We start from the raw sequence: 243,793 nt of genomic DNA, 5'->3' as shown, positions 1-243,793 counted from the left end.
CATTTCAATCTCATCTTCCAGTGTCCCTGATGGTTTTCCTCAGTCTTTGTAGCGGGAAAATTAAAATCTTTCATGAAAGCCAACTTTCTCTCTTTATTTCATTATAATTGATTTTTGAATTTTGGTTGTCAGTAGCATTCTTCTAACATTATGCCTTTTGAACCCTCAAGTCTGATCCATGTTATGAACGGTTATGATTTTTCTAGCTTTCCTGCTTTTCTAGAGTTTTCACAACCTCTACTTGTTCTGTACCAGAGAAGCCTTCAGTGAGAGAATAATACTGACTTTTCACGTCGGATTTAACCTGAAGTTAATATTTTCGGGGAAAAGATGGGTTCATGGGTTAATTTCTAAACTGTTCCCTCAATATTACTTGTCTAATCTGAAATGATTGAACCCAACGTGCCGGTGACCGTTAATACCGCCGTATGAAGATAGTTCCTTCAGATTAGTGTTAGACAAGATAAGTGTTCTTGTCTGTAAACGAACAACAGGTCGTTAAACAAACGATTTAGATTTATTTTTCTTATATAGACAGCCTCCTCCGTATTCGTACGGATTCTCTTGGTGTTAATCTCTCTCTGAACGGTGCCCCGAGTTCTGTCATTGCTGAATGTCACCGTCGGCGCTCGGCTCTGCGGTCACCAAACAGGCGGCGTCCGACGCGTCACCGCGCTTCACCTGTATATAAAGCGGCAGACCGTGCTCTGCCTCCTTCTGGCTCTTTTAAACGGAGCCTCAAGAAGTTGCCTTTCGCCGGAGATGTTTTATTCTGGTGTCCTAACCGACGGCAGCAGGAAGGAGATGGAGATCAGAGAGGCTGCTGCGCTGAGGCAGCAGCGGAGGATGAAGCAGGCGGTCCAGTTCCTGCACAAGGACTCCGCGGATCTGCTCCCGTTAGACGGCCTGAAGAAATTAGGCACCTCAAAAGAAATGGTTAGAGTTTACCTTCGTGTTTAAAACGTGTTAATTGACTGTCTTTTTTATATGCCCATCTTAACATGTGTCGTTATTGAATGTGTTTACGTACTGTATTCAGAACAAGTTAATTGCCTTGGAAGTTAATGATTCGGATAAGAATATAGTGTTATAGCTACGAGTATTGACGTTTCCTTTTGAGGGACATTCCAAAGATATAAGCTTTTCTAAAAGTTTTAATATAGCCACATTTTCTGTTATCAGTTAAAATGCAATGCTTTGTTGTTGGGAAGACGATGTTGTCTCCCTAAAACTTAATAGGTTTGATGGCACATAATAACCGTGATATTATTTCTACTAATAATAATGGTAACAGACTAGGTTTATGGTCGAGCGACAGCTTTTATTTTTTATGCTGTCCCATCGTTAAGGAGAATCTGTTCGTGAAGGCCTTTTCAGGGAAAATGAACTTGAACAGACTGCTGATTAACTCCGTGGTATAATAAGCTATTAAAATAATAATTTTCGGGCGTCTAAAAGGAGTCTGTACTACCATATATAACCTTTTCAACCTCTGCTACAAATTGTAAATTAACTAAGCACTACGTTAAGGAAGATTGATTTGAAATATTAAAAAAATCTTGTTTTGGTTGTGGTTGATAACATTTACACAGATGATCAAATCGCTGTCGCAACAAGGTTTTATGCTATATATAGTCTGCTTTTCTTAAAGTAGTGTTTATTAGCAACTGGCGGAGAGCCACCTATACAAGTTGCATTGCGAACTATACAGTATTTACATTATGAATTATGATGTTTGTATTTATGTTCTATGCTGTGTATTACACAATTTCAATCCTAGTTGTTCTGCAGTTTCATAGTGAATTTATAGAAAATATTAACAAATAAGTTGTTATATAGCTACTTAACCCCACTTTTGTATTTCCAACTGTGCTTAACAATTCTCAGTTGAGATCTTCCAAGCCAGTTAGTTTTACTGGTGCCCTTGTATTGGTCTGATATGGAAAGGATCATTTTAATATCTGTACAAATCGATGCTTAATTCAGGAGGTCTTTGACTGAAATTGTGTTCTGTGGCAAAACAAAACACAGAGTGTAAATGTCTGGAGCTTTTGGAGGTGACTCTGCTGAGAGGTTTTATAATATTACAGACAAACAAGTGACTTGCTAGAATCTAGCCCTCTTTTGGGTAGCTGTATACTACTTGATTCCCCCAATCTAATACTAGTGAGCAAGATATAAATCCTTCGCAGAACAAGAGATAATATGAGTTTTGGGAAAGTTCTTCCTTGCCTGTGCTAGATTCCTCATTATGGATGCTAGTGTCTTGTGTATAATTAATTTGGATGTCACTGCTGTGGAGCCAGCGAGGACAGATCCTCCAGGGTTCCGCAGGTACGCAGGTGCCACACATCCCACAATGACCTACAGGCTGCAGCAGAGGTTCTCTGGCAGTGTGTGGGGGATCTGGCTGGGCTGTCTCCCGAGAGGAAGGAAGTGTGATTCACTCAATGAGGCAGGGGAATGATGTAAGTGCTGCTCAACATTGCAAGTGGCAGACATTGGGCACATAAATGTGGGAGAGTCTAAAGCCTCCTCTAATTAGCCTGAGGTGAACCCGAAATTGCTGACCAAAAAAGTGAAAGATTTATTTATTAATCCTTGCCTTTCTGCTCAGTCCTCCATAAAATGTCCTTAAACCATACATTCTTCATTAGAAAGTCGTTTACTCCATGTAAAAGTGGAGGCAACCCGGAGCCGATTCCTGGTGCAAGTCAGGGTTACACACTGGACAGGTGTGCACACAGAGACACAGTGAAAGTGCACACAAAGACAACAGTTAATTAGCATGTCTTTGGAAGGCAGGAAGAAATCAGAGCACCCGTGGATGAAAAAAATCCATATGAACAAGAGCAGAACGTGAAGAACTTACACAGACACAGGAAGAGATCCAGTCGGGAATCAAACCTGGGACACTAGTGCTCACTGCAACGACACTGTGCTGTTCTCCTTGCAACAACTTTTTCCAGATCTGTTTGTTGCGGGTGTTTCACCAAGGGATTATAGTGCAGATCACCACAAGACATTTTGTACTGCTTTCTGGGAGAGCAGCAGATGTGGCTTTTTAAAGGAAGAGAACACTTAAGCCCCAGTTTCTGAAAGGCAAACATTGTAGCTGTGCAATTTCAAGATGGAGGGTGTTGTTGTTTTCATCATAGGCAAAGAAAGCTCTTAATTTTTGTTATGCATTTAAGCACTTTTCTTGTGATGAGTATGTTTAATTCAGAATGAGCAACACAAGCACAGATAAGGGGCATCTGGGTGTCTCAAGACATAAAATTGTGCACACAGATCACAGATTTGATTCTTAATCTGGGGGATCACAGGGTGATATCACTAGCCTAGCTAGTGATGAGATTCACAGCTGGCTGAGCTCTTCCAGTGTTGGGTAGGTTTGAAAGTGGCCAGGAATGCCTCAGCTTCCTACCTGACAGTGATGCTTTCAACTTGTCAGGTGCATGTGAACTTGCTTTGTTAAAGGGAGAGTTGCATCTGTCCCCCCTCTGAGGCCTGAGCTCTGCTGATGTCACTGTGTGCTCAAGGAGGGAGAGTTAGATGATGGCTTGGCAGTGCATGTTTCACATTGACATGGATTCTGCCTTCCTCTCTCCCGGGCTAATATGAGAGGTATAGTTTCAGTGACCTGACTTGCTTTAAAAAAATTAAAAAGAGCATGGAAAAAGAGGATATTAAAATGTTCAGTAAAAATGTCTGCAAATGAAAAAACAACAATCAATCAACAAAATATACAGTACAGTAACTATACAAAGATATATACAGTTAATACTCTCACATTAGTATACTAGAATTTTGCACATTACTCTGTTATACCTCAAATACAATGTGTATGAAGGTAAGTGAGCCTCGTTAATTTGGGTGTTATATCCAACTGCTTTCATTATGTTTGTGATTGGTTCATTTCGAGGACAGTATCTCTGCGTAGAGACAAAACAAAGAATTGCCAGTATTAAAGGCAGTTATTAATTTTTACAGCAGCCACACAACATCCTTCAGAGACGACTACTGGAAACAAACCTGTCGAGATTTCGAATGAACAACCGTGGAACAAGGCTCCCAAACAATGCGATACATGCGCAGAGCAATGGTTTTCATCACAGCAAACCAGAGGGCATAACAGTACCAGAGGAAGAGGACCTCATATTTGTGTGTTGCAAGGTAACAGCACATTTTAAGAACTCAGTCAAAGTAGATATAAGCAATGTTGACTGCTAAACAGGGTAATACAGCAGCAATGTTGTATTTTTTCAGAAGCCTATCTTAAAAAGATTGGGAAACTTGTAGAGAGGGTAAACAAGAAATATGAAATAAAACCTTGTCATTTATTTGGGTATTTTTTTTTAATCATAAGTGCAGCACCTCCTTATTTAAAGATTCATGGTACATGTGGTGTCCTGTACCTCCTGTTTGTTTTGAAAGTGTAAGCAAGTAACTCTAAAGCTTTATTTTTACCTATATCATATTTTCCCCTTAATATTGCTTTTATCTGACCTTTTGTTCAAAGTATATAGGGGTTCTTGAGTTGTTTTTATGATGTCCAACAAATGCTGGCTGGTCTAATCGGACATTCTGTACAACCTACGGTAAAGTTTGAATGAATACATTCTAGTCAGCCTTGGGACATTAGGATATCCTACTTTTCCCGTGACCTTCAGAGATTCTGAGTGAGGATTATTACACCAGCTGTCTTGGGCATTTACTGGCAAATATGAAAAAAGACCAAGCGTTGGTTGCTACTAAAGGTGAAAATGCTGGTATCTCTGTTTTTATTAGCTAATGTGAAAAATAATAATGTAGTGGTAGTGCAGTTTCTGCTATTTAATGCAGCTTTAATGTAATTTTAATAGTCCCATTCTGCTGATTTATGGTTTCATTAAATCAATAGAGAAATGTTCTCTATTTAACTAATCTCATTTCCCCTGCTCCCAACAGTGCTCTGGGAGGGAGATTAAGGTCCTGATTGACACTGGCTGCAAGTATAACTTCATTTCCACTGCGTGTCTGGACAGACTCGGGTATGCATCGCAAACAATTGGATAAGAAAAAAATTATCACCAATTCTTTTTTGTCAGCCCACCTGGTGGAATAGCCTGTTGCGTGATTATTTTATCTGGGCACCTATTTGCAAACCGATGGAGGTTCAGCACCAATTGGAGAAGCAGCACGTCCCTCGCACACTCTGTCGCTGTGACCGGAGAGGGCCCTGGCCAACTTCTCCCAGCCTCCCCCTCGATGGAACTCAGACATTCATGTGCCATCTACTCAGGGAATCCCGGTTGGCTAGTGACAAGACTCAGGCTGGAACCTACAGCTCCTGGTCTACAGAGCTCTACCTGTGCATGAGCAAGCGTCTATACTGGTAGAGTCACTTGGGAGCCCAGGTTTTCCTTATTAGTCATACACTCCCTTTACCTCTCTGCAAAATATTTGTTCTCCAAAACAATCTGTTAGTATTCTGCTCATAGAATGGTCTTTGTGCTACACATCTAGTGACTTCTCACCATTATGTAGTACAATGTTTACTGTTTTTTTAATTCAGCAACAGGTTTTATGGCAGTAAAGTGCCTGAAAACCATGGGTTGAATTTGTTTCACTGAAAGATCAATGCAACTACTACTTATATAACTTTATTTACAAATTGCAAGATTTCAGACTTCATTGAGAGTGCTTTTCTGGCTCAGACTCAAAGAGAATTAGGTGGATCATTTAATACAAAAAGGATAAAAAGTTCCTTTAAGAAAATTGGCAATTATTTTTACAATGATATCACCCAATCTAGAATTGCAAACTTTCTTTTTGCAATTCTAGTCTTTCCGTCTGAACAATTACCTCTGGATCACCTGTGCACCCACATTGAGAGATTGAGGAATAGCAAACCAATATTTACTATTGAGATAATAATGGGTAATTGGTAACTTACCAGCCATCAAGCCATTATCTTCTCAGATGCAGCAAGCTCTGCAGCAACGTATAGGCGGCACAGTTCTGATTGGCTGAGAGACGTGTCCTCAGTGATGTCACTGTGAATCTCGCAGTTCCTGGGAAGTGGTAGGGGGTGCTGTTGTGCCAGGAGCTGAGAGAGCCCTGATTCACTCATCTCAGCCCCACCGAGGTAGCACTGAGCTGGTTGTGTCCTGCTGCACAGCTGGCAATCACAGATCAGTCCTGTATATCTAAGGCTTGTGTTTCCATCCATAAAACAAGTAGCTAGTGTGTATTTTTACCTTTTCAGTTTAAAGGAATCTGTCAATGCGAACAAAATTGAAACAGACAACCTCCTGTTTTCACATCGTTTCCAAGCTGTGGGACAGATTGAGAAAGTGTCTCTGATGATTGGGCATGTGAAGGTCGACTGCACAGTCATTGTTGTAGGTGAGTTTAAAATGTACCAAAGTCTGTAATATTATACGTTAAATCATGACTGCTGAGAACTGAGCAAAAAGACTACACTTAATGTTCAATCTCTCTGAACTTTCATGCAGTGATCTGAATATTGACTGCAAGTATGGTGGAATGCTGTAATTTAGAAATGTATTGATACAATATACATGATGACTGTGGCAGTTCTGATACAGTTTAATTAATTCATTTTACAGAAAATGACAGGGACTTTATGTCACTGGGCAGTAAAACTCTGAAGTCATTGAAGGTAAGAAAGCTGTTAATATTTCCAATTACAGATAAGTAATGGTCTCTGGAGAGCTAAACCCCCAAAATTGTATTATGGTTTACATTGCTGTCTGAAGGCAGAATGTATTGCCATCTAATAAGGAATTTGATGTCATAACAAATACAGCATATGTTTTTTTTATTTTGCTACATTACACTTAATGCAGTTGTGTTCTGTCATGTGTGCTTTACTTATTTTTTACAGCTTTTTAGAGTTAAACCTGTAGCAGCTTCCTATATTATGATGTTATACTGCTCTGTAAATAAACTTGATTTCATCTTCATCAAACTTGATTTCATCTTCATTACAGCCCAAAAAACCCTTTTTTGTTACTTTATTTTATTATGATTTCCACTAGAAAAACACTAGATAAAATAGTTTTCTTAACTTTTTTTTTCTGTCCACTATGGTTTATTTTAATTATGTTTTACAGGCTGTCCAGCATAAACATTATCTACCTGAGTGATTTATCCATTTATTGTTTTTATGTTTTTCTCTGAATATACAAAACCATGTGTTTTGACATCTTCTTTCAGTGTGTGATAGACACAGAAAAGCGAGTCTTAGTTCTGGGCAGAGTGGAAAAGGATCAAGTTCAGTTTGTTGATGGTAAAGACGGATCGCAAGGAGACAGGTTAGTATGAAATGTTTTAATTTTTCTACTGTTCTATTTTATGATCTTCTCGGCTCCTGTTTCATAGATTTTGTAATAGTCTGATACACAAAGAAAGTTCTACATTGTCTTTTTAACATTATTTATTTAGATTTTATTTTAAAATATTTTTAAGTCCCAAAAATGCATTTTGGAACTGTTATCTTTCAAGGCCCATGATGAATGTTTAGAGACATTTGTATTCTGGAGAATACATAAAGAAGTACTTTAATAAATCAATTTTTTTCTTTTTTCTCTCTCTACTAATCAGCTCTCCTGGAATTTGAAACACAGTTTTCTCAGCACATGACTGCCAACACTAAAATATACAATCTGTGCACAGTTGCTTAATTAGAATTCACACAATCATTCACAAAGCCTGCAGTATGCCATCGCAGTTCCTCCATTTTTCCATTGCAGATCAGTCCCTTATTTTCTTATCTGCTTGTGGCCATGATGAATTGCATATAATAGCAAGTGTCATGTTAATGATGTCATCTTCATGCATAGTAGTACATACTGGTTTACTATATATATGGACCATAAAAAAAAACAATGGAGCACATTTACAGTATTTCTGAAGTTTATCATGCTGTAACATAGAATTTTAATATTGCTTAAGGTTTCTTATATGAAAAGCTGCTTTGGCTTTTAGCAACAATTTTGAAGACGTTTTTCAAATTAAGCCAGATGTATCACATTCTTGTATTTCCAAGTACAGAAAATTCAAAAAATGTTCCGTAAGTGTAACTGGCTTATCAAAGACATTGTGTTTTTATATAGCAGGATGAAGAAGGCTAGTGGTTATTTAAAACTGCTTTGACTGAGGTCCTGTTACTGCACGAACAGGTTCACAAAAGAACCAAAGTTATAATTTTCAATATTGATAGAACCGTTTCTACATTCTGTTTGTAGGAAGACTGTGGATAAAAATATATAAAGCAGAGTTGTATCGCAGACTGTAACCACACTTTAAAGCTTTTTTAACAGTTTTGATTTATTTACACCAGCTCTACCTTTCAGCTTAGTGCCTGTATTTTCACAGTTGTAGAGAGAGGTATTTACTTCTATATTAGGAGCTGTATTTCTAGTCCTATTTAAGCAACTATTGGTTTGTATTAGTTTATATAAGCCACATATAGATGAATTTTTGTGAATGTATTTTGATAACTCGAGATTTATAGCACAGATAACACATATGGTGTAATGTTGTTAATATGATTAATTGTTATTGTATCAACCAAAGTGAAAAATTAAGGTGACTTTCTGAGTATTTTTATGTGTTCTAATAAATAGAGTTTTGTTGCAGCAGCCATTGAGAGTTAACGTTAGTTTTTTGATCTGGACATAGCTGCCTAAGTTAAAAGTGGACTCTGTCGTTTGTCTTTAAAGTATGATTAGCTCTTATGCTTGAAATAAAAATCATATTAAGTGCAATTCTGCTTTATTGTGTCTTCATTATTAGAAAGCATTTTGTGATTAGTAGATCATAAAAATAATTATACTGTAAGATTTCATGTACTACTCCTTGCCTCATTTGATACAATGTTTAATAACACCAAAGCACACATTTTAAACACTGATTCTTTAGGGACAATAAATTAAAATAACATCAAGTAAACAGTATACAGGTATCATGTAAATAGGTATAGTTTTCTGAATGATTAATTGAGTTATTTAATGATTAAAAAGGAATATTCATTTATTGTGTTACAAATGTATTTTGGTGGTAACATTAGTCATAGTTATCAATAGGCTACTGAACCTCTCTTACAATGTCCATACAAAAAAAAAACGAACGACCATCTTCAGACACCATTAATTCCAGTGATGAGCTAACTCTTGCCTTAATGTGTCTATAGCAGTGACTTACAGATAATTTTCAAGTAACAATGTGTTTTTAATAGAAATAAATCTTACATTTTTAGAGAAAAATTTCAGGTTTTGAGACCAATAACAGTGTTTCTGCAGGGCTATTATTTGCAATGCTTTGGAGTGAAATATGCTCAGCCTCCTTTATTAAATTGCATTGATTAGAGCTTTTGTTGGGTAATGAAAGCTAGCACTGTTACTTTTGACTAAGGTAGAAGAAGTATTGATAGTCATGAAACACAGACCCGTGTAGCAAAGGCACTCTGAGCTCTTCATTCAACTGCTGAAGAGGCAATCTAGGAGAACACTATGAAAGATGTACTAAGGACAGTAATGGACAACAGCATTACAACGTAATTAACCAGAGTGTGGCACAAAAGCAGGTCTAACATTTACAATGCTCCATCATATCAAAAATGGACAGGCCCACATGGCTCCTGACAGTAAAAGTACTGGCAACATAACAAGTACTATGACATGATACAATAACCAAAAGAAGAAAGGGATAATTATGATGTACAGATTTTTGTGTATCTCATATAATATAGACAACTCTATACATTTAGAAATGCTTTATTAATCTAAATTTAGAAACACTTGTGTAAGATTAAGAAGCTAGAGGATGGGATGAAAGAACTGTACCCCTGCTGCCGGTTTGCCTGATGTTGATTTCTGGAGGTGGCACTGACCGTCTGGCCATGGGAGTGCCCAGCTGCTTTTCCCTTGTGTTCTGTGGTCCCGGGCTCTGAGTCTCCACAGGCCGACAGGCCGCAGGAAACCTGCCGACGACTCCAGAGCTGGCAGCACTGAGAACACGAGCGGACAAGATGAACAGGTCACAGACAGGGGTCTAAAGCAATAAATATTCAATATGATGGGTTGTTAGTGAAGAATTGGTGCTTAGTTAAAAGCAGAATTAATACATTGATTTACGAGTATAGTTATTGTTTTTTTATCCAGGTCATTGCTAAAGTACACCGTGGCCCGCACCAATATTGGGGATGATAATAGCTTTATTTCTTCTTGTCCCCTTGAGGGTGAATTTTACAGTCTGTTAAAGTTTGTTTTTAATGTAGTGCAACATAGGCCTATAAGGTCTCTAAAAAAAAGTTGAGTGTTATGGACATATTCCCTACTGTATTTTCTAACTTTCATTGCCAAAAGAAAGGGAACCATTTTTATACATGACATCAATGTCAATGTCACATTCTAGGGGTTAATGGTCAATTATCTAAGCACACATTTCCTTAAAGGTTCACTTGTTGGGAGCAGGTACATAAAATATCAAACATCATTTGGTGCTTTTGAGTAAAAACTAAAAAGAACAATTTGCTTACGAGCACCCAAAAACTCATACTTTGATACTTGGATTATTGCATCGTATTGCATACTTCAGTTTTGTGACTGGGATTTTTAAGTGCTGAGGAGTTGTATATTATATCGTATTTTAGCTGTTTCCTGCTTCACCCCTGGTTAATAAAATTACTATGTGATCTTACAGTGCCAAGAAAAATAAAGAAAAGAAAATATGCAGAAAAATTTCAAAGACACAAAGATGCCATGTCTGCTTTTTTGCCCGGAATAAAGAAAAAAGAACTCTTAACAAAAACTTGGGAAGAGTTTTGGTCAAGTTGAATCATTGGGCATGAATTGAAACATCAGCAACAGTGAGGAAAGGTGTTTAATAAGTGTGAACAAGCCTGGGGTCTGATATCTGCTTTTGTTATGACTTTACAAGTCTAAGATTATTCTGTTACAGCTGCAGGGGGCTGATATTGCCACTACTATACATGATGAGTGAATTCTTCTATCTTATCCTAATAGCCAAATGTACTGTTATTTAAAAAAATTGTCATTATGGGTTCTGAAATATCTGACAGCAGAAAAAACAATGTTAAAAGGGATATTGCAAAACCGTAACAACAGTAAAATCATAAAGAATTAGAACATTATGAATGTCCCATGGTTATCTGCATTTTTTTGTGGATATCTAATGGAAATGAGATTATTTTCCAGGTGGACATCCAGATGACTGAAATGTACATGATGTTATACGAGATCAAAATGAGCATGTACTACATTGCTTTAATAGCATGAAGGTGAGACATTAGAAATGAAACAAAACAATAGCTTGGTGAAGAAAAATAAAGTATTTGTTTCAGTACTGTGCTTTATATCTTTCCTCATCATTTTGAGACAATGTCACTATCCCTCCAAGGGCTGTTGAGTGCTATGAGTATAAGAAAGGAGATCATTCTCTGACCATCTCTCTCATTTGGCTGCAAGTACTGTACCTATTTTGAACTGAGAATCTTACCCAGCCATTTCATGAAAGCAGCCAGAATAATTAGCTTCAGAAAATGGCTGGCGAGCTTGTTCCAGACTCCTAAAACCCTTCATAAAATAAGAAAGTGTCTCCGGTTCTCACGTTCACAGCCACTTCTCCATAGATTCGACTCAGGCCCCGCGATTGGACTTTGTCAGCACCTTTGTGAATTTTGAATATTTGAATCCGGTCCCCTTTGTCTAATCTTCTGTATTCAAAACTAAACAGATTGAGTTAATTTCCTGAAATTGTAAACTCTTGTTTTGGGCTCTGCCTGTACTGTACCCTACTATAATTACAGTTCTCTAAAGATATTGGAAACTTCCCTTGACTGCTGCCTGTGTTCTTCACACCCTGACACCCGCCCACACTCTTGCAATGTCAGAAGCAAATACCTCTACCTCTAATGATAGTGTATTTATCATTGAAAAGCACACACTGTCTTCCTGTTAGCAGGAGCCATCTGATTAAATACCCAGAAGCAGGCCTGGGGAGCAAAACACCATGAAATTAAGTTTCCAGTGCAGACCACAATAGGTAAGAAAAATGGACAACTTCATTCAGATGGCTCCTCCCTCCTTTTTTAGAAATCATATTGCAAACACCAGTTACTCCAAATTGTCTTTTTTGGACTGAGAATGGATGCTGCATTTGCTACATGAATGTAGGAAGTAGTTCAAGATCGCCCGGTAGCTATTGACTGCAGCACCATGCAATACATAACATAAAAGGTCTAAGTTGAGCATTCCATTAAAAAGGCTCCCAATAAAGTGATGAGCAGCTGCTGATGGTCCTGTTAACTGGGGGTTAGAATTGGCTGTGCTCTGAAAGGTTAGGTCAGTGCTCTTTTGCAGATTCCTAGTCAGTCTGAAAGAGCAGTAATAAAATACTCATTTAAATGCCTCTGTTTCAGTCTAAAATCCCACTCTATACTACAGTAATATGTTTGCTGTTTAGACATATAAGAATATAAGTCTCCCTCAGAGCCTGCATTCAAAAGATCATTCTCAATTTTTTAAACAAAATTCAAAGAGGACTGAGGCATTCTGTTTTTATGCATATTTTAAACAAAATGCAAGTAACAGGTAAAACACTCTTGAATGTAGACAGACTCTGATTAATTGATTTTCAATACAGTATTGTCATTATATGCAGTATAGATTTGGAAGAACACAATGGGGACTAAGTGCATTATTGTTCCTTTCTTTCCAAGACTAAATTATATAAATAGAATTGCATAGTCACTTATTGTATTCTAGTCATTTTTCAGGTGTCTTGATATTGTTACTATTGCTATTGTTAACCCCGGATCAGTCTTGAATGAAAACGTACCAGATTGGTGACTGCATGGAAGCTGCTGTACATGGCTGGTGTGCTGACTAGCTAGGGAATAATGCTAAATGAGACCTCCTTTTAAAACAGATTTTCTAACTGGGTCTAAGTGAACATTGATTTAGAAAGCCCCTTTCAACTACAATATTTAACTTCAAAATGATGACATGCAAAAAGAAGATGTTATGAAATGTGTAACTCGTTTAACATAATACTTCTGCAAAGCATTATTACACATTTCCTATCTTCTGAATTTTCAAAGCTCCCTTATTTTATACCTTATTTTACTGATGCCTCTTGACCTGATGAAATGTCTCCCTTCAAAATGATGACTCACAACTCTTCACTTCACACACATTAAGGCTGATCTCTCATGCCTGCTTAGACAGTCCAACCAATTTAATATACTTGAAGCAAGGCATGGGCACTTAAGAGCTACTGAACCCATCTGGTAATAAAAACGAGACAATTAGAAATCTGCAAGGAGCTCTTCAAGAAGTTTAATTGTTTAATAGTAAAATGCTAATTAGCATTCAATCAAATTATTTCGAAACTAGGAGGTTGTATTAATGAGTTATTCAGTTTAAAAAACAAACAAAACACCATAAACAACTCTACATAAAAGGGAACCCAGTACCTGTTTAAAAGTAATTGATATTGTTCAGCAAAAGTTGTATTTATTTGCCAAAAGTTCTAAAGCCTTTGGTGATAGTTAATTGCAAATCATTTTTATTTTGTTGTTGGAGGGAGGGCTAAGTTATGTGGATGACATACATGGAATATATTCGAGTACCATAGACAGAAAAGAAACATGTTAAGAAAATAATGTGAACCAAGTTATGATTAATAAAATCTCAAAATGAAATCTTTGGAATATCAAGGGGTACTGGCTGTGGAGGATAGTCATTGTTCTTTCGAATTATTTGCATTCTGCTTGATCCATTGTTTATTTTTAATTAAGACAGCCTGAAAGCATAACTAATGCTGCAGCTGTCTGTATTTATGAATACATTGGTAGGAAATTCTGAGGGATCGGTTTCATGGAAGGTTGCTATGGAAACAGTACACCTGGGTCCCCTGGAGCTGCTACTATTCTAGTCTTTTTTCCACAACTGTTAGGCCTACAACTCCAACTAAATCAATAAAGACGTCAGCTCTCCAAGCACATGAACAAACACCTGTAATGAAGGACGTTACTTAATACATGTGTCAGTAGTATTCATAGACTGCATATAAATAACTTCACACAGTAAAGGGTGTAGTCACCTGGGTTAACAGTTGTACCACATGTCTTATAATTTTCGATTAACAGATGTTTTTCTAAAACCTGGACTTTAACAACATCAAGCTTAAGTGCCAAAATGTTTGTTTAATATTCAGCGCGACAGCGTTATTTTCTTTGATTATTTTTTATAAATATCGGATAAAGAACATTCTCTGTTTGCACAAACCTACATATTCCTACAATCACCAATGTTTCCGTTTGAAAAAAAAGTGCCACAAGACTGTTTGTCAACACACGTTTTTAGTAATGCAAATATTTTGACACAGAATTTCTTAAATTTGGTGATATTGAGATACTGCAATGCCATGTATAATCTTTATCATAATCCTCTGCAACAGAGGTATCATAGTTCATAGTTCAAAGAAGAGGACACTCCGCCGACAAAGGGGGTGTCATTTGTATGTCTGTCAAATCTAGATTTACGGTATCTCAACATGGACACAAAAAGGCACTCTGTTCCTGGGGGAAGGGGTGAGAGAGGTTACCGTAGTTGAAAATTAACTCAAGAGGTCACTCTGTCGACCGGGATAGATAAAAAGTTAAATAATAAATAAGTTAAATAAGTATTTATATATTTATATTAAATAAATATGTATTTAAGATACCTGAAAATCCACCCCGATTTAAGGAGCAAAAGGAAGGCCATGTTAAAAACATCCTGCTCTACAATTAAAACCAACGTATACTTTCACAGGCTTCCCGCTACCGAATATAACCTATAAAATAACAGGGGAGTCTTATAGTGTAACACCCACCAAGCAGACGGATTATTCGTGTGACACTGTTTCAAACTCCTGAGACGTAATAAGGTACATGCAATTATATTTACTCAACCCACTGTGTTAACGTTGATTGAATTAAATGCAATTCGAAACTTGACTGCCACTGTTTCCAGAAGGAAGGATATTTCTCCGGACTTGTGTGGAGCAGCGCGATGCAAGCTACATTAAGGGACAGCACCTTTCAAAATAACAGTCCCCTAAAACCTGCCTCAGAAAAAATAATCCTGAACCAGATAAAGTCACATTTATAGCACAACAACAATTTGTACATCCTCAAAACTAGGTGGAATGTGATAAATAGACCCACTGGTAATAAGAAATTGCCGTTCTTCATTATTTATTTTGCTTTCTTGCAATCTTATTGGTGTTTTTATATCACTTCCTCCTTGCAAATTGACACAGAGCTGTGCACTGCTAGACAGGAAAGTCTCATTCCTGACAAAAAAAATTGTGCCTCTCTAAAAGTAGCTCAAATCTATTCTACAGACCCACAGCTAATAGAAAATCGCCTTGTTTTTGTCACATGAGTGTCTCTGTCAAAACTGCTGGGGTTGATAAGACCACCTGCTGTCCCCAGACTGGGACAGTGCAGTGATGGACAGGGAGTGGTCTCATTCCCCTCCCGACCAAACAAAAATGTGTGCTTCTCCAAAAGTGACTCAAATATGTTCTACAGACCCCCAGCTCATAGTATATAACCATGGTTTTGCCAGATGAGCGTCCTTTGTCAATGTTGCTGGGGTTTATAGGGGTCTTTCAGCGGCCGATACTAGATTTTTCTCGAAGGGCATGTTATCGCAATGTGGGCATTGTCAACGCTTCACCGGTGGATCATCCTTTCTGGTTTGAAATAAAGCGTCAATTTCACACTTTTTTCCATACTGTCTGTGGGATAATTGTTTGGGGGTGTAAATGTAAGACATATTTAGACGTATCATACGATACTGTGGTAGTTGAAAGGCTTTTATTTTGATTGAAATTCGGCTATTTACATACACTTCCGGATCATTCCTGTCGCTTAATGTAGCTTCACGCTACTGGAGTAAAGAGGAAATGTTTATTGACAACCGCTGATTTTCGGGTTTATATACGCGTGTTTTGTTTTAATCTATAATTAGTATTGAACACCGATAATATAATTTAAACTCTGGGAGAATGGCACCCCACACTGTCAACAGCATCAGAGTCTATTTCCAGTTGTTTTTTATAATCTGCTGTATGTTATTGTCTACACAGTCAACGGAAGCAAAGGTAAAGTATCGCCCATATTTAATGTTTTTCTAGGTTATTTGTATCTGCTTTCATCAACAAACAAATGTGTAACATAAATAGTACAATTTGTAACACGTATGTTTATAAACCAGTTTTCTTTCATGGACGTTTGACCTGCCAATTGGTACATTGCCACAGGTATTTTTATGTTGAAAGTATTATTTTAAAATTTTAAAGAGGTTGAATTCGAGCTTCCCTGGATTTGTAAGTGCGGTGTTTGCCTTTCTTATGTTTTAACTGTATCTGAATTTAAACTAAATGTTTTTCAGTTCGTTTTCCACATTCTATACTGTCTAAAATGTTTAACATGCCTTAATTGCCAGTAACTCATATACACACAACAATGCAGCGTATGTGGAGAGCATCCAGTCACAGCAAAATGTAACCCTTAAATAGTCCTTACAAAGATAATAATTAAAAATGGCTTTTGCTTAGTGTATTGTGTACTTCTATTTAGATGTCATGCTTGTAAAAGTTAGTCATTCAGATGTTTGTGTGTAGAAAGAGCTTTGTAGCAGGCCTAGATCTGTCTTTCATAACTGGAATTTCCTTTTACTTAAGCTGTCAAAAGCGCACTTGTAATGTTGGCTGAAATCACCAGCTTTTCATGGTGAACGTATGATTGAAATGGTATAAAGGAACATCATCTAGTGTGACCTTGCAATACAGTCTAATAAGGATTGAACTAAGTCATATTACAAATATTACACATCATTTATTGAAGAGAACCTTTTCTTTTTTTTTCTTTATAGAATTCAGAAGACATCAGATGCAAATGCATTTGCCCACCGTATAAAGAACTTCCTGGGAAGATATACAACCAGAATGTGTCACAAAAAGATTGGTGTGTGTTTTAAAGTTAACCTAGCTTTCCTGTACTTGATGTCTAGAATCTACCTTCCAGTAGTCATTTTGAAGTTTTGCAAAAGAGAGGTCACCTATAAATAGAAACTTGTTTACAATCAACATTGACCTTGTTTTTGTAGATGTCGTGTTCCTGTTTTGGTGAAATTTTTGCTACTAGAGTATTTTTTCCTTGTTTTCTTACTTTGTCTAGCAACTGCCTGCATGTGGTGGAGCCCATGCCAGTGCCTGGGAAAGATGTGGAGGCTTATTGTTTGCGATGTGAATGTAAATATGAAGAGAGAAGTTCAGTCACTATAAAAGTAAGAGCGAGATGGTATCCCATATGCAACCAATGTTTTTTTAATAATCATTCAATTTTTATATCTTCTTTCTATATGAATTCATGGATGTGCTTCATCTTAACAGTTTATTTTCCTCTAAGAAAGGTTTAAATGTTGTTTCTTGTTAGATGCTGAGTCAAGATGTTTTCTCTCTGTTGATACACTGATAGCACTGAAAGATTGAGCCCCTCATGCAGAATTTTATTTTTTTTAAATTAGAATAGAAAAAAAGTCTTCAGTGCTTTCAAGTAGTGTATCTGATGTATAATGGGATTCAGTCAGTTCTTTTCCAGAGGTGTAGTTACTGTCACGTATCTTTTTCTAATATATAGTGAACTTACTTGGGCTGGCACAATTGAAAAGGGAAATATGCAAAGCAGTGCTGCACAAAGATCTGGGTGCAATAGGTCTTGTGATCTTAAAAGCACAAGTGGGCTGTGTGTTGCCTTACTCCACCATATGTTCAGGCACACAGTAGCAGGTGCTGCACCAATGTGCCACAACCCAACTCTCTCTAATAAGAGGACAACATGGCTGATTCTGGCATAGAAACAGGAACTGATATCGGCAGAAGAGGTACAAATTCTTATTAGTTCATGTCTGCAGTGTGTTATGCTCTGAATTAAGAGTTTGCATCTGAAGAATAATTAATTTCAGCATTATTTCAAGATGTCAGAAAATGGCCAACAAAAGAAAGAAAAAACTGCTCTGGGATAATTCTGGATGTGTTGCTTCCACTGTTCACAGGTAACAATCATTATTTACCTGTCCATCTTGGGTCTGCTGCTTCTCTACATGGTGTACCTGACATTGTTGGAGCCCGTCCTGAAGAGACGTCTGTTTGGGCACTCCCAGCTGATACAGAGTGACGATGACGTGGGGGTATGTTATCCGTTTTCTTTTAAATTGAGAATCCCCAATTATTATTCTCATACCCGCTCAATATGGAATAGCCAGTAGTATGTTTTCTGTGTATGAGCTTCCAGTTGCAAGCTCTGTGACTGTTCCCCTTTTAACATGTCACAGGCAATACAGCCCAGATTTCGATGGAGGCTCAGTGCCGATTTGAGAAGAGGCATGTTCCTCACCAGGGAAATCCCATTTACAGTTGGCTAGTGACATGATCTGGGCGAAACCCATGATCATAGAGCTCTTCTTGTGAGCGCTCTTCATTGCTCTTCATTACTCCTAACACTTCAGGACTTTGATGTGTCACTTTCAAACTGGTTCTCTAAGCCTTTGTATATTACCTTTTTGCTGGCTATGGTTACTGATAATGTTAATAATAAGTTTACATGTGAATCACTACCCAAAGATTTTCCTCCACTTTGCTTATTCTCCTTCATATAATGATGACTTGAACATCTGAAGTAGATGTTTTACCCTATTAATCACTTTGCAGTTGCAAAAAAATAAAAGAGACTTTGACGTTTACAGCATGTAGCCTCTACATATAATTTGCCGCCTTGTTTTTTTCCCCCAAGGACCACCAGCCTTTTGCTAATGCTCACGATGTTCTGTCTCGCTCTCGCTCTCGGACCAACGTGCTGAACAAAGTGGAGTACGCTCAGCAGCGGTGGAAGAGGCAGGTCCAGGAGCAGCGCAAATCTGTCTTTGATCGGCATGTGGTTCTGAGCTAAAACCTGCTGCTCCCTTTTAACATCATGTCCTCAATGAAATTGTGACTGGAGAAGTGCGATCACTGTGACTGGGTCTTCCAAACCACTCCAGCTGTTCATACGCCTCTCCTCCATGCCCACCTGTCTAGTGGTTAGCTCTGATGACTGCATCTTCCATCTTGTGTATACTCCTGTAATTCCTATGATTCCTGTAATGTTAAAATGAATAATCTTGATTTTGAGGTCCCCTGACAAAACTACAAGCACAAAATAGAGCAGCCACAATATTTGAAACTTTTGCCATCACAAAAGGCCAAAAGCAGGGAAATTGGACTGTTCCAGAGGTTCTAGTGGGGCTTAGTGTTTGATAAAAATGTAGAATTGCACATTACTTTTTATTGTACGCCCAGCACAGACTCGTTGACTCACCCACTCATTGAGCCATTCATATTTTGACACATGTGCTGGACGTTCAGTGCCGACTGGAGTAGAGGGATGTCTCACTGATGTTACATCACTCGGTCTGGGAAATTGCAGAGGTTGTGGTTTTGCCAGAATCCCAAGAGAGCCTTGGCCAGCTAATCCCAACCCTACCCCTGGCAGCACAGTTGTGCTCCACTGCTTGAGGAATCCTGGTTATTGTTGGCTAGTAACATTATCCAGGGTTCAGCTCTATGGGTGTTCTTTTTAATATAGCAAGGACCCACATATAAACGTGATTGTAAGGATGTGTAAAGTAGTTGATCATGATGCGTGTTTGGTATGTTTCCTTGGGTTCATGTGGGAGCCATATGTTCCTTAAAAAATGAATGAATAACCTTAGTTACATGTATTGCACCTGTCTTATGCAGAAATTAATGCATGAACTCTTGCAATTTTAAAAAGTAATATATAAAACTAAAACTGCATTTCTAATACTGATCAAAATATGCAGCATTAAGAAAAATTGCCAACTATAAATTGTGAAATTTCCATGTTGACTGATCTTGCTTTTTCATAGATATTAAACTCCAGTTTGAAAGACTTTAAAAAAAACACCAACTAAAGAGCAGCAATTATTTCTGCTTACTCATGCTAATGATGCATTATCTAAAAAATTACACAGGTATAAGAAATGTTAGTTCCATTGTTATACTTGAGTTTTATTTCTGCTATTATTTTTTCATAGTGATGAATTTCCTTTGCTAAAAACTGATATGAAGGCAGTTTTGGAACAATAGTTACTGTCTTATCCAGTTGATTAAACCCATTTTCTCCTTTGTTTGGACCTGCCTTTTAGTGTCCATAATATTGTGTATGATATGACAATCTTTCTTCCTGTTATTTGTCAGAAGGAAGTTTTTTGATTTCAAGTTTTGAAAAACTGTTCAAATCAATAATTCTTCTATAGAAATCATATTTAAAAATCCATTTTTGTAACATTAATTGAGCTTCTAATGAACAATGTAGATTGTAAATATATTTACCATTAAGATGTAAGTATTGCCAATTCTTGTTAAAACATGCTTGATGAAAATCGGTTCTCTTCAAAATAATTTAAAAAAATGTAATTTACCTTGGCACCTAAATGTATAGTGCTTAATGGCAGTCAGAATCTAATTGTCTTAACTCTAAAACATACAATGTTTCTAATCTCTTGTACAATTTGTGTTATAACTTCTGCATTAAAATTAAATTCCCTATCATGTACAATCCATCTTGAGTGATTGTTTAACTCATTCAGTTGTTTTTGTAGATATCAATTAATGTAATTATGCATAAGGCAATGCAACAAATTCTGCCACAACACAATTCTGTTCTCATTTTTTAACCATACAATAATTTTGCAATAAATGATGCAGCTTCTAGATTTGTTTCCAAGTCCAAAATTTCGTGTACTTACCCAAACTTGTGATTTAATTAATTGCATTTCATATAGCACCTTTCATCCCAAAGTGCTTCACGTATAGGACTAACATCATCCACCACTGAAGTACTGCACTCATCATTAACCAGCAGCTCTGTCACAGAGCACCAGAAGCAGAGAAATGACAAGCTGTTTCACCAGTTGAATTAATGGGTAATTTTTTAGGGAGGCCGAATCAAACATACCCAGAACAATTTGTAATCTGAACACTTTGCTGTTATTAACAGTCTCAGATCCGAATTTAGACAGGGCGCAAGGGCTAACACTTCTACACTTTGTGAACAGGTTTGTGGCCTTATATTCAGCAGGATCCGAATCAGACGGTAATTAGGCAGCAAAGAGTCCTAAAGCGCCATTCTGGGCCGTTTGGAAATTATTGTCCGGAGTGGAGAGCGCCACCTACTGATCTGACACCAGTAGCAAGAACCAGTTTTTATCAAAGGTTTCGGTGTCCTAATAAAATCACAACCAGCGTTGCTAAACTTCCAGGATCTGACAAGATCTAAGTAAAGACGATATCAATATGCTATCATGTATATTATGAAGATTTAAAAAAAAACCACGGCAAATTACACAATACTAGAAATATTTTAGATAAGCATTTTCTTTCATTGTTGGAACTTATTTAAATTATACTATTACTATTTGTGATAATAATGTATTATTTTTAAATGAGATATGTGTTAAATGGGCCACCGTAGGTTGTTGGGTAGCAATGGCCCGTAGCAACGTTTGCTCGACCCATGGAGACCTGTGTCAACAAAGAGTCCTGTGTTTCCAGTGCGCTTCGATGCACTTTCCGCACGACAGAAGCCAAACAGGGTCCGGATTCAACAGGTTTGTCATAATGCGATCATGCGATATGAAATATTGTGTATTTAAATGGATTATCAAAGGGGAAATATGTTATCTGGCCCTGAAAAAATCATGCTGAAACACTTTTCTTTTGTTGTTGGCAGCGTTAAAAGCGGTGCAGGTGGACATTAAGTTTCTATGGTTTCCTCTGCCGCTCGTAGTGTAGTTAGGTCGCAATGAACACGACGCCAGTGAATATTGTTATACTAAAAGCGACTTCGGTTGGTAAAACTGCTGTCTTCTTCAGGCTGATTGACTCTGCCACACACAGTGTAGTTAAACACTTACCCGTTCTTGTAAAACCTACTCTGCATTTTGGGTCCGCTACTTCTGTGAGAAAATAAATGTGTAGATTTTAAATTTTCTACTCGACTCTGCTGTTTTTAGGGGCTGCTCAGTGCGAAGACGGAAATGCCTGTGATCAACCCGTTAGCTCACTCCCTGGGCTCTCTTCCCCTGTTCGGGGAGATTAGAGACCGAAATATCACGTTTGTCATTGACACCTCTGACAGCATGTACACCTGTCTTGAGATGGTGAAACATCATCTCATTGAGGCACTGCTGGCTAAATCTCGGGCCGGAGACTCTCTGTTTAACGTCGTGGAGTTCTCATATAAGGTATTCCAAATGATTGTTTTAACCTTTACTTTTTTTACACATAACCTGAGTTTTTATTCCACCACATTTCTTGAAAAGAAGCGCATAAAGAAACTATACAATGTCTTTATAATGACTAAACCTAAGTCAGTTCATGTAACGTTGAGGCTCACGTACTGACGCTTACGATTCGTCTGCACATCAGGCATGTTGTGCATTTTGGTAAGACCGATTATTTGTGTAAGGTTGTGTCAGTTTCTGTCGGGGGGGTGACACAAATGGTATGTTCACGTGTACTCTTGCTCACAAACAGGTTACGAAATGGTGTGACCGAATGGTGACCTGCTCTCCCAACACTGTCTATGGGGCCCTGGACTGGATCCGTTCTCTGTGCTGTAAACCCGGTAGAGATCTACTTGGTGCTCTGATAGCTGCCTTTGATGACCTAGCTTGCCAAGCTGTCTATCTGGTAACAAATGGCTTCCCCCACACAAAAGCGCAAGAGGTTTTGCAAGTGGTGTCGCGCGTATCGCAGGAGCGCCCTGTTCATGTTTTCTACGTGGCTGACAAATGGACGGACAGCGAAGAGCTGAGGTTTCTCCAGAAGCTTGCTCAGTCCACTAGAGGGAGCTGTCACCTCATCGTTCGCGGTGCTGCCGACGTGAAACAGGTAATCACGCAGCATTTGCTAACCAAAGCATTTCACTTTCTTTTCCACCTCAGAGAAAGTATTAGCCTGTAAGGCACAGCTGCACTGTTACTTTACAAAATGGTAAGTGTATTTGTAATAAATATGCAAAAGAAATAAAATTATGCTTCTTTAGTTTTTCATGCTTAATTCTAGCTTAGTCGAAAAGATTATTGCCACTCTTGTGACAGCAATAATGGCCATGTGCTGTTAATGTAAGCTTAATGTAATGATCAGTTATCATGTTTTCTATATACAGTACAGCTGTAATAGGGAAAGGTTTCTGAATATAACTTGTGCATCCATTTTCTAATTGCTTCATCCAATTCAGGGTCAGGGGGGAGCCGGAGCCCATCCTGGCAAGCATCAAGCACAAGGCAGGATACGCCTGGATGGGACACCAGACAATTGCAGAACAGACACACACTCACACCAGGGGCACTGTGTGATTTGCTTGTATTCACTTTTGCTTAATTTGTCTCATTTGTAACCGTTACCTCATCCATAGGTGGTTCCAGTTTACAAAACGGAATGCTGGACTACTGGGCCGTTCTACTCGGATGTGAAATACTGCAGTGCAGGGACGAACCTGGACAGACCTGTAACAGCAGTGACGGATTTATCCTCGTGCGCCTTCCCCCTGGGACACACTCACTGCTGTCACCCAGCTGTCGCGGTACCTGCAAGGTACATATTTGTTCACGCCTATCTGATTATTTACTGTCATTATTCACTGTATACGTTTGTATTTCAGTGTACTTTTTTATTTTCAACTCATCCCGCCCAATTCGTTTTTTATTTGCCTTTTCTCTCCCGTTTGGAATGGCCAGTTAAGATTTTAAGACAGTACAGGCCGTGCCCCAAATGGACCTACACTGTAGGTAACATGGAGCTCCGTTACAAAGGTCCTGCGATTTAGGAACTTCAGCCACAAAGCCACTTTATCGTTCACAATGTGTGTATTGTTTTCTGCCTTTCAGCAATGTTAAGAACCGTAAGCCCAAATCAATCTACAGTAAAAATGTTGTGGTCACAGGTTGTTGTAGAAAATGAAAGTGCGTACGTTAAAGTCATGTCCCTGAATATTTTTCATTGCAGGCACTGTTTGGTCAGTTTGGTTCCCACGTGTCCCCTTAGCACCTGTGAGATCGCTGAAATGCTGGAGTCACCGCTGGGCTCCTCTCTGTTAACAGTAGGCACTCGTGTCTTAGCAAGAAGAGAGCCAGATGGATATTACTACCTTGGGAGCATTAAACAAGAAGTTGAGGTAGATTGGGACCAGATTCTGATTAATCTTTTAGTGCTGAGGACTAATTTTTATTAGTGATTCTGTTAATTGTATTGTGCAAGTTTTATTTATTAAAACATTCTTAAAACTGAATGCTTAAACTTAAACAGTGCCATGTTTGAACTGTCTCTAGAGAAGAAGGGGGATATTCCTGGTTAATTTTGATCAACCAGCTCTCATCGGTGGAAAGTATCAGACTTCATTGCAAAAGACCAGCATAATGGATGTTTTACACTACACAGAGGCTCTCCGACACAGTGTTGTGCCAGGGGATAAGGTTCTGGCACCATGGCAGACAGATCTGGTGAGATACGGGCCTGGAAGTGTACTCTCTGGAGTTGAGATAAGGGACCCACTAAGTGGTAAGTAATCTCATTTTCTTTTCTTAAGTCAATCAAAATTCTGATTTAATAAAATTCTGTGGCTATGAAATTCATTTGGAAATCTTCTGCAAAATTGTATAGTTCTGTTCTGGGTTGTGTCCTGCTCCTGATGGGCAGTGAAATGAAAGTCTTCATTTTGCTCATCCTTTTGCATTTTATATCTGTGCCAACAAAATAGTTTATCACATCCCAAAGCTGATTAAGATATGAAATTAGTCAATGTGTTCTTGCATCTAAGCTTTTCAGCTTTTATTTTTATTTCCTTTTTTTTCCAGCCAAAGATGGAGAGGAGATCAGAGTATCCTTCTGGAATGGAAAAGAAGCTAAAGTGCCAAGAGGAGTAGCTGTGTGGATCTCACCAGCTTTATATGAGCAAATCGTAAAAGAGATTCACCAGCCCCTCACTGCAAGAGGAGCCCTTGTACAAAATGAATCGATTCGGCCAGAAATATGTGCTTGCAGATCTGTACCGCTCCCCTTGTGTCATCGCTCTTTGTGTAAGTGCCACAGTATGTCCTCTCCCTATTGCTCTTATTACAGTCCCTGGAGAAGCACCTGCTGTGTCCCAGCCCACCATTTAGGCAGTTGTCTTCACAAATTGCACAAATGGTGGACTTTAACGACGGGGAACCCACACTACACAAGAGACCCCCGGAATGAAGATCTGGATAAAAAGATTAACCTGCAGCTTCAAGAGCTCCGGGAGTCCAACAGGCCCCTTTCTCTCTCCTCCTCTTCGCTGTCAGAAGAGAAAAACTCTGATTCAGATGGAGAAGCAGAGCCCACCAGTAAAACAGCAGTATGTGTTAGTATTGACCGGGCAGTCAACACAGACTCCAGTCTCTTTAACAGGCCAAGATCAACGTCTCCAGACAGACCAGCCTGGAAGTACTGGAGGAGAAGCCACCCTGAGCCACTGCATAAGAAACCAGGTATTAGTGTACAGCAACACGAATGTGAATGAGGTTATGTGAGCTAAAGCTTTATTCTTTTGCTTTTGCAGTGTAAAGGTACAATTATTTTACTTAATAGTGTTCATATCCTTTTTTAATGTAGGAACAACGTTTTTAGCAGATAAGAAAAGTTCAGATGGGAATTTAAAAAGCTCATACTCCATTTTACTCAATATTCCAAAACTGCTGTCTGGAAATTACATTTCCAAGAGTCAGCAACAGTCAATGCTTTCTTTTTACTAATGTGTACAGTGTGTAATTACTATTTTTTAGCTCTTTGCTTCTTAATTTGTACTTTTAGAGTACATTTATAACCTCCAAAACTCATAAAAGATTAGAAGCCTGCCCTGCCCTGTTGAATTTATTTTACCCAATTATGAGAAAGAGATTTTCCCACTGAATTCCCTCGCACATTATTTTACTGATGTAGTCAGATATACAACAGGTTCGATCTCCCTTATACCAGTACTAAAATCGAGAATAAAGTAGCAGTCACTGTGAATGTATGTCTAATGCTTGCCTTTTGATGGTACTTAGGGAACCCAGTCAGGAGCGTAGGGAAATGCACTTTTACTTCTGCAGACGTGATCTCTCCAGAGTTTTGCTTTGCTGGTCCAACCAATCACAGCGCAATGTTTGAAACAATTCCATATTCTTCAAGAAGAAGTATCGGCATGAAGGATGTGTTAGCCCAGCACGATATCCAACCTCCACTCAGGGTAATTTTATAAGTCATGGCTTTTTAAAAAAATATACCTGTAAGCTTCATAGTTGTTTGTTAACAATTTTGGTGCATTCAGTTACCTGCAGTAAATTTGTCCATTTAAAATGAGTAGTATTTGCAAAAATATTGTCCTTAAGTGTCAGTGGATATGTTTGAATTATGCATATTTGGCTTTTTTTTTTAGAAATATAGAACTGGATAGAATTTACCAATTTGCCCTTTTTTTTTTACAGGAAAGTACTTGTGAAAAGCATTTGAAAACGAAGGTGATGAGAAGTTACCTGTCAAGGCAAGCAGAGAAACGGAGAGCAAAGTGACTCACCAGGAAGTCTTAGAGCAGTTTAGTTTGGGCCTGTTCCAGTCCATTAGATTTGCACAGACATCCTGAAGTTAATCCATTTGAAATGATTACAGAAATACAAAGCAAAAAAAAAGTTGCTCAGAGATCTACTAGCATATGTTGAAGAAGCATCTTTGCAACCTGCATTATAATTGACTGCAGTGGACAACATTTCTTGTTAGAAGAACTTTAAATTACTCATAAGAACTGACCAACTTAGTTCAGATTTTATTTTATTTTAAGTCATGATTTATTGGGACTGTAATAGTGCTTGTACGTTTTTGTCTGCCTCATATTCTGTTTATTCTCTAGGGAATTTAACAGTATTTTAAAGCATTTTTGGGGACAATTTCTTCAGGAGGCCTATTTAAGCATTTAAATGATGCACAATGTTGTATTTATCTCTGACATAAAACCTATGTATATGTATATCAATTTCCCAAAAAGTAAAATAAATGAATAATAATATGTCCATTTTTGTGCCACTGTGGTGGCCTTGAAAAGATTAAATGAGCACTTTTGAATAAATAAAACAAACCCTTTGAGACGAAAACTTGGCAACCTTTAGACCTCCAACAACGTAGGATTCCAAAAGGCAAGAAGTACTGAAAACAAGCAAGACTGCTTTGTACCCAACAAGCCTGATGAACTATCATAGAAAGGTATGTATAAACAGAGCAACTTCATTTTGAATTTATTTGGATGATGTTTTTTACTAAAAGTGACTTAAATTTGTATCCTTTGTTTTTTTTACAGCTGGCCATTGTACTGATGCACTCTGGATGACGTATGCAACAGAGGTGCCACTCCTAGGCTTGGAACCCACACCCTTCCAGGTACAAGTTCCCAGTACAAACTGCAGGGTACGAGGTAGACTGCTGACAGATCTTGATAAAAAATAACACTTTAATAACACAAATATGTATAGGATGCATACAACTTAATAAGACAAAATTAAACTATATTCACACCTCTGGTATAAAAATAATTGCACGATTAGAAAAGGACGGTATACTGAGAACTGGGAGCAGTTCAATGGTTCAGCTCAAGTTCATAAAGAAGCCCTGATCCACAAATACAGTTCGCCCTCCCTCTTCACAAATGAACAGGACAGCATTGCACGCTTTAAAACACAGGAGTGTGTTATTGCACTTGTACCTGGTTCAGCACCAGTTGGGACAGGTCAGAGAGTAAATGTGAGATTCACGCTTTCTCCTGCGCCGATCTGCACCAGCTGGGTCTGTTTCTCAGTGTCTTGAGCTCCCGCTGTGATGGCATATGTTCCTGGAGCCACTTCAATGTGAAAATCCTCAGAGGACCTTTGTTCCTAAAAGCCACAATCAGTAGCACTGTAAATAATACATACTGGTGGAATGAAAGTAAATGGAAACAACAACAAAAAAACTGGATAAAGCTCTCAAGGTCAAAGTGTTGTTGTTTTGGTAGCTGTAGAAAGTGAACTACTAACTTGATTTCAGAAGAATCAGTCTCTGCTCACTGTATTAAGAACTCAAATGCATAAACGCTTTTCACCATTCATAAACTGTGAATATCATCAAGGTTTCTGTAACAGCAGTGACATCCTGCTCTTCAAACACACTGGAAATGCAAGTTTTCACTTACCTGCCTTCTGGAATCTTGTGCTTTTGAGGCAGAGTTACGCTGAGCGTGGTACCTGCGTACATGGTTTACTTCAGTCTGACTGGACTCAGCTGCTGACACAGACCTGTAAAAATACTGTAAAATAATTCATACCACAGTTTTATGCATGTTTACATACCATGTAAGACAACTCAGGCCAAACTCACTGTGTAACTTAGGACACTTGCTCTCTGCTTTACAAGAAGAAAAACAATTCATTAAGTGTATTTTAAATTACATGAGTATCTATCAGATCATCTCCAATGTTTTATTTTAATGTTTCTTAAGACAATAGGTCTTTAAAGACTTAAACTTTCCTTTTTTTGTGAAAATCAGCAAGAAGAGAGTGTGCATAATACATTTTTACCTTACATTGGTGGGTAGTGTGAGCCATAAACTCCATTATGGTTTCAAAGGCATCATCCAGTTTTGTGTGCCTCTGTTCTTCCTGTTGACAGGGAACAGACGTGTGTGTTTCACAATCATTCTCTTGCCCCTGAATTCAGGGGAGGGCTTCACCTGAATTACAGCAATGGTAAGACTGAACTCTTATTTGCTGCAGAAAGCTGTATAATGTGATGGGTACCTAAACTGAGCCTACCTCACCAGTCCCCACTCGATCCTCCTCCTTTCCTGATGGGCTGTCCTCCCTCAGCCTCAGCTGTCGGGAAGGGCGTAGCCTGGGCCACTCGATGTGTCTTCTCTGAGCGCGGGCCAACACTTCACGGCCAAGCCTGGTGGAACGGTCCAGGGATGATTCCAGCCAAGTCGGTCTCCTCTCCATTGCGCAAATACCGAAGACAAAAACTGAGCCCCGCACCGAGGAGTGTGCGTGCACACTTATTGAAGTGCTGAGGAAGTAAAAAAGGTTTAGCTGTAGAGCTATCTCTACAGGGATAGATTTGATAAAGCTATAAAATAATGTAATTAGGCACAGAACAAGTTTACAGTACAGTACAATAATGTTGACCATGACTTTAGAAGCATAAATTACCTTACATTCAATTTAAACACGAGCTGTCTTTAGCCCTCTAAGCTGATTCATACAGAAATGTAGAGAATCAGGCTCAGAACAAACAGCTTCGTTGGCGAATACATATGCAGGACAACTCGAGAAGACGTTTTACAGTGGATGGATTTTTAGAAACATCCCATCAGTGACATCACTGAAGTCAACTCCTAGGTAACTGTCGTGTGGATAGTTTCACAAGAATCAGACAAAGGTTTAAGGATCGCTTGTTCTAGATACAACTGCAAAAAAAAAACAACAACCCATAATGTACTTCTTTGCGGCTCTGTTTACCCAAATCATATATTCACGACGTGAAATTAGAAAATAATAATACGTAACCAAAATCCGCAATATGGAAACAGAACCTGTGTAATTGTTGACAGATGATGTACTCGTAGCATTTTTAGAAGACGAATTACAACATTTAAAAAATGACTTGTATATACTTGATATCTCTAATCAATCCACGGCGATATAGTTAAAGCAGAATCCCCGCACTGCATTAAAACAAAACGAAAACTAAAACGCCCTGGGCATGCCGTTTCGCGCTTCTTATCAGTTGCTCAAAAGTCATTTGACCGTATGAAATGCATAATATAAACCTAGAAACATATACGTGAGCAGAATGTACGTAGTATCGGCGTCAAGACATACCTCTCAAATACTGTAAATCAAGTTACAAAATATCTCAAGACCGATTCTGGTCATAATGAAACCACTACCGTCTGAAAGTTAGCTACTTTGTAACACATCCCTTCAACACTTAAAACTATCACTTTTCGAGTGATGAAACCCCACCTAATAATCTAAAAAGGAAACGCGTTGTACGCCGGGAAATGTAGTTTACACCACTCCTGCTACATAAAATAAGTGCTGATCGGTGTTAGCGTTTTTGGTTTGCTTGTTTTTCCTTCAGATAGGAGTGTGGCTTTTTTTTTCAAATATCATCTCATAAAGATCGTGTATATAAAATAGTAACTCGAATATAAACGTATAACTTCCCTTAACCTGCTTTCTGCGTAGCAACTTTGCCCCTTTTTGGCAATTAAGGTGGAGTACAGCAGCCCTCAAAGATCAATTAAAGCGGTCTTGATTCATTTCAGTTTACACAAGTGATGGGGGCCTGGAAGTTTAGCGCTAGTGCATCTTTGTCCATAGATTTTGAAGTCGATTCGATACTGGGGCTTCTATATTATGGGACCTGTATGCATCCTCTTTTATCCGAGGGCTCAATTTTCCTGCGACACTGATCACAAAATCATGCTCTCTGGATTAATTGGTGTCCCTCATGGATGTGCCCTACAATGGTTTGGCGTCCCGGCGAGGGTGTATCCTGCAGTGGATAGTGAATTGGACACGTCACCCGCTCAGCGTGACAATGCATTGAGTTGAACACGAGTGGGTGACCACAAAGTGCTACTTTTTATTGTTTCACATTTTTAAATGTAAAAAATGTTGCTCTCCGTTGTGTATATTACATGTAATAATTATTTCCAATTGCATTTATATAGCACATTTCATCCCAAATAAATCACAAAGCACTACATTGACATTTAGGATGGTACCTACTGTATTTCATCCAACCCTTGAAGCAGACCTTACCCGGGTCACGCGAGACACCAGCAACTCTACCTGTGTAGAGCACGCAAGTAATCGCTTCATTAATCTAATTAAGGGGGGACTTCAGGACGATATGTGTGAAATTAATCCCGAACACCGGTTTTAACACCCCCACTCTGGCGACTAGTGCCGTGGGATCTTTAAATCGGTTTAACGCAGTGGTCGCCAGCCCTGCTCCTGGTGACCCACCCTCCTGTCTGTCTCATTCCATCCCAACTTCATTGGATAAGGGAAGCCTTTCTTGATCTAAGAAGATGCTTCATTGGAATATGCGCATTTTCTTTCTTGTCACAGGTGTGAAATTTGAATCCACTCACAAGTGTTTCAGAGCTGGAAACAAACAGTTCAAATACCTCTTTATCAACGAAGTCGGTGGAGGGTTTGATTGTATAATTGAAGGCTTGGCTGGAACACCAACCGACAGGTGCCTGGGTCACCAGGACCAGGACTGGGAACTACTGTTTTAACGTATCCAAAGGTGTAGGCACCTCCCACGCCACACTGGTGCATCAGTCACGCCATAATTATAAATCGCTTAATCCCGGCGGAGTTTATACGTCAAGCAGGACTAGACCCGGAATGAACAGCTGTCCATTGCAGGTGCGTCAGATACACACGCACAATTTACAGACACCAGTTAAAATAGTCAGCGTGCCCTCCGCTAGTTAGTCTGTTTTTTCGTTTTGAAAATTCATCTTCGGAGTGAAGAGCACAGTCTGTCGGTCCACAAACACCATTTACAGCAGCACCCACCCCTTCTTTAAAGGTCTTACGTCCCCGAACTGATCAGACCCAAACGTTTGAAACATCTGGTGAATCAAGGCTTCTGTCATTGTATCTATCGATATATATATATACACACACACGAATGGGATATACATAGTAATATGCATAAAGAAAGCTAAATGGATTTGAGAAAATGATCCCATAAAAACGACACAATACGTTCTATGAGAAATCTGCGGTTTTATACCTGTAATGCTAAGAATTCCCCCCTCAGCGCCAGTTTATAAAAAGAGGTTTTGCTTTGTACACGCAGGTTCTTGTCTTCTGGAACTGGTCCCAAATAGTTTATGACGGCAACTGGAGTCTAGCGCTTTTACTTTCTGGTCCAGCTTTTGGTTCACTTAGGTAGAGCTGAACTCCTGTTCAGCTGAACTGTACAAACAGTTCACTTATCTCAACTAAATAGTTATAATTATATATTTTAGTGACCTAATAAGTGAAATTTAATTAATTTTATTTCATGGTATGAGACGGGCGGTTGATTCACGACGAGGTGAAACGTCAATACAGAATAAAAATGTTCAGAGTATTTCATTTCCATGTAACGTGTTTCTTACTTGCATTACATTCGCGCTCAGCATAGGCTTTTCTTGCTTTAATAAAAACCATATGGTGAGAAGTCACGGATCAGATCCCAGACACTAGAAGCAGTTGCTGCCGCCGTCAAGATGTAGGACGAAGTATTTACCTCTCCGAGAACTCGTTTCCGATACACCACAAAAAGATATGAAATTCAGAATAGTGAAATAGCATTTAAATCACTGTGTTTTTCGTTTTTTATCATGAGATGAGTGAAATGTAAATAATTGCTAGTGCCTTGGGACTGCTAAAAAAACAACATTGCAGGATGTGAAGCGATTATAAGTAATTTGCTGATGTTTTGATCCCCGAGGGAGTTCTAGAGAATCCGTTCTCCTAAAAAAAGAAAAGTGGACTGCACAGCTATTCTTCCAATTGCTCTTCTAAAACTCGCATTAGTTTACCAGATTGATCGTCAGCGCTTCCTGTTCTTTCCTTTTCACAAGTATCCAAAAGCCAAAAGAGCGTTTCAGGCACAGCTCGGTCAGACCTTGAGCAGAGAAGGGAGCTGGAGCTGCAAAGCTATGGATTTCTAAAGACGAGAAAGATTTTTGATAAAACGGTACGGACTTGCCTGTTTTCTATATTTTCTTATAAGTTTCAGTTTCAGATCGGTCATGCAAACAATTGTCACTTCTAGAAGCAGTTTAATGCATTCGGTGTTTCTGTTACTGCTGTCGTGAGCGGTAGTAATAATGATCTAAACGTACTGCATTTCAGAATACTGGATATTTTGAAGTTCACGTAATGAGGACAATAATTAAAAACATCCAATAAAAAATATCTGACGGATATGTACGAAAATAAGTAAACATTACCCGGTAATATCTTGTTTTTTTTAACGAAGATATTGTTTTTTTTTAATACGATAAATATTACAGTGTTAAAATCGAAACGCTAGGATGGGAAATCTGTCGAAGTGTGTGTTTCTTTGATGCGTTTCAACTGTTATTAAAAAGGATGTCGGTGAGTCAATGCCTGATGAACCAAACTTAATTTTAAAAACAGTTGGGTCTGTGCAGGAATACATCGATAATTTAGGATTTTACTCATTCCGTATTTAGATACAAGGTGGCGCTATTTATCTTATTTAGGCATTGTTTACGAATATGAAAATAAATATTACGTTACAGGGAGCAGATCATTTTATATGAAATCGGTTCATATACAAATACAATAAATAACATTCACAGGTAGACTAGGTTGCTAGTTACAGTCCACATACTGTATTTCTATTGACACACATTTAGGATTGCCAGAATGGGATAGCTATAGGATCGACAACACTGCTTTTGTGTGTATGAGAAAAATTACACAAACATAAAAATGAATTGAGAAATTTTAACTGTTTGCCGGTACTTTACCGAACATTTCTTCCCGTGTAAGTGAAGGTGTTTCTCTCTGTCAAAATAATGAATTCTAACAAAATGTCCTATCACTGTAACCAGCATATATTCCAAAGTAGAACTGAAGTCTTGAAAATCTGTAACAGAAAAGGGGATTGTGAGAGCAATAAATATAGGGAAAAAAGCTTTTTGTACAAGGTTTGTTTTTGGTAATGTGAGCTTTAGGATAATAGCCCTGCTACAAATCCACAGGTAAGAGTAAATAAATTGATTAAAGAACAGCCACTGCAGTTACAGTTAGTATTAAATAAAGGCGGATCCCTGTTTAATTGCTGTTTCTGTTTCTTACTCCAGACTTTTAACGGATACAAGTCTGCAATAATGAGCTGAAAAATTAGTCTGAAAATCTGTTTGCCCCCGGAGTGTTTCATTGGCTCCGATGTGGGAATGTTTCGATAGGTTGATGAAGTTGCATCACAGCCAAAGGGAATGGGAATGCAGGAGAGATTCCAAGTCTACATTTCAAGGCCCCTTTGGCCATTTTTATGTTGTTATTATGACTGTGCTGGATGACATCCTGCGAATGTCATAAGAGATAATTATTTATCTATGTTCTCCTGAGTTGTTTAGAGACCTGCTATTGTAGTACAATGGGAGGATAGCAGGTTGTGTTCCACAGTTACACTTAATTATAGTATAAAGTGAAAATGGATGGCTTGATTATTATTTATACTTTAGTTTATTGGTGTTTGGTTGTAGAATTGATTGGATTTTTTCAAATGTGTATTTCTTTATTGGTTATTTCACGTAACAACTTGACTGCACTTGAATTTGCAAATATTTATTTGTTTATTTTTAGGGGCTTATCTGCACAACATGATATTGAATTATTCTCTGTTCGGCTTTTCTTTTTTTGCTGGTTTGTGTTGTTTTTAAGTCCAAGTAATTCTGCTCTTTTACAGCCAGTACTTTCGTCCAAAAATTGTGGGAAAAAAAACAGTTTTGAAAAATATCTTAACTGATTCAAAATGACATCCCCTATGGCTAAATGGAGGCCAGGATCTGTTTCTCCCCTTTCTGTGTTAAAATGGTCAGTCCAAAAGACATCTTATTAACACGTGGAACTAATCATGCTACAGCATGCAGATTAATGGTGGAGCCTGCTGCCAATTCCTTTATTTATTATATCTGTCAAGTGGAATACTGTACTGTGTGCTAGTTTCAAAAGGTCTGTTAGTGCACCTTTGAGCAATCCTTAATGTATATATCATGGATATGACTGTAGCATGTTTTTTTTTCACTCTATGAAACTGTGGTTGAAAAAGTGGTGAGAGCTGTGAAATTTATTCTAAACTGTTCCTTTGCTGGAATTTGTATTGTACTCCATACTGTATGTAGTGATATTCAATGCTTCATGTTGCACTGTGCTAGCAGTATACAATCTGGGACGTGGGCTCGGAAAATTATGTTTAAGGTTTTGAAATGTGCCTATATGCAGCCAGTATGCAAAGTATATTGTACTGTACATGTTTTCATTATTAACTTGTGTCAAAATTGAAAAACATATCACATAAAATATCACACCTTTATAGAAAGTTATTGCATGTTCTCTAAGGCAAAAACAATGAGCTAGACATGCGCTTCCTTCTACTAATAAAGAGTGGAGTGGAGCAGGAGTTTCCAGAGCTCCAGAACTTCCAGAAGTAAATTTATTCATGACCATACTGTAGGTTCCTTGAGTAATCCATCCAATTACATTGTAGAGTATTTCCTTCACGAGACAGATGTCTAACCGGTAATAACTAAGCTAAGTTACTAAGCTGTTTTATGTTCATATAAGCCTTGCAGATACTTCTGTATTTTTCAGTCTCCTCATTTCCATAACTCCCTTGACCTATTGACCTGTAATGTTTTAAAAATCTCCAGATGTTTGAAGGAACGATCCCATAGGAATATTCTATGTTGAAGCATACAGGAAAGGTTTAAATTGCTCCTGTATAGAAGATTGTGGTGTTGTAGATCTCACTATACATGAACGATGGAGGCCTTATAACTCACATGATGTTAACATATTTGACCCAATCATTTTGAAATATTTGCATTTAATTACTTTAGCAGTTTTTCCAGTGGGCAGTCTCATGGGTGATTTCAAATTTCAAAATGTTATAAAGCTTTTGGTATTTTATTATAGAGGAAAAAAAACATTACATAAAAGCTAATAATATAGAGCAATATATAGCATTGTGTACAATCAAAGCTATAGACAAAATCGTTTATATATGCTGTGGTTAGGACATTTGGGCAATGAATTTCTAGCAACCAAATAAGGAAACAAGGCTTCAGCTGTTGAAAGATTACATTAAAAATGATAGTTTTTTCTTTATAATGGAAGATCTCAGTGTTTCCTCTTATAAATACAGTATGTAGAGTCTTATAAGTACATAAGGGAGCATACACTATATGCGCAGAAAAGAGAAGATTGTAGATAAATATATGTTGACCAAAAGTTTTGGGCAAAATCAAGAAGGTTACATTTATAATACTAATATGGTATATTTGTTCTATGCATCCACAATATAACCTGAGCTTTTTTGTCTTGAGAATTGTCTGAAATTAAGAATGAAAGCTATCTCAGAATCAAACCTTTGCCTTCCCACAAATAATGTAGGACACTGTGTTGACTTCATCTGAAATAACAGTACAGAAGTAACATGTCATTTTATTCAGACAGAATGCCCAAGAGTAATGTGTGAGAGTTGCAGGTTTGAGGAGGCTAACTCTTCATCGGTGCTCTGTCAGGAATAAAAATCAATTTCTTAAAAATGCACAGAAAAGCCCTCAAAATTACAGAATGCCATTACGTTGTCTCTCACATTCTTTTGGATTTTGCACATTTGTGGAATAATATTAATATAACTAAAAGTGTGAGGAAGTTTAAAAAAATCTTACACTGAAATCACATTCTACATTTTAATTTTTTTAAACATTTTATTTCTTCATGCACACAGTTAGCGATTAAACAGTTAAAGAGGTAGACTACAGTTGGAAGTATCCAACAATATTATATGGTGAAAATGGGAAATAGTTTTTTTCTTTATTTAAATCCCTTTGAAAAAGATTAGTGTTTGTATATAGTTCTATTTAATAACACAATGCTTCCTCATTATTGTAATGCTTTGCTTCAATGTCTAAGTGTTAGATTGTTGTAGTACTGTAGCTTGTTTAAGTTAATGGTGGTTAGTTTTCCATGTGGGAACTTTCTGCAAATCACTTAATCCTTCATGCTTTTTCTTCTCCCCCAATGTGTTAGATATGTTATTGAAGACTAAAATGAAATTGAAGGACAGACTGCGCATGCCTTCATCTCCTTACATGTGCAAGTGTTAATTCTGAGATTGGGAGTGATTCTGTACTAAAAATGAAAGCAAGCAGAGTTCAGTCAGGCTCTTCAGAACACAGTGCCTATACTGTAGTACTAGGATCTAGTCCTTATTATTCCATCAATGAAATAATAAAAACAACTCATTCCTGAATACCTTCCTTCCTGAACGCTTATCTCTATATATACTGAATATATATCTATATATATTCTGGCATATGTGCCTATATATATGTGTGAGTGAAGGAACAAAGAGAGTTTAATTCAGTGATGAAAAGTAAAAAAAAATCCACACACCTAAAGAAAGCTTCGTAGCCTGAAAGTTTTCTTTATGTGTTTTTCTTTTCAGTGTGGAATTAATATCTTCTTGTTTCCTTCCAGCTCGCACACTCGCACACTGACACACTCCTCACTCTAACGTACATATTTATCTGTGTACATATGGTGCATACTTCATGTAGAATATTCTGAGCTTCTGGCTTTAATTCCACTTGAGCTGGACTATCAATTTAACCTGAAGGATTGCTGCAGTTCTGAGTGGATCTAGAGGGAGCTACAGTTGAGGTGGACATGCACAGCTGCTTTCAGGAAAGAGAGCAGATCATTTAAACCAATTTCAAGATGTATAATTGAGTTACTGTTTTACACTGCATATTTTCCCAAACTGTGTGCGGGTACATCCATCTACTTTCAGTAACTACCTTTATCCTTAGTGGGTCATGGTTAGAGCTTAAAACATGCACAGGGCACAAGGTGGGGTGGGACACCAGTTCATCACAGAGTGCAAGGGAATCATGAGGGCATTTTAGAGACTCCAGTTAACCTGGACAGGATGTCATTGCATTGTGGGAGGAAACGGGAGATTCCAGAGGCCATCCACACGGACATGGAGGGAACATGCAAACTTCCCCAGGACCAACCAGCCCAGGACCCTAAAGCTGTTTGGCAGCAGCCATTCCACCATGCATGTATGTACACATACATGTACAGTATACATTTTATTGCCATGTTGTCCATGTTAATGTTATAATGTTATGTATAGGAGTGAATGCATGAGAGCTCGTACCATGCAATGGAATGGCATCCTTCCCAGGGTGTTGTGCAGCCCTACAGAATAGGATTAGGTTCTGGTGCACCACGAACCAATGAGGCTGAAGAGATTTCCGAAAGTGGATGGGTAGGATATGTAGTACATATATACAACTACGGACATACAGTAAGCATCAACATTCTCCATCAACAGCCGTATTCTTTAGGTTATGTAATAGATACAGTCAGAATGTGGAGTTGCAGAAACACTTATTCACATCCTGTGCCTTAAGAGTTAATGCCTAGAAACCGTAATTTTTACTTCCTAAAAGAATGTGTTTTCAGTCCACTGAAATGTGATATCAAAAGCAAATAAAACAAGTATAAGACATTGTAAAAGTAGTATATTGCAGAAACTGGTATAAGCTTCCCCCGGATGAGCCTCTAGGTTTAAGCATTGAATTCGCTTTAAACATTAATAATTAGTCTGAACTGAACATAAAAAAATGCTTTAATTATTTTCCTTTCATTTGATTTAAAACATATAAACGATACGCAGGATGTTTCTGAAGCCATACCCCAACTAACAATGGGACTGAAGAAGAATGAGATGGCTGTGTACACAATGAAGGTCTACATTCTTTAGTGACACCTAGAGCTCTCCGGCTCACTGAAGAGATTATTTTTCCTTTAGTTTGAAGCCCTTGGGCACTGAATTAATAAGATGAAGTTGCCCCAACTCAAAAAAAGACATGCAGTGCTAAAAAAAGAGAGTGTAATAGCCCCGAGCATCTGCATCGTTGGAAGTCTACAGCCTGCACAGCAGGGGCGTAGCCACCCTGATTGATCCTAGGCCTACCCAATCAGTCCAAAGTAAATAAAAAATTTTCCCCCTTGTTTGCGTTACATGATTTGCAAAAAAGTTACTAAATTTGCTAGAAATGTTACATGTTTGAGTTTTTTTTTTCATCCTATGTGATTTGCTATTGGCTCGATGTATCTTTTGTGACCAATAAGAAAATGATGTAAATGTAGTGGGGCGGTGTGTGCGTAGCCGTAGCCTAATTGGCTATCTTTGTCGTCAGAGGCTCTTAGAGCTACAGTATCTAGCGCTGTACCCATACCTGTGTCTTCAGTGGGCAGGTGTGCGCTCACGCTGTATTCTACACCAAGGACTGGCCGGAAACACAAAGATAAAAGGACTGTGAGCTCATCGCTTGTGTGTGTGTTTGTGTTGCTTGAAAGGTTAGGCTCCGGCTCCCCTGCGACCCTGTATTGGATCAGGCGGTTAGAAAATGAACGAATGGATGAATAAAGTATCATTTTACAGTACGTTGCGATGAGCCGCTTTTGGGGTTTACCATCCTAATTTCCATATAGGCTTAAGCTGATATTTTGCAATACCTCAAATTATGTATTATTTTAGCTTTTTTTTTTTCCTGTACAGGACATTTTGTGGAGCTGATGAAGCTGCTTGTAATTGCGTAATTTCAGTACTAATTGGAATGACTTGAGGAAGTTCTCTGGTTGTATCTTCAGAGGTTGAAAATTACAGATTTTTTTAGGATGCCACATCTCTTAGCAGAAAGGCAGTGGTTTCTCATCTCTTGGCAGCCAGATAGCTGTGGCTTCCTATGTGAAACACTAGAGAGTTTAAAGCATTATTTTAATGATATAACACCACCTTCAGCACAGAAGAAGAGTTTCGCCATTAATGTTGAAACAAAAACAACTCTGTAATTATCATATATGTTTCCTCCGTAAATTGATGAATAGTGTAAGGAAATTCTTTAGTTTGTCTAAACAACTTGGATTTTCCTACATTTATGAAAGTCTTATTCACCACGCATATTTATTTCTATGAATCCATAATCAACATGTGTGCTATCGTGGAAGATCTTAGACCTATGAAAAAACACCACTACTAGTAAAAATGTTTTACAGTGATGTCATAATTTGAAGTCAATTGGTTATAAATAGTTTTTGTACACAATATTTATGTATGATAATACATTATGTTGGTGGCATGGTGGCACAGTGGTGAGCATTGCTGCCTCACAGCACTGGGCCATAGATTCAATCTGGACCTGGGGTGCTATCTGTGTGGAGTTTGCATGTTTCCCCCATGTTCTTGTGGGTTTCCTCTGGGCACCCCAGAGGTTTCCTTGCACAGTCCAAAGATATACTGCTTGGTTAATTGGCTTCTGGGAAAAATTGGCCCTGGTGTGAGTGTGTGTGTCTTATTGTGTCAACCTTGTGTTCGGAGCTGATAAGCTCCAGCTGCCCCACAACCCTGAAATGTATAATGCAATAAGTAAATGCATGCAATAAACAGTAGTAACTAGCTTTGCACTGGAGGGAAAAGAAATGCAAGTGTTATAATGTTATAAGGATCTCATCAATTAGTGGTATGCACAAGATGCTTATGCGTTAGATTCGGAGAACAAGAACTCTTTCCTTTTGTTTAATGGGAAAAAAGTCAGTGGTAAAGCTTGTGTCTGGTGCAGCATTATCCACTCTATCTCCAATAATGTTTTCAGATGTTCCTGATTGAAGAGTTCCCTTGTGGATTTCTTGCTATGACTCAAAAGCATAGTTAAAGCATATGACCCACTCGTTGGCCTCATGGGTAGATGCATGACATATCCCCTGCTTCTACCACAAAACCGCCCCACACAGCCAACTTATGGCACCACCATGCTGAATGGTTTGTGCAATCATGTCTTCCTGTTGACTGGATATGTGGCCTTCTTCTTTTCTATCTTCTGGAAAAGCATCTGTCTTTTTGGAATAATATAGTAAAATGACGGTAAATAAAAACATTGTTTTAGTTGCAACCACACATCATTAATCAAAACATTTTTCTTACAATTCCAACATTTTTTTCAATTGTGCCTCAGGGTCGGGGTTTACATTCTTGTCTCAACATATCAAAGCGATATTCGTGTATTCGAGAATTTTTTTATGAGGCCGAAAGAGTAGTTCAAATAAATAACATGATGATAAGCTATTCAGAAAGTCTCATTTGCTCAGGTGTAGCCATATAGTGATAATAACAGAATTACCTCAGTTTACAGCTTGGTAGAAACAAATACGACCTTGTACAATAAGGCTTTGTAAAAGTAGTATCCTTCAAAATTTGTTTTACTTATTTTTTTACCTTTCACATCAATTGGAAAGTTATCAAAACTTGAAAAAATAAAAAGGCAATTATCTTTTGGAAGAGGAGTGTCTGAATCGTTCAGGGGTTTCTGTATGACTGTCTCCTTGGACAGCTTAAATTAGCTGAAAAAAGCCTTGACATTCTTTAGGTCTGAAAGAGAAAAAACACTTTACTCAGTGTTAATTGGATCTTTTATGCTGAATTCTACAATCACATTTGTTCTTAATTCTTGTTACCATCGGTAATTTTTTTTGGTTTTCTCATTGTACTTAAAGAACTGGAAAAAAATGAGTAAGCATTATTATTTAAAGAAAAGAGGGCAAATGTACTGAAATATCAGGAAATGAGGTAAACATTTACTGTAATCAGAAGTGACTAGTGTTGCTTCTCTCACTGTCTTCAAGACAGAGATGTATTTCAAGAGAGACTGTATTTTTGTCTGTATTTTGTGCCAAGCTGCCTTCCAGATTTCAGTAAAGCTGAAGCATGTTTTTTGTGTCAACCAAATGTGTTAATCTTTTTTGTGCAATTTTACTAAAAACCACACTCCGAGCAAACTTGAACAGCTAAACATTTCCATTGAAGCATTTTAAATATGCAGAAGGCTGTTTTGTAATTATGTCTATTTCATTGTGTCTAAAGAAAATCCTGAAATACCAGCCATTGGTGCAGTTCTGTCTCTGAAGAAGGCTAAATTCTGGACTCCAAAGTTACATCACCAAATCTGGCGTGTACTTCTGCAGCAGATTAAAGTAATTGCCCACATTCCAGGAGAGGGGGAAATCCTGCAGGACTCAGCGCATGAAACCCTACCTGGCTATCACGAATACCTACACAAATTATGCCATTGAGTGCAGTTTTTGAGAAAGAGGGTGGGTCAGACGTCTCTAAGAGGCTCTGATCTGGCATCGTTCATTATGTTCCCTCAACAAGGAAAATGAACGAGAAAACGAAAAGCAAAACTTCAAACAAAAGAGTCGTACTAGTTCCAGATTTACGCTGAGTATCAGCTTTCGATGTGGTTGGCGCATCTTAAAACAGTCTGTACATTACATCAACAGTATTCCTGGTTCTTGTATTTTATTGAAATTCTGCTTCGCTGGATGTATGAGTTGGTAATTGTTATATACGTTTCCGCTGTATAACAAACCTTTGGAGGCTCTATGAAAGAATAGTCCGATAAGAAAAGAACAAAACAAAGATAAGACGACCGGACGACTTATAGTGTTATAGTGGATACGTTTAGCAGTGTTCAAATAAAAAAAAAAGTTAGAAGCGTACATCTGTTTTTAAACCGATGTTCAAATTGTACCCCTTCTCTGTGCGGCTGTGAGTGTGTGTGTGTCCGCAAGAGAGAGAGGGAGAGAAAAAGGCGAGTTGGGGGAGAAACAACAGATCTCCATGGAAACTAGCCCAGCCTGCACTCCGCATTCCCCGGGTGGGTTCAGTTTGCTTGGAAGGTCATGCCTGGGAGTTGTGGGAAGATCAGCAGGTATCACAGGCGAAACTGCTGGCTTTGCTACAGTCTAGCTAATAGGGCAGATGTTTGTCTGGGAAATACAAAAATGAGAATGGCGAGGAAAGTGAAACTCCACGACTACAAGGTAATCAAGCGTGTTTATGTTGTATCGTTTGTGTTTGTTGTGAAAACAAGAACAAAGTAGCAATAAAAGTGTCCCTTTGAACGCAACACCGGTGCATTTTTTTCAGGAATAACTTTGGCATATCTCGGTGGGGTGATGTCATGCCGAAGCATTTGGGTTTTATTAGGCAAAAACAGAAAACTTTAAACATTTGTTACACACAAAAATGTGACCATATTTGGTCATTTGCTGTGCAAGCCGTTCTCTTAAGTGTTTTAAAGGTTCTGCATGTTGTTTTCTTTGCAAAATGTTTGAGCATATCACTGCAGTGTGAGTCCACATTGCTTTTGATTTTATTGTTATCGGTTAAACGGGTTGTCGGACGAGATGAAAATCGTGTCTCCTTATCTCTTTTAGTAGGAGATTTTTGGTCCTAAACAAAGCAAAGAGAAACATCCGTTCTGTAATAAACCGGGGAGCGGGTTCAACTGAAATCAGACCGAAATCTTTGTCAAGATTGTATAAATTGTACAGACATAATACTGGGTATACATTTGGAAAGTTGTTCTTTATGTTTTTTACACACCTGTATAGCGTTTTTCGATCTACGTTGTTAGGATAATAACATTGTTGTGCTTTTGTAGACGTTTGTTCCGTGTGTATTTTCCCAGTTGCAGGATTAATGCTTAGATGAACGTGGATTCTCGGGGAAACTGCGAATTGGTGGCGTTTTACAAAAAGGATTTGGTATCTGTCATAGGGTTACCATGCCTAGAATTAGGTCTAAATATCAAATTATCCATAAACGATTTTATTTATAGAACGTTTGATAACTCTGAAGTACAACATGCTGAAATATGCTCATCTCGAGCTGAATTTTTACGGATTATGTTCTCATTTTTGACAGGGAAGAACTGTCCCTTTCCCAGAATTGAGGAAAGTCCCGGGTTTTAAAGGGAATCTTATCTTCTTTCGCTCAAGGGTGTGTTGGTGCGTAGAAGATGCCGAGAAATAAAGGGAAAAAAAATCTATAACAACTGTCTACTTTCTACTTTTCTGCATACCGCCTGCTATCCGTGCAGCTCACACTGAATCTTCTGAACAGAGTGTCTATTGTGCTGATCTAACAATGACCTTTACTTGTGATTGGCTTGAATTATCAGCTCAAAGTCAGGGAAAGCTGCGGGCTGTGTTTTTTTGTCCAGTCCTTGACTAATAGGAGTAAGGGTGGAACGATACCAGTAGAACCCACAGTACCTAAGGTATCTGGCTGCACAGGCTGTAGCATGTATCTTAAAAGATAAAATGGATGCTCTCAGCATTTTCTAGTGTTTTTTTAGTGAACCTGAATGGCACACTGCTCTAAGTTTGCTTCAGGGCGTATAGATTTTGGATATGTTTCCAGACGCTCACTTCTTTAATGTTTTATCTGTTGTATATGCAGTATATATACTGCAGTGTCTTGAGCAGCGTTTTTTCAAACCGTGTGACTTCACACATGGATAGGAGACCTGCGCAGTTTTGGAAAAGGAGCAAATGAGAAAATTTTTAAAAAAGGAATACCTTAAATATTGGTTTAAAAGACACGCGTGTTTTTCAAGTCTGACGGGTTTAAAAAAACAAAAACGGAACGCCTGATAGCAGTTGAGCAAGAGCTCCTAGTTTTCATGTAATCAGTCCCTGACAATATAAGACGACTGCTCTTCGAGGAAAACTGATTAAAATACATTTTATTCGTAGTAATATGTACCAACAATAATACTAGTGTCAAAATTCTTTTTTTAAGTGTGCCGTAAAATGAAAAAGGTTGGGAAATACTAGTCTTGAGTAACTTAGTGTTTAGCCGCTCTCTATCCTGTAAGTAGCAAACTACTTCAATTAGTTTACCGCGGTTGCTAATGAAGTTGTCTGCTTGACTAAAAAAAGGTCAGCTCAACTAAACTAATGTTTATAAAAACAGTCTTGAAAAAATATCAGAGCCAAGTATTCTCATCCTTGCAACTGAGGAATTCATTTCATGTGTCATCAAAAAATATCAGCAGCTTTCATGGGAAATGCAAATTAAACAAGTACCCTTATCCATTAAAAATGAATTTCCTTTTCATTTCTGTGTTTTTAGCTGGCTAAAATTGTTTGTGGAGCAGTGTTTATAACAGCTGTAAGACTTTATCAAGTGATTGAGGTAGGAGTCCAGTTGTTTCCAGACAGCTTTACAAATAACATCATTAATGTGATTAATAACTAGAGTTTGAAGAGCTGCTGCAGGTCTTTTGAACCATGCTTGTTAAGTATGAGGTGGAACAGTATCTATAATACTGAAAGGTAAATCTGGCAGTTCAAGCTGACCTTGTTAAATGGGTAATATTATTCCATTTACAAATGAATGGCAAAAGCAATTAGGCAAAGGAGAAAGAGTATATAATACATGTCTTCACACAAGTGTGTTACAAATTCCAGAAGAGCTGGGGGAATTTCTGACTTGGATCTGAAATTTCCCATCCTTTCATTTGGGGGTAAATTGTCAATTCTTTATTATATAGCATATCCAATTTGGCATTTTTTTATACCTTTTGTTTTGCTTTCCACAGCAGTTTGAAATGACTGGTTAAAATGTCTCGGCTTAAATAGTGTAATGGGAATGACATAGCAAATGACTGTCCCCTTATCTCTGAATCTCTGTAGCTCTTCTTTACTGCTGAAAGGCAGTTTTAACCAGTGGATTCTCCCCAGCCTGCGAAGCCCTGGAGGGCATAGCTTTGTGAGTCACAGGGGCTGTTCATGATCTCTAGTGAGGGTCAGTCCCTTTCCTTGTCCCAGATTGGCTACTGATTGACCAAGGATCCCTTGCAGTGGATCCTAGGCCAGCTGGTAGCTTGGCTTGGCTAGCATGTATTCTTCTAATATGAATACTAGGGAAAGTTTGATGAGAAGAAGCCATGAAGACCAATGACACTCCCAGTTTTTTAAACATTGAATTTTTCTATTGTACTACTGTATGCCTTAAATTTATCGTGGTCACAGCTGATTAACTAAACACACTTTGGTATTATTTAATGCAATAATAATTATTCTTATAAATAAGAGTTGTTTTAGAAATGCTTTTAATAAACTACTCATTTATTTCCTGGTATTTGGCTTGCTGATCTTTGTAGTAGAGACAAGAGCTACAAGGAGATGTTCCCAACATGGTCTAATGTTGAGATACTTGCCTTCATTACCTTAATTGTTTAATTTTAGCTGTTAATATATTCTTCTCTTAACCTTCAACATCCTTAAGCCATAGAACAGTTTAGTTGACAAACTTTGCAGGTAAAATTGCAAACTGTCATATTCAATGTAAATTGTGATATGACTTATGATTTGTCTATAGTTATATGAACTTGTGCAATATTTACCTCTCTATGAAGTTTGAATATTTTTTTTCATTTCAGCAACACTGCATTAATTTGGTAAAGAGGAGAGAAATAACGTCTAATGTTAAAATAGTACTGAAATTGCTTGAACAAGCACATTATTTCTGTATAATATATCAACAATATTATTCTTTCATATCACAGATGTGCACATTGGGCAAGTTACTGTTAATGTGACTTATCCAGAAAGAAATTCCTGAATAGCAGTATATACTTTTATTGAAAAATTCCCTATTTTCTGTTTCTTACACATTTTTTATCCTTGTACGTTGCACATAAAAGAAAAATGAAACTGTCTTGAAGTTCGATGCTATTCTGATAGCGTTCTGAAGGCCTTCCTACAGAAATGTACAGAATAATGAGTCACATTCCTTCAGAATCAAAACATGGTATATATCACTGGATATGTGCATAGGCATATGACACAAGTATGTTTTGCGTCAAAAAGGAACAAAAGGATATTGACGGTTGTAACAAAAATAGCAAAATTCATACCATTAAAAGTAAAAAAGTGAAAAATTACAAGTGTTCAGCATTCTTCATTTCAGCTGTGGTATTTTTAAAAATTGAGCAGCACTTTGTAATCTAAACTGTCAGGACTAAACTATACACACAGTTACACTAAGAACGGGTATGATCCCTGGGGTTTTTTAGCAATATACTGCCTTTGGTTTACATACCATACTACTTACAGCACCTTCTGACATCTGAATGTCTCATTTTCTGAGGGGTCTCAATAGGGTAAGAAACTCTCTCAGGTCCCGCATCTAGCTGTGAGTATTCGAGATCCTTGTTAGTTTTTTATTATGTAGCCTACTTATTTGTTTTTAACATTTTTAAGTTCATAAACTATTTGTGGTCCAAAACTCACACATTGACTTAATAGGACAGAGTGGTGTGTGATTCTTATAGTGGTATCACGTTTTCAATCACCAGTCCTCTAGAAGAATGATTTCTGCAAGTGGAAACCTACCTGTAAAAGTTCAGGTGTTTTTAGAATAACATTCATGATCGTGTTGTGTATATTGGGGTGAATTTGTCTGGAATACTTGCTGATTAGGTTGTAGTCAATATTATTCTCTTGATAATGACCATATTAGATGTGAGAACGGAGAATTATCAGTGATGTCCTAAATCTGACACAGTTTTCTGGTTTGGAGCCAGGCTGAGATTGGTAGAGCTGAGCTCCAGTCTCTGGGTTCAGTAACTAAGTAATAAAGACTCGGGTCAGTAAAAGATGTCCTTTGAATTCTTTATCAAGCCATGTGTTGATTTTTATTGGTCACTTTTTTTTTGGCTTCAGGTTTTGGGAACAAATTAGATCAAAATAGAAAAATGCAAAATACTCAAACTGAACACAGCTGAACCTCAGAGATATATGCAGTACCATGAGAAATATGTGTATGTACTGTATGCCATTATGTTTTAGCATCCAATTTAAGCGCACAGGGGAGAACAAACTAATTCCACATGCTTGTATTGGCAGCAGGGCATGCTCATGTTCAGATTGCAGTGCTCGTCAGCTAAGATGGAATCGGTTCATTTAGTTACAGCCTTCTTTCTCTCAAGCAAAAAGCAAAAAAAAATCATAGATTATTTCCCTTTAAAATGTAAACAGTTAAGAAAAAGAATGGAAGGGGCTTACACAATTAGTTCCATCTGGGCTGTGAAATGAATGAGCTGTGAGGGCATTGTGCAGAGAGTGTGCAGCTGCCGAGAGAGATGACAGTCTGAGAGGGCTGTGCTGTCATTGGGCCTATGCGCCGCAAATGAGTCTCCATGGGAACAGCAACAGGAGCTTACAGGCCTATTTAACACTCCCATCGTGGTGAGCATCCACTGTGTGATTCTTTTAAACTAATGTTTCTGAAAACACTGAAGGGCAAGTTAGTTTTTATAATATCTGTTTTATCTTTATTTTTTGAAGATTTCTCAAGATATATTGTACATAATATGAAATAGATGCCAAAAATCTTATTTAGGAGTAGAATATCAATCTAGTTTAATTCAGATACACCCTTAGGTGGTAGATTATCAATGGCAACTTGATTTTTAAAAGTTTTTCACACAGATTAGGGAAAATGTACTGGGTGTTTTTGTGATTTTTTTAATCTCCATGTCTGTGTATTTGTTATAAACTAGTCAGAAAAAAATACTGTAAATATGTTTTGTTGGAACTATACTTCATCTCATATTTTCTATCAGTTGTGTTGTTTGCATATAAAATATTTCATCCAGTGAGCATTCAAATTAAAGTTGAAGGCTCCTTCTTATCTTGTTATGAATAGGACATACAGTACAACATCTGCTTCATAGCGCAACCCAGTTGAAACTAAAGAAGAGGTGCCCCACACAATGACAAGAGGGCTACGAGGCAGAAACAACAGGAAGAAGTCCATATTGGTGATTTGAGACCTCTCTCAGCTCCAGTTTCCTCAGTCAAAAGACATAATGGTAGGTCAGTTGGCTCCTGGGAAAACTGGCCTTGTGTGCCCTGCAGTGGACTGGCGTCCCATCCAGGTTGTGTCCCGTCTTGTGTCCATTGCTTGCCAGGATAGGCTCGGGCTCCTTCAGCCATGAATTGAAAGAACCGATTGGAAAATGGATGGAAATGGATGTTGACCTCTTTCAATTTCCATATTATTTTATACTTTCTCTGTTTTTTTTTATTTCTGTTCTGTTATCAGAAGTGGTTTTTCTCCTGGGAAACCCCACTGGCTTCATTTTCATTCTAGAAGATCGCTCATTTTACCCAGCTGGCAGCTTATCTGAAGCAATAATGTGCTGAAGCTGCCTTTTCAGCAAAAAGAAATAACAATTATGACAAATCCTGGTCAAGATAAGTAAGGTACCAATGAAGTAACTGAGAATTGGGTTGGAATGAAAACCTGAAAACATGCTAGGCCTCTGTTTCTAAAGTTCACTGTTAAAAGCTTCTGGAATTCCTGTTTCAAAACAGAAGGGTAATAATTTGGTTATAAAAACACACTGCAGCAGCTCTGTGTCTGGGAGAAGATTGTCCCACTGAGAACATTGGAAAGTAAGCCTTGGATCTTTTTTTAAATTTGGAATCAACAGTAATTATTATATTCCGACTCAATAAGGAATTGTGTATTTGTTTCAAGTCTTAGATTTTGAGCCATGTAGCTGTGTAGAGAGAATTAGGGTCGGCAGAGATGTTCCTCTGACATGCTCTCTTGTAAGGACCATTCATCTATTGACACATTTCACAATGCCTAATGGGCATTGGCACTATGGTAAGGCACAGCACATGTTTTACTGCTGTCACTACTTTAGCCCTGTATGTTTTAAGAGTTGCTGTTTCACTGAAGGCTAGGACCGTCTCTATGCTGGTGGTGCTCTTCTTTTTGTGCCCCCACCACTTGGAGGACTCTGGCCCCAGTCAGCTAGTGACATGTCCTAGGTTCGCAAATTAGTGAACATCTATGTCAGAGAGTTACTCCACATTTCTGGGAGAGCCAGAGGGTGATGTCACTGGACCAGGAGCAATTGTACAATCTGAGCAGATCTTTCCCTCCATAAGTCATTTCTTATCTAGAGGGATTTGAGAGGTAAAAAATAATCAATTTTGACTGTAATATAACCTCTCGTAGAGAATACCTACCAGTTATAGTTATATTTTTCTACAACAATAGTAAAAGATTAGTGCATACTGAACTGTTAGTGGAACATACCAGTACATATCATATGCAAATATGCACTGCATATATTTATCTGCTCCATGTGATATTATGTTAGAACAGTATTTTGGGGTGGATATTTTCCACTCTGCAGTAACCCCATTCCCATTACTGAAAATGCATATCTGACACATACGAGTTTTAATAATAATCTGACTGCACGTGCAGTATAATGGGGAAAAAAAACATTCTTAAAAACAAAAGTGTCAGATCTTGTCTGAATGTATGTGCTATGCAGTAATGTCTCTTGGTCATTTAAAAAGTCTGGAAAGTGTTGAGAATTTGCAGAGGTTTCAGTCTTTTCTTTGCTTTTGGCTGTAAAGGAGCTCCATAGTGGTTTTAAAACATTTTGCTGTTCTGCTTCATTCATGCTGATCAGCAGAAAACAAGCTGATCTAGCTGCCAGTAGAGGGTCCAACCATCTCAGCTAGACATTAAGTGTATCAGACCAGAGACCAAAATTAACACTGCGTATGTGTAGAGTATATATATATTGGATTTACTCTCTGTTTTTTATTCCCTGCACAAGATGTTAAATGTAGATAAATATCTTATTAAGTAACAGACTAGATCTTGTTGTTGGTTCTTTTTTTACATCTTTGGGGATGGTTTCTTGATAAGAATCAGAAAAAAAGAAGATTTGAAAGGCAAACAACTTTGTATACAAACTCTGAATAAAGGTATTTCCATATTTTACTAAAAGGAACTAAACTCCTGATAATTTTGTGCATGTTAGTACAAGTAACTTATATATATATATGAAGTGTTGTGGCGTATATCTAATTTATGTAATTACTGCTGGCCTAATATCCCTGTGGGTATGGTTGGTGAAATTTAGGAACACTGCTCACTTGTGCTAGAAAGTTGCAAAGAAAATGTAAAGAGCAGTCAGTTAAAGTAGGCTTGTTTTTAATAGAGTATTAAGAGTTAGTAAATATCTGGTAGCTATTAGCTACATAATGGTAGTTTTTGCTAGATCCTTAGCATTTTAATTACATCAAATTGACTTTGGATGAGAATGTATTCAAAACTTCAATGCTCCCTATAATTGCAAATTATAGAAGCATTCCAATGACCTCCAACAACCTTCCACTGACTAGAGCGAGAAGCCTCTGTCATACCAAAAGCTTCAGGATTTGTTGGTTGTGAATGAATGTGTCAGTTTTAAGGTTTCGATATAATCTGTCCCTCACTGGGGTTAGAAAATCTCGCTAACTGCTAAATTAGGTTTATATTAACTCATTCTTGCACGCTCCTCAGCAGTTAGCCATTGTATTTTAAGGTCAGGGATCTCAAACATGTTTTTGACCTGCAAACATTCCATACTGAGTCAGACGTACTGTATGTAGGCTTACAGATAATGACGCTCTTTCTTAGGTTAAAGTATTTTCTTTTTAAATCACTTTTCAAGGACAAACTACAAAAAACATTCCACTTTCCTCTTTCAAGAAGGTGATCTATATCTCTGTAGGTATAAGAAAAAATCATTCAAAACTTTCTACATTTGCACATAAGTCACTTCTGAACGCTGTTTTAATAATTCACACTACAATGATTCTAAACTTAGCAGGTATTTGCTCATATTTTTAAAGTAATGTATCACATGTTTCATACCAACAGATTATGATCCTAAAGATTTAGGCCTAGATTTTAATCTGAAACCTAATTTGTGGTATTTGAATTAACTGCAGTGTCACCAGCCCAAAACCAGGTGACTAAATGATACTCATGTAGTATATAGCCTGCAAATTTACACATTTTAATTAAAATCTCCAAAACTGACATATAGACAAATGTAGCTATCAATGTAAAAACACAATCAAGTTTATTTTTAAAATTATTTATTTTGTTTTTAGTCATATTTAGGTCCATTTATTCCCAGTCTTATATATGTGATGTGCTATGGAAATTTTTGTGTGTACTATCTACACATATTTGAAAATACAATTCCTGCTTATTTTAGGTATGTCTCTATTTAATCAACTTGATGATTGATGAAGCTGTAAATTTATAAGCCATCGGAACCTCATAAAAAAAAACTAGAATAAGCCATGGCTCTATGTAGCCTGTTAATTTTTTAACATTGCTCAAAATATAATTATCCAACAAATCCCTGCCTTCCGGTGAAGAATAAAAAAACTCAAAAATAATTTAGTTAAAAAAAAAATAATATTGATATTTTACACTCACATGAACAAAATAGCGTGGGTGCAGCTTCCTGTTGACTAAGATATTTGGTGAAAACTAAAAGCCAGAGACTCGAGAGGATACAGTGATTTCCAAGACCACGTCTTGGAAAGATGCATGGTTTGAAAAATGCTCTTTTTTATGTCTAATCTACCAAAGTATAATTATATATAACCCAAGTGAAACCCAGGATTGTCGAATGGAGATTTTATATCCCCATGTTCCATAGAGAAGTATGCTCAAAATTCCTTTAATTGATCTGGAGATGGAACTGGGCCAGTCAGAGCTGACTGACTTTAGGTTGGGCCAGGTTGAATCTTGGAAATGGGCCCTCTCTGGATTTAGCTGGAAAGCGACCAAAATCATACATTGACTTCTGAAAAGCTGGTATATTTCTATCTGTGTTGACATTTCTCTCATGCTGTCCTCTTTGATTTTTCAAAATTTTGATTAGCCTGTTATTTTTGTTATTCCCACCTGAATAACAGGGCACAGGGCAGAGCGGCAGCTCTGTGGCTAAGGATCTGCACCTGTGGCTGGAAGGTTGCTGGTTCAAATCCCTCAGCTGGCAGAGGAATCCTACTCCATTGGGCCCCTGAGCAAGGCCCTTGACCCCAACTGCTCAGTAGTTGAATGTTTTCCCACATCCGAGATTGCAGCTACAAGCTCCCCAACCACACACAGGGGAAAATGAGGAAGTGTGGACCTGACCCCCCCCTACCTTCAAGGCACTCATCTCCTAACACATCACAGATTTCACAGCCCCCTGCGCCTGAGGTTCAGTGCCAGGTTTTAGAGAGATACAGCCCATACCAACAGCATGCTCATCACACCCCACCCTTGGTGGTCCTCAGCCAGTTGTACAGTGCTGCTTGGGCAATCCTGGGCACCATCAGCTGGTGACCATAGACCAGACCCGGACCATAGAGCTCAACATTTAGATAGAGCAACTTCACAGGTGGGACTCTCTGATAGGCGCAGTAAGATTTACATCATAAAGGAAAAGCAGTACAGTGTTGGCAAGGTGCAGCAACTCAGAAGGAATTCTGAGTGGGAGATGAAAAAGAAACTGCTGTGGACTATGGAGGACTAGAACTGTGTAGGCCAGAACAAGCACCAGATTTTCCTCTCAAAAATTACCTTGTGACCCTGTGCAAAGTAGGTGTTCATTTATTAAAAAGTACCTCATCACATAAACCAGCAGGGTTTGTGTTCTTCAAACAAAACAAATGAAAAGCCTCAGTTTGTTCTTGGCTGCAGTTTCCTGTCTTGAAAGCTGTGAGACTACAGACAGGGCTCTTGTTCTAAATAGCGGATGCATTTTGCAGAGTTGCTTGAGTGGCAAAGTGTTTTTACTTGGGTAATGCTTTTTCTGTGGTAAAATAGTTTGTCAAAGCAAACCAGAGAGCATGTTTTTGCTTGCATAATGAAACAACCAAACATTAGATGCTTGTTGCAGGCGTCCTATGAAGAATGAAAGTTTTGCTTCAGTGATCACTGTAGCCACTTTTAAAAGGCTTTAATGATTTGGAAATTCAGTTTGGCCCATGTGCTTGCAACATGTATTTTCACTCTAGTATGTCCTGAGCACTGAGTAACTTCAGTGGGTACCTGTTGCATTCAATTAGTGGAAGTGGGCTGAAAGTTTGAGAGATACTGTATGAATTCTAAATTTTGAATCCGCCTGCAGGCTGTTCATGCAGTGTGGGTATGAACCACTTTTTGCCTGAGCTCTGTATTCCAGACTTTCAGACCTTTGGAATAAGAACATTTTCTTGAGGAGCTGCATGTGGCCTCTCAGAGTGGGTGAGAGCCAAACTAGAGAAATCGACTGGCTCAAGGGCTGCTGTGGTTTATATCAGAATCGGACCTCAGGAAGTTATTCTAAACCAGGGATCTGCAACCCAGGTCCTGGTGAAGCAGTGTTTTCTGTTTCTTGTCCCAGCTGAGGTCTGATTGACTTAATTGGATCAATTAGTTGCTTAATTAGGGCTTAACATGCTTTCAAGATCTCTGCTCATTGAAGGTTTCAAACGTCTGGGACTGTAGCCCAGAAGGAGCAATGTAGCAGAATCCTGTTCTAATCCTACCCCGTAATGTTTCGATACCACTACTGGCTTTTCCCTGCTGGGGTCAGTATGATGCAAAACAGGAGTGAATCACCATTTACACACCAATTGTTCTGTATAAGTGTAAACTCAGTTTTGTTTGTCCTTAAAGTGACAATTAAATCTCAGGAATGCAAAGTGTAACACGGGCAATATTCTCCTCGCTGTAGTAGTGCCTTTCTTGTTATTGGACATAGTTTTGTTGTTAATAAAACATGAGGTATTTTACATAGCTGTAAGCTGATCACTACAAAGCACCTTTAACCAGTACGCTGTAGTAGCCTGGAGTATTTTGCTTTACGGTACACTGGCATGTCTCAGTGCCTTTGTTGAGTATCATTGACAGGAGTATTTATGTGCTGACACATTATATTTTCAAGAAGCAGATGAAGAAATGTAGTGGTTGTAGTCTAGACGACAATCCTTGTCTGCTAATCTACCCAGGATGTGCATTGAAAATCCTTATGCACTGCCTTGTGAAATTGTATTTTGTTTCTTTTAGAAGTAATGATAAAATTGTGTTGAGTTTTAAAGCAATTCTTCTTTTTATACTTCCTATTATGCAATTACTACAAAACATCTAGGAGTACAATACTGAGAATCTGTATGGCATTATGCAATTTAAATGCTTTTTATTAAACTTATCATAAGAATGCAGCACTTCATCTGTTTTAGCAATTATATAGTTATGATTTAGGAATGTACAGTGTAAAGCTGCAACACACCATTGTGGTGATAAAGGTCATGATCGGTAATGCAAGACTGTGCTTCAGTTCCTAGTTACTTCTACTGAACTGCTTTGGGCGTCAGTTTTGCCTGTGTAAACTCCACACAACTGAACGGGAATGGAGGTTTACAGCAGGGGGCAAATGCCAATCATGTTTAGTAACCATGCCAAGTGGCTATTCTAGCTTTTGTGCACATATTGAATCAATATTTAGATTCCAGTTAGTGCCTTAGGTTTCTGGTATTTATAGTCCATTGAGAGTTAAGGCATTTTCTGCCAAAAAAATTCTGGGGGTCCTTCATCCAATCTGCGCTTAGATTAGTTAGAACTGTTTTGTGGAACTACAGCTTTGCCTTACGAGAAATAGTGTCACATAAATCTTTGACTGTGTAAAAATGGCTTTTTTAGAGATGCAGCATAGTCACCCTTTATTGCACACTAATGTTGTAGCCAATGTATTTGCTTGCTAACATAAAATAGCTGGTTAACTTCCTACACATGAGGCAGAAGAATAATATAGGATTCTGAAATCATAAAAACAGAAAAAAGGCCCGACTCAAACTAATAAACAAGATCACATAGCAGCAAAAGTGCAGATGTGTCATTTTAAAATGTTCTTGCTAATATTATTTTTTAACACAAGTTAATAAAATAATCATAATAATATTATTATGCTAAATTTGATTTGGTGGTTTATTTTAAAAGTTTCCCAGCAGTGCAGCTTTCAATGATTTCGTGAAATATGTTAACCTATTCTGAAAAAAATGCCTGATTTCTTCATTCAGAAATATAGATATTCTTCAGATAGTCACCATGTGTTGCTTTTTCTTTTGTTTATTGGTCTATTTTAAATGAAAATCTTGCTAGTTGATTTCTGCCAAGAGGTTTAAGTGCGCTGAATTATGGTACATGTCTTGCTTTTCATTTAATTAATTTAGGTGGACTGAAAACAAATGATGTTACCTGTGATGTAACACTTTTTTACCTCTGTAATGTGATATATTGCAATATTTCAGCATCTTTAATTACTCTGATTACTCTACAGACACAGAATTGCAATACATCATAACACTGTATTGGTATAAATGCTGTAGCTATTTCACACTTCTTTCTAAGGAGGAGTAAATGTTTCAGAGGGTTTGAATGGACAGTTATGAGCTAGAGAAGGTCAGTGGGTTCAGTGTGCTTATGAATGTTAGTTTACTGACTCGAGAGCCTCCCCCACCACACAGCCATTTCTGGGAAATAATAATTCACAACGAGGTCTCCAGCCCTCAGAGCTCTCTTGCACTTACCTGTGATATCCACACTGTCCCAGATGGGACTCTCATCTATGGCAGAGCTATGGAGAAAGGGAAAATAGGGAGTCAAGCTTAGTTAGCATGTCTCTGGGAAGTGGAAGGAAACCAACTCCCGTGAAAAAAACCAATGTGAAGATGGGAAGACCAAGGCACACAGTTAGCCAACGTGGTGCCCTGGGCCTGGAGCTGTGATAAAGCAGCCCTAACCTCTGCTTACTGCAGTGCTGTTGGTGTTTTTATCTGAGAACAATTTAACCCTGACCTGACCAAGCCTCAGCTTGACTCCTGACGTCTCAGAAGAGAGTGAAGCAAGGGGTGGAAACTTCAAGATGAGGTGGAAAAGAGTTTTAGGACAAAGCGGGTAGGGCAGCAATCTCCCGGCTTTCGATTAAAATGAAGATCTATGTCCTCAGAGTCATCTGAAACAGGAAATTGCTGACAGAAGGAATGCAGTCTCCCTCCTCCATCTGTCTTCGAAGCAGTCCAAAGGCAGTTCAGTGCACCACTCTCTTGCCTGCTCTTTCAGACAACAACTTCCTGTAAACAAGCAGCTTTTGCCATGTGCCCTCCTCTCCTTGTGAGCTTAATTGTTTCACACTAACCCCTAAATAAATCAGAAATCTGCTATGCAGTAAAAAAAAAGATGAATAAAATGAAATGACAGCAGGACTGTTGTTTAAATCTTGACTTCTTGGTTTTCCCACATTTTTGCTGCCCTTTTGGCTTTGTGGGGGAAGGCAAAAAAATGAGCGACTCTTGGCTGGTGCGAGTGAAAACGTTGATGAAGTCTTAAACTGTTTAAGACGTCACTAGGACTTCTTAAAGCAGCAGAGATAATTATAGAGTGTCGGGATCTTTTCTTAAAAACTCTTTTTGAAATGTCTTTCAGTGCACAGCAGAAGCTGAGGATTCGGAAGGATTCTTTCATTTTATCACTGTGGAAATATTTCGGAATGTAACCTATTAAAACTTGTAATCTTGTTTTGTAACAAAACACATGCTAGGAGTAAGGCAGAACGTGATGATGGAGCTTACGGTATAATTGTGATGCAGTTTTAGATTATCTTTAAAACAGGAATTTGTTTTGAGAATATAAATCATCATTACTAACAATAATTTAACAGAAGCATTAAAGAGGGGGTGCTTCCCAACCTTTATACCAAAGGTGTGGGAGTGTGGAACAAGCTGCCCACATTGAGGAAGCCAATATGCTTTCAAGAAACATTACATGAGATCCACAGATCAATTCATTTGATAACTGTAAAAATAGGTTACCTGGGTCAAATGTCTTTCCCTCATTTCTTGTAGACATAATAATAGTAAAATCTTTATTGAACACGTAATTCCTAAATAACATTAATGGTGTGTTTGTGTAAAACGATGGTCTATAACACGTGAAAAATGGTCTGTTCAGAGGAGCTGTCTTTATTTGTAATGGCCTGGACAGATGATGGAAGGGAAAGGCTCTCATAATATTTAGTTTAAGCCTTATGGGTTCTGAACATCGAAACCACAATTCTCCAACGCAGCTTGTAAAACTAATATCTGCAATAAAATCACAGCGAGCCAATTTAATGATTTTCTAGGTGTGCACATTCATGGGAAAAAGCAATCATTCTTTAATGAGCCAAGAGACTAACCCTCTTTCTGTTAATCTTGGCCCTTTCTTTCAAACAGACTAGGATATGCACAAACATTTTTATTCTAAAAGTACCACATGTTTCTCCTTTTTTTTTGGCCCATATAGTATATGCAAAACAGCTGGCCTGCATTCAGGTTTACAGCATCTCATGAAATGAGCAAAGATTTAAAGCCACAAAGCTATTGGGTAACAATAAGACATTATTTATTTTATTATTTCTGTGACAACCTATTAATTCCACTTCATTTATTTAGCTAGTGAAGCTGATTTTTTACAGTAAGGTATGCAACATTAGCAAGTTCAAAAGTACATTGGGATTGTTGAGAAAAGCAGGACTTTATTGACTTTTTAGGTGACCTTACTGACACACTTCTTTTGTATGTTTGCTTGCGCTGTGTGGAACCGAATGGTTTAGTCATGTTAACCTTGCAATATCTGATACGGAACATTTTGCTTGTAAGGTTTAAGGTCCATATTTATCATGGACAAGTCTAAAATCCAATCCAGATCCAACTCTATTTATTGAACCACAGTGACATTTATTTGTTTTAATGATGTCATCCTAAAACGTAATTTATAGTATGGGATATATTTGTGTAAATACATAAAAAATGCCATATTGTAGTTAAAATATCCACAGATGCATGTGTGTTTGTATATAATAATGTATCAGAAGATTTTTTAGAGAGGAACATCTGTCTCATGAATCTGCAAGATGGTTTAATTGCTTTTTGTTTTTTCCATACATACTGTATAATACCGGTTGTACTGGAGCATTGCTGAAAGATTTTGGTGTTATCCATCCAGTTTACTTTTAGAGTCTTAAATTAAAAAAAACATTATCTGCCTGTCACAGCTGAAAACAGCTCAGATGAACCTCTATTCTGTACTGTGCTAGTTTTAACGATCATTTCTGAACTTCTATCGATACGACATATACACTGAGGAAAAGAATGCTCGGATGTCAGCCTGAGCCTGTAGGACGTCTGTGTTAGACTAATACAGAACACTTTTGTTTTTTATAGTGACAGATAAACTTGGAACCAGTATGTAAATCCTTTATAAAGAAGAAGCAAAGCTTCTTTGAAATTTTCTTTGTTATTTTTAATGTTGTTTAAAAATGGGCTGCTGATATAGAAAGAAAAATGCACAATAGGACCGTTGGCTGGAAGAATGCATCAGCCAGGAACTTATTCAAGGAGCTCCTATTGCAATCCTGATGGAAGATTCAGCCTGAAACTGGACTGATGTCGTTTATTTTTGGTTAACACAGGGGTTTTGTGTTTGATACAGTACATGCATTGGCTAGAGGGAAAATAGGGGGATAAAAAGAACTGGGAGCTAAAAATCCTTGATTGTGTCTTTTCTTCCAGGTGAGCAGGAAATCCGTGGGCAGAGGCAACGATGACTGCCAACAAGAATGCCAAAGCTGCCCCCCGAGCTGGAGGGAATAAAGTGTCCCGGGATATTCCTGAAAGGTTAGGAATTTGAGATTTATCCAGAGCGGCACTGTAAGGTTTTATGGGAATGATGAGGTCAGGATGATGCCCATGATGCGCTTCAGTAAAACACTTAGCCGGGTAAATAGCTATACAGTAGATGGAATTACCTCTGGATGAAAGAAACAACAAAGTAAATTAATAACAATAAAATATTGACAAGCATGTTTAAACAGAAAGTTGTGCTTCTAATGAACTGGATAACTTCTATAAGTGAAATTGTTGACCTGGGCATCTTTTTTTTTTTACTTCATCTATGAATGAAAGTACATTGAATCGAAACTGCCAAGGCTGGTATTGAGGAGTGAGAAAAGGAAGCTTAAGAGATAGAAAGCTAAGACAGAATTAACATAAACCTATCATTTTAATTATTTTTTTTTCTGTTGGAAGACATTTGGCAAGAAGCCTGATTCATGCAGCACTTATTACTTTCTGTGTATATAATGGGTTGTCTGGGTTTTTGAATGTCCAGAAAGGCCTGTGACGTCCACCAGAAATCACTCTTAACAAGCATTAAATGGGAAAGTATAATTCTATGAAACATTCTTACATTTCTAAGAAGATTATTAAAACAGAAACGCAGGTAAAATCATACGCTTTGGACTGCTATGGTATTCCTGGCATTGGGTGGAAAAGTTTCAGTTTCAAAGAATTGCAAGTGTTTGTATCTCCAGGTATTGTCAAACACCTTCAACAGAAGACAACTGCGGAAGAGCAGCAGTTTGAAATTAGGTACAGGTAATGTGGACACGACTGTAGTAATTTTGCAGACAGTTGCAAATGTAAAAGGAAAGACAAATTTAAAAATCAAGGTTCCAGGATCCTCTGTTTGATCTCAGATAACCTTTGCTTGAGAACCATGGCCTTTAAAACCAATAAGAAAAGAGAAGAAAACAGTGAAGCAAAAACACACAACAGGAGGAGGAAGTTGTAACATTTCAATAAAGAATTCATTGGCACTGTTTTTTTCCATTGTGGTTTCAGACTACATTGTGTCTGAGACAGTAAAAATGACTAAAAACCTAATTTGACAGGTTATGTTCGTGTATGTAAGTTTAGAATCAGACATTCTAAATCACATTTGCTACATGTATAGTTAATGTAGTAGAATGCTGAAAAAAAACTTGTTTAGAGCCTATGAATAATTATAAATAAGGGGTAGGCATCTGGCCCATCTAGTTTATTTGATTTTTACAAGCTAAATGATGTTAGGATCTCACCCAGTCAGGGTAGCTACTTTAACAACACAGCAGTTGGGGAGGTGCCCCAAATTCACAGTTTTAAAGGCACCATAATTTCCTTCAGAACCTTTCTTGGTTTGACTGCAATTATCTTTTCTAAACTGTTGAACTTGCATATGATTGCTATCTGCCTCCTGCTTTGAAGCTCAAAAAAACATTTGCGCAATTTGGCTTTTCTTGGTTAGGACAGGAAGCTTTTATTTTAACTATACTATTCCTCATTGAAATTGTGAGACATACTTCACTAACTTATGTTGACATAAAAGCTACTGTACGTAATTCACAGGGTTAGACATGTTTCTACTGTATCTAGTATGTGATGTCATTCGGGCGTCTTCAATATTCACAATATGAATCACAGAGACTTGCATCACAAAAAAACCCAGATTTAAGCTACTGTTTCAGACATTTATTAAATTTAAATGGTTTGCAGTGCATTATGTTTTTCTGTATAATATCATTGCGTCTTTCCATAATTACTCTATTTGCTATTCAAACTTTATTCTGTTTGCTGTGTACCATTATCCTGTGATTTGAACTGAATTGATAGGGTTTTAATATAATTTTAATTTAATTCATTTTTTCTATTAAAACAGCTATCAGGGACCATTCACTTGCAAAGATCCTGGGCCCTAAAAATAAAAAATCTAGAATGACTCTCTTTAATACCTCTGACAGGGGACACAGGTCGAACATACACCAAACATGCAGTTCCAAAAAAGTCTCTAGCCTAACACAGGGTGTTATACCTCCCTTCTGAACCCAGAGAGAGGTACCACCATACCATGCTCATTCTGTACTGCCAGCCCTTTTGTAGTAGCACAACATTACCAGCACTCAAGTATAAGTGATGAAAAAGCAACATCTCTGTGATTTTATGAAGCAGCTGGAAGCATTCCTGTTCTCCATTCCACTCTTCAGATTCTGCTGTATGGGTCCTTACACCAGAAAAAGACTTCACAGCTGAAACATCGTGTTTCCTTTCTTCTCTTTTCAGCATGGAATAAATCTTTACTTGTTCCTTCGCAACATACGCATGCTGACACAGCTCCCCACCTCAACTACTTTAGATTCTGCTGTCAAGCACGATTTTCAGTTTTGTTCCAGAGGCCCCTGCCTCTCCAGATAACCAGAAACAAGGCTGACAAAAACAGAAATGGCTTTTCAATTGTCACTTGTTTCAAGACTGGAGTCCTATTGATACATAAACTCTTTTATTCCCATTAACCTGTGAGCTGAGGGTCTGCTTCTGAGGTAAGGGGCCAAATACTGTACATGAGAGAATTGTTTTGGACTGTGGAGGAGTATTCCCTGATTTGTCGTGTTCTTATACAAGACAAGAGGTGTCATTTTGGTTCCACTGGCCCTGTGAGATTTCTAAGCAGAGCATGTCTGATGCTGCTCGCATGGTTAAATTAAATGGCTGGGGGAAAAGAATGAGAATAATTAGTGTCTCTTTTTGGAAATCAAGCAGGTGGGAAATCTGGTGTTGTTTAAGTTGTAAGACTAATGGTTGAAATCTGTTGCTGCTTTGCCTCGAGCTGCTTCTTCACAAACTCTAGTTAAGAGCGCTTTCACAAATTCTGATTTTTTTTTCAGGGGGAATATTCTTGGTTTCAGGCTCTGTTGATTTAAAAGTCTGCTAACATGGAAAAGTAAAGGCAGTCCAAGTCTGAGAGCCATTTGCAGGCTGAAATTGTATATATAAAGTGAAAACAAATCACAATGGAATTTTAAGTTGTCTTTCTCGAAAGACACAAATGCAGTACGGTTTAGTCAGCTGGGTGCCCTTGGAAACCTAGTGACAGTCAGCCATTGGGGATGTTTCGAGCTTCGAGCTTCGATTTATGCCCTGGAAAGTCTTGATTTCTTTTCATGTCTGATTTTTTTTAATAACAAAGCAATTGCTGGAAGCAATTCCAGTACATCATTATAACATGAATTGTCTCTGCAAAGGCCAACTTGCTTAATAAGGATGTAAAATTCTCTGCTGTCACAATATCAAACGTTTCCTTTTATATATGTTACAAAAACATTCTCTCACTCCCAGACATCAATCCAAGGGCCAACGTCATTATTACACACTGCAAAAAGGTTGGAGGGGGAGTAGAGTAGGTAGGTGTTCCTTCCCAAGTGGCTCTGTCCTAAATCTGTTTGTTTGGAGTGCAAGCTGAGCCCCACACTGACACCGGCACTGACACTGCTGGGTCACTCCTTTAGGTGAGACCTGCATCACCCCAGTTGATGCCAACTGCCTGCAAAGCAGGTGGAAAATTCATTTTCGACAAAACACATCTGGTTCTTGTTCCTAATGACATGAGCGTGGCAGTGGTATGCTCAGCTGATTAATAATAGTCCATTGCTTAATGATATTTAAGTCATGTTATGCAAATCATTGCAAAATCTTGACATTTTAAAACCTTATAAAATGATAAAGCAAACTAAAAAACACATCAGCATTGTCTCTCTCTGTGTATGAATCACACCGAGTTGTAGGTGGGCTATACAAAATTCACTTTGCTCCACCGGCTTTGGCGAAACACTGAGGTTTAGGTGCACACAAACTGATTTTCATGACACAGTAACTCCTAATAAAAATGTTACTCTTCTAAAGGATTGTAAAAACACATCTTTGTTTAAAAGGACAGAGTATGAAATGACTGTCCGTAGTCAAGGGGCCTAAGTTTAGCTGTCTGTGCTTTAAATGTGGCTGGATGAGTCTGTCCCACAGTGGAATAGCAGAGCTGGGGGTGTGTTAATTGGGCCTCTTTAGGGGATGTATCTTTTGATGTCGGTAACTTGAATCTCTTCCTCCCAGTCTGTTATCGGATTCTGCAAACAGGAAATGGCCTGTGGCTGACATACCCACAGACCTCTGTGAGAGTCTGTGTCTCAGTTGGCACCCTGTGCAGTCAATGTGTGGCCCGTTACAATTTAAGCCAAACTTTTGAAATCCACGATCACTAGACCACGCTCTCTGAGCTTGTTTGTACTGGCTTCAACTTGAGGCTTTTCCAGAGAAATTTTGCAGAGCTGTTAGCCCATTAACTGAAACCTGACTTGGCATTAGACGTAGGCCTAGATCCTCTTTCAGAGAGGAAAACTTTGTATTTTATTCTTTTGTTCTTTTTTTGTTCTTGAGATAAATATTGAAGGTCATTGCCAGGGGCGTATCCAGTAAGCTGTCTTTTAGGTGTAATAAATGCTTCCCACCCCTCTTGTCAAAATGAGATGGTTAGAAATTGCAGACCAGCTGTATTCAAAGCCCCGGCTGGCTCGTTACATCAATTGAAGAACACACATACTTGTAAAAACGAGTTTTAGGAGAGTTAATATCCATTCCAGGAGAATTAGAGTTATGTAACTGTACAGGGAGTGAGAATCTTCTTAATTTGTAAGGTCTATCATTGTATCTCATGTTTTATTTTTAACGTATTTGGATGATACTTTTATCCTTATACACTGTGTTATTAATAGAAGGCATCTCTTTTTGTGTACAGAGAGCTATTTATTGTTCATTGAGCTGAAATAATTTGGGCAATTCTGCAAGTGTACAGCAGCACTGCCACCTGGGACTTCATAGCTCTAACCACTGCTCCACACTGCTCCCACACACCACCTCATCCATCTGACCCTCTTTCCCTTTATTCCTTCCTCCCCTGCACCACTGTCCAACAAAAGAGAATCGCTTTTAATTGTTTTTCCTTACATTTGAGTGAAAATCCCCTAAAAAGTCATGGCAAATTTGCTAATGTTCCAGTTTTATCATGTTTTCCCTGTGTTTTTTCCATACTGTATGTTTAATTTCCTTCCTAATTTGATTCAGTGTGTTATTTTTGAGGTTTACAATGTTTTTCATGTTTGAACCAACCTCTCATAAACCTCCTCTTGCTTTTTATACAATATTATTATAGTGCCACAGATTTCCTTAGTAAACATTCATAGTCTTATCTTTGTAGGATGTTGTCCGTAATAATAATTGTTGTTTCCAAATTGCCTCTTCCAAAGTAAGAGGAGCCACTAGAAAAATTAAGTATCTAAGAAGGAACAAAAGATTGTTACACAGAGAAAAACAGATAAGCAAAAAGGACGAAATAAAAGGAACAAATCAGTTCAGTTCATAGTCATTGTTACTGTCCACAGGAAATAGTTGTTCATTTTTAGAGTATCCTGAAGGAGTTCAATAGATTAGTAGAAAAAAGGATGCTCTGATGTTTTTCTCATGAGTCCTCCCCAGGTAACGGTATTGGTAGCTGCTTGTAGATTGTAATGTGAAACGGCAAGAACAGAGAGATAACTGTTCTTATTAGAAGGTAAAACCTCACATTGGGGTGATATAATTTGTGGTCTACCACAGGAATCAGATGTTCTTCATTTATATCAGTTATCTATGTTCTGGGTAGTTGGTAAACTAGTTATGATTGCAGACAATATTAAAATAGGAGGACTAGTAGAATATTACATGCAGGTAGTACAAATATAAGCTATATAAATATACAATATTGGAAACTCACAGCTTGAGGAAGCTAGCTATAAAAATATTTCATTATAGTTGACACATCATTTTAATTTCCTCGACAATGTGGGGAAGCAATAAAAAGGCACACAGAATGTTATAATATATACAGCATCGGAGTATTCAGTAAAGGATGCTTTGTTAAATATTTAATAAGTAAACAGTCATTAATAATACCGCATTAATAATACAGTTTTGATCACAACATTCCGAAAGTATATTGCTAGAAATGAAATTAATCTCTTTGGTTTTGAGCAGTGAAGACTTCGGGAAGACGTGAATTCACGTCTTCAAAATCCTCAAAACCATTGAAGACGACCCAATGTCTTCAGAGCCAACAGTACAACTTGAAAACCAACAGAAACTAAGGGGAAGTGTATTTAAAATTGAGATCAGGAAGCACTTCTTTACACAAAGGGTTGTCTGGAACAAACGTACCCAGCCAAGTTGTTAAAACATACAAGGAACCAAACAGGCTAGATGGGGTAATGGCTTCCTCTCATTTGCTGACTCTCTTATGTTCCTGTCTCCTTTTCTAAAGAATTTCAGTCGTTGGTGGAAAAATGGCTTAATGACATTTTAAAATGGCTGAGCTATACTGTAACATTTAATAGTCGCTCGAGCGATTAATACATGGGTAGAGTAAATGTTTTCTGAAGTATAACTCAAGCAAAAGCACAAAAACTGTAATTGGAATCCAGTTTATAAGAACTTTTGCTATTTTATTTTCAGAAACTCTAAGGAGAGAATTCTTACCTGGATACCTTTAAAAAAATCTTGTAGTCTTCCATTACCGTAACCATCTCATTGCCAAAGTAAAGGAACCTGTTCGGAGTCCCGGCTGTACCTGTGCTCACAATGAGCCACTTAGTTCAATGTAACTGGATTCAATTGCTTTCAAATCTTTATCTGCGTGACTGTGTTTTGTGATTGGCTTTCTTCTTTGCATCAGCCCGATTCATTTTTACCAGCCGACTAGGGCACCTAGTGGTTACAATTTTGGTAAGCATGGATGGGTGTCCATGTCTATTACTTTTATTTCAGTAGGAGGAAGTCAAATTCCAGTTTCAGTCAACTGCATCAGTTGCATTGACAATCCTTGTATGCTGTACACTCTCACTCATTCCTTAGTGCACACTAATCACAAAGCTGGAGCTCTTTTTGTCTTAAAAAGAAGTACTTATAACACTTTATAAAGCGCTACCCCCTCTTTTAGCTACAATGTATTATTTAAATAAATGTGAAAACCAAGCAACTGACTTGAATGAATGCACTAAGAAAGATTCATATGGATAACATGTACAGTAGCTTCATCTTTATTTCAATCAGCTATACTCTGTTTGAGGGATTAATAGAAAACTTCATTAAAGTGACCCCAGGTTCCATCACAGAAGCAAAGCCAGCTAGGTCTTTTTTAGATAGGCTTAATTTTTAGAACCTTTCTTAAAGTATTTCCTGCAAAGTTGCACACTGTGCACAGGATTTCAGCATCATGAGACTGAATCATGAGGCTGGGCCATTTCCTGCCCAAACATACAAAAAAATTTTTTTCCTTTGCTTTAATTATTTAAAGTATCATCAAAAGCCATAAAGGAGGAAATTAATCATTAGCACTAGTCCAATTTGATTTTTTTTGCCATTATGTAAACATTTCAAGAGAATTTCATTATTACATAACTGATTACAGCCATCGCTTGGATGGAACTTGGATGGAATGTACCACATTGCATCAACTGGTCTTAAGGATTAAAACTGCAATGTATTACGTTTGACCACAATCAATAGGTCATGGAACAAGTATATAAGGACCAAATAAATCATAGGGGATAAAGTTTAATGATCCTGTAAATAAAGATTAATCAACGCACATTCTCATTCTGTAAGCGTAATTTAGGTTTGGCTGGAGAACAAAGATAATTAAGGTGAATTCAGGAAACTTCAGTCACTACACAATATGGACTGTTACCATTTTTTCTCCTGTTAAAATGGTTGTAATCTTTTCTTTTTGTTTAACAACACGTCAAACTATCTTGCATGTGTTTCTATTTAAATGTAATTGAGTTTTACAATTTATAACCACAGCCTATTGGAAATTGACTTTGTGTTGAGCTATATAACTTGATATAAGTGTACTTTCATGTTTTTTCTTCAGGAACTATGGTTACTGTTAAGTTTTCTTGTCACATTTGTAGTGGTGTTGCATTTATTATTATCTCTTAGTCCTTACTTTCTGGTTACGCAACAACTGAACTATAAAATGAAAAGCATTCTCTTTTTTAAGTTCTCTGAATTATTGTCTTTTTAATATATTGCTTTAAAATGTTTAATTTTCCAACAAGCATAGACGTATCTTGGTGTCTGCACTGACTTGATGAAAACGTCTTTCTTTTTTGCTCATGCTTAATTCAGCCATCATAAATCAGTGCTGATTTATTGTTGAATGGGTATAGTTCTGTTAATGACATAGTGTTGGTGCCATTTGTTTCCTTAATAGCTGATTTATAATAGCAAAATCTGTGTACTTTAGTTAATGATACAGTACTATACCTTCCAGCTGTGCTGTTCATAATTAGTTGTTGAGTTCAACAACTAGTTGATCTTAATTTAAAATTTATTTATGCATAAAGTACTGTCATTTAAAAAAAACATTCTTTAATTTAGCAAAGCTCAAATTTTTACTTTTACTTTGAGAATTATATACTAGAAGTAAACATCACTATTCTCAGTTACATGCAGTTGCATGGGTATACATTTCTCAGAGTTCATAATTTCCAAATGCATTGCTTCCAAATATTTTTCTGTAAGTTATGTCTTGGTTTATAACACTGACGTACAAGAGTTGCTCATTTATGGTAGTACTGTAGACACCTTTTTTGAATGTCAATATTTTAAAGAGCCTTAAACAAAGTATAACTGGAAATCTGTACTTTAATTTAATAAAATACATAGGGGAGAACATCTGCTATTCAGCGTAATATACTTATGTAAGTAAAAGGAAATTTGTCTAGTAATCAATTCGTGTTTCCTTACTTTCTGAAAGGTATAAAACATCCAATTCCATTTTACTCTAAAAAGGGATTTCTGTATTAAAATATGCAAAAACCTGAGTTGGCTTATTTCAGAAAGAAGTCATTACAAAAATGAAACAGAGAAATAGAGAAAGTAATTTTATGTGGTTCTTGGCTTTAACTCTAGTAGCTATGATCAGATAAATGGTGCTCTGTTTTGAAGCTTTTCTGAGAGAGTGTCCATGAAATACTTTAGACAGTGTAGTTCCTTCTAAAGAAGCCCTTTGGAAATACTGTGTCCCTTCTTAAAGACACCCTGGAGGTTTTCAGGTGCAAGTCCGTGTGGCTTCTGGGAATGTCAGGAGTCTGAGGGCATCAGAAGGTGGAGTGTTATCTGTTCAAACTTGTCATCCCCTTCTCCCAGCCAGCCTTTATTCTTCAGACAAACTCTGTGACATCAGATTTCTGTGAATCAATGAGTCGTGGGTTTAGATTTCAAAACAGGAGCATGCTTTCCTCAGTTCTTGGAACAGCAGTAGAGATTGTGTCTGTTGAGAGAGGTTTTTTTTTTGCTTTATATTTCAGAGGCGTGAAGCTGAAATGAGGTCAGCAAGGTTTTTAATCCTGTTGCTCAGCGCGCTGGTTGCAGAAAACTACGTCATTTCGAAGTGAACAATAGGGTTGTCGTCCTGGTTCAAAGTTTTCAATGTACAGTGAAGCTGTTAGCACAAGACAGCAGAGAACACGAGGCCCTCTGCTCTCTGTCTTAGGGAATAATGAAGTCTAAGAATGTTGCCCGATTCAGCTGGGTGGTTTAAGGTATGGCTTTTAAATGTCTCAGTCCGGTTCGGTGTGTGTGAGGTCTGCTTAAGTTTTACCAGCATAATGCTAATAATGTGGAAAAGTCCACACATGCATTTTATGCTGTTCTTTTCAATTTATTTTGGCCTTCTGTACAATTATATACTGCCAACATCTTGTCAAATTACTGCAGTAGTTTCCACAGATTATTTTACTACGGTGGCCAACTATTTCATTTTAACTTCTATCTTAAAGGAAGTCTGTGTTTTTTTAAAACTCTGCTTTTTTTTGTACTTAAGAAGGCGTGTGCTTTCCAAATCCTGTGAGCTTGGGCAATGATTAATCAACTGGCAGGCACAGCTCACCTGAGCTAACTCCCTTTTATCCACGCCTAGTTTCCTGCATTATGCAGTCAACAAAGGTGAAAGACATTGTTGGTAAATGCTTTACAGTTGATTGGCTTTCTCGCTGTCTTTTTTTCTAGGGGCTTCTTTTAGGAAAAGTACAGGGAAGAAAAAAAAAACAATAATAATAACACAGAGAAGTTTCTAATTTCCCTCCCTGCTCTCATTGCAGGTGCCAGTCTGCATCTCCACCTCCCATTCTCTCTCCAGTGAAAGGGCCAGCGCACCCTCTGAGTGACAGTGAAGATTCCTACCAGCAGAGCAGGTATGCTAAGGCTGCAGGCAACAAACTCCAGCATCTGAGGAACTGGAGCAACAGAGCGTCAACTTTGAGGAGCTGCTCCACACTGCCTTCCAACATCGAATCACAGAACAGACTCCTGAAATCCGTGAGCATCGGCTGCCTGGACAACAAGTTATCGATCTACAAACCCCCGGCGGTGGGAGGTCAGGACCAGAAGGAGAACCTGCAGGAAGGCTCAGCTGGGGCTGGAATAAGCACCAGCCAGCTGGGCTGGAGCACGCTTTCCCTGGGACCTGCCTCCAGCCACAGGAGCCTTTCCCTCAGCAGGAGCAGTGTCTGTTCCCAGGCAGTCGGCATCCGCAAAAAGATTTCCGAATGGGAGTGCAGGAAGGCCGCTCCGTCTAGGATGAGTCTCTGCCTGGACAAGAGACCCCTGGGCGAGCGAGTGGGGGGCAGTGAGGGCTGCCCGAGCCTTCTGTCATCGCCGTGCAGTGAGAAGACCTTTGACTTCAAGGGCATGAGGAGAATGAGCACAACGTTTTCTGAGTGCTCCTACCCTGAAACCGAAGAGGAGGAGGCCTTGGACAGAGAGACCCCCAAAAGGTTTGAAAAGAGACTGAGCAAGACAGAGGCGTCGGGGGTTTTCTCCCGCTCCTCCACGAGGAAGGAGACATCTGCTGTCCTGAACCGGATACAAAAGATTGAGCAGGCCCTCAAAGAGAGCCCAGGCCGGGGCCCGCCGCAATACCCTAGCAGCTGCTATGCACCGGACAAGACACGGAAAAAAACCTTCACAATCGGCCCCCCTGAGGACTCAGACAGCACTTGCACTAGCAAAAGGGGCAGCATCAGTTCTGTGGTAACAGAACCCGACTGCACCCCTGGGACTGACAAGCTGGCGAAAGTAAAGCAGAGGTTCAGTATGAGTTCGGGACGCTCCTGTAGCCCAGAGCTACTTCCCGATATCCCAGGAAGCACTCCAGTGAATCCTGTGCCAAAACCCAAACGCACCTTCGAGTACGAGGCAAACGGAAACCATAAGAGCATGCCAAGCAATGGTCTACCTCCCACCCCACCCTCTGCCTCTCCTCCCCCTCTCCCCTCAACCCCTGCTCCCCCTATCACACAGAGGCAGAAGAAAGAGGGCAGCTTCAGTAAGAAGCTCCAGAACAGGTGAGACACATTTTCCTGTTGTGTTTCTCTTTTATCATTTTTGCGAGGTGGACTCATAGTTTCTTTCCTTGAGCACTTTGTCATTCAAGTCAACCCTAAATGGTTTTTCAGGCATGGTGTCCAGCTGCTATATCAGAAAAGACAAACCACCCATTAATTTGTGTAGTACAAGTTTCAGTATTTTGTTTTTGGCGGATTTCTGCAGGGAAATAGTTGAATGTATGGAAATAAATTAGGAAAGAAAAACAATACATCTATGTTTTCTTTAGGAAATGGATGTTAAAACAGCATGTATAAAAAAATCAATGTTTTAAAACTACTAGGAAGGTGGTGAGGAATATGATTGACTTAATTCTGCAGTTTTTTATTTTTCATTGTAAGAGAGCAATTTTACCTCAGTAATTGAGAGTAATTGAAGAAAATAGGTTGTATAAATGAAAAGTTTGAAGGTTTATTCATATTCTATCTTTCTGTGCAAAATTTCAGGGGGCAGTGTCTTTTTGGGGTGTAACAGCAAGGAATTTCAACAAAAATGTTTTCTAAAACATAATTCAAGGTATTGCTTATTAATGATGCATGACTTCATGCAAGTATCAATCTAGTTTTCCTTGGAAGGAGACCTGTTATTGGCATAACATTAATATTGTTCTGCAAATTGAATTCTCAGACCATGAAAGAATTTGTGTATCTGGTCTGTTGAACGTGCTGCACAGAAACCGCGTTGCTAGAAAATCACAAAAGGACAGAAGAAATAAAAAGATTTATGAAGTAACAAGACAGAGGAATGTTTATTTATTTAATATGAGAAAAAATCAGGAGTACTGTGAATTCTTTTACTCCCATGTGAGATTTTCGGCGACAGTACATTTATTTAGCTTGGAGTGCTTAGCATATCAAACACATACTGAGAATTTATCAGGGGGCAAAGGCTTCAGGTCAATGTTTTGCTGTTTACCATACTTTTTGTTTATGTTGATTTAGTGTGTGAATTATGACTGCTGTATTGCTGAGCTCATACCGTATTACTGAGAGTAGAATATGAACCTTTTGACTGTGGTTCGGAACTTCTAAAAATCAATAAGGCATTAATAAGGAATAAGGCATTCATTAACACCAATGTTATGGATCTTAGAAAACAATAATTTTGAAATAAAGCTCCTCTATTAACTAAAAATTACTCTTAGCAGTATGTATGGAGAGTTCATTAAGTGTTGTATTGTAATAAGATCCTATTAAAAATGTTTAGTTTAAAAAGAGTCTTCTCTGAAACAAAGCTGAAAGTTCTAAACTTGATAGTCTTTTCAAGAAGTTCAAAATAGATTGGTAGAGAGTGGAAATGCCATTATATAAAACAAAATACATATATGCTATGAATTTCTGTGGAAAGTTTAACCCTTTGATGTACTTATTCTAGATCAGAAACTAAAGAATAATACCCCAAAAATTCAGAACTTTTCTGAATTTCATTAATTTCTCTTTTCCCTATTGCTTCCTGCGATATAAATGCAGATGCTAGTCAAAAAAGATTTTACTCTGGCACTTCTGCATTATAGTAGTGTGACCTTGCATGTGTTTTAGGGCTGAGCCTGCATGAGAGCTTCTACAGGCCTGAAATAGTTACAATTTACTTTGAATGTGGTGACTTGCCTAATATTGTCAAAGTAATAAGAGGGAAATATGTACTGCCTTTGGTACATAAGATTTTTTAGGAGATGTCGTTTTCACAAATGAAACATGCATATGCAAGCTTTACTTGTCACTGCAGGTTAGCAATCAAACAAGTTTAGCATTGAATAAGGCATGCAGGCTCTCAGAGTCGTAACTGGAGACTGTATGTTGTAAAATTCTGTATGTATAAATCAGGCTTGTAAGTACTGGAAGCCTGCCCTGCAGTGGACTGGCATCCTATTAAGGGTGTGTCCTGCCTTGCACCCTGTCTTGCTGGGATGGACTCTGGCTCCCCCACGAACCCGTAGACTCCTTAGAGACAAAATTATAGGTTAAGTGTAGGTATAATTCAGGTATCAATTGATGAATATAGGTGATGCATATTGAGATGTGCATAAACCTAAATGATTGCCTGATTTCTTTTTCTGCTGCACCTATTGACCTCACACCTGCACTGGTTGCAGAGATCCCTCATACGCCCACACCAGGCCGTCTCATGCTTGACAAAACATGATTTGTAACACTGACTCCTCTTCTGCTGTTTGTCCAATTAAGCGCTAACTTGGTATGTATCATTCTAGTGACAATACCGTTACAATAAGGTGCTAAAACTTCTTGTTGACATGCATCCCATTCTGCAAACTGCTCTTGAGGAAAAGCTTTTCGGCCAGTTAATTCCAAACTTGGTTGGTCTTGTTCTCATTGCATGTGTTCTCACTTTAAATAATCAGGTAATCATTTTACAAGTCCAGTGAAATTGTCCCACAATATGATCGTACTACTACTTTCAAAAACAAGCTTAATTTGTTTTGTTTGTTTGTTTTTTTTTAAACTGAAATTCTAAATGAAAGTAGTTGAGACATAAATGATCACAGCTCTCTTTATAGTGCAAGATTTGGTTTCATCTACCATGGGGATTGGTTGTTATCAAAGAGTTGAGAGTGCATGAAATGAGTTATACCTGTAAAGCATTAAAGATTTCTTCGGTGCATGCTGACAGATTCAAAGGTATTCCGAGGGTCTGGGTTTTAAATGTTTGTTGTTTCCTGTTTTGCTGACCAGAAAGTCCTTTGAGTCTGAAGATGCAGCAAGTCTCCAGTCTTCATATCCGTCTTCACCCACCGAAAATGGTACGCCCCCGTTAGAGACCCATAATCACCTAAGCTCCAAAAGCACCTCAGAAGAAAATGCTTATGAAGACATTGTAGGTAAGACCATAATTACCATAGTGATCTGAAAGAGTCAAAACTTTTCTCAAAGCCCAATGTGTAGTGCGTCAGTGAAGATTTTCCGTGCGTGAAGGAATCTTGTATCTTAGGGTAATATGTTTATTATTTCTGGTTCTGTAGGTTCAAAAACAGAATCTTTGTGGGCATGCTATTACACACATGAGATGAAGAGCCAGATAGAAGGGAATACAGGGGACAGTAAATTAATAAGAAAACAATTTGTATCCCATCAGAAACATTGCTTAAATCCGAAAGAGGGTTAAATGGTAGACATTTATAATATCATTTGTACTATTCTCACAAGTTGATTCACATTCAAAAATATCTCTAAATAAAATATTTATATTTGTTTGAATATTAAATAAGTGCTAATTATTGCTTAAAATAATATTTTTGTTTTCACTGGATAAACAGGATCCAGTGAAATAGGATACTCTTTTTTCAGCAGACAAAATAAAATTTCTGTGGCACTTTATTTCAAACGTATTTATTGACATTACTTTTCTGCTTCTGAAATGCCTTACATTCATATTTAAAGTTTGTTTTTTAAATGTTACATTTTATGTGTATCCAGCAGTCCTTTATGATTAGTTTTTTTAGTTACCTCTTATTAAACAGATATCTGACATGCTAATGCTATTTACATTAAATTGAATGCATTTGATAATTTGTCATATATTTTAATTAATAGATGTCTTGCGTATTTGTTAAAATATTTAAAAGCCATATCACACTAAACAATTTATCTGTTATGCAGAATGTCCAGAAGAAATCGGGAAAGTAATGAGTCACAAAAGCAGCGTGCTGTATATTTATTTCTGTGAACACACTGTTCTTTATATGTGCATATACAATTACAAAGTTTGTTATGAAAAATGTAAATTAAAAAAAAAATCTTATACTTGTTTTTAACACATGGAACAGAAATTTCTTTCTTCAAATCAGCTAAATGTGCTATGCTGAAGTTGGCGTGGACAATGTGAATTTGAAAGCCAGCAATCACATGTGGGTTGTATAATGTGTGCCTCCCCCTGGCTCAGTGGAATTTGACAGTCATGGCTCAGATTTATATCGTATCCCTTTGTACGTGTAGACTAGGGCCTAAATTTGCTGCCCTAAATACTTTGGGGTTTTGTAAATCATTTTTTATTTGACTTATATTGTTAGTTGTTCTCCAGAAAACCAAATAAACTATCAATGTTTGATAAAAGTGAACTTGGATTGCATTAACATAGTTTGGCAATTATTTTTTTCTTTTTTCCTTCCCTGAAAAATAAGAAAAAATTCCATTTTTGTCAACATCCTTGATATGGTTACCTGTTGTTCCTGTAAAAGTAACACTCAATAGACTGGTATCCCAGTAGTGGAAGATGAAGCAATAGATTTTAAGTTCAAAGTGGTGAGCTAAGATGTACTGGTGGTAGCTGCTTATTGTGAACTCATTGTCAAGCAGAATAGACAATATACAGAAAGGATGTTTCTTAGAGCTGCTGTTCAGATTGTAGATTTTGGTTATTTCAATGATATATTCTATTCTCAGCTTTTAGGTGCGACTTTCAAATGGAGCTTTCTTCTCGCTTTTTTATGGTATTTGAACTAAATGCACTTGCATAGAAGTGAAATGGTGAATTGTTTCACTTTAATTAGATTTCGATAGTGTGCTCAAAAGAAAGGGTATCCTGTTTGGAAATAGTTGACCTGTAGCAAGAAATTTCAGGTCCTGCTGTTCACAGTGAGACTTAAACCTTTTCTGTGTTCTCAGAATAGTTCACATTTCTGTCCGCTGAGTGTGACCAAGTACTGGCATGTCGTGCACTGATTTTTATTAGCTGGATTCCTTTCTGCTAGGAAATGAAGTGAGACTAGTGAAATATACAGCACCCTGAAGGCCCCTCATGTGGCAGATCTCTCTGAGCAGCTTGGTCAAAGCCAAACGTCAGGCTGACTCATTCCGGTACAGATTTGGTCACCAAATGGAATTCCATTCTAAAGTCTTCTCCAAGATAAAATACTTTTGGAATTGTAAGGCTAACAAAGGAAACAAGGAAAAATGTTCATCTGTTTACTGAGTGATGAGTTCATTTGTCTCTGAAAGTCTTTTAGTGTTTGAGAATTCGCTTTCATGACATATGTTTTTAGGCCTGTGGTGCATCATCAATTTTAAAACCACTTTTTATCCTATACATCTTAACAATGGAAATGCAAATGAGAAATCTCTCCTGAAAAATGAATCACCTTGTATTCAAAATGGATTTTTAAAAGTTTTATAGTCTCTTTATAGGCAATAATGTGATGATTTTAATGTCTTCTGAGTTCTTGACTTTGAATTTAAAACAGATAAATGCACATGCTAACAAAGCTCTTGTATCTTCAGTACCTTTAGTGCAGTTCAGAGAGTTTGATTAATGATCTTGAGAGAACCGATCACCCTCTCAGAGCAGGGTGCTGAGAAAGCAAAGTCTGTGTGTGGTTTATAAATTAATTTCACTCATGGTTGATAATATAAGCTCTAAAAGACAAACACTCAAAGGCAGACGTGTTGGCACTGTATATTAAATTGCTTAATTCAACTACCCAGCTCCCACCTGCAAGAATAAATGTGATAAATAAAGTGAAAGACAAGCAATTGAACTGCATAAATTAGAAATCTTGTTTCAGATACAAGTTATAAACAGATACATACACACATACATGTCAATTGACATCTCATTGTATTGCCATTTACAATCTAGATATTCTGTGATTAAACAAAGATTTCTGACTTATTCCATAACTCCAGTAGGAGTCCTACAGTATAACTTTCGATTCCAAACTAGAAGGTATCGAGCATGTTTTTGATTTGACCTGAGTCTAAGTTTCGTTTAATCCTTTCCAGACCTGGCGTCCATATTCTGATTTTTTTTTTTTACTTGTTTACTGCCCCAACCCCCGCTGATGTCCCATGCTATACCTTGTGTTTAAAAGTATTGTACTAGTGTGTAGTTTGACTGAATAATACACATACTGTAGTTTTCCTGGAGAAATATTCTGCAGTGGCTACTGACAAGGATTTTTAATTAGACCAAAGCAGACATAATCAGATCTCTGTTTCACATGACTTAAGGGACATTCTTGCATTGATTTAAAGATGTCAGATTCCCTTTTCAGGTTTATGAATTACATAACGTCTTGCAGATAACTTCTATTGAATAGAATAAAAGTGCTCTTTGTTCATATATGGTAAACATCATGCTGCAATTCTGCTTTTTGATCAATGTCTGAAATTATTGCTCATGTTAGAGTGTAGGGATTTCGTAGGCATCTAGTGAAGCAATATTGTCCTCAATCCTTTCTGTTTTTAAAGACTGAAGTGCATATAGACCATATAAATAAACTAATAGTGCATCAAATATGGAAGTTTTTTTTAACATATCTTCTGCATATATTTTCTAACTGTATAAATCCCTTTAAAAGGTACTTAGAAATCCTTGCATCAGTAGATCACTAGATCCAAATTTAGCAAACATCTTTATTGTCCTCTGGGAATATGATGAATTATTTATCATTATTAAACAATTATTTTTAATGTTGTAGTTGTGATAATTGAACACTACATTCTGTGAAATCTGTTTAAAGAGCATAATTAGGGTGCTATTTTCACAACTGGCAAAAACAAAACTTCTGTAGTACATGTATATTTATAGGTTAAAAGCCGGATTGATATGTGAATTAAACAGGCTCTGGGATTAGTGATCAGTGCATGAAGGAAGGATTGAGACAAAATGCTCAGCAGCCAATAGGTTCAGTGAAAAGCAGATTTTGTAATTAGCAGATTTTTTGTGGTTTAATTGAGAAACATACCAGGCCAAAGGTAAGTTTAAAGTAATGTCAACTAAGAAAACTAAAGAAAGAAAAAAAACTACTTGTGTCAGACTAGAAATTTAAAGCTGCTCCTAATGTGCAAGTAATCAGACGGTCAATCAATAAGTAAATTGAGTGCTTGAGTTTTACTGGATGTGCATTGTTAATGTGTCAACATGATATCAGATGTTTTACAAAATTTAGAAACTACTGTAAAATGCATCTTTAAATAATTTCCTTTCAACTGCCATCATTTATTATCTGCTGAATTGTTGTGTCTAGCTGTAATTTGCACTGACCCTACAGATCTAACTGAACAGCTGGTCTTGGTCTGATCAGTAAAAGCTGAAAACAGCTGATAATGGAAGGTGACATGATTATGCAATAAAAATGTAAAAGAAATGTGAAATGTAAAAAATAATTAAATTGATTTAAGAAATAAGAAGGGGTCTGTTATTTCTGGAGCACAAAAAACACCCTAAACTCTAATAATAGATAATTATTTTAGCACTGAGGCATGAACTGTATGTGTATTGTGTGGAAAGATAATAATCTTAGTTGATTATGGCTATACTGTAGTAAACTTGTACTGAAGTAATTTGTACAGTCATTAAAATTAGAACACAATTGTATGTTCTAGTATGTAACAATTCTGGATTTGTTGCACTAACTATCCCAATTATTTAATTAAAGTTTTAATTACATATTACAGAATAGAGATTTAAATTGATATTAATATGCTGAACTTTTCTAGTTCATGTATTGTATTAAATTGCATTAAAATGCCTGTTTTAGCCTAAGGTGTACATTGTTTGATGGGCTTAAATCACAGTCCTGAGGGACAATTTGAAATGATTTTATAAATACAAATGTGCTTCTCAATTTGGAGACACTTGCTCTTCTGGAAAAAGCCAAACCACACTTCAGTTTATAGGTTTTGTGCATTTGCACATGCAGCATATTTTAATGCATCTGTCTTCTTTAGGAGTTTGATTATGATCCAGCTATTGTCCTACAGTACTTGTTTGAGAAGTCTATTTCTGTAGGCAGAAAGGCATTCTTGAAGTGGAAGGTGCACACTTGTGAGGTGTGCCCTGTCTCCAACGATTATTTGAAATGTGGTAACAAGAGCAGTTAATAAGCACTTTCTGCTCCATCAGCAGTGAAGGAAACACATCATTTCTCTAGACCACTGTTATTATGCAGTTATACTACAAAGCGTGTATAGAGCGCACATGGCTCATTAGTATGCTTTTACACTAATGATATACGGTTTGATAGGCTACTTAAATCCTGTTGAGTTTCCAACCAAATAGTGGAATATTGTCAAGTAAGATTCAAAAAACATTTTGCATTCTAGATACCAGAATGGAAAACCTACAGAAAATGTTGTCGCAAAATATTGTAACAATAGCAAAAATATCATAATCTTTTTTAAACAGGGAAGGGAGAAAGCTCCTTGAAGATGGCCTCCCTACAGATGGCACAGTCAGAGAAACCCACCGCATTCGTTACTGCTCTGTTTGTGCCCTAACGTTTCTACTGCCTTCGTTGCCTTATTTTTTCGGGGACTCACTTGACTCCTGTTGCTGTTGTTGGGGAGCTGAGTGACATCATGCTTCGTAAACAGATGGCGCTATATCTTGGGGGCAAAAGCAGCACAAATGCTCCTTTCAACTGCACAAACCAGCACAAACGGAGCACAAGCAGAAATGAGTGAGACCGCTTTGGTTCTGCTGCACCATTCTGATGGGAATATTAATGCACACTAGTGAGCCCTGTGCGCTCTATACATGCATCCTCACACCCCCAAGGAAATAAGGCGCTATATCTTGGAAACAAAAGCAGCACAAACCTGCACAAACAGTGCACTAAGGAAGGCAGTGAGTTTCATTATGCTGCAGTTTAAATTCCATTTACAGTTTTAAACCCACTAAACTTACTGCCTGCAAAATTTGGATAATAGTCTGATTGCAAATTTAATTTATAGTCATCCATGATGATAATCCTTGTTGGTAGTCACAATAAAAAAGTCAATTTCAGTTGTGCTTTATAACAGTAATGCTGATCAAACATTTTTAACACATTTTGGAGCTATTATTTCTATGTAAATCAAAGAAACTTTGACATATTGTAGCAATTTATTTTTTTTTAAATTATACTTAATGTTCTTTTCTTCATTAGAAGAGCATGTTGTATATATGCAGAAATTATAATTAAAATGAGTTAATGACATACAATTTCATATCCATGCCATCTTGGAAATGACCCATAGTTTCTGATTAAAGAACAGATTTTCCTTTTTTTCATATTTGCATCACAATAATGCACAGTCCTTAAATTATTCTATGAAAGAACATTTGAATTATGATGTAATTAAAAACTTCAGTAAATCTAACCGATATCAAAGTGACCCACAGGAAAATGCATTGCTTAGTTGGCGGGTAGCGTATTAGTCTCTGTTTTGGAAGCACAGAATGCTGCAGAAAAATACAGTGATCACCAGATAAGGAGGCTGCTGAATCTCCGTGTGAAGACAATGGAGAAAGCTGTGGTGTTCCAGCACTTTAACTATAAATTCCTCCGAGTTGCATAGATCTCTTTGTGTCAACACGGACAGAAAGAACTGGAAGCAGATCAGCAGAGTGCGCTGGGAGTTATGAGAGTTTAGCGAGACAAATGACTTTCAGTTTTATGAGGGGAAAAAGCAAATAAAATATGAGGCTGTGACTTTAAATGAAGAAATGAGAACAGTGCCTCCTTAAACCCTCAGTAATTTCTCCCAGGAAGCTATATTTTCTACTGGCAAGCTGGCTCAAATGCTGTTTTGAAGTTCTTATGCTATTTCTGGAAACACACTGAATTACACACACTAAAATCTAGTAACTTGTGGACAACATTGGGAGCACTCTGTCATTTAATCATTGTAAGTATCTTATTTGTTGTGCACAAATTGGTTGATTTCAAGAAAATGCCAACTTTTTTGTGCATGGGGTATTGCTTATAATGTGTTTCTTGTAAATGATTTCTGATGCTGCCAGTACCTAAACATGTAGGAATTGGGCAGCGAGAAAACAAATGTATTGTGAGGAATACAGTTCCACACAGGTTGATTATCTTCCAAGTGAACCCACAGTGTGAAATCCCTTTTGTTTTCTTGCCATTAGCAGCAGACTCACAGGTAGAGCCTGCTCATTCAGGGTACTTAGCCATGGCCTGTCTGTTTTAGAGTGTGTTGACAGGTGGAGAGCACTGTGCACCAGAACCCAGTGGCTGTTTGCATAGAGCTGTCTGGTGAAAAGCTCTTGAATTTGTCCAAATAAAGAAACGGCAGTGTGTAACGAGAAGAGCTCCTTCTTCAGACAGTCAGCATCTTAGTGTGTTGACTCATGATCATCCCAGTATCCTGTAAATACAGTTCAGCCTTCGAGCTTTTGCCCAACAGTAACTGTTTTCAAAGACAACACAAATGAGGGTCAAAGCAGCCAGCAATCTGTTCCAAAACCTTCCCGCATGACTCATAGAACTGTAAACCAAGGAGATTCCACTCCAGGGTGCTTGTTTTTTTTTCCCTTCTTTCTTAAAGTTCGCCTTTCTTCCTCTTAAAACAAGTTTCCTGCAGGCTGTTTTCTTTTAAAGTTGTGTCTTCCAAACTCCCCACAGAGTCCCCAAAGGAGAATCCTTACGAGGACGTGGACTTGAAGGGTCGAGGTGCAGGCCGAAAATCCAAGGTATCTGAGAACTCCCTCGACCCGCTGAACAGGATGTGGACCCCACAGGACAGGAAGTACACTACTCCTCCCCAGGTAATTAATGCCTAGCGGAATAATCATCTAATTTTCTCCTTTTTAAACACAGTAAAACTGAAAATAAACGTCTTGCAGCTGTAAGGACTAAGGTTTCTGAAGCTTTTCTTTACAAAGTTTAAAATGCATTAGTTTGCTGCTGAAGGAAATCTTTTAAAATCTGACATTTGACCCCTTCCATCTTAAGTACCGTATCTGAGTAAGTCGTGTTCATGTTAAGTGTCTGCTTCTTCTTTTGCAAAATGAGTGGTATAATTTAAGTTTTTATTTGAACTTGATAAATTAATGGCCCATGGAAGAGTTCTTAAAAAATGATACTGGTACGAATAAAGTGTTCAGTGACTAAAGCTAAAAATGGTGTTCAGCTTAGTCATATGAAATTTGCATTTGTACTCCACGCATTCTATATCATGTGAGGATCATTTGAAAAACAGAGCACGCATCAGACCTTGAGACTTCAATATTTATAGGCCTGAGTTTACATTGCTTTCATGCAGGCATGTGCGTGCATTGGCATACATTAACAAGAGAAATAGTTGCATTTTCAAAGTGAAATCTTGAGTTGCAATTATATTGGGACAAATGTGTTCCCTTCAAGCTTCCTTCCAAACCTAGCAGCCAGTCCCTGCGCCTGCCTGGCCCATCGGACAGGAAGAGCCACCGGATGTCGCGCCTGCCGAAGAGACACAGCCATGATGACATGCTGCTCCTGCCACAGCTCAGCCTGCTGGACGACAGCCTGAGCACTGCTAGTGACACTCTCGCCACACGCCGTCATAGGAGAGTTCCCAAGGTAAGCACCTCCACTCCACATGATCTCTTGCATTTTGGTTGCATTTATCTATATGTGGACCATGCTCCAAACTACAAAAAATGTAAAGAAATGTATTCTTCCAATCTCTCATTTTGTCTTCTGCATTATTTAACACATGGACCATGCTTCTTATGATTGAATGATATGATTGTTTGAACTAAACAGCCAAAAATATGGAAGAAAAAAGCAACTTCTACACTCCTCTTCTCTGTGCACTTTTTAAACTGAACAAGAAAACAGTGTCATGATAGAAGGAAAGAAACTTGTGTCCTTTTCCAAACATATTCCTCTTCACCATGGATTTACAGATCAGCTCAAAAATGTTTGGGCTCAAACAAGAATCTCCTGCTTCTCGTAATCATCCTCCTATTTTGTCTTCCTCTGTTCCTGCAACATTCTCTCCGCATTTCCTAATCCTGCAGTCCCTGACATCAAAGGACTCCCTACAATCATAGCATTCCCTTCAAAACGAATGCACCAAATTTTTGTTTTTTCCTTCTGCCTCTCTGAGTTCCATTAACAAGTAAGCTCTGTCATCCAGTATACGTTTGCCTCCTACAGTCACATCACCCAGCATGCAGCTACAGTAGATGCCAGTTATCAAAAAGGAACACTGGATTGCCCCTGCTGCCACCCCAGGACCTTCCATTCAACCTGGCCCCCCTCTTTGTTTATCTTAACATTCCCTTTTCACAGTCTGGCTCTGTTCATCCTGTTATTTGTCATCTCTCTCTGCTGTCCCTTCTCCCACTTGATTACTCATCCTCCTGTTCATTCATTTAATCTCTGTCTTCTGCTTTCTCTTCAGTTTCTGTCCGTCTGTCTTTCAGACGTCCTACCTTCAGCTTAGTCAGATGCCGTCCTACACTTTTTAATGTCTGCCTTTCCTCCTCCTGACACTCAACAAGGCCCCAGGCTCCTCCCTCTCAGCCCGTGCTTCCCTTGATGCTATCTCCTCGGGCCTGGATCTGTTTAGCACCCTACCTCAGACTCAGTCAGCAGGTGTCCTACAGCTTTTAATGTCTGCCTTCTCTATTTAATGTAATGCCCCCATTTCCATGTGATAGGGTTATTTCTGTTTCTGTTTTTTACCTTGGTGATTTTTGGGGTTCACTTGTTTGTTTTGGGGGTTCTCAGCCTCGTTGTCCTGTGGTCAGGAGGCTACTCCTTAACTAAACAGGTTAAGCCAAAACTTATTATACTTATTTATTTAATAAACATTCACAAAGCATCTGATTATTGGATGTCCTTATTCCTTGTGAAAAATTGGTCAGTTTCAATTCTCTCATTTGTAACCTTTTTAAAGTTTGTGTAATCTTACACATCCTCAAGAAGATGTAAGGATAGTGCTTCTTAAGTTGATTGCTAATTCTTAAAGAAAAACATTTCAGGTGCTTAACTTTTCATAAAATACCAACATGAATAAAGCCAATGAACACATTCCCCTTTAGATTAAATAATGAAAACACCAGCAGGCATTATACCACAAAGATATTAAATCAAGATCTTATCGTCTTGTGTTCTAATCTTGCAGTGGTGGGATCATTGTTTGAGTTACAGTTTTCCCAAATTTATCTTCTTTGATTATCTGTAAGTTCTACTTGCCTGTAGAGGAGGGAACCTGCATTTAAGTACATCATATGCAGTCTGACTTCTTTTTTGCACAACTGCCTATATGGTTCAGAGTCTTCTTATGTAAAAATATTTGTATGATCAGTGAATGTATTTAGAAAAAAATGGAATTCAGTGCTGTACAGAAAAAAGATTAGTTAAAATAATTCTGATATTTTCATTTGAGTCCTGATCCTTTCATTTGGCCCAAGTTGTTTTCTAAAACCTAGTTCTGTACAGTACTCCATTGGTGTTTTTGTTCAGAGAAAGTAGTAAGCAGATCTACAGAATAAAAAGCTTCAGTCCCTGCTGTGCTATAAATGTTTTTTCCCTCTGACCTCTTCTCGTCATTTGTAACTGAGGTTTTCTTGTGGGTGCTTCGTACTATTAACAGTGTCTCATTATGATATTCATAAATACATTCAAATTAAACACCATGCACATTTTTGTGTGTGAACATAAATGTTTGCTACTTGGAAGTATTTGGAATGGAAGTCTGTTTTCTATTGAATTTGCATGTCATGCAAAGTGTAAATTTGTATAGGACTCCTGTTGGTCTCAGTATCTACAAAATATACAGTATATATTTTTTTACTCTGGAAATGTCATTCTGGTGAAATTGTAAAAACAAAATATTACAAACTAGAAGACTAATCATTTATCATATTAACACATTGTCCATACAACTGAGAATATACTTTTTTATTGCCTTTAAAGATGCTTATAAACTGAAACTTCACTCTTTAGCTCGTCTGCAGGATTAACTCCATCTACAATACAAAAAGAGGGAAGAAGAGACTCAAGAAACTTTCATTATCAAATATTGAAGTTTCATCATTGAGAGGTATGGTTTAAGATGCTTATTTTGTACTGAACTCACCTCGTTTCTTGATCTTACATTTTTTTAAAGTACTACACATTACTTAAATTCTGTTTGCCATTTTCAGATTTATAATTGTTGCAACGTTGTGTGTCTTGTATTACATCACTGAGATTAAAACAAAACTGTCACTGTGAAATGTTAAATGAAAATGAACTGGCAGACACTGTCCATAATGTCAAGGATAACGAGGATTTTCTTGGTGATGTTGTCTTGTGAATGAATGTTTTGTACTATATCGTGCGTAAATAACCTAAAAGTGAGAATACTACAGTTGGAAAAATTACTGAATTATTTAAAGGAGTGTACACATGATACAGTACATAACATTCAAACATAAGACAACACCACCTAGAAAATTCTCTATTATAAAAACATACAGTAGAATTTCATTGTTTGATGAGGCTTTTTGAGTTAATATTAGCACCCTTCCTATCTGTATTTTACAGATGACAACAGTGAGAGTGAGAGTGACTCTGATGACAGGTTCAAAGGTGAGAGGTCATTGGACACGAACTGTAAGCCCTCAGGGACGTGGCTGTTTGCCTCTGACAAAGTTTCTCTGTCTCTAACAGACTGGAATTGTTGTTCTGTTTCAAAAATATGCAAACCACAAATACTCTTGTGATCATTTGCCGTGTCTGATGTTGGGAAAGAATCGTTTAACAAGAGCAGATGGATTGCATTTCACTCTCGACAACTTAAAACACAGTACACAAATGTTTTGTAACCATAAACGTGGAAAATATGTGATGTTTTCAAAATTGGAGAAAAATACTGTTTTTGTTTCCTCCAAACAGAATGTACAGAACAATTAAAAACTAAATAATTTAAAAAATGCAGAAGTTTCAGAAACTGATTATTTTGATCTTTCTACCCATGCAGAGATTATACCACTTTAATTGTCTTTTATCATAGTACAGTATGGTAAACATTTTACATTTTCATATTAAATTGTAAAAACATAGCATTATGATATGGTTACTGGGTAACTGCCTTATTTTTTCCCACTGTATCCAAAAAGTATAGATACTCTACAGTCCGTATTTCAGCTAAATAATTTTGGTGTGTTGTGCAGAAACGGTTACCTCTTAAGGATTATTGATAAATGTTACAGAACAACAATTCGTTACAAAATGTGTGAAAAATCTAGATTTGGGATTAATGTTGGTCGAAGTACAACAGCATGAAAAGATGTCACCATTATATTTCACACAAAATATATATGATATCATATAATCCATACAACAGTTCTATGTATGTTTTTATAACCTCCATACAGAAGAAAGAGGCTCTTAATTTAGAAGATTCAGTTCTTCCTTCTGTAAAGTTTATTCTTGGAGATATCTGGATTTTATAAGGCTCTGTCAGCAGAAGGCATAAAATATTATTAGATCTTTCCGCTAAGATTTATAACTATATATAGAATAAAACTCAAAGAGCCTGGGTCAGGGTTAAAAAGGCTTATTCTTTGTGAGAATGCTCTATATGCTCTACCACACACTGTAAGAGCCTGAACCTTGTATTTCAGAGCTGTGAGAAGCTGTTGCTTGTCGTGCCCTAAGTCCTGTGTTTCTTCTCAGCGCACACACAGCGTCTGCTCCAGCTGCAGTCTATGCTGAGACGAGCGCCCAGCTACCGCACTCTGGAACTCCAGCTCATCGAGTGGCAGGAGCGCGAACTCTTCGAATACTTTGTTGTTGTATCTTTGAAGAAAAAGCCCACCAAGAACTCGTACACCCCTGAAGTCACATACCAGTTCCCAAAGGTGAATCTCTAGGGTGGGACTGTCAGGGAAGGAATCCATTTTTTTTCAAATCCTGCCACTGCCAAGGTTGCCTTGTAATTTCTTTGTAGGGGTATTGGATTAGAAGTGTTTTTTTTTTGTCTATCTGTCCTTGAGAAACTGTGCAGTGTGGTTAACCTCCACCCATATTTTAAGAATAAAAAAGAGATTTAATAACTTCTGTATTTGTCTTGAGATGTTTGCCCCAAGACTGGCAGTGTAAGTTTCCTTAAAGGAAAAAAAAATGAAGCCGATTTTTCTCTGAAGTTTTAATAAATCTGTCTTTACATGATCAAGAATCTAAATAGCAACGCAGAACCTTTTTAAAGCCAACTTATGTAAGTTAAAGTGTATTTACAAATGGATAATGAGCATTTTTGCCCTCCAAGCTTCATTTAATTTTGGTCTGTTAAAGGAAAATTGGCATGCAATGTTCATTTTTTAAAATTTTTATTTTTTTTTGTTCTGAGGTTAGTTCAATTAAGGAAGTATAGATTACTCTGAGTTCGGAATACTGAGATTCAGTCCTTTTAGTCTAGTCCTTCAAAGTGCTGCAGTAGTGGAGGTGGGTTCTTGCAGTTAAGCATGGACTAAAGTTCAGAAGGCTTTATTGACAGTAAGTAGTCTAACCAGGAAACTGTTGCTATGGTAGGTAATTATGTAGTTAACTCAAAGAAAATTGAGTTCTTTTTGTTTTACACAACAGTACTCTCCCTTTGGGAATTGAAACATGTTCAGTTTCTTGCCAGGGAATGGCCTGAAACAATTGAGAACTGGGCTGAAACAGGAATGCAGGGAGATAAGATGACGAATGACATAGTGACTGATCCTTGTGGTATAAGAATACTAACATTTCCAACTGCTGGTCACCAAAGAATTATGAACTAATTCCCAGATCCCACAAAATCCTGCCGCTGAGTTTCTCCCCACAGCTCAAGACGCACTATTCTCAATCTTTGTGGTATTGTAACTGAACAGGAGGTCTTGACTGACAGACACATCCTCTTCTTACAGCTAGAGAGGCCCACCAAACAGATGAGAGAGGCAGAGCAGCGTCTTAAAGCCATCCCTCAGTTCTGCTTTCCCGATGCCAAGGACTGGAACCCAGTGTCAGAGTACAACAGGTATGTGGAGCGGGTCTCGGAGTGTAAGACAGGGTTTAATATGATCACTTCACTTCCCAGGTCTCTCCAGAAAGTTGAAACCACACAGGCCAAGAGGCAGGTGTCCTGGCACTCAGTGCTTGTCCACAGATCTTGTGTGGTGTCAGGCACTCAGAGGCACCTGAGAGATGGCTATTCAAATCCCCATGTGACCACACGTGCTTTGACACATGCCTGTTGGTTCTCTAGGATTGCCATAGGATTTGGCAAGGAAAGATATACTCATTGTGTAAGATGAGACAATTTCAGTGATGTCATTCCTGATGTCATTGGTGTGGGGTATTTGTCAGTTTTCCTTGTGTGACCTGTGTGGGTCAGGTGCTTAAATATACCTGAGAGAATTCAGATCTGAAGTCCAGCTGCACATAATACATACAGTACAGTACACACAGAGCCACCCAAACACTATTTATACAGTTCTCCTGCTGGAAACTGTACATTCTTCTATGTTCTTCTGTGGTGTTCTGTTGTTCTGCTATTAGGTTTGATGTTTTTTATCTTTATAATGTTCATGTTGAAAACAAAAAAGAAAATAGTTTTTTACATAAATCGTTTTGTAGACTATCAAGGTTATGTAGTAATTTTATTAGAAACAGAGACTCTTTATAAAAAAGATGTGAAAATAATTAGGCTGCCTACGGATTTCATTATTTCTAATCCAGTGAGACTTTCTCCTTCATGCTAACTGGAGAAGATGGCAGCAGAAGATTTGGGTATTGCAGAAGACTACTGGTAAGTTGTATTTTTATTTCGTTCTGTCTATTATTCTTAATTTGATAAATATCTTTCTATTATTTTTGCTGTGTAGGTATACTTAAATGCATCAGTGTTTTTGTGTGAAGGCTTTCTTTGGATAGAAATTTCAACAGGAAAGATGCAGGGGTCTATTTCACTGAAAGAAGAGGTAAATTCAGTCTGTTTTAAGGTCAGTCAGTCTTTCACTGCTTGTATAATTTATCTGCTTTCTTTTTATGCCTCTGTTGTCATAAAATTGATGACTTGAACTTAATGGGTGTTTCTCATGGAAGCTTTAAAATCACAATGAAACATCCAAATTTGTCACTGACAAGCATAATCCAAAATATTTTAAGATCTCTTGTCAAATGTGATCCTGTATTTGGCAAGCCCTTGTCAGTATGTACTGTGCAGCTTATGTTTGATGGCAACATTCTTTTTGAAGAAAGTTGCACTCCAAACCTGTAATCCAGAGTGTGATCTTATAAAGTAGCTGTTAATTCAGAACTTGCAGATGCCCCAGGAGTGGTGTGTGTGTGTTTTTCCTGTTAACTCAGCTCTCTGCCTGGTGAAAATCCAACAGCTGGCATATTCACAGCATTCCTTAGGATTCAGCACTGTGATTTTAACCAAACCCCACATACTTTGTTTAATCACTGTGCTTTTTGAAAGATTTTCATACCTAATATGGACAAAAGGATTCAGATTCAACTTTTTTCTTGTCAAGATGGAGAGATACACAAGTTTAATCCAGAAATAGACTCATCTGGGTTCATTTAGCAAAAAATCTTTTCCTGCACATGAATACAAGGCATGCACCTGTGGAGGTTTCATAATGGGAAGAATATTTCACTAGATTAAAGGCTTCCCTTGTCTGAATATGTGATTAACAATCTGCAATATAAATAGAGGTGGAGAATGTGTGTTTTTTTCTATGTGGGTTTGCCATTTTTTTATATATTTAAATCCACCCAATTTGGAGTCGCCAATTCAAATGACTTGGCTTTAAGGCTCAAATTCCTGTACTCATCAGGAGAAAATGAAACAATCAGGCATGGTCTTCTGGTAAAGGTTGAGAACACATGACAGAAGACCAGAGCCTACAAGATGGAGCTGCACACTTCTCACTGTGGTCACTGCAAGTCAGCATTTACCCAGCAAGTCACAGGAATGGATCTCTGTTGGGGAGACCCTAGAGTGGCCAGGCCAGCCGGTCCATGTGCCCATTCTGGTGGAGCTCGTCCAAGATTGCGTTGCCACTTGGAGAAGAGCCTTCACAGTCAACTAGTGACATGGCACAGACATGAATGCACAACATCAGGACCATAGGTTTCACAGGTGATCTGAGTCAGTGGCTTTGTCAAATGGGTCTCATAACAGTTCTTTTATAAGGACAATGTTTATCTGTTAATCACATGAATTATGTACTTATATTCATTTGTTTTATGCAAGTGGGATTAATACCCTGAACATAAATACTTTATACTGTTGTCTTCATTTGAAAAAGTAGACATAGAGCTTCCAAAGTGGCTCAGCTACTTCTTGTTTACAAACCTTTCTCATGTTCTAACTAGTGAAAACACTTGCTTGGAGCTCACTTGCTTGTAATCATAATGCTGTCATTTCAAGTGAGGTCAATGTTTATTCTCCTAGTTTCAGTGGTACAAAAGAGGAAAGTGTACAGCAAAACTGTCCCACCCTGGTCCTGGAAGGTCTTGTGTCTGCAGGTTTTATAGGTCTGTATCAAGTACCAGTATGTGAAGAACTGGTAGAAGCTGTTAATTTAGTGCAATTAAGTCAGACAGCAGCTAATTTAGCTCGGTAATAACTGAGCTTGAATGCAAACCGGCAGAAACATGGGCCCTCCAGGACTGTCCTCGCAATCATGGTCTTCACCCTCCCCTCAGGACATACATGTAGAAGTAACACCAATTGCAGCTGAGTAACACACAGCAAATTCAGATTGCAGGTCTAAACAGAAGAAGATTTAAGTGTGATTCCAAATTTTAAAACTGAAGAACATAAAATTAAAACGTGACACTCTTTGGGTAAGAGCCGCCTTATTTTATTTAGCTTTCTCCAATAAACTTCAGATGTTTGCTCTAGCATAATGAGTGTTTTTCTCCAACTTTTTGTACTTATAAAATGTTTCAGTTCAATTAGTGCTTTATATCTCTACGGAGAATTGGAAACGCAGTTTGGCATCTCTGTTCTGTCTTTCGTTTCCAAATTTGTCATTGTTGATACACACGCTATGCTGGCTCTTCACTAAACCTATTACAGGAACGCTGTTCCAGGTAATGGTGAGGTTTTGTTTTTCTTTTCTCAGCCTAGTGGGAAGGGCCCTCGCTTACCTGAAGTGTACTGTGTCATCAGCAGGCTTGGGTGTTTCGACTTGTTCTCGAAGGTGAGGTCATGGCTCCTCTCCGCTTTATGTTAAGAAACATCCCAAACAACCTGTGCAAATCTCACAGCAGATGAAAACCACTGATAGATTGAAGATATTGAATATTTCTCTTTTAGCAGGGCATCTAGGAAGGATCAAGAACTTTGCAATGAATGCCTTGAAAGTACCAGTGCCTTTAATCAGTTATAAAGGTTTTAGGAATAATATATGTCGCTTTGGCATGAAACAAGATCTTCCGATGATACTCTCACCTTGTCAATTACACAGCATTTAAGGCTCATTGCTTTGTTTGTTAAACTACCTTATGAAGTAAGTGCCATTGCCTTACTGCAGTAGGTTATTCACACGAGGTCCAGTACAATAAATTAATAGGAAATAAGTCTTATGTGCTCCATTGTATGTAGGCTTTGTAGTGTATAGAGACTATTATTAAAATAGCTTGAAATCTATTTCTGATTGACCTGGGGTGTGGGGGGTGTGCTGTATTCCAGAAGGAGTGGTAGCGAGGCGATGGTTGATTAAGATAGTCCCACAAAGTTGTGTACTGACCTTTGATGCGAATGTCTAGATAAAGAAGCTCTCACGTCACTGCTTTTCATCACAGTAAATGATGAAGCAGGCGGAGCAGCGCGTCCGGGAACTTTCTTGCATCTTTAGAGATTGAGATCAGAGAGGCACTAACTTTCAGAGTGATGGAGACACTTGCTCCCAGATGCATGTGTGCACTCACTGTGTGTGAAGCTGCCCTGGGTTCTTGTGGCTGGTACTGAAAACTAAGTGAAGGTGTACAAAGCCTAAAAAAAAAACTCATTTACTTGGTGAAATTAAATGTTCCTTCCTGGTTTGCCTGAGAGTGTATCACATACATTTTAATGCGCCATTTTGACTGGCAGTGTTGACAAAAAAAAAGGTTTCCTACAGCATTTAGAAATGATGCTGCACAGTCCTCCAGTATTGGATTTCTAACTGAGTCAGCATATAGAAAGTTTTTAAACATGCATATTCCAGAGAGGCTAATGTTTTGGTTTAATGACAATTGGTTTTTGGAACATCAGAAGGTTATACAGATTTACTACAATTTCATGAGTTAAACCTGAAAGTTATAATCTTTCTGAAAAAGGATAATGATGCCAAGAAAGTTTGTACATTGTGATTATGCACTTCTTCTGGGTAGCAAAAACGATTACACTTCTCTTATCATTACTGTGCTCTGGTCTAGATGCAATGAAGATGACAGTGATTTATTTATATATTCAACAGCGTCTTTTAATGTCGGACCAGACAGATGTGAAAAACGTTGGCATGCTGGGCTGACCTGGGTTTTCCAGGATGAGTTGTGACTGTGCTCTTTGTTTTGCATTAGATCCTGGATGAGGTGGAGAGGCGAAGGGGGATTTCTGCCGCCCTGGTGTATCCCTTCATGAGGAGTCTCATGGAGTCCCCTTTCCCTGCGCCCGGGAAGACGATCAAAGTCCGGACCTTCCTGCCAGGAGCAGGGAATGAGGTTAGTGTTTGTCTCCGGGATCTGGAAACCAGCTGGCTTTGGCCTGTTGTATATCCAGTTGTGTATTCATTTGAGATTTATACACTTAGAATAAATGTCCTTTAATCACTGCTGTTGCAAGGCCCTAGAGAGACAGGAGATAAGATAACTGCAAGGATAATAATCACAGTACCAAACAGTTAATACTTCAAACCACAGCACATTCAATACCAGAAGAAAAAGAGTTAAGACTCTAAATAGATGTATGGTGCTCAGTTCTGCTTCCTCACAGCCAGGTCCTGGTTTTTACTTCTGGCATTGAGCATCTGTTTTCTGTTGATATTTTTGAGGACATACAGGACAGGTGTGGTTTGCTACTTTAAACTTTCCTTCCCAGAGTGTGATCTCTGGCCAGCCGTGAGATAGACAACTGGGCACTGTCTTATTATTCTGCTCTGTTACGAGTGGCTCTGCCCTTCGACTGGCATCGATCACATGAGGGTTGTAGACTGAAGCAGTCCCATCGCGAAGAGGAGCCGCGACTCAGAGCCTTTTCTAGTAGGACTTGGCTGGGCCGCACTGAGCTCAGTGTGAATGTGGCCTGTGCCAGGGTGCTGACTAGGCAGGACGCTGTCGTTGCAGGTGATTGAGCTGCGTCGACCCATGGACTCGCGGCTGGAGCACGTGGACTTTGACAGCCTCTTCAGCTGCCTGAGCGTGCGGCAGGTCATCAGGGTTTTTGCCTCTCTGCTGCTGGAGCGCAGAGTCATCTTTGTGGCAGATAAGCTCAGGTGACTAGTTCATAAATTTCACCATTTTATGGTGCTGCTACACAGGTGAAATTAATTTCCTTCATAAAAAGGGGCAAAAATACAGAGTACTATTTACAGTATGTTACGTACATCTATTTGTACATATGTACGAAATCACCTAGTTTGCAGGAACTAGACAGACCAAGACAGAAGAATGTGGGAGAGGACTTGACTAAGCAGTGAATTGAAAGAGACAGACATACTGTATATATCAGTGATTTCTTTCAAATGTCATATTGGCCAGAGAAGCCAGCACTTGGAACTGAGCTTCATACACACCTTCAAACAGAAATAGGATTTTTTGGCATTTGGATTCGAAACATGTTAGCAACAGTAACAGTTTCTAATCCAGACCATCCACAGCAAAACCAGCAGCATTCATCTCAGCTGCACAGGGCGACCACCCTTTAAACTCCAAAGTATAGGGTTTCAGAAGATGTAACCAGTAATTTTTTTTGAGCTAGGCTGTCGTGGATGGGTTAGTGGGCATAGATATTCAAACCCACGTGATTCACATCTGTGTTAAATAACAAAGACGTTCGTTCAGTGTTCTTTAAGAGCTTATGCGTTTTGAATTGATGAAGCACTTCACCAGGAGGATTTTTTAATGAGTATCATGAATTAGATGTTGCTGTCTTATGTGGTTTTGAGCCACATGAGTCATGTGTGACTGCTAATCAATGGACTCAAGCGGCTCTTCTTTTTGTCCTAATATGGGTTTGTCTTGTCTGATTAGAACATGTCAAGTTAGTGCCCTGTTGGATAGACCTGACATCTGTCCTCTGTCAGAATGTGCTTATCAGTTACTTTAAAATGTAAAACATTGGTATTATGGTAGTTTTGAATACTTGCAAAGTGCGTACCCTTTATCGTTTGAAATATGTGTACTGTAACTTACCATGACTGTTTCCGTGCTTGATCCAAGCTGCTTTTAATCTCATTAGTTCATTCCTTTAAGGACATGCGGCCTTGTGGCTTTACTTAGTGGAGGCTTCATGATTTCAAATGCGGGCACTGGAAGATAACTTTTTTAAAAGGACTCAGACCGCACTGCTGTGAACACTTGACAGTGGTCAAAAATAAACTCTTCATGAACTGCATTTGGATCTCTTTTTAGAAAGCATGAAGTAGATTACTTCAATAAGCAGCCAGCAGCACTGGACACCAGCTCCAGCCGAAATGAAACAAGGCCCCTCCGGGACGCTTGAGTCAGTTCAGTCTGGCCTAGTCATGGCTGCTAGGGACTTTGTGTGTGTATTTGTGAAACGGCAATCTTTACATTGCTGAGGACAGATTAAATAAACATTTACACAGAGTTCTCTGGAGGTTTCTGACGTTACATGGAAAGAATGCACTTCCTTTCAGTTTGTTTTACCCCTCTGGTAGGGAAGGCCTTGCCTGATCTCAGCAGTTTGTCACTTTTGTGCCCCTAACTGATAACGTCATGTTTACTTCAGATGCCTTTAATCACAAGACATTAATTCTGCCAATACGTTTTGGCTGTTTTTTTTCCTGAAGAAAATACAGACATATTTTTATGTATGTGGTTAACTTTAATGGAATCTATTTACTCAATAACATTCTTTTGTGGTATCACAGGCCATACTTCGTCTGTTGAAATAGAATAAATTAAAAATTCTACTTCCAGTTATTCAGAATTCTAGCTACCTTTACCGAAATGTATTTAGAACACCATTATGCTGTATTTTTTTAATTTCAACATTGCATTTGATAAATATACTTCCAGTTTTTAGCTTAATAGATGGTACTTTAAAACAATACTGAATCATAGTGTGCAACTGAAATTGATCTACTTTCACTAGGATAAAAAGTCGTAAACTTGAGAAATGTATTAGACCTGAGGCTAAGTTGCAAAACTTGATCTGCCTGATGTGATATCCTGTCTGGGCATGATTTGAAGTATAAAGGGCCCATGAATTTTAGTCTACATTTTATTTTTTATGGTAATGTAAATAGATATACTGAACATCAAGAAAGGATTGAGGTATAGTGATTATTTAGAGTACCTAAATAAAAAAGAACTCCACATTTTTCTCTCTCCTTGCTTCACTTGATTTATTATTTCTTATTTTTCTTGACCATGTGTTAACTGAAAAACACTGAATGAATATCACAGCTTGTAGAATAATAAACAAAAGACTTGCTGAACTGGTTACCAATGTGTGAGTAACTGGAACCACAGTAGCACAAAAGAAAACAGGTTTACTTGCTCCTTGATTTTTTTAGCAGACCTCCTGTGGGGAAGCTCCCATTTAAAAAGAAGGAAATAAGAGATGGAAAATGTACAGTCACAAAACATGGGGCACCCAGCTTCTACCTGGGTGGGTTCTGTATTTAGAGCACCTTACACTCAGAGGAAGACGGACAAAAACAGAAATTGATGAGCGTCCCTGGAGATAATACTGTGCAACCCAATCCCAACATACTCTGCCAGCATAAGATGATGTATGACCCAGATGTCTGCAGCTTATATCCACTGGTGAAAATACAAAGGAAAGGTCTAGTGTAGGAAGCCTTTCCTACTTTTATGCCTGCAAGGTTAATGCTTAACCCTTCAATTGCAAATCCTAGACAAAAGATGATAGAAATTATTAAAGATATCTGTTCCTTGTGATTGGACAGAATCTTGGCTTTGTATTTCGAACGATGAAGTTTCCTTTGTCAAGAAGAAGCACTTAACAGTTTATTAAGTGCCTTCTAGCCTCATAGTGTGCAGTGCTTCCAAAGCATAGCTTCCTCGATGCTGTGTAATTAACATGAGAAAACAAAAGGAAACTAGGCAGTTGGGAACAGAAACATGATTTATTTCAGCAGTTAGTGAAATATACAGTATGAAACTATTTTGTCATTCTCTTTGTTGACTAAACCAGAAAACCTGTATGAACCTCAGGTGACATGAGTATCTTGTTAATGTAAACTCAGCAGAACAGAAGGACTTTGTTCTGAGATATTAAGAAACCCAGTTCTTTTCCCCCCACATGTTCTATAGAGTACTGCTGCCTTATTTTATCTCATTGTGACTAAATGACTTTCCCTGCCTGCAGAAGTAACTGCTAGAGCAGATAATTGAATTGCCTTCCCTTGTCTGTAAACAGATTTTTGTTGAGCCTGAGCCCTTGGAAAAAGTATTCTGTTTCAGCAGTGCTCTAATATGTGAATGTATCCTTTGTCCTTAGAAAATGCAGGGTGAGAGAACGTTCCATGACTGCATGCCTTTTCTCACGGCCATGGTGAATTAATCAAGAATTTTTTCAAGTCGAACAAGCCTTTTTTTTTTCTTTACAATCAGAAATGCTTGACTTGTAGAACTTTGGTTATTTACTGAGTCTAAAAGAAAGATGAGCGAGGTAACAATTAAATTAAACAGAATTAAACCAAGGGGGGAGGTACTCTAATGCACTCAGTGTCACAAGCCATAAAAAAGCCTACAGCTGTTCAAAATACTCCAGATACATTCAAGGTTACATTAGAAAGAGGTGATGTGATAGATTGTGAAGGATTTTGTTTGCTTTAGCTGTCCCTTTATTGACCAGAAATATTTGATATAGGCTTGTTTGCTTTAGTTGAGTGCCTTTATTATCCAGAAATGTTTTATATGACCTCTAGCTGGCATCATGTGAAATGTTACAAAAATCTACTTTATAACTAAACCGGTTGTCCTAGAAGAAAAAAACAATTGAAAAATATATTAAACCAATAAAATACATTTTTTTGTACATGCATGGTTCCACAAGCAAATTTGCACCAGCTGACATCTCCTATATTTCTATCAAATATAATTTTATTGTCATGCCAAGCAAAATGCCTAATTATTTAAATTAAATAAGAACATATGGGCTCTGGCTCAGAAAGGGAACACAGTGTTTCTGGCCTATGAGAGCTGGTCAAAGTAAGATTATATGTAATCCAAAAACAGTCAACATGCCAGAGTGCCGTGATCCAAACTGAAAAGGAAGAGTCGGTCTTGGACAATAGAGAATTCACCACCAAAAAACACCCAGCCATAACTAATCTAAGGACATAAACTTCATTGTGCCAAATGCATACCCATGATAAAATTTAACTGTAACTTGGTTTTAGCAAGTGTATAGAAAAATAAGCGACTGCTTTAGACAGATTTGTCTATTATGGTATCTTTACTGATAATCTTACTGTTTTTTATTTCTAAACAAATACATACACTCACATTTTTCTCTAAAACCACCTTGATTTCCATGTACTTTCCATGTCAATTTGGAGGCAGCTGTACAGCAGAGATAAAGCTGTAGTAGTACTGTATGGCTGTGCATGTATTAGATTGAATACTTTTTCAATAGTGCAAGCCAGTATGATGAGTGGTGATTACACACATAGAACAGAAACATTACATATTTACATAGGAATCCTCTTTATTCCACTGTGCGGTTTTGGGTCACACCTTAACCTGATTCAATTTACCTTCCTTATTTTTTTCTCATGGCGCATACATCTTTAGGATTTTGACTTCGTTTTTCTGGGTCTGTTTTGTTGTGAGATAGAACTGATCTATCTCCTAGATGAGGCTGTCCTGGAAATGAAAGCCACTGGAGCATCTCCATCTCAATTCTTTTCTGTTAATGTTCTCGTTTTTTCCAAATTGTACTAATTGCATTCTGCAGCTGAGTCGGTTCACAGAGCAGGCAGTGGGAGAGAACATATTAATACTTCTCAGTAAACGTCCAGCTGGGACACTAACCTAACAGGAAGGTCTAATCTATTAAAATAGCACATTCACACTGTTCACACACTCCTCCGCTGCCTTCTAGCTTTGACCTCTGTTGCCACTGTAACTTCAGCCCTTCTCGTCATCCCTGACACCATGTCAAAAAACCTTTCTGATTTGAGCAGAAAGGACAGGCTGTTGAAGTGCCTTCCTGTTCTTCCTGCTCATCCCATAGTTCTGTGTGTGGGTCTTGTCTGCAGCTCCATCTCCACAGATTGCTTAGATACATGAGTCCTGTTGTCAGCGGTGATGCTGATGGGACGTTTTCGCTCCCTGCTCCTACATCTCTATTTTATACGCATGAGAGTTGGGTGTGTAGTAGGGGATTAATTTTAATTAATTAGTGTAACTGTTTATACACATGATTTCCTACTCTGCATTCTAAAAATACAAAACCGTTGTCCCTCATTTTCATTAAAAATGAAATGATACATAAGGGAAGAATGAATAATTCTTTATTTCCTGGGAATCTGCAAAGAGTTCCACATCCCTTAAACCCACTGATGCACACTGTCATTCCCAATCTGTCATGCCTCCGAAGTTCCCACTTGTTATTTGTTCTTGCCAGCACTAAATACGGCTTCTGAATGGTAGGTTTATTGTAAAAAAAACAAACACTAACTTGTCTACAACTTCACATTATTTCATAGCACTAAAAGTGTTTTTTTTCGTCTGTCCTTATGGTTTTGTTACACCAGAATGATATGTTCCCATGGGAGTTTTTTGTTTGACAGCTAAAGTGTAGTGTTTCTTGTAATCACAGTAATCTGCATAGTTTTATTCAGCCTGCAGCAAAGATTTCGAACCATGCAGCCCACGTTCCATGTTCTAGCATGTTAATGTTGAGTTGGGAAGCCATTCAAACACTTTGTGTGCTGTTTAATTAAATACTAATTAAAGGTAGATCACTACACTTGATTTCTTGGTCAGACTAATTCAAAACATACTTTAGTGTTAAGATTTTTTTTCAAAGTATTTCCTTACAATTAAACCTTTGTTAAATTAACAAGTGTTACCGTATTTAATCCCCCGCCGCTAGATTTTGCAATCATTGATTACATTTATCATTGAAAACAATCATTGAGAAATAAAATATGTGGTTTGCAGGTGTTTTTGTGACAATTTCAAGAGTTTTGCATCACCTTAGCGAGAATAAACATACTGTATGTTATTTTGATAATGATAGAGCTTTTGTGTTTAAAACGACAGATAACCGCTGTGTGTGTGCTTTGACTTGGCTCATCTGCGTTCAGTGTTGTGCTTCATCACTGTAAGTGTTTTCGAGAAGGAAGACAGTGTTAGACATGGATCAACTGATTGCCACTTTCTGAGTAACTGTCCATGTCATCGTTGAGTTGACAGAAGTCCAAGGCCACAGGCCAAAGCCGGATGAAGGAGACCAGTGGTTATTACTGCCTTTGAACTTCTGGACAAGAACTATTTATATAAACTGTGCATGACCCAGTGGAGTACAGATTATAGAGAGATACAGGATTTGGTAAGAAAACAGCAACACTCCTCAAACGTGGGAACAGCTCTGTAAAAAAGTACAAACACATATCATATAGAGGTTTGGTTTCATCAAGACCTCTGTAAAGTATGCAGAGTTAAAAGAGTCATTCTTTTATGTGGAGTCACTGGTGTATAGCGCTTGATCATGTTTGATCATGAATCTGCACAAATGTTAATAACCTCTTTAAAATGTTTTTTCAAATAGCTTTACAGTTTATTTTGGTTCGTCTATGTAATTATACACTGTGGGGAAAAAAGGCAGTGTCAGTGTTCACAAACTCGTGAGAATGAACATGTTGCTGGTGATTGTGTATTAACTTTAGCTATAAAGCTTTACCATCAATCTGCTTTCCAGGATGCCAATTCCAAATCAAAGGAGGTTTTGACCTTTTATAGCAGGAACGAGACCAAAAAAAGGATGAGACCCAAATGACACATAAATAAATGTTTTTGCACAGAGCATTGAAAAACATCTGATTGGTGCTGTTTTTTTATTGTGGAGAACAAAATATGAATTAAACCATGGATCTTAGTGAGAGCTGTCCCATTTCCAATGACTATTTCTGATTCATGTTATAAGAGGGTGCAGTAGAATATGGGAGTATGGAGTATTAAGCAGGACGGAACGCAACCGTAATCAGAGAGATTAAATAAAGGGGTAGAGGTTATAATGAATATAGCAGAAAGAACAAATTCCAGACAAGGACAATGTGTCCTTATTTTATCTGAACAGGAGATGCTAACAGTGATGGGATATCTTGATGTCCAAGAGTTACAGCTTGTAGAGGCCTAAGCAGGTTAGGAGATGAGTCGTCAAAGTGACTCCAAGTTTAATATGTAACTAGTTTAGACACGCCAGGGCTGGATAAATGTAGTAAAAGGAAGATTTTTCTCCCAGGTAATAACACTAAACTGAAGAGCCAGGGAGCCATTTTGTTGAAGGAGTGTGCAACTCACCAGTAACAGCTCAGTCCTATTGGCATACTGTACTACTGAATCAGGACACATCCTCTTCTTCAGGAACAATTGTAAAACGAGGTTTATCTATGTGACTCCTTGCATAGTTTATAGGCTGAAGGATCCAGTCAATCCTTCTGAGAAGAATCTTTGAATTACTCAGAGTAAGATTTCATTTCAGCAACAGAGACAGCCTGACTGAAGAGTAGAGAGTTATTTTCTGGTTAGAGAGAAAGAATATCTTGCTGTGTGTTTGGCTGTCAGCATCGATGTCAGCCAAAGAGGGATTGAAATCTGAATTAGCCATGTAGCTATTTGGACAGACTGTCATCTTGGTTTTGCACTCTAACAGTAGATGTCACAGTAAAAATATATTGGTTTTTTTGTATCTTGTAAACAAAGCGACCTTAAACTGACAAATGAAATCACTTTGCATCACCTAGACTATCTGATGTATAATATGCAATCAAGTAAAGAGACTGTTCACACACAATCACATTTACAGCACATTTAACATATAGTCAGTGAATGCATAACGCTCTTATCTGCAAAACACCCATTGTGTTCTCTTTACGGAGATTTGCAAAATCTAGTGAAAAGCAATGAAGGGACTTTGGAACTTGTCCCAAGTGATTGCCCTTGCCACACACTGAAGCTTGCCTTCCCCTTGGCAGTGTTCGATGGGTCTGAAGGAGACATGAAAGTGTCCTTTCCACCAGCCCAGGGTCTGCCACTGGCTGGGACAGGGAAACATTGAGGGTTTTTATGGAATGCCAAGCAGTAATGCACAGTTGCGCTTCTCATCTGATAGCTGGTTGGGCTGTTGTGTGGACTGAGCGGAAGAGGCCATACTGCCACTGTCTGACTGACCTTGTGATGCTGGGCTTTCTCTGCAGCACCCTGTCCAGCTGTGTGCATGCAGTGGTGGCCCTGCTCTACCCCTTCTCCTGGCAGCACACCTTCATCCCCGTCCTGCCTGCCTCCATGGTGGACATCGTCTGCTGCCCGACCCCCTTCCTGGTGGGCCTGCTGTCCACATCCCTCCCCAAGCTGAAGGAACTTCCTGTGGAGGAGGTGAGACGCTTCCTCCCAGTCACAAGGACACTACATTCAAGTGCTGGTGAAATACCTATTTCACAGCTCTAAGCTTCATCACAAAGCTGTACAGTTAGCCTAGTGTAATGGATTCATTATTTCTGATGGTTCAATTAAATATATTTAGAAAAGTACTTTCATTAAATTAATTTTAAATCGGGTACAAATACTTCTATATATGTGTAAATATATTCTATATAAAAACAAGATTTAGAGAAAGTGAAATTAGCATCTAAAATTATACCCAATGGCCTGGGGGAGGTTTGCTTTAAAATATATTTGTCGACGTGTCTGAATTTAGTACTTGGCTTTTCAAAAAGAAGGTGGAGCCTGTTTGGCTTTTGGTGTATAATTGTGGAATACAGTGCATTGTTTTTATTCACAGATATGACAGGGGTTGAAAATGTTGTGTTACAGTCTCTCTGGAAATGTTTGATCTATTAAACTTTGGAGGCCTTTGTTCAGTGCACAACAAAGATCTTGTTGGATTTTACATATCTCACAACAGAGTCATGAGTCAGTTGTCCTTTCTCATTTTGTATGTTTGTTTAGGACGTAACTGGGGTCATTTTTATCTATTGCATATTAGCTTGAAGTGCCTACAGTCTTGGTAGGCTGAGCAAATCATGAGGCATCCAAATCATAAGAAAACCTGGGAGAAGACTCACGAGATGCTAGTTAGAGCCACTGCCTTGGGGACCTAGTTTAGCAAAAAGGAAACTGACCCATTTGAAAGTTTGCACAGCATCCAAAAACTCCAGTCTGGCATCCTGTCAAGATAGCCACAAAAGGTTTTCATTGCGGAAATTAATTTTGCTACAGCAACAAATGCCCTTTGGGGGCATCTAATGTTTGATTTCTTGGTCTAATAAACAATCCGCGGATCAGAGGAAGAATTCTTCTACTGATATCTTCTGGAGGCTTTGTTTTTGTGCTTTTAACTTGGCGGAGAAGGGACTTAAAGAGCGCTGCGACATTTAACTGTACTGAGAAACTGATGTTATCTTGTTAGAGGCTGTGATTAAGGTGAAATCAACTCTTCATCATAAATATACACTACATAGAGCTGCCATTTAAGTACGTTCTGTGAAATAAATGTTTAAGAACTGTTACCTAGGTAATGATGTTATGAACTATATGTCAAATAATTGTATTCACCTGAGAATACACAATATGTTAATTTTTGTTATGAAAGTGTTCTGAAGTGTCCATTATCAGGATGCTATTTATTTTACACAGCAGAATAAGCAATTCTATTGGATCATTTTTTGTCTGTTCCCTCATATTAACCCCTGGGTCACAACTATAAAAGACGAGCAGAGAGCAGCTTTCAACTTTTTTGTTAAGTACAGCTGGTAATGGTTCCAGCTGAAATTACTCAGATTTATGTATTTTCATTTAAAGACACTTGAAGGTTAGCATTCATTGCAGAACACACTTTCTAAAAAATAAGCTCATGTTTTCTGACTTAATACTAAATGGATGTATTCATACTAAAACTGGAAAACAAATCATTAAGGAAGAAGCACATGCTACTGAAGCACATGGCCTGCTTTCCTCACAAGGCCCGGCAGCCCCAGCTACAGCTGCAGCTCATCTGGTTCCAGTGTAGTCTCAGTAGTTGGGTCTTGCCCTTGTGGGTTTGGCACCAGATTGCTGGGGAGGAGAAGCCACCAGTCATGTTTATACACAGAGCCTGGCTATTGATGACCTTGTGTAGTATGTTTGGATCTGCCCTTGCATGTGCTCAACACAGAAATGATATAACCAGATGTCTGTTGCTTCAGAAGCAATGAAATAGAGGCTGGCTGACCAAACGTAATGGAAAAATTATGAAACGAACAATTGATTTTTACATTTGCTGACCCCTGATGCTTTTCTTTAAGTCTGAATTATGGTTAGCTTGTCACTCGGCATCAGTCCCGGTGAAATTGACAGATTATTACACAGGGTGTTTAACCTGAGTGCTTGCCTGTTGGGTATTCCAGAAATATTTTGGTAACCATTTTTTTCTCCCCTTTCTGTAATTTAGGCTTTAATGGTGGACTTGGGAACAGATCGTTTCATTCGACAGGTAAGCATCAACCTTAACATAATTGAAAGATGGCAGTCGGGACACAATACAATTTCTTTCCCTGTCCTCTTGCTGCTAAAGACATTGTCCCCTTCTTGCTGACATTACATCTCCCTGATTACGATGTGCTCTGCAAAGATCTTTGCAGTTACCATCAGCCTTCTCATATTAATATTTTTAAGACCTCTGTTGCACAAATTCCACCCCCATTTAGTGACTTCTTAAAGGAATTCCCAGAATTAAATGTCCACCCATGGCTTAACAGCACAGTCAAACAGTTTCTGCTATAAACCTCACAAATACCACTGTGCTTCTTTAGCACATCACACGATGCTTCCCACATGTTTGCAACAAGCAGACATAGTCCTCTAGTCCATGTGGCCTTCAGTGAATCACAAACAGAACCACAAGACTATTGTTTTCTGTCAATTCCAGGCGCTCATGTCATTTTGATTAATAGGATGCCAGCCTACCTTGTACCCAATCCAGAAACAACCCTACAATTTAACAGTCCATGGCTGACTTTGTGGCAGGAAGCTAACACTGTGTTAGTGTGGTAATAAAGACAGAGGTCTCAGTATTGCCTCTTTGAGATGTTAACACTGCTCAAGTGGCCCTTCATTTATTTTAGAATTTGTAAGATGAATGTTAGAGAAAAATATCTTCCTTTCCAGAGAACCCTGTGGAAAGTTAATGAAAATTCCCTTTCGTTTAGAACACATTTTTAAGTTGTATTTTCAAATCCTCATCATCTTCTTAACTTGTTTTCTAGACTTTCTAGAAAAAAAAACTTTCTATTATGAGCAAGTAACTTGAACTGCACAAAATGTTTGGCTTTGGAGCCTTTTATCCCCATTTGTTACTGATTATGATTTTCATTCTGCTCTTTAGATGGATGATGAGGCCACATTGTTGCCACGGAAACTACAGGCTGCTCTGGAGCAAGCACTGGAACAGAGAAATGACCTAATCAGTCAGGACTCAGACAGCGAATCAGACGAAGGTAAACACTCATCATAACTATCAGAAAATGTCATTGTTATCCCAGGATACTGTACTGCCCTTACAAAAATAGCAACACTGCAAAACATTTTGTGCAAGGCTATACTGTGATACACATTGGTAGGTATTGTAGGACATATGCACACACGAGGATTTCCAGTTAGGGTACACTGTGTAAGTATTTAAGTATTTAAAGACATTAGAGCCTTATAACACTGAATGTTTGTGGGACACTTCAGAATAGGGAAATATGAATGAAAATCACAAGTAAGATTTGATATCCAGTTTCCTTAATATTAAGATTATTGAAATTAGATATGTAAGCTCAATAATGTATCATGAAATTCAGTTGAAGTGCATCAGATTGGAAACAAAATTGTGATAAAAGGTTCATAAGGAAATAAACCCCTGATACCTTTTAAGACAGATCTTTCTTAACCCAGCTTTGGTTTTGTGTTGTTCAGAACAATTGTTTTCTAAGAAGGAACAATAAACTTCAGCTTCCACAATAGAATAATTCACACAAAAAAGAATGGATAATTCCTGGCAGAGAATGATGAGCCTGACAGCAAGTATTTCTGCTATGCTCACATCGTTGTGTGTTGGCAGGACAAGTGAAAACGTTCTTCTGCCTTTTCCTTTACAGGAAAATAGATTTGCTCAGCCCCCTTCTCTTTTAACTTAATCCAGAGCCACATGATACAAAGCCATTTCATAAGAATAAGAATAATAGTTGTACTTTAATTATGCCTTCTTTCTGAAGTGCTAGATTTCTGTGTATATTTCTGTTTCTGAGTGCAATACATGAAAATAATTTCTGTTATCCACCCATTTTCTATCTGATTTAGCAGTACAGGGACACTGAGGAGGCAGAGCCTATCCCAGAAAGCAATGGGTGAAGGCAGGATACACCCTGGACAGGACACTAGTCCATCGCAGGGCACACAGACACGCACACACTCGAACCAGGGCCAGGTTTCCCTGGAGTCAATTAACCTGCCAGTACAGTATATCTTTGGTCTGTGAGAGGAACCCCATGCGAATACGGGGAGAACATACAAACTCCACAGAGACGGCACCCCAGTGCTAACCACTGCACCACTGTGCCGGCCTAAATTCTTTTATGTTCTCTTTAAATCTTAGAAAGCAACACCTTGAACAGTGTGGTGTCAGAGGCCTTCATCCGCTTCTTCCTGGAGACCATCGGACACTATTCCCTCTTCCTCACCCAGAACGAGAGAGGGGAGCGGGTGTTTCAGAGGGAGGCCTTCCGGAAGTCTGTGGCTTCCAAGAGTATCCGTCGCTTTCTGGGAGTGTTCATGGAGTCCCAGATGTTTGCTGGGTTCATCCAGGACCGGGAGCTGAGGAAATGCAGGGCCAAAGGTACAGTAGCTCCTTGTTCATAGGCAATACTATCACTGCAGGAGGTGCCTTCAATATGATGACATGGTAAACTGAGACTCCTGTTTATTTGTTATTAAAAACCTACCTGGCGCTGTTCATAAGAGAAGAGGTGTTAATTACAGAGGCATTCCTATAATCCTTGTTTTAGTTTATTTGCTGAGGCCATTTCTCTTCTTGATCTGCTGTGTGTTGGTGTAGAAAGGCTTTCGCAAAAAAACAAGGTTCCCCTCCTGTACACAGCTCACTTTGGGATGGAAAAGCACCATGAAATGCAAGGAGCAACTAATTTGTATAAAAACACAGTAAGAAATTACACCTTGTCATATGGTAGATGCCATGTTGTTTTTTTTCTCAAAAGGTAGTTTGTCGATCTGGAAAATACCAGGGTAGAAGATGTTATTGATAATGACAAACCTTGCCAGTTTCTTGGTTTGATTTCCTTTACCACCACTTTCTCCGTCTACTGGGGTCTCAAAAATATTTCTCTTAAAAAGGATTTTAGTGCCCCCTTATGGTATATTGGAACACTATCAGCTTTACTGGCAGCAATGTTTTAGAGTAGTGGTTGCTATGTGAAGGTTTATGGCAGTTAGAATATTAGGGAGTCAGCACTGTTTCATTAAGAATTAAAACCAACATTGTTTGTTATTCTGTGACATTAAATATATACCCATCAGATTGGAAAAAAAACCTTCACCACATCTTTCTTTAATCTTCCAATGTTGAGTGGTAGAGAACATTTTAATAGGATTCAGCCGTTTGTTTATCATTGGTGGAAAATGGCAGTTTTGAACATATGTGGTTTCTTTTTTAACCATATTTCATTTCACCTCTATAAAACAAGTACTCTGAAAAGGAAATACACATTTAATGCACATTTTTACATTTAACCAATGGAATATGATTTTGTTCTTAAAGACTATAGGCCATTGTGCTTTTGTGTATATGCAGAATTTCAGCGCTAAAGGTTTTCATTACCATCAACAATTTACCTCCACATTTGTCAACTGCCATTGCTGTCTTCTGCAGAGTCTTTGTTACTCCAGTTGTTCACGATGAATAGCCCACACGAAAGATGCAAGATTGCTGTATTAGGATGACAATGTTCTGAAACTAAAAAGCATCTTATTCAATCAACCCTGAACTGTTTTCTAAGGGTGAATTAAACAACACTTAAGTATGGCATAAATTAACTAATAGTTTATCATGAATCACAGATTTACATTTCTTTTGAGAAATTTCTTTTGAGGACCACTGAACTCAGTGTTACCGGTATAATGGACTCTTTTCTGTTGACACTTTACAACTCTATAGAGGAACTAGGCAGCGATTAGGGTTCTGTACAAATTTTGGATAAATCACTGCTGGCGTGCTCATGAGCAAGGTAGTGTATCAAGCAGATTGAATATGTAAAATGTATAGTAAGAGCTTCTAGATGTTAATAAGCTTTTATAAAAAATTGACACTGTATTAACCAGTGAACACTGCATGTGAAAATGAACATATACAGTTAAAAGTATTAGCTCAGCTTTACCCAGAAATGTGAATTGCTTGTATGCAGATGTTTTTGTGAAGACCAATTTTTTATTTCCCTACCAGGTCTCTTTGAACAGAGGGTAGAGCAGTATTTAGAAGAGCTGCCCGACACTGAGCAGAGTGGTGTGAATAAATTTCTGAAAGGACTTGGTGAGTACTATTGCACTATAGGGACATGCGTCTAGCAGCACTTTCTCAGTATTATGGCTGCTTTAGATGGAAAGACGAAAACAGAGCAGCGTCACAGGAAGCTGTTGTGGTAGTAAGGGTCACATATGCCAAGCTGTTCTCAAGGACAGAACACAGTGATGGAAATATTTATCATGCAAAACTTATTCCAGCTTTCAAGTTCAATTAGAATACAAGGATACAAATTTCACTCGATACATCTCATTCTAAATGTCAAGAAAGCTGATACAATATACAAAGATTTCCCATAAATATTAATCTTTAGAATAGTCTTGAATGACACTCAAGATTTTATTTACAGGAGGTCAAATCAGTAATTTAAACTTCCAGTCTGCTAAAAGTGTCATTCTCCTTGTGCATATTTTAAGATGACTCAAAACATTTTATTTTTCAGGAAGTAAAATGAAGTTCCTTCACAAGAAGAACTAAACAAGCCACATTCTACTGTACTTTTGAACCAAACGTCAAGACTGAGGAGCCTTGTACAAACGTCTATTGCAAAGCGTGCACATTTGAAAACTTAAATTTATTCAAAAATCAATTTCTTGTACAGCAAAGGTTTCAAGCTGCAAGACATTTTGTAAATAGTTCACTGTAAGCTGGCTGCCATACTATTTTAAATGATTTTACTTAGGCCTGTGGTAATTATTTTGTATATGACCGAATAAAACAGGTGCTTGTTATAATAGGATGAGTTGGTAGTGTATGCATGGATGGTACAATTTAATGTGCATTTGACTGTTGCAGAATAACCACTGATTTAACAGAATGCTTGAGGAGAATCCAGTCTGTTCAGTGAAAATGAAACAAATGAGCGCAAGCCTACATGCTATATTATTGCTTTATTAGTTTGAGAAGCTTTCCTCATCACAAACGAGGTACTCTGCAAGTCAGAAATCCCCATGTAATTTCAATAGCTATCAGTCAGTAAACCGTTTTGTACATGTAATGCACTACTTAAAACATATGAAGAAAATTATCTGCTATTTGTCTCATGTCTGTGATCAATTTTACAACTGGTAACTGTCAAATATGTAAAATTTACAGAAAATAAAGTATGTGTAAGAATAATTGTATTGTAGCTCAGTATTAGTTGTTTGATGCACTCACTGGTCTACAGTGTGGAAAATATGAAACCTCCTGACCACTTATGAATAATTAAGTCCCAAAATAATACCCTGCTTTTTCAAAAACTATATCAAATTCCCGATGGTGTTTGAGGGAGAGAATATAAAATAGCACTGAGATAAAAGTGAACACTTGAGTCTAACAAATGCCAAACCACTCCAACATCCTCAACCCTTGTGGTTGTTACAAATCAAATTAGCTCTAAATTTAAAAAAAAGAAAGGACACAAGCAACTTTTACAGAACATTTTATTCTTGCAAAAGATGGTAAAAAGCACTTATGCCATCAGTACACAAGCTCCGCCTGCTCCCTTGATTTTTTCTTCAGCCTTTCTGCTAAAGAACTTGGCCTTCACAATGACTGGCTGCTTAGGGAGTTTGCCTTTGCCCAACACTTTGAAGTAGCCCTGACAAAAAAATAAATAAACCGTCATTAAAAAATATACAATAACTCGGTAAAATGTTAGTTTCTCTCTAAAGATTTAACTTTGGAGCTGTTTATTGGAGAAAACCAGAAATCACACACAAGATAAACGCTGCTGTTTTTGAAACTACGTTTCAGCAATACTTTGCATTTGTAAAAAGTGTCAGTAACTGCCAGAACACATGATCATATATTTATCAAATTTGGCCAGTGATCATTTCATGCAGAAAATGGTTTACATCACTTGTGACAGTAGCTATAAACAAGTTTTTGGCTAACTCGATCAGCAAATTAGTATATTAAACAATGTGTATCACTGAATGAAGTATGTATTGTTCCTTTAAAACACTTGAAAATCCTTTGATACTGTTATTTTAGACAGCAGACCTAACACCTATTTCACCTATTATGTCATTACAAACCTAGTAAATCTGTAAAATAGGTAATGACATTTAAATCACCATAAGTTTTTGCTGCTAGTTTTTTTAAAAAAAGCATTACATCTCATCCGATAAGCACATTTTATGTGATTCTCATCAAATATTTTAACAGAGAAATTCTGAAATAAGTTTTAGTGGTAAAGTGACCACCAGCAAGTATCTTAAAAGAAATTAAAAGGATCTTGCAAACCAAATATAATGCTCAGAGTTATATTATACTAACAAAATGGAAAAGCAAATTAAATCTGATAAAAAAATTGAAACCAATCATTATATCAAACAGCTAAGTACAGCTTCAATAAGTGTATAAAACGGGCATGGCCAAACAAGGTCGTGCAGAGTCACAACCCAGCAGGTTTTATGGTTCACAATTTCTAAACACCCAAAACAATCGTTTTTACCACGTATGAAGGCAATTTAAGCAATATGACTTACACATGTTCTGTGTACACCCCACCCAATACTTCAGGTAAATGTACTTCCTTTGAGGTGCACTTGAAAATGCCACTATGCCATTAACAGGTCTGAGGTAGGAGTTTGAAAGAATAGACCCAACGAATCACAGACAATGTATTGGATGGATATTGGATAATACTTGTATTTTGGATTTTTAATAGCAACAACAGTTGGTGCAAGCAAAGCAAGAAATAAAGTGTTCAGCACAGTGAAGATAAGAACAGCTCAGTCTAACAATTGTCCATGGTCACAGAGGGACAATCACTGGTCTTTGTTCAAAGTCTGAAAGTATTGCAAAAGTCCTGCACTAATATTCTTTTTCTGAAAGTACTGGGTTAGTAGTGAAGTGTATTAAATATATCTGCTGCAAGGCTGGTTAAAGTATCTCCAGCACATGATTTATTCCTGGGGTCTGGGAAAGCAGTTGTACATTTACATCTTTGGTTCGTACAGCTATTTGCAATTTCTTTTATTCAATTTGAAGATGTACTTCTCTGCACAGCCCTGACACCACTGATTGTAAAAATATTTTGTTTAGTGCAGTTCTGCCTTTTACATGCGATTCTCATGCACTCAATTTTAACCATTTTTAGCACAATCATTAAGAAGCCCAATTCAAATTTTAAAGCATGGTCTAAAAAAAAGATAAAATAGCTCTATCAGTGGAGTGACAAGTAAAATGATAAAAAGCTATATACAACCACAAAACATGGAGCTGAAGTACTCATGCATTTTACATCTTGTTAAACACAGAATGACAAAAGGCTATGCTGCATGAACCATAAACAGCTAAAAGGGAGGCCTATTATTAAATTTGTTTTACAGTAAGCTTATAAGAGCTTCATAATAGGTTTTTGCCATTAAGGGAAGTATTTATCCCACAAAAGTAAAGGCATGCTTTTATAAAATTAGCAAGAAAGCAATCCGGAATTGTTAATAAACCCTGGGTGCAAATCTTACTCAGTGTTTACTGTTTCATGATAGTAAATGGCAAATTTTAAATATTGGTAACCTGAAAATTTGATGGTACAGTAACAAAAATGTCTCAAGAGGGGGTGTAACATGAATGCACATAAAACAAAAAGATTGCCTACATTAAAATAACTGCAGGGACTGCAAGTTATATATCCCAGCTTTTGGATTTTACTTAACACTGCTGTGCAGCAACCAGGATTACAGCTTATTACTTCTGTGCTAACAGCATCCGCACAGATGATTACAATTCCATGTATCCAAGACCAGTAACGGTTGTAAATAAAATGTCTTTACAACTCCTTTCAAGCTCTTGCAGTCTAGCTCAGGCAAAAGTCAACATGTTCAGTGTGGACTGTTTAACTACACTGTAGATGTAATTCTCAAATCCCTATCTAAAGAGTTTGACTGTCACTAGACTGATGAATCGTCCATTATTTTGATACAAACTGAAAAAAAATCAGCCTATTGTTAAAAACTGATGTTAAACTTGAACAGAAAATGTACTCACAGCACGGACAACATCTATGATGGGCGCAGGACCTTCTGGCTTCTTGGCATAGTTGAGTCTGGTCTGCTCACTGACCAATGTCCAGAGCTTGTCCAAGTTGATAGTTGGACAGAACATGGTGTTTCTCTTCAGATGGTAATGTCTCATACCCACCTTACCAAAGTAGCCTGGGTGGCTGAAATGACAAAAGAATTTCATGTAGTTTACGAAGTAGAGTGCAGTATTACAGGAAGCAATAAGGAATGACAGCCTCCATGACCAGGACAGTTTATTACTCACTGATGTGCAATGCTCTCAAGAGGCGGCCAACTAACTGTACTTTGTTTTAGTGCAAAAAAGGAAGTGCGAATGCTGTACAAGTTCTTCCTTCGATAGAAAAATAACTCCAAAGGTTTTTTATAATATTTATAGACTAGCAGAATATACAAGTCCCAACAAGTTTTTCAGCATATCTGTTGAATGTATCCATGCTGAAAATAGGATTGTTTTCTCAGACACATGCAATTATTCGGTTTTATACATTTTGGGAGGTTGAGAGATATACCCACACAAAAAAATATTCAGCTACAATGAAGAGTTCAATGTATAAAACTGTTAAGCCTCAAAAAAATATTCAGATAAAGGGTGTACAGAATGTACACCTTGAAGGTGGTCAGGATTCAGTTTAGTGGCACACATTTCACATCTAGGGAACAGGGAAAAACTGGCCAGGATCCATCTCATTGCCATTAATGTCTTTTGACATAACTTTGCAGTCTGAAACTCAGGTTACTTGTCATGTTCTACCAAAAGGACAATATAATTCTTTAGCTGAGTGAGCAATGACACGAACTATTCCAAGTTAAAGTATTTCTTAACTGATGAAAAACTTCAGATGACCCACATACTATGTACCATAACTATAGCGCATGAAGCAGAACCTATATCTCAGCAGTTAACCTGCAAATAATATTTGCTTACAAATTCAATGTGTCCCATTTATTCTAGTACATGTATTCTAGTACATGTATAGTATACATCTAGTGTATTCTAATATAACGGCTAACTGTGCACACTGTTCGACAATGAGCTGTAATTCCACAGAGCAGGATTAATACTGATCTTAGACTACCTCAACTCATTTCAGGAGTTTATGAAGAAGTCTCAGTGGCGTTTACTTACTATTTGTCGAAGTTGATTCTGTGGTGATGCATACCACCAGCATTACCACGACCTCCAGGATGCTTTCTGTGCTTGCCTGTCCCAAACAAGAACACACCACGATCAGCAACACAGAGGCCAGAGTAATCAATCCGGACATCTCCTTATATACGACCTGACAAGCCCAGGGCAGCACTTCAGACAGTTCACTTACCGATACGGCCATGGCCGTGGCTGACGTGCCCTCGGAGCTTTCTGGTCTTCCTAGTTCTGGTCGGCTGCAGATGGAAGTTAACATGTTTTCAATCGAGGAACAAACTAGCACCTTTTATTAACGCTGTGACTTCCCAAAGGAGAGAACGCATCAGATCCTAAACCTGATCACCAGTATAAAAACATAACAGCGGCTTCCGAGCTTGTTCAGCGATTCAACGGCATGATGTAGTAACCGCACACGGCCGGACTAGTGAACGACACCGTTTCCAGCTGGGAAACCAACAGAAAACACGCAGCAGCTCAAGTAATAACGCAAAAGGAGCTCTTCAGACCGAACGCACTAGGAGCCGCAGAGCGACCTCGTATTCAATTTAAGAGTCTAGATTTTTTCAAATCAATAACAGTCCATCTTACACCAGGAGGCCAAACCGCCGGTATGCGAACCTAGCAAATAGGACGAAAACTGTAAAAACGCGCCCGGCGCACAGCATGCCCATCAGAGCTTCCTACTCAATACTGCCTGAGCCGTTCAGAAGAAACCCCGACAACTACCTAGACACACACAGCTTAAAACAAGACACTCCGTCCGCTTCTGCAGCACACATTCAATAGCCTGACGGAGATCGAAAACATTCCAGTAATAATAGTCAGTTTAATTCAAACACTCAACTGAGCCGCATCCGCTAAATGCCACCTTTCATGGAAGGCCCCAAGACATTTTGGGACACGACTATAGCCAAAGGAGAAGTCGTCTTATACTTGATTGCAAGATATATTTTTCCCCAATTCGGTTTAAGCAATGCCAATAAACCTCGTTTATGTAACATATCTTAGTCAGTCTAGCATCATTTGAACCTAAAAGACAGGATGGTTTGTGATTTAATTCAACACTTCCAGCAGACCAAGGCGTACATGTAACCTACCATCTTGGAGGGTGACGCAAAGAGGAGAGAGAATTGCAACTCTCGCGACTATATGCGAGATTTTGTGGCTCAAAACTGTCGGGCGTCGCAAGTTACAGCGACACCTGCTGGAGCGGAGAGCAAAGTGACTGAGGGACGCAAAAGGCAGACTTGGGAGGCTTTGTACAGTATGAAACAGTTCTGCCTTCGGCTAGGTGCATGACTATACTGTAACTATTCGGTTTATTCTTGAGCAAATATTTGCACATCATACTATTTTTGTTTAAATGAAAAAATGCGTCAGCTAAATGTTAATACTACCTGGACTAACAAGGCAATGTGGGGAGGTTTTGTATTTTAAAATTCTCAGCACTATTTTACACATTTCAAATAACTAATTATTGCGATTTAAATTACAAAAAGTAAAAGTTGTGAAGAGAGAACGTGAAAACGTATTTTTCAAATAAAAGTATAGACTTGGACAAGACATTTTTCAAAAGTTGATTTTCTTTCATTCAAAATTAGGTTTCAAGATTTTAAATTGCATAACTTGCGTATCAAGGGTCGGGAGATCAATAACACACCGTTTTATACCACGAATAATTCACCGAGAATTAAAAAATGCGCTTGAAAATATTTCTGTAGAAAAGCAGTGAAGAATATTGCACAACCAGGATAACGTTTATGTAACTAAAAGAGTCGAGGGTTTGGTGAGTTAATGTTACATCATTTTCTTAGCAGCTTAATTAGAACGCGCCTCACGGGGTCATTGGTTTATCACGAGTGTAGGTATGACCCAGAAAAAGGATAGACTACTGAAGAAAAAAGAAGTTTTGAGATGAAAATCTTATTTTACATAATATTATTCACACAGAAGACTAGTGCTAAATGGCGCTAAAGATGAGTTACATAGAATTAAGTCATGCTAAGAAAATCTGAACCATATTTTGCCGAGCTTTGACGCTCACATAGTTTTATGATACGATTTTCCTTACCAACATTGTTTTGAAAACTGAGTTTAATTGCGGGCTGTCCTTAGTGAAAGCTTATGCAGAGAACTACTTTAATTCAAGCATTGTTGTATAATATCTTAGCTCCTCTGCAGTAATTGTTATTTTTAAGCATCCTAAAAAAAACCCACTCGTTTTGATCATGTTGTCACGTCTGCTGCCAGATTCATACAGTAGGTCTCAGAACTTGCCACATTCTACGCGACACCCGCCTAAGAAACACCGCTTCTACCTGCACTAACAGATGGGTGTATATTATTACAATATGGAGGTGTATTATTACAATAGATAGATAGATACTTTATTGATCCCGTGAGGGAAATTGCAGTGCAACAGCAGCTTAACACACACAACACAGCCACAGTGTAACGAATTATATAATAATAGTACAATACATACAATACAATACAAGAGTTACTCACAGTCCGGACGCACAAGAACAAACTAGAACAGAACAGTACACAGAAAATTGTATCACACTCATATCACACATATGAATATAAATATAGATGTAACTATAGATATAAATATAAATGTATTGCACAGGTCCCTGGCATATATTGCACAAAAAGTGGTTGTAAACGGGAAAAAGAAAAAGAAAAAGAAAGAGAACAGATGTAGCAGTAGATGTGTAGATGCGTTTAGTCCAGAAACAGGACTATACAATGTAACACTGTCCTCTCAGTTATATCTTAAACCAAAGCAGAATAAAAATTAAGTTAAACAGCAATGTAATCATGCACAGAATTTCAGGTGTTGTGATAAGAGTGTTTAATGGTGCAGGCTTTTGCAGAAGCTATGCTGAAATACACAAAATATTCCATGCCACAGGTCTGACTATGCAAATGTACTCAAAATAAGGTAACAAACCTGAAATGTCCACCACATGGTGCTGATGAGTAAAACTGAAATGGATTGAACTACAAAAATATCTACAGAAATCAAACCAGTCCCATGCAAGGGCTATGTATTTGGTGTATCTGCATATTTTTCTTTTCAAGCTACAGTACAGCGTTCTGCAAAGTAGACTCCCTGTTAGTTTATCTCTAAACATTTCCAGTTATAGGTCACCCATACACAATGTGCCTTTGGTGGGCTGTTAGGTTAAAGCAGATACAGGTTAGACCTGAGAGGACTCTGGTCAGATTTTACTTCAGGAAAGGGTGAAAAGTTACATTCATCTCTTGGCCATGACAGAGAGAAAGTCTGGGGCTCCCTTGAATAACGGGCAGTCGTACAGCACGTGCTAAGGAGTGGCACGATGAAAGTAAACCAGGCAAAGGCAGGAGATGACATCCGTACAGGGGCTACATCAGCTCGCAATTATTTATAGAGCAGCCAGAGTGGCTTCTGACTAATTTGCATTCTCACAGGAAACTGAAAGCTGAGTTTCTCAGCTGGCTGCTTCACAGCCCCAATCCCTCTTTAAACGTAAAGCATTTTACAGTGTCCTCTGCTGCAGTCATGTGTTTTCTATCGAAACCACAATCAAATAGAACGCGCCTAGAAGAAAATGATCTTTCTTTGCAGTGATAGCCCGAAGACAATTTTAGTTTCTCAAAAAATGAACTGAGTTTCAGATGGGCTGGTGCTTTTGAAGGTCTCTGACTGGAGCTTGAGTGATGTGAGTAGACTGCTGTTTAAAATGGTTTATTTGTTTCTTGTGCTATCCTGGTTCCTGTGCATTGCATTTTGTATTGCCTAGATTCATTCTTGAGAAAGTAGAAGGATGTTCTGTAATGCCTTTCAATGACAACAGCTTATATTCATAAAATAATTAGTAATTTTGTGCACATTAACTGAAGCATTATAATAATGCTTCTGAAACTCTTAGAGAGCTGTACGTTTTGCTCTTAAAATGTAGTGCCATAGTCTTACTGATAATTGATGTTAGACGGATGCCATTTCAAGGGAGCAAACTACATGCTACTCATTTTATTACAGTGAAATCTCTGGAGTGGTGTTCCTAATGTGTGCCACATACTGTACGAGTGCGCTGTGCTACAGTAAGGGCTATTTCTTTAACAGTAACAGGCAACAATTCATTTTTAAAGTTACTCAGCAGAGGCTCTGGAATTAAGGTAAGTGAAGCAGCCAATCATAAAAAAAGGGGAACACTTATCTAGTTAGTTGTTGGGAAGTAGACATTTTTGAGTTTTTCTTTGGTTTTGTTTGTACTTTGGAAAATGACATTGCTGTTGTTAATCTGCCTGCAGTATAAGGAGGCAGATTAGCAATCATCATTTCTATTAGTCTAGTTATCATTTTTATTAAATCTGGATTAGGAGGCAGATTAACAAGTATCATTATCATTTCTATATCAAACCTGATGTCAGACTGGAGCAGCATTTGTGGCTTTAGTTCTGATTTCTCTTTTTCTTGTGCTTGAGAGCTTTTTATCTGGGCAGTATTTATGCACCTTTCCTCATTTTGTTTTTTAAAATCCTGAATAACTGGATCACTGGATCTTAATATTAACAAAGCCCGTTCACTCCCTGACCCTGTTGACATTCTCCAGTGTGAGTGTATCTGAAGGGGCCTGTTCCTTTCTGCATGAGGCTCGTACAGTCTTGTGCACGCCTTCGTTGCTTCCGAACGTTTAAATATAGTTCATATGGCCTTTGCTTCCATTTCTGGAAAGGCTTTAGGGGATCTATTGTCCTAGAAAAAAATTAATTATCTTTTGTTTCTAGTTCCAAATTAGAATGAAGGGGCTTCTTTTAAAACAGATAGATTTCATAGGTTGTAGTAGACCCTAATATTTGCATCTGAAATTCTTAGTAAGGTCAAATTCTGCTAATAATGAGTATTAAAAGATAAAGCACTTATTTATTATTCTGATGATTCTGTCTCTGCTACAGGTCAACCCATATGTTTTGCCACTGGCTCTGCTGCATTTCCCATCCCACAGTACGGGACACCCTGTAAGATATGATCTTTTTCAGATCTTGAAAGACTTTCTGGGCAAAAGCATCGACATGGACAAGGTAAGGATGTCTTCAAACATACTAGTTAATGTTCAGATGTCCAATTTAATGTTTTATTTGAAAGGGGCTGTTTTCTTTATACATTGCTGTACAACCAGTTGTAGCTGCGCTCTTGCAGTATTCAAAAGTAGCACAGACTACAGGTACAGGTGAGTGGTGCATTCATCCAGTAAGTCTACCACTCCAGTAAATTAAATTGTTTTTACACGTTTTCTTTTAAGACAGTATACAGGCTTGAGAGGTGAGTGGCATCAGTGTGTGGACTGCAAAGAAACAAGCAGAGGTGATTACAAGCGGTATTTGGACAGTATAATGGAGTATGACAATTAGATTTGCAACTTACACAAAAATTCTTTGTTGTGTTCTGCCCTGAATAATTATGGGCAATTTTTTTCTTGGAAGTCATATTAATTCTGTATGTCAGTAAACTCTTTGTTGTAAAATTAATGTACTTAATATCAGCAGTACTTTTCAAGACCTACAGATAATGTTTTGTTTCCTGATAGATAGTTACAGTATTGACAGTGTAAAAATCACAAACCCTCTTTTCAATTGTTATTTTTAATTGCTCAGTATTAGACGGTTCCACTGAGATAATACGACATCTAAATCAACAGGATCAGTTAGCAATTAGCATACAAACCTGCATTCATTACAAATGTGATCTAGCATGTCATAGGCTCCAAAGGTTGATTTAGACATGTTTTCACAGTCATCTCACATATTCAACAGATGCCGAGCCTTATTCTTCTACACAGAACTTTAACAAACTGATTGCATCTCTTAAGTTTCTAAGAGTGGCTTTGTGGCAGGAAGTAATTGCAGATTTTGCATCAGCAGATCTAGCTTTGTACACAAGCTGGTTTCTTGCTGCTTGATGTCCAGTGGCATGTCACAGCTTTATTATTTTATCTGCTATTATTAGACCAAAAGGTGTTTGCTTTTTAAATGAAATGCAGAAAATGGGGAAGTGAAGGTGCTGGTGAGATGTTGAGGTATATACTGTACAGTAAAGTGCTGAAGGTATATACAGTACGCTAACAGTAAACACTAGGTGTATATACAGTACAGTTTATACAACAACAGGATTGCACCTACCACAGAACAGGTCATCATTTTGTTAAACAAGCATATATCTTAGCAGCACTAAAATTAATTAGTGGTGGACAACGACCCTGGTGAAAAGTTAAAGCACTTATTGCTGGGAACAGAAATTCAGATCTATATGTCCTTAACACATGCTGTGAAATACAACTGTTGTTGCAAAAGAACTCACATTTTATTTCAGTCAGCACATTACATTGCTTCTTCTATATACAGTCATAGTTATATTTTAACAACTCTGTTCCCCAAAAACAAGATCAGTGGGTTTGTAGGACTGTCTGAATTACTGCATGTCCTGTTACACCTGTTACCTAACCATGTCCTGGAACCTAACCAGTGTTCCCTCTAATTTTTAATGGCCTGTGTGTGCAAACATTTTAAGTTGTACAATTTTTTTTCCCTCAGTGACAAAAACTTGTGCGCACTAAATTGAGTGTATGTAAAATTGTAAACCTGAAATTATTTTTTGTTAATATAGTCATTCTCATAGAAGCATAGATCCAAAAGACCAGGACAGTGATTCAGTGAGCCCAGTCATAGAGACTGAGTGTGGAGCGAGCATGAGCAGTGATATACGAGACTACGAGAGCAGAGATATCGATGATGGAGTAGCAATAATAATGCACACGGCCAAGTTGGGCCTCTCGCAGCCAGTCTCATGCGATCAGGATAAAAGAGTCAGACAAGTGAGTGAATACATGAATTCAACAGAACAGGAGTAAGTTATTTCTTGTTGTGTTATGTGTGCAGACGTGTGCAGGTGAACACCTTCAAATCTTCAATATTCTAGAAGGAAGCAAGATCATTTTCACCGGCCAGTGTATTTGTTCACAATTTTTTCAACTATTTTCTGCAGCTCTGTACCGATTGTCAAGAACAGAGAGAAGCTCAGAGCCTCTGCACTTTCTGCAATAAGTGGTTATGTTTTCGGTGTACTGATATACACCAGCACAGAAATACCACTTCACTCTTGATATCCGAAGCAGAGAAGATGCCTTCTCATGCTGGTAAGTTTCTTCCATATGCTTAGCATCCACAAAGAGCTGAAAGTTTTAATATTACACTGCTGCTCTTCTGTACTTGTTCTGAAAAAATGCTGTTCTCCTTTTGACCCATGTAACATCCTGCCACACATTTATTTATTAAGGCAAATTAGACTTGGAGACTTTTGACATGTTAAAATTAAGATAATGAAATATCATAAGGCTGTACAAAAGGATTGGCAGTCGTTATGTACAGTATTAATATGCAACAAACCTTAAATAGAGAATATTACTGTCACTTCCCTGGTTTGATTGGGTTACTTTGATAACAATGACCCATGTTCATGGAAATAGGTTCGTTTCTCCTATTATGTGGTAATGATGATATCCAACAAGCTGCACAGAGACTCGTCGCTACATCTGAACCTCTGGTGAATAAGCACCAACCAAACTAGCCTGCACACCTTGATTTAAGTATCTACACCCTTTCCCGTCTGCAGGTTCCTGCTTTGAGTGCATTTGAGGTACTGCAGGAATTTGCCACAGTGGTATCACTTTACAGTCTTATAGTTTTAAGAACAGAAGTGAAAACAGAAACCAAGTCAACAGGATGTGGCCAATGAATAATCTGCAGGCTAGATGCCTGGCACTTCAGCAGTGGAGATTGTGGTCTGTTTCATACACACAGTAAAGACCACTCCTGGATTCAGAATGGTTTACAGTAATCTTTTCTAGCACGATCCATCTGCACATGAATACCCCTTTTCCTCCACTAGTCAGCTAAAACTGACAATTGGCAAATTTATCTTTAAATAACTCATTTTCCTAGCTTTATCTGTATATCTTATGTAAATATCTTTTTTCAGAGGTTTCAGTTTCCAAAGTACCATGACCCCTACCTCTTTGTGTATTCTACAATTTTTATATTTGTAACAGATATCACCTGTCCCTTATCAGAAATCTGGCTGTTCCCGGTTAGGGTGGTGGCAATAAAGTACCTTAAATTACAAAAACTGTTTTCTAAAGTCCTCTAAAAAGTAATTATAAGAAAACCTTCTGCAAGTGGTGTAGAGTTCTGACAACCATTTTTATAATAATCCATCATACTTTTCTTGTTGTTGAGCTTTGGTTATTATAACAGCTAATTATTCACAGGATAATTACAATAATATAATTACTAGAAATACACAAATGACAATGTTAAACTCAGTAAAAAGATAAATAAATACAAACTGTCTCGTTTCGATTCAATTAAGTTGAGCATAGACAAAGACTACAATAAAATGCAGCTCAGGTTTACGGTATTTTTATGTGGACTTTAAATATGTTGTCATGCAAATGTTTCAGGATATAATTGCAGGGTAAAACAAGATATAATAAACTTAATGAGGGCACAGTGAAGATTTACTGTACTTATATTCTTAATAAATGGATTTTTCATTTACTGTGCAATGTTTCAGGTGGATGTATTGCCCTTTTCCATGTCGAAAACAAGTCCGTGGGTTCTCTCTCTATATATATTTTAATTGTGTATTAAGTCAGTTTTAAATATTCATTTCTTTAAGGTCCTAATTTCCAATCCAGAGGATTCCTGTTCTGCCACTTTCATAATCAGGAGCTGCTGGATTTGTTTTGTGAAACATGTGACATGCTCACCTGCAAAAGCTGCCATTTCTCAGCACACAAAGATCACAGGTAAATGATCTGGTGCTGCACGGAGCTGCAGGGATTTGTCTGACTGGGTTGATGGAGTCATGAGATAATTCCCAGGTTTAGTAGCTACAGTAGATGTTTCAGAATAAGTTGTTACATGGTCGCCTGTTTGTTGTTGATCTCTCATTTTGTAATTCTATTTTTGTTATGACGTGCAAAAAATATATTTGGTGCAGCTTCCCTACTTATTTCTTTCTTTAGGTTAATCCTTGTTGGCAAAGCACTTCATAATCAACAGTGGCTCTTTGAGAGCTTGATGGCACAACTGGATGACAAGCGATCTGTTGTAGAGAACTCTGCAAAGCAAATAGAAGCCAGGTGAAGTAGCATGATTTGTGTGTTACGCCTCCTATGTGTAAAAATGGACTTGAAGACTTAATTACTTGTTCTGTTCATGGAAAAAAATGCCTTTATTGGAAAACATACACAGGGAATTACAAGGGAAAGGCATATGGACCGAAAAGGAAATCTTCTCATTTAATTTTTTAAAACTGTGAGAAATCAGAGTTGTTTTTAAACATAAGCACTAGTTGCACTGTGCAGACATGTTTCACTGTCATACATGCCACTGCCTCGTCTGCAATATGTTCTAATGAAGCAGAAACATTGTAGTTCACAAAATGTAAACTACTCGTCTGCCGGAGTACACACATTTACTCAAGGCAAGGGTAAAATACCCAGGATCAGGAGCTAGCTAACTAATGCAATTCATAAAACCTGAAAAGAATAAGGCTGAGTGAACACAGTAGTGGTCAGGGGTTCTCTCACAACAGAGAGCTTTTGCTTCTTGTGTGTCTTCATTGCCAGTGAAAGTTCCACCTCTCCCTCTATCTGATTTACATTTAGCTGTGATGTGAAATGGTGTAAGGCTCTGATGATGCACATGGCTGCATTCCAAATGTGGAGAAATACAAAGGAAATAATTTTGTTCTATTTTTAAAAAAGGGAAATTAAACAGAGCTGTTAGTGTAAACATTTTACATTTCCATTATAATTAATTGGGCACATTTTGAAACCAGAGTAAGTTTTAAAAATGTAAATAATAGTATACTCATTTATAAAACATTGACTAAACTGAATTGAAACTTTAAATTTCTTTAAAGTCTGTGTTCAGAAGTGATTAGATGAAAGTGATATTTTAACACGAAAATGAAAAGAAATTATTACAATCTAATTTTTATTCCTTCATTTTAAGCAACTGTGTTTTGGTTAAATATTGTAACAATCATATTGTCATTACCTCTGTGTTGCACAGGATACATGGCATAAAGATTGCACAAAAGAAGACAGAGAACCAGATTAAAATGGCAAAGATGATTATGATTAATGAACTGAACAAACGAGCCAGCCTTTTAATAGAACAACTTGAGGTAATTATGCCACAAAGACATTTAAAAGCATTAATTTGCGTAGAGGTTCATAAGCTACACAATCCTAAATTTGAATATTCTGTATCACAAATGGTTCCCAAATGATCCAGTCGGCCCTTCACGACAGCACTAAACAATACCTTCTGAAGTTCTGAACCTTCTGAACATGTTCATGAAGAGTTTATTTCAATTTCAAAAACATATTTTTTGTATGATTTCATGAAGCTTACACAATTTAACCTCACCTGCTTTTCACTGACCAGTTGGGCTAAATGTTCACGTGAATGACATTTTTCTGTTCCTATGTTCACAGAAGATAACAAACGATTTACAGCAGAAAACTGCCAGCCAGCTGAATGGAATGATAGACTTGTGTAGCCAGCTCAGCCATGTGCAGAACTTTGTTAACTGGGCGACGGTGAACCAGAGAAGGAGTCCTCTGCTCTTCAGCAAAGAACTGGTGGGCAATAATACTGACAGTAATTAATAACTGCTTGCATTTAGATAGAGCCTTTCACCCCAAAGTGCTTTGCTTATATGAGGGACCCACTTTATCCACCACTGAAGGGCAGTCCCACTACACAGCAGATGAGGTGGAGAAGAGAGACATTTCTTTACTAGTTCAGTTAAGGGGGGAAAATTTAGGGAGAACAAAAAGAGTAAAAACTAATGTGGAATTTGGCAAGGAGGGTGGGATTGACTGCCTACGCTTATGAACAATGCCATGAGATCTTTAATGACCAAGCAGTCAGGTCCTCAGTTTAATGCAGAGGTAGGGAATTCTAGTTCTTGAGGGCCTTAGGTCCTCTGGTCTTCCTTCCAGTCCTCATCTTCAGACATAACAGAACTACCCATTTGACTAAAAAGTCAAATCTGTGCTAGTTTAGATCTTAATCGTTTGCTGATGCCTGCAAAAAATTAAAAACTCCAGCCCTCAAGTAGCGGAGTTCACCATCGCTGTTTCTTAATACTTCATATCACGGTCCCTGGTTTAACATCTGATCTGTATGATAGCACCTTCTACAACACCATGTCCCCTCTCACTATTGTATCAATACTGGGTATTGGTTTACAAAATGTGGTCTGGAAGGAGAGCTCCACCTAACACCCTTACATTAGCAACCTTTTTTTACTTTGAGGTCTCCCATCGTAATCCTGACCAGCCCCCAGCCTCGCTTTGTTTCTGAGTTCTGACAAGGTAGATGGGAGCCCCCAGTTTCTTCCTGCCCTCTCTAACAGTACTGTATTCTGCTGGATAAATATTTGATGTCTCATAAAAGGAACAAAGGATGAAAAACCCCACTCCCCATTCCTCCTCTTGGATGATTATGGATGATTGTTTTTTTTGACAATTTGAACTTTAGCATATACAGAGCTCTAATGAGTAGCCTTCAACATGTATGATGAGCCAAGCCAGGCTGCCAGATTTTTTGCTGTGTTTGTACCTATTCAGTTTTCTGCTTGGTATTTTGTGTCATCTGTATATTATCTATAATTCAAGGATGCCTGCATTAATATGGAAGAGCCCCATATCAAACAAATGCACTGTGTAATCTTACAATCTTATAATTTACCAAACAGGCAAAATGGGCAGAATGATCTCCTCTCATTTGTAACCATTCTTATATTCTAATAAAATCAGAGGAAAGAAATGTGGTATAAATAATGATATAACCAATGAATGAATGATCGTTAAATTATAGAAAAGACTAAATAAAAAAGCTTATTTTATTCTTCTTGTTAAACTGTGGAATTCTGCATTTCTATTAGATGCATAACTTAGAAGTACCTTATGACACTATTATATTTAATATTTAAAACATTAAAGTACTAATTTCTGTGTGCAAACAGTAGGTACTGTTCAAGTTCGAAGGTATGTCCTATAACTAGTTTAGGTCATTGGCAACACAGCTACTGTACCTGAGATACTTTTGTCAAGGCCAGGTGATGAAATGGAGTGTCCTTGGGAAACCTGTATTACTGTCACTGTTTGAATGACCCACTTGTTTTCAGATTACATTTCAGATGCAGCGCCTGCTTGAATCTCAGCTTCCCTCTGACATTGGCCCACCTGTTAAGATTAAATTCAACTGGGACGCCAGTTTCTGGACCAAGCAGATCTCCAATTTAGGTACAGTAGATATCAACTGCATTGCTCACTAATCTTGTTAAGGTTGTTCAAAGTCTGAACAATAAATATACATTAATTATCCACATTATTATTGGATTTCTATACACCAGATGTTTGGAAATATTTAGCTGAAAGGGAAGTGAACTGGCTGTCACCTGCATCCCTTAGTGCTGCTTGGCTTAAAGGCCATTATTAGCTTTGACATATGACAGTTTCTGACTGCTGGTAAATTCTGTTTCAATCTGCTGTACGTACTTGACATTGGGGTTTGTGCAAATCAAAGGCATCTCATCTCAAACTTTAATTGAGTTGAGCTTTCATGACAGGAGGTTAATTTTTCCAGACAGGGTAACAGTGCTGCTTCTGGGTCTTTTGACTAAAATCAAGTGTAGTGTAGGGTCACCTCAAATAAACATTCATATATCAAGTAATAGGGTGGCACGCTGGTGCAGTGGGTAGCATTGCTGTCTCTCGGCGCTGGGGTCCTGGGTTCAATTCCAAACCTTCTTCGCAGGGGTTTCCTCCTGCAGTCCAAAAACATACTGGTAGGCTAATTGGTTTCTGGGAAAACTGGTCCTTGAGGGAGAGTGAGCATCGGAGTGCCTGCCCTGTGTTGGGCTGGTATCCCATTGCAGGCTGGGATAGGCTCCGGCTCCCCTACAACCCTGATTTGGAAGAAGTGGTCAGAAAATGGATGGATATCAAGTAATAATGTGAGATCCTATAGTTTTCTTTCTTGGCGTTTCGTGTGTTTTTTCAGGTGAGCTGACGACAGAGGGAGGAAGCAGCCCTCACACCGGAGGTGCCGCCTCTCCAAGCATTCTGAAGCCTCAGCCAATCACGTGCCCAGCCATGCCAGCCTCCCTGTGCCACCAGCCCCAAGACCAAAGCTGCGGCTTCCCCACCTGCCTTCAGTCCCGTGTGTGCTGTCCGCACTGCCTGAATTTTTCCCAGGCACCCAAGCAGCATCCCGACCTACAGAGCGAGCTCCTTGCAGGACAGAGCAGGGGGCCTTCTGCCACGCAGCAGTTTGGCACCTTGGGACGAGGCAGAAAGCTCCGTCCGATCCAACCCTACCCTGATAAATCCTGGCACCACGGTCACCAGCGCGCTCTTGGTCTGGAAACGCAGGCCTCGAGATGGATTCTTGACAAGAAGCAGCTGGAGCTCAGCCCCTACCCCCTTAGCCTCACCCTGCCAAACCAAACTACTCCATCTCTGCAGCTGCCAATGCAGGGCCACTGGGTGCCCAAAAGCCCTCCAGCTTCAGCACCTCAGATGATCCACCTGCCTTCGCAGTCCCTGATGCAGCACAGGCACTTCCAGCAGTCTTTGTTGCCCGGCTCAGACGGACTGCTGCAGGGGCGGGCAGTGGAGAATGGCTTGCAGATCTTGGCGCCCTGTCGATTAGAGCCACTGCAACAAGGGGTGGAGCACTTCCTGCAACCACAGGAGGCCGAGCTGGACCTGCCTCCTGGCCAGCCGCCGCAGCGAGCTGAGCAAGCCAGAGTGGGGCCGATCAGTAACATGGTGAGGCAACAGCAGCGGCGGCAGATCAGTTTGCAGCAGCTCAGCACCTCACCAACAGCAGCTCATGGTCAGGACCACCCGGCACTGTGTCAGTCATCAGAAACAGAGCTGAAGCAGCAGACTGGGACGAGTAGCAGGATGAGTCATTCACACGTGGTTGACCAAACCATTGTAAGTTTTACATACTGGGCTGCCTTTCACATGTATTTAGAATGACCACAATTTTCATACCTTGCGCTTACTGCTTGCTTCAAAGCTTTGACAAAAGCTCCACATATTTAGGTACAATACCACAGTGCAGCAATGGAAAGGTGCTTTGCAAAACTGACATTTGTAGAAGCTTCGGTGGTCAATCCCAGCTTCGTTTGAGGACTAAAGTTTTATGGACAGTATTTTAATCTCCTTTTTATATGCATGTACAACTTCCTTTAGCTTATGGTACCACACAATGGCTATGATGTCACGGAGCTTGCTCGCCAGTTAAATAAAAACCACTGTCTGTCCAGACAGGACATTATCTTTTCAGTTGCTGACAATAGCAATGAATGTGATACCACTAGTGTCTTAAACCGTGGTGTCACACTGGACGGATTAAATTAAGTCCATTTCTTTGTAAACTAAAATATAAATAACTTGTATATAAACAGAGTGCATAAAGCCAACAGCTGGTGTCAGCTTTCATCAACAGGTAAATTATTATGTAACAAAACAAACAAACTCCCCCCCCATCACCAAGACAGTAATCTTCCACAATGCTCTAGGAACTGAGGATACAAAGTAGCATACAGAACATTGCGATAACAGATGAAAAGAGAGAATCTTTCCAGGTAAATGTGGATTCAAGTTAGGTGTTCATTACTGTTTACCTTTACTTAGTAACAGTGAGTTAAATGAGTGGGAAGCACTGAGGTGAAGCCATATATTTACTTATCCTCACATTAATGAGTTGCCCTGGGAATAGTTGAGCTCACGGTTAGATTTCATTTCTCAGAGCACATCCCTGCCTGTTACCTCGAATCACCGCATTTCTCATCCATCATCTGAGAAGTGGATACCTTTTCAGGGCTTTCCACTTTTAGTCTTATTCACGTTTCAACCACAGAAACCGCCACTGGACTCCTTAGGGAGGTATTATAGGTAAGGATTTTTAATTGCACAGTAATTAAAGGAAAACCGTGCATGTCAGCTGGGCCGCGTCTCCTCGCTGCTCGGTGCACAGATGTGGAAAGAGGCAAGCAGCGAATAAACATGCATGGCTTTTTATTTGTGAGCAATTTATTGCTGGTAGTGCAGAACTGAGCTGCAGTGCCCGGGCAACCACTGCTACCTTTCTTAACAAATTTGTACATTGGACAAGCTGGCACCCCCCAAAAAATGGGATTATATCTGATGTATTTAAAGTGATACAGCTTGTTCAAAGAAGCCTTAAGGGCCTTGCTTTAACATTTACATAATTGTTCTAATAAGTAATGGTTTAATTTTAAATTTGCTAATTCATGCAAATCATTAGAAGAAGGTACATCAGTGTGAATTTCAAATGCTCTTTACCTATAGAATAGTGCCAGCATCTGATCTGCCTGTTTCTGTGTAGAATCTGTGTTAATTCAGTGTGTTTTTTAGTCTGCATTATTAAGATGATTTAAATCTAAATGCCTTTTGTAAGCTCTATCTGATCTCTTCTGACCCACTTTAATTCTGCATCTTTAATTTGCCTGCAGAGTGGGAAGTTAACTGTCGGATTCTCTCGCAGGGCTCCGCTCCGCTCCGTGCCATTTCCATTGCTCCTGCCTTGCTGAAGATGTCTGAGCCGACCAACGGGCTCCTGAGCAGCACACGCCGAACGCCCGGCCCGAAAAGGGGGAAGAGGGCACATCCCAGAGACTCTCCGTCAGAACCTGTGATGCCGTCCTCCAGGTCTGCAGCACACCTTCTCTCTGAACACCAGCCCCTAGGGGCTGCGCATAGCTTAGCAACAAGACACAGGAACCATGGGAGCAAGGACTGCAAGGTAAGATGCAAGGCAACTGCTTCACAGTAGCAAAACAATCATGGCCACTGTTCCTCAAGTGGAAATGAGCTAGTGACCAGTGCAAGTCATGCTACAAGCACAGGTACTGACAGACATTGAACAGGAACAGCATTTGTATGTTTTTAGGATACTGTTCCTTAAAGACATTCCTAAAACAAATCAGTCAAGCATTTTATAATGAATAAGCATTTTATTTTACTTTCTAAAAATATGACTAAGGGCACAGCAGTGGTACTGTAGTTTGTTGTTCCAGGCAGCTGACAAAAGTTTCAGTGCCTGCCTTGCTTTATGTGTTTGCAATGGATTCAATGGAGGTAAGCCAGAAAAGAAATGCAATGAGTTAGGTACATTAATACAGCCTTTGTGCATGGCTGTGGTTTGCAGTGCATTGTTGTGCAAGTGATTCTCTTAGCTCTTGTTCTTGCAGTGTTGTCAAAGAAATGCCTTTACCCGTGCATAATTAAGAGTTGACAAATGGAACAGCTATTGTTTCTTAGATATTTTGACTTTGTGTGGGTGCGTAGGCGGAGCAACACCTTTGTATTCTGAACAGCTCTGTAGCTAGTAACACCGCGTAGCTAATCTACTGTACTGTATTGAACTCTCTTGTATTACAACAGTGTACAGTCCAAATAAAAGGTTGTTTTTCCAGACATCCCCTGTAGAAGCGAAACGCATTATAGTTTACATGTAGACAAACACCGACTCTGGTTTCTCAGGTAACAGATGTTTCCAGCTTCGTATGTTTTGGTTACAGTATGACGCAGTGGCTTTTATCTGGAATAATTACATCCATCTTGTTAGCAATGTAAATAGCACAACAAAATAAATGTTGTAGAGTGCTTATTTCCTGACTCTTTTGCTCTGATTGATATATTCTAGTAACTTAACTATGCTCCTTATGGTGACGTTTTACTTATTTATTAGATTAGACTTGTTTTAAAGGATTTATCAACAGGATATATATCGAATGCTTGGAATGCTTTTCATAGCATTTGGCTTCAGAGCATTTGTGTGAAATCCGTCCTACTTCATAGTAAGCCAAAGGAATTTTACATTTTCCTTGATGTCCCAAGGAAATATAATTGCAATTAACTAAATTAAATTTATTTCTTATATAGTTTATTAAAGGTATTTTACTGGTACCACACAACAAAGTTCCGTATGCACATATTAAACAGAAATGTAAGTTTTCTTACTACTACGGTAGCGTGCCTTTGATTGACAAGGTTACCTGTGGTTTTAACATGTCCATTGTGTCATACGAAAGTAGTCACATTGCACTGTGTAGTAAAGAACAGTGAAGACATGTTAAAGCCTTCAGAAAAAAATGTCAAAGGAAGGTAAAAATAAATGTGTTTGAAAATATCACATAATAGTTCACAATGCTGAAGTCCCAGGAATGGACCACCACTGTGTTTGTAGTAACTGGCTGTTCGGTTATACGTTTGATTTAAAATGGACCCACGAGTGTATTCACTGCGCGTTTTCTTCTTGCTTCAGGACACGCAGTGTTATGATTCTTACCAAGGTTATTGTATTTTCAACTTTGGTTTCGCTGGCAGGGAGGCCTTATCCGACCCAGCGGAGGTGATGGAGTAGCAGACAGGAGCCCTCCTGCACAGCCCATTAATCTGTCCTTCAGCAGGGCAGCTGTGAGCCCCCCCATCGTGCTCCTCACTCCTCTGACCATCCTCAAGACAGAGCCAGGTGAGGCAGCGTCGCACCCCGATTGTGTGTGTGGACCATCATCAATAGTGCTTTCACTTTCACCGCTTGCCTCTGTGTTACTCTTGCTTTGGTTAATTTTCTCTTTAGTAACCTTAAAAAAGATGCTGCCATTTATCATTACCTGTCCTGTGCATATCATGTAAATACGTACGATATCAGACTTTATTTATGAGGCAGCACAAAGTACTGGACCTGTTATTTGCGAGCTGTGGTCTTAAGCCATCAGCAGACAATGCTGTTATATCTTTATGTCCAGTATTGTATCCTAAGTGCTTTAGTTAATCCAGAGTGTCCCAGTTAGGGGGAGTCTCATACTCTCTGTTTCATTATCACTATAGAAACCCAGATAAGCTCCAGCACTATCATCCACTTACATTCATGCTAAACGTTTAATATTTTTGAACTGTTGCATCTGGGAGTGTGGAAATTTATGCATTATTAAGGTGACCTTGTCTGAAGGGGATAATGATACTGCAGCTATATGAGGAAGTAAAGTAAAAAAAAAAACCTGCTTTGGAAGAAATGGCAATGAGTAAAACAGAGATAAAAAAGGGCTGTGTTATTGTTTACCCAGGTGTCGATTGCTTTTCACCCTTTTGTCCTTCTTCACTAGATCACAGCACTTATGAAGGAGATGATGCTAAAGGTGAAGAAGGTGCTGAACACTCTTCACAGAATACTGTCAGGTATAGTATACTGAGTGTGTGAGCCTTAATTGAAGGCCAGGCACTTCTTCCATGTGAAAAACATATTGATTTGTGTCAGAGTTATACATACAGAAATGAGCAGTATACAGGGTGCTGAATTTAACTAATCTTTTGCCATTCCTTCTAAGTTTTGTAACTAAAAAGGGAAATTAGAAAACCTAGTGATAACTGCATGTAGGAAAAAAAAGGGTGTGAAATTCCTGTTTGCAATAAAAGCTATCTGCAAAAATGCATGCATTGCACCAATGTTTGTGTATGGATACAACATCTATGAACTAAAAGGATAACAAAAAAAAACATCCAGCCTCTTGTGCATGTAATGACAACCCAAAGCCAATTCCAGAAGCGCAGACTACAAGATGGGATTGCTAGATCGTGACATGACTGCTCTCACCCTGGATGAGATGGATACATTCTTATTCATCTCAGGGCCAAGAAAAATAAAATTCTTTAGCCCTCTGTGCAGCAGAACGTAACACGTGATATCCCTGTCTGCATCTGTTCTGCAAAAATCGTTCTGTGAAAACTGGGCAGTCAAACCCAGTGTGGTAAATCACAGTGACGTTTACTGCAATGTGCAAAAATGACCCAACCTGATCACACAACGTGGCACAACATGATCATAGCATATGGCCTGCATTTAAACCACTTTGTTCACTTTTCAGGGTTCCCAGTGAAATCTCAAACTTCCCAGTAAAACCTATGGTTCCATTTGTACGCCTGGAGCGCCTGAAGATCTGCCCTATTTCTGGCCAGCTTCCAGCACTCAAGCTACCCTCAGAGAGCAGGGAGAACGATGACCCCCCTCCTGCAGGCACAGACCTGGACACGGAAACAGGAACTAGATCTGAACAAGTAGGGACCGTACTGAAGCTTACCAGACTCATGAAATCTCCCGGACTTTCTAGGCTGTGTTAAACTGACATCAACATATTCTAGCTACAGAAAGGCAAAAAACACAGATTCTTACATAAACCTTGTATCCTTTTGGAGATTCAAAGCACAGTATTGTATTGCTGACATGGAGACATTGTGTTCACCAATAAATTACATTTGCATTAATTGTACTAGATAGATTTTTTTCTTTTTCCTCAACATAACTGTAATTGTAAATATAAACAATACAATGCAAAAACAAAAAAGAATAATATTTTGAATTTTACACCTTATACTTGTTTGACTCAGATCTACCAAATAAATCTTATTGAGGTGGTCAACTAAAACGTGCTAAGCCATAAGAAGCATTATTCTAAAACATTACAAGAACAAGTTAAGCTTTTCTTAAAACTAATCTCTGTATGCAACTCTGATCTGTTTGCAGGAAAAAGGCAGCCGTGGGACAGAGTATACCGGAGAGGACTGTCCGTTACTCCCAGAAGTGGACGCTGTTGTTGAGCCATCCGCGGGTGATGACTCGGACTCTCCCAGCCCTTCGGGGAACTTGCAGTGTCCGGAGGTGGGGAGGCCAGCCGAGCCCCCTCAGATGGAGCCAGACCTGGGAACTGATGAGCTCGGAGAGGCCTGTGGGGAGAATGAGGCAGAACCCTCCGCTGAGAACACTATGGAGAACGAGGACTTCTGTGCAGTCTGCTTGAATGGAGGCGATTTGCTGTGTTGCGATCGATGTCCCAAAGTCTTCCATCTCTCCTGTCACATCCCCCCACTCCTCAGCTTTCCTGTGTAAGGAAGGGCTTAATTCTCACTATTTTACATTCAGTGTATTTGTTGTCATGATCTGGAAAGCAGGCTAAGTCAGCTGACTGTGTAAATTATTTACAAGCAATACATTTGTTCTATTTTGTTGACTTTAAAGGCCTAATACACAGGGAATCAGCTTGTATCTCACTGTATTTCATGAGAAATTGACTGGGATATTATGCAGCTAAAAGAACACATTATGGTAAAGAAATGATTAAATTGGCTAGTTTCTGGGAATAACTTGCTTGTGGTGAAGACATAAAAATTGCAATGACATAAATCCCCTCAATGATTTTAGTGACCTTTTTTACTTGTATTTTATTGTTTTTTATATACATACAATCAAAAATAAAGTTGCCAGTCATCCACAACACCAAGCACCACAAATACAAATGAGCACAAAGTCTGCTACCCATCACCCCCCTCCACTCTGACAGAGGGTGCAGCGCGGGGGATCTGAAAATCATAGTTTTCTTTTCCAGATGGAGAAGAATTTTCACCAAAGTATACTGAAACATTTGTGCTTACGTTTCATTTCACTGAGCTTTCAAATAGACCAGTGTGCACATTGCTAAAGTTGAGCATTTTGAAAATGTACATAAAACTGAAGAGAATTTTTTCATCTCTCTTGAGCTGATGTCGTTTTCAATTTAGTTGAGTAAATTCTCCAGGTGGCATGGCATTGCAGCTTTTAAAAATGTAGAAATAGTAATCCAGCTGATTTCTCCTGCTTCATCATTCTGCAGAGCTCCTGCGGTGATAGCGAACCCATTCGTTTTGTTTTGCAGGGGTGACTGGGTTTGCACACTGTGCCGTAATCTCATTGACCCAGAGATGGAGTACGACTGTGAAAACACACGTCTGACTGCAGAACACAAGGGAACAACATCTCAGTACGGACTGTCCGTCTTAGACCAGAGGGTAAGCCAGAATGCATACTAAAGCTATACAATTACTCACTGCGTAACCTTTATTTATTGGGTAGATGCAAATGTCTGATTGCAGAGTTCTTTAGGGAATAAAGAAGGACAGTAAAGTATGTCAGTTGTGTACAGTACATACTGTACTGTCTAAGAGTCACAAAGCAGCAAAAGATGTTTTAAAGAACAAATACCCATTATTTCCTCAGTAATGCAGTAGAGAATAGCGTTTTCTAAACACAGGGAGGCAGACGACACAGATGCAACACTTTTTTTCCTATTCTGACGTATAAGTTTGTAGCTGTGACACAAACACTGAATCTGCAGAACTTCCAATAATTTATAACATTCTACCGCTGGGATGTATATTGATGTTAGTATGATGATGATTTCATACACTTTCACATTTTCTTTACTTTTCATGAAAATGATAAATTTCACCTTCTCTTCCACAGAAATGTGAGAAACTGACGCTGTTTATTTACTGCAGTGTCCTCAGTGCCCCATTTCATGAGCCTGTGAGTCCACTGGTAAGAGCCACAGCTGACTAAACAGAATAAGGAGTGCTGAGACATACTGTAAATAGTGCAACATTTGTAAGAAGCCAATTGCGAGTTATTACGCTAATTGTAATGCTGTTCTTAGCATGTGCTGTTGTTTTATTTTTGTCTGTTTAGTGTAATAAGATAATAAACAAATCAGCTTTGTGAAGCATAGCAGCTGTAAAGAGGAAAAGAGTTTTTCATTTTTGCTTTTGTTTAATACAGGCACGTCATTACTACCAAATAATCAAGAAACCAATGGACCTCTCTGTCATAAGAAGTAAACTGAATAAGAGGAGCCCTCTTCACTACTACACACCTGAGGAGTTTGTTTCAGATGTCTTTCTTATGTTTAGGAACTGTGCAAAGTTCAATTACGTAAGTAAAGTTACTTTTTTTTTACCCAATAGTCCTGAAAAAGACACATGCTGGAACATTCCTTTTGAGACTCGTAATCTACAAATAGTCCTTTTGTACGTTTACATGTCAGGACAGAGTCAGAACCTGATGTAAAAAAGCTGAAAAACTGGACTTGGTATATGTTTTGTTCCATTGCACCTTCAGCTGTCATCTTGGCTAGTTTCAGACCAGAAGAAAATTCAAGCGTGGATGTGTTAAATCAGAAGCAAAGGGAATTTAAAGAAAACGAAGTGAAAAGCATAGACAAGCACAATAATGACAAGATTGAAAACCATGGTAAAGTGTCCATTTAAAAAAAACTGCTGTAAAAAATCCAAATGTGCTTAAATCAGTGTAGGATGTATGATATAGTATATCCAGATCTTTGGTCATTGAGGGGTTGCTTTAGAGGAGCTCTGCTTATGTTAGGCTGATCAGCTCTATAAGACAGAGTGGAATAGTTGAGCGATACAGACATTTGGTAAAGGGTCTTTCATACTACAGGCATATTGTTACGAATTCTGCAGTGGCATAGCATGTTCCTACATCTTTTCTGAGTGAGCCGTGACTCCCAGCAAGCTTAAATGCTACACAGAACCCTAGCACAGAGGTAATTTGATATTCCTGAAGGTAAGGCGTCCTGTGAGAAGTGAATTTCAAACAGCAGACAGCTTCAGCGCAGTGTGACTTGTGGTTTGCAGCCAGATTCGGAGGTGGCCCAGGCAGGAAGAAACCTTGAGGCGCTGTTCAACGCCAAGCTGAAGGAGGTGTTTCCGGATAACGTCTTTCCAGAAGTGACGGACGATTCGGACACAGAGGAGTTTGATGGCACATATAAAGTGGGTGACAACGGCTTCCCCTGGCCTGCAGAGGGGAAGGAACACTTTCACAGGAAAAGGAAACGAAGACACTCTCTCAGCTGGAGGAAACATCACTTTTAGCGTCCTTATTTTTGAAGAAGCCGTCCGACATGCAAAGCTCTAGAATCTCTCATTTTTTAAAAAAAAGGTCTTTCAGTTATATTGCAGGCAGAAATTAGATATATTTTTTCAAAAATGTGAGATTGATTCCATCCAGGATAGGGGACAGAGGGACATGGTCTTTATTTTATCTTGCATTGTCTCTTCTTTTTTCAGCTTCCAAAGGTGAGCAGTTGTAACCATCACACCTGATTGAATTCGTATTGTTGGGAGGTTGGGGTTTAACATGGACTCTTTTACTAAACAGACTTGAATGGCCATTTAAAAAAAAATAGAATTCTTAATTTTCTTTAAAGGCATCCAAATTCTACCGGCTGGTAATGCTCACTAGTTTATAATGAAGGAATTTTCTGACATTCCTGATAAATGTCTTTTTATCATGCTTGTCCATTATTAATATTGGCAGCTGAGGACAGTATGTAACTTTTAGTTTGTAAATAAGGACTACAAAGACTGTACCGGATTTTAAGGTCAAGAACAAACAACTCTTATTGATCTAATGCATTGAACTAATTTTTTGAACATTCTTTTCTACTCTTACAAGATAAAGATATTTTCTAGGTAGTTATTTTCTACTCTGTATGTTTTCCAGGGACCTCCTATTAATGCCTTTGAGTGAATTGTAGAGAAGCTTGTCAGATTTGCTGTCATTTCCGATTTGTCAACAAGAGGGAGACCTTACTGCAGGAGTTCTGTGGGGTTACAGAGGTTGTAAGGTTCGCATTGCATCAAGACTAATAAAGAGACCATCAAAAAGCATTCTCACTTTGTTGAGTGTCAAATAAAAGTGATTTAAATTGCCCTTGTGATGAAAACAAAAAAGTTAAACATTTTCTACATTCCAACATACGAAGGCTGAAGAGTGTTACTAGGTGACAGCCATGCATTTTCATCGAAGGAATGTAATTAGATTATTGAAGCTGGGATGAGCAGTTTTATGTGACAACTATAATTTAGACAACGCACACTACTGCTGTTATGCTGAAAGGCTTTAATGGAAAGTGAACAGAATCGTAACTGGTGTAGATGAGATCAGGTGCTGTTTTAGACTTCGCACACACGGTGATGCCAAGACATGAACAGAAAGAGGAGCCTGAGAGAAAACAATCCGAGAAATGATTCAGAATCTGTCCACTGCAGCAAATAACAGAGCCAGGTTGTTTATTTATTACTTATAGATTTTGTAACATTAAGGTTACAAACAAACACGCTAATTTGCTTTTGCACTAGTACAGTAGGTGCATTTATTCCTCTCAGTCCCAACTGCACTGTCTATACCACTTTTGGTTTAAGCTGCAGCTAGAGGTTGCTCTATTTTTATTGTTTTATATTACTATTTTTATGCCTTCATATAGAATTCTGAACTCAAGAAGGACATTTCAGTAATTTTATTCCACAGAGACAGTCAAAATACTGTTATTATTTCCATGTAAGGAGAAATAATAACTCAACATATCAAAAAACTTAATTAAAAAGGGCAAACACAGTATTTTTCCTTTATGCCTTGCTATTCATATTACATGCTAGTGTTAGATTTCTCCATTTGCTATTTTTGAAAAATGTGTACTAGTTTTCAGTGTTTGTTGAAATAAAATTAACTTAAATTATGGCAGCTTGGCATCTCACATCCAAGTATATACTAAAGATTTATTTTTAAAAAACTCTATAACAGGACTTAGTCTTTCATCACTGATTTCAAGCACGACACGATTTGACTGTGATGCATAACAGATGCAGGACAGTTCAAATAAGCATAGTGTGTCATTCCACAGTTCAGTCCATGTGATTTTCATCACTGAAGTGGCTTTGGACTTCTATTTACTTGACAAAACACAGAACACTTAAATGCAGTGAAAACTTAAATAGTTCTTGAAAACTAAGGGGTGGTGAAAAAGTGAAGAAAAAATAATCAAAGTTCTGGGTTGTAATTGTGTTATTATTTATTTGAGCTTTTTAAATTTTGGAAATGACCTTGTTTTCTTCATTTCTTCCAATTCTCAAGTTGTCTTGGTGAATATGATAGTAGCCATTTAAGCACTATGTTCATTTTGGGATGGCAATACTAAAATGTGGATTTAGGAGAACAATTTATGGGTGCATAGGGTACATGAGTTGTATATTGTTATTTACTTTAAAAAGGATTAATTAAATGTATTCATATCAAGAGTGCCACATCTTCTATTGAATTCACATTACACCACCTAATTAAATCTTAAATGAATAGACCAGAGTTCCTTTAGAAATAAGTTTGAATTTTGTCTGTCTGCTAAACCAAGTTGTTGAGATAGGGTGGCATAGTCTCGTACAGGATTTTTGATATTTTCTCATCTTTTGCTCAGGGAAGTATCTGCTGAAGGAGTCTGCAGTCCTTTTTTCGAAATTCTATTTTAATGACTTACGGTACAATTAAAGGGTTAATCTTGACTGCTTCACAAAGCTACCTCTGTTCATTAGTCACAGAATCAGAATCGTGCAGTCTCCTCAGTCCTGTGGTGGTTTTCATGACAACAGGGTTGACTGATCTTTGTACTTAATTGTCTACAGTTTCACACAAAGGTGAGGTTATAATATAAGGATACTTCTTACATTTTCATTGGAGTCTGCACTTCATCATTTTAAAACTACCGTTCTGCTGATGCCAGGCGCACGTCAGTACCTGGAGTAAGACCAAAACTCTCCTACATTACATCACACCCTGTTTTACACAGAGATAGTCTCTCTCACAGTGTGCAAAGCTCTTAGCCTACATACAGTATATTCAAACAATTAGGTGGTTCATTTAAGGCTAATCTTTTGTCACAGGCTTGTTGACTAGCAGCTTAAATGCGGTGGCAGAGGAGGCAGCTCGGTTCCGGGCTCTTCGAGGGCCACTGAGGCCTAACTAGTGCAGATCGTTTTCCCATCCAATTACATTTTTCAGCTACGATAAAAAAAAACATTTAAAAAAAAAAGTATTGGTTCTTGAGTGGCTGCATCACGGAAGAGGAAGAAGCAACAGAGCGCACAGGTTTCGCAGGTTCATTTCATTAACTGAAGCCAGCAAAATCTAGATACGGCGTCAAAATAACTCTCTCTTTCTTCCGTCTTGCTCTCTCGAAACCTACAGCGGAAGGCTCAGCAGACTGTTGAGTGGGAGTACACCCTGCAGATGAATAAACCAAGGCCCTGTCTACTCTTGTCTACTCTTTAGATGGTGAAGGTCCCAGGGCTTTGTTCCAAGAACAGTCCTGGTTAATTTCATTATAAGTAAAAAACCTGCACTGAATATATCAATCTGCTTCAGTAAATTAGCACAGGGCTCTCTGTGTCTGTAGATCTAATATGCATAAAGTACCTGGCTTTACAAATCATACTCAGGCCAAGGCTGTATCAAAATACCAAATGCTCAGTGCACTATAAATCATCCAAGGAGCACTGGATTTCATTTTCCCATAACTTCCCTAACTGGGATACTTTGGTGATAAGTGTAACTGTTAATGATTATTATCCCAGTGTTAAGATGAAGATGCTATTATAATTAAATCTCACCATTCTGTGTCTGATGAGCATTCATTCAGGGCATCCAAAGTTTAAATAGCCTGCATAGATACTGTATTAAGTTTTAATGCTTCGATAATTAAAATGGTAGCATTATGGTTCAGCTTTAGGGGGTAATTTGGTCTGTTGAACCTTTGGACTAGTAAACGTTCAGAGTACAGCTAACTTTCTTTAGCTCATCAATGAAAACACACTCCTCCTATTGCCCCCAGGCACAGGCAATTTCCTGATGGATAGTTTAATTATATCTGTTCAAAGCCCTACAAACTTCTAGAGCACCTTCAAAGTTAAGTAAAAAGACATCAAAACCACATCTGGTTATAGGACCAGACATGATGTAATAAAAACAATGTTTTGTGTATCACATTTGGCATGTTTACATTGGAGACGCAGTTGTCTAAAAGATTGCCTTCATGTTCTTCTAAACACAACACATTTCTCATTGTCAATTAGAAAAGGCTATATTTTAGGGAGCAATTTGCTCCTCTGCTAATGAAAGTTCTTTGGAATCATCTGTGAACTATTATTGGTTTATACAATGTAAAACATTAATTGCTATAATCCGTGTTCCCCTAATTTTCCTAATTCTCTCTAATTTTCTTAGTTTCTGTTTCTTCCGTTTTTCATTCTGGGCCTCCCTCAACAGTAGATTAATTGCATTTACTGTGGTTCAGAGTCTCACTCTATGCTACTACTCTGTTTTTTGGCTACATCAAAGGTAGAAGTTGAGTGTGAATGAAGAACCGTATGAACCTTTGTAATTGTGTATCTCATCATAAATTAGAGACTGTAATATAATAACCACACATAAGTAAAACAATGGCACTTGACTAAAACCTCTTTAAAAATCAGAAAGAAAATCCACGTTATGTTTACATAGTTTAAACTTTTTTTTTTAGACTAATACATTTAAATGGTTTAATTATTACCCAGCTTGTAAAGTACTGTACATGTTAAAGTCTAGAAGTAGGTCTGTTGCTTGGTTTAATTAGGTGATGAGGCACCTAAAGCATGTAATATACATTGACATGGACTCAGCTCTATATTCTTTAACTAAACATTGAAAGCCTGAAGTATACTGCTCAATTAACTTCCTAAGAATTTGTTTCTCCTTGGAAAAGGCTATTGAAACACGTATTTAAAGCCGGCAAATGAAGTAATTTACTCCAAACAAAGTAACTTGTTTCAAAAGTGTTAAAAGATATTTCACACTTCAGGCAGTGAAGAGCTTGATTATGCTGACAAGTGTGTTGGGCTGCTGTTGGAAAGGGAGACATGAATACCGAAGACTGAGAACTTTGTAAACAGAAAGTAATCCCCCTACTTAGCATTTACCCATAAAAAGGATGGATAAACTGCGATAAATTCCTCCAAGTCACTTCGTGTTGCAAAACACATTGAAACTAATTCCATCAATCCAAACATTCTCAAGGGGCAGATTTGCTTTGAGCTGTAGTGCTGCCATAGGTAGCTTAAACCTAGATCCCTTAAAAATTACGTCAGGTGGGTTGTGGGAGTACGGAACAAGCAATCCAGTCATGCCGATGAAGCCAGTACTTTGGTTTCTTTCCAGAAAAGTTCAGAGATCTCTGGATTGTTTAGTTACTGACTACTGGAAAGGACTAGATGCATTGAATGGTCTCCTTTCATCTGAAACCTTTCTTATGTTCTAAATATATTATTGGAGCAGTATATCGACTGTTACTGATCACCAAACTCTTTGTCTTACTTCCCACACAGTAAATTTAATAAACATGTATGTTTCAGTGACAGCATAGATCAGTTTGTATTTGTGTATATCTTATCTTCCAGAGCAAGAAACAAAGTTATCTGCAATACAAGCAGCATTTTGTCACACTCCTGAAGATGTTACACCTTTAATAAGAGACCCACAGTCTCTGCAGTATGACTCTGAAGGCTGACTATTCATTTTCTGCTTCACAAAGCTCAAATGTGAGATAATTAGCATATAATTAATCCACTCTAATGGGGCTCAAGTCACCTTTTTTAACATCAGGTTATTAAAAACTTGTGATAATTTAAAATACAAACTGGGGGAAAGATTTGATCTAATGATTTATTTAAATTGATCTGGTATTGAAAATCTAGATGGAAGATTTTAAAGGCTGAAAACATTTTATTGTGCTAAATGTATCTGTCATTTAACATTGTATATCTTGTATTGATTATATTTTAACCAGTTAACATTTTTCCAGTAAATATTTTAAATTCAGATTATCTCTACTATTCCTAATAAAAATCAGTTTGGTTCACAGTTTCCAAGTGTCTTTTACATTATTTATATTGTGACCTTATGATGCAATGGACAGACACTGGATATTTGCTTGCATTGGTATGCTAGCAGCTTTGCTAATAATCTGATTACATTGGTTAAAGTCAGATTCACATTTATCCAAAGTTCTTCCACAAATGAGGAGCTGGCTTGTACATCATGTTTCAAAACGTGGGCACAGCTTGTACCTTTGTTCTTGAATCAGGTCAATGAGTTTTCTGTCATCAGAAATGTACAACATTGGAACGGGACAAGAACAGAGCTCGCTCAACTTTGGGCACTAAAGGGCAATTTTAGAGAATAAGCAAAAGAAGGAAATAACTGTCTGCAAATAAACACAGAAAAAAAGTTTTCTAACAAATTGCCCAAGAAAGTGGAACTGAGATGATTTAATTACAGTTTAGATCTTGTACACAAAAAAGACTAATGGAAACATTTATTGTATTGTCTCACTTGGAAATTAACTGGAGTTTACATTTTAAGTATACTGTATATACAGTATATACTGTATGTGTAATTAAGGAAATATGAAATGTGAAGCCGTAAAATGATGATGTTCTTCACCACGGTTGTGCACATAATCCTATATTTTATATGTGGGATTGCAGGCTCATAGGCTCATGTGCTTTAGGGTAAGTCTCTACCAACTTCACACACGAGCCTGGTGTAATTATTGTCTATTCTTCTTGTTGGATTTGTTTGAGATCTCTCAAATTGCTAGGGGATTGCTTATGGTACAGTATAGACTGTACTGTAGCTACCTGATGAGTGTTGATTATTAGCCATAGTGGGAGAGTAGATATTTCCATTAGTCACTTGATTGAAGAATTTCAAATAAAAAATGAAACTAGAGATGTGAATAAAGATGAAAGAAGACTTCTAATGCCTAGACCTCCAGCTTCAGCAGGGCGTCATCTAACGAGATTATGTGTCATAATGCTTTTTTTTGCTGTGTTATGGACAAGTGGCTTTTCTTGAACAATTTGAATTATTAGAAAAAAATATTATATATATTTCATAAATATATTTCTTGATGTTCTCAGCCTGTGCACATCTGGAATAATAGTAAGAAAAAATTTATTTGAAAGTTTTGTATTTGAAGATGGGGACTTGCTTTCTTTTAACTACCTATTGTAAAAGTGCAATTCATATGTAATGGAACTCTTGGTTTTTCATAGTAGCCTCTTCAAGGCAGGTTGAACTTGCCTTGGTATTGCTGCTTTGGAATAAGCACAGTGAGCACCCAGATACAGTACATGTCAGTGCTCACAAAAAAAAGTCCTACACTGACAGGCTTAAAGAACTAAAGCTTTTCAGTCCTGAACAGAGCTGATCCACTTATTCAAAAATCTCAGAGACATTGACAAACACAACCCAGCTGCCTTCGGCAGAATCAATAGTGGAAAAAAGCAGAGGATACAAGAGGAAACTATGTGGAAGTGTCTTTAGACCGAGAACGGGGGGCAGCTCTTTCTGCAAGTTTGTGTGAGTATGGAACCAGTTACGCAGCCAAATTGTTGATGCCAATTGTTGAAGCTGATTCACAGAAGAAACTGCTGGAACAGATCCTAATATCTGTATTAGCCACTAATTACCAAACACCTTGATGAGCCGAATAGCCTTACATATTTCTCTCATTTGTAAACTTTCTCATGTTCTGATGCTCATAAGTTATAAAAGGTATCTGCAATTAAAGTGTATGGTCTTTATAAAGACTTCAAAGGATTTTGAATGTGCATTATTGTGCATTATTTGAAACTCATAAAAGACTATCATTTTACCCTGTACACCCTATACAAAAGAATATGGCTAGATTACATTTTGTGACTCACACATAGTTTTTTTTTTCTTTTATGGTATTGCATTATGAATCAGAAGTATAATAATAAGAAAAAAAAGAAAAAAAACAACTGCACTCATACACAATAGTAATCTTTTTCACAGGTTTGGATATAAATAATGTGTGCTCAAGAACAAGACTTGTGACGTTTACAGAACTTGACAAATCAATTGTTAAAAAATGAAGACTTCTGAGAATCACCCCTAGTGTCACTTAATTTGGTTTCTAATTGAATATAGCCCAGTTCTAACATAAAGGTTTGCTAAACTGTATTAGTCAAGCCCTAGTTTTATGCATCTTTTGTAGTGAAATGCATGAATATTTTTTCTAAATTCTGATAGTACATTTTTATCACTGCCTTTTTTATTTCAAATAAATGAAAAGATTTTAAATTTAAATGTATCTCGAATTTGGACACTTGGATTTACAGAAAATTGTGTTCAAGACCTCTGTTCTTGACCTCTTTAAGTCCCTTTCAATTAGCTCATTCTTTTGGTCTTCATCCACTTAAACCTCTTCAAATCTGTATGTGCCTAAACTTATGAATGAAAGAAAAAAAGAAGAAAAATATGAAGAAAATTCCACACAACAAAACTTCCCTTTGCACAATTGTTGCAAAGAAAACAGCCATATTGCAATAAATTGCTTAAGGAAACAGATGACTTCATTCCATAACAAAAAGAAACAAAAAAGCAAAAATATGAAGACTTGAAGAAGACTGACTATCTAATGGAACACACTCTGTCAAACACTTACTGCAGCCACCTGGATATGTTCTACTTTCAGTAGCCTTGGGATAAAAGAGAAAAGAAAAGAAACAAAAAAATGAAGGCTCAACTTACGCAAACCTAACTTGGAAGCTTTCCTCTTTTAGTGGGAGGAGAGCTCATACGCTGTGTTTTTCTTTTGTTGGAGAGGGGTGGGGGGTGGGAGGTGGGGGGGGGGGATCTGTAGCAAGAGAGTTGGTCTCATAAGTAGCATTAATTCGAAGTTCTTCCTGCACTAACCTTCCTGCAGTCCAGCTTCAAGAGACAGTTTATTATTTCTGACAGTGACTAAAACAATAAAGCAAATTTAACAGGACCGCTGACAGTTTAGACACTGCAAGCATGAATGACATAAAACTCGCTCTTCTGGGAAGCGAAGGTGCAGGAAAATCAGGTAAGCTCTTTGATGCCTTGTGGTGGTAACTGCAATTCTGATTTAGATGTATTCTGTGCTTTCAGCTTCTTTGTGATCTTGTATCTCTTGTGTAAAGTTAGGAGACAAAGCTAGAGAATAGCAGGGAAACTGTAAAGCCTGAAAAACTCCTGAGTGACAACACAGACTGGAGTTTGGGGTTCATTTCTTATTTAAGTAGAAAGCAGATGTGAAAATGGTCAGCGTAACACATTTGTGTTGTGCAGGCATTCTCCACCATGTGAGAGATGGCTGCTGCCTCTCTTTTCTCTTCTCTTACATTACTGTATATGCAAAAGCAAAACAATGGGAGATGAAGACAGATGGCAGTGGGGTGAAAAATGAAACTGTCCTGAAAAAATAAACGAGGGAAATTTTGCAGAACAGCCACTGGTGCTCCCCCATGTCTGTGTTTGCTCTTCTCTGCGTATTGTTACTGGCAGAAATGAATGACTTTGGACACATGAAGAAAACACTGCACACGTATAGGACACCCCATCTTTTGGGTTCTTCTGCACTTCTGCGGAGACCAGCAGTAGACATGAGTAAATAAAACAGTAGGATGCCTCATTTGTCCAGACGAATTTTAATGTGGTTTCCGTGGAAATGTACAAACCTCTGCTTATGCATTTCCCCTGCTTCTGGCACATTTTCTTTTTACTTTGCTGTAGTCTAATGTTGAAATGTCTTAACTGAAGAAGACGTGTTTCAAGCAGATATTTCTCTCAAACAGTTTGGTTTGATTTTCTATTTCATATACAGCTTATGCTCTTCAACGTTAACGTTTTTTAATGTTGTGCCAGAACACATTCTGAATAAACAATTACACAGGACCCAAAAGAGCAACTGTGCTCTATAAAGCACATTCGCTGTATTGTTTTATTCAGGTTATTCACATTAAGAGATATTTAATTGTTGTATAACAATCATTTTAATCATTTTAAAAATTGAACATCACAATTAATGCAAAATACAAGGTACTGTAAGTTCTAATGTCTTTTCCTAAGAGCTGCTGCCCTATTTTTCAAGCCTGCTCAAAAAAGTGCCGCTACACAATTCTATCAAGCAAAAGATTCAGTCCTATGTACAAAGGAAGAGAATATGACTTCTTTCTTTTTAGGGGTGCAGGCAATTTTGAATGAAATATGAAAGACAAAAATCGAATTGTGCAATTATGTTACCCATAAATCAAACAGATAGAAGCCATATACTGTATGAATACAATTTAATACAAATGTAATAACGATTGTAATTATAATAATGCTTTATAATAATAAAGATGCACTGATCAGCTTTTTTTCAAGTTTCACAAATGCTTGAAAAAAAATAAAGCCTAAACTACAATTTATTTCACCATACTGCAAAATGTTCGTGTTTCTGATTTTTTTTTTTAGCTGTTCTTGTGAGATTCTTAACCAAAAGATTTATTGGAGAATATGCTTCAAATGCTAGTAAGTATCAGTTTTTCAAAAATATTTCATTAAGTGTTACGGAACTGTGAACTCCTAATCAGAATAATGGACATTTAAACTGCTAACAAGGTGATGTCTATATTCTTTAATTTATACTGTATATATACAGTATATTTTAATATGCTCCATTTATTACACTTATTGCGATCGACCCAGTTATTAAGTATCAGTCTTTCTAAGCTTTCACTGGTCTGAATTTTGTTTTCTTCTGAAGTTTGGTTATTGTATAAATATGATTAAGAGATTAAAAGAACTGGACTTCAAAAGCTTTGTTTTGGGCTATAGCCAAAGAACAAAATCAAACCATATGTGTTTTTTGGGGAATGATAAAATTGTTTTACCAGGTGACTATTGTTTGTTTAATTCTTATAAATAACTAAATTAATCTAACCAGCAACATTCTGAACCTTCCAAAAATAAATAATAATTCTACACCATTATGTACAGAGAATTTTGCCAATTTTTTATTAACATCATGCTTCTATTGAGATAAAGGCCCCGACTGGCTCTGTTGGTAGAGCAGGGTTGTGGGTTTGTCAACTAACAAATGACTTGCCAAACATAAAGTCACAGGTACATCCAACTGTTTTTGAACCTTGAGGATTTTCGATGCAATCAATCTCAAAAAGATATGCTATTTTTTCTGAAATTGTCTTTATTCTATCAATTTATCCCATAGAACAAAAACAGCACACATATTCTTATTTTTCTTATTATTAACAATTGTATAAGGCTATTGCTATGAATCTATTTGAATCTTATGCTATGTTTATCAAACTGCATTTCCATGAAATGATCCGTTAATGAAAAGATCCAGTCGTATTCCAGTGCATACATTTCTCATAATAATTGCAATGTAAATTTGGCAGATTCCTTATACCGTAAAAGGATCTCAATCGATGGCCGCCAATTGAACCTGGAAGTATTTGATCCCTGCTCTCAGGTATGTAATGAGACACAGTTGAGAATCACATGCAGTCTGTCGATTTTTATACATAATCGGGAACCTCATAAAAATACCTTTCAAATGTGCTTTTGAGTATGATTTGTAGTATTACAGTATGCAAGATGTATGACATTAGAATGGTTTGACTTTTAACATTGGAGGCCAACAATAATTACTGTACCTACATTAACTAAACAAAAATCCTATTTACAATACAGAATACTTGGCACACACCATTGTAAAATTAAATGTTGCACTTGTAGCACTGTATTCACTGTTAAGTCAGTATTCCCTGACTTAAACAAAATGAGCATGTGTTCCCTAAATGTCAGTGATTAGCTCATAATTATTTTAAAAAGATACCTCCCCTCCCAGGACCTTCTGTGTAAGGTTCCTGGAAGAGCAGAGGTAGAAACATTGTACAGCTGATAACACTACTCATCCCTCACAGAGTGGTGAGAGCAGATGCATTCTGAAAGAACCCCAGGAATGGGCGGATGGCTTCATTGTGGTTTATAACATCAGTGATCGTACTTCCTTCCTCAATGCCAAAAACATTGTGCGCCAGATCAAAGAAGCCCGCATTGAAAACTGCAAAGGGTGAGTTACTGTATGTCCATTAGTTGTGTCCTTAGAGGGATGCAAGTTAAAGATTGGATTTTAATGAATAGCATTCCTTGTACTGTAACTGGAAACTATCCGTTTAAATCGGAGTATTGAGTTAATGTAACAGACTGAGAAATGCTCCTTTAATACAGAATAGTTATATTTGTACAAGCAAAGTAACCCAGGTTTCAATTATTAAGGAGCCAGCTGTCTCTGATGGAGACATTGCCTTATACAGCCTAATAAACAGATCTTGCAGGAATTAAGGCCTCTGGGCTCTCTTAAGTTAATTATGCAGTTAAATTAATTCTTCAGCTCAATTGACTATTGCAAGGCAATCCTATAACTGCTTGTATCCAATTTTGCAACTCATATTAATTAAAATATTACAAAGTATTACCAGAAATGGATTTTAGGAAGATATTCAACAAGAAAGCAATTTAGAATTACTAGATGGAAGTGTGAAGTTCTGCAACTTGACCTAATTATAGATCTTTTATATAACAAATTAAACCACCCGGGTGGTCAAATCTGAGAGTTAAATTTCTGTGGCAGGTTTTATTTCAAACAAATCCTTAACTGACATTTCAAAATAGCAAGCTAGTTCATTATTCTTTTAGTGTATATAATTAGCAGCATGGTTCAGTTTTAAAATATAAATATCACCTTAGTCTTCTAAGGTGGTAGAATATACAGTAGATTTACATTATGTTATTGTCTGTGGCTGTGTAAAGCAATCTATTGAGCTGTCAGGTTATCAGAATCAAAAGGTTCTTTCGTTTGATGTAACCAGCAAATGTCTGGAAAACATACACTCGTTTCTGGATGGATAACTAAACTACAAAGGTTTGGTAAAACCTTGAAATATCTCTCACTAGCAGATTCTGTATTTCAAAAAGCTTTACTGTGGGTTCTATAAATTCACAGTTATGCAAGAAAGGCTTCCAGGAGAGGTGACAAAAGCAGACAATCTAAAGTTGTGTATTTTTTCCCAGGGTGTTATGAACCTTGCTTATAGTATGTAACACACAATACAGTAAAGGCCGCGGCCCTTCTCCTAACCCTCTTTGTTTTACATATTGGCATTTCCTGGGTACAGGGAGGTGGAGGTGCCCATTTATCTAGTCGGGAACAAGCAAGACCTGTGCCACGCCCGGCAGGTCTGTGAGGATGAGGCCCGTTCCCTGGCCCTGGAAAACAAGTGTTGCTTCCAGGAGGTGTCCGCCGCGGAGAACTACCAGGAGATTTTCAACCTGTTTATCAAGCTCATCCGCAATGTGATGGACCATCTGAAGTACCGGGCTGACCGGCGGAGGTACAGTGGCTCCAAGTCCATGGCCAAGCTCATAAACAACGTCTTTGGCAAGAGAAGAAAGTCCGTGTGAAGCATGCTGGGATGTTCCTGAAAGGATGCTGTCAAAATTCGGCCTTCCCTCGTGTTTACACAGGGAGAGGAATGGCCTGTTCTTTAATCCTTCTGCTACTAAAACATCTATCTTGCTGCAAGGACATTTTTGTATGGGTGCTGTGCTATTTCTTTGAGGAAAGAATTGTGAAACCTATCAGCCCCCTCAAAATACAAGTGCTATAATTCTTTTTCAGACTTTGACTTTCTCATATCTGTATTACCTTCAAGGCAGACCATTTGAAAACATTGTGAAGACAGCTATGTGAAGCTATTGAATCTAGCTTATTGTGAGGTCACATTAGTGAGGTCAGGGCTTCTCATATTGTCTCTAATACTGCCTTCATTTGCACGTTATCAGTTATCAGTAATATGTTTTACATAAAACTCGTATTTCACGTGTAATGATAGTATTTTATTTAGCTATATGTAAATTTTTAATATATTGCACTTCAAATACTTTTAAACTTAATAAGGGTCACAAACGTTATTTATTCACATTTTAAGTACATTTCAAGGCTATATATTTTTTGTGATGCAGCTATTCTACTAGAAAATACTGAGATGTCAATGTCAGCGATAAGGTTAACAACAATCTGTATCCTGTCCGGGAATCCATCACAGGACATCTACATGCAAAAACAGACAAATAAAATTAACCAATTTAGCACATCTCTGGAAGGTGGGAGGACACCAGAGAACCTGGAGATACACACCTTAACACTGGGAGAGCATAAAACCTCCATACAGAAGTTAAGTCAGATGTTAAACATACCTTTTCAGAGATCAGTTGAAAACATTCTGCTTCCGAAAAGATTGTATATTAAAAAAGGCAATAAACCTTCTCATCTTGCACAAATGTCTCAGTGATTTTCTGTTGAACTTTGGATCATCTTTCCAGCACACGGTGAAGAAGACAACACAGTAAACTTTCTGCAAGCAACTAGCAGAGTATCGACAAACTAAAAGTATATGATGTAAGTATATTAGCAGTACAAGTCAGAGGAGCTTATCTGGGTTTCTTTAGCACTACAGCAGACTGAGAGAACATGAACTCTCTTGCATGGGCTGCCGTTTCACCACAGGGATGCTACCAACAGTACTGGTGCCCATTTATACAAGCTGGAGGACAGGCACAAAGATGGTAAAGTACAGTATGTTGCTCAAAAATACAACAGTACTCACAGTAAGGATTTGAACCCCCCAAGCTTCCAGTTAGGAGCCTACAACCCTAAACTTTACACTATTCTGCCTCTAAAACTAATTTTCTTGCGTTTCTCAATGTTTTACTCACAGCACATTGCCAATTTTATCACTGGGATTCAGAGGAAGTTTTACAAAGGACTCTCTTCAACACTGCTCCTCACAGACGTTGCATAAGAAAAGCATTAAACACTTCGCGCTGTTGAAATATACTGTATTGATGCCCTTTAAAAAAAACTGGTTCAATTGCCTGGCAGAGCAAGCCAGATGAACGGCTGTTTCAAAGTATACAGAAATTGCATGAGCAGTCATATTTCTCCATCCAGGAAACATGGTGTTAATTACATTTTTTAAGTGATTTCCCTAAAAGTGACATTTCAATTTATGGGTTAAATGACATATTTAAGAGAATGCTGACAAAACAATGCCAGCTGTGCTGCTAAATTGCAATGGCAATTAGCTGAGAATTATATTGGAAGATCATACAGCTTGAGGTAACAACAGTATTTGAAAAACAGCGACTAATATGCTTTTATCCAGTCTCTACAGCTGCATTCTTTGACCGACTGTTTCTAATTTTGTGCTGTACCTTTGGGGACTATTGAATTTCTGTAGCAAGTAAACAACAGCAGTAATAGTTCATAAATATGGAACAGAACATACTAAAAATATTATAATTGCATGCAGATGTGATCATGTTAATCTGAATGAGAAACATTCAGTTCTGATCTATACATCTTCATCAGAGTTTGTTACATATAATAGGAAATAGTGCATTATTAATGAGTTATTTTTGAATGAGTGTGTTGCTATAGTTGCTTGGCAGTAAGCCGGAGTTAATTTATTATTGTCTATTAGGAGGAAATTTAAAAAATGTTAACAGGAAAGGGGGTTATTGTACAAATCCAATTGTTTTTACATCAATTTTAAAATTAAAATGCTAAGATTTTTTAAAAGCACTGTGTAACGTGATTTGAAAGAGCTTTACAGAATGTGAATGGTTTCTCACCTTCCCAGAGCATTTTAATTGCTTTTCAATGGATATGCCTTGCTTATAAAAACAATTTTTGGATAAGATGCATTTGTGAATTTAGCTCGCAGTCACCTTGGTAAGACAAACCACAAGACAATAACATTTCTCTTATTTTTCATGGTCCACGGTGTTAGATCAAACTCATGTTTGCTTACATTTGCCATTTTAGTAGATGAACAAAATGTCTGGTGCCATTTTCAAAACACCCCGACACAGCATATACTGTGAGAACCTGAATCTGGTCATTTGAATTACCATGTCCAAGTGATCTACATTTTCTTTTTTGATGCACGACTTTGGTCTTTACAGTGCTGCTCTTGAATAACACTATATGCCTCTTGTTGGTTAACACTTTCCTCATAACTCTCCATAAGAATGCTAAATGCTGAAGCAATAAAGGAATTGCTGGATTTTGCTTTGCTGCATTTTGATTTTATAGGCAATTTCGTAATGCACATGCTATTAACGGCATCATCTGGAGCGTGTTAACCAACTAATAGCAGAAGCTAAGGGTAAGAACTTAGAGTACGGCTCTAGAGTATGGCTGTTGCTGAAATCTGCAAATTATTTTCATCAGCAGAAAATATGGATCTTACGATGGAATGTCATTGTTCTACAAAGCAGCATTTCAGTACATAACAAATGAACGCACTAACAGCCAAACCATGTCCTCTGTGTCTGTAGGGCTAATTTCTGGCTCACTGCAACCCTCCAACGATTCAGCTGTTACTGAAAATGAATGGATAGATTAACCCACTAATAAACAGAATTGAATAAAGGATCCTATGGGATGAAAAGCTCTATATAAATACAAGTACTGTACCTAATAATTCTTATTATAGAAGCACAAATCACATACTGTACAATACAGTATTTGTGTGCGTGAATACGTGTGTGTGGGTGTACCTAAGCAGATGTTGCCCATTTAAATTGCGTGCACTGCTGGAATGCAAGGCTTTGGTACACTGTTTGGAGACTGCTCAGTTCACCAAGAAAGGATCACTGTTTTCTCCTCAATTGACTTTGGCAGGTTAACTGTATCTTATTAAGACATGGAAATGTGCTTTACAGTGTATACTGTGTAGCTAATTGAAACCCAGTATTGACCTGGGTTATTGTAAATGTTTTACTATACTGTATGTTGCAAAGTGAACATCATAACCAATGGAAGAACCCCAGCCTCAGTGTTTACAAATTCAGCCAAAGAATGTAAAATATATGAATAGTTAATATGAATATGATTTTGAAAAATTGTGCATGCTGGTTACGTGAACAAGGTGAATTTCTAAAAAAATATTATAACAAGTTTGTTACTAACCAGCCATAAAGAATATTACAAGTGTCTTTGCTATTATGGCTTGAGAGTATATTAAAAAGTGCTCAACTCCACTGTTATGCTGCATGATTGTTTATTGATTTATTGAATATTTCCAACCATCTAAAGCAAATAGGTCCTCAAGGCCCTCAAAGACTCCACTGCTGTCTAATTTAATGCAATCTGTTCTTATTATTGACATTGCAGTTAATTAACTTGATAATAACAATTACCAAGGTATTGTAAAACTTTACCTCAGATACAGTATATTATATAACCCCATAAAATAACTTTTCTATTTTTCTGGATACAGACAATCTCACGTTCCTATTTTCTTATCAGCATTATAACCAATAGCACAGTCACGTCACCCCTGAGCTACATGTTTTACAACGTAAAATAGCTTGTTGTTTACAATAATGGAAACCTTAAACCAGTTCTGTTTATCTTTTTTCAACTTTTTTTTCCCACTTTCAGTTAAACTCAGTAATAGAAACAAACCACGGAATCATTTGAAAGCAATTTCAGAGCCTCACAGAATGGCACAGGATCAAAGATGGAAAAAGTCTGCTGGTGTCTGACCTTCTGCATTGTTTGGCTGATTTTCAGAATTCAAATGGAGGAAACGTGTTACAAAGATCATTAAAACAGATTACATTCACTGTAAACATTTCAGTATGACCAGAATTTAGGAAAACAGCTGTAAAGAAAGAAATGAGGGAAACTGAGGACAGTTATTGAACAAATATTCTGGCATTAAAAGTAGATGCCTTAGGGTCTCTGGAGTGGCTTAATCAGTAAACGTGCTTGATCCAGACCTGGCCTGTTCAAGACTGGACTGTCCCACTAGTCAACTGTGACTGGGATTCCCCCCTTACTCAGGGCCTGTAGTGATGTCAGCACGGGACCTGCTAGTCCTGCAATCACTGCTAAACTCTCCTGCAAGGCACTGTACAGGGCATCTTGCTGCATGTCAAGACAAATGGCTCTAACAAGAGGACTGACTGGAGGAGCATGTTTGCCTGGCCTTTTTCTCCACACTCAGTACAGGAGCTGAAATTAAAACAAGTAGTTGTTTTTTTTTTATTCGGGTGGGCATATAATGAATAAACTGTAAGCAAATTTTACAAAAAAATAAAACAGCTAATTTTCTCAGCCTCGCTAAGTGCAATTTTTTTTAATGATAGCTTTTGCTATTGCAATAAATAAAGCTAAATATTTAAACACCCTTTACATTAACATACAGTAAATGTATATATTACCAGTTTTTCTGAATCCAAGGCTAATTTCAGGTTTTCCTTTGAAACATTCCTATCTTTTACTCTCTACTTTCATTTTGTTTCCACACACTTCTTAATATCATTAAAAAGTCATCCATCACGGCTGGTCCTTGAGAGACCCAGTTCAATTAGTCTTACTGGTCACCTGTTTTGAAAGATTGGCAACACCTGTAAGCTGTTGATGAATCAGGCACATAATCTGTTCAATTAAGACAACTCTGGTCCCTGAGGGCTGAAGGGTGCTTAGATTTGAGTATTAAATGATCTCTAAATTAATTCAACAAATTATCTGTTTAATTGATCACAGTGGAATTATATCATGTCTTCCAACATGAAGATTTAATGGTAACCTACAAAACCTGATGGACTGAGGCTCTTCAAGACCAATGCTCATGATCCCTGGTCTATTTCTTTTCTCTTAGAATCCAGTTTTGAATTTTGAGCTTCCTTGCTAGAAGTCCAACTCATAGTCAGTATCGTGTTTAATCTTCCAAACATGCTTCAGATGTAATTCACACGTCTACAGTGCCAAGAAAAAGTTTGTGAACCTGTGGGTGGTCCATTTTCTCTGATATTTTAGAACTAAAATGAAGAATATGAAGATAACCTGATGAATCGTATAAGACATAAATATTGTACATAAGATATATTTGGATGATTTAATTATCAAAATAATCCTGTGTAAAGATCCTTGGGTACATGAATTATTAGATTCAGTAACTGGTGCACCTCCTTGAGCTGCAATGACTGCGACGACATGTTTCTTGTTACTGTTTATCAATCTCTTGCATCAGGTTTTATGACTTCTGGCTCAGTGCTCCTTACAGAGCTGCTTCTGCTCTGTGACATTTGAGAGTTTTCTTGCATGAACAGCTCGCTTCAGGTCCTGCATTTCAATGTCATTTAGGTCCAAACTTTGACTTTTCCAATTCAGAATATTACATTTCTTCTTCTTCAGACATTCTGTTGTACAGTACATCTGCTTGTACAGTGAATTGTCTTGCTCCATGACCCACCTTCAGTTGGATGTCTAGACATTATGTATTATCTGGAATTTGCTTATACAACACCAAATTCATGATTTTGTCAATGATGGTAAGCCATCTGGATCCTGGGACAGCAAAAACACCCCAGGCAATGATACTCCCACCACCATGCATGACAGTCCGGATGAGGTTCTTGTGTTGAAAGGCAGTGCTTGGCTTATGCCTTGCAAAATGTTTCTCATTGCATCCACAAAGTTCAACTTTTGACGTCTGTCCAGTGAACATTCTTCCAACAGTTATGTGGTGAATATAAGCACTTTTGGAAACTAGCAAGATTGCATGGGATATTCTGAGCATTTTCACTATTCTCATCACTGAAATTGGAACTGACACACAAAACAGCACATAAAGCACACTCTGGTAGTATACAGAAAATCTCACATTCTTTCACCAACAGCTGCCAACTGTGAAGCCAAAAGGTGCAATACACAGTGTGAAAGATCATGAAAGAATACCTTTATTTATCTTGAAGTGTCAAACAATAAGCATTTCTGACATCAGAATAAGCTTAAAATAAAAGCTTTGATTAGCTGTTGACAGAACACACTTTCTTTGAAAATAATCTTTCTAATTGTGCTGCAATTACATTTCATTTCCTTAGAACAATAGTCACCACATTTTAAAAAAAGAGACTCCTTTTAACAAGTGACAGTACTGAAAATAATTATCAGACCATATTAATAAAAGGTTTACAATTACAGCATATACTTCTGCAAAGGGGAATATTTGAAATCCACAGTAAAACAGTTTTATGCCAGAGAAACATGATCTAATAAATCGTCTAACTCAAAAGCATTTGCTACTGTATGTTACATGGTTTTCTGAAATATGGCTTTATCTATATTTCTTTGCGATTTTTATTATCTTTTGCATACCACTGTAAAATGTAAGGCATATTAAAACAGCAGAAACCTTTAACAAATTGATGATATGGCTTAGCTAAGAAAAGTATTACCAAGTCATTCAAGTTTTGAAAACATGATAATCCATAAGAGTTTGTTTTAATCCTTTGAAATATACCCTGCATTGCAGTATTTACATTTTTATTATTTTCGAGTACAGCGCCTAGCACTTAGTCAGTCAGAAGAAACACTGTGAACGTGAAGAACACATCCCCAGAGCTGGACACAATCATCGTTCATCTGACTCCTGTTCATCCCCCAAGCTCGTCTCCATAGGTGACAGGGTCTTCATTTCTTACACTTATGAAGCACTTTTCTGGACACTCGAAGTGCTACAGTATATCAGTAGATATCAGAATGTCACCTTCCTAGTGCTTTCAACTCCACATTAAAAACCTTCTAGTTCAGAAAGGCTTTTTACTTAATTGATGTCTGTCTGCCCCTTTACTCTTCTACCACACTCACAACTGTCTTTTATGATTGTTTTGTCTTATTGTAAAGCACAAAGAAGTTACTTTTAAATATGCTACATACAAACAATGCTTTATTATTATTATTATTATTAGTAGTAGTAGTAGTAGTTGTACAAGGACAGGATAAGAGGTTATTCTCTCAGGTAAAGTTACTAAGGGAAGAAGTGACTAACGCACTGCATCTTCCATCCTCTGGGTCTGAGAATAAACAATCCTTTTGTTTTCCTTTGGTAATTGTAATTGGCTTCCAGTGCAGCAGATTTTCAGGACTGACACTAGAGGTCACTGTGTACCTCATGCAAATAAAATTGTCTGCCCAAGAGCAAAGCTGAATGCAGTTTCCGAGAGACTACAGGAGGCAAGTAACTGGCTGTTTCCACCCTTGGAGGGGTGTTCTACTGAGACCTCACTGAAGTGCATAGAAATAACACAGTATAATATTTTTAAAAAGTTTTATTAGGAAAAAGACAACACGCATCTTGCCGCCCAGACAATATTGTGCTCCTAATCCTGTGCAAAGGCAGTACAAAGGAAACGTAGCAGTTTATACTTTGGAGACGTCTGCATCACAAAATATCTTGAGAAACGCGATGTTTTTCTAAAATGCTTTCTTTGATAACCGTATAAGAATAGTGTGATAACTCTTATTTTTAGAAATTAAAATAGAAAAAGAAAACCTGACTTGAAATTTTTTTTTCCATATCAGTAGACTGCAAAATAACAGGAATAAAAATGCTCCTCAGAATAAAATATGCCACAGTTAATACGTGGGACTGACAATAGAAATATAAGTCGAGAAAAGTGTCTACATCAATGGGCGAAAAACACTGCTGTTCAAAATACTTCTCAATGATGGAAAACTAGACAATTTCTAGTGGGTGTATTGTAGACCAACATAGTTTTCCAGAAATCGTTACCTTTTCAAGACAAATGTTTTGATGACTGGAGTGATTACTGTTTGTTACCGGTCCAAAAAGTCTGGTACTGTCCACAGAGGTTATACAAAAAAGCAGGTACCAAAAAGGTTAAATACCTATTGTAATTAAAACATTTTCTTTATACAAAGTATATTTAATCAAATGTACATAGCAGAAGTATAAAGGTATACAAAATATTCAACGATAAACATTTTTGTATCCATATGTATTTATATTCTTCCTACAGATGGCTTCAAAATGTCTTTAATGTTACTGTAAAAGCTTAGACCTTCGCTTTCACTTCATTGTAAACGTGTCTTGTCACTTTGCGGCTACCGTAGTTCATTCATCTACTCTATTCGCAAGTTAATACTTTCTGAAAGTGTGTCTGGTTTGGAAGACGAGTCTGAAAGGACAACAGATATCAAAGGATATAGCACAAGGACCCGAATTTTGAAATTCTGGTATATTTTACAATTAAGGTACGTGTATATATATATATTTGAAAGAACAAACAAGTTTATTGTACATAAAAATAGTTATTCTAGTGAAAGCAACTTCACTGGTTACCATAGCAACAAACGCTATAGGCGTATTACAGTTTCCATTAGAATACAACCACTGTTGCTGAACAGTTCGTGTTTTATTTTTTGTTTTTATTAGCGCAAACAATAGAAGTTAGATAACAGAAGCTAGATAAGTTAGATAGTATTTTTTATGATTCCGATGTTAAGCTGACTATAAAGTTAGACACTTCTTGCTATGCAAGTGGTAAATTATACAGTGTTATTTGTATCCCTTCGTTTTACCGGGTAAGTCAGTTGTGACCAAATTTCCATTTGCAAGGAATATTTTACTTTTATTTTTTTCTTTCCTAAAAATAACAGCCGAGAGAGCACTCAGAAATGACAGTAATGGGTCTTGCAAATATACTTTTCCTCTGTGCACTGAAAGCATATAGCCAAGACTTTCGTTGGAGAGAAGAGCTTACTGCTACAGTCGTTTTACAGTCAGTTAAAGGGTAATGAAAACAGATCGTCACAGGGTTTTAAACGCTAAAAAACGTGTTTAAATGTCACAAAGTTAGCTTTAATCTTGTTAAGAGGGATCAGACAGTGTTGGCAGTGTTGTTTACTTCACCAGAATAGGCTGCCTGGTCTGTATGGTATTCCCAGTCCTTGGGAATTGTGCAGTGTAGCTCCTCTGGGGACAGTGCACCGTGTTTGTTTGTTGCTTAGAGTGATTTAAAAACAACAACAGTGACGGCTACAAGTAGCAATAGATACACAGTATGCTGTATTTCGATTAAAAGTAGTAAGTTATTAAAGTTATTTAATATTTTTAAGTATTCAATAGATTTTTAATTTTAGATTGTTTATAAAGGACCACGATCCCCAGACGTTTTGGCGGTGTTATGGCTGGGTGACAAATCTTTGTCACTTTTTGCTTTTGTCAGCTTTCAAGAGGAAAGTTCTATCAATAGTTGGATATCATTACCTCTTTAGATACTCTCGGTTCTGTTTTAACTTAATTTTGGGGAGAAAGTTAATATGGAGTTTTAGAGTGCGGGTTTAAAGCACAACTGAACCGTTTAGTTTAAAAGACAGTATTTATTTTTGAACGTGTTAATATCTTATTTGCGAATGACTTTTTGTTCCTTCCCTCTTTCATTCACTTCATAACCAGCTACTGTTGAAGGTGGTTAGACTACATTTGTGGAATCATACAGCACACTTTCTGCATCTTGATTATCAATCTCCTCGTCCATTTAATTTCTCGAATAGTCTTCTGTGGACAGTGTATTTTGTTCTTTCTGGTTTTATAACCAAATAATACATGTACTTATATACTGTAATACCAGGAAATTTAGCCCTCTTGTCTACCCATCTACAAATGTGGTGTCAGAAAGCACCAGTTTAGTACTACCGTACATGCTACATCATGTTTATAAAGACTGGGAAAACTTTAAAGTTATTGATCAATTGAGCAAGGTAATAATTTCAATTAAGGGAACTCTTCTCCCTAATAGCTGTCAGTTTCTATACCTAATGATTTTGAAATGACTTGTTTTAACATTTTACTGCCATTTGATCACAATTACATTGTTTTAGGACTTTCGAAATTGGTAATACAATGATTACCTACTGTTCAAAGCCTGGTGGATTGTGGCACTCAAGGAGCTTGGTCAGAGATGCTAGCTCAAGTCCATTCAGTCTAATCTGTATCCCGAACAATCTAGACAATTATACCATTTAATGTACATAATTTATATTAAAATGTGATAGTTAATGAAATTATTTGTGTACTTATAGACACTGGCTGTTGTTTATGTGCTGATTTTATTGTGAGGCTTATATTGCTGGATTGTTATAATGACCCTGATTTTACTCTTCATGTCTGAGATGAAACATGTTTTGTCCACAAGTGGGGTTTTGAACCCAAACATCAAACATCAGTTGTGCATAAATTGTAAACTGCCTTTCTGTATTGTTGAGCTTTTTTACATGATGACTTAGTGTTTCTATCTCAACTGCCAATTATGAGACTAAATATTTATGCATGAAACTAAAGCTTTGAATTCTACTACAAAACCTTATGTTTTACACATTTTGACTGGAAGATTTTTCATTACCATGTTGTTTTTTTAAAGAATTATGTTTTAATGAAGTCATCACTTTCTAAAGTCTAGCCTTTAACACATCTCTAAAAGAGGTCGTAGTTACAGTTTATAGTTTCTAATTTAGGAGAAAGTATTAAAATTGTCAGAATAATAATCCCCTTGTTGAAATATTGTGGCTGTTTAAACCAATCTGTACAGAATTAATGAAATTATTTGAAAAGCTAATCCACAGCTAAAGTGGCACATTAGTCAAAGTTAATGAAATGATCACACTTTGTGCTTTCAAGCCCAATTTCCAAAACAACCAGTATTTCTCTCAAAGCATTTCTGCATAAAGTAAAAATGTCATTAAAATAGTATCCAGTGTTTATCCTTTCCCTACAAATTAGAAGATGCCTTGATTAGATATACAGTAGTTTATGAATGTTTGAAAGATCAGAATTGCAGACTAATCAGAGAATCATATGACTTCAGTTTTCTCTGTGCTGCACCATTCAAATGAAAGACTGGAAATACAAAAAAGTGTGACTTCATGTGATTAATCTTATATTCCATTTCCTGCTGTTTTAAAACTCATTATATTATGGGCTTTACTGAGTACTTTATCAATTCCAGAACTCAATTCCCTATCAATTCAATCAAAAGCACAATTATACTGTGATATACAGTAGATAATGTCTAGTTTATTAAATGTTGTAAATGTTTTAGATTCTTTGGTATAAAATTCTAAAATTGAGTAAAATTTTGTTTCACTGTAATTGTGTCATCTGATCATCAGCTTTGATAGAAATATAAATGTAAGGTGCTTTGGATAGACTAAACTATAAACTGTGTTTGGATAGCTTCCATAAAGAAATGAACAGATTGAGCAATTAATGTGAGATTAGTCATTAAAACAAATGAGCTTCAAAGCTCATAGTGAAATAAAATTAATTGGTCTTGACACCTTGATACTTTTAAAAACTACACTCTTCTTGAATATTTTCATACTTTCTGCATCTCTTAACAAATGTACAGAGGATGTTTGATTAACACTGATATGTTTTAGATAATACAGTATACACCATACCTTTCAAAGTAATTATGTTGTTTGTTAGAATGATCAAAGGAGGGAGTAATATTAGCTTGTATATTAATGAAGTAATTAAAAGAATAAATGTTCCCCTAACATGGTCCTATAGATTACTCGTCTTTAAAACAGCTGATTGTTTTAAAGTGGATACCAACACCATTGTATTTGCAATGTAATGCTGAAGGAGTATCTTAAAACTGTGGCACACACTCCAGTGTCACTATTATGTCATTGCGCTTGACCTTAATTTGCTAAATGGCTTAATTAAGAGCCTAAATGCCTTACTTGAAAACAACAATTACAATTACAATTACAGTATGTATTATAGAACACGCAAATGGTTAATACACTGATTGAGCCCACAGCAATGTTGGTTTTCCCAAGCAGTGCTCACGTTTGATCTCCTGATTCCCATTCAGTGTGATAAGCCTCAGGCTATTGTTTTGATTTTCTGTGTAGCTTTGTTGTAAAATTTCATTATCGTGTGTGTTTATTATTGATTGGCATCAGGTGAGTTTGCCATTGGCACAGTACTATTGGTAAAATGAAGGAAGAGTGTAGTGAAATTAAAAGTAATGTCATATAACATTACCCTGAATAACAGAATATGTTGTGCTGATTCTAATCAGTTTGAGTGTGGGGGCTGTAACATGTAACATATCACAATATCACAACTTAGTGGTGTTTCTGTGTAGTCCAAGGCAGGGTGAAAGACTACAAGATGATAGTGATTAAATATAATTTGGTACTCCAGCAAATTTTGTTTTTGTATTATTCCTGTATTGAACATTTTACTTTTTTAACTCATCCAGGGTTAGATGTGCATTGAAAATAAACACATTAAAATAAATTCAGCATACAATTTAAGGAGTAGATAAACTGAATTAAAGAAAGTAGAGTATTAAACACAAAAATATGCAAGTTTTTAATGGCAACTTACCCATGCTCTGATTGAGATGTTTATAAAATAATATAGTTTTTTTCTTCATGCTTGACTTGTCTATAAGCATAAATGTTCATTTTGGATAAGAGTTGAGCCTCTGAAGAAAAACGTATTTGTTAAACCGTCTAAAATACATTCCATTGACATACTTCAATTCTGAGAGCATATTCAATTTTTTAAACATCAGTGAGCATTAAAACACCTATTATTATGCAGGTTTCATGCCAGATAATTATATTTAGCTGGAACAGGTCGCTGGAAGTTAATTGCTGCTTGTATGAGGCTTAAATAATTATATGAGTTTCAAGCAGCTGTGTATTTCAGACAAAAGAAATAATTTCTTTGGCTTTTGGAATTTCAAAGTTAGTCTTTGTGGCTGCAAAACACTGCTAGTTTCATTTTGTCTTTGCTATTTTCCCCCAATGACCTACTGTATACACTCCTGTCCTTTTACAAATATACAGTAGCAGTTGATAGAAATATTAAGTATAATGCCACATACTAAGAAATTATTCACCATGTATTGATATTTGTTTTGCATTTATAAAATAAAAAATTGTTTACCTTTTACATACTTATAATGTACATATTATTCAATTTTGAATGTTTAAAAATGTTTTCAAAATGCACACATGAAGGTGGTCTAAAGGATCTGTTTTTCTTTAGCTGAATAGTTGAAATACTAACTTGATTCTATACCGGACTTGATATGCAACCAATAAAAAACCTATAACTTGTAATCTCACATCACGGTATTGTTTTGGTCAACAATCTGAGTTGATCTCTCTGACGGGAATCATGTTTCTATCAGAAGCTAGGGTGAGAGCGCACTGTTCTGTGTTCTGAGCTGAGTTTTGTACTGTGAATATAAACGTAAAATATCAGGAGAAACTGAGACATTGAATCATTTCTGTCCCTCATGTAATAAATACCTTTAATGAAATGATACCAGACAGGTATTTGTAAGATCAATATAATCCTAGTAAGCAGATACTTTTTCATTCTGAAAAAATAGCTTACTGTAAAGCAGCAGTATAGAATTATTTGTTAACATTGTATAGAGATAGAGCCCTAACAGACATCTTTGTAGTATTAATTTCCTTGACTTATGACTTTCCTTTACTGATATTACGTGTATTTGTATGCACTGTATGTTATTTTTTTGTATTTGTAAGATTTACATATCTTAGAAAGATAAGGTATTCTGTATGATTTTTATCAGACATCACATTAAAATACTTTTTAAAGTGTATTACAAATGTGACTTTTAAAATTAAAACAAATGGTAAACAATGCATTTTTGCAATTGCTAAAGCTTTAAAAAGGACATTCTACAGGATTTAGCCAGGAACTTGATTAATTCAATATAAACATACTTTCTAATTTGTTGAGTCTTATCTCCTAGCAACATGTTGAGGTCTATACTAAGCAAGTACTTGACATTCAGTTTCTCATTCAGTTTCTCAGAAAAAGTGTTTCTCAAACCTGTAGAAACTCATTAGTCAAAGTGGAATGGACAGAAATGCTGTAATAAATTCTTTCCAAATGTTCATGTTGGTTCTGTTCACACCTGTGTTTTCCTGTAGACAAACATAGGAGTACTTCCATTTATAGAAACTTGATGATTTAGTAAGTGCAGCAACTCCCTTTTGTAAAAGGAATAACATGGTGTTGTATATCAAAGGTGTTACTTAGCTCTTTTTTAAAGGCCGCCTTTTTGAATTCAGTGTTTTGCAGAACAATACCTCCTTTTAAACCAGAAAAAATCTGTTAAAAAATTCTGTTTATAAATATTTAATATGGCTGTAGTTTCCAGATTTATTTTCTGATTTGTGTGTGCATGAAATCATATGCAAGCAACACATGAAAGAAATTAATAAGGTTTAGGTGCAGAGTTAGCTTACTCATCATGGAAAACAAACCAGACAGAAGCAACACTGGATATTTTGACTGCTCTGTCTAGTATAAAACAGCAATTAGTAAATGCGATGATAAGGATACAAAAATGTAATATTTTAACCAGAAATAATAAACCATGTTCCTTTGCAGTGCTTCTGATTTTTAGTCTTAGCATTCCTCATTTCTTTGGTAATGTAATTGCACGCTTCATTAATGCTCTACAGTTTATAATTTGTCATCACAGCCTGATGTCAATGAATAATTAAGCTGCAGATCAAGTGGATGAAACAGTCTGGTTGATGAAAGGAAACCTGTAGACACTTTAACTGTATAGGTATCAGGAAGTTATAAAGAGGCTTTAAATTATTTCCATTGTAAAGTGATTTGGGTCAGCTTTGCCCTAGCTGTTCTAGTTAGTGAAATCGCCCTCTGGTGGCGGTGTTATGAAAATTGTATCTAAGGAAGAATTTAAATTAAATGTGAGGCTTTTTTAAAAAATGTACATGTTAGAAAACCTGTGCCTTCCAGTACTGTATGTCTGAAAAAGAAACAGACAAGTTAAACTCTAACAAATGCTGTCAAGTAAAGCACAGAAAAAGGCAGTAGCTGAAAGTATGTTTGCTCAACAGAGAAGAATGATAGTTTTATGGAAGGATGATTGCCAGCCCCTCCTACTATGTAAATTGACATCCAGCAAAGATTAATGTTTTATCTCTCTGTCCGTAAATTTCAGATGACTGCAGTCCTAGCACTGCAGCCAGCCTTTTTTTCAGTGGACCAAACGTTGCCACCCCTCAAGTTGTTTTATTGCATACCTCCAGGCAAGAGAATTACTGTGTGGTTCTGCCTACATTGCTCTGGTCCTTCATTTTAATTAGCACTTAAAAATGTAAATCTATAAGCACACACTGTTCTGCTAGATTGAAAACGATAAGGCTCTTACTGTTTCATTATGGGCAGGATAATAATGGAAGTAATAAAGTTAATGTACCATATGGCAGGAAACGTTGTTTACACTTCACTGTTGCCACAAAGACAGACAGCCAATGTCAGAGGCGCGTGCACAAGAGAAGAAAAGGGAACTACCCACAGCTAGAATTATCTCTGTGTGTCCAGGCATCACTCCAGTGCCACATTTGATTTGTGTTTCAACCAAAACACTGCCTCTCTTTTGCAGTCAAGGGAAACAATGTGTGTTTCCCTTTGCAAACAATCAGTAAATAAACACTAATGGGCTTTTGACAGTTTTGTTAGTGAAACGACAAATACTGGGGATCGATTACTGACATACAATCTGCTATAATTACTTGCTGCTGGCTGCTTTGAGATCTGTAAAGGCTGAGGAAGAACAATGGATTCTATCTTAGTCTTGCTTCATTTTTCCCATTATTAATTTATAAGGACACACAGTAACATGTCTTACTGTAAGATTTTCCACATAGTAAAATGTGGAATATGGGCATAGTAAACATTTTTTAGACTCTTACATTTTATTTGATATCAATATCAGAAAATACTAATATAATGCTAACAACTGATTAAAATTGTAACACTTCATGAAAACTGAATTATAGAAATGTAGCAGACATTTAGTATCAGAAATCCTAATATTGCTGTAGAATTAGAGTATTTAAAGATATATACTATACCAAATCATTGCTAACATAAATTTGACTAATTCTGAATGTTACAGTACAAGTCTCTGAAGGCATTTAATTTTAGTTTTCAATAATGTGATACATTGTCATCGGCAAATGTAATTAAGGCTTTCTTTTAACTGTCAGTAGAAGTATAATGGAATGCATTTAAAGCACTTTGAAGAATGCTTCTATTTAAACTGACAACACACACTACTGTACATTTGAATTATTAAAGCAGGAAATGTAAAAGTAAAACACTAACTAAAAAAGAAATGCTCGGCTTTGGTACGATAAAAGAGTACTGTTCAGCAACTGCTGTTTGTCTCCATTGTGCTTTTTCTTTTACCTTTCGTGACATAAAATGCATCTTAAAACATTCAGTCACCATCAACAAAATAAAATAAAAAGTAAAAATATGTTTAATTATTCATTGATATGAACCAATGATGAATTTATTCTTTTTTCTGTCTTACAGGTTTTAAAGACAGTAATTGGCATGGAATCCTCCATTTGTTGCCCACCTTGGTAAGTCTGTGTTTCCATCCTGCAATTTTGTGTCTTGACTTATCACTTCCACTATGTTTTATCCTGAGAGGACCAGGATAAAGCACTCCCCCAAGGTCCAGTGTATAGATGGACAGCAGATTACATTACTGTTCACTTTGGAACATCTCCAGAATACATTTAAGTTCACATTTCATAACCTGTAGTTTCCTAATGCTTTGTAGCCTTTTGTACCTGTGCAATCTGTGTGATTCATTGCTGTCATTTTTCTTATATTCACATTTTAAATAGTTCATTTACTACAGCATATCAATGATAGCTGTGCTTTGGAAAACAGGTTAGAAAAGTAACAAAAGGACTAAAGGACATATACTGTGCATGGGAAATAAATAAGTGTCAATTAAGCCAGTTGATGAAGCATTATATAATAGAGCCCACTCTTGTTTTTGAAACACCTGTGAATCCTGTGGCATTTCCTCTTTCAGTTTTGACTTGCCTTTTATGAGGCTGTTTTTTGCTTTGCCTCCTCCCTTAGTTAGCATGGCTAAATGGAAGACACAACAGGGAACCAGAATACATATAATAGGAAATGCAGGTAAACTAATTCTGTAAGGTACATTAACATGAACCGCACAAGCAACACAGTTGATACAACTGCACAGCAGTGTACTAGTAAGCATGCTGCACAGTATAATGATAATATACAGTACATTTCCTTCATTCCAAACAGACATAAAAGGGTCTGAGATAACAGAGTGGAACCCCTACAGTGAAATGACATTTTGAAAGGGCAGGAAACAGACGTTGCTTTCAGGTTACAGTAAAACTAAATTCAGCTTCATGGACATTATTGTTGGTAAACTTTAAACCCCACAATAAATGGTCTCCTGCCTCTTCTAAGGCTAGACCTTCTCACTCCTCACTTCCCTGCCTCATCTGTCTGTTCGCTCTCCCTGTGAAACAGCCTGTCCGATCTGAGCTTTCCGTCTGAAGACTACAGCAGAGCAAAGTATTGGGATGTAATTGCCATGCAGAGCTGTCTGGCACAAGTTAACTTTGATTGAGGGTATTTTGATTTTCAGAGACCGTCACGATAATTTTGATTTGCAAACAGATGTGCCATAATTTAAAAGACAGGCTTGGTATTAATGTCTTGTCAGTGATAAGATAACATGCGAGAAAAAAGAGGTTAAAGACACCATTGAATTGCTGATAATTGCTTTCTATGTGGTAGATCCACTCTGGTGCTTTCACTCATCACTTGTTAATTTCTTTACAATGAATTTGACTTTTATGCTTTTTCCAGCGTTAAGTAAATTGTACTTAAAATAACATGTGCCATTTAGACTCTAACCTAACACTCACAACTTGTGGACCCTTTGAATAAAGCAAATCTATTGAAACAGGAAAAAAGAGAGGATGGAAATTTTAACAGCACATCTTGTAAAAAAGGGTATTGAACACCATCATGGAAAGTTGCTTAATTCATGTTACCTTAGAATTCTTTACTTTGGATCAAATTTCTTTTTAAACTTAACCTTTTATGCCTGATAGTAGTTCTGTGTCAATCTTCAGTTTCAAACCCATTCCTGTTAATCAGATATTGTAATGAGACAATTAACTATTGTTTTATTTGCATTCATTTGGGCATTATTAACAAAAATCAAAGTCTGAAGACCAAATTCTGTAGTGTATATAAAACATAACCCACATATTCAAAATTATGTATTGAGAGTTAAATAATTATCTGAAACTAAGATAACCCGGGACTTCCTTTTTGTTCATGTATGTATTTGGTGGATTTCTTTTATTGAAGTTATATTATTGTACATGCACATAGATACATTTCCTTGATATGACTGCAATAAATGTTCTATTTTTTATGGCACAGTTGTTTATATGTTTATACAGTATTTTAAAATCATCACAGTTCTTTGCTGTGCACACAATATTGAAAACTGTATTGTCTCTGAGAATTTGCCTTGATTGAGTCAAGAGATCCAAATTACCCGACATGCAGTGTAATAGTGTCACAATGGCTTATACTGTAGAAGTGGTTGGTTATTGATTTTCAAGGAAGGTCATTTAAGTTAAATTACTGTAAAAGAAATCCTGTGAAATGTTTTTTTTTTACATTTTAAGCTTGAACACAAACCACATTTCTAAAATTATGTATGTTTTTGATGGATAAAGGCAGTTAATTTAATATTTAAACACTTGTACTAAGCACACACACAAAACATTTTGAATAATGTCTTAGTCATGATTACCATTTACTCGTAATATTAAGAATTAAAATTTTATAAGAATTAAATTTCTGTGCTGTGCACAACAACTCTGTGCACAGTTGTCTTTTATACCATAATCCTTTAATTAAAATTAATATTCATAATTTGTCATTATATCATACGTCTTACTTCATGTAGGTCAATAATACTCATAAATTATACTGTTTAATGTACAGAACTGTGCAGTTCTGGATTATTATATCTAATAAACTTTCTAAACTAAACTTTGATTCGCATGCAAGTTTTACTCCCTTGTGATGCAGTTCATTTTAAGCTTTAAATCAATTACATTGAACAATAAAACATAATTTTTTTTAAAAGATAACCTTATTTGAAGGTTTCCGTTTGTGTGTTTAAGGAAAGTGTGTGACGATTCTATTTGTTGGTTATGTTTTGTATGTGTGTTTTACTTACCAGTGTTGTGTTTCATCCTTAGATGCAGAATATACATGTTTCTGAAGCTTAGAAAATGGCCTCCCAGTGGACGCGTTCTAACAGTGCAGAGAACAAGGTGCCACACACTCGAATGGAGGATGAAGCTGCTATCCAGGTACAGTACAATGACATTTACAGTAATTATCTCGGGCACCATATACCTAAGGGAGCTCATTTAGCCAGACACTTAGACTGAATGCATTTAAGTGCAAATAATCTTGCACTTCTAGAGAACAGAAACTGTTTTTAAAATGGCAAGTGTGAACTTTGAAATCCAGTGCTACTGTACCTTTACTGGCTGAAGGTGCAAAAAACAGATCCAAAATCTGCTTATACAGATAATGTATTTTGTATCTGTTTCAAAGTTAATTTATTTGCTGTGAAGTACCTTTATTGTTTCTGTATTGTTTCTTGTATAGCAAATATACACATTTGGGAGGAAATTAGGTCAGGGTAGCTTTGGAGTAGTCCATGAAGCCAGTCACATTGAAACGCAGAAGAAATGGGCAATCAAGAAGGTGAACAGAGAAAAGGTAAGTGCCTGCATGTCAAAACCTGACATATTCATAATATGTTTTCACTGTAGTAGTATTACATTCTGCTACTCAAATCAGTTATGCACTATGCAGTTTTTGGTTTTTAAAATGCTGTAATGTTGTTGCAGAGATTAGTTATGAGTAATGAATCACTTGACATACCGTGTTCTGCATTCAGTTGTGTTAAAAACTGAAAGTACACTCAGATATTCTTCAGTTCAGACACTTTAAAACAAGACGCAGAAGCACAGTGAAGTGTGTTCTCTAACGCAGGCTGGGAGCTCTGCTGTCAAAATGCTGGAGCGAGAAGTGACCATACTGAAGCGCGTTAACCATGAACACATCATACATCTGGAAGAAGTGTTTGAAACACCAAAGGTAAGTATCAGCAAACAGCTGCGTTTACAGAAGCCTAAAAAGTTCATTTTAAGGCAAATGCAAAAATACAACATAACAAAAAATGAATGCAATCTTTGCACCCAGACAGCAAACCTACCCCCCCCCCCCATCCCCCAAAATCCCCACTTACCCCCCTCATAAATATTTCCCACCTGCTAGTTTCCCACCAGAGAAAATGAGAAAGTGACATTCTTTTAACCTCAGAATAACCAAACCACACTCAGTGTTTCCAGTTCAATTCTTTTTTATTTTAAAATGGATGCTTTTAAAAGAGACTTAAAAACATTATGACATCTTAATAAGATACATTGCAAATCCCAAAACAACGTCTTAGGTAAATACATAGGTGTTTTAAAATAGACGGCTGAAAACATCAATAGCTACTAAATCCCTTCCGATTCTTTATTCTGATTACAGAGGATGTACCTGGTGACAGAACTCTGCGAGGGAGGTGAACTGAAAGAAATTCTGCAGAAAAATAAACGCTTTACTGAAAATGAGACAAGACACATAATTTGCAGTTTAGCAGGAGCTATAGCATATCTACATAAAAAGGGTAATTATTTTTGTGGGCGGGGGGATCTAATAAAGTATTTTATAATGGCAGTAAAACTGATTTGTTGAAAAGTTACACATTCTGTACATCAAGTGTACTGTAGTAGTAACAATATACTATTTTTTTTAAAAGTCTGAGAGACAGAACAAGGAAGATAATGTTGTTGTGAAGTGAAAACCAAGGTATATGAACAGAAATCTAAAAAAATCTGATTTATTACTATTATTTTTTTTATAAAAATAGGAATTTCAGGTTGTATTTTCAGTACTCGAGGGTAGACTAAAATAAGACTTAAAGTGCTGCTACAGCTACCATACTACAACAGCTCTTACATTAGGTCATGGTAATAATTCTTCAATTATAGATTTATGTTTCACAGTCTGCTGTAGTAAAAAAACTTGAACACACTTTACAAAAAAATCTATTGAGAACACGAAACTACAGTATGGAGCTTTCTTCCTGCAGTGCAATATGCAGAAATATTTTTTTTTTGCTTTTTCATTTTTTCTAATTGTGCAGGATGGAATCACTAATACAGCTCATATTTTCTCATTAAAGTGAACAAATGTTAACAATGACAGTATAGTTATACATCAATAACTAAAGCGAGATGTTCTTATCTATTATGTAGTGTTAAGACAGATTTGAGAAGGAAATGTAAAAATGTAGTGCTGTAATGCTAATAGGTAACACTATGTACGGAGCCCTTGAGATTTGTATTCATTGACATCTCATAATAAGAAAGCTGATGCTACATTATGACTTAAAGTTATTACAGTACCTCACTGGTTTTAATAATGAGCTAATAATGAGCAACAGCCTGCCACGAAAAATGTTGCAGTCAATTTTAATTGAGTGTGATGAGTTTATTTAAAGATGATATGCCTTTTTTTCTTTTTCATTTTTAAAACTCCAGTTCAGCAAAACTGTTAGCATACACTTTAGAAGTAATTTAGGACACTGCTTGAAAATGAGATACTATTACATGCAGCTAATGAGTCATTTACTGCTGGAAGGGGAAGAATACTGATTAATAGGTGCATTTTCATACTAAAAGTCCCCATGAGGTTGTAGGCCTTATTTGTAAATTAACAGTAAATGAAACCACCAGCTGAGCATTGTTAGGATGAATGTTTGCTTTGCTAGTGCCTGAGTAATAAAATATTTAAATAAGAAATGGCATATTAATTATGTCACGTCCAAATATACAGTTAATTTCCATTGCTTTGTGATGTTAATAGAAGGCCTTGTAAAAGCACATTCTCTTTTACTTGGATTTTTTATATTGATAACACACGAGCAGCTCGTGACTATCTATCACTAAGGTTCCATCTTTCCAAAGTTATAAAAAGCTCATTTTTTACAGGTAATAACTGGCCTATTAGCTCTGCTCATATCTCATTATCTCAAGAGGAATATCTAAACTGCATCTAGGGTAATCCTGAATTTTGCAGCAATCAGTGTAAAAAAACTGAAATATATTATTTTGCTTTATACTAGCACTACACAGATGAAAACCAAGGTCTCACTATTTGTTTGTCTTTTAACATTTTTTAATCTTCATTTTTATTTAGCTAGATAATGTCTTTCAGACAGCCTTTGCCTTGAAATGCCCTTCACTACCTAGTAATTCTTAAAATCACAGATTCAGACACACATTTCATGGACTACATACACTTTGACACTTATTTTCCAGTGCCAGCATCCATTGTAGCATTTTAACTCTTACAGTTTGTACTGTATTCACTGCTCACGTAATAAAATACATCTTTTTTGGCGTTCTACACACACAAGTTCAAGCCTTCTCTACAATACTGAATTATACATTTGTGAAAAGAAAGGAAATAATGTTTTGCTGAAGAAAATTTCTGTTCCATTTGCTCACATTAATGTTAATGGTTTTGTGGGAGAAAGAGATTGTTGCTTAAATTCTTAAGCTTCCGATTCTCATATACTAATGTTTACTTTAGACTAATGTGACAAGCTTTCAGTTGCCTCACAGTGAAGACTGTATTTTATATTTATATGCAGTCATATTATACATCTATTCTGCAAATGTTAATAGTAGAGAAACTTTAGTATCTCAACCATTAAGCATGCTTATTTAAAGAACACATTGAGCTTGATAGATCAGATATTGCCGGTTTGAATCTGGGCTATGTCACTTGTTGACTATGACAGGAATTCTTGGAGCAACAGTATTTAGCCAAGAATCTGTTCTTCTATTTCAGATATTGTACACCGGGACCTAAAACTGGAGAACATTTTAGTTAAAAGTAATCATAATGATAACGGGAATGAAATGATGCTTAACATTAAGGTGAGAAAAGAATAAAAGCAATGGGGCAACTGTTGTTATTTACATCTTCTTCATACAGTACTTTACAAGAATTTATCTAGATCACCTTTAAGGATAAAATATATATGTAGTACCTTCTGTCTTAGACACTGCTCTACAGTATACCTGGAGCACAGGATTAAATCAAAGCGGGGTAACATATAAATCAAATGCAGCTGCAGTGCTTTAAGACACCAGCTTTGTGACCTGCAATAAAAACTTCTTATCTGCAAGAGATTGGTCATTTCTAGAACGTATTTGCTATACTTTTATTTATAATACCTGCCACAAATCACTGTATGTTGTACCTATAGCATAAATTGTGGAGTGAACAAAAGGGTTTGTCACCCAACCAACATTATGCTTTCAAAGCGTTTGCTTTTATCTTATCTCATAGTCAAACAACACTGAATAGAAACCATCCATGAAAAGTAACAGTGAAATTTGGAAAAAGTACAACAAAAAGAGCAGTACCGTTATCTGAAGCGAGCTTTCATGAACAGTTAATTAGCAATTAATATATAACAGGGCAGCCAAAATAAAAACTAAAATATGTACAGGCCAGTAGTCAGAACTGTAGGGCCCAAATATGGAGTTTGATTCATGTTTTATATAAAAAATTTAAGATTATTTTAGCATTTTAGTTTTCTGCTACATTTTCCTGATTGGCCTTTTGTGTTTTCAGGTGACAGATTTTGGTTTAGCGGTGCAGAAAGGTGGGGTTGGCAGTGAAAACATGTTGCAGGCAACATGCGGTACGCCTGTTTATATGGGTAAGACACGTAGTTCATTCACTGCATTACAGTCGTTTCACGTGGACTATTTTAACAGCCTAGCATCAGTCTAGCAAATGTTTTTTTATTTAGATGCTAGGGTGTAAGTACACGCAAATTGTTTAAAAATAGTTTTGTTTGTGTTCAGTGTGTTGGAGTTGAAACAATTTTGGACTACTCCTTGATATCAAAGACTGATAAAGAATGATAAAGAGCTGTAATTCTGTAAGGTTATACATATGAAAACCATATCAGTGATGTTGGCAATCAGGATACAGTTAAGAGGATATAATACATATATGAAAAACCATTTAATTTTGTTTCATGGCAAGCAGTACTGAGTAAGCAGCCTTTGTGTGACTGAACTGGAATCAATCTGAATTGTAGCGGTCAGAGCACAGATGGTATAATGACGCTGCAGAGGGAAATTCTCGTTAGTGTGATTTCAAGATTCCTGCCTAGAAAATAAGGAGTCTATTCAGTTTTATTATTTATTATAAGTTATAACTTTGACTTGGAATTTCATTGCAGTTAGGCAATGCCTTGCCTAAGTGAAAGTTTCAGACTCTTGATTTTCTCCATCAAGACTTTTCTTGCCTTGATGATTATAAACTAATGTTGTGCTATGGAAACAGATCCATGGATAAGTGTGATTTCATATAAGTTCTTTTCTTTAATGGAGAAAAAATCACATGTGAGTTGAAGAAATGAGAAAAAAAAACAACCCTGCAGCCTAATCAAGTGTATGCAAAAACTCAAGTAAGGAAAATGCTGTTAACTTGTAATTGATCAGATTAATCTAAATTGCCTCTCTCTTCATTCACCCTCTTGGAATATAATTTAGAGTATTAGTCAAGTTTGGTATAGAATGGATTGGAATCATTTAACATTCTTTAAAAGCTTATAATTAATTAATCTTGGATTAATCGTTGTCTCTTCTTTTTCTGCCAACAGCTCCAGAAGTTATCAATGCTCATGACTACAGTCAGCAGTGTGATGTGTGGAGTATAGGTGTCATCATGTACATGCTGTACGCACTTGTTCCTCTTCACAGAGCATAAGTGCTTGGTGCATACGTTTGGTTTGTGATATGGGGTTGTGACTTATACACATTTGAAAAAATGAAAAAAAACCTTCCAATACGTGATATGTGGATCTCTATTCAATTGCTTTGATGTAGTAAAATTCAATACAAGTACAAATAAAAAACAAGCAGAGCTTTATCTAATATTCTTTATAATAATATTTTATGTCTGTACTGTTAATTACATGATTGGTTCTAATATTGTTATGGTTTACCATATGCCAAAAACCTTACCCTCAGACTCTGTGGTGATCCACCTTTCATGGCGACTTCCGAAGAGAGGCTTTTTGAACTCATCAAAAAGGGAGACTTACACTTCACTGATCCAGTCTGGAAGACAATAAGTGATGGAGGTGTGTTTTACCATAAGAGAAAACAGTTTTCCTTTGTTTCCTTTGTTGTAGTTAGACATTGCTAAATATATTGTTTGAAAGTACATATCATGCTGTTATCCAGCACAGGGATCCTTATTAGAAACTTAGAAACTTATTTTAAAAATCCCATATTGTATGTTATACAGTAAGTCGTTGTGACTGAACAGTTTATGCATACACAACATCATAAGAAACACAACCCCAGATTCAATGAAAACATTTGATCAGGTAACACTGGGTTTATTCTGTACATTTCTATCATCCAATTACTTTCAATTGTGAAGTTTTGCCTTACATAAGTATATGTTTATTTGCATTTTTAACTCAAACATAGCGACAGTGTGACATATACAGTAGTTGTACAAAGTGATGTTCCCACATTCATTTTTTTGAGAAAATGTCAGACCTGGAAGTGACTGATATTGATGTACACATCTATCTAAATTTTCCTGTAGGTGTGCTGCTGGGTTAAAGAGCTAGGTATCAGCTCTTTATACATCTTTATACATTATACATCTTTAAATATTAACACTGACCACTCCATTGTAGTCTACTTTTTGGTCATTGGTAATAAGATTCATTAGTTATTAAAAACTGAGCTGCAGAATGTGATAGAGGGAACAGGATGTTAATACAAGTTTGAGTGATCATTGGCACACATTATCTTCTTAAACGATAAAGGAATAATGTTGCTGTTGTTGCTGTAACAACATGGTCAACATGACATTATTTTTCACAACAAGAAACCAGAACCATATATTGGCATGGCAATTAACATTGCTACATTGCCGCTCTGGACACTAGGTTAAATTATAGCCTCAGGCTGTGTGTACAGATTCTGAATGCTCTCTCCTTGCTTGAGTTTTTGACAGAAGCATGCTGGATAGGTTTGATTGGCTCTTCTATGCCCTTTCTGTGAGGCTCTGTAATAGACTGGTGTCCCATCACATTCAACAAGGTTGAGTCCTACTGTACCTTGTGCCATATACTTCTGGGACAGCCATCACCTTGGGGTAATGGAAGGAACTTAAGCCACAAGCCAGCTCATGAAGCTGGACTTCCAACACCAAACTGTGGCCTTCTCTCATTTGTAACCTTTCTTATGTTCTCAGTGCTTTTGACCTCAGTAAACATCGAAGTTTTGTGGTTTCTCCATTTTAAAATACATTCATTGTCTATGCAAGCACACACTTTCTACCAATATGTATTGTCTTTTCATACTCAAAAGGTAACATTCAAAAAAGTGTCATATACCTGTACAAAACATGAGAGTTTAGCATAATCATTTAGAATTTTCAATTAATAATTAGGAGTTAAACTATGTGTTGCATTTCCAAACTAATGTGAAGTCAGCCGAGTCCATTTGATTAGTTCTCATAAGGCAATTCATCCTTCTCAGATTCTAATTTTTAAAATAAGGTACATTTTGTTTATGCATATTGTTTCTCCATCCTCCTTTAGCCAAAAATGTGTTGCAGTGTCTAATGAAAGTCGATCCTGCTCACCGCCTCACAGCCAATGAACTTTTGGATAACCCTTGGATCACGGTAAGTGCATTTACTCATCTGATTTTCAATACTGTATACATAAATACAAAATAAAACAGAACTGAATTAATGTTATTATTATATAGTGTAGCGAAGTTACTTCTTTTTCCCTTAAGTCAAAAAACTTATTTTTTACCGCAAATTAATTTTGGAATTAAAGTCGTTAATACTTAATAAGAACTGTAGTTTAAATCCAGGTAAACGTAGCCTTTTATTATACAGTATATTCTAAGATGGCTAGCTACTTTAATTTGTAGCTCAATTTCAGTCAATTTGTAAGTGACTGAAATCCCAATGTGTGTGAAGTTTAATGTAATCTAATGATTTGGATGGATTATTATAATAGGGTGACACATCCACCCCAGCTAGGCCTTCTAATGTACTGGAGATGATGAAACAGTTCAGAGATGACCCTGATGACATAGACAATGGCAGTCTTCAAGATGACCTCAATGGATTATCACTGAAGTCGTCCCAGGAAGATGCCTTTCAGCCCAGGGATGTGATAGATCAGAGGTGTAGTTCAGCTGGCAGTAATGGTGCTTCAGATCTCAACGTAGAGATGGATACTGACAGTGGAAGTAGCAAACCATCTACTCCCACTAAACAGGTAAAATAAAAGCCTTAAAAACATTTCACATATTTGAGAACAGAGCCTGGATCACAGTTCTGTAATAACAGACCAGTTGCTTTTTTAAGAGCGTACTTAAAATTAAGCTTTTAGGGTGCTTATGAAAAAGCCACACTACACAGTAGATCAAATAGGGAAGTGAGAAAAATGTTTTACCAGCTGAATTAAGTAGTATCTTTAGGTAGGCTGGGTTGTGTAAATCCAGATTAAAATTTAGCTTGGACCCTATTCTTACAAATAATGCCATGGAATCTTTAATAACCAAGGTGTCAAGGCATTTCTTTAGTGTTTAATCAGATGCATGTTCTTACACTGGCACAAAGCTCCCAGTCACAACTTTTGTATTTAGGGAAGAGTGTCACCTGTACCCACATAACAACACCTCTTATACAGTAGCTGCAACCTCGTTTTCTTTAGAGGTCTCCAGTTTCTGTACTGACCAGGCCAAGCATTGTGTGGCTTCTGAGATTTAATGAGAGGGTAGAAGGGAGTAACACTTCTTAGCTTACTGAAACAACTTTATGGTAAACTGCACCAAGGAGCACGACACATGGCTACACGGTGAACACATTTCAATGGACAAACAACAGTGCCTAATGTCTGAATTAGTATTTACAATAAATCATATTGCTCTACTGTGCACGTTTGCACGTTTCATACTACAATAAAGTTGTATGTCGCATGATCTCACCAATTAGTTGCTTCTCTGTCTGATCTTCTGCATCACCAAAGTAGGTGTGTAAAGTACTTTGGGATACTAGGTGGGGAAAGGTACTATTATTATAGACCATTTAATTTTATAAGCACTATGTACTTTAAAACTAATATTCAGCTTCAGGTGGTCCCTTTTCTTTACAAACAAGTTGATGAATTTTCTTTTTCAAAATTCTTGATTCCACACTTAATCAGTGTATTGAAACAGTTCTAGAGTATTCTTTACCTTGTAAAGAATTAAAGTCATTTGCTTATTTAAGTTAGTGTTGAGGTGAGAAAGGCACAATATGTTTATTTTAGTTTGTTTATTTTAGTGTTCCTTAAACAGTCAAGAATGCAAAATCTCTTACAGAAATATTCTGCAAAAATAATAAACCTGAATGTACATTTTACTGCTCTATTACTGATTATTAAACAATTTTCTTTGTACAACCTAAACAGCTACAGAAAAAGAAGACTCTTACAAGTTCATTACCCAATGGCATTGTGAAAAAGAATGGATCAACTCTAAAAACTTGTAGCACTGTAAGTACCTTTTTTACTTCTTTGAAAACAGCTTTCAAAACACGGTATATTAACATACTGTAAAGATTATGAAATGGAATGTTAATAAATAAGGTTTCTGTCTATCAACATATTTATATTATTAAAACTTAACTTTATCTTAGAATCTGAAGCAGGGGCACTTTTTTTGTCTTCATCTTCTGAACTTCTAAACAAATTAGGCCTCAAATTCTTTTTTTTTCCATGCTGCTTTCCCCCGTTTGATTATACTGTATTTCCCTCTTTGTTTGCTACAAACCATATATCAACCTGTGTGTGTTATAACTGGTAAATATTGTGTGTGAAACTATAGAGCTGTTTGTCTTACTTTTCTGGCACTTAAAAGCCCACACCCCCTTAGAACTCTAATTGTTCAGAGTTTAACAATTAGATAACAATTAAATAACATACAGATTGGGGCTTTTCTAAGATTTACATACAATAATGTTATAATAATGACACCCGAAGAAGGCTCCACAGCTGAAACGTTGTGTTTTCTTTATCTTTTCAGCACATAATAAACCTTTACTTGTTCCTTTACAATAAAGTTATACTATTTAAAAAGTGAAACTATTTGGTTTTACAGAATAACACAAAAGTAGACTTCTAATTGCTGTATAATGTGTTTCAGAAGTGTAGCTTTTCATCCTAAAATATGAAGCAAAAAAGCCCAAAGAAAAAAAGATTCCTTTGTTATCTATTTTTGTTAATTTTTTTAAGAGAAGCAGTTTCCTTTGTTTCACCACTAGATGGAACCAGTATAACCAATGAAGAACTAAATCTTCAAATACTGTACCTGCACATAGATGGCAGAACTATTTGTTTTGATTCCTTTAACCCTTCATGACCTGAGTTTTTATTTTTGTGCAGAAGAATAGTAAAAAGTGCTCATATTCTGTAGGATCATGTATTCACATCTGAGAGGTGACCTCTGACCAGTATGCACTTTGAATATGCAGCCTAATGTAATTTCTCACTGAAAATCTTAGTTTTCTAGTAATAATAATCTAGCTCCTCTTAAAATCCCAGATTCAGACTTTTTCTACGAGGGGGAATTTCAGGTCCTGACAGGCCATAAATGGTTAAAGAGAGTACAGTATAAATTCAGTTTTTATGAGGTAAGTACTGGTGGAATTTATTCATTTCCCTTTTCTAGCCCTCCACAGGTGGAAAAGGTTCCAACTTGGCAAATACAAAGCGGACAGCACAGCAGGACAAATGGGAGTCCAGTCCTCATAGCCTTGGACCTACAGTAAAGCTGGCTTCCTTTTCAGTGAAGGGGGAACTGCACAAGGCATCCATCCCTACAAGCCACAGTCCTGGACACAAAAACTCCAAACATACTGCCACTGCAAAGTCAAAAAAGACAGCATAGAGCGCACAGAGAAAGTAGCATCAGTTGATAATGTAAAGCAAGTGCCAAAGGAAACAATACTGTAAAAGAAAAAAAAACACAATACAATATAACCAGAAAAATAATAAATGCACAAAAAAACAAGAAACAGCCCAGAACATGTTTGACTGTTAAGCAGAAGGTCTTCTGCTCTCTAAAATAAAAGTCATGTGAAGACTGAAATAAAATGATGGATGTTAGAGTATTTTACTTCTAATGTAACAATGGATTGTATTTTCTGATGTGTATAACATAATGCAAAAGAACGATTCCTTTGGGATGCTCATAAGGAAAACTGGTGTGCATCACGTGGTAAATTGATTTTTCACATTGTTGATTGTCTTGCAAATGTGGTTTAATTTCAGTATTGTTATTGTGTGAGAACTAGAGTGATTTTTTTATATTCTCTATGTTTTGACTTACTGTACTTGTAAGCCAATATTCTGGAGGAAAAATGTGCTGTATGCACCTGCCACATGTACCACACTACTTTTTTTCTATGAACCCTATTTGTAGATAGCTTTATTCTTAGACGGACTACATGTAATAATTTACCGGAGCTTTAAAATGTCTTTGCTTAGGTTAAATATTGACACCACCTTAAGTAACACAATTTTAAACCAAAAGAATTAAGCTACATATTTTTCAAACTCTTGAATAATTTAGCAAAATGAATTCCCGGCGCACTGGAGGAGTAACTTATCATTAGTGGAATGTTTGATACAAATAATTACCACATGGGTCTTTGCATTCAGAAATGGAGTTTACTATATGTATCTTATTGTATTATACTGTATGCGATTGTACATGCTGTATCTTTGGTTACATTTTTAACATCCTGTTCAGGCATTCTTTTAGTTTTTGTAATTAAATATCTTGTTTAAAAAAGTATAAGCAGAGCTTAAAGAAAGGGTTCACATCTCGTTTGCAAATTTTTGTTGTTGAATTGACCAGTAATACACATTTTTTGTAATACAGGGATGGATTACTGTTGGTAGATATTTCTTTCTGTAAAGGTAAACTATATGTAACAGACATATTATGGAAAAATGAGTACACCTGATAATTAAAAACAACTGGATTTAACTTTGCAATAACTGAATGTACTGTAAAAGCCTTAATACTCATACGGAGTTGTGGCTCAATCCTACTCTGCCAAACTAAAAAAACCCTGTATCGTATCTGCTGTTTGCACATCTGTAAAGGCTGTTGGATTTACTGTACAAAATTCTGAAGTGAAATTAAACTTGTTACTTAGAAGTAATTCTGTATTTGCTCCTGCAGAAGAGTCGTCTGTGTTTGTCTTTGATCTGATTTCTAGCTGATACATTGCTTAACATCATGAAATTGGACTCTGTAGTACAGACATGAGCATGATCACTTCTGTTGAAAAAATATTCAATAATAAAGAATGAATGGCCTCTTAGTTAATAAATAAAGTCTTCAATAAAGTTTGCTATAAGCATGAATAAACCATTTCATGAAAATAATTGAGGAATTCAGCAAAATGAAAAAAAAACAATTATCAGTTTCATTCAAGCAAAAGTATAATATGTATTAAAAAGTATGAGCTGACCTATAGGTAAACAGTGTTACCAAACTAATGGTAATCTGCGTATAGCCCCATGAACACTGTACTCCGTTTACTTAAATGTCAAGCTTTTAACTTACAAATTACTTTATGGGCTAAAATAGAAGAAAACTATTTTGTAGATAAACAATTTGATATTTTAAGCTTCATACTTTTGCATAGCTTTACACTTTCAATATATTGCAGATTCTAATAATAACATCATTTTTCAAGGTTTATTTTAAACAATCAGAAAAATAAAAAACCTTATATATAAAACAAACACTTGTCTAGAAGGTCACGGTAAAAATGAGTACAATAAAAATCTTTTTAACAGTGAGGCGTCAATGTTGAATTATGTTTTTTTTATTTTCAATACATCAGTTAACTATTCTGACTTGAGTAAAAAGTTGATCATTTTGATTCTTGGAATGAATTAAAGGTCCTTAAAGAGCTATTGCACTCAAGCAAAGGTCTATGCCCTTTAGAGAGCTTTGGCAGAATAATCCTGAGCATAAATACAATATTTAAGTACTCAAGCATGCCCCTAAAAGTCAATGTCAATATAATAAAATCCATCCTTTATGCATCTAGATGCAAATCCGTGCAGACAAGATCAGCCTTGTGTGCTGCTATACTTGGAAGAGCTGTGGCAACAGCACAGGCAAACTAGGGAATAGAGTTGCATTAGCCTGTTTAAGCAAATTGCACACTGCATTTTTCCATTTGCAGGATTCAGCCCATCATTTTAAAACTGTGTAATGTGTCCATAATAACTTCAAAGGCTGGCTATGCACATCTTTAGAAAATAGTTGTTTTCCATGGTGTTTAAGCAGTGTATGATGGTGCTTCTCAAAGATGAAAGTGAGGCAGCACTTATCAGGTGTCTACAGTATAAGACACCAAGTGTGGTAATGCAGACTAAATGTCTGTGATAGAAGAAATAATGTACAATCTTCAAATTGTATAATATGCATTATGTACAATACTGTTTTTGTTTTTATTTAATAAATATATATTTTAATACATAAAATAAGAGATTACTGGTATAGGAATGATTTAAGTATTACATTGTGGTTTAGCTGAGGTGATTTAAGACCATTTATTTTGCATTTTGAGTAAGAGTAATATTTGAGTGAAGATAAGAGTAATATGTATTACAAAACCCGTTGAAGTACATAACAAGCAGTCATAAACTGTCCTTTGATTCTATTTTTGTTTTGTGCACATTCAAAACAATGATTTTTCTCTGATCAACAAAAACAATTAATAAAGAAATATTAGAGTGTACACTATAAATGATAAAATACTTCTTTAAAATACTAGTCTAGTACAATAAATTGTGCTATGGAACAATTCACATGTACAGTATAGTCACACACTGCTGTATATTCCTTGGAACCAAGTTTGGATTTTATTTACTGAAAATCTCCACTAGATGGAGCTAAAAGGGGAAGTAAGAACAATTCAGAGCTGTGTTTGTTCCAGGAATAATCCTATAGATAACTGCAATGTTCCATCTCGGAATCCGCTGCGTATTGTGCCTATCGCACAGAACAATCGTCAGTCCCAGGTCCTGGTGCAACACTTCAAGATAGCTAGCTGAGACAGACACAGGGATTTGTATTGTTTTCACAATGTGTTAATGAAACAACATTTGAAAACAAAAATATTAAAGAAAATACATGAAAAAAACTGCTCACACAAATTTAAATAAGCCCTAATTCATCCTTGACTTTTTTGTTGGTAGAAATTAATTTGCATAAGGTCAGTCTGAGACAAGCTCCTTGCGATGTCAGTGGCAGAGATGAGATTTCGCAGTCAAGTCATCTTCATGTCTCAATCGTTTCATCCATACATATATATTAACTTCCAAAATTTAGTTGTGAGGGATGAAAGTAACCTACCACAGATTATATCAAGGGTCCTAGAAACTTCAGGGAACAATACATCGCTTAAAATGAATAGATGGAGAGCTTGTGTCTCAGAAAGGCCATTTTTAGAAACGTCTTTAGCGTTCATCACACGACTTGCTCTATAAAAGCCCCTTGCCAAAAACACCATGGTTGCTGCAAATGTTGCCTGTGCTTGGGATGGGAAATTTAGGCAGAATAAATTAGAAAGGCGCTGATATGGAACCTCGGATCGCCCCCTTCCCTTGCAAGCTGTAGCCCTGACAGATGGGGAGAGGAGGTCCATGGAACCTCTTTGGAGGACCAGCAGGACCAGAAGGACCAGCGGAGGAAGTAAAATATATGCCCTGTGTTTCACTATTGCTTCGTAGGCGGGGGGGGGGGGTGATGGAGAAATATGGGCCTTTGCAAGTCTCTGCAATTGGCCGTAGCATGATACCAGCATACTGCAGTTAAATTGGTTGGTATCGATACAAGAGAGTAATAATAACAGGCACAACGCTGACCCCCTATTCTGCATGATCCAAGCAAGGGGGACATTTTTAGCAGACCGACCAGGAGATCACTAGGAGATATATAACCTTAATAGAGGTGCCTCAATTAATCAGATCATTTGGATGCTGTTGTAGGTGTTGGCATTAATCTGATTAGCAGCTGTGCGGGTCTTTTGCTCACAGTTCCACAGTTCAGCATTTGTAATTGTGCTGTGATATCCCATCTCGGTACAGCTGATAGTGGTTAAGAGGTGACCACAGTATAGTTGTTTGAATGCACATTTGTGTGCGTGTGTGCGTGTCTGTGACTGACCAATAGCTGAAGCCTCTTCTTTAGATTCTTCAATTTACTCGCAAATGGAACAATTGCCCCCAAATTGTGAAGCCTGGAAACGGTTCAGAAGAAGAAAAACAGTGTTGCTTTAGTTAAGCAGTCTATTTCTTAAGGAAAAAAAATCCCCTCCTCAAGTCAACATTGGAAACAGATGGCATTTTCAAAGCAAGCCTCATCAATCTTTGTTGACACTATTCCTTTTTTTAACTACTCTTATTTAGGATATTTGCAATTATAATACATCAGCTCATTTAAATATCAAATTAATTAGTGAGTACACTAGAGTAAATGCTTTTTTTATAAGTCCTTGTTAAAAGTGAAAAGTTCTCTACTACGGTCTGATGCCATGTTAATTTACAGTGATATCTAATCCCAAGTTACTGCACATAAAAGGCATTACTATACATATTTTATTGGGGAGATGGTTGTTTTCCAAGCAATTTTCTGGTAGAGTACATTTTTAATTTATTCATATTTAATTTATTGGTCTCTGCATACTCACTCAGTAAAACTAATCAACACCATATATAGGCCTCTTAAAGTCACAGTTTTTTTTTCATCTTTATTTAACTCAATTAGTCAGTTGAGAACTAATTCTCACAATGACAACCTAGAGAGTTCCAGTTCATACAACAGGGCATTTACTGGAGCACTTTAAGTGAAGTAGCTCAAGGGTACAACAACATCCCAACAAGGATTTCACCCAATGGTTGTCTAGTCAGAAGTCCAGAGTCCTAACAACTACTCTGCACTACTAATCTCTATCAAACATCAAATAGAAATTAAAATTTGGAAAGCTCATTCAGCCTACTGCCTATTATATTACAAACTTACATTTTAAAGGGAAAGGAAGTTTTATCAAAGACTTCTTAAAAATTTAAGAAGTGCTAATGGATTTTTTCCCCACCTTTCGGGGAGCATTTTTCTGCCTACTTGCAAATGTAACAATATCTACAGCCATAGAAAATTCACTTTCAAAAGGATAGCTTTTGTTTCCTCAAAAATTTCGCCCTTGAATCTGCTTTTTGAAAGAACCCTAACAATCGTTATTTAACACAGTGTGACTGGAGTTCTTATCACCTGCATCTACTGTATGCTCCAAATACTTATCGACCCATTGACACAGCACCTGAAGAGACTTAAACTACCTTACACATGGAAATGATTTTAATTACCAGCTGTAGTGAAGAAGAAGAAAAAAAGCCCCAAACAACAAGAACATTCTTAGTGTGTGATGTACACAGTGTGTAATGAGCTTTGTAAAGGTCATTTGACACATTCCTACTGGTATGAATCAATTTATTTCAAGCACTTAATGCTGTTGTCAGCTTACTAATATTGTAGTTCAGCAATGCATTTAGAGGTTACATTACAAAAAGTGGGAGGTCAGTTAGTCACAATAGCCAGAGCTATCCACACCACAGAAGTGCTTGGAAGCATAAAGATAATGAAATGAAGTGTGTAAAACCTAATCAGTTGCACTATCTAAGGAAAATAGCTTCCAACACCTTCATTGTAATTGAAACATTTATTACAACACAGTGAAATACAGAACACCATTAAGCTGCTACTTTCATAACAGAGGCGTACAACATGAAAGACTTCTGGGATACAATGAGCAAGGGCTGGCAATAATTGCAAGTTCTCATGGGAAGCTTTACAAAGTGTGCTTCAATAGCATTCTGGGAACCGAACCTCAAGTTTGAACGACATTCAAGTAGTCCACACAGAACGAGCACCGATGTATTTCAACGGTTTTGGCTAACACATCAAAGTAAATCAAGCTGGGTTAGAAACGGTTTAATTGGAGCTCCTCACAAAAGTTCAGGAGAGAGGCAGATCCCAGTTCCTGTCATTCAGGGTATAAATTTAGGCCCCAAGACATTTGTTTCCCAATGTTCATTACATTTACACCCTTCCACCACCCTCAGCACTACCACTGGAGCTCCCTTTGGTTTATTGTAAGTGGGTTGCAAATCCTTTGTCCATATGACCAGACAGTCATCCCTCTAGCCACGTGGGTTGAAGTCAATTAATGCATTTTTACTTTTGCAGTTACATTACTGCGGGATTTCCTCAGTATCTCCTGTATTTAAATTAAAATTATTTGGGGAAAAAAAAATACTTTTTTATTTCAAGATTTTAAAGTGTGATCACTACAGGTAATTCATTCTCCACAATGACTAAACTGACTTTATTCAGTTTGGCAAGATGGAGAATTTGTGTCAGCCTCACTAATCAGTAACATTAAAGGGCAGTAACACGAAAGTCTCTATAGTACCATGAATGTACAGTGCAGAGATGAATTCCGCACTGAAAAACAAAAGGAAAGAAGACCAAACACCATGTTCTGTCTGTGGAGCCTCTTCAGGTGTGCGAGGGAATGGAGATGGGGTGAGGGGAATGGAAGAATGGGTAAGGGGATCTAGAAAGAGAAAAGATGGAAATTGGGTTGGAGCTGTAAAAGACAGAAATCAAACAAATGGCGAGATCTGGAAAGAAATGTATGTTGGCCTGCTGCAAGAATACTTTAAGGATAACTTTGGCCCTGGCAACACTAGCTTTGTTGACTAAAATAGGAAACGAGAAAACACACCAAGCACCTTGCCAGTCCCAATAATATGTATTACGTACAGGAACATACAACAGTCTGAAATCACCTTCCACAGTGTGCAAGATAATCCAGTTTCAATTGGAACAATTCTCTGATAGCAGTCCTGCAACCCTGTTATTAAGGCTACTCTCTAATTTTGTGTCCGACTGACATATAAGATACCTGAGTAAATTTTTAAGTAATCAGCATTCTATTCCGTGCTGCAGGTGTACACTGCACTGTATTTGCTTGTCTGAATCTTGCTTTGTGATAATCATGGTAATCTGTGTGGGTCATTGTAAAGAGTCCAATTTACACGGGTGTTTCTAAAATAGGTCCCCTTCAGTTGTTACATTTTAATTGCAATCTACTGTATAACACTATTCATGCACTTGAGGTGTTTTTTAAGGCTGGCATATCCTTCAGTTTTTGAAGATTCAGTCTAACAAACCTCCAAGGGAAGAAAACTAAAAACATTATTCAGTGCTAAATGAGTCTAAGGGGGAAACTATTTAACTACTGAAAAGCATTTGTTCGATCAAGGACAGAATAATGTGGATGCTTGTTTTTTCTAAATATACAATTATTGGTACTATATGTATGAAAAAATGGATAGAAAGCAGCATATTAAAAATATAAACATTGCTGACATAGCACTCAATTTGTACTAATTGTTTGAATGATTGGCTTTTTTAGTCTTTAACCCTTTACATTATTTACTAAAATGAGCACAACCACAAACATAATTGCACACTATATTTTATTTACTGAACTATTGTTAGAGTGTTTGGTTAGACACTGCAAAGTATATGTTACATTGCATAACACCATGATTGTAGTCAGTGCCAAATGGTGTTAGATATAGCCAGGTGTGCCACACCTTTAAATATCACACTATAAAAAACAATGGAAAAATGACCATACTGTACATGAACAAGGCTGTTTTGAATTTTTTAGTTTAAATGTCTCTTTCCTGATTTCTCTCATCCCTTAACAGAGACCATGTTTAATACAGATAGTTATTAATTCACTATTCTATATAAAGTACACTTCTATAATAAACATATGAGTGAGCTGATTTAACAGATCCAGATGATTGTTTCCTCTTATAAAATGCTAAGAATACAGATAAGGCTTTTGTGGTGGTAGATTTTTATGACCAAGAACCTGAAGGTTGTGCAACAAAATGCACACACACACATACACATCTCAACCTCATGTCTGTTCTGAAAGCACCTAGACTTCTATGCCACTGTAGTGTAATACTGGCCATTATAACATTGCTGTCCAAATACTGGGTGACACTATTGTGGTGACAGAGAGGCCATTGAACTTCTACTGCCATATTTTATAAGTTTTCATTGTTTCCTTTAGCTGGACCACTACGTACATGTCCACAAGCCTTTAAGGACTGTATTCCTGAGGTTAATGCAAAAACAAATACAAAACAAGGGTGATACACAGCAGAATACAGTATCCATTGCCTATAGCTCAACCAACTTTGTAATTCAGTCTCCTTTTCTATATTCTGCTCAAGAATGACATTTTCTTACATACAGCAGATATGATCTCTCCTTAGTCTTTCAAATATTTTTTTGTTGTAAAACACTTAAATGTCAGTCACCCATGAATTGCTCAGATTTGGTATGATCAATTCTATTGATGCATCATAGATCAAACAAGTCAACAAGGCTGACACTATTAGGATGAAATAATTGTATGGGAAAGTCAACATTAAAATTTCATTATAACTGGACAAAATGAGTTATATTTAATCAATACCACAATCATGATTATTGACCACAGGAGTAAAAAAAAATATAAAATTTTTTGTTCAGACCAGCAGTATGATTGTCTATTAATTAACTACTTACATTTTCTAGATTAGTTGTATTTTCAATAAAATATGAATAAAAAGTTTTCAAATTAATCATTAAAATGTGAAGGGCTTTAACTAAAGATTATATGGAAATAAACAACAGTGTTTCACTGTTTAGATTGAGAATAGCTGTGATGAATATGATGTAGTGCAACAAGCTACTGGAAAAGCAGTCCTATATTGGAACTTTTGCCACTTCATCAACTCTTCTGAATGAAGTAATTGTAGGAGGATTTCTAGTAACATAGTACAATATCTATGAAATCCTACAAGGCAGTGGCATTTCATTCTGTCCTTTGGTGAACCCAGAAATATTGGCTGGATTTCCAGGGGTTGAGCTCACAGTAGGCACGTTTCTGACTTATGTTATAACACATTAGTGGCATCTAATAATGGGAGAAGCCAAAATCAATATAAATAATTGAAAAAAAACTCAAATCTTATTTTTGTAATGCACTCTTTTTTCTCCCTCTGCAGCATCATACAATGATGCGCAAACAGCAAATATAATTACCTTATCGGAATGAGAAACTGCATTTTTAATTTAGAGTTCAGAAATAAAGCCTCAGCACATTGAAAGAACTGCTGTATAAAAGTAAAAGCTGTCAGAAATACCATGCCCCTTATAAGGGGGTTTCTGAATTTCCCCATGTCCTGGGATAAGTTAATGTGTGGCTATTTTTGCAAAATAAATTAGAGCTCAGAGGAAATGAATATTTTTCAAGGGAAAGCTGGAGGAACTGTATTGAGTAAAGGCACAAACCTTCCATCAGACATGTGAGGAACTCAGGTGTAAAGTCACTAAAGTTCCCTCTGTATTATCATACAAGTGTGCACTCTGGTGAGGGTGTAAGAAAATCATGCAACAGCTTTTTTTGTTGAAAACAATGGCATAAAGTACATTTGGAGATGTATGGATCTGATTAAAAACACATGCTCACCCTGAAAAAAAAAGAGCCTGGAGTCTAAATCTATTACCTCTGGATGAGGTTTTATGTACAGTTGTTGAATTAAAAATTGATCAGAAAGTAAAAAGTGCACATTATTGAACCAACTGCGGATGATTTATCTGAGCCTTTGCAGGAGGTTCAAATATTAGCTTAAACAAAGAGTAATACGTTGTAAAAACCATTGAGCTTTAATATTAAGCTTGGGCAAGTCACGATAAAGCAATCTGTGTAAATGAGAAAAATATGCAATCAGTCAGAATTGATAATGCCATCTGTTCTTAATAGGCTTCCAGTTCAAATAAAAAGGTGACAAATTATATCTGGCTGAATGCATTACAACAGAGCACTTTCCTTTTAATTTGCCTGTGTCTGGAGGTCAAGTTCAAAAGTAGAAATGCAGAAGTATGAATGGAGTGTTATTTTCATATAAATAAATGATAACATTTGATGTGTATGGATGGATGGGGAGTTTGTATTCTAAGGGCAGCCACAAACGACTTGATACAAAAACTCTTTCCTTAATTGTACCTCAGTGGTGTTTGTGGGTGTTAATGGCACCATTCAGTACCAGTGAGTACCATATGCTGCTATCATTTCTAATTAAAATGCCACTAAAACAGAGGAGGGCTAAGTCAGCTTGGCTCTGATCCAACCATATTTGGACCCTAGATAAGTGGACCCTTTCGAACAAAACCAGATTTGCTGGCAGCTTCTCCTATTTTTGCTGCGGTTTCTTTTTTCTACAGCTCAGCTCAGGAGGACTGTTCTCTGTCGCCAGTTGTTGAAAAGTTAGGAGTGGGAATTTTCTCCCTATCACTGACCCTTAAATTATCTTTAAAAAGGAGGAAATAATCACAGTAGTGCTGAAGCTGTAACACTGGGACTCGTATTTTAAGGAGAATGTTAAAAATGTGATCTTGTGTTTCTGGCTAAAACATATTACATTTTTTGGTAAAGTAATTGAGACTGATTTGTACATTTTCAAACAGAAGTCCATCAATGAAACATTAATCCTTTTCTTTAAATGTTATTTTTAAAATAAAAATAACAAAACTACAGACTAATCGACACAGTTGTTTGAATATGTTTTTTTGATTTCATCTGCTCTGGATCCAGAGAAAGTGTTTAAAGCTTTGCAGGGCAATTACTGATGTGTACTGACTAATAACCTTTCTCTGCCCATTTCCTTGCTGCCAACTTGGGAATTATAAAACAGGATTTTATTGTTTTAGTGTCCTGTACTGACAAACAGTTATATAAAACAGTTCAGTGACTCTATCCATCTTTTTCTATGAGGAAACACCTCAGCATGCCACCAAATGCTTTTGGAAAAACTACGTAGAATTGACCAGGAATCGTAATCTCTTTACATTAAATATTTAGCGACCTTGTGCTCAGATTTCAAAATTTCGAAAAGTTGGCCTACTGTAGTTCTGGAAAAAATTTGAGCAATTTGAGAAAGTGTAAATTTTCCATACTTTTATCTTTTCTGAAATAGTATCCTTTTGTATGTATGTAGCCTACAATCTGTGTTCCAATTTTGGTTCAACAATGTGAAGTAAATACAGTATGTACAAAATACGATTTGCTCTCTTAGTTCAACAAATTTTAGTAATGGGCAGCTTTTCTCCACTCACTTAGTTGTTCTGAGGCACAGACAGCATTCTGCTTCTTTGCCTCTGGTCTCCTGAATTCCACAGCAGGCCATTTGATTACCTCAGTTTGTTACGGTCCCTAAATCCCAGCTGAAGGGCTGAGTTTTCAAAAGGAAGGTTTAGCAAGCTGAAAGGCACTATGAAGAAAAGCGGATACACCTGTACTGGAGGATTTCTTGCTGTGCAAATGTGGGACAGTTTAACAAACAACTATTTACATTACGTTTTTTCCTGCATTTAAGAGCAAACAGAGTTCAAATACAACACCTGATTTCTAAATAGAAATTATACGACCTACTGTATAGCAGTAGTTTGAAATAAAAAAGCATAATCGCAAATTATCATCAATAAATATCTGGCTCAAAAAATTCTTGAATAGTGATGTTTTTATTAAGCTTCATTAAAATTTATTTAAAAGAGAGATCAGATGTGGACTGGCCCTGGCATTTATCTTCCTCTTAAAACACGTTGATGATTGAGAACTTGCCCTAAGAAAGTTGTTGTTTTTTTGCACGTTTAGAAGAGATTACAGAGCCACTGGGTAAATCAATTATGAGGAACAGCCTCATTATCACACTATAGTGCAAATGGAGCAGTATGTATGTGCTATTCCTGATTGCAAAGCTGCCATTTCTATCAGAGTACTTTTTGCCTTTGGGATCTCAATTTTAAAACCAATACAAATGTTTAGGCATTCATATGCCCCTGCGACGAGAGCTTCTGTAATGAACAGCATGCACCCTTTTAATATAATGGAATGCACATTTACAGCTTTATCGAGGACTGGATGTGAAAGCACAGCACCGCCTGGTTGAAATCGGCTCAATATTTTTTAACCTTTCACTCTTTTGTTTTTATTGAATAGTCAAAGAGGCTTTTTTGATATATAATTAAACCTAATCATAAAGTCCAAGGACAGTTTCTTTTTAGCACCAGAAGAACGAAAACAGCCTACTTCCATGTAGATGCAAGGGTCAGTGCGAATCAGATCACAGAGCTTTCTTGTACCGATAAGCAGACACTTTCAAATGTTAATGGATCGAGCGCACAAAAGCAAAAAGTGGTCTGAAAATGCTAATTTCCCATAATTCATGTAAATAGCTTTTATAATGGAGGAATTAAACATTTTAAATATGTAATTCAAAGCATTCACTCCTTTCATTTTTTAGCACTACACAGGTGTATTAGATTTAATTTTATCTTTCACGTGGATACAGTAGTTCATTTGTCACCTCAGTGCTGCTAATACAAATAGAAGACAAAAAGATGAGACACATTGATACATGTACTGTATATTAATTACTTGTTAGCAGGCATATTTATGGAGACTTTTAGGGAATTTCTCTCTTTATACTCACTGAATTAATGTTTCCTATAAATATTTTCAAAGTAATATGTTGTTCATCGTTGGCTATTTTCCTTTTTCTAAGAAGGCATCAATTCATGTTGTTGCTAAGCAGTTCCTAGCAATTCTGGTACTGGCAAATTACAGCGAACCCACAGTCTGTCCAGTCTGTTCATGTTTCATTATAGAATTTAATTAAATCAATTATATTCCCTGACTTGTATACCTCCTAAACTTTAACCTCTGGATTTGTAAGTTTACAACTGTCTCACTTTGTCTCTGTGAAATGAGTGTAATCCCCATGTACATTCAGTCAATCTAATGAAAGTATAAATAAATTCAGCGTTTTGAGAGCCTGTGTGAGCGGCTTTGAGAACCAGAAGAATGAAAAAGACAGCTACCTGCCAAATTAACAACAGGAGGAAGGTTGCAGTACAACCTTTACCTGTAATAAAGTATAATTTCTATCACACATTTTGTTTTTTTCATGATCAACATCAATTGTCTCACCTAGAAAGACAGAGGGGCAACACTTGAATTCATGCTGCTCCTCCAACATGAGTGATCAAAGACAATATTTGAGCATCTTCCTTGTGGTCCCCCGAGATGCAGTAATCAGACCCACAGATTAGTTGACATGCCCTGACAGTCATCACACCTGCTTGATCTACGACTTAAATAACGGGAGGATTGAACCCCAACAGAACACCCCAGACCACCACCCAGAGACCATCCCTTCTTGGCATCCCAAATTATTTATCTTCCACTTCCATTCCTTTCTACAAGACAGATGAGAGTTCAAAATATCCCATGATGTTTGATGCCTCCACTGCAAGATGGAACAACACCAGTTGTAACATAATGTGCACTGTGATTTAATGGTGTGTGGGTGGCCCAGAGTCAAAACTATATCAATAGTTTGGATTCAGGCAATACAGCTCAGTGGCAAGAATCAGACTGGCAGCATCATCTCAGACCAGTCTGTCCAGTCTGATATAAAAGCAATGTGAGCAATATTGGAGGGAAACCTCTCTACCCGTCCCATCTAGACCCGTTTCAGAGCTGCTTAGGTTGAATTTGAAGCCAGTCGATGTTCCTTTATCATACTCTGCTGCTCAGTTGCAAGCAGCCTTGGGCATGTTTTCCTAGTGGGAGATGCATCAGTCCTCAATCTGATGACTTATCTCTGCTGTCAGAATTGTGGGCTCACAATGGGAAAAGCAGCGGAGGGCCAGACGGGACCTGTTTTGAAGGAAGTGTTCATATTGCACCCCTCCTGAGCTAATATCAGGGTTTTAGTGGTGAGACAATTAAGAATTGCTGAAGCTAAATTAGGCTGCAGCATGGGAGAGACCTTATTTTCTTTTGCTATACTGTATATGCACATGGTATATTGTTATCATTGCTATTATTAACTACAAATAAATACAAACAGTACATATAGAGCAATGGGGTCAGTAACTTGCAATCTGCATCCATTCATCCATTCACACAGGTCTAGTTGAGACATGTCAGAACAAAAGCCTGAAATATGTTTAGTACTGGAGTGTCTGCGATGCTGGAAGTCTGTTATGGAATGTTTGTCTTCCTCAGCTTTATATACAGGACTACTTGGTAGAAAGATCAAAAGCACCTTGACTGCCAGAGGATGAATCCCAGAGGACATAGACATAGATCCAGAGATCAGTCTGGAGGACATTACCTCCGGCTGGCACATCCGACAAAGACTGCCTGAAAAATATTGAAATCTTTTGTGCAGTTAAATTGCCCTATCATGTATCAGGGACAGCATGCATCCAATATGCCTTCAGTTATTTTCACTGAAACTCTTATGCTGCCCACCAAAAAATAAAAGCAGTCCACATTTTTAAAGTATCTATGCAAATAGATCTGTAAGTGTACCACTACACACCTGTACTGTACATTGTTGTTTTATATTAGACACTGTACTCAAAACACCACATAATGGTGGAAAGGCAGATTCATTGTTCTTTTCATGGGTGTGAGCAATGCTGATATGAAATTCAATAGATGTTAAGCATGCTTTTACCTTCATGAGTGCTTCACATTCTGTAAGATCTCCCAGTTATACTGCCTCTAACCGAGGGGCTACAGAGGCTGAATCACAGGCTTCTTCCACCTGTCCAATACCAACATCTTAATTCTGCTGACAACCTATGGGATTTGTTTGGCTCCTTGGCCAAGGAAACCATGTATGTAGCGATTATCTGGCAAGTGAAAGGTCATAACTAAGTCAAAATCTATATGTAATTTTTTGTATTGGTATTACCTTACAACTTCAGCACAGTCCTGTTTTGACTGCTTTCTAAAAAAACACAGTACAAAATACAATTACCACTCCTAAACTAGTTTTTATTTTTATTGTTCCTTTGCAGAGATTTGAGTAAAATGAGGGACAAAGCTGAAATATTACACTGAAATATTTTGCCAGAGGATACAGCATAAAGCAACTAGAGATGCGAAGCCTGCTAACTTCATAAAAGCTGTAATGTATGAACCGTAGTGTAAGTACAAGCTCTTTCTGCCACTTGTTTGCTAAAGTAAGAGCAATACCCCTGAACTCAGGACTGAAGTTAAGTACCTTATTAGCCTTTAGACAGAATGGAAAAGCACCTCAATCCATAAACATCTCAAGCCCTGCAATCCATCACACCAAGTGGTTAAATTTCGCATTAAGCCTCAAAACTGGTTGCATTGAATCAGAGTCACCTCGTCCAAAACTGATGAATAAACAAGCATTTTAGTCAGGAAAAAAACCCAAGAGTGGGTTCAGCAGATTTGGACGCTACTGCTTTCCCTGAATAAACTCCAAAGAGGACAGAATGGTACCCCGTTTTTGTTGTCTTGGCCTTGGCTCTGCCACTTCAGGACGTCTGCAACACATTTAAAACGAGAGTGGAAATAAACACACTGAGGCTGTGCCCTGTGCTCTCAGACCACACAGTACAGTAATGAAAATCTCTGTTTACAAGGAAGATTGTGTACCACTGTAGGAAAACGTCTTTATGTGTCTAAGTATGGGGAAATACATCTGCAACTCTGCACTGAACTTTTTTTTTCTTAGTCATCGTCTGAAGAGCTTATTCTGATTGTTCACAGTATGTGCAGAGAAAAAGGAAATCATATATTAAAACATTCAGACAATTAATTAAAAAAGATAAATATCATTATATAAATTCATTAGTTTTGACACACAAGACATACTGTATAATAATAATAGATATTCCCTTGAACAACAGTGTGCTACAGTGTGGGATAAACCATTTCCCATCAAAGAACAGTTCATTTTCTCCGTAACCTTCAGTGCTTGAGGCAGGCGGACAAGGGTACAAACAGATTGAGAATTAATTGGCGCAATTAACATTTTGTGATTATAAGGACCCCAGATCAATACACTATGCAAATAGCAGTATTGATGTGCTGCAGAAACCTTGTTAATTGTGTTTGGAGAACAAACAGCTTTATGTTTCTATTCCATAATGGAACACAAGACACAGAGGCTGTTCAAACTGCTGACCACTTTAGATTTGCAAGGAGGGCTGGCACTTCTGCTTGGCCTGTTTCAAAGTGAGTTCAAGGAAAGTAAGAGTTTGATGGTTTTCTTTTCTTTCAAGTTATAGCTCTGCTTGGGCTAAAATATAGCCTGACTTTCAAGTTGCCTGCTTTGACAGTCATTGCAGGAAAGATAGAGACTTGTGTTGATGCAGCTGTTTTGAAAATGCTCTGATCTCTCCACTATGACATTGAAATTTCGGGTTGCTGGAGCTTGTATGGGTGGATTAATTTTATTTTTCTGTTTCAATGTTGGAGACAAGAATAGCTATCTGAAACAGAACTGAAATACTCAACACAGGCAGCAATTTTAATGAATTAGTTTCAGCTTTATTGCTATGGACTGGATTTTCCACTTCCCCTTATTAAACTGTGTTGAAAACCGCACTTTCATTTAAGATAAGTACTAGTAATCCTGTTTGCAGAGCGCAGTATATGATGTTAAATGTAATTTAAGCATAAATGGGAAAAATAGGAACAATGTAATTATAGAAAACATGATTGAAGTGATGCTGTTATTATTATTAGCAGCAGCAGATGTGGAAGGAGAATCAGTAGTGGTAATAGAAGTATTTTTAAAAATCATACTTCATTTACTTTAGTATGTAGTTACTAGAGTTATTAAATCCTTGGTACATTTTCATTAATGTTGGTGTTTAGACATAACACACAGTCAGCAGTTTTGGTTCTATATGTTTAACTAGGACGCACAGTGTCAGTAAGAAAATGGTAAGGGGACCACTGGGAAATAAGGATCAGAAAATGGACATTATTTGAGGTGTATTTAAAAAAAAATCAGACTGCAAACGTGAATCTTAACGTAATCTTTAGTGCTTTTTGATACAGATTTGTGGGTGTCTGGAGCAACAGAGTCCTCTCACTTTGTTGAAACTGACTCCTTAGACGATCCTTCTGAGATCCTCAGGAAACTAGGTTACTACTATTTGAGCAACTAATGGCTTCTTCTTGATTGTAGCCTTTGCTGTGTTCTTATTATAACCAAAACAGTATAGTTAAGTAGGCCCCACAGTATAGTAAAGTAAACAGTGTAGTAAAATAAACCCCACTTACATAATTATGTAGGATTTCACTGTATGGAGCTGCTGGTATTTCTTCTCTAACCTAGAGAGCACATGATGCTGCTGAGTGTTTTGCAAAGTATCTGAGAACAAGAGGAAATAAAACGAAACTCCCCTGTGACAATTTTGCAGAACACTGATAAAAAGAGGTACAAATATTAATCCTGGGATGCTTTTATATTAGTCAAAGTCCTGAATAAATAGGAATTATTAATATTAAAGACCGTTACCAAGTAATGTTAAATAATGTACGTTTTTTTCATTCATAACGCTGGGGAATTTCATTTGCTTAGCACAGATTACAGGTAATACCATAAAACAGAGAAAATGAAAGGTTATTACCCATTTGTTACCATGCTAATTGCTCTTAATACCCTTTCGTTATGGGCTTGTTAATTTTAAAGCATTAGTCTTAATCCCCATGACAATAAGGAAGTTGGTATTGGAAACAAGAATCTCCCTAAGAGAATGAGCAGAATATTACTCAAATACCATGGGCCATATTCATCTTGGGCCATTTTAATAAAATGCTATTTGAAACTTTTTTATAAAAAAAGAAATTAAATGCAATTGAGGAATGAGTTCATCTGTGTTTTTAGGCAGAATATGGCAAAAAGAAGTTGACGCAAACTCCATATATCAGCAAAAACCTGATATGACCTTGAATTCTCTCAAAAACCCTGAGAGAATAACATGAGTTGAAATTATAGGAATAGAAATACTCTACTATAGAGGCTTAGCAGTATTACTATGGCCTATATTAAAACAAGAGTTATTGTGCTGTGTTGACTATACTTCATAATGGTTATCACAGCCAGATAACCCTAATTTAATCTGGCCCGATGTTTGCTCACTTGCTTTTCAATGACAGAGAGGAAAATGTATGAAATGGAATCTCTGTGATTCTTTGTCTGGTGCAATTTTTCCACATCAAACTAGAAGACTCCCAGAGCAGAAAAAAAAACTTCTTCTTGAAGCCCGTGATGAAATCAATAGCCCGGAGACTGCATACTCAAATCCAGGCTATGCCACTTAACCAAAGTTTGCTGGGATGCTCACTGATGGCAGAGATAGCTTGGAATTGGGAGAGTGGAGTTGCTCAGAGAACACCTACTACCTTCAGTCAAACGTTAGGCAAGGCTGGCTGACCTGCTTGGGGGGCTGAAAAGAGACCTAAGTCATTCTCTTAAGGACTGGAAAAAAACTGAGTTACTGGCTTCACAATGTGGCTCAGCAGTTTGTTCCATACACCCATAGCCCTGTGGGTAAAGAGATTCTTAGGGACAGACAGAGACCTGCTTGACAAAATGTTTCTCTTTTTGTTTTCTTGCGTCTGTACCAAAGTGTAGGAGTGAGTTGAATTTTATAACATTTAACAAATCCATATTGGGGCATAAAGCAGATTGAAATAAATCCCAGGTTTAACGTCTGCTTGTGCAAGGAAAGGTATTGCCTTTTCTCATCTTATAAACTAGAAACCCCCTGAGGACTTACACTTGCAGAAGTCTTGGTAAACTGATGCCTAGAAAACAGTGAACAGCATCTTTGGATTCATAAGTCCTGCATATTACATACAGTATCTATTTAAGAATATTAAAAACAATTCAAGTTATTACTTATTTTTCCGAAGAGACTTTCAAAAATTAATTTTACTTTATAAATGTTCATTCAGTCATTCAGGTGGCCAACATGTATTTGTTAATCTATAGTTGTTAGTTGTTGTACTATCAGTTATTATTCTTCTAGTGTCATTTAAGAAAGGAGTGATGTGTCCTGCATAAATAAAATGTAATCAAATAATTCATGAAAATAAACATTTTAGAAATTGTCATCTTTTCACAAGTAGCACCTCAGCGTCTCAATTTGGGCCTTTAACACCCACTACTCCTGTATGAAAACATATAAAACTTGCTACTTTATTAAATCCAGAGGCAAAAACATTATTTACAACACTCTGGGTTGTAGTGATTTCAGATACAGTGAAAAGGTGTTTGACTTCAACAACCAGCAGCCACCACAACATCAATAGTTCTTTTTTTTAATCCATTTAAAGCCAAATGGGAATGTTTGTCAGAAAAGTCTTAAACTCACTTGTGGAATATTTTACATGACATTTGGGATAATGGTCCTTAAAATGGTATTTCCAGCCTTACACTACACATAGGGCACTCAGAACACCATAAAGTCAACATGCATAGTACTGTGCAAGACATTCTCATTCCATTTACTAATATAATCTTTAAATGCAGTTTGTGGTCATTAAGACCTACAATTAACGAACTAGGATGCTAGGAACACACAAAATTTAAACACCTTTGCACAGCACTGTATCTATATTTGTATATTTAAATCTACATTCACACACATACAATAGATAACATACAGTTAAATATAATGACTTGAATTACATTTTAAAATGAGGCTCAAAAAGACCTTGTCAAGATTTATGTCTTCCCTGTAGCACTTTAAGTCTCTAGTTAATAGTAGGGGAAGACTCTTGAAATTAGAATCCACTTCTTGCTAAAAGCACCACCCGTGAATTGAGGGCATTCAAAAAAAAAAAGTACATGTCATTTCTATAGGTGGTAAGATACAAAGAGAACAGAGTAGCCAATCTGTACTGTGTAATGGATATGTCAAGAGTTGCTAAATCATAGGTGTCCAGGACATGAAAGACAAGAAAAGCCAAACATAATGTCATCTTCTCCAGAGAGAGAAGGGAGCTTCTAAAATGGTTGAGAGAGGGAAAAAACTGAAGCATAATGTAACAACCGAAGCATAATGTGTGCATTTCATACAGGATGAAATAATCTAAACTATTTACTAGCATTTTTTATTACTTTCATCACTTGTTCAATGTGTATTATGGAAATTAAGCAACAGTACTTTACTTAACAATAACATACTGACTTTGAATCCTCTTACTTAAGGTTTGATTGCTTCTTGACTGTGGTTTTAAATGAATTGTGTTCAGGAGTGATAAAGAGCTTATTGTCAAGAATAAAAGCCCAAAGCAATGAAGAGAGCTACACATGGAGTGTCCAGATGATACAGGCTATTACGGTGAGGGAATGCTGTCCTTGAATGCCAGAACAGCTTGAAATTTTATTTCATCTTGTTTTGCCTGCTCTTGACTACAGCCCATGACTGCACCAGGGCTGAATAAGAAATATTTTTGGTGTAGTGTAATATACGAGTACATGCCTGTGCTGTATATTTTGCATTTTGTGTTTAGTGTATGCATCAGGTTAATGCCAAGTTAGAAATTATTTGCGTGGTTAATATTATAGCAAGTTTACATCAATCGTGTTCATTCTGCTGGTTCTTCCCCATGGCTGGTTTGGTTCTGAACCTCAGAGAACTATCTAGGGGGTAAATGGGACTTCTGTTTTTCTTACACTAAATGGTTGAATTGCAATAACTCTTCTGTGCTTCCAAATACATTACTAAAGCTTAACTACAGTATCTATTCTGTGACAATTTGTTGTTTGTTTGCCTTTGTTTATTTGCTGTTATATTCCTGCTTGTGATGGGCTGGGTTTGGTCCAGTATTTCTTATTAAATAAGATCCATCCATGGCTCTAGGAACAACTGAAAAGCAAAGCTGACTGACAACATGCTAGCTTCCCCCTGACACAGGGGTGCAGGTTATGCTTAAAGTGCTTTAGTGAGGCAAATAAATATTTCTTCGATATTTCATTTAACCTGTGCTTTTTCTATTCAAAACATGGTTTTCAAGTGCCACAATATATACAATATACATATGCATGCATAACACACAATAATGGCTCCATTTTACGAACACAGTTAACTGGAGTTAAAAGAAGTAAATGAATTGTGTGGGAAATAACGTGTGGAAAACATCACAGAAAAGCACTATAGGCTTTATTATTAAGGGCAACATTCCAATGAATTATGCAGAGCCTAAAAGATGAGAAAAAAAAGGAATCTGGCTGCCACACTGATACACAAATGCCAAAATCAATTATTTTGCAAGCAAAGTCTATATCTAATAATTAGCCTGTGTGGTAATGAGAGTTTGAGTGCTTATATAAATACTGATCCCTTACGAAAAAAAAGCTACTGAAAATGTGTCTGAAACCTATCGATTTGATGGCTTAAGGCTTTTTAAACCCTTTGTCATATACAGTCTGATCCCATAGCTTTTCTTTGGCTTTCTTCATCATGTATTGAAGGTAATGAAGACACATCATGACAGTCTTCAAAAACTGAACTACTTCTGGACAAGGAATAAGGCATTGGGGTTTTAAAATACATCATCCACATTGTTTCCCAGCCCTGAGACGATACTCTAACCTCTTCCCTTCCAGCTAAAACTTTATTTAACGATTGGAGTTTTGTAGTGGAAATGCTCAGTCCCACATCAGCACAAGTGTAGCAGAGGAAAGCTTTCATAAAACATTGCTAACAAATGGGATTTAACACACAGGAGGCTCTGATGGCCTATTAATTCTGGGTTGGCTTTCTTCCAAAATGATCCAGCTTCTCTCCTAATTCATGGCTAATTTCTATCAGAGGTATCAGGAGACTTTTTTTTTTCAGGCAGGATGCATCCGCATAACTTTAATGGATTCATTCAAGGGCTACAGCACGAAGACATTGATTGGCTTGCCTCTGAGGCCCGGCTGGTAGTGGCTTGACATAGGCAGCAAATGAAATGTGACCTCTGGTAAACAGGCCTGAGCTTTCAGGCCCTGGTGTAATCCATTAGCTCAGAACCTTTTCCAATCCCATTTAATTAATGAAGTGATTTGAAAAAGGGCTGCAATTACCAATGAAAAAGAGAAAATGTAAGGGGTAGGGGAAAAAAACAGTGAAACATAAAAAGAAGGTTGATTAGAAAGATAGCCATGGCTTTTATACTTTTTATAGGTTAAGTGGTTCAAAGAGTAAGACAGAAACGTTGCCGTCGATCAGTAAAATGCCTGCAGATGCTGAAGTTGGGCTTTCCTTTTGGTTCGACTGAAACAGCAGTCAAACATGGCCAGCGACATTCCATACAGCACATGACCCCATTCCAGAATGTTCCTGACAAAGTTAATGAATTGACAAACGCGATGCGCTTAGGAAAACTGGATTCTCGATCTGGTACAGGATTGTGTATTGTTTCCAAAAAGTGTTGTCTGTACGAAAAGTGTGGAAGAGAATTCATCGTTCTTACTTTAACCACATACAGTATATATAATATAATAAATCACGAAACCTCAATATGGCTTTTCCAAATAATAATTCAATGGTATTTTCCGAACAACATACTATCTATTAAGTTAATGCACAATGTAAGCCACTTACAGTAGTTATTGGCTTTACTGAACAGAAACTGTAGATTGAGTGATACTTTTGCAGGATGTTGAAGGCTGCAATGTACTGTATATAAGCAAAGAGGCTCAAATTAATCCAGAGAGCTAGTGAACAGCTCCAGACTCTACTGCAAATGTCAGATGGCTAGGACACAGGACTGCTTCCAAGACAGGAAACTATCTAACAGCAGTACCACATCAGTACTAGTCAGAACATTGTCAGAAAGAACACTAAATGCTGTGAAAATGTGTAGCTATTGCCACTGGTGTTGCACATGAATAACACTGATTTTTCCATAAAATAAGAGGATGTTTAAGTGAAGAAAACAACATATACATAGACAGAACCTCAGTTAAGAGAGGCCAAGATAAATAGTTTGAAATGGAAACAATAATATGGAGATTGTTTATATGGTACAAGACATTCACTATTCTCAATCAGTGGATTTCTGTCTAATTTATTCAGGATACTTGCTTCTCTATTATCTTCTGTGTCCATAATCAGTAATGGTTTATCTACAATTTATAATAATCATCAGTATTGTTAAACATGCTGATCTATTTTTATTTAATTTTGTCTCAAAAAGACATTCAAAAAGACACATACTGAGCACTTTACAGGCATCTAAAAAAGTGAAAGAGAAAATCTGCATTTGAAGTTCTGAGTATAATGATTGCCATTTTTTAAAAATTACATATTCTTATATTAAGCCCTAGCTAATTTCAATTAAGCATGATTTTTTATCAATTAATAATGTGCCATACTGTAGGATGCAAATTAGCAATAGAATTTTAATGAGATCCTCATTATGATGGACAAAGATTTTGCACTGAGCGTGATTTGCAAATCAGATGCAGATCAAGCCTATTAAGCACACAAAATAGAAATTTGGGATTTAGAAAGTTTTTTTTGTTTCAAATTAACCTCTTCTTAATAAGAAGTTCACATAGACAGCTCGGTTTTGTCAAAATGAGCCGCAAAATGCCCTTTTATTCTTAACTCAGTTGGCCAACACTTACTGTACACTTACAAAGTGACTTACATTTAAATCCACTTCTACAGTATATCAGCAACTTTTGCTGAAATGATTTGTGTGATGTACCTTGCTCAAGATAACAACAGTTGTGCACAACCCAGGATTCAAACCCACAACCTTCCAGTGACTCTCTGCACTGTACCTCTGTTACTGTTTACATGAGTTCTCAAACAACCCAGAGCAAAGCTCTATCTTAGTAAGCCAGAAATCTCAGTCCCCACCCATCACCTCCCTGCATTGTGATCATATAACAAAATAGAGGTCCCCTTTAAAATGATTCGAAGCAATACTGTTCTAACAATAAAAACCTCCCTGTCCTACACACTCTAATGATTTCCATTGCTCTGGGAAAAAAAGGAGAACTGGAGCTCTCCGCTGTTGGACCCAAATGGCATTTTGTAATGACTTTTTTGAGCAAACCCAAAAGACATTGTTAAGATTTACATTTTCAAATATATGCTGACCTTTTTTTTCCTCCTCTTCTCAGTTCACTTGTCATCAGCATGTAATTGAATCAATATATTTTCTGATCAGCCCAAAGATTGAATAAGGTCACAGGAAACCATGTGTGGACATTAAAAATCATTATTCTACTCAAATTGAGCAGAGATGGCATAGACCATTCAGAGTTCAAAATGAAATTCTATTAGAGTCTATTACACTTTTACAATTATAGAGACGTTCCAATATTACAACGGGAAATGAAGTCATAATAAAAAGCCCAAGGGTGTATTACAAAGAAATGACCATACTATTTTTCTACTTTGAATCCTTATTAAATTGATGAAGAGAACTTGGTGACTTTCCGGTCACTGATAAGTGACCTTGTTCATAAAAAATCTAGGAAGAGTACATTTCAACAGTTCTCTTTTTATTTTACATTTCCAAAAGCTTCTGAATGCTTCTGCCTTCATGGAAAGTATCCAGAATTGACAAACGTCCTAACAGTCTAATAGCACATCTACCCTTAAATCAATTCCCCTTCCACATACTTTTCAGTGGTTGCATTATTAGCTGTTAAAAACAATTATGGGTTTAATTACATTTAATTAATTTTTTGCTGAGAAATGCTCTACTAGTGCTCACTGCCCACCAACTCTTGGAATTAAAAGTACGGCTATAATTGAATAGTTCTACAGCATCATGCAATTTGTAGACAAAGTGTAAATTGTGAGGGGTCATCAGGATGACAGCAGCTCCAAAAAAAAAAAAGAAAAAGAAAATCTTAACAGGCAGATAACTTTTGTGCTGAGGGTTCAAACTGTTGCAAATGAGGTCTAACTATCAAAGCCTGAATAAGATAAAAGTTCAAATTTTAATTAACAAAGTTATTAAATTTAATAATACTTATCAGCAATCATGATTAAATTCCACAAGAACAGTACTAAAAAATAAACGTTCTCTCTCTGTCTTGGTGTTTGTTAGGGGAAGATTTAGAAATCTGTTTTTCTGCTTGGTTCGTATGTAGATTAAATATGGATTTACGGATCAGAATGTCCAGTCAATGAAAACAACTTCATAAGATTTTTTGGTGGCCCACAAAGAGTTAATGATTGTTAACATTTAAGATTTTTCCTTTCAGATGGTCTAGGTTTTTAGGCTTTATTTTTATCATAGTATATGTGGATGCCCGTACTCCTCTATGTAATGCCTACAACAGCTGCATAGTTCTAATGCCCCTTAAATCAGATTAAATTACATTGAACAAGAAAATATGAGCACTGCAAAAGGAAGCAGGACTTTAAACTACCAGCAGTGGAGGAAATGGGATTTTATAGCAGGTGGAACATTACCATTGTGAAGCTATATCATCAACCATCCTAGTTTAACTTCACATAAAAAGGGATGTTAATGAAAAGAACGTTTATAACTCACATATTCCCTTTTTTATTCAGAAACATAAAATCTCAAACTGGAACATTTATGAAACATATAATGACAGTCTAAATCAGTGGGTGGCTACAATCTACAAGGATTAGTGGTTTTGATGTAGTTCAATACGTACCTACTTGTCGCCTTATTAAAAGCTTTAGTAAAAATGGAGGAGGAAGTGTATAGCTAGGACTGCATTACAGAAAAATATACTGCAAATAAAGGATTCATTGATTAAATAGAAAACCATAAATAGATACTTGGTCTATCAAAAACATATTTAAAATAAGCTTTATATTCAAACAGGATTTTCACTTTAAGTACTTGAGGTTTCTTGCATGCCTTTTCACAGTTTTACAACAACAGCCTTTGTACAATAAATGTCTCAGTTGACAATCTCACTGCATCTCTTTTTCTTTTATTAATAGGCCAATTACTCCATACTGAAGTTACCAAAAATATACAGTTACATTAAGTTTTCCTGCATGTTCCTCAGATGAAGGCTGAGGGGATTGTGAAAGATTTCGTTTTACCTAGAGACAACTCCTAATCCCAAGAGAGTACAAAAAAACCAAACCAACTATTTCCAGGTGTAAAAGGGATGTCTTACACAGACGTTTAAGGGAACGGAATCTAATTAGCCCGGAACAGAGAAAGATATACTGTAAGGGGACTGATTTGATTCAGGGAATCCAAATTCTGAAAGAAACTGACCCATGTCAACCCAGGGGACTTCTTCAATCTATCAATACAAACATACAAAAACCTGGTGACACAAGTGGAAATGAAGTAAGATTAGAAGAATTCAGGGAAGAGATAAAAAAACACTTCTTTATACAAAGAAGAACTGTATAAAGACGAGTCACGTGCTTCAAAGAAGTATAAAGTATCATCTGCGTCACCTCCCAAACCATGACGCTGAAACTGGTGTAACACAGCTCACAGCAGGATGAGTCCAGCCCCTTTATAACAAAATGTGTTACCATTGTGTTTTTCCTTTGGGAAACACTAACACTTAAAAAAAATGGTAATGGATTGTTGATTTCTTCTCTCGTGTCTGAATAGTATGTAGTCTAGGATTTTATGATAAAATCTTACACAGATTTGTTTCTTGGGCAACTGTGATTAATGTTTTTATATTTTTGGAGCTTCTGCATGGCAGTATAAGACAGAATGAAAAACAGATTAACAGCGCAGTGTTAGGCTGGTGGCTATTGAGCTAGCGGTTTGCAAACCTAATGAAATGAAATTTAGCATTGCAACTTGTTAAATCGCTCAAGTCACTGAACTGAGTACTCCAGGTGCCAGTGCAGAAAACTCAATGTTTGGTCAATAACTCAATAAAAAAGGGACAAATAACGTAATTCTTATTTCCAGAAAAAAATAATTCAGGATAGATGTAAATTTTCAAAATGTGTCTGTAGTGTCTGTGTGATGAACAGTGTGACCAGTTATAGTAACATGACAATGAAAAACATCTTGATCCCCGTCACAAATTTTCTGCGTCATGCTGTAGAAAATAACTCTGCCATTTTAACTTGGAACTTTGTGCTGTGTCTGGAATGAGTCTTCTGAGCTACAGAAACCTACAGTAACTATTTTATAGATTGTGTGCTCAGTTTGGTCATTTGCCCTGATAACAAGCTTGAGTTTGTCCAGTGCTTGGCTCTGTGCTGGTATGCAATTGAAAGAATGTGAAATATGGGTATATAGAATAACGTCAGGCCTCACACTTGTGTTTGTAAATGGAACACATAGCTCCACATGTTGTAACCTAGCAATAAAGGGGGTGTCGGTTCAGTCATTTCTGCTGGTGGCAATGAACTGTGGCTATTTCTGAATACCAGTGTAATCAGGTTGTCAGGGCAGCCTTTTAATTCTGAATTCTCTAAGTCACATAGCTCTTTCTCATTGTTATTATGTATAAAGAAAAATAAGTATCAAGAGATAAATCTATGAGACCGACAAAGCATGGAATTGTGTCTTGAATGGTATGAAAACATCACCGGATTGTTTCCTCAATGTACAATTACTTTTCTGATGTCCTTTCACAAGGCACTCCTTGATTACAAACTACACAAATGCTGAAACGTGCAGTTCAGACTAACATACATGACTTTACTTGGCCACAGGAAATTCTTCTGCTTCTGGGTTAATCTAACTTTATTTTCAATGCAAATAATGTTAGAAGGAAATGAAAACAAATCATCAACACAGAGAAGAGTATAAGTAAATGAATATTGCTTTGAGTGCTCACAAGACTGTTAAGACTGCTATATTTTACTAATATTGATGAATAATTCAAGCCTTTGATCCTTTGCAGTCGGACAAAAATCAAATGCAACCAGTCTTTCTTACAAATTATATTGGAATCGGGCAAAAACTTTTTAATTTTCTCTGTTCAATTTAATCACAATGGATTTATTTCAAGGCAAAACATGTCCTTTCAGGTGTAAATTGTTCTCTTAGATGTTCTATCATTAACCGATGTGTTCTCACGAGACACAATTCTTTAAATAGCAATATAATCAGCAAAGAAGCTCATTATGTGTGTCCCTGTTTATAATGATGTCTCTAGAAATCTATCCATCCTTCCACATTGTAATTAATCTTCCCACAGAAATGCTTTGGTTCAACAGCTTTATCCTTACTGATGCCAATTTCTTATCATTGCCTATGTTCTTGACCTTCTGTTGGCCTTATCATTAGTATATCTTTAATAGTCAAAGCCTTTTAAATTGAAACAATCACCTGTGATCCTGAATACACTGAACAGAAAGCAAATGCTTTTGGATTTCAGTTTCAAACAGAACCTAGGAAAAGGCTGGTATGCTAGACAATATGTACAGTATGCCTGATCCTTCAAGATGCCTGGCCAACATATTTCACATTTCTTATTTTTAAAAGAGAGTGTTAAAGTGTAAGTACAGTTACAGATTTTACTACATACTCAGATCATGCACACACGTGTAGTATAGTATATGTAGAAAAAAAACAGCCCACAGTGGTTTTATTTAGTTAACAGTAAAAAAACAGTCTGTTAAAAAGATCCTGAGAAAGGCCTGAAAACATCTACCAGTGGAACCGATCCCTGTATATTCAAGGAAGCCGAATCAATTTAAATTGTCACTTCCTACGGCTTTTCAGCAAACCTTGTTTTTTCAAACCCCAGCTCGCTTAACTGCACACACTGCCTTCCTTGTTCCTTTAATTTGACGTGACCTCTGCTTTCCTTACTTCCGAATGCGCTTCATTAAATGCCTCTCCAGCTCTTTCAGCGCCCCTTTTCTTTCTTGCTAAGTGGAAGAAATGTTACAAAAGGTAAGTTTCCTGCACACAATTCTCCGTGGAGTGGATGACCCTAACTTTACGAGAAAGAACATGAGAATAATAGGAAATGAATCGAGAGTCACATTATGCCAGACACAACTGAATAAGTTCTGAATTGTTTAACTGACAGACATGTATATTAATAGTCAGCACTTTATTGAACGAAATATGAATATTCATCCTCATTTATATTTCAAGGCATTTCCATTCCTTGAGGACCAAAGTGGTTTTGACCAATTTCCATCCCCATTACAGAAATGACAGCTTTCACTCCTGGGTCCTGACAGAGGTCTACAAAATGCACTGGAGGTCCAGAGAGAAGGGAGCCAGCCCCTGCTCCCAGCTGTCCACAAACACTCATTAACAGAGGCAAATATCCAATGGAATCTCTGTGAGAATTTTTAATCACACAAAGGCTCTGCTAATTAGGCAGCTGATGGGGCATGGAGAGCACAAGGACAAATTCTTTAAACAAAGGACTGGAAACTTTAGGAGCTTTAATTACTTGGGCAAAGAGTTCATTCCAGAACTCGAGAGCACATTATTCTGGTAATGAGACCAAGTGGCAGCACATATTAGTGAGAAATAATGTGGAAAGTTCAATTATATTGTGCGTTTGGAGCCTTTCTCTTCTTCCTGCTTCTTATGCCCATGCATGTGAGGGAAAGCACAGCCATGGGGGACCGGGGTGGGAGGAATAATAAATCTGGCACCAAAATTCTGTTCTTCACGTGCAGTTTGGCTGGCTTGATCGTCTTAATTGCCCATTAGAATGTTCCCCTGTTTGAAAATGAATATCATTATAGCCCCTTATTTGGCCTCAGCAGAATGTCTTATTGCAATTTTGTCATTCAATACTGTGTGCCTGGAATTCCGATTGTACAATGAATGACTAATTTGTAGCAACATAACTGCAAAAAGTTAGAAAAATAATAGAGGGGGACAGGGACGCGGTCTTAATCGCTCACTTCTTTATGAATTCTAGAATCTTAAAAAGATGTTCTAATGAAAATGAAAACTAGTTCCTTCCTGATTCATCTGTCCTAAAACAAATCTTCAAGGGTAAGTATCTGATACCTGCAATTATTGAAAGATGGGGTCTTATTGGGGATTTATATCACTTTCAAAAATTATTCACCCATACATACTGTGTAAGCAATCAAAACTGCCTTCCTTTTTCACAGAGAGATTAACCATTTCCAAATGTCTGGGCTGTTAATCTCTTGTTTTAAGCCACCATCAAGCCTGGTAAAACATGGAACTACCCTGCTGTTAAAGCGTCTTCCATTTTTTAAACAGAAAACAGGACATACAGTAAAGTGAACCAATGGTCATTATCCTGTAGAGTACCTATCCTGTTTTACCAATAAGACAAAAAGTGGTTCGTAAATTTGTAAAGAATTATCAACTTAAGAGGAGGTATTTAAAACATAATGAAAATTTAAAATGAGGTATTTAAATTACACATTTTGGAAAATAATTTAATCGAACATTATTTGCAAGAAGGCATGTAGGTTTCAATAGGCCTTCTTTAATCGACTGTGTATCTGAGATTTCTTTTAGCAGCTCTGCAATCTTTTCTTCACTTCTATCCTTGAACATAATGGAAGCAAAACCTATCACAGTGGTAAAAACACTTAGGACGCCGCCTGTTGGTACTTCGGTGCTGCTGAATAAATAAGAACAAGAACAAAACAGAAGAACATGTAAAAATATAAGATATACACTGCAGATCCCAGATCTCATTATTACAAGAAGGTTTTGAGAAATGCATTTAGAAAACGTTTTGCTGCTGTCTAATGGAATTAGATACAATCCCTGGCTGTAAAGGCACTCAAGTGTTCAGCAGAATGTTTGCAGTAAATAACAGGGAATTACAATCAAATAATGAATGGTTTAAAGGGTAATTTATGGATATTTTGTCCTCATAAAATTTGGTTTTTAACCTCCTAATGCAATACAGCATTAAAAGGTGCATACACACCAATTACACCATGCAGCGAGCAAATTCTCCATGAAATAAAAGCCTAATGAAAAATAGAGGGCGATGAATGCATTCCTCCTGCTAGTTACCACTGCAGTGGAAGAAAGCAACTAGCGCTGTACTCCAACCCAAGCTGGATGCAATCTCTTAATCACAAATGAAGGTGGTTGTTAAGCCTATTTGAACAGATCAATGAATCGTATTGTAACCTTTTCTTGTGTGTGAAACAATTATGTGTTAAATGCCTTTTTGTATAACATTCTCAATTCAGTTTCAGAGCATCTTAATTCAGTTTTAAAGCTGAAATGATTCCAATAATAACACAGCTCTGCTCACCCCACTTACTAGCTCTACACAAGTTGTGTTGTACACAACCAATTATGACATTTTATTCCTATTGAAATCTAAGGAAAAGGTTAGATGCCTTTTGCCTTCCTTATAAATGTACAAAACAAAACTACAGGGAGAGAAGAACTATAGAGGATTAATATAATTTAGACTAGGCACCTCCTGAATGATGCAGGATTCTTTAAGTTCTAGGGCATTTTTTCTCTTTATGTGGTTATAAAAGTGTGGCTGATCCCACATATCACATTAACTCAAGCTAGTGACTGCAGACACTTAGAATAACCCATGTTTCTAACCCATCTTTAGTGAGATGCATGAAAAACAAAAATGAGTATTGGAACCATTTATTGAATTGTAATGCCTTTGAGTATATTTTATCTACAATCACAAAATAGTACCAATCAATTGTTTGCTTACTTTTTTAAACATTCAATTTTTCATGTCTTCTTTACTACAGAGTATCTTTTATTATTTTCATAATGTGATCTTTTTTAAATGAGACAATGGGATAAATTAAATAATAATTCTGTTAAAAAAGAATTTAAAAATTTAAAATAGTCTATTTGCCCCTGAATTTCTCTTCATCCCCATTACATTGTTATACTTCTGTTATACACAATTTAGTGGGCAGTGGGTTAATTCAGAGGAATACAAATCATTCTGCTAACGTCTGAGTGAAGTTCACAAGAACGATGAGTTTTACAGTCTGAGCAAAGAGTTTCCAGGTGTCTGAGAAGCACAAAAAAGTGCTGTCAAAACTGTGACCTTCTTCTGCAAAGCAGTCCAGATGTTTTTATGCTGATACAGTTTATATAGTGCTCTATACAATATGCTTGTGTAAAGTATTTGTGAGTTGACTTTTATTTATACTTTGGTTACAATCCACACGTGTTCACTTCACATGCTCTTTTGCTCAGCCTAAAATGCAGTGGGAAATCAGGGTAGATGGATTGTGCTCCTCCATCAGGCACATCTTCAAACATCTGAACCTACAGAGAATATTCTCACCAGAACACACCACCAAGTTAGGAAAATGCTATTGATTTTCTTCCCAAGGTACTGTCTACCACTTGTGTTTGTTACTCCTCACCCATCGCACTCATTTTATTTACAAGGAAAAGGATCAATAGAAATGGTTCTTCAATTGCATGTACAGGCTTTATAAAAACACATATTTTCCCCTTAAGCATTTTAGCCGATCTACATCATTTCTCCAGTGGTTCAAATAATTTTGTTTCAAATGATTGACAAGTGTAATTGTGAGCACGGGTGCTTGAGAAAACGAAGACTAGCTTCCTTTTGCATGCTCTTCTGTAAACTCTTAATGCGCATATTTGTAAAGTGCTCATAAAACTGTCATGAAGTTTTGGAAATCTATCCTTCACTATCGACCTGTACTACCGTCACATTTTTTGACAAGCCATTTTAATGCAGATTTGTGGTTTTTTTTTGTGAGGCTTGTTTCTGTGGCTTTTGAGACTTTGCATTAATCTATATTCTCCCTTCTAAACTGCAAGATCTTTATGTACAATTTTATGTCATTATCAGGTAATTAGGCACAATAAAGCTTTCATGTGTGACTATGCAGAGGTGTTTCATTAACGCTCAATCTAGGACAGGTATGCAGAATCTGTCTTTTCACCACAGAGCAGTTCAATTTTATTCTGTGTCGTTTAATGCTACTGATTTTAATGTCTTTGTGCTCTAATTGCGATATTCATTGATAAAGATTGGTTCATGCAATCAAAAAGTAACCTTTTAACTGCTGCATGGGCTACAGGAAAAAAATCTTTTTTGTCAATCTGCCACTGCAGAATGTTTTTTCTTTTGTTTTTGAAATACAACACATGACCTCTCCTGGCTACCCTGCTGATTCCAGTAGCCAGTCCCTTGTTGGCGACACAATGCTGATACACTCCTTTTGTGACAGAAGGTGTTACACTTTGAATTAAAGGGCCCTGATTGATAAGGCAGTTGAAGGCAAACCTGCTCCTACTAATTGTCTTTCAAATGCCCTCATTAATCAAAATGGAGACTGGCTCTGACGGGCGGGCTGTCACTGTTTTTTGCGATATTCTTTTTTTTTCCCCTGCTCACCTCACAGCGTGACGCCTGGATCTCTCCCTTGAAGCATGGCCTTTAGAAGCACAGAAAGCTGCCTTGCTGGCTCTGCAGTGCACCTGCCTTCTATGGGACACAAGCTGACCGGCTCTGTGGCACAAGCTGGCCCTAGAGACCAATTTAGCAGAAACTTAATGATTCATAACTTGATGTCTCGGAAATGAGGACAGGACATGGTAACCAGAATAAACACATTTAATTAGTTCCTTGCATATATAGTTTATTATCATTTTTGGTTATTGAGTTCCAGCTCTACAGGTGGACCCTCGGGACTATTTGCTATACATTAAAACCTTAAATAGGTGCTCGGTCTTAGGCGGACTGCTACCTCTATTGTGGGAATAGTAACAGCCTATTGGGAATGGTAAATGAAAGGGGGTATTGAAGACTTTGCAATTCCCTGAAAATTAGAGAGAGCATTATGCTTTAAAATATGCAGTTTACTGTGCTTTAGGTAGCCTTGTTTATGAATTTCCAGTTTTCTCGGAGAACAGGGCATACATTTTCATGGAAGAGCTAATCAAGCCAGGGTTTTGACAAACTGTGCCTTTCCAGCCTGCCCAATCTTAGAGTCAGTTCTGACCCTTTCACATGCTGTAGTTGACTGACTGTGTTCATGATGGTGGCAAGACAGGCAGCCCAGTTCCAAAGATGGTGGTACTGTATGTTTGAACTGAGAGAAATGATCAGTCATGACTAACTATTTCAGGCCTTTTAAAAAAAAGTCAGGAATACAATTAAACTCTGTAGGAAATTTAGAAAACCTGGTCAACGGCAGCCTGATTCATATAATCAGGCCATATAATGGCTGGATTCATATAAGGGCTCAATTGCACACAGCAGGTAGTGCTGAAATGATACATACTACATTCCACAGGTTGGGCTAAGTGTGTCTTATTAATGGTTATGGGTTATGGAAAATAATCATGGAGATGGTGACATTTCACTGAGATGAATCACATGGTCTCTTTTCTCTTCTTTCATATATTCTGTAAGTGATTTCCACAGCATCTGATAACTAGTTACTCTTTTTGAGCATGAGGGGAATCCTGGAATTATCTGCTTTGGAATATTTTACACCCCTTCCTTCTTTCTAATAAAGTGAGCAATGAAAAAAAATATTTTTTAAGAACTAGTATTATACAGTACAGTCAAGGCAGGGAGGAAGATGGGTCAGATCTTGAAAAACTCAGCTTGGTGGATTGCTTTGGCCAAGAAATGAATTGGTTAATTTACAGATCTAAGTATTCAGACTGAGTTGTATAGCCACAAGTTCAGCCTTTCAAGAGGCTACCTTGAGTGAGCCATTGTCCCTGTGGCACTTGGAGTTAGGGAAAATGACACTCCAGACAGTCTGCAGTGATGAATCCACTTCCTCAATAGGTACAGAGGGATTCAGTTTGCTGCTTGGAAAAGAAAATGAGAATCTTTCTAACCTCAATGACATAACTATGGTATCTTCTTGACTGCCATTTTGCACCATCTGGGGGCTGTCAGCGTCATGGTTAGAGCTGTTAGTACCTTCACTGACAGCTCCCTGGAACTTGTCTGCCAATGTCTCAAAAGTGCTTTCGTCCAAAGCGAAGGATCCGCATGCACTTTCCAGACCTTGTCTCCATCTCGAAAATAATAAACCAGCTGACCACACTTTTTTAACAATCGTAGCTTCACATCTTCCCCTCTTTAATTTTTGATGTGGACTCTGCTTTGGATATTGAAAGTCTGTTTAATTCACCCCTTGTCATGCTGGAGCTTTTGAACGTACTGAATCTACGTTCCAGCTACGTTGGGTCTCAGCAAGCTGAGACAAGTGTGTAGCTGACAGCTCAAAACTACCTGGGCTGATGACCCACCAGTGACCAGCGAGGAGAGCTACTGTAGGATAGGTAAGCATCAATTATGTCAAGCAGTGCAGTAAAGTCATCTTTGCCCACTTCTTTTCAGCCTCAAGAACATTCCTACAGTGTTTGTTTAAAAATGCTGTTCAGGTGTATCATTGGAATCCAGATAGTACAGAAGACAAGACTTTTATGTAGGAGACTTAAGGTGTTTAGAAAGAGTATAACAATCTTTGTGTTGCCATGATTTGAAAATGACCTGGCATAGCTTACTGTAGCTCCAGTAAGTTGTTTTCTTAGGAATACCATTGCATCACATATATTTTTACATTTGTATTGTATTAATAAAAATTGTACATTGTATCCTTTGAATCCATCTATATGTGTCATCATTTGTTATGACTAAGTTACTGGTTTATTCTTAATAGCCTCTCAGAATTTACTGTTCCAATTTTTAATTGTACCAGAATGCGTTTTATGCCATTTCTTTTCATAGGGCACATTCTGCTGCCACAATGTGATGACCACTGCCTGAACTCATCTGCAAATGAAGACAGGTCCTAAGGAATCTCCATGGATTTTGCTGTTTTGATCTGTCTTCGGTTGAAAACCTCTAGCCACTGTGAATGGCTACAAAGAAGCACTGTCAGTTCCTTTCAGCCAAATTCACATTTCCAAACTGGGAATTCACAGCAGCTAAACTGGGATCCACCATTTCCAGGCCTGTCGGAGAGCAACAGGAAGCATGTTCTGGTACTGCACAGGCATTGTGATCTGTCCCAGCTAAGACCTTTAACTCCCCACAGCACTTTCTATCAAACAGGCACGATGGGCCAAAGGGCCATAGATTCGTGGAACTAAAAAGAGGAGATATGGATTGGACCATCCAAAACTATCATACAGTATTTAATCCACAGGTGGAATGCTCATGATTATTCGTCCGACAATGAGAAGAAGTGGTAATAATAATTGTAATTAATAACTGCTGTTAGTAATAGTTAAATACTAATAAGAAGTGTAAAGTCATATTCTCACAGCATCAGGTTAAAATTATTTGTTGATTTCTGCCTTCAAAACCTCTATAGTGTAGTATTAACCTAGAATAGTCAGTCCTTCAGGCCACTCTATAAACACCCTGTAAAAATCATACAGATTCAGATTAGATTATATGGGTGGCCACAGATATCAGAAAACCAATTCAAAACAGAGGGAATCATTGTTTTTATGCTAATTTTCAAAACAAACACATTTTCTTTGCATTATATGACACCATCTCAAATATCACCTGTTCCACTGGCCTCTGGGATACCAGGTTCAGGAGATATATTTTTCAATATTTTTAGACCGTCACAAAAAAATCAATTGCTGCTCTTCACTTCTTTCTTAACAATTAGTTCAATGTGTACAGTGGCCAGATTAATACAGGGTAGGTTAGATGATACATGGATATTAATGAATGTTATACTGGTAACTAAACTGTGAGATTTAAAACAAAGCTATTTCTAGTGGGTATACTGGTAACTAAACTGTGAGATTTAAAACAAAGCTATTTCTAGTGGGTAGGTGAATAAAGTGCAGGACACTGAAAGTCAAAGGAACCTAAATATAGTACATGGTTTGGTTTCAAAATTCCACACCACAAAAGTGTTTTTTTAAGAATCAGTGAGTCTTTCAGATTCTGGGGAGGTGGCTTTGTGATTAACAAGACTTGAAACCATTGCATTCACTGTTTGGATGCCCTTGCAATGCCCTAGCCTTTCTTAAGTTCACCATCCCAGATTGCTTCTTGAAAATGAAGTGTCCACTTCCACCCTTTATCGTTCCCCTGGTCTCCACAACACAGAAAACGCAGATACAACGAATGTCTCTGGGCCACTCATATTACAGAAAAAAAAAATCAAAAGCACTTTTTAAACACTGATTGAAGTACACGCTCAGAGAAGACATACTGTACGTTTGCTTCAAAGTAAAATGTTGCTACTGCCAAGAAGAAACTTTCAACAAAGGATTGTAGGCTGCGCTGTTGAAGCTAAAGTATGATCTGCTCCCATATTACTGAATGTATTCTCCAAGCATGCCGTTCTGCTCATTGATAATACAGCAGAAGGCACTCTGTATACTGACTCCTATAAACAGTAAAATTCACTGATATAACTTAAATCATTCATCTGTTGTAAACATAAAGGAATAAGCAAGTGTCTGCTATAGCCATTTCTATACTGTATATTACCAGCAACCAAATATCCACACAACTACAAATGGATTGTGCATGTTTCTATTTTAGCAATATTTATATTCCATCTTGGTGAGCTCTCAAGGCCTAGGGATTTACTTTTATAAGTCAATAGGTTTCAAGCACTAATTTAAAACAATTAAACCTAATATAATATGTATAGTACTGTAGTACAGAAATATAACTCAGCAGAATTACATTAACATGTTTTTTTTCTTCTACTAACTACTAAACCAATAGAGTATTTGAGATTTTGTGTTTGCTATCCTTCAAAATCAGAGCACACAAAATAAACAGCTCCTCACAACTGTCTTAATGAGTGAATGTCTTGATTCTATACAAGAAAATGTACTGTATCTTGCTTTGGGCAGTGGGTGAAAAATTATTGTGGTTTTATTGTTTGTGTTGTCGTCACTTCACATACAGTACTTAAGTTAATCACAGGCTGATAAACCCACAGCTCTTGGGTTCTGGGTTCCATTCTGGGCTGGGATGCCTTCTGTGCGAAGTCTGCATGTTCTCTGTTTCGGGTCCCAGGATGGGATCGAATCTACCCCAGTAAATGTCTTTCCGTCAAAGGAAGAGGAGAGCAGAGGTGGACATCTACATCAAAACTGTATAGCATAGAGTATGGATCATAGCGTTTACTACCCCAAAAAACTTGAATCATTTGTACCTAAGGAATATACTAATAGATATTACATGCAGTAAAGTCCAGAATGTACTTTTTATTACACTTCAGCTGAAATCCACAGGATGCAAAGTAATTCAGGTTGCAAATCATGCAAGAAAAATAAAAAAAAATAATATTAAGAAATGTAATTAATTCTCAAAAATGTCTGTACTATACAAATTTTATAGTTTTATGTTTTTCAAGAGCAAGCCAACAAAAAGTAAATGTTTATTTAAAAATGGAATATTGCCGAATTGCTGAATATGTTTAGCATTTGGCCAACTGTGTGCCGCAGCGAATCTAAGAGATTTGATTTTAGTATCAGGGAGACAGGAGTTTTGATGTCAAGCCCACGAAACCCCTCAGGACTTGGGGGACTTGGTGAATCTGTTAATGATGTTCCTGTGAAACTATAAGCAGTCATTTTTCATCCTGCAAAGAAAGAGACTCGAGAAACACTCCACTGACAGGAGAGGGCAATGGCTTTGTTAGTCCTGTGACTTTTATCAATACTTGGAGAACAAACGCTTGAATTTTTATTGGTGACATGGCCCTCAAGTATGCATTAGGTTTGGCTTCAAATGGTGTCTTTTGAAATGTGTGCCACTAACTTCTTATTTTCATCTTGACAGATTGAAAGATAGAGGTGGGATTCATTATTGTTCACTAAGGATAAAATTTCACACTATTTTCTGCATATTTAGTGGGGTCTCTTTGCTTAAGGTGTAGTGTTATAAGTCCTTTAGTACTCCTCCTTCTCATTTTTGTATGATTTCTAATACACATTTTTCTTTTTAACTAAAACTAACTTCTTGATCTAGGAGCTAAGAGCTAGGATAGTAGCATAGCATGAGTACACCTCGTATTTTGGATCTTAGATACTTTATGCCTATTATTTTGAGGAATGAGCTGAAAAGGGGATTAATGTAGCCAGGGTGCATTCATACACGATGTTGTGTATTGCGAGATCTCTTTTCTGACTAAGACATAAAAAGTATAATGATGTGAAAATTTATGAGTTGATGGAACATAATGTGTCAAACCAGTCAAACAGACACATCTGTGCTGTTACTGACTGACAGAGTCGGCATCATTGCAGGGAAGCAGAACATCCTGGTAGCAGTAAATGACACTGGACAGATGTCTTCAGAATTTTTCTAATAAACGCAAAAAGGTTTTGGATACACCCTTTAGAAATGCTGCCAGTATGATAATTCAGAAAAGAATTGATCAGCTGGGCTCTTTTCAGAGACTTCTCCATACTGAATATATGCTTTGCAGTTAACTACGCCTCTTTTACTGCTCAGAAAAAGGTTTTGTATCTGAGACCATGTACTAAGCCTCTTTGATTCACTTGTCTGACCTAAAGAAAGTTATGCCACCTCTTTAAGCCTTCTACAGTTTGAGAATTCCCAGGGCTGAGACTGTCGCATTTACTACAGTTGTGGAATTTAATAACCTGCTTGTAACCTCTGCAGCCTTTTAAATTTACAGTGCTACAGAACATGGCTGTAATTTCTGTTAAAGTGTTGCTCTACACAACATGGGAATAATTTCAAAGAAAAAAAAAAAATGAAATTTCGATGGAAAACATTGTGTCTAGGTAGTTACACGACAATCAAATCCCACAACTCTCTGATAAGATACAACGACAAAAATCAGAGGCTGATATTGCTTCAAAGAAAATCACAGACTTTTAAGCATACATGGATCATAATTTAAATAATCTAAACACACTGGCATGTTCTTTATTGCTTACTATCATGTGCCCCAATTCTTTTTTCTTTCTTTAAATATCAGAGATTTAAATTAAGCTTTAAATAGTTTCCAATGACTTTTAAAAAGTTGCACACAATGGACTTTATTAGTCTGCCTTCAGTCCACGCATTTAAAGGAAACAGATCTCCCCATCTGTAGCCAAGACCACTGTTCACATTAATTTAGTGATGCTTACAGCATAATCCATTGGTTTCTTACAAAGAGTCCAAAGCAGCACAGATTTTATATGTTACAGGGTTCTGACAGTGTATTAATCCAATCACTGAACATTTAACATCTGAGGTTAATCAGCTTTTAACTTTCAGCACAAATATATGAATTATCAGTTTCATGAATGTTAAAAATGTAGGGATGCAAGAAATCACAGAGCTGTCCAGTGAAGGTTTGAGATTAGTTTAATTGTGTCGAAAAACAGCCATTTCTGGAGAACACTAAAGGAGACACACACAAGGTGTATTTCCTACACTGGCCTGAATTACAACAGTGCTAGAAAGGGTTTTATAGTCTGTGTCCAGTTATGGGCACCCTATTTAACTACCATGAATGGATGTTTGAGTGACCATTACCAAAATGCTTCCACATATGGCCCAGTGCCTATTCCTGATGATGTCATTCCTGCCTTTCAGCTATTCCTGAGATGTTGTATACAACAATAGGTGTCTGTTTAAAATTCACTCAAGTCAGGTCAGGAGTAATGACCCCACCAGAGTCAGGTTTCTACAAAAGGCTAGGCCACTAAAGACACTTGTCTGGAGCACAGGGTGAGTCCTGTAGTACAGGAAACCTCAGGCCCAAGCTCAAGCTGTGTTATTAGCCTGCTTAAACCACAATTACTACCTGTGACTAAGACAAATCCACTGGGTTTGGGAGGCCTTGAATTGATCTAAGATTCTTCAGATTCTCACACAACAATCATTTGTGAGCGGTCTGTCAGCATGCAAGGTTTCCTGGGTGAACGCCCCTATCCCTTCAATGCAAACTCACTTGTATGCACTGTGGGATACAGAAGGAACAGCATGTTTTAGAGCAGTTTACATAATTAAATTAACAACTGGAGATTCCCAATCCGAGCAGAGCAAAAACAAATAGAATTTGTACTTCCAAAATTTAAAAACTATACAATGAAAGTTTAGCTTCTGTCTAAACTACTTTACAGACCTGTTACACAAGTGAAGCAGCCAGGCCAGCAAACAAAAGCTGTTTGAGGCATCTTGGCATAAACACCTGCTCATCCTTTGTTCCATATTTCATGCCTGCCTCATTCAAATTCCAGAAGTGCTAAAGAATGTAGAACAATTTGAGTCGCAAAGGGCTCATATATTTTTTAGTTGCATTTTAGCTCCAGTAGGATACAGAGGGAAGTATACACTCTAGAGCTGAAGTGACAATTAGAAATGTGTTGTTAGACAACAACATTGGACTTTGCCAACTCACAAATTAGCTTCAGTCTATGAGAGCCAGAAAGGAGTTATTCTGCCCAGAGTATTTAATGAGATCCTTTTGCAGTACCTGAGTACCTCCACAATTTTGGGAGCTACTGTATATCTCAATTGATTGTAAACATCAGATTCTGCCTGGATGGCAAATTCAAGTCCATGACGATGCATTGATCAGAGTTTCTTTGCCAAAAAAGACCCACCGTATGCGTCTTATTTTAGCATGTAAGAATGAATTGGCATACAGCAATTACAGCTTATTGAGAAAGGCTCCTCCATGAAGTCTATTAGATTTGCTTCAAAGATGTATTATGAAAAATATTTAACTGATTTTCAGCCTCTCACTAACATGTGCAACATAATCCCACGTTATAGAATTGTATTGAGCAACTGTCAAATTAATTTTGCTGATGTAAATTCAAAGTGCATTCTGTCAGTAGTAATTGCCCACTTGCCAGCTGTTAGCCAATCTCTTTTAGTTACGCCACACAGAACGGGAGTTCTACACTTTAAATGAGTGGTTTGCCTGCCAGTTGCCCATGAAATATTTTTGACAGTGCAGCCCTGCATAACAGGTTTTATTTCACTTAAACAACTGTGCAGTCAGACACTGGTAATGCAGTATTAAACTTTTAAAGCTCTTACACCCAGTGCTTGAGAATTCATTTAATTGGTTCTTCAGTTACTCATTTTAAAACTCCTAAACTAATTTGCAGACGGTCAGCTCCAGCCTGGTCCTGAATCCTGTCTAGTCAATATTGACTTTATCAAAGATACTATTGATTTCCATAGGCTTTTAATTTAAAACTTTCACTTAAGGGTGGAGAGAATAAGTCGACTGCATATTCAGCTGTTAATGCTGCAATCACATCCAATTAAAAATGCATGAAACTGTCTCCTGCACAGAGCAGAGTGTTCTCAGATGTGGAGAAAAGCCTTTAACAGTCCGGTATTGGTCATTAGATAATAAGGATTGATAAAAGTTACAGGGCACAATGTTAAAAATGCTTCTATTGATTAGAGAGCACCTTAATAATGAAAGCATGGGCCTAGGGACGAAAGCCATGGATCATTTTGACAATTGGGCCTCAGATCATGGATGAGACAGAGCGGGGACAATTAATCCCTCAGAGCCTCCAATCGCAAATAAAGTAGTTGCAGCTCATTACTATCTGACCTTGCTAAACGGCCTTGAAAGCACAGGTGACCTTCTGGGACTTGAGAAGTTTACTGGGCCTTGCTTTGGGAAAAGTGGCCATCTCTAGCTCTGAAATATTCTCTCAGTTTCAAAGAGAAAACGCACTGGGGTCAAGCAGTTTTTAACCCCTTTGCAGAGGCCCTTTAAAAAGGCTTTTTTTTTCCTTGTGATTGCAGTTCAGGTATCAGTCTATATATACTTTGGAACAACAGTTGGAACTATGAATACCGAGCCTTATTGGGGTGCACTCCTTCAGTCATATCAGACCCTTAATCTAACCCTCTCAGCCAGTTTCTGGGTGAAACCCCTATGCTCTTCTAGTTTAGACAAAAACGAGAACTGTTTTTCCTGAAATGCCTGTGATATTTATTGTGACACAACAACCTTACTGCAATCAAGCTCCCTGACTACTTACTAAGCAACTTAGTACTTATCTTGTAATCATGCTTAGACATTTTAATCATATTGTAAATTTAAAAGCCTCATTTAAGTACTAGAAACTTTAAGATGGGTTATATATGGTTTCTTCCCTTCAAGTAATTTACAAAACCTGATTGAACTCCGTAAATATGTTGTAACTCCTTCACTGAATTAAGATGTCCTTTCTCACTGTAGTGCTCTGAGATGGTGTTCAATATGGAAACTAAAAAATGCATTTTAGTATCGTCATGGTGTGTGATTCCTAACTACAGACATGCAATACAAAATCTGGGCAATTCAGTTCTACCTGAAAATTGTTTGCAGAACTGCTTTGCATGCAAATATAAACCAGGCAGAAAACATGACTGTAACATACAGTATGTGTATTTCTGGAAGAAAACAGATAAGGTATTGAATGTTTACCATATCACATTTGCGAGCCATTTGTAGTTTTCCCACTGTATTATCAGGTACTGTGCATGTCTCCCATTTTTTGCATCATACTTTACCATTATTCTACCATGTTTTTACTTTACTTTCTTTATGTCAAAAACTGTAAAATACAGTAACAGGCCTCTTCGTGTTACCCAAAGAAATTCATCATCACACAACGGGTTTGTAAAGTGGAAAGGCAAAGAGGTCAAAGTTCTTTAGTCCAGGTCTTGCTCCTGTGTCTTCTGTTAACTGGACCATTTTTAAACAGTTGTTTGAAATGGACAGAATATGACTACAGTGAAACATTTCTGATTATTGCTTCAAAGTAAAGGAAGGGGTTTACAGGACCTCTTTATTGAAAAAGAGAATCTTCCTTTATTTTTATGACTTCCTGTTTGGCTTGTCCGAATATTGCTTAATCATATCTTTTGCTTCTAGTGCCCAAGCTGGCACTTACAGTATTTACATTGCCACCCTATTGATTTCTTCATGCTCCGCCAACCATTTCTAGCAAATGTTCAGAACCAAAGTCAAACTGGACTCGATGGACTTCAGAATCCACAGTGAAACATGAACCGGAGGACACAAGTCGAAACTATGTGGAGGTGCACCTCAAACTGAATACATGAGGCTTTGTTTCACACACCATAAAAGCCTGGAACAGACTACTCAGTCATATTAGTGAAGCTGATACCCTGGTTTCTTTCGAGACACATTTGGAAGAGATCCACCTGATCAGCTGATCAGAAAAGTTAGATGGGGTGACTGGGCTCCTCTCATTTGTAACATGTCTTAGGTCCTTGAAAGGGGACGTTGACATACAAAAGCCAAGGAAGTCTGAGAGAGACTCACATCTGTCATTGTCCAGTGGCATTAAGCCCCGCGGCAACTTCACACTGCAGCCAAGGAGGGGCATAGTATGAATTTGATCTGGCAACCACTAGGCTAGAGGGTCCAGCCTACAATCCCAATGCAAACTGCTAAAATAATGAATCACAAAGGTGCAGAAGAGTCATACTGTATATACAGTACAGTGCATTCTTAACACAGGAGTCTGCCTGCTCTCTTAGTCAGGCTGACATTGCAATACACATTTTATGCTAAGATTAGTAAAATACAAAAATAGCATATGAATGATGGAGATAGAAGTAGAAAGACTGGCTGTTGCCCGCTTTTTCCCATATATTCATTTGCTATTTTGAGACACCTCTTTTTTCCCTTGCATGCCCTTTCTAAGGCTATTTACTGTATCACAACATTTATGAATTGGTAAATACACCTATCTTGCCTATTAATCAGGTCACCCAGCTGTACCATATGACAGGAGCACTCTCACTATCGAAGCATCCAAGCCTTTAGTTAAGGACACAGATTAAGGGCATTTTAATTCTTTCCATTTCTGGATGTAATTGTTTATTCCAGTGACTACAGCTCCCTCTAAATTGCCAAGGAGGGTCACTTTAAAAGCAGGGGGCTCTCCAGTATATTCTTTGGTGTTTGCTAAGAACATCTGATGGGGGCAAATCAGCTTTCTGCAAATCTTCTCCGTGTTTTAATTGTTACATCTGACTGGTGTCATGCTAGTAGCCGGTGCTAGGCAGTGCCTTAGGTACAGTGCCACTGTCAAATCATGAAGTGCTTATGATGTTTCCACACTGAGCAGCGCCACGCAGTGGCTGAAGATCTATTGTTAAATGGCTGCAAAACCAATTGTCTGAGCTGGAAAGTGGGTTTAACTTGTTATTAATAAATAACAGCGTCTTTACATTAAGACATGGAGAAAGAGGACATGGAAATGATAACAACCCATAAAAAACCCATGAAGTCTATTGATAATAAAGATCAAGATCTATGAATGGATCTTCATTTTTTCACATTATTCTTCTTGGTATTTCTCCAGCAGTAATGATTAACATTAATGTACAGTAAGGCAGCACTTTCCGTATAATACTATAACTGTACATTATACAAAACACTAAGTAGCTGGGGCCCATATTCAAAAGTTTTAGCTGCCTAATTTCGCACTGCTTCCTAAAAGAATGTATTGCTCAAGTGTTTTTGAAAATACTGTAGAACCATTTATTGTATGTACTGTATGGTTGCAATAAATCCTTTTCTGTAGATCTTATTTAATACAATTGGAACACAGACTTTATTCTAGATTGAATTTAATCTATTTTGATAAAATACAACAGGATATCCCCATGGCTTTGAACATCAAGGAGTTAATAATTTTTTCCAAGTACTGTAATGCTATAGTACATGTGTTGAGAGTGAAGGAAACTATTAATGAAGGAGACTGATTAGAATTTGTTAAAACTCAATGAAGTTCTAAAATACTAAAGGTCACAGTGCCTTCCAAACATCAGAGGATGAAAATGTTTTTACTTTTTGGGAATGTCATGATTTGAATTAAGATTGTCAGATTGGATATAAGCTCATATCACAAAGTAGGTGTCTTGTATGACCTTTTCAAGAAATTGTCATTTTCTAGCATACGATACAAGATTTTTACAGAAGTCGAAAGTGGGTATTGTAGTTTTCCTTCCTGTGTAATTTACTATACTGTAAGTGTTCAATTATATACAGTACAAAACACAACAAACAACCGAACCAAAGAACAAAGTAATAAAAAGAAAGGAACAACTATTGAGTGTCTCATAAGGTATGAGACTAATTTGGCTACATGTTTTTAAGCATATCATTAAAATTTGTTTTAACTAAAATACGTTGTTAGTACCTGTTTTGAAACCCACGTTTTTTTCCTTCCTGACTTGCAAAAAGATGGGTCTAAAAAGTCTTATTTAAAATTTTCATTGCTGAAGCAGTAACAAAAAGGACAGAGGAAATATAACATTTACTATATATATTAAAAGCCATGATTTATTTGCCAAAGTTTTGTCAGATGTCTTATATAATTCACAGTCTATCTTACATGTTCCCTCTTTATTTGTTATTTATTTAATGTTTTTTCTGTTACCCCACTGAGACACATAGCTTATTAAACAGAAAAGGTATCGATCCTCTGTTCTCCATGTGGTGTAATACTGGGGGTGTTAGTGACTTCTGAGTCGCACAACAGATTTTAATCAGTCAGTGTGGGGATTAAACACTCATTAGCATATAGTTTTCATTAAATCATCTGTTTTAATGATGATTGCTTCAGCCATATGGCAGGGTTATGGCTTCTACCTAATAGTAAAACACATACTGATATCAAAACACATTTAAAAAATCCTTTTAGTCAACACCCACACGGTCAGAGTAATATTGCTTTCAAAATGATACCTTTACAATGACTCAAATAGCCACTGTATTTACATAATGAGTCAGGAAATTCTATAACCTAGAAGATAAGAAGACTAATTAGAAAGCAGTCTGTAAATATGGGTTATTAAGCAAAAATCATCACTTGTTTTCTCAACATGACAAATATAGAAATGGGACACTGATTTTAATTACCGTAAAGAAGGAGAGAGTTGTTTCTTCATTAGCTATATCTTATTATATATTACAATGACACTTTCAAAGTGCTGTGACACCCGAATTATCGAACTGAAAAAATACTGAATTTGAAGGACAAGAAGTTGCTTTGTGTTCTCATTTTTTAAATTTTAAATATGTTTTTAGAGTCCAAAAGCCACCACTGTGCATGAAAGTGCATTTACAGCATATGGATTCCTGTTTTCTCCGGAGTTCAGTGCCACCATCCAATGGATTGTCTATATCTCTGGGACTGTTGGTTGCAATAATACCATGGACTATAAGCAACAACACATACCCTAAGGGACTTTTTCGAATGACCTTCACCTTGATCTCTTTAGCACTTGCCATCTTCTGAGATTTTCTGCCGATAACGAAATCCCAAATGTGAACAAACAGATTTTGAAACTTCAGTGGTTAATTATCTTTCATATCAAGCTGGGTCTAATTATTTTATGTTTGCTGATAATAACTGTACTCTGCTGTGCACTCCTGCTGCTGACATATAGTCTATTATGTAAGCTAGGTGCTTTATTTCGTCCAGAAGCAATTCAGCACCATGGACAGTTATCTTTAGAAAACTGCCATATATAATATCCCAAATACTGCTCCATGCTGTGTCTGGAGGTGTGTAAAACATGAACACACCCTGAATCCTGTCACAGCTTCCGATGCTAATAAGTCATGAACTTAGAAACAGAGTGTAATAGTATGAGAATTTAATTCTCTAATCCAATTCCACTCCTGGAGAGCCTGTCAAGCAGGTGCTATTTGTAGCCATTAAATAATCTATTTCTTAAGACCTAGAACTACTTGTCTTTGATCTGTTAAATAGGCGGCTTTTTAATTACTTAATTTTGAGATAATTTGGCACTTAAGTCAAAAGACACTTTAGGCCTTAAGGCCTGGAGATCTCTGAACAAAATACTTGCTTGAGTGTTCAATAACCTACAAGTTTTCCTAATCTTAAAAAAAACAAAAACAGACGATTCAGAGTGAACTATAAACACTGAATTGGGGCTGCCTTAGGGAGACCCCTACTCTAAGCCATGTTCATAGAAATACAAACATATAGCACAGATAAAAAGGTATACAGGAGGCACAGAATGACAGTCAATGGAAGAGTTATGCTTTTACATTGTTTTCAAGCACATAATTGCCTAGTTTTCCTTAATCACTTGGTTATCTGCCTTTCCATTGCCTGCTGGTGTGCTGAACCTGGAAATGCTTGTGTCACAAGCCGATGGGTCTATAATTAAAAGCTGTCATCCAGAACCACAGTCTCCTCTCCACAACCCCAGATCAGATGGCAGGCCTCAGATAAACTATTTTAAGAAAAAGGTGTGTGTGTGTTCCCTTGTAAGTGTGTAAGGCAGTGTGGGTGGCGGAGGGCACAGAGTTAATGATGAGGCTAAGATTTTTTGAGAGTTCCATAATGTCATAGCTGTTCATATTTCTTCCACTTTATACTGTGAAATGTTGTGAATGTTTTCATGTCATTCAGAAATAAAGAAAAAAATACCTTAGACTCAAGGTACTTCAGTGAGATTTCATTCATTATAAATGAGCTATACTGTTAGAGTCTAGTGTAATTAATTAGAAGCAAATCCCTTCATCACCTTACTTACTATGGAAGTATAACATTTAAGAAATTGCTGGTGGTGGTAACATTATAACACCCATTTCATTGGTGATTCTCTGTGCTATACGTGTTGGATAATGAAGTCTAATCCATGCAATGGATCACTACAGGCTCTCTTTTCCACAAGCATCCATTTATAATCGCATGACATTATTAGCCACTTTGCTTGTAAATTTGGAAAAGAGGAACATCACTCTTCTGCATCCAAGCAGTAAATTATCCAATTTCACTTCATTTCAAATGAATGTGCTTTTTTACACAGGCTGATTAGAGCATTAAAATTTTACCATTAAAAATCTTTTTTATACGATAAACAACAGAAAATCAATACAAACATTTCTGATGTAAATATTCCATGAAAACAGAAATATTGCATTTAATCTCTCAATAGGCCCAGAAGACTAAAAAATGCTATCAATAATGCAAGATCAGTGGATACTACATTCAATGTCCATTATTATGTTCATTTTAAATATGTGAAGAATTCCAACAATAAACCACAAGAGTTTCTGTTACATTAACAATAGAAGAGATTACCTGAGTGAAAATACAAACAATGCCCTTGAAATATTTATTCAGAATGTAAGTGGACTGCCAACTTAGCTGGACACATTCATGAATTTGCAACAATGTTTTGCAGGTTTTTTAGCCATTTAAAATATTATTTGCTATAAAATAAGCCTCTATCATTTCTCTGACATTTAGGATCACAAGACGAAACACAAAACTAAAATAAGCTGGGTTTGCTTTTGGCACATATCTTCGCATATGTAAAAAGTTATCATCCTGGATTTATTTCTCTCTTTGTTAGATAGAATGTAATAATCATGACTTTGATTTCATAAGGCCTCATTCTCATTCTGACTCCCTGGGCTGACATGACTAGATATTGGAGGTTTTCATCAGCCTGTTTTTGCAATTCTCTATTATTCCAGGCTTAACTAGGCCAGCAGGCCTGTCACAGTTTGTTGGCACTTTGCTGGCCAAGATAAATGAAATGCAGACGATTGGTAAAATGATACAATATAGAAAAGCAAGTGTCATAAAGCCTTCAAGATTCTTGTTCCTTTAGTTGTCTTATGGCATGCCTTGGGCCAGAATTTCAGAGCTGTGCACTGTGCTTATTATTTTTACGTGCATTGTATGACAGCCGACAACTGACAGACAACTGTGGTTGTGGCTGGGCAGGCATGACAGCATTGTTCATCTGTGTGCATGGTTACTTTAAGAAGAAATAAAATAATTAAAGATGCGCAGCACAGAATATTCTCATTTGTTACAGGGTGCTCACCAAATTTACATTAGTACAGTCATTACAAGAAGAAAAATGCTATTAGCACTGAGTTCAAATGCACCTTGGGCCACTGTCTAAGCCAGGGATTGGACGGCTTTGATATATACAATCTCTTAAAACTGAGGCTTAAAACTGAGATCTCTTACTAAAAGCTGAGTATTTACAAAAGAGAACTGTTTGGCCCTCAGGACACATTGAGTCACACTTTTCTTCTAATGTTTATGCAGAATGATTGCAACCACTGTGTCCTTGTCTATTAATAAGTGTAGTTTAGCAATTAAGAAAATTATATGCATTAGAGAGCAAAGTCTTTGTTTTATCAAAGATTTTTGGTGGGATTTTAACACAGAGATATCTATCCATTTGCATAAATTCTAAAATGAATAAGTAAAAGGTTTCCAATTAATGCTATTTCATCATAAATTATCTTTGATGACAGGCTTAATCAATAAAGAGATTTGCAGAATATATAATTCACAATTTATACTGTTTTTTCAATCTTGATCTTTTATCAGAGCCTTTCCTGAGTAGAATCTAACCACCAATGTCTACATGAATATGTACAGAATAACATAGGCACAGATTTACAAGAAAGTGGGTTCATTTTAATACTTTTGTTTCAATAAATATTAAACATATCCTCAAGCAGTCTGCCCAAAATGAAAAAATAATATGTTGTTTTTGACACCTCATGCTTCTGTTGAAAGACATGCTTTGAACTTTTCAAATGCAAAATTTCAAACTAAATTGGAAAATGTTTAAAGTGGGCCAAATTGCTTTTTTGTGACTAACTACACAGCATGCTCCAGGAAATAGTTTACTAAAAGGCTTTATTAGCATCAAGCTGAGTAAGTGCTGAATGAACCCAAGAACCAAAATATTTCAGTGTTTCAGCACTGAAGCTAGACAAAAATGTTTTTGCTACAATCTGAATACAAAATTGCATGAATTTCCTATATACTGTACATGTGATTACTGTACAGTAGGTCCAGTAACACCTTAAATCAAAAAGGAATCAAAAATAGACTCCTGTATTTTCAATTTGCTTACGTAGGAAAATAATTCTGCCAAGTAGAGACCCAAGTGTATCCATTATTTGCATAATAGTTGATATATTTATAGCAATAATTTATTTTAGAAGGACTGCTTGAAATTTTCTAACTGCTACATAAACTGACACAACCACCAGACTATAAAGACAATCCACTTTCAGTGTCTTCCACTGGGAATTGTGCATAGCTGAAAGATCATCAATAGGCAACTCCATTGTGTGTTAATACTCAAGTAATGGTACCAAACAATTACTGTGGATTAAGTGGTAAAGAATAATGAAGAAATGCAATAAAAGTTTAATAAACATCCAAACAGAAACACGTGAAAGATTTTTACTTAAAAAGAAGCTATTACAAAAAAGGGACATACTGTATTTCACATTTTATGGCTGGAATAGATTTAAGATACTTAAATGGAGAATGAGGAAATAAAATGTTTACCCTAATGGAAACAATAACGAATGTATATGGAGCAAAGCTCTGGCATGAGCCTTGTTTTCTCTAAGCCAGAATAGAAAGAACTGCACTGAGGCCCTGGGCACTTGGCACACCAGTTACTTGCAATCTCAGAACAAACACTGAAGCACGATGAAGGCTTGATGATAACAGAGCATGAAATTTCACATCACATTGCTCTCGTTGCTTTTCCTTAATGTACCCCTTTAACCAAAAACCTTCTTCCAGAATATTTCCCCAATACATGTCGTGTGGCTGTTGTGAAGTTCATAATGTTCTGAATAAATGTGTTTTTCTTGTATAACCCCTAAGCTCTTGAGCTCTTTCAAAATCTGGGAGAAGATAATCATCAAATGTCTAATTGTTTGGCCATTTCCTGGCATAAATTAAAACCCATATCCCCATCTTTCAGGCCCAATGCAAGAGGCAGCTTTATTAAAATTAAGAAAATGCATTCAATTTGAATTTCCCAGATGCTGTCGGTTACTTCTTGAAACATGAAGCCGATGAAATTGCTTAACAGTTATTTAAAAGCAGTTGTAATCCATCTGAAAAGGCTCAGATTTAATCCATTTAATTTCTTATTCCTTGCAGCAATAACACAGAATAACAAAAAATCTATCAAAGCAATGTAGCCTAGTGATTTAGTAATTATCTTTATTTTTCATTACAGCAATTCAGCTTGTATTAATTTAAGTCTTATCTGCGCCAAACGGCAGGTCACTTACCTCAGTTCTACAATACAGTTTATCTTAATCATCACCTACCACAACCTCAGCTGTGACCTGAAAGTGACAAAAAAGAGATTCTTTTCAGACGTTTAATCAGAGGCATAAACAGTCGGGTATAGCAAATTTACCAATTATAACATCTCATTTAATTGGCTATGAAGATAAACTTTCCAGAAAAATGATCATGTACAGTACTGCAAGCAGGGATTTAAAATCCTTAATCTTAAATACCTAAAACACTGATAAGAACTGTGTAAAGGCCTCTATAAAGTGCATTTCCGCTGTAGGGTATTTTTCCATGATGTGCATAAAAAGGAAAATAAAAGTAATATATAGAATTAGAAAATATACACTTAAAAACCACAAGATAAAAATCTTAAGAAATGTAAACAAAGCATGTTTCCAAATTGCTTTGGCAAATATTCTGCCTCAATAGTTGTAATACTTCATAAAACATAATCAAGAGGACAAAACCCCCAAAAGATAACTGTTAAGTCCTCCATACCCTTAAAACATCCACCATCTCTAATGAATTGTGAAGGTTAACACTTCACCATATGGGAATGTTAGGTGTATGACTTTATGTTAATGAACAGGTGCTAAGTTTTATCTCAGCTGGGTAAGCGTTTTTTGAGTTGCATGCATTGCAGTCCCACTTTCAGATGTCTATTAGCCATATGAGAGCTACTTGGTACAACTTAAAATGTATTTTGAAACAACAGGAAAAACTAAACTCATATGAATTCCTCACAGCTAGATCTTAATTTTTAAGTACGGTGTGGGAGAACATGTTCATCAAGCAATTGTATTTTTGTATTCACACCTCGGTGAAGTAAGTTTGATTTTACTGTATTAATTTTATTGTATTTTTGCACATTAAATGATAAAATCGTGATTTGTCTAAAATTCGTTTTTTCACTTTTTAATTGGAATTTAAGGTTGTTGTAATTTCTTAAGAATTCTTTTGTACAAACATGTTGCAATGCCTTTTCTAATTCAAATATTTGTGCATGCAATTTTAATAAGTGCATTTAACTTAACATGGTTTTTATTTTTGAGAAATGGAGAAAAAATGGATTGTCATCAGTGGGTTTCCCTAGAGACGTCATGCATATTAAACTGGTTTTAAGTTGTTTTTTGAAAGCATTTTAAAAGGTAATGCTACCAGGTACATTTGCAAAAGCCCAGAAGCATAAAGATGAAATGTACAACTTTATACCAAATGAAAAGGAAAGTGTTGTTGCATTTGAACTCTTAATTAGTGCATCGCTCATTCATCCAAGTGCAAGTAGAATTAAATGACCAACTGTTTCGATAGAGAATGATCCCAAATATCTCTCCATCCATCCCATCACATCACTGGAATAAAAGTTGTATTGCAGCAGACAGCTATAACTTAAAAATATTCAAGCTTAACCAATGTGCAATTTATTATGCTTTTAGCATAAATTAGATACCCTACTGTATATACTGTAAGAATCTACAATATTTAATATTACAAGGTCTCTTGTCATTTTTTCTCTACATACATCTCAACTCATGTCCATTTTGTTACACCAGAGAGATGCTCTCTTAAGTTCTCAGCAGGCTGTTCGCAAATCCCTCGTATCTGAATTGGTGCAAAGTGTTACCTCTTCACACTGAACGTCTGCGGACCTTTGTTTCGAGTCACGGCATATTGCAAAACACATGGCAGATTTGGTACAATTCCTGAAGCGTTTAACCCTCCTACACGTGTGTTTCTGAAAGGGAACACACTTGCGCACACACAAACCACTGAAGTTGCATTTATCAAGTGGAGTTTTAGCTCACTCTGCCTGGCTAATTTGCGAACCTAACTGTGTGACGGGCCTGGCACAGCTGCAGCACATCTCTGGCTGTCCAAGGCCATTTTCTCTGATCGTCCTGACTGAGCAAAGGAGAAGCAGATAAAATCATCAGCGGGAAGAAGCGAGCGGAAATGCTTCGCGGCCGTTTGTTCTCTGCAGCCAGCTCTCATGTAGTGCTGCTGATTGGGAGGAAAGCTGAAATTGCTTTTACCAGGCTATGGCTCTCTGCAGCGGTAGGCAATGATAACTAACAATGCCCCCGAGGACCTAGTTAAAACTGCATCACACACTCTGGAAAAGCACTTTAATGTAACTGCATTAGAAAACTGTCAGCTGGTTTGTGGGCAAAACAGACTTTAACTCAACGAGGATTATGAAAACATTTGTTACACTCACTTCAAAAAAAATATATAATCAAGCAGGAATTTTTAATTTTGTTTCCCACAGCATACTATTAAGGAGAAAGCTTTTAAAGATGATCAAAGCAAAAGACATATTTGGATTTTTTCCTCCCTCAGCTGCTCTATTCTAGGCCCTCTAATTTGAGAAAACCTGTGGCATAAATTCGGTGTTGTATACACAGGGTGTGTGGTAGTATAGATATCTAGATTATGCACCTATTTCCATCGGGATGATTTTAACAGTCCTGAACCTAAAGCAGAAGGCAATGCCAGAGGCCATGGCTGATGCAGCTGCTGGCAATCCTCGTTGAATATCCTAAAGCAAGAAACAAGGCAATATATTGCTTTGCTCCTTCAGACATCATGCCGCTATCAATTTGTTGCCACAAAAAAGCACCCAACCAAAAGAAATGTATTAAAGCATGTCAAAAACATTCTCCCGCACCAAAACTTTTACTGCAGCATGAGACTTGATTTCTTTTTATTGCTCGATTCTCAAGCTGTTTTGATGACTATCAATACTGTAAAACACAGAGGCAGGAACAATTGAAACATACCAACCCTTTCTTCATTCTGTAGATTTTTAGTCCTGTGCAGTAGGGTCTGTTCAAATTAAGGCATATGAAGCTGACAAGTTCTCATGAAACTCATGAAATGGTTTGTGAAGACTTACAGTTCACTTTAGACACCATGAAATTATCTGTAGCTTTCATCTCTAACTTTTTCAAACTGTAGAATCGTGGGGTTTTTTTAGGTTTGGTGTGTTCGAAATCATAAGTAGTTTTGCTACTGTATATTCAATCAGCATTACTGCTGTATCATGAATATGATAGATTATTTGAGGGAATTATCATTGAACCACCCGTCTGTTAAGATGATACATGTACAGTAATCAAAGATCATTAAGCAAATTCTCCAATTCCACCTAGAAGACACATTTACAGTAAGGTACATAGATCGACAGACAGATAGGCACATATATACAGACAGATGAATGAATATTGTCAGGTATGCTGTAGGTATAGTCAGTATGAGTGAGAAAGTGAGCTCTTTTTGAAGTAGCTGTCGGGCAGTTTCAGGTTATTACCTCAATCCTCTCCCCTCCCACAGCTGGTAAAAGAGGAAATCCCCAGCCAGTCCACCATAGGAGAGAGGGCTGAAGTAATAACCTGAATGCCCTGGAAGCCTTTTCAAACATGCACTGGAACACAATAATATCACAGTATATGAAAAAATGAAAGTCACAAAGTTTGACAGTGACAGAATTTGATGTATTGTTTGTTCCATTAAAAGGTGCACAAACATTATTTTAGTCCTAAGCAATTACTCACCTATGTTACGGTGTCTGTTTTATAAACACAGCATAACAGTTAATCATCCCTACTATAGTAGGAAGTGGTGTATAGCATAAAAGCTGTGCAAAGGCTACTTGACACTAAGGCCTCATGGCAGGAAACGTGAACTGAAGAATCAACCATTGTAGCATTAAATCAACATTTCCACCATTCATTCAGAAAATTTAGCTCTTTATTTTTCTCTAAATGTGTAATTTAGATTGTTGGGAAAAATAATGGTCACTGTAAAACTGTATTTAAATTAATAATTGATAAATTAATTCTAAATAGAACTTCTTAAGACGAAATATACAGTACACATATAAATTATTGTTACTCAGGATATGAATGGACCATAACACATACAAAACCATTCCTTGATCCTGTCACCTTTAATCTGATAGCAGCTGTAACCTGCTAAAGCACTATAGTGAAAAGATTATTCAATAATCTTGTAAAACATATTGTTCTTAGCACAGGCGACACCAAACAGTTTAAAGTATTATTAGTCAGGCTATTACCTAAATAGATTAAGAGATTTTGGATTCCCTATCACTTTAAAAGATGCTCAGCGATTCATTTTCTTGGTTCGAAACATCTCATATTCATCTCAGTGGTAGAGGACACAGTGGCTTTACAGCTGCTCACTTGTCTTTCAAAGATCAGATCCAAATGTGGAAACTGCTCTGTGCCGCAGACTACTCCATTTTTTTAAGTGTTCTCCATGTTTTTTACCCATGTTGTGAGGCTGATCCTACGTGCTGTAAGGCTGCCCTTCTTTCTGTCTGGGCATATGCCATCCAGTGGTGAGACTTCCTGAGCTTATCTGCCTGAGGACCACGTTTGGCAGGCAGGCATCCACCATCTGAACCACATGTGTAACACACAGACACTGAGCCCTGATAAACATACTCTCAAGGACTTTTGGGGGGTTTTGCCCTGATGTTGCAGGTGGATTTTAAACTGTGATTTGTGTGGCATCAGCAGAGTATCTATGTCTCATAGTCAAAGAACTGATGTAAAAATAACAGCCTGATATACTTATTGGTAATTCAGGTGGGTAGCTGCGTCAGCATGCGTAGGCTGCAAAGGAACAAGTAATAGGTTTATTCCATGCTGAAAAAAAGAAGAAAGAGAACACAACGTTTTGGCCATAGAGCCTTCTTCAGGTGTCAGGTGTCAGGTGTCACACCTGAAGAAGGCTCCACGGCCGAAACGTTGTGTTCTCTTTCTTCTTTTTTTCAGCATGGAATAAACCTATTATTTGTTCCTTTACTTATTGGTAAGCCTACTAAATGATGAGCTTGTGTATGGATGGATACACACAGCCACACAATATACTGTATATAGTGCAATATAAAATTGAGTTAAAATATTTCATTGATAGTGACCTATAAGACACTACAACTTCTCAAGTACATTAAATCCTTAGGCTTCTAAGGACAGGTGGCAATTTGATAATTTTCTGTTCTAAACATGAAAATTCTTTGCCCCACATGTACTAAACACTTGCAAAACAAGAGAAAATGCACAATTTTACGTTCATTATGAAATCTCATCTTTCACTTTGAAGGCAGAGTATAATTAAAAAGAAAAAGCTTTGGAAACAGTTCTGCACATGCTGCCAGCTCATTCAGGCAAGGGAAATAATGATAAAGCACACTTATTATTTTCACAACATAGTGCAAATAGAAAATAAAGAAGAAAAAAAACACATGGTCTCCCAAAAGAGAAAACAGTCCCAATAGAATACCCATAACTCAAGCCACACTACAAATGAGACAAGCATACCTGGTAAATGTTTTTTTCCTTCTTTTGAAATGCTTCACCAGGTAAAATGTGCTTATCCACTTAATGCATAATTTGAAAGTATCCTGTCAAATATAGATCCAAATCAATAGCACTCTACTGGTGCTCATTAAACGTAAATCAGCTGGAATCTCATGTGAGGGGATGCATGCCTGCTTCACAGTTGCCGTCATTAAAGACTGTCCTACAAATTATTGGACAAATGTCCTTGTGTGATGAGATTTCACTTCACTACTTGAAACTAGGCCTTTGTTGCCAATTGTTTAAGATACTCAAGGGAAAGGAAGCAGTCACACAAGCTCCTGTTCTTGGCTTATTGTTCTTCTTCTACAAACAGAACATTTATCAGTCCTCAACAGGGTGAAAACTTATTGAATCTATCTGCTCCCGAATAATGTTCTGTCTGTTTTTTAAGAGATCCCCATAATGAAGTAGTTTGGGCCTCTAAACTGGATTATCATTTCTGGAGTATAGCACATTGGGGTCAAATTCACATTCTACCAGTACGTGCTGGGCATTGCTGAAGTGTTCATCAATGGAGATTACAGATGGCACCACCGCCTCCTCACTGTTCAACCCAATTACGTGCTTATTCAAAGGTCCATGACTTTCTACCGTCAGTCCTTTAATCACACTCCTTTATGTACTGAGGCTCCATTCTAATTTTCCACACAAGCACCTAGGTGTGGTCAATGGGGAGGTATCACTCACTTTTAAGGGGAACCAGTTGCTCACTATCCTGTCTTGCTCACAACAACATGAAAGGTCAGTTCCACAAAAAAATGCTGTGACAGAGCAAAAGTAAGAAGCCTATTTGGAGTAACATTTGTGCTATAGTCAGTATGTCTTATTTCTAACGCTTACCAGGTAAAAATGCTATACAGTATGTTTCATCCATTTACATACTACTCCACTCATGAAGATTTTTTTAACAAGGGTACAGCGATCAGACAAGTTCTTCTGATCTTCGGACGTGTGAGGTTAAGAGGTTTTATTTCCGAAGAGCAAAACTGAAAATATGCAACCTGAGGCAGATCAGAAAGTAAAAGTTGGACAGAAAAAAAAAACAAGAACGAAATGGTCCTGTATCCACAAGATCAAAACAGAAAGGAGTCACAATGCCTGTGATACCGCCTTGGCCAATACAAGACAAGGAGGCAAGCTGTGCTGGGGGAACTGCTTTTAGAATCATGCCAGGCTGAGATTGAAAGACCCTTAGGTACAGCAAATCATGAAAAATGAGAAACAATATGTTCTGAGTTAAAGAATACTCCAGAGGAGAGCCGACTTCGCTATCAGTATCTGATAGAATTCTGCTGTACAGAATCCATATCTGCCAATGCAGGGGAGAGAATTGTGTTTAAAGGACATATGCATTATATGCTCAGTGAGAGAGGCCTACCTGTCCAAGCCAAAGCCTCTCTTGAGTACCTTGTGCTGTTCTCAGCCACAGTACAAATTCATCATCATGGACATTTTGTCCTTACGTTGGCTTGTGAATATCACCCAAGGTAATGCAAAGTAGTAACGTAATAGCAACGCACAATTTGTATTTCATTAACTTGCTCTGGTTACAATCAGATTGCACTGTTATATACTGTTACCCACAAAATTTCATTATATTGACTATACTTCAGCCAAGTATTAGAAAATACCCAGCACTGTGTACACATAAGAATAAAAATATCTAGTACAATATAGGAGGCTGAAAATAAGGCAAAGCAGTAATTATTTCATTATGCTATGACAGCATTTATATTATAGTTTGTTTTAAGCAGTTATCTGTGGAACAAATGAGCACTTTCCCAATGAGACTGGTCTGTAGTGCAAGGGGCAGGCAGGCATGTATTATTCTTCTTGGAAAACCTACCTTTTTTTAAATATTGTTATTCACAGTGTATGCAATTATTTTGAAAATAAATTTACCAAAGATAAAAATTGTGCCTCTTGGGTCAGGTAAATGACTTCCTTGTTTTTATTGAGAAGACAAGGTGTTTATTAAGGGCCTCAGTGGCTTATTGCTGAAGGTTTTTCAGTTTGAGTAATTGTCCAATTAGATGTAATTTCAAAATGCGTGCTAACCCAGGCAATCGTATTGTAAAAGTAAGACTAACACCGGGATGCACATTAATAAATCCCACTGAGCCTTGTCTACCTCTTTTTTTTTTTAAAAAGAAAAAAGATGTCTACTTTTGGTTAGTTTTTCCAAATCTTTTTAACAAGGCATTATAACTGGGACTCACAATTGGTAGCTCCCCCCTTCTCTCCCTCTCTTTATTCTCCCTCCTACAAAAAATAATTTATCATTCATGTAATTTCAGTTCTTGGAGAAATCACTTCTTATGCAAACACAAAGGTTACCTTAATTGTTATGTAGCTACGCTATTTATGTGATGCCATAAAAATGCATGTACTGTATGCTGCTTTGTAAAAAGGTCACCCATTACAACCTTACTTTTTTGTGTGTGGGTTTTGATTATGTGTGTTCCACACTTCACACTGAGAGATGGAACAAGGTGTCAGAACGGCCCCTGGAGAATTGAGGCTGTAGTATCCTCTTTGCCATGTTGCCCTCCTTTAGTCTCTGCTGCAGCTTATTTGGAGTTAACCAACCCAGATGCGGTGCGCCTGTTGTATACTGGGATTCTAATTCTCACCAAGGAATCCTTCATTTGCTTTGATCCTACTGTCACAGGCAAGTCACGGAATCCAGCATGTACTGTTTGATTAATAGCCAGACCTGTTTTCTTGAAATTACAAAGTGAAACAAAAAGAAAAAGGAAACCAAATGAGTAGGGGAAAATAAAATAAAATGCATTTACTTTGAGATGTCATGAGACCTGAGATTATTGTTTCAAGCGAAGATCCGTATTTACTGAAAGTATCTTAAGGATTCCGAATTAATGATCAATGGGACCATGTTTTTTAAATCCCTTAACAATGTTGTCTTGTGCTTGTAGATATGTTGCTTAAAGAAATAAGAGCTGAAATGTTCTTTTAAAAAATTTAATAAGGTCTGTGATGCAAAACAAAGTCCCAGCATGGAGCCATGCAACATTTGAACACATGCTACAGAGAATATATAATAATAAAGTAATGAGCAACATGGTGCAGTTTTTATATTACTTACAGTATAGTAATGGTCTTTTTCTAAGAACAGAAAAATCCCAAATATCATAACAACATTTTTCTTCAATAAATGGCACTGTTCTCAATACAACTTTTAAAACCTATATTTCTAATATACTGTAGGTTTAGAATCATTTATATTTGACTAACTGGAGAATTATTTGAAGACAGAAACTTTAAAGAAATGACATCTCAATGTCGAGTTCTCATATTTTAAAAAATAAAGGCATCTCTCTCTATTGATTCTCTTAATAAATTAAGTTCTCAAAGTAGAGTAGTTGTTATGGCTCCAGACTCCTACAGTATAGGGAGGATAGTGACTTCAATATAACAGTGTATACTGTAATGCTGTTCTATGCTTGAGCAAGGTACTTTGTCCTGGCTACTTTGTACCAAGCCACTCTGCTTTACAGATCCCACAACTGTAATGCAGGGAGAGGATGACCTACTGAAACATTGCTCTGATATGACTGCAGTCAGAGATGATTGTGAAACCTCTGGCTGACTGAAGTCCATCTAATCCCAGATGTGCTTCTCTTCTAACTGAAACTTGGCCACATACAGCTAACGGCAAGGCCTGTGATCGAAGAGGGGATGTCTGGACCATAAGGATCAGCTTCCTTCCCTTTCTTGTACAAACCGAAGCTGTTTCATTAAACGGTAGAAAAGGATTGTTTTATTATTGCTCTTTCCTTTTTCCTCCTCTCGTTCGTTAACAGGCCCATGTTCTTATTAGGTACTGAAAAACAAACTTCATGGGCCAAACGGCCTCATCTCATTTCCAACTACCACTATGTTTTTTTACATTCACTCTCTCACAACGCAACCTTGAAGCTCGCAATGATGATTATTCATCATTGGAAACTGTATTCATTATTCATCATTGGTTCATATGGAAACTGTATCTACAGTACTATAGGTCTTTATAATGGATTTAAGAATGAAAGCCTAAAACACAAACTAACAAAGTAAAGGGTTATAGATCATACAGAGTTAGACACAGGTTGTTTCCTTAACAAAGGTTTACGGCTGTAGTATGGCTTTCATACAAAAATGTTACTGTTTCTTTGTTATTGTTACTTCCCCTAGGCAAGCTGTCCTCCTGTTGTTATCGCTTGACTGTGACTGGCCCTTTTCCACCACATTACCCATAATGCAACATCTCAAGCAGGTGCCAACCAAAATTCTAAAAGAAATTTGCATTTTAAAATTACAAATATCCTCACAGATACAACTGCTTATACCCATAGCTGCAGCTATTGAATTGGGGATCTAGCCACGTCCCAATTCACTTGAGCTTTTGTTTTTATTTTGTTTCTAAAGCCCTCTAAAGACGTCAGCCATAAGTCGTTCCAATACGACGGCCGATGTTCATGTCCACAGCTATTTAGACTCATCTTGAATTGCTTTTCAATTGCCTTCAATGAAGAGCCAACTGTTCATAATGCAAAGTCTGAAACAAATGTACACAAAATCCTGGGTAGCTTTTTAATCTAAAACCTAGAGGATGCTCTCATTAGGGCTACAACTTTCCTCTAAGTCCATTGATATTTGAAAAATTTAGTAAAAGACTTCTTATTTGGCTTCAGCAGTCTCTCAAAATGTTCAGAACACTTCTTAAAGCTGAAATTGTCATTTCAGGGCTTAGATAAACGCTTCTTTGAAATAAGGTATTTTATAGGATTAATAAATATGAAATGCTCATGTTGCTGAAACATCAAGAGACTCTTTTGACAAAGACTTTGTCAAAACAGACAATTATACAGACTCCCCCCAAATAAAAGTGTCTCGCTGTCGGAGGTGTTTCACTAAGACCCTGACATGCTGATTGGGCTTTCTGCTTGAAATGTATGATGAGCACGTAAAAGAGCTGTTAATGCTCTTTTTTAAAAAAACAAACAAACGTGTTCCATGATACATCTGAAAGGTTTTAAAACCATACACTGGTATTTTCCTGTCATAAGTGTATACATCTTGAAATGTTGTTACAAGAAATTTATTTATTTATAATCCATGTTTTGGGCCATCATATTGGTTTGAATAGGATTATCCCCAGCACCTTGATCTGATTTGAATTTGAATAGGTGAGAATTTATTTTGTGGTGTTCAATACCCAATACAAATAAGTCTCTTTAATCCAATTCCACAACCACCAGGAAAGATGAAGTTAAAAAGAAATTCACTGTCGACTTCATCCTGGCTTGTCCCTCTCAGAAAAATAATTCATCATAAACGTGGATTGTGTACAGTCAACTTTTAATATTTTGGTTTTAAGAAATTGAATTAACATTTTATTATAGAGCAGATGTCATCTACCATAATTGTAATGTAGGATCACTACATTAAGTGCTTTTTACATTGCTTTCCTTTAAATAACGTTTTTACTGCACATCTTCTTATACTGTATGTTATTAGTGATTCTCAGGTGTTATTTCCACCTTATTTGTTGCACTTCCTGCCACCTAACCATACCTGGAAACAAAGGATCTTCTCACGACCAAACTTAAGAAAGAGTGATAAGGAACTACGGGCTTCCCAGTTTTATGCAACATTAAATTTAACTTTCGGTTTAACTCAATATTAGAATGACCAGGCTTTGGTCTATTCCTAAAGAGGAACTTCACAGTAATGGGAATTGTCTTGTACAACTATTTGTCAAAATGTTATCAAACACAGTTAACACTGCCACCTCACACAAGTGCCATTTCTCTATAGGGTGCACTCCTTACATGAAAAGGTCTCATTTTCAGTAGGATGAAATGAAGGTGCCACCAGAAGACAGAAGCTTATAGAGCTCTAGTGGAGAAAGCTGATTAAAGTTGTGGGATGAGCTGACCTCCTACCAGTGTGATCCAGCTTTGTTTCAGACCCAGATGTGTTTCCACATTTAGTCATTGCCCTCTGCAGAAAACTCATAAACCTCCCTAGACCGCCTCACCCCCCTCTGAAATCATTTCATTGCTGTCACTATCATCCTACCAAATAAAAATAATTGGGTTTTAAAACTAACGTTTAAATGGTTAAGATTAGAATCAATGTCGGTGAGTCTATTGACTGAGGTCTGATCTCATTATCTTTAAAAACCATTCACACTGATTGATCCAGTACCAGCAATGCTATTGATAAATAATTAAAAAGCTCTCAGTTTAATTCAGGGGAAGGGACCGGACAGAAGAGGGGGAATCGAGATTGCAGGCAGTTAGGCCTAGATTTGTGTAATGACTATGGCATTCCTGCTGTGAAAAGACTATCCCTGGCTCCTCGTCTGCCTCCTTCTGCACTCCCAGTGGAAAAAGCGAGCCGGATTTGTCTGCCATATTCACAGAAATCGATGCAATCCGGCTTGAAAGAAAATCAATAAGATGTGTCCATTTATGCTTCAGAGTGTACATGAAGGGCCTAAAGAAGAGGCCTAGACTGTGATACAAACACAAGAGATTTAATAAGAATGTTCTGTCTTCTTCTGCTTTTTTCATACGGGTATCAGGGGGTACTTCCAATTTATTTTCGCTCTCAACATTTTTTTCCCTGTTTTGTGTGGAATCATCCTCACACTGACCATCAAGACAAAGACGAAAAAAGAAGATTTGATGACCTTCACTGTACTTAAAGGAATGGGCTAGACAAGCATCGGCAGTAAATCTAGGCAGAGATAAACCTGTAGCATGTTCTCTGTGTGGAATCAATGGAGTATGCCCAGGGCTCTCAGGGGTATGACTCAGGAGTGGTTTATATCATTTAAACTCAAGATGTTTGGATGAGGCTCCTGTCTACAGACCCTGGTAGGAGATGGAAGCTCACTTCATCCTGACTGGACCTTCTGTCAATCCCGTGAGATTTACTCAATA

The 243,793-nt window shown here is 37.2% G+C and overlaps 9 protein-coding genes across 12 annotated transcripts; 7 read left to right on the top strand and 2 right to left on the bottom strand.

The window, feature by feature from the left end:
* The first annotated feature begins 667 nt into the window (after positions 1-667).
* Positions 668-8,777, top strand: LOC148819479 (nuclear receptor-interacting protein 3-like). Its single transcript, XM_088934770.1, has 7 exons — positions 668-936; positions 3,994-4,176; positions 4,951-5,033; positions 6,251-6,390; positions 6,615-6,667; positions 7,225-7,322; positions 7,612-8,777. The coding sequence occupies exons 1-7, from the start codon at positions 763-765 to the stop codon at positions 7,625-7,627; spliced, it is 747 nt and encodes a 248-aa protein (XP_088790896.1). The 5' UTR covers positions 668-762; the 3' UTR covers positions 7,628-8,777.
* A 7,149-nt stretch (positions 8,778-15,926) lies between these two features.
* tmem9b (TMEM9 domain family, member B) lies at positions 15,927-20,709 on the top strand. Its single transcript, XM_088934769.1, has 5 exons — positions 15,927-16,188; positions 16,962-17,053; positions 17,267-17,375; positions 18,144-18,278; positions 18,881-20,709. The coding sequence occupies exons 1-5, from the start codon at positions 16,093-16,095 to the stop codon at positions 19,034-19,036; spliced, it is 588 nt and encodes a 195-aa protein (XP_088790895.1). The 5' UTR covers positions 15,927-16,092; the 3' UTR covers positions 19,037-20,709.
* A 1,458-nt stretch (positions 20,710-22,167) lies between these two features.
* On the top strand, positions 22,168-27,221 carry LOC148819477 (uncharacterized protein C11orf16 homolog). 2 transcript variants are annotated; one of them, XM_088935081.1, is made up of 8 exons: positions 22,168-22,394; positions 22,687-23,043; positions 23,570-23,748; positions 24,160-24,328; positions 24,483-24,711; positions 25,008-25,664; positions 26,223-26,404; positions 26,643-27,221. In XM_088935081.1, the coding sequence occupies exons 1-8, from the start codon at positions 22,188-22,190 to the stop codon at positions 26,724-26,726; spliced, it is 2,064 nt and encodes a 687-aa protein (XP_088791207.1). In that variant the 5' UTR covers positions 22,168-22,187; the 3' UTR covers positions 26,727-27,221. The 2 variants fall into 2 exon arrangements, with proteins under 2 accessions (XP_088791207.1, XP_088791208.1); XM_088935082.1 differs by lacking the exon at positions 26,223-26,404.
* akip1 (A-kinase interacting protein 1) lies at positions 23,501-30,210 on the bottom strand. Its single transcript, XM_088935083.1, has 5 exons — positions 30,057-30,210; positions 28,992-29,241; positions 28,758-28,838; positions 28,373-28,486; positions 23,501-28,076 (listed from the first exon to the last, which is right to left on the bottom strand). The coding sequence occupies exons 2-5, from the start codon at positions 29,172-29,174 to the stop codon at positions 27,933-27,935; spliced, it is 522 nt and encodes a 173-aa protein (XP_088791209.1). The 5' UTR covers positions 29,175-29,241; positions 30,057-30,210; the 3' UTR covers positions 23,501-27,932.
* Positions 30,211-32,674: 2,464 nt separating this feature from the next.
* dennd2b (DENN domain containing 2B) lies at positions 32,675-108,688 on the top strand. 3 transcript variants are annotated; one of them, XM_088934766.1, is made up of 20 exons: positions 32,675-32,949; positions 59,340-59,444; positions 69,608-70,852; positions 73,583-73,728; positions 81,253-81,395; positions 81,994-82,188; positions 84,568-84,664; positions 85,150-85,194; positions 86,284-86,468; positions 87,501-87,610; positions 88,312-88,381; positions 90,714-90,791; positions 92,155-92,295; positions 92,917-93,065; positions 101,214-101,391; positions 103,445-103,486; positions 104,378-104,489; positions 105,632-105,871; positions 107,492-107,578; positions 108,012-108,688. In XM_088934766.1, exons 2-20 carry the CDS (start codon positions 59,371-59,373, stop codon positions 108,044-108,046), a joined length of 3,372 nt encoding a protein of 1,123 aa, XP_088790892.1. In that variant the 5' UTR covers positions 32,675-32,949; positions 59,340-59,370; the 3' UTR covers positions 108,047-108,688. The 3 variants fall into 3 exon arrangements, with proteins under 3 accessions (XP_088790892.1, XP_088790891.1, XP_088790893.1); XM_088934765.1 differs by lacking the exon at positions 32,675-32,949 and adding an exon at positions 42,734-42,908; XM_088934767.1 differs by lacking the exon at positions 32,675-32,949 and adding an exon at positions 42,738-42,908 and having other exon boundaries at positions 73,583-73,650.
* Positions 108,689-108,979: 291 nt separating this feature from the next.
* On the bottom strand, positions 108,980-113,866 carry rpl27a (ribosomal protein L27a). The gene is made up of 5 exons (XM_088934768.1): positions 113,827-113,866; positions 112,902-112,965; positions 112,709-112,784; positions 111,548-111,722; positions 108,980-109,151 (listed from the first exon to the last, which is right to left on the bottom strand). Exons 1-5 carry the CDS (start codon positions 113,827-113,829, stop codon positions 109,023-109,025), a joined length of 447 nt encoding a protein of 148 aa, XP_088790894.1. The 5' UTR covers positions 113,830-113,866; the 3' UTR covers positions 108,980-109,022.
* Positions 113,867-119,466: 5,600 nt separating this feature from the next.
* trim66 (tripartite motif containing 66) lies at positions 119,467-136,390 on the top strand. The gene is made up of 17 exons (XM_088935192.1): positions 119,467-119,592; positions 119,763-119,913; positions 121,455-121,584; positions 121,804-121,920; positions 122,858-122,972; positions 123,286-123,432; positions 124,986-125,103; positions 125,864-126,804; positions 128,384-128,641; positions 130,228-130,372; positions 131,007-131,079; positions 131,766-131,955; positions 132,422-132,780; positions 133,587-133,719; positions 134,174-134,248; positions 134,486-134,638; positions 135,361-136,390. Exons 1-17 carry the CDS (start codon positions 119,467-119,469, stop codon positions 135,598-135,600), a joined length of 3,471 nt encoding a protein of 1,156 aa, XP_088791318.1. The 3' UTR covers positions 135,601-136,390.
* Positions 136,391-144,291: 7,901 nt separating this feature from the next.
* Positions 144,292-149,776, top strand: rerglb (RERG/RAS-like b). Its single transcript, XM_088934896.1, has 5 exons — positions 144,292-144,470; positions 145,883-145,939; positions 146,830-146,903; positions 147,358-147,506; positions 148,612-149,776. The coding sequence occupies exons 1-5, from the start codon at positions 144,419-144,421 to the stop codon at positions 148,895-148,897; spliced, it is 618 nt and encodes a 205-aa protein (XP_088791022.1). The 5' UTR covers positions 144,292-144,418; the 3' UTR covers positions 148,898-149,776.
* Positions 149,777-168,482: 18,706 nt separating this feature from the next.
* On the top strand, positions 168,483-180,630 carry stk33 (serine/threonine kinase 33). The gene is made up of 12 exons (XM_088934763.1): positions 168,483-168,602; positions 168,907-169,020; positions 169,297-169,401; positions 169,840-169,978; positions 172,210-172,298; positions 173,002-173,089; positions 174,044-174,119; positions 174,414-174,526; positions 176,009-176,094; positions 176,441-176,704; positions 177,881-177,964; positions 179,139-180,630. The coding sequence occupies exons 1-12, from the start codon at positions 168,522-168,524 to the stop codon at positions 179,355-179,357; spliced, it is 1,458 nt and encodes a 485-aa protein (XP_088790889.1). The 5' UTR covers positions 168,483-168,521; the 3' UTR covers positions 179,358-180,630.
* Positions 180,631-243,793: the final 63,163 nt, after the last annotated feature.

Source organism: Atractosteus spatula, chromosome 16 (assembly GCF_055471065.1).
Source record: "Atractosteus spatula isolate fAtrSpa1 chromosome 16, fAtrSpa1.hap1, whole genome shotgun sequence".
Classification (NCBI taxonomy): Eukaryota; Metazoa; Chordata; class Actinopteri; order Semionotiformes; family Lepisosteidae; genus Atractosteus; species Atractosteus spatula.
Note: the sequence above shows the minus strand (reverse complement) of the source record. Positions and strands in the feature narration are given on the sequence as shown.

Bases quoted from the DNA above. Each gene is read 5' to 3' on its own strand.
- dennd2b (XM_088934766.1), top strand. From the start codon at position 59,371: ATGACTGCCAACAAGAATGCCAAAGCTGCCCCCCGAGCTGGAGGGAAT. The intron at 70,853-73,582 runs GTGAGACACATT...TTTGCTGACCAG, and splicing joins AGTAAGAAGCTCCAGAACAG to AAAGTCCTTTGAGTCTGAAG. The intron at 90,792-92,154 runs GTGAGGTCATGG...GTTTTGCATTAG, and splicing joins GTTTCGACTTGTTCTCGAAG to ATCCTGGATGAGGTGGAGAG.
- akip1 (XM_088935083.1), bottom strand. From the start codon at position 29,174: ATGGAGAGGAGACCGACTTGGCTGGAATCATCCCTGGACCGTTCCACC. The intron at 28,487-28,757 runs GTAAAAATGTAT...ATTATTTTACAG, and splicing joins ACACTACCCACCAATGTAAG to TATTTTTACAGGTCTGTGTC. The intron at 28,077-28,372 runs GTAAGTGAAAAC...TGTGGCTTTTAG, and splicing joins CACAAGATTCCAGAAGGCAG to GAACAAAGGTCCTCTGAGGA.
- tmem9b (XM_088934769.1), top strand. From the start codon at position 16,093: ATGGCACCCCACACTGTCAACAGCATCAGAGTCTATTTCCAGTTGTTT. The intron at 16,189-16,961 runs GTAAAGTATCGC...TTTTCTTTATAG, and splicing joins CACAGTCAACGGAAGCAAAG to AATTCAGAAGACATCAGATG. The intron at 17,376-18,143 runs GTAAGAGCGAGA...CACTGTTCACAG, and splicing joins GAAGTTCAGTCACTATAAAA to GTAACAATCATTATTTACCT.
- rpl27a (XM_088934768.1), bottom strand. The intron at 112,785-112,901 runs GTAAGTGAACTG...TGTTTGGGACAG, and splicing joins CCACGGCCATGGCCGTATCG to GCAAGCACAGAAAGCATCCT. The intron at 109,152-111,547 runs GTGAGTACATTT...TTTTTTTGTCAG, and splicing joins TCATAGATGTTGTCCGTGCT to GGCTACTTCAAAGTGTTGGG.
- rerglb (XM_088934896.1), top strand. From the start codon at position 144,419: ATGAATGACATAAAACTCGCTCTTCTGGGAAGCGAAGGTGCAGGAAAA. The intron at 145,940-146,829 runs GTAAGTATCAGT...TAAATTTGGCAG, and splicing joins AGAATATGCTTCAAATGCTA to ATTCCTTATACCGTAAAAGG. The intron at 146,904-147,357 runs GTATGTAATGAG...CATCCCTCACAG, and splicing joins TATTTGATCCCTGCTCTCAG to AGTGGTGAGAGCAGATGCAT.
- LOC148819477 (XM_088935081.1), top strand. From the start codon at position 22,188: ATGCCTGTGATCAACCCGTTAGCTCACTCCCTGGGCTCTCTTCCCCTG. The intron at 23,044-23,569 runs GTAATCACGCAG...CCTCATCCATAG, and splicing joins GTGCTGCCGACGTGAAACAG to GTGGTTCCAGTTTACAAAAC. The intron at 24,712-25,007 runs GTAAGTAATCTC...TTTTTTTTCCAG, and splicing joins GATAAGGGACCCACTAAGTG to CCAAAGATGGAGAGGAGATC.
- stk33 (XM_088934763.1), top strand. From the start codon at position 168,522: ATGGCCTCCCAGTGGACGCGTTCTAACAGTGCAGAGAACAAGGTGCCA. The intron at 174,527-176,008 runs GTGTGTTTTACC...ATCCTCCTTTAG, and splicing joins GAAGACAATAAGTGATGGAG to CCAAAAATGTGTTGCAGTGT. The intron at 176,705-177,880 runs GTAAAATAAAAG...CAACCTAAACAG, and splicing joins CATCTACTCCCACTAAACAG to CTACAGAAAAAGAAGACTCT.
- trim66 (XM_088935192.1), top strand. From the start codon at position 119,467: ATGAGCAGTGATATACGAGACTACGAGAGCAGAGATATCGATGATGGA. The intron at 121,921-122,857 runs GTGAAGTAGCAT...TGTGTTGCACAG, and splicing joins GCAAAGCAAATAGAAGCCAG to GATACATGGCATAAAGATTG. The intron at 130,373-131,006 runs GTGAGGCAGCGT...CTTCTTCACTAG, and splicing joins CATCCTCAAGACAGAGCCAG to ATCACAGCACTTATGAAGGA.
- LOC148819479 (XM_088934770.1), top strand. From the start codon at position 763: ATGTTTTATTCTGGTGTCCTAACCGACGGCAGCAGGAAGGAGATGGAG. The intron at 937-3,993 runs GTTAGAGTTTAC...TAATTTTTACAG, and splicing joins TAGGCACCTCAAAAGAAATG to CAGCCACACAACATCCTTCA. The intron at 5,034-6,250 runs GTATGCATCGCA...TTACCTTTTCAG, and splicing joins GCGTGTCTGGACAGACTCGG to TTTAAAGGAATCTGTCAATG.